The 242,992-nt window shown below is 39.8% G+C and overlaps 1 protein-coding gene across 3 annotated transcripts; it reads left to right on the forward strand.

Moving 5' to 3' along the window:
• The first annotated feature begins 7,141 nt into the window (after positions 1 to 7,141).
• On the forward strand, positions 7,142 to 240,512 carry CDK6 (cyclin dependent kinase 6). 3 transcript variants are annotated; one of them, XM_079932223.1, is made up of 8 exons: positions 7,142 to 7,271; positions 10,113 to 10,720; positions 66,286 to 66,421; positions 116,154 to 116,321; positions 167,406 to 167,515; positions 220,205 to 220,255; positions 224,325 to 224,460; positions 229,942 to 240,512. In XM_079932223.1, the coding sequence occupies exons 2-8, from the start codon at positions 10,488 to 10,490 to the stop codon at positions 230,086 to 230,088; spliced, it is 981 nt and encodes a 326-aa protein (XP_079788349.1). In that variant the 5' UTR covers positions 7,142 to 7,271; positions 10,113 to 10,487; the 3' UTR covers positions 230,089 to 240,512. The 3 variants fall into 3 exon arrangements, with proteins under 3 accessions (XP_079788349.1, XP_079788348.1, XP_079788350.1); XM_079932222.1 differs by lacking the exon at positions 7,142 to 7,271 and adding an exon at positions 9,557 to 10,000; XM_079932224.1 differs by lacking the exon at positions 7,142 to 7,271 and adding an exon at positions 9,557 to 9,930.
• The last annotated feature ends 2,480 nt before the right edge of the window (positions 240,513 to 242,992 follow it).

Genomic DNA, 242,992 nt, shown 5'->3' on the forward strand with positions numbered 1-242,992 from the left:
TCAAGAGTTTCTAAGGAGAGAGTATGGGGTAGGAAATACAGTGTCATCTAAGGAAACTTCTGCTAAGCCAGGAAGACCAGGTTGATGTGTAGGAAAGAGATGGAGAGGATGACAAACAGGGTAACAGTCAGTACTTCGAACAAGAGAAGTAGGAGCCAGTGACAGTGGAGGCGTGACCCACAGAGAAGCTCTTGCGGGTAGGCAGCCGAGTAGCAGGGCTTTTAAGACAAGTGTCCACGAGTATGGGGTACATATTTAAGGGACAGAATGAGTTGGCCCTCAGGCCACACCAAAGCAGCGGAGAAAGGAAGAACAGAGCCACTTGTAGGGAAGAGAGTGAGGGGGACAGTGAGGAACTGACTAAGAAGACTGAGCAGTACTGGGATAAGAGCTGGACAAGACAGAGAGGTCTCAGGCGAGACACCCCACCCTCTCCTCTGTTCCTCACACACCCAGAGACAGTTGTGGTTTGGTCAAAGCCCAAGATAATTTTAGGTGTGCTCTGTTTTAGGCTGCTACTTCTGCAGTAGGTGGATGTTTCAATCCAGTTAAAAAGAATGACATGTCAGTCAAAGGGTTAGCTGCCCTTAAAAGAGAAAGAATAGGAAATGTGATTTCACAAAAGGGATATTGATTGTTTCCTAATATTTGTTAAATGTCTGCTAAATGCAAAATGTACACAGTTGGCACTTGTTTAGTTCTCACACCAACCTATTGTGGTGGAGAATAGTAACCCTACTTTATGAGTGAGGGAAACTAAGGATCTGAAAGTTTAAGAACCTAGTCTAGGATTACATGATGGAGCCAGGCTTCTGATCCAGGACCGTCTGGTTCCAACTGCCTAAATGTTTTTTCCCTGTACATCTAGGGAGGACCTTAAAACCATGCACATGGCCTCATGTGGTAGAAAATTAAAGCACAGAGGCAACAGTCTGTTCTTCTACACATGTTTTAATAATGGCTTTGGATCCTCAGCTCTCGGAATTTCTGCTCTTTGATGGAGCCCCTCAGACTCCCTGCCTTTCACCCACCCTCCCGCCCCCCTCTTTCTACTATCTCATGGGGGGCTGGCAGCCACTGATGTTTTTAGTAGTTTACAGATATGTCCCGTCACATCTCCCAAAGTTAGGCTTCATGATATCTTTGAAGAATTTCTGTGATCGTCCAAGATTTCTAATCTTGAGTATCCTAGTTCTGTATGTACTATTGTAATTTATATCAGATGTTAGTAATAAGAGTTGATTTATTAATGCATCATATTCAGTTTTAGCGAAAAAGATTAAAACCTGGCTCCTCTCTCCCCATCTCTAATGAAAACGCTAGTGAATTCCCCTAATGTTTTTCTAGAAGTCCTCATTTCTATTCAGTCTTGAAAATCCAGAGGTTTAAGTTAGAGAGACCCCAATATAATTCACATTTGAAATCCAGACCCCTCTCTGGGTTGCTGACATCAGAGTCCCATCCTCCGTCACTACTCTCATTTAGGGCATTTATAAAAACTGATGTATCATGATGGTGCCAGGCATGGACTGGACTACAGCCTTGTAAAGTTGCAACAGCCATACAAATCATCTAGTCTCATCATCTCTTTTACGGACAAGGACCTTAAGGCCCAGGGGCTTAAGCGTGTTGCCCAAGGTTACGCAGGTAAGTTCATAGCCAACTTCATATTAAATTTCATGTGGACCAGCAACCTCCATTCTACTCCCATATCTTCTCTTACGAAGGTAAAACTCTTTGCTGCCTCTCTCCAAACTATTTTCATAACATCTTCCTGAATGATTAGCAAACCCGTTTAATAGGCATAGACACTGAAGGTCAGAAAGGTTAAATATCTGTCCCCTTGAGGGTACAGTGAACATTGCTGAGAGAGGAAGAACCACGAATAAAAGACAAAGCTCCTGACTTAAAAATCAAGGATCCTGCCCTTTAGGATACATAGATATTAAGGATATTGGCAAATAAAATGAGCAATCTTTCCAGGTTCTGGGCTCTACAGTATCTAAGTTACCTCCGAGTTTAGTATTTCTTCTTTTCAGAGAAAAATCATTTAATCAGGATTTTCAGGGTTAGGGAATGGAGACAATTACCTAAACACATTTTCTTTCTCATAAGATTTTAGAATTTGTCTTTCAGACAAATTTAGTAATTTATATAAACGTGTTTTCTTTCAGACAAAAATGTTTTAAACGACTAATATCTGCAACACAAAACATAACAAATCCACACAAGGTAGCAGGATGCCATTGTTCTTTCCTGTTTAAGCAAAGTGGAACACCGTCCTCCACTTTCAAACGTTATCCTAGTTATGTCACACGATTCCAGGCTGCTCTGTGCCTGCTTGACTCAGTAACACTCATGGAGAGAGACAAGAGCCATTGGTGCGTTCACTGACCACCTACTATAGCCAGACGGTGCAGCCAGGTGCTGGGACATTGCCAAAGGGAGCAAGGCACAGTGGATACTCTCAGGGAGCTCATGGTGGCGGGTAGCAGAGCATCAAGCTTTGAGGAAGGTAGGAAGCAGATGGCCTCTAGGAGTTAGAGCAAAGAGGTTGTCATTGGGCTGAGGGAATCTTCCAGGTTTTAAGGAAGAGCTGGGCCCTGAAAGGACTGTAGGATTTAGAGAAGAGGGCTAAAAGGAAAGGGAACAGAAGGTAGAGGAGATACATTCCTGGGGTCCTGAAATCAGCACACTGATCCTTAAATTTTGGAGGGATTATATAAAAAAATTATTCTAATATATCCCCCTGAAGGAAATCAATAGATTGTCCCAAAGAAGAAGGAATAAAGGATACAAAGTCAACTTTCCCATTGACAAACACTTCTTGGACATAAAATACTTGCCAGTTACTGTGCTAGGTATCGGGGATACAGAGCTATGAGAAACCTAGAACAAATTTATAGTAGGGATTAAAACTTGGATCCTCTCTTCAATTTATGGTAAACTGTTTGATCCACAGGGCTATGCTATTATGTACTTTCTTCTAGGCATTCAGAGAATTCTACAAAGAATTCCATTCTATATTATTTTCAGGGAAAATCCATAAGGAGACAACATAAGAGAGTTACCTGAATATGGATTCATACACTAGACAATCTCATTCATTGCATAATAGGATAGACATAGAATGCTGTTCATTCCAAAAGAATCAGTTATCTAGATATGCCATACCTAGAGCACTGAGGCACATCTCTTGGCCTCGGGACCTTAGCATGTGCTTTCTTCACATATTCCTACTGCCAAGCCATTCACAGGAGGTTCTCCCAGGTGACTTTCTTTGTCCTTCTTCCTATCTCCCAGATCCCACTATATCATCGTTCACCCCCATTGTGCTGCACCTTCACTGCTTCATCTGAACAGTTTATCTAGAATATGTACACACCTTTTAGCTCAACCAAAGGCAGTTATGGTGACACAATTGTTAGGCCATGTGTGCAGTTGAGATGCAAGTATAATCTTGGAAAAGAAATGTACGAAGTCAGTGAAAAGTACAGGACACTCTAAATGGAAAGGAAGTGTAGGTATTTCAGTGTGACTATCACCATCTTTGTAAATGTATTTCCATAGTTATTTTTCTGATTACTCAGAATTCTAATATACTTGATGAAAGAATCTTAAGAACATGTTTGGAACGTGTCACAACAATATGCCAAGGAACATACAGGTACTCTCACACACACACAACGGAAAAAGAAGATATGAGTGTCTATCAAAAGGAAAACATTGAAAAGATGATGACAATTATACAAATATGAACATAGTACTGACATGTTGCATAGGGATAATTATAATTTCACTCCATGAAAACGGAATGTTTTCAATAGATAATAATGTTTGGTTTTTCTCCTTAAATTTTATAAGCTACTAACTCATTATTTTTCTTCATGGCAAATATCAAAACCTTTTCAAGTTCCACTGCTCAAATGAAATGCACTAGATAATGTGCAACAAGAAGAGAAGAATCCAGATCATCTCCAAATTGACAGGAAGCAATTTATTTAGAAGGTTGAACTTAAAAAATAATTAAGTCCAGAATTTTACAATTGAAAAAGTTGGTAGTACAATTGATTTTTTTCTAGGATATTTAGCAAATTTTCAATATTATATTTTAAAGAACCCCCCCCCCAAAAAAAAACAGCTTGGAAATGCCTGGGTAGGGGTAAAGAATTATTCAAATCCATTGAATTATATTATGCTTTTTCTGTTAAAAAGTTTTTTATGGTAATTACTCAATAAAGGTAATGTTCACATACCCATATAAATCAAGTTAAAATGAAGGTAACTAATTTCAAAGTTACTAAACCAGAAAAGTTTTTTTATCAAGATGATAAACAGAACTTTATAGACCAAAAGTATAAATTTACATGGACCTCTAATTAGGATGATTGTGTAGTAGATTCTAGTAAAACCTCATTTCTGAGTTTCTAGAAAATGTATTTTATAAATTCAAATGGCTAATATAAATCAGAGATCATTTAGAATTAGATGTACATTATATAATTACTAATTTTAAACAAATTTCTTCTTTCTTAAAGTGTTAAAAATTTAATTCTGGTCTGTAATTTATATTTTTATTTTAGTGAAAACAAAAATTTACAGATATTTGGTATAAAATGTTCACACACAGAATATATCTCTTACGTGACACTAAGGAAACTTTTAGGGTAAGCTGCAACATCATATCTGGAAATAATTCCATGAATTCTAATTTTTAAAAAACTGTAAGATGATTTGCAGCTTTAGAATACCTGAGATGCAGTGTGAAAATACTGGTACAAATCACTATTCCAGAATGATGTATTCATTCATCAAAGACTCCTAAACAAAGGAGTCAGAATTTGGTTCACAGTTTATAAACTTTGTGCAAATTTTGTTATGATAACCTGTTACCCACAGAGGAAGTTATCCATAAACAAAAACAATCTGGTATTTACTAATTTTATACAATCCATTGTAAAACTTCCTGGTCTGAAGTTTTAACCAACCTGGAGTTAATGTGAACCATAACCAGGGTGAGTGAACATGATAAATTAACAGTATCAGAGAAAGCAGATGACATAAAGAAAGGTAACACTCAGTAATAACATATATAATTAAATAAAGTTTCATGGTTTTTGACATAGCCCAAGTGATGTAGTAAGCTAAATCATGGAGTTTCTAATCCATCTATGGTTGTTACCAAATTCAGCAATTCAAAATGCAACCCAGTGTAGAAAAGACATTTTTCAGTTAATTTAAAAGATATTTACAGCTTAATATTTTTAAACAAATTATTTACTCAAATTCTTACAATCATTTGCTGGTTCCTATGACTATTTATTGACAATTATTTCTGAATTTTATAAATGTGTTAATTACCAGCAAGTAAATCTTGTTTTAAAAAGCATTGATAGTGTAAGCAATTATCAAAATGGAGGATTCCCATTTGTGTCTCTGGTTTAAAGTCTAATTAGTGATTTGTAGTGATCCAATATTTTATATAAATACAAAATCCAACAATTTGCTTTCTTAAGTCTGTAAGGTATATAAGATTATAGATATCTTTACACATACAAATTTTGTTCAGAAATTGGATTTCATTTTAGAAGATATGCTTCTAAACACAAAATGTATTTTATGAACTATCTTAAGCATAAAACCCACAATTATTCACTTTTATTTTTTAAGAATAAATTATTACAATGCATTGCAAAATATTCGCTAATGGAAATGCAACAATTTTTATTTACCTAACCTGTTACTTCACACTGTAGTATAGAATCAATTTTATAAAGCAAAAGTTTGATCTACTGTGCAGTCAGAAGATTTATAAGGTAGTGTTTTCAATTCCAACAGAATTTTTCTGGGTTTTAACTTTTCCACAGAGCACTGAAATAAATAAAATTTTTTAGGGTTTGCATTAAGATATTTAAAGGGTTTCAAGTATTCTACAGATAGAGATTTTGGAAAACACTGAATTCTTTCCAAAAAAATAGCTATTTTAAGTTTTGTTTTACATCACTGTAGAAAGTCTAGAAGACTTTTATTTTTCTCCAAAATCTCATTTTCACCTGAAATAACTGTATTCAGGTTTTCTCAGCAGGTAAAGTATACATTCTTACAAGGTTTCAAATTTCAGAATTCCAATAATGCATTTAAACTGAGCACCCACCGAATCGTGTTGTTTCCTCTTTGTGTGTGTGTGCGTGTGTGTCTATTACCTTGCAGTTCTGTTCTTTACAATCAATTTCAGGCTTTTTACCTCCCCAGAAATACCTTAGTGAACCCTCAGCATTTGCTAATCTCTTAATAATTGTGAACCGGCCAGCTCCTTCAAGTAGATCGTTAACCACAAGAGTGCCTGACAATTTCCAAGTCATATCCTCTGTCCAAAAGGAAAAGATAGGGCTTTGTGAGGCCGAAAGGAAGCGAAGGAAAACAAAACAAATGTAGCTCATGCTGAAAGTGAAAAGTGCTTGGACAGATTAGTATTTTCTTTTCTGCAAGGCGTCCTGCCAATTTTTTTTTTTAATAGAGAAGAGTTATTTTTTTGGTCTGATTTTTCAGTTTCTTGGAAAGTGTTGGTATTTACCATCCCCACCGGCCCCTCATAATTATTGTTGGTTGTTTTGTGTTTTTCCCATCCGTCTACATCACAGACTGCTGATACGCCCAGCCCGCCTCACTCTGTCAAAACCCCAACTCTGGGCGACCCTGGGTTTGGTAACTCCGCCGACTCCCGACGACACATCCCACTCTCCCTCTCACGCCTCTTATTTTAGTCGCAAGATCCCTCACTCCAGTTGCAGTGAAAGCCGGAAATTTTCATTGAACTCCCCCCTCTTTCTCGCCCCCCACTCGGAGCAGAGAGCTAGGGAGCGGGGAGGCTCAGAGCACAGCCGGGTCTCGGCCGCCTCCCCTCTCTCCGGAAGGCTTTAATTTGCACACTCGCTTGCCACTGAGAGCCGAGCCCCCAACCCCGCCGCCGGGAGGGTCTCCGGCAGAGTCAGCCTCCGGGGCCCCCAACCCCGCCCCCGTCGCCTCCCCGGCTCGGGCCCCGAGCGCCGGCCGGAGCCCCGCAGCCCCGTCCGCCCCCAGCGAGCGGCGCGGGCGGCGCCCTCCGCCGCCCCTCCTCCCTCCGCCGCAGTGCCCACCCCTTCGCCGAAGAGAGTGCTGGTAACTCCTTCCTCCAAGCCGGGTTACCTGCTCCGCGCCGCCGTGGACACGTGTGAAGGTCGGACTGATACCCGCAGCCCCTTCGCGAGGCCCGACGCGGCCGGGCCCCTCAGGTAAGGAGCTGTGCGCTCGGGTGGGTGGGCTGCGGGGTGGGGGGGAGGGTCCCCGGGGGAGATTTGGAGGCTTGGCCGGTGTCGGAGGCGAGGGTGGGTAGGGGGGACGGGGACCGGGTGGGGGGGGCGGTAGGTTCTCGGAATAGGCTTTGGTTAACCCCTTACGAACCGAGGCGCGGTAGTTATGGGGGCTAGTTTTGGGGAGCTATAGGAGTTTCTCCTAATCCGGCCAGAGGACGCCAGATTAGGACGCCACACGAGGGACGACCCCCAACACCGAGATCCTGTGCCAGCTCACACATAGCCTTAAGCACAAACGCACCCACGAACACTTTTTATCCAGCTTCTTCAAACGGAACTCAAACTCCACTCGGAAACTCACATAATAATCCACATTTAGGGTTTAAAATGCACTGCTGTTGGGGACTCCATGGGGGAGAATGTGTTTCGGTGCCTTATGTTTATGTCCCCCGAAAGCTCGTTGAGGTACGGTGTGGGCTCCACCTTACCCACCAAGAGATAAATGTTAACGCAGACTTCTTGCTGGCAACCCCTGCGGGCGTGTTATGCACACTTAGAGGAGTGCACGCAGGCGGCCAGTGCCCAGGCTGGAAGCCCCGCAAGGATGCACGCTTGCTTTAGTTTCCCAGTTTACGTTTCTAATTTAAAATATCGAAGTTAAAACGCACGCCCCGGGGTGAGCACCTTCGGGCCCAGCACCGCGCCCGTCAGTGTGCACGTGGGCGCATCTACTTGTGCGCACACGCGGGAGTCGTGGTCCCCGGTGCGGCCTCTTGTCGCTGCGCTGGTGGCGACCCTTGCGGTGCTTGGCAGGCTTCGGGAGAGGCACATGAAGGATTTCATTGAGTGTGAAGACAGAGAGCAGAGACAGAAAGCAGAAGGAGGCGGCTGCAGCCTTTGTAGTCGCGGAGGAATGCGGAAATGTTGAAGCACTATGTCAAACTTTTTTGAAATGGGGTCAAGACACATTCAGCCAGCGTGGGAAAGCAACAACAACAACAAAAAAAAAAGTGGAGGAGAGGGGGGGAAAAGGCACTGCTGCTCCCGTTTCTCTCCGCCAGAGCCTACAGTCCCGGGAGCGAGGGGGGGAGAGCCGGGGCGGGCGGTGCGGGGCCAGGCGGGGGCAGCGGGCGCAGTTCCCTGCGGGGGTGGGACGTCCCCGACGCTTCCTTCGCTGCCGAGCGGCGGTCAGGACTGGGGAGCGGAGGGGAGGGGGGGCCGCGGGAGGGGGCGGGCTGCGCAGCCTGCGGCGGCTCCTCAGCTACCTGTGTGGCCCTCGGCCTGCCTCAGACCGCGGTGCTGGCTCTAGGGGCTCGTTCCTCGGCTCCCCCAGGATTCGCCTTCACCTTTTAAGGAGAGTTTTGAATAGAGTGAGTGTGAGGGTCTCTGCCCTCGCTGCGGGCCCCTCCGCCCGCAGGCCGTGGGGGTCGCGCATTTTGTTTCTATAATGCCTGGCAGAAGGCGACCGCGCCAGCGGTTGCCGGGCAGGTAATTCCGAGGTGCCCCGAGAATTTCGGACACGCGGCTGTAGTGGCGAATGTCCGGCCGAGGCCAAAGCGGCGGTGGGGAGGAGGTTCCCTGGGTCCTGGATTGCAGCCGAATGGGAAGGGATAGTGCGTCGTCCCCTACCCACCCCGCTTTGTTGTGTGGGGGGCTCCTGGGGGGGCCACTGGCTGCTGTTCGGACCCGGCCTTAAGCCGAAAGGGGAATGGAGCAGCCACCTCTGCTGCCTACTTTGGGGACGACCCTGGGAGTGGGGAAGGGTTCGCGAGTCCAGGCCTCAAGGGCGCAACCCCTTCTCACTTTCCCCTGGAGGCTCAGCATTTACTCCCCCCGCCCACCCCTTTTAAGGGGAGGCTGAGTTTTGCTCAGGTTCAATCGGTTGAAAATTTCTAGGCGAGTCACGGTTATGCTGCCTTCCTTCTGAAGTTGTTCTCCAAGGAGACGACAAGCTGAAGTGCGGTGAACACCTCTTTCTCCCACTCTTAGGGTCCCGTGGGCGACTTCCCACCCCACCCCCAGGGCCCTGTCGCTCACCCACCCCCGAGGAGCGGGAGCTCCAGCCCTCCCCGACCTGATGGGTCTCCACCAGGGAGGTCCTCTAGGTCGGAGGAAGAATTCCGCTTCCAATCCAGATTCCTTTACCCTAAAAAGACCATTTGTGTGTGCAAGTCGTTTTAAAATGTGTCCTCGTAGAAAAACTGAAAGTGGAAAGAAAGGAAGCAATTTCCGAGCAGATGTCTGACCACCCCTTCTCGCACACTCCCAGCTTCGGGTTACAGGGTCCTGGGAGCCCCCACCCACATTCTGCGGCCGCACACCAGTGGACCCGCGGTCTCTCCACACCAGGTTGTGCACGACCCCGAAACGCCCCACGGCATCCCAGGAGCCCCTCTCCCTGCACCTCCAGGCCTGGGCAGGCGGGGAGGGTAGCAGCACAGCACAATGATATAAGGATAAATATTAAGCCGTGACATTGACGTGCCCGGCGCCTCCCCTCCCCCGCGCTCCCGGCACACTCTGGGCTGCTTGGCACGCCCCCTCTCGTTCCACTGCGTCTCGCGCCCCGCGCTCATCCCCGAGGGGCCCCTGCAACCTCTCCGCGCGAAGACGGCTCCAGCTCTGCAGGGAAAGAAAAGTAACTTCGCTTTTCTCGGAGGAACCAGGAAGGATTAAGCGGCCTGGGAGAGGGCAGGAGCTCGCAGAGGGTAGCGAAGGGGGCTTCGTAAAGGAGGAGGAGGGGTGTCTACAGGAACCCCGAGGAAGGCGCCTGGGATGTCTGATTACACTTTCTTCTTGTCCTCCCGTCTTCTCTTTTAGGTGGAAGGACTGTGGAGTGAGACGCGCTCGGGCAAAGACTATGTAATCGCCTTGGTGCCTGTACAGAGGACTGAGCTTCGGGGAGGGAAGAGGAGGGATCGGCTTGCTCCTCGGCGACTCGGCAGGCGGAGTTTCGCAGCGGCGGCACCAGGCTTGTGCCCGCCCGCGGGGAGGTCGCTCCATCCAGCCCCGGCGGCCGCGAGAGTCCGAGCGCCGGACCGCGGTAGTCGGCGGGGGTGAGAGAGAGCGAGATCGAGCTCTAGGGCGCGAGGGAGCGGGCCGGGGGTCCGGGAGGAGGCGAGCAGCGGCCACGAGCGAGCCGAGCGCGCCCCCCGCCCGCCCCAGCGGCGCCGTGCCGGGCGGCGTCCGGGCGGCATGGAGAAGGACGGCCTGAGCCGTGCCGACCAGCAGTACGAATGCGTGGCGGAGATCGGGGAGGGCGCCTATGGGAAGGTGTTCAAGGCCCGGGACCTGAAGAACGGAGGCCGTTTCGTGGCGCTGAAGCGCGTGCGAGTGCAGACCGGCGAGGAGGGCATGCCGCTCTCTACCATCCGCGAGGTGGCGGTGCTGAGGCACCTGGAGACCTTCGAGCACCCCAACGTGGTCAGGTGAGCGGTGGAGCGGCGCCCGCGCCGTCTGGGGCCGCGCGCCGTGGGAGGGCCGGGACAGGGATCCTGGGGCCCACGAAGATTGAGGGGCGGGGGGGCGGCTGGGGAGGCCCGGCGCGACCCGTTGACCTTACCGAGTGAGAGTAAGTTTTGTCGACAGAGCCACGAGCCAGAGCCGGTGACCTTGCCAGACAGCGAACAGAAAGACAAGTCATAAAATGTGACCTGCGCAGGCCTCCTTGCCGCTGTGCAAGTTCTAAGTGTTTTCTCCCTGCCCACCCTGAAAGGGATCCAGAAAGATGGGCGTCTTTTAGGGACAGAACAGGCCAACCTGAGACGCGCCCCTCCAGCCCCAGCATGGTTTCCATGGCCATTGGGGGAATTTTTGAGAGAATGAGTGAGAGGTCTGAGGATATGGTGATGATTAGTAGAAAGAAAGCTTTATTGTCGGGGCCTAGTAGAAATAAGGTTTAAAAGTGCAGAAACTTTTAAGAATAGTTTTGCCAGTCACACCTACAGTTTCTTTTTATTAACGTTGCATAATAATGAGGATTTCTGATGGTCTGAGGACTTCAGTGCTGATGCCCAGTTTGTGTCATTTAAAAAATTTCTTCCCAAAATGTTACCTGTTTGCATTACTTTATGTCTCTGGGCCAGCATAGTCCTTAGACTCCTTCTCCAAAGGGTCAGATGTGAGTCCTGGTTGTGGAATCTTTATATTCTAAAGGTCCTGCCCTTGCTTTTCCTGGGTGGGTTGTGCTGGTGGGTGAGGAGGCACCAGTACTTATAGCCTCTCTTGTGTGGTAACCAGTATTAAACCAAAGTGTTTGTCACTTAAGATATATGATGTTTTCTTAGTGATCCTGGAATTTCCCCATTGTGTGTTTGACATTGTGTGGTGTGTCATCCTTTTCTTTTTAAAACAGAGGTGCATAGTTTTAAGCTGAAAAGGAATGCCCAGAAACTTCCACAAATCAGGGTGTGATTTCACCTTTCTCAACTCCTAAGATAGTATGTTCCAAAAAGGAGGTCTTGAGGTCTTCTTCCTGTCTTCTCATCAGTCTAGGGGTTCTGTTCAACAAATATGTGTCTACTACTGTATGTGTGCTGTGGATGAAATTATGTAAATAAGCACAGCTAAATATTTTTGTAAAAAAGTCAAACAGTTTAACATTAGTCATCAAAGCGGAGAGACCCAAGGCTGACCTTTGAAATACCAAGCCCTCTATAGTTTCAGGGAGCCCAAGTGTCTACAGAATCTTCCTGGGAGGTTTCAGCTTGTCTCCTCTTATCCCAGGTTGGATGATTTGTGTTGTGCTTTGTTCCTGACACAGTCAGACTCAGGCTAGAAGGCAGCAAAGAATCATAAATACCTAAATAAAGTAGTAAATGGCTATAATGACAGGACCCTAATATACCTCTATTTTAGCCAGTAAAGAAGAGAGGGACAAAAGATAATGAGACTGAGGGAATCAGTGTTTTAGGAAGATGGGATTATAAATAAAAGCAATAGATAACCTTTTGTGTGTATGTTTTCTTTGTTGAAAAACAACAAAAACCCTTTTGGGGAGTCTTTTGTGATATTGGAGAGAAAAGTTAAGGGTACATTTTGTCCCCTGTAACTTAGTTATCTTCTTAGTGGAATCACCTAGACACTTCCCAAAGGGTGAATTCCACCACTAGAATTGTAGGTCCAAAGTTCTTGTTTTATTTTGTCTGTTACCTTTGGATAGTGTCCAGTTAAGGATGATTATCATGTATATAAATAAAATGATGTTCTTCCAATTGTAGCAGTGTTACAGAGGCACCCCGGTGTAATATCCTTTAAAAAACACAATTTATTCTTGTGACAGAGGAAGGTTGTTTTTGTCATTGTGCTGGTAGATTTTGGCTAATCCATCTTATTCTCTTGATTTAGTCTCTTGAGGTTGGCATGTCTTTACAGATTTCTAACCCATGTCTTGGATTCTATACTGAGAAATTTTAGGAGACTATACTTACAAGTTGAAGACAAAGGCATCATTTTCTAAAACTATGTCACATGTTAAGTGGTGATGATGACATCTACCTCTTAAGAATTGTGAGGAGAAACTGAGATAGTGTATATGAAAACACTTTGTAAATTTAAGAATGCTTCAAATGTCCACATATTATTTGTGTTCAGGCAGGTTAGCGTGGCCCTTGCCATGGAGAAAGTTCCCAGTAAGGCCTCAGTTCACCTGACCTTTCCTGTAGAACAAGTCATACTCAAGCCCAGACATTACAGGCTCTGGAACCAAGAAGCTGCTTGAATATAATGAGACTGTAGTTTGTCAGAAAAGACCATCAGTCAAATGCCATGAAATTCAGTGACACTTCAGAAAATTATTGATGATGTCATCCTCACGAGCTGCAGATCTCCATTCCGTTTTGTTTCCTTCCTGTTTCTTCTCTTCCACTTCTGCCTTGGGGCAATTACTGGCCCCCATGACTTACTTAGCTGGACTAGGAATTAAGATTTTAGAGGATGCTGATATTTGTTCAGGCAGGATCAGGAAGTCAAGCACAGGTGACAACAAATTCTTTCCTTCCAAGGGAGAGTTGTCAAAGTTGGGCCCCCAAACCTGTCATTTATTGTTGTCCCGCAGGATCCGTTTTACAGTCCTATGGCTGGTTCTATAAAGGTTTCTTAAAAGGGCAGACGCCTTAATAAGTGCCTTCAAGTCCCAAGTAATTGATCATGATCATAGGCACCTCCCACAGATAGTTAAGCTTCTAAGCTTGAAGGAGCATAATAAACATATTCATTTTTCAAAAGTTTAAGATTTAATTTTGATGGATTTGCCCAAAAAACTGTCTTGTTATTGCTGGCACTGGTACTGCCTGCATGCACAGGGATGATAACTTGAAATTCTTGCTTACCTGTGCTTGATATATCCCAGGCCCAGGCTCGATCAGCCAGTCAGTGTCTGGGATGTAGACTTACTTGTATTTTGCAGTTGGTAATCCCAAATCCTGGAGACTTTGCCAGAATCACACTTCAGTATCAGCTTACATTAGAGCTTCTGCACTCCACAAACGAATCCTATTTTACATTCTGAACTAAATATATATAATAGATAAAGTAATATGTTTTATCAGCAATCTATTCATTCATCAAATATTTACTGAGGGCCCAGTATTTGCCAGACACTGCTGGAAGCTGGGGATACATCAGTGAACAAGTCAAAAAAGTCTCTACATTTACAGAACTTAACCTTGTAATGGGATGAGCAGTTCTTTTATCTTTTTAAAAATTCAGTTCTCTTTATTTCCATTGGCTTGTTTTGCTATATTTAAGCTAACCATTTTTTTCAGAGCAACTAATATTTGTGGTAATTTGGTTACCCTGAATTTGCTGATTGAATAGTTAGATAACTAAAACACTAAACGGAATCAAATGCTTTTGGGGGATTAAATTTCACTTTAGGCACAAACAAAGAGATCAGTATAAGAAGATGTTGACATGTAATTAATAGATATAGATACGAACATTTGAACTCCACTTACTCAACAAGGATTTAGGAAGGGACCTAATGTTTAAAAAACGTGGGGTTAGGTGCTGGGAAAGATACTTGGGTAAATCATACCTGGCTACTCCTCCCAAGTAATTCCCCTGTTTTTGAAGAAGTAAGATGATCATCATAACCCCCGATACATGATAGTATCATGTCACTACAAAGTCCTGGTAAGTGCTATCAGTGTTGTCTCCAGGGATTAAATTTGTTAGTGTAGCAGTAAAGGTAATTCAAATTCAAGTACTGGTTCATGAAACTACAACTCATGGTATTTCAGTGAGTAAACTTGTGTCTAAATATGTTAAATCATGATTATTAGTATATTTAATCACTGCTTAAAAACGCCAGAAAAATGCGTGCAGCTCAATGATTATTAGGTCATAACCTCAGGTGGGTTAGTTCATGGGAATCCTTCTGAATAAAAGTGTTGTTTCGTAGGTGAATAATATGTTTATTAGGGCTTGTCTCAGTGAAGGCAGGAAAAGCAGGAGTTTAAATTGCCTTTTTAAATGTCAGTATGTGGAAAGTATGTTTGGTCTTTCATTCTCTAACAGTTCCTGAGAAGGTCCCAATTTATTGAGCTTATTTAGTAAATACACATTTTCACAATGATGTTCTGCCCATTCCTTGTTCCTGCAGAACTTGGTAGTGCTGAATTGTTGCCATTGATTGCACTGTATCCTTTTTTTTTTTTTTTTTTTTTTTTTTTTGCTGTACGCGGGCCTCTCACTGTTGTGGCCTCTCCCTTCTCCCGTTGCGGAGCACAGCCTCCGGGCGCGCAGGCTTAGCGGCCATGGCTCATGGGCCCAGCCGCTCCGCGGCATGTGGGATCTTCCTAGACTGGGGCACGAACCCGTATCCCCTGCATCGGCAGGCGGACTCTCAACCACTGCGCCACCAGGGAAGCCCTGCACTGTATCCTTTTTACACAACTATTATCACCATGGAATTACTAGAAGTTTTCTATCAAGGAGAAAATGGCTTCTAAAAGGGAAACTTGTATAAATGTGAATATCTTTTGGTGTATTTTCTTATGTTTAAGACAAGGGTAAATGGATATCTATGAAAATAGACTCCTTGTTAAAAGTAAATTACCCTTAAAAAAATATGCCTCACTATTGATGATTTTCTAGGAATATTTTTTAAGAACAAAACATCCAGTACTCACACTGTGTCGTTGGAAACTCATGAATATTAGGGTTGAAAGATACTTTGGAAGTCTTTCAACCCTTTTATATTATAGATAAAGAACCTAAAGGCCAAAGATCAGGCAGCTTGTCTGTCATGCCATTTTAAAGTCATTGACTTTCTCTAAAATCTGAGTAGAAATTTTAAAATAATTCTTTTTGTTTGGTGGAAGAAGTTAACTCAAGTGAGTACATTTCTAGTTCGGAAAATATGAGCTATATGTAGACAAAGGTGATAGTTTGCCAGGAATAAATGACATATCAACTCAGGAAATTCCTGAATTCTGCAGTATGCCTTACTGAAGTAAATCTGTAAAAAGTGTGATGATTATCCATTAAATTCTGCTTTTAAGGAAGTTGGGTAATAACTATGATTATTTAAATAGCTGGAGTTAAATAATAAGATGGGTAAATAATGTAGTTAAATAATTAAGTAATAATATTGAATTCATTTTAGACAGAATAGTTAAAAACATCTAAATGCTTGGTACTCGTCATATGAATGAGCTATTACATAATGCAGCTCTGGCATCTGATACCCATTTAGTGAAATAAATACCATAATACTTGAAAATTAGGTAGCATAACAACCTCTAGACACCTAAGCAAATATGTTTTACCCATGCTTCTTGAAGAACTAGTAACACGATTTCTATTTCTTATGAAGTTCAGATAAGCTTCTCAGTCTTCTTAGGAAAGAAATTAATTGTGAGCTTCCTGCTGTGGGAGAACATAGCAGGGATGAAATCTGGGTGCAGGAGGAGTGGCAGTAGAAGGTGGTAGTATTGGTAATGTTGGGCTATGTTCAAGGGCCAGGAGGTAGCACTGAAAATGGACACAGGTGGTTGGTAACAAGCCTGCCTATGTAAAGGTTACCATTTGAGTGGTGTTCTGTAGATGCTAAGTCTGCTGGGACAGGCAGGTGAGCAGTCAGAGGGAGGAGTTTTATAAGAGCCACTGGGCAGTTGTTTTGAATGTCACCAATGTGCTGCCATACTTGATTTTGTTTTACCAGCTGCACATGTTACTGCTCTCCACTGAGGTGAAATAAAGGCATCTTAAGGCATGTGGCAGGAATCTGTGTGAGTGTGCAGTAGTAGCCTGGAAGTCCATTTGGGATGGAATCATTATTAAACACTTAGTAGTTTACCTAAATTTGGACGGTAACTGACTTTGTCATTTAAGTAGCCGTTTTAATTATTGATTCCTGTTTACCCTTCCTAAAGGATTTTAGTTCAGTAGAGTTAGAATCACAGTATAAGAATTTTTTCATTGAAGAGGGTCTTAGGTTTAACCTAAACCAACCCCCTTTGGCCTGTGTAGGAATTGTTTTGTAAATGCATAAAAGAATTGTCGTATTTTTAGTCAGCTATTTTATTCCTTAGTTATATGCATTGTAGATACAAACTGAGGATGACTAAGGTTCAAACGCAGGTTTATATCCAGTGTTAACAGGACAGGATGACTAATGGTCACTGTATATTAGAAAACATTCCCTTGGGATAGAAAAGTATTTTCTGCTTAATGATTTTATGTTTGCTGACTTGAAGACAAGGATTGCATGTATCTTTTATATTCCTGAATAGCAGTGTCCGTACTGTTAGTTGCCCAATATGTTTCCTGAATGAATGATGTAGAATAAATTATAGACCCCTTAGATGAGAACTTTTCATCCTTTTAGAGTTGCGTATAGCATGAGTAGGTATCGCCGCCTAACACTGGGAGATTATTGGTATTAACTGTACAGTATCTGTATACCAAGGCTGTATAATAAGAGCATTCAAATACTTATTGATATTTTAAATTTTCCCTGTGACTGTCCATTTCTTCATCTTTAGTACTAGCTTCAACTTTGATAGGATTTCCTTGTGTTCTTCGTGTGCATTTGCTGCATGTATCCTACAGTCAGACTGACTAATCCATTTCCCCTACATATATATGCTCCTTGCCATCACCTCTTCGACTTTAGTTGGGGCTGATCTCAGAATGTGTACACAGTGTTCCTCCCTGTACCACTCTTTCCACCTGTTGAAGCATCTGTCAGAACCAAGCTCTAATGCCACCTTTTTGTGTGTGTGGTGTACTCCTTAATACCTTCATTTGGATAAAATTTCTGCTTCCTTTGAACCCTGACAACTTTGGCCCTCCCTTATGGCACTTAGTCTATGTCTGCTCTTTAATATTATTATGTCTGTTATGTAAGATATAATATTAATCTTCCCCCCCACCCGCCATTTTCCACACCCCAGCTGTGAGCTCCTTGAGGCAGGGAATGTGTTTTGGGTCATGTCTGTTTACATTCTACATCCAGTGGAAATAAATGAACAAGTGAATGAAATAATGGAAAGGACGTCCAGTTACTGAGTAAGGCACCACGTGGATTATTTCCATCACATGCATGTTAATACTAAGGAGTGTCAAATAAAGAGGGAAAATGGATCTGTATATTGGGTTATGCTTACTTGGTTTCCTGGGAATAATAAATACTGAAAAGAGAAAGTTTCATTTTTGTTTTATTCCAATCTTTATAGTTTATCTTAAAGTGAGTTTTAAAATTTAAGTAATTCCCATAGTTAACTGTACAGTCTTGGACTTAATTTACATACTGTAGAGAAGACATTAACATTAGGAAATGTGCACACATCCAGTAAAAGTTGAAAACGGTTTGCACATCTTTTAATGTAATAACGTATTCTGGATACACTTTAATCAATTGCTTGAATTCTTCTACTTTTTTCCCCCACTAATTTGGCTTTCTGTACTGGAAAAACCCTTGTTTTCTTGTTCCTTGCTGTATCCCAGGCACTTAGCGTGATGGCCAGCATCTTGTAGCCCAGAATAAATATCTGTGAATGAAGGAATGAGTATGTGCCATCTAGGAATTCAGAATTGATTTTTTTTTAGTCAGAATTGGGTAATAATGTCTGAAAGCATATGTTAGATCTATAGCTTTCAACAAGTATTTATTGATTATCTGCCGTATTAAGCATTTTGTTAAACTTGATTGACAGTGATTACAGAAAGTACCTACATCTTGAAATGTTTACCCCCAAAATGGTATTAACTCTGAAATTTGTTTCAAAATGGGGTAGAGCTGAAACAAGCTGAACATTGTTGAAGCTGTGGAAATTCTTTATACTATTCTCTCCTCATTTGTATATATTTGAAATTTTCCATTGTAATAAGTTTAAAATATGTTCCCAGTCAGGGACTAAGAGAATAATTGATTCTATTCTGACTCCTCTGTCTATTAGCTGAGTGACCTGGAGTTTCCCACAATAAAATAGAAATTATTACAACTCTTTTGACCTGAGAGTTACTATGATCAAATGGAATTATGTCTATGAAGGTCAAATATTACACAAATATAAGATATTAACAAAACAAATTCTGCCCTTGAGTAATTTATAATTTTGTGGAGGAAACTGACATGTACACAGATATCTGTATTGCTGATTGGTAGTGCTTTCATCCCCCCCACACACACAATGTGAAAGTATGAATGGAACTAAGTATTTCTGAAAAGTATTGGATTTATAGTAATTATAGTAAAGTACAATCTTTAATCTATGTATTGGTAATTTGTGTCACCTTTACCCAATACTGTATCCTATTCACTAATGGATTTATTGTGGGCAGGTCTGAGGACATAGCACTCCTGAGAACACATTGTCAAAATTGTTGGGAGTTTGATGATTTCTTTTTTATTTCACTATTCAAATTAACTCAAAGAGGAGTTGAATTCTTTGTTCGTTCTTTCTCCCTCTCTTTTTTAATTTCAAAATCTCAAACAGAATTATTCCTTTCGAGGTTACGCATTGGAATTGCTGCTTGTTTGTTTTCTGAGGCTCTTATGGCATGACTGCCTTATGACATTTCAAATTTCGTTTCATATATTCTGTGTTTAAGTCATTAAGACCTGTCCACAGAAAGGAAGCAGTTCTGTTTCAGGGGCAGTAATCTCTAGTGAAATATATTTTTTATTTTGTTTCCTTTGATTACTAAGTAATCTCAAAATTTTCTGTGTTAGGTATTCCTAATGATTAGTATAAAACATTTACTTTTCCTAAAATGTTTTCTTTTTAGAAGGTATAAAAGTGTAAAGTTGGGAACGTTAACACTTAACCCTGTTCAGCAGCAGAACAAGAAAAACAAAAGACGTCTTTGCATTTAAAATTTTAGGTTATTGTCTCTGACCAATACATTTTAAAACTTTCTGGTGGAAATCAAGAAACTATCTGAGTAGTTTCAAGCTGAGAGTTTTAGATGATGTCATCTACGTTCCAACTGTGTAGAATCACCTAAAGAAGTTATTAAATAGCCTTGGGTAAAAATGAGATGTTTTCTTGTTGAGCCATAAGAAAGCAAGAGATAGATTTAGAGATTGGGCTAGAATGGACTGTTGTTGCTGATCATGAATGAAGTGTATTTAAATTATGGAAGTCCCCTTAAAGAACTAGGACAGCATCCCTTCTTTGAAATAACACACTTCTTACATATTAAGACACAAAAAAGAGTTGCGACATCCTTTTAGTCATTACAAATTATTTGAAGCCCGTGAAGTTTAATCAGTCATAATTTAGCTAACCAAGAGTTCATTAGACTAGAACTTAGGGTTGATGATGCCAGTTGGGTCCTCAACTAAACCAGTTAGTTTCGCAAAGAGAAAAAGATTGACTCAGAGGGATGGGATTGGTTTCCAGAACTATACAAAAGCATGGTTGATTCGGTGGTACCAATTCCTGATCCTAGAAAAACAGGATTTTTGAGATGAGTCAAGAGTCGCATCTTTGTTTATGAAAAACGGTATAGTTTTTTTTTTTTCCCACTTTAGTTGATGAAATAAAATTGAGAGGTGAAACCATCATTAGGCCAGTAGAGAATGGTCAAGAGATGTATCTTATGAACTGAAAGGACCACATGCTCATTAAAAGGAGGGAAGAATGTGGCAGAAGATGAGCTAAGTTGGGGTAGAGGTGAGAGATAGTGTATGGTGAAGATGTAAAACAGTGACAGAACCTGGCATTGCTTACGTAAATCTGAATTTTCTTAGACTTCAAAATTTGAAACCTAGTGATCTGAAAGTAGATGAAAATTCTGGCACGTTTGGAAAGACCACAGCCAGTGCTTGTTGAATAAGTAAACTCAGACTATCATTCTTTTAATTCCATAATGATAAAAATGTCATAGTTGTCTGATTGCTTTTTCTTGGGAGCCTTATTTTAGCCATCTTTACATTGTCCATTGTGCCTCGCACTCAAATATGTTGAAGTAATGCATGAATTAATACAGAATGTAAGTTACCCATTAGAACATAAGCTCCATGAGAGCAGGAAGTTTTGTCCATTTTGTTCAGTGCTTTTATCCTCAATATCTAGAACAGTGCCTGGCACATAAATATCTGTTGAGTGACTTACTGAATAATTAAACTGGGAGCAAAGATTACTCTTTCACACAAGTTTTATGAGAGTAAAAGTGTATATTAACACCAAAATTTAGCACATATGTTATTTTTCTATTCACTCATTAGTATTGCATTTAGAACTCTAGGATTATATAGTCTCTAATAATTATAGTAATAAATTGGATTATGACTTAGCGATTAGGAGTTATTTAATAATTTAATGATTAGCAAGTAGACTGGACACTAAGATATATCCTCTCTGAACTAATTCTTCTGATGTTTTCATTCAATTATGAACATAATTTTATATAAACAGTATTAACTGGCATTTTATATGGTTGCATCATTTGCGGCAGAATTGACTTAGATGTTTTGGTGGGAATTTTAAGACATAGTTTCAGATTCTCTGGGTTGTGAAATTTTATAAAAAGGATTGACATACATTCTCTTAAAGAGTTTGACATAAGTTGTAAAGTCGTCGTATAAGCGTCTGTAGCTGTCCTCACAAGTGGCTAGTCCCATCGTGAACCTTGTCCCAATACTCCTGTTTGGTGCTGCCATTCCAAGCACCTTTCTTTTCTGCTTAGATCAGTTGATTATCATCATCTAAGGGGTCTGACATTACTTAGTTATGACTACTACTACTAATAATAATAATAATGGAAAGAAAAGGAGAAAAAAGCGAAAGAGGAAGGAAAAAAGGGAAGAATGGAATGGAATAGAATACGGAAAGATAGAATAGGATGAAAATCTGTGGTGGTCCCAGTCGATTGTCAGGTGTGTTGCAAGGAGTTGTTACTAAAGTAGAATACCAAGGGAGTCGTTTGTCGTTTTTTATTTAAAGTAATTACATTTTCTGTTAAAGAAATTGTTCTGATAAATATTGCTGTGTAGTAAATTACCCCAGAATTTAGGGGCGTAAAACAACCATTTTCTTATGTTCGAGGATTCAGTGGCTGGGGAACAGAGCACAGTGAGAATGGTTTATCTTTCTGACGTCTGAGGCTTCAGCTGGAGTTGACACAGCAGCTGGGGGTTTGATTCATCTTGAGATGATGTCTTCATTCTCAAGTCTGGTGTTCATGCAAGCTGGTTGATGTAGGCTAGGACCTGAGCTGGGGCTGTGGATCAAAGCAACTACACCTTGCCTCTCCTTGTGTCCTGGGCTTCCTCTCAGCATCAAGGCTGCAGAGTAATTGGACTTACATGAAGACTCATGGCTCCAAAAGCCACTCAGTGTCCTTAGGAACAGGCAATGTTACTTTTGCCATGTTCTGCTGGTTAAAAGTGAGTTCAAAGCCCCACAGATTCAAGGGGATGGGACATACACCATCTCTTATTAGAAAATGTTGAAGAATTTGTGCCCTCCCTTTTTTGGTAATCATGACGTTCGCGCTTGGTGATTAGTGTAGAAGAGTATGTGATAAAAAAGCAAGGCTCCTGTCCCACCTATCCCTATTCCCAGTACTCAGATACAACTACTTTTAACTCTATTTTTGGTGCTTCTGATAGTTCCTTTGCCCGTAAATCCAGATAATCTGCTATGCTCTATTTCTTTTTCTTCTTTTTTTTTGGCGGTACGCGGGCCTCACTGTTGTGGCCTCTCCCGCTGCGGAGTGCTCCGGACGCGCAGGCTCAGCGGCCATGGCTCACGGGCCCAGCCGCTCCGCGGCATGTGGGATCTTCCTGGACCGGGGCACGAACCCGTGTCCTCTGCATCGGCAGGCGGACTCTCAACTACTGTGCCACCAGGGAAGCCCGCTATGCTCTATTTCTTGATATCTAAACTTCAGATAATAACTATTGACTTCCTACTCGGAAAGATGAAGATTTAGCTCATCAGTACTACTCCCTGTTTATCTCCCTAATGTTTTGTTATATAGGGATATTTTTATTTTTTATAATGATTTAAAATAATATCCTTAAACATCATTCTTTTGTTCTTTCTCTTTTGATAGTATCTCTTGATCCAGCATTTAGTAAGAGAAGAATTTTTTATTTCCCTAACCTTTCCTCTACCTTTGTAAGTCCCTTTAACATCACAACTTCTATCAGCTACTTTGCTAGAGTTGTTAAACATTTGCATTCTGTTTTGCAACCACAAGTGTAGGTTCAATGTTATAACCCTATGAGGCTGAAGGAGTCCTTCTTTCTTAAATAAATACATCTGGATTCTCGTTTCTTATTCTGCATCACTTTTAAAAAATTACACCCTATTTTAGTGTACTGCTTTTTCAAACCATGACTTTTTTGCGTTGCTTTGTTTTTCCTGGAGTTTATAGTTGCCTTTCTGTTTTTCTTGTACTGCTTGCCTTTATCACAGCCTAAACGTTTTCTTTTCAAATACTTCATCATACCGTCTGTTTCTGTTGAATTGCCCCATTTCCTGAAGTTTCTCTGAAGTTTTGGTTTACTTTGGGTTGGTTATTTACAGGCTTGATGAACAGTTGTCTTCCTGGGACTTTGTTTCACTACTCCTCTGACTTTGAGCCACTCATTCCTGCATCCTGTCTCTTCCTCTAGTGATTCACACCCTTCTTTTGCTAGTGCACATTTGTGAGTAACTTCCTAAGAAATTGTTTATGGGAGGTAGACTTTCTGAATCCTCACCTATTTGGAAACATCTTTGTTGAACCTCTCATTAGATTATTACTTGACTGTTTTTAGAAATCTAGGATGAAAAATTTTGCCACAGAACATTGCTCTCTCTGTATTCAGTGTTGCCAATGAGAAATCATCTACCAATATGATTTTCTAATTAGTTTTTAGTGATTTTTTTTGTCTGGAAGCTGCTAGGCTGTGTTCTTCAGAAATATGTGACTAGGCGTGGTGCTTTTTTAAGTTCAACTTGCTGGGCATTCCTTGGGATCTTTCTATGTGCGTATTTATTTTATTTTTAAAATACTTCTTTCTCTATTTGTCCTGTTATTTCTTTCTGAGTTTCTCCTGTTAGTCAGATGCTGTCTTTCAGTTGGGACCTCTAAGTCTCTTAAAGGTCAGTCTTACAGATTGACCTCTGTGTCTCTTACCTTCTTTTCCTCTATTTTCTAATTATTCTATTTTTTTTGGTTTTGCTTTGCTCTATTCTAAAGAAATCTTCTATATTATTTTCTAAACATCCATTGACTTTACATTATTTGCGGTTATATTTTTAACCTCACACCATCGTTTTTGTTGTTCTCTGCTTGTTTTTTTTTTTTTTTTTTTTAAGCATCCATTTTATGGGTATAATATGTTCTTGAATTGCTCTAAATTTTGAAAAAAATTCTCCGTATTACCTCTGTTTTAGTCAGCATTTTGTTTCTAACTTTTTTGTTTTTCCTGTTGCTGGATTCCTTAAATGCCTGGTAATGTTTGGATATTCTTTTGTTTTTTTAAAAAATGAAGTTTATTGAGATATAATTTACATCAGTAAAAGACATCCATTTTTTAAAAAAATTTATTTATTTTTGGCTGCGTTGGGTATTCATTGCTGCGTGCGGGCTTTCTCTAGTTGCGGTGAGCGGGGGCTACTCTTTGTTGCGGTGCACCGGCTGCTCATTGTGGTGGCTTTTCTTTGTTGCGGAGCACAGGTTCTAGGCGCACAGGCTTCAGTAGTTGCAGCACATGGGCTCAGTAGTTGTGGCTCATGGGCTCTAGAGCACAGGCTCAGTCATTGTGGCGCATGGGCTTAGTTGCTCCACGGCATGTGGGATCTTCCTGGACCAGGGCTCGAACCCGTGTCCCCTGCATTGACAGGCAGATTCTTAACCACTGCGCCACCAAGGAAGTCCCAAAAGACATCCATCTTAAGAGTTTGTTTTTTTATGAGGTCTGACAAATTTATGCTCTCATATAAACCACCATCACAATCAAGATCTAAAACATTTCCATTACCCCAAAAGTTCCCTTAGGCCCCTTTGCAGTCAGTCTCCTTCTCTACCCGGACCCCTGGAAACCACTAATCTTCTTTTTGTCATTATAGATTTTGTCCTTTCTAGAGTTTCATATACATGGTATCAAACAGTATTGCGTTCTTTTGTATCTGACTTTCACAGATATTTTTGAGATTCATTCATGTTGACTCTGTCAGTAGTACGTTCTTTCTCATTATATGGATTTGCCATAATTTGTTTATCCATTCACCTGTTGATGGTTATTTGTGTTGCTTCCAGTTTGAGGCTATTATGAGTAACGCTGCTATGAACATTCATGTACAGATCTTTGTGTTGATATGACACATGCTTTCATTTCATTTGGGGAAATATCTAGAAGTGGTTTACTGGCTTGTATGGCAAATGTGTGTTTAATTTTCAAAGAAACTGCCAAACTTTTCCAAACTGGTTGTACCATTTTACATTTCCACCAGCAATATATGAAAGTTCCACTTGATTTTCATCCTACTCAACACTTGGTATTGTCAGTCCTTTTATTTTTAACCATTCTATATTAGGTGTGAACTGATACCACATTGTGGTTTTAATTTGCATTTACCTAATGACTAGTGTTGTTGAACATCTTTTCATTTGCTTATTGGCCATTCTCTTACCTTCTTTTGGGGAGTATCTATGAAAATATTTTGACCATTAAAAAAACTGGATTATCCTATTGAAATGTAAGAGTTATTAATGTATTCTGGAATAGTCTTTTGTCAGGTGTATGTATTGCAAATATTTTCTCCAGGTCTTTGGCTTGCCTCTTCATTTTCTTAATGGTGTCTCTCAAAGGGGAGATTTTAATTTTTCCAACGTTTATCATTTTTTTCTTTGATGGTTTATGCTTTCTTTGTATCCTACCTTTGCTTACCCCAAAGGCACATAGATTTTTTCATGTTTTCTTCTAGAATTCTATAGTTTTGGCTTTTATGTCAAGTCTATGATACATTCAAGTTAAATCTGTGTGTGGCTTGAGGTAAGAGTCAAGGTTCCTCTTTTTCCTATATGGATATCCATCTGTTCTAGCACCATTTATTAAAAAGACTGTGCCTTCTCCATTTTGAATTACCTTGGCACGGTTGTCACAAATCAATTGACCATATAAATTTCGGTCTATTCATGGGTTCTCTGTTCTGTTCCATTGATTTATATATCTGTATTTTTGCCAATGCCATGATGTTTTACTACAGTCTTACAGTAGGTCTTGAAATCAGGTAGCGTAAGTTTTCCAACTGTTTTCTTCTTCTTTTTGAAAATTGTTTTTGCAATTTTGCCTGCTGAAATTTTGCTAAGAATTTTTACATCTGTGTTTGTGAAGGATATTGTTCTATAATTTTCTTTTTTCATAATGTTTCAGGTTTTGGTTTGGAGGTAATGCTGGCCTCATAAAATGAGTTAATAAGTGTTTCCAGCTTCTCTGAAAGATTTTCTGAAAGATTTCATGTAGCATTAGTATTATTTTCTTTTTACACAATTAATAGAATTTACCAGTGAAGTCATTTTCCTTATGGGAAGGTTATTAACTTCAGATTTTATTTCCTTAAGGTACTTGGGCCCATGTAGGTTGAATCACTTTTATAACTTGTGTTTTTCAGGGAATTCATATGTTTCATCTAGGTTTTTAGGTTTATTGGCATAAATTCTTTATCTTTATTTTCTTATCTTTTTAATGTGTAGAATCTGTAGTGGTGTCCCCCTTTCATTTCTTTTTTTTTTTTTAATTTTTATTTTTGGCTGCATTGGGTCTTTGTTGCTGCGTGTGGGTTTGCTCTAGTTGCAGCGAGCAGGGGCTACCCTTTGTTGTGGAACATGGGCTGTAGGCGCGCAGGTTTTCTCTAGTTGAGGTGAGCGGGGGCTACTCTTTGTTGCGGTGCGTGGGCTTCTCATTGCGGCGGCTTCTCTTGTTGCGGAGCATGGACCCTAGGCGCACGGGCTTCAGTAGCTGTGGCACATAGGCTCAGTAGCTGTGGCTCACGGGCTCTAGAGTGTAGGCTCAGTAGTTGTGGCACATGGGCTTAGTTGCTTCGCAGCATGTGGGATCTTCCTGGACCAGGGATTGAACCTGTGTCCCCTGCATTGGCAGATGGATTCTTAACCAGTGTGCCACCAGGGAAGTCCCTCCCCTACCTTTCATTTCTGATATTAATAATTTGTATATTCTCCCTTTTTTTTTTGATAATACAGGTAGATTTTTGTCAGTTTTGTTGATGATAAACCAGCTTTAGGTTTCATTAATCTTCTTTATCATTTTTCTAGTGTCTGTTCCACTGATATTTACTTTTAGTTTTATTTCCTTTTCCTACTTACTTTGGGTTTAATTTGTTCTTATTTTTAGCTTCTTAAAATGGTAGCTTAGTTCATTGTTTTTACAATTTTCTTCTCTTCATTTTTCTTTTAATATTTATTTATTTATTTATTTTGGCTGAGCTGGGTCTTAGTCATGGCATGCAGGATCTTCATTGCGTCATGTGGGATCTTTTAGTTGCAGCATGCAGGCTTATAGTTGCAGCATGCAAGCTTCTTAGTTGTGGTATGTGGACTTCTTAGTTGCAGCAAGTGGACTCTTAGTTGGCGCATGCATGCAGGATCTAGTTCCCCGACCAGGGATCGAACCTGGGCCCCCTGCATTGGGAGTGCAGAGTCTTACCCACCAGACCACCAGGGAAGTTCGTCTTCTCTTCTAATATAAGCATTTATGTTGTTTTATTTGCTGCCCACAAATGTTGACATATTGTGGTTCCATTTTCATGTGATTCAAAATATTTTAGCCCTGTTTTGGTGATTTCTTCTTTGACCTGTGAGTTATTTAGATTTGTGTTTTTAAATTTCCAAAAATATACAGGATTTTTCAAATACCTTTCTGTCTAATTAAATGCTTCTGTGATCGGAGAACAACTCTATATGATTTTACCTTTTTAAAATTTAAGACTTGTTTTGGTCCATATAGTCTATCTTGGCATTTGTTCAATCTGATTCTTTTGAAAATATCTCCCATTTTCCTCTCATTATGTTCATGTTTTCCTGTAAGTCTTTGAGCATATTTATAATAGTTGCTCTAACGTCTTTGTCTGCTCTTCCATAATCTGTGTTACTTCTGGGTCTGTTTCTATTGATTGATTTTTCTCCTGGTTATGGGCTACATTTTCCTATATGCATGCATATCTAATACTTTTTCATTGGATTCCAAGCAATGTGAATATTACATTGTTTACTGCTTGATTTTGTTCCATTCTTTTAGAGAATGTTGAACTTTGTTCTGATGGGCAGTACAGTTACCTGCAGTTCAGGTTGATCTTTCCAAGGCTTATTTTTAGTTTTTGTAAAATGAGGAGGGGAACTACCATACCTTAGGCGTACTTCACAGGTAGTTAAGGCCCACTACTAAGGTGGCATTACCCTTTTGTGGTCTCTCCTCTTTGGTTAGTGGGAACTAGAAAGATTTCTTGCCTTGTGTGAGCTCTAGGAATCATTCAGTTTACACCATCCTGGTAACTGTTCTTCCTCAGAAGCAGTGTTTCACCTGGCTTCACGCAGGTCCACGTGTGCAGGTTGATATTCAGGCAAGAACTCAATAGATCCCAGGTAGATTTCTGAAGCTCTTTTTCTGGGTAGCTTTTTCTTCAGTACTCTGTCTCACAAATTTTAGTCACCTTGGCTTCCTTGTCTTCTCAACTCTGATCTCTGCCTACTCACTTCAGACTATGGACCTCACAGGCTGTTCCTCCTCCCTGTGCCCGTGGTTTGGAAATTGCCTCCAAGCATAAAGCCAGGGCAGTCTAGGGCTCACCTCATTTGTTTCCGTTGTCTCAGGGGTGCAACCTGTAGTCCAGTATCTGAAAACAGTTGTTTCATATGTTCGTCCAATTCCTAGTTGTTAGTGGCGGGTGAATAAGTCTTAACCCTTTTGCTTTCTTACTGCCTGTGTATCCATTAGTTTTTATAAAAACTGGGTAGGTGGTATAGCTATTTTTGCCACATTCCTTAATTTGGAGGACAGTATAATGATCTGGAAAGGAACTATAAATGTAGAAAGAACATCATCTCTTTCTTCCGTTACCTGTTGCACCTGGCTGTCTAAATTCATTATCATTCTAGATTTCCATGCTGTTAATATTCCATCCCTAAAGCCAACAGCTGGTATAAATCCATACACGTGCAATAACTAATTTGACATCAGACTGGGAATGTTAACCAGTTGATTTTTCTTAAGAGAAAAAAACTGAAAAAATAAACTCACTACGAAGTAGTTCTTTGCAGGAATTTCCCATGTCTTGATGATTTAAAAGAATAAATTTTGCATGTAAATGAATTATTACAAGCTTAATTCAAGCTTGTTGGATACTCAAGATTACTCACTGTAGTGTGTTTTTGATGGAGACAGGAAGTGAAAAAGCAAGGTCTATGAGATTTTTGTGTGTGTGAAGTCGTTTAATGTTTCTCATTGAAGCTTTGGTCAGTAGGGTAAATGACTCAAGGTATCTGTTGCTGCTTAGCTGTTTTTAAGGGGGAATTTCCCCCATGTTCCTCCCCTCCCCAAAATAACTAATTATATGCTGGAAGTTTCAATACATTGTTCACAGTTTGTGAAGTCAGCATATTTCTGGAAGCTCACTGTGAATGTAATTCTTAGCTGTACTAATGCTTTTGTTTCTCCATCCCTGCAGCCAGCACTGTACTGTAAGGACACAATTCTATCGCTATTTTTTTTCCCCTCACATTTGATGTGGTAGTTTGCATACAGCTGCAGAGTAGACAGTTACCTTTGAAAGGAACATTTGGCTGCTCTAATTTGATTAAAGAAAACCACCTCAATCATTTCTAGACTGAGAACGTTTTCATTTTAACTTGGCAGTAGGAGTTGGGAATGTACTCACTGCACTTAGATATGTGGGAGAGCAGTCAGGGAACAAAACCAACCGCTCAAATGAAGAAAGCTTTGGTGCAAATTTTTTTTTTTTTTTTTAAGGCAAGCAGTGTTATATAGGATTGATTCTCTTTTGGTCCCAAATTTTCTACAACCGTGGTTTTCACCTCCGTCTCCTTTTCACAGTTATTTACTTAGGAATCCCAATAAACTGATTCTGGCAGGGGTAAATTACTACCCTAACACGATTTGAAGGACTTTGAAGTCCTTGAAAATTATCCCATTTTTATATAGAAATAAAACCCCAAATCATAAATGACTGTGAATTGAATGTGCTTTCTCTGCCACTGTCGGGAATGGCCAAAAAAGTTTTTAGACTATAGGTATGCGGAACCAGGGTTGAGAATTTAGTTGTAGCTTGCATAGAAGAAAATTTCTCCCTTTCAGAAGCCCGCAGCCCCAGTGCTAGGCAGTTATCTCACATGTGCATCCTTCGATTCTGAGATGGAAGATCTGATCACCCGGTTAGTGTGACAGTTGAAAATATATTCTGCTGATTGTGGGTTGGCATCAACTTCATAGATATTATTGAGAATGATTGAGCAGGGGCTTAGTCTCTGTCGGGTAAACCGTGAACACATCCATGAAGCACAGTTCAGCAATTTAATGTATGGTATTCTTGGGAAACATACTGTGTGGGCATCTTAAATTTGAAAGTTTGAGTGTGAAATATTAAATGGGCATTTGGAGACACAATGACATTATTATTTATTGAAGAGTCCATGCCCACAGTGGCCGTGTCTTGAAGCTGCTATCTGATATGATGTCTGCCTGGGACTTGCTATCTGAAAGAAAACTAGGCAGACCTGATAGATTCCTGCTGGACTTAATCACTGTCCAAGAGAATGAGATGCACAAAATATTAGAACCCGAAGAGCACTTTATGGAGTTCAGCCACCTATTCCATGAACAAAATCACTCTCCTTCAAAAAAAAAAAAAATATTCCAAGTGGTTGAGTGGTTGTATTAAGGACTGTTCAATAAATGTTTGCTGTTTGATAGAGCTGTGTTGTCATCGTGCATTCTTCTCCATCTTCTGCCATATTCAGGTGCTGGAGTCATTTCTACATTTAATCTCAAGACTTATACACTTGAAGTCACCCTAGTCTTATTCTTCTTTTTGAGAGTCAAGGGCCAAGAAGCAGTCTTCCTGTTCTGTTTTTACACACAGTAGAGAGAGTGTAAATCTTTTTAGTTCCATCTACATCACCAAAGTGTATGAGGATGGTAGAGGGACTGAAAAGATGACTGCCCAAAGGCCACTGCTAAATCGGGGCTTGGGGGCTCAAGGTTTTTGGTGGATACAACTTTTAAATGTAGGTGAACCCCTGGCTAGCTCACAATGCTTATTCGTTCCTTAATATAACTGAATAATATACTACAATGCAATTAAGTATTGCAAAAAGTAATGCTTGCTGTTTTTGTTTTGCTCAGATCCTAAATAGCATCTTAAAAATAAAATGCTGGGCTTCCCTGGTGGCGCAGTTGTTGAGGGTCTGCCTGCCGATGCAGGGGACACGGGTTCGTGCCCCGGTCTGGGAGGATCCCACATGCCGCGAAGCGGCTGGGCCCGTGAGCCATGGCCGCTGAGCCTGCGCGTCCGGAGCCTGTGCTCCGCAACGGGAGAGGCCACAACAGTGAGAGGCCTGCGTACTACAAAAAAAATTAATAATAATAAAAAAAAATAAAATGCTGATGATTAAGGACAAGTTGGTTTAATTTGAATAAGATATTTGGAGACTTATGGAAATTCTGGAGGAAAATGCTGAATACTGATACTCTGTGTCACTTCAAACTTTCTCTTTCCTCAATAAAGTATTATTGTAATATTTCTCATACATAATTGCCTTTTTTAAAGTATACTTTTGTATAGCCCAGTACTCCTGAACATTGCCCATGTACTATTATTAGTGTTCCCAGGTTTATCTTGTGTAGATTCTAACCTGGGTGACAGCCATTGAAATGCAATGAAATTATTGAACATTTCTGATAAAATGTATAGAAGCTAGCCTGAGACCAAGGCCTTGTTTTGTTTCGATTTGTTTTTAAATAGGTAAGGAATGTATCATTCCTTTCTGCATGGCAGTTGTCTACTTCTTTTTTTCTAATTAATTAATTAATTAATTAATTAATTTGGCTGTGTTGGGTCTTCGTTGCTATGCATGGGCTTTCTCTAGTTGCAGCGAGCAGGGGCTACTCTTCGTTGCTGAGCATGGGCTTCTCATTGTGGTAGCTTCTCTTGCTGTGGAGCACGGGCCCTAGGTGTGCAGACTTCAGTAGTTGTGGCGTGCAGACTCAGTAGTTGTGGCTCGCGGGCTCAGTAGTTGTGGCTTGTGGGCCCTAGAGCACAGGCTCAGTAGTTGTGGCTCACGGGCTTAGTTGCCCCGCAGCATGTGGGATCTTCCTGGACCAGGGCTTGAACCTATGTCCCCTGCATGGGCAGGTGGATTCTTAACCACTGCACCACCAGGGAAGTCCCTGTCTACTTCTTAAATTTTATTAATATTCTCACAGTAACAGTAACAGAGGCTGGGGCAGGATTGTTATTCCCTTTTTCCAGATAAAGAAACAGGCACAGAACAGCTAAATGATCTGTCAAGGTCACCTTGGCTCCTGGTGTTATTTCCCCTTAGGGTTTTCTGTCTAGTACTACAGGTGTTTTAGTCATGCAAAGATCATTTGGACATAGGACTATTTGTCTAAGGCCTGTTTGGGAAATGAAATGCACGTACACTGCATGCTGACAGAGGCTGTGCTGATTATTTGAGGAGGAAACTCTCTTCTGATAACCAGAAACTAGAGGTATAATTGCTTAATTATGACAGGTATTAAATGCTGTATATATAACATATATATATGTTTTTAAATTATATTTTATATTTTCAACCATTTGTTTTAATAGCCATATGTAGAGACAAATGTACATGGAATTGGTACTGTTAAATAGTGTTATTTGTTAGGGTTCATGCTGCTTCTCAACTTGATGGCAATCAGCTTTCCATTCCCTAGGCCAGTGAGAAAAGGAAGGAAGAGCGGTAGGTCAAAGGAAGTATGCTCACCTCTGAATCTGGCACCAGAAGTGCTGACGACAGTGTCACTTATGCTCGAGATGACTCAGCACTTCCTGGTTTCTCTTCGCAGCCTTGCTGCAGCTAATAATATCAAATGACCTTGGTCCAAACTGAGTGTTTCAGGGAACCTTTGGTTTCCTCATCATCAAAACTTTGAAATCAAAAATCATGCCTTCCTTTTTGTTTTTACCAAATTCATGATATTACACGTGAGCCATTAGACTCTGCACTGCATTATGTGCTTTTTGTTCTTAGGATTGGAAGTAGCTTTGGCCTTGAACTATAAATAAATAATATCCTTACTTCTCAGTTTAAGGTAGTCCTGTTATAATCATTTGGTCTTTGTATTATTTCTGTGCAGTCCAGTGACTGGGGCAGGAATGGAAGGACATGAAGTTCAAACTACAGATGCAGTGTATTTGTTAGTTCGATTTTAGGAAAGGTTTAGTGACCCAAAGAGGCCGAATGAGGGAGGGATATGATGGATCTGTTCATTGGGACCTCATCACTTTCTGAATAGTCCAGAAAAGGCCCACTATGTGAGTGAAACCAAATCGTTTTTATTAATTAATTAGTTTTATACTTAGAATGAACCAAAATTATTATACCTTAAAATTATTAATATTGAGACATCTGAAGATGAAATATTTCAGAAAACCTTGAAAATTCTAGAAGACTTTTTCTACCTGTTTTCCTGTTAGCATTAGTTAACAGGACCTGGTTGAGAGTTTATCCGTGTTAACAACCAATTTGTTTAAAATTTTATGAAAAAGATATTAAACTATTTTTATAATTTGTAATATAGTTTATAAACATAAAGTTCTTTAAAATTTTTTATTATTAAAGTAGTAGTTTTCAGTGAAGTAATACCTTTATCACAGCAAGAATAATGCTGAATTTAAAACACAGATTCTTATTATTAAACATTTCTTTATGTGTTTTCATCTTTACAGAGGCCTCTAAGTAGCAAGAATTTCTGGCCCTATAACTGCTTCCAAATAAGCAAAAGTGAAAATTCCTACAGAAAACATAGCCCACCTTTTTGCACATGTAATCCAAATGAAAAGTTAGCTTTGAAGTGGCGTCTTGTTACATAATCATACTGAAAATATGCAGTAATATGTATTCCTTTGAATGTCTTTCATTTAGAAACATATTTTTGTTTATTTGACTACTCTACCAGTTGAAAATCGGTTATGTTCTGGTTGTTCATCTAACCACCCAACCTCAAAATACTTGAGAAATTACATGAAGAGCTTCATTTCAAAGCATGAGATTTTCAGGGCTTCCCTGGTGGCGCAGTGGTTGATAGTCTGCCTGCCGATGCAGGGGACACGGGTTCATGCCCCGGTCCGGGAAGATCCCACAGGCCGCGGAGCGGCTGGGCCCGTGAGCCATGGCCGCTGGGCCTGCGCGTCCGGAGCCTGTGCTCCGCAACGGGAAAGGCCACAACAGTGAGAGGCTCACGTACCGCAGAAAAAAAAAAAAAAAAGCATGAGATTTTCAGAAAGGTTCAGACCACCAGAAAATTGAAAGTGGAATTTCACTCCGTTGATGATTAAAATAAAAAGTAAATAATGGAAGAAGAGAAACAGAATTGACAAACCCAGTTTTTGCCAGTCAGAACATCTGTCCAATCAATAGTAAATTACTTTAAACAACATTTGCTTTCTAGAAGGTGCTTAATGTGAATCATTTTTTTTATTTTTACTTTTTGCGGTACGCGGGCCTCTCACTATTGTGGCCTCTCCCTTTGCGGAGCACAGGCTCCGGACGCGCAGGCTCAGCGGCCATGGCTCGCGGGCCGAGCCGCTCCGCGGCATGTGGGATCTTCCTGGACCGGGGCACGAACCCGTGTCCCCTGCATCGGCAGGCGGACTCTGAACCACTGCGCCACCAGGGAAGCCCAATGTGAATCATTTGTTTGAGACATGTCTAAGCATTTCTGCCAAACTATTTGGCCAACTCAACTTTAGTGTATAGAGTGTTTGAAAACATTGCAAATCATTACAGAGAGTATGAGAATAATGACCAATACAGGCAAAAGCAAAGGAAACCCCTTCTTTTCTTGTGCATTCTCTGAGATGCTGCCGTAGAACTCTGAGAATTGGTAGCATATGCTTAAGACTCCAAGTTTCTGGTACTGCCCACAACAATACAAAAACTCACATTTTGATTCCTTCTGGATTTTCTCATCTTATGCTGATTTAGTGAGCGTTTTGCATATTGAGCTATAGCAGGAAATTCTATGTGATTATCACTAAAAATGAAAAGTACCATATGAGATTTCTAATTTTTTTAATTTTTTTTTGACTTTTATAGGGGAGTCTTTTTGTTAACTTGCATAATTAATTGAGGAATCAAGTGTTCCAGTTAATAAGAAATCTGATGAATAGAAAGTTGTCATCTCTTCTGAGCATTGTCTCATTTTCAAAGAATTAGAGTATGACAAACTACATTTAACACTGAAACTCATAATTTAATACTTTGTTGATTAATATTTAATACTTGCAAATATTTCAAGACATACTTTATTGTAATTTTTATGAACTACAGTTATGATGAACACTGACTGTGCCTGCTCTTAGAGAATTATAGTTAATAAAATGTTTACTTGGTTATACTGTTTGGCTATTCATGATAGGTAAGAGAAGGCCTTATATCATGTCTATTGAAGAAACAAAATCAGTTGTATTATGTTTTGGTTAGATATAAAATTTTACTCTTTAAACTTATAGATTATGGGGGAAAAGTAGAGAAGTTGAGGTAGTGGTAGTGAAAGGCATTCAGGGAGTTTAGATGGAGAATAAAATAAAGAAAGATATATAGGAATAAGAAAATTCTGAAAGTATATATAAATAAATAAAAAAAGACCCTCTTCCCAAATTTAACAGAGATCAAATTAAATAAGTTGTGTCCTAAAGTTTTGAAATATCATTGAAAGATCAAAATTATTAGTATGGCAAAAAATTTCTGATTCTGACCAGCTGTCTCTAGACAGAAGAAATGAAGATAAAGGGAGAAAACAAAGCAAAAAACACACCTAAAAGTACAAAGGAGTCATAGAGAATTAATGCATTTGGCTCCAAAATTAGTAAAAGGTACAATTTCAGTATGGTTAATCTTAAATTGTTGACCTCTAGCCCAAAACCTAAACAAACATACATCTGTTTGTTTTTTTCATATTATGTCTCTTGTGGGAAACATAAGGTAAATTCATCCTGCATTCATCCAGCTTTTAGTCTTATAGTAGAAAAATAGGAATAAAAGTTGTTATACTTGACATGCAAACGAGTTTTTGGTCTGTCCCACATGCTGTAAAATTCCTGTTGGTTTTTGTCATTGGCATTATTATACATGGTATGCTGTCCCCACTATCTGGTTGTAGAGAAACTCTTGCCGTGTTGTTTTAAGACATGAACTGACTTCTTTAAACATATAGATAAAAATCAATTTAGGCCATTGGGTTCTTCTTTTCTCATTCACAGCCCCACCCCGCCCCATCTTCTTTTTCATATGGGTAAATGTGCATATCCATTTGCATTTAATTACTTATGTTTATAAAGATGTTAATAAAGTGGTAAGTAGTGACAAAAATAGAGGAATGGTGTTGAAAGGGAATCATTATAAAAAAGGAAGAGTCACTTCAGAGTCTTCAATTGTTTACTTTTTGAAAGGGACATTTTAAATAGTCCTAGATACATTCTCAAATTACATTGCTCAATCTGGGAGAATTTGGAACATACATTTGTATATATTCCATTAGGCGAAAAACCCCAACTATCTAGTTTTACTTTATGTTGAGGATTAGAATCATCTATAGACAGGATGTTTCAAACATACTTTTTTTAACTTCTTCAAAAAGTTTATTTTTTTTTACTTTTTTTTGTGGTCAGATATACATAACATAAAATTTACTGTTTTAACCATTTTCAAGTATACAGTTCAGTGGTATTAAATACATCCGTATTGCTGTACAACCGTCACCACTATCCATCTCCAAAACTTTTTTATCATCTTACACTGAAACTCTGTAGTCATTAAATACTAACTGTCCATTCCCCTCTCCCTCACAAGAAGGTAGATTTACAAAAAAAATGTTTATTTATTTGTTGCACCGAGTCTTAGTTGAGGTACGTGGGATCTTCGTTGCCGTGTGCGGGCCCTTAGTTGCAGTATGCGGGATCTAGTTCCCTGACCAGGGATCGAACCCGGGCCCCCTGCATTGGGAGCACAGAGTCTTAACCACTGGACCACCAGCGAAGTCCCAAGAAGATAGATTTTTTGTTGTCGTTGTTTTTATAAAGTTATTTATTTTTGGCTGCGTTGGGTCTTCGTTGCTGCGTGCGGGCTTTCTCTAGTTGCGGTGAGTGGGGACCACTTTTCGTTGCGGTGCATGGGCTTCTCACTGCGGTCACTTCTCTTGTTGTGGAGCACGGGCTCTAGGCGAACGGGCTTCAGTAGTTGTGGCACGTGGGCTCAGGAGCTGTGGCTCGCAGGCTCTAGAGCGCTGGCTCAGTAGTTGTGGTGCATGGGCTTAGTTGCTCCACGGCATGTGGGATCTTCCTGGACCAGGGCTCTAATCCATGTTCCCTGCACTGGCAGGCGGATTCTTAACCACTGCGCCACCAGGAAGTCCCGAAGATAGATTTTTAAATTACATTTTATGACCCGGAGATGAGAACCAGGTAGCAGTACATGACATAGCCAAGTAGCCTTAGTGTTAGGATTGGAAGGAATAGAGACCCACTCTAGCTAGCTCAAGAAAGAGGCATTTTATTGTAAGGGAACAGGGCCCTCATGAGTAACTTTACACATTTGGCTTCCTGGGACAGGGGCTCTGGACTCCCAAGAGTCCATAAGGAGGGCCCATAATTCATCTTGCATCAGGGAATTACTTGCCTGTGAGTTCTGCCCTCACTGCTTCCTGTATGTCTTCATACTCAGGGCTCCCTCAACCTCCACTTCCATGAGCCATTGTGGTCTTCACAGCACTGGCTCTGTATGAGGTTTTTGCTGTGGTCCCCCATATTCCAGAGAGTCTCAGGCCAGGTTAGACAGGGACAGAAAGCAGACAGGGATAGAAGCCCCAGTCTGCGAAAGACTGGATTTTGATCTTGGTTTCACATGGTTAAGAAAATTGGTTGACATTTGATTCTTTGTTGTTCTAGATAAGGTCTGAGTCTTTAAGAAGCAAAATCCCATGTTTGTCATGAAAATGCAGCTTTAGGATAACTCTTAAATCCTTTCGAAGTTTGACTAAGCATTTCAAAGCCATCTGTGAGTCACTAGACAGGTTTGAAATTGCATGCCAAGACTCAACAGTAGTTTTTCATCATCAAAACTTCGAGAAGTTTCAACTGTAGCAGATCCTTAGAACCCTGGTGGAGTTCATGAAGGGTAGGTTGCATGGGTGAGCACGACCAGTTACTGGCTGCTGTGCTGTCTCGCGCTTACTCATTTTGGTGGGAAAATCATTGTCTTCAGATGGAAAAGTTGGAACATCATCATAGAAAATGGATTTTAAACCATTGAGCAGAAACGCTGCTTGGCTTCATGGTGGCTAGACGACCTTAAGTATAATTAACTCACTAGCTTTTGCCTTTATCAACCAGTCCCAGAGTAGAATCTTTTTGATCCCAAATGACTTGAGTCCGGGGAAGTGGCAACATGGTGGTGGTGGTAGCAGTGGTGGTGGAGCGGGCTACGTTATTCAACTTTTAACTCATCCCAGGTCTAGCCACGCCACACTTCACGTGCCTACCTTGGGGCACGGATTTGTGACCAGTTTTCTTTCATTGGGGCTTCAAGCATTCTTGAATCAAGAGAAAGGGCAATGTGTTTTTTAGAGCTGAAGAAGTAATAGGCTTTCAGAGCTACTCCTATGTATTCCTTCTGTTCATTTGTTCAGCCTTTGACCCTGGATTATATCAGCACTGCTTGACCAGTATTTGTCTCCCAAGATCCCATTACAGCAGTGGTCTTGAACCGGGAGTGGTTTTACCTCCCAGGGACTATTTGGCAATCTCTGGATGCATTTTCTTCGTCACAGCTGGAGCAGGGTGTTGCTACTGGCATCTAATAGGTAGAGGTCATGGATGCTGTTAAATATTCTGCAATGCACAGGACAGCTCCCCACTACACAGGAAATTTAAAATGTCGATAGTGCTCAGATTCAGAAGCACTGCATTACACAAAGGCACCAGTTAGCCAAGTTGTAGGAGACAAAAAATTACAAAAGTCTGTGGCATAAACTGGAGGAAACACATGGGCCCAACACTAACTAGCATTACTAAGCTTAACATTCATATAATCGGCACGTCAATGTTAGTGCTTCCTCCTACCATCAAAGGGTGAGAAGAAGAAAACCCGGCACAGGGATAACTTTTTTCCTCAATTGTAATTGGGAACAAGATGAGATGGCTGAGACCCATGGAATTAAAGGCAACTGGAAAGTTGGGGAGTTGCTTAGAGTGTGGCCCAGAACTGGCACAGTGATGGAAGTTGAGAGGTCAGAGATTGTTTGTTGAATTTTTATGGTTCCTTGTTGAGTTTTTGATTTCATTGTATTTGGACCCTGCTAGGGAATCAGGGTTTTTTTAAAAAGGGCTAAGGAAGTGGGAGGGCTCAGTGACCTGTACTTGTCCTTAGGAGAGGATATATTTATATTCAAGTGAAGAGAGCCTGAGATAATTCCAGACAACTGACACCTCAGATTAAAGTTTCCTCCAAATTATGGATACATCGCCTCATCTCTGCTCCTTACTGTCATGTCTGTCACAGTGGTTGGGTGTCATGTTTTATGGGTGTCCTTCCAATGCCTCCATTTATAAAATGTCATTAATCCATATGAGGTGAATAAATAAGCTAATCAGTGGAGAACTCTTAAGATTAGTTAGGGTGGGTAATACTGACATCTTTGAATATGGTAGATGCATCGATAGGTGGAGGCCTCACTTGTCATTCGGACTTGAACCTTGAAGATTAATTTCCCTTCTACTTGACACAGCCTGATATTATCCAAGTCCAAAACGTTTTCCCTTCAGAATGTCCCTGGTGCCCATTTTCCCCTCTTCATTGTCATTGTTACTATTCCAGGGCTCTATCAATTTAGAGTCATATAACTAAATTTTTTTTCCTGTCTTTTGTGTTAACCATCTTCTAGTTCATATCATGCCCTCTTCCCATAAAACTATGTGCCCACCATAAAAAGAAACGAAATTGAACTATTTGTAATGAGGTGGATGGACCTAGAGTCTGTCATACAGAGTGAAGTAAGTCAGAAAGAGAAAGACAAATACCGTATGCTAACACATATATATGGAATTTAAGGAAAAAAAAATGTCATGAAGAACCTAGGGGTAAGACGGGAATAAAGACACAGACCTACTAGAGAATGGACTTGAGGATATGGGGAGGGGGAAGGGTAAGTTGTGACAAAGTGAGAGAGTGGCATGGACATATATACACTACCAAACGTAAAATAGATAGCTAGTGGGAAGGAGCCGCATAGCACAGGGAGATCAGCTCGGTGGTTTGTGACCACCTAGAGGGGTGGGAAAGGGAGGGTGGGAGGGAGACGCAAGAGGGAGGAGATATGAGAACATATGTATATGTATAAGTGATTCACTTTGTTATAAAGCAGAAACTAACACACCATTGTAAAGCAATTATACTCCAATAAAGATGTAAAAAAAAAAAAAAAAACAAAACCTATATGCCCAAAATGACGTTTACTGTCTACTGCGTCAGGTCCAGATTTTTGTGGCTTTCAGAGCCCTCCATAATCTGGGCCTGTCTTAGGTGTTCATGCTCCACCATCCTCTAAATGAACTCTGCTCACGTGGCTATCAGGCAGAGCCTGATTGCTTCCTCCAGCAAGCCTTGCTCACGTGGCTTCCTTGTATGGCTTGCCTTCTCTTCTTCTCCTTATTTGTTTGATATGCACACATCTTCAAAGGTTAGGTAAGCTCAGGTCTCATCAACTCCATAAGGGCCTTTCTGGAAACTTGAGTGCTATTGATCACTTCTACCCTGAGAAGTTTCTTTCACCTGCTTAGCTCTGTGTCCTGTCTTGTCCTGCAGTGCCCGTGGCTACTTCACGTGTGCATGTGCTCTTTCCTCAACTTTAATGAAAGCTCTTTGTGAGAAGTGCCCACGACTTTTAGCTCTCTTTGGTGGTTAGCATAACGCTGACCGTACAGCAGGTGCCTAATAAATGCTCATTTGGTTGATTGTGTGAGATACTCTCTTTCTTTAAGAATTACATCGAAATAATGTGCACAAATTCAGTAACAATTTTTATATATAAGAAAACTTGAAAAGATTAATTACTACTGGTCATCCTAACATCTGGGTTACATGGGAAGGGTATGTTTTAAAAATTGTGTAAGAACATAACGCAGCGTGAACTCTCCTCCTTCAGTAGCAGTAGTTCTCAGCTGAGGGTGACTTTGCCCCCAGGGGCATTTGGTAGATATTTTTTGGTTGACAACTGGAGGGATAGTACTGATGTCTGCTGGGTAGAGGCTAGGGATGCTGCTAAACATCTTCCAATGCACAGGACAGTCCCCCGCAACAAAGAATTATGTGGCCTCAGATGAACAGTACCGAGGTTGAGAAACCCCAGTCTGTAGCATTGTGTGGGCACCACCATCGACATTTTTTGTCACCTAAAGGAATGAGAACATTCAAAAAACGGTGCCGTTTTATATGGAGGGAATGATCATAATTATAAACTCCTAAATGGTGGGAACTGCAGCTATGTTCATAAACCAGAATAGTTTGACAGTTAAAAAGTTGATAGCTGTTTGTGTAATAAATGGGCACTTTATGTCTTTGGCCATGCCTTTGGGGAGGAGAGGACAATACGTAGAGAGAATTCTCTTAAGGCTGAGTGCACATATCCCATGATTTTAGGAAATGAGAGGCATTTGCTAACCCAGAAGGATGTATTAGAATATTAGGTCACATTTTTAATAAGGTGAAATTCCTTCGAAAGGATTGATAGTTATGTCAGAAGATTGAAGCATACACCGTTCTACTTTTCCAAATATTTTGAAAGCTTCCTTGAAGAATACTTGATAATTTTTAATGTTCTCTCTTCTGCAGTTAATTTTGGGAGGTACTTTTTTGCTGCATTCAGGGGCAGAATGGTGCAGTGGAGAGAACAGTTCACAGAGAGATCCTGGGTAGGTCATCTTAATCATTCCCTGCCTCAGTTTCCTCATTTTCAAAAAGAAGGACTAAGACTTGATGACCTCTAGCTTTGAAATTCTCTGTTACTGTAATTTCAGTTTCAAGTAGTAAAAAAAATAGATTGTTTACACAAAGTAGTTTATGAAAGAAACTTTGAAGGAGTTAATTATTTCAGTTTGTTTCTTAGAACCTTCAGAAATATTCCTTTCTATAAAGGCTTAACTCCAGTGTTTAAAGAAAGAAAGGAATTCCTGTTATAAGTAAAAGTTGTCCCCACCTCCAAGCAAAATAAAAAGAGTCAAATGAAATTTGCCACTGATTTTAAAATGTCATTGTTAGCTAATTTTGAAAATTTTGTTCATTTTCTCTTACGTGTTTATACTTAGGTATAAAGAAAATATTTTAATAGTACTAATAGTACTGAAATTTTCACACAATTCACGTTAAGCTAGATGCTTCCAGATCTTAGAAATTTCCTGTTTGTAAAGGTGGAACACATTTGGAAACTTTACTCAGGATTTAAACTACCATTTAGTAAGTTATTGGGCTCTGAACCAAATGATGAAGCTTTCCTGTTTGCTAGATGGAAAATTAAACAGAACCTTGATAATTTTCTCCTTTTTCCATTCTTAAAGTTGACAGTTCAAGATATTCGCAAGGTTGGGAATATTGTGGTATCCCAAGAAATGAAGCTTGCTTCTGTACTCTCTGTATTCTGAAGAGACTAGAAGGTTGGTTCTGGCATATTCTAATTTCCCCAGAGCCTATTCTAGAACTTGGGTAATGAGATTGCCTGAATTGAAGATGCTTTCAGCATAGGTCCAGATGCTAAGGGCATCCAGCTACAGTTTGGATCTCACTCCCAGAGTTAATGTTGCCTACAGGGAATAGCAGTATGTGACATGGGCTATGTTCATAAAGTAGTGCCTGAGATGACATTGCATGTAGCAGCGGTTAACTAGCACCTCCTGAATGCAAGGCACCTCCTAGAGGCAGTGGGCACAGTGGGGAATCAAAATGTGTGTCGCTCAGTCCCTGCTTTCAATGAGTTTATAACCTAGTAGGGGGAGAGAGCGGACCCTTTGCAACCTGCTGTAATACAAAGCATACAGTGATAAGGACCGTCCCTAGGTACAGATACAAATCTAGGCTACTTCAGAAGAACAAATGTAGTTTAACTTGTGGGAGCAAGAACATTTGGCTCCTCAGAAGAGGTGACCGATGTGAGCAGAATCACGATCGTGGAGAGGAATGACATATGTGTGACAGATGAGCCTGAGGTGTGGAGGTGACCAGAGTGTGAGGGGGAGGGGAAACGTAGAGATACTCACAGGTGGTGGGGTCGGAGTAATAGCAGAGGGTAAACCAGGTTGAAATGGAATCTAGAGACTAGTAAACGAGTTCAGAGATGGACCATTTCTTGGGGAGTGAGGAAAAAATGGTGGCCTAAACTGGGATCATTCCCTTGAAATGAGAGATAGCTGAGTGCAGGAATTGGCCAGTCTGGGTAGCCGGGTGGGTGTGTGGGTAGACAGGGCTATAAAGTCAATGAGATAAACTGCAGTTTTAAGCTTGACTGAGAGGATGGTGGTGCTGCAGTCCTAGAAGTAGGATTCGGGTTCGATGGGACACCGATGAGTTCCATTTTGAACGTGTTGAGTTGTATGTGCTCTCAGGAAATAGCCAAGGCAGAGTTATGACTGAAGCACAGGAAACTGAGAGCTCCAGAGAGGAGTCCTGAAAACCTGTGACATTCTTAAAGGAGATGTAGATCTTTTTTGAGTCCCACACTTGGAGCACCACGGATGTACATCAGCAGGGATGTTCCACAGCAGGGAGCAACCCCCAAATGCCCCAGTGTGGAAGCTGAGCACATGACTAGGCTTATGTCACCAGCTGGGTGACTTGTTCACACCTGCCAGCCTTCACAGCACAGGTGGTTCACATCGTACCCCAGACAACAATCACTGTCTGTATAGTAGATCTATAGGATATATATATACTACACAGTAGCATATAGTAGATATATAGTAGATCTTGAAGGTCACTGTCAGATACAGCCCTACATGTTAAATAAGTGAATGAGCAAGAACTCCCATATTTTGAGGGGAAAAATAAGACCGAGAATGAACCTTGAGATTATGTGCATTTAGGATTGAAGGAGAAGAAAGGGTCAGAGAGGAAGGCAGAGACCAGAGAATTAGAGGGAGAAAAACAGAAGAAAACTCAGGGAAGCCGCAGGAGGGAAGCGTGTCAAGGAGAAGGAGGCATTTCACTCCGTTGCCTGAGGTGCCGCCAGGTGGTTGAAGAGATCGAATGCTGCATTTAGCGGTGGGAAGCTGTCAGTTTACTTTTTTTTTTTTTTTGCGGTACGTGGGCTCCCACTGTTGTGGCCTCTCCCGCTGCAGAGCACAGGCTCCGGACATGCAGGCCCAGCGGCCACGGCTCACAGGCCCCGCCGCTCACAGGCCCCGCCGCTCCGCGGCACGCGGGATCATCCCAGACCGGGGCACGAACCCGCGTCCCCTGCATCGGCAGGCGGACTCCCAACCACTGCGCCACCAGGGAACACCCAGTTTCCTTTTGAGAGAGCTTTTGCTGGAAGAGAAAGAGGGGAAGCAAGTGAACAGACAACAGAGAGTAAGAAAGTGTAGCACAGGGGCTTCCCTGGTGGCGCAGTGGTTGGGAGTCCGCCTGCCGATGCACCCCGTCCGGGAAGATCCCACATGCCATGCCGCGGAGCGGCTGGACCCGTGAGCCATGGCCGCTGAGCCTGCGCATCCGGAGCCTGTGCTCTGCAGCAGGAGAGGCCACAACAGTGAGAGGCCCGCGTACTGTAAAAAAAAAAAAAAATTAAGTGTAGCACAAATTGTAAGCGATCCTAAATAAATTGGGGGAACAGAACGTTTTTGGAAGAATGACACCCAGGTTGAAGTAAAAGTGGTTTAACATTTTTGTTATCAGACAAAGGAAGTATGAGTGTGTTTGTAGGTGTGTAGAGGAGAGATTGAGGAGGAGTGATAGGCAGTAAAAACTGATGAAATGAGGACTTAGCAGAGGGTGGAGGGCACCATGGTTGGGGGGGACACTTCTCCCTGGAGAGGAGAATACTTTCCTGTGAAACACAAGGGGCAGAAGATCCATAGATGAGGTGAATGGCTTTGATTTTCTTCTGTTATGGGAAAAGGCCATTTGCAGAGAGAGATGAGGAACTGGGAGCCCTCAGGGAAGGCTGGAGGAAGTCTCGAGAATTAGATGGTAAGAGTGGGCCACATGTTGACGACCGAAGTAGAGGAAGTAGCCGTCCTGAGGGACTTGAACGGGTAGAAGAGTTGCAAGTGGTCAATATCTTTGGAGTCCCTCAGCCACAGAGGGGCTGTCCATTGTTCAGCAGTAAATGGATGTTTTATAATGTGCTAAAGGCTTGCATCAGGAGAAGCCTTATGCTTTTAAAGAAATAGCTCTAATAAATGAAATAAAATTCTTAAGAGTAAGTCATTTTCATCCTCTTCCTCCCCATCGTCATCTCACAACTAATCTTTAATTGAACATTTAGCATGTCCCAAGCCCTGGTTGCATGTAGTACATGGTTTCATCTTCACAGCAACCCTGCTGTATAGGTGAGTTTACCTTAAAGTAAGTAGTTTCCTTATTTTGCATTCTGTGTTTGTTGTTTAAAAGATATATAACTAAATAGATAGATAATTTTTTGGTATAAACTAAAGGTGATTAATTAACTTATGTGTAGACACTTAAAAATTGTTAAGGTGACATATTTTATAAAAGTAAGACCTCTTTTACGTGGTAGCCAATCTGTCAAAATTACTGTGCTTAGTAAAAGTTGGCTTAGTAAAAGTTGGGTGAGCCTTCCATGAAACACAGTTACTATTTGGTGAATTCCTTTTTCATCAAAATGTTAACTTAGAGTTGAAATGCAAAAGAAGAGAGATTTGATACAGTGTTTTGACATTTGACATTTTAAAGTAATTTCGTTAGATCATCAAGCTATGAATTATTGAAGATTGTTCTACTGTAAACATTTTTTTCCATTATCTTTCTTTGAATTAGAAACAAGTTGCATGCCGTTTGCCTGGAAGAAGATAAATGTATTATGTGCTAAAATATACAAAGATTTTGGCACTATGTTTTCTCTGCTTTTTATTAATGAATGCTTTTGTTCAGTCTTACATCAGATGAATAGAACAAATCTGTGTTTTGAATAGCTAAAGGCAGGAACAGAATTCTCTGTAACAGTGTTGACGAAATTTACTTGAAAAGACTCACTGAATCTCACTCAGGACGAGTCATTTTCAGCCTTATTTCTACACCAGCACACCTGAGACAGGAAGTAGACTTATTGGTTATAGTGGCTCCCCAGGACAATGATTCCAGTAACTTCCTGAGGGGACAGTTTTGCTAACTGCTACGTCTCCAGTGTTGGCACATTGAAAGTATCCAGGAACCCACTGTTGATTCATTGTCTGATGCTCCTCAGTGGGCGGTAAGGAAGAAGTGTTTGACAAGGCCCTATAGTGGGTTTTATAGTATCTGTTCCTCACCCTCCAGCATTTCCCACCCCAGGAGGCAATTCATAAAAAAAAAAAACTCAATATAAACGAAGTCTAAGAATTAGCCTTTTCAAAAGTGCTCGTCTGTACTGCCCAAAGAGATGGTCTCTGTCGGAGGAGTTCTTCTGGCAAACCTGGGTGAATACATCCTGAGGCAATGTCTTTATTCTTACAGTTAAAAGTTGCATGAAATGAAAGTCAAAATGCAGAAACATTCTGTTACAGTGCGAAGAAAAGGTATGTCTCAAGGTCAAGGTAACCACTGTTCCCTTTTCAGGAGGCAGTCAGAATGATGGCTAGCTGCCATCATTACACAGGGAGCCAATTCTGTGGTGTGGTTGCCATGTTCCAGGCTCTGCCTGGCTTTGAAGGCTGGGAGCCCAATTTTATTAGTATACCTAGAGGGATTGAGAGTCCAGGGATTGTGGACTCATGCCAACCTTACAAGAAACCGAGGTTTGAACCAAAATGTTGAGTTAGTCTTTTCCAATAAAAGCTGTACTTCTCAAGGGTACTCTGCTCTGTCAACCAAGGCATTGCCTTCCTTGTGTGCTCATCTATGGGAAAGCCAGATGATAGGGCACTGTTGCGCAGAGAGTATAGGACCCATGAAGGGAGTTGGAAATAATCTTCAGATCTGACAGCCTCAAGCCCTGTGCCCAATGCATAATCTTGACTGCAGGGAAGGCAGTTCTCTTTGTCACACAAACTCCCTTGCCTATGACAGGGTCAGAGCCCCACTGCCAGATTGTGTCTTTCCAGAGTTTGCTTTTATAGAGATAAAATATGGGCTTTTTGTAAAAGTAAATTGGGTTGATTACATTGTGCTCTGTGAGTTGCTGTCATAGCCTGGTCCCTTAGATTTGGGGTGGCCAGAGTCTCTTGGGCCATTTTACTGGTAGCTCAGCCTCATCACCTACATTTTGATTTTCCCTCCTTCAATCTTAGAGTTTTTGCTTCAGTTTAGTTTAAGGGCTAGCATGTTTTCTGTCCCATGTCCTACTTATGGATACTTTTGTGTCTGTTCATTGAAATAACTTCCCTGACTATAACTAACCTCCTAAAGATAACTTTTCGGCACATCGTTTGATAGTGGTATTTGAAAAAAGTTAACTAATATATAAGTGGAATATTTGAGTTCCCTGTTAATTTATTTACCTCTCCAATTAACAAGTACTGAACTATAAGGTGTATACTTGAGGTTTTAGAATTTCCATAGATGATTTTCTCTGGAATATCTAAAAAATAATATGCATGTATTTAAGGAGGAAAATGTCCTACTCTCACCAGCTCAGTTTTTCTTTAAGAAACTGCTGTTCTAATTCTGAAAGGGAAATGAACTGTATATCTAAAAAACAAAGAGAAGAGAAGTGAAATATCAAAGAAAAAGCTCCAACAGTATGTTACAATAAATAAGCAATATTAATACATTTAGAAGCTTGTAAAATATAACTTGCAAAGTATTCTACGAGCATGATTAGAAAGACTAAAAAGGGACTGTAAACTATGAGGTTTATTATCATTTTAGCATCTCAAAAAGGTCAGTAAAAACTGTGATCTCACAGAGCTGCTTATCATCTGCTCATTTCTCTGTTGAAGAGGGGTATATAGCTAATTTTACTTTTTGGTTTTACTTCTAACAAAGAAGTACCAGCCAAGAGGACAGTGATTAAATATCCACCTGTCTATAACTTTTTAAAAATTGTATAAATATGTTCATTCCTAGGGTTATATTTTTCAAAACTCTGGTTTATTATCTAATGAAATTGAAATATTCTAAGTGAAATTCTTTTTTTTTTTTCCTTAGGATAGGATTTCTTTTTCCAATTAATTTCTGCTGCTAGTGATGTTGCCTCTTTTCTGTATTTGATAACACTGCTGTGTTTGCTATTTCCCATCGTAGTTGCAGTGCGTATTCTGCAGGCACTGATCTTATACTCAAATAACTGCTGTATGTAAGGTAATAAGAGGGAGGCTTTAGCAGAGTGAAATCCTATCAACAGCTAAGAAACACTGGTAACTGACATTACTCTAATAAGCTGAGCTGTGCTTATTGAGCTGATGCTTAGCTCTAACCTTTGTGTGTACTGATTCCAAATGCATCATGTAAAAATCTATAAAATTCTGACATAAGAAAAGCTGGTTAAATGAAAATACATGAATGGTTGTATTTAGAGGATTGGACAAAACCTTTGAAGGGCAGTGAGACGTGGATGGGCTTGTTGGTGTGTCCAGATTTAGACTTGGAAGAAACAGTGAGGTTGGATGTGTGCTGCGGCACAGATTAGTTCTTGTCTATTGTCTTGATAGTGCCCTAAATCCAGATTGGGGCGGGGCTTCTCTAGGATGTGATTTAGGGTGTGAAGTTGTTTCTTTCAGGAACCTTTCTTTTTGTAGTTCCTTGGAAATTTCTCAAAATGTTGGACGAGTGAAACATGTCGTGTGAAAACATTTTGTGACCTAGTTTTGGCCTAAGTATACTTTTGTACTGGCAAGATACACAGGGGATTTAGGCTTTACTCTTAACAGCTAAATGAACTCAAATGTATACTGCATATAAATTGCTTTGAAGGCTGTGGATCACAAGTTAATAGATTCTGGACCTTATTTTTCCTTTCATGAGCCAGACATTCCTTGGATTTAAGGGTAGGTTAAAATTAAAGAGTAGCAAATTGCTTCCCTCTTTGGAAATAAGCGAAATCACCCTCTGATAATAAAATATTTCTTTAACATGTCAAGACAGTTACTGAGGAAAGAAAGCACAAGGGGAAGAAATGGGGATAACTTGTTTAGTGGCTTGCTCTTTAGGAAATGGAATATTTTTAATAAAAATGAAGTTGTCTTACACCATGTGACTTGAAAATAATGAGAGACAAAGAAAAAAATGTAAAATGCCGTACTAGAACTTATATGACCAAATAAATCTCGTCCCCCGGGAGGCAGTCCAGTTTTTCTAGCTCTGCTCTAATTGAGGAAAACACTTTCAGACTCTTTTGGAATTGTCTTCAGAACTGTTTTATGAGCCAAACCCCAAAATCAACATCTTTACTTTATTATCACACCTCTTTTTGGACCCGAAAGAATATTATTCAGCCTGATCCCCCACTTAATTTATCAGACTTGGCTCAGGCTATTTCCAAAAATACAGTGTACTCTCTTATAGGACAATTGAATATTCTGATTCAATTATTTATTCATTCACACATCATGGCTGAGTGCCTCCAGTGAGTCAGGTATGTTGTGGTAACACATAAGAGTCTTGGCTCTGGAAGGGGAAACGTAGAAGGGAGACAAGTGAGGATCACAGAGGCTGTTCACCCCTGAGCAGTCTTTGCCAGTGAGTAGGAGGTCACGAGATGGACAGAGAAAAAGAGAGCTTTCTAGGCAGAGGTAGCAGCTTGTGTCAAGGCCCAGCATAAAAGCCGTGCACATTTCAGGAAATGCAAGAATTTTAGGGTGGATAGAATCTAATTAAAAGATGAGAATGGAGTGGTAATTAGGGGCAAGATCATGAGAGTCCTAGTACCCATGGAATGGAGCATACAGTGGTTAAGAGTGAGGGTTCTGATGCCTGATTTTCTCTACATCTTTGTCAACATTTGTTATTGTCTGTCTCTTTCATTTTAACCATCTTCCTGGTGTGAAGTGGTATCTCATGGTTTTGGTTTGAATTTCTCTATTGACTAACGATATGAACATCTTCTCATGTGCTTATTGGTCCTTGTTATATCATCTTTGGAGATCTGTCTCTTCAGATCCTTTGCCTATTTTATTTTATTATTTTTAGCTTTATTGAGGTATAATTGACAACCTTTGCCCATTTTTAAATTGAGTTGTTTGTCTTTTTATTATTCAATTGTAAGAATTTTTCATATATTCTGGTTACAAGTCGCATATCAGATGCATGATTTGCGAATAGGTTGTCCCATTCTTTGGGTTGCCTTTTCATTTCTTTGATTGTATCCCTTATAGCACAAATGGTTTTATTTTTGATGAGTGCAGTTTATCTATTCTTTCCTCTATGGCTTGTGCTTTTGGTGTCATATCTTAGCATTGCCTAACCCAAGTTCATGAATATTTACTCCTACATTTTTTTTCTAAGAGTTTTATAGTTTTGGCTCTTATATTTAGGTTTGTGATCCATTTTTAGTTTAATTTTTGTGTATGTTGTGAGGAAGGAGTCCAGCCTCACTATTTTGCATGTGGATTTTCAGTAATCCTCACATCATTTGTTGAAGTCTATTCTTTCCCCATTGAATGGTCTTGGTACCCTTGTTGAAAAATCGATTGAGCATAAACCGGAGAGTTCATTTCTGGATTCTCAATTATATTCCACTGATTGATACGTTTACCTTTATGCTAGGCTAGTACCACACTGTCTTGAGTACCAAAGCATATTATAGTAAGTTTTAAAATCGAGAAGTGTGAGTCCTCCAATTTTGTCAAGATTATTTTGGCTATTCTGAGTCCCTTGCAATTCCTTATGAATTTTAGGATCAGTTTGTCAACTTCTGCTAAACAGTCGGGGATTTTGATATGGATTGCGTTGAAGCTATAGGTCAATTTTGGGAATATTGGCCTCATAAAAATATCAGGTCCTTCTGATCTATGAATATGGATGTCTTTCTACTTACGTAGATGTTCTTTAATTTCTTTTAACATTGTTTTATAGTTTTCACTGTACATCTTTTGTTAAATTTATACAAAAGTATTGTTTTCGAAGTTATTATAAATAGGATTTTCTTAATTCCCTTTTTTTCTTGTGACGACATTTTCTTCAGCTGTTTTCTTGCCCACCTTTCTGATTTATTCAGGGGTGCTATTCTTCTTGTTGCATATTATAGCCCCCAAGATTGTTTCACTTGTATACTTGATAACTTCCCAAACTGTTACTTGACCTGTGTCCAAAACTCCAAGTATGTGTTTGTAATTGTTCACTGGACGTTACCACCTGAATGTCACAAGCATCTCAAATTCATGCCTTCTGGAGTGACCTCACTGAATACTCTTTAAATCTTCTTTTCCTTTTTCATTTTTTCTTCTGCTGTTTGGAAATAGCACCACCAACCTTGTTGCCTAAACCAGAACTCTGAAAATCATCCTTACCTTCTTTTCTTCCATCAGCTTTTATATCCTAGTTGGTCACCAAACCCTATGGATTCCACCTCCTAGATACCACTATGGGAATATAAATTGATGTGATCTTCTTTAAGGCAGTTTGGAGTAAGAACTTTTAAAAAGTGTATATATTTTGATTCAGAAAAAATGTATACCTTTTGATTTTTGCAGTGCCACTTAAAGGAACTTACCATAAGGTAGTGAGCCAGTGTTATGAGAATAGAGAAATGGTTTAATAGATTACAGATATAATGTAATTGAGTGCAATTTAAACATGGTTTTATATATGTGTATACATAGCCTTGTGAAAGTATTTGATACAGTGTTAATGTTTTTAATTGCGTTACGTAAAGCATGATTCTCACTTTGTTTAACAATAGAAAATAAGCTCTAAAAGAGCAGGGATCTTGTCTCATTGACCTTGATACCCCCTGAAGGGAGTAGATGCTCAGTAAATATTTGTTGGTTGTATTGGTCTCTCTCTGCTGCTCCTGTTTATCTAATCTATCTGTATTTCTTACCTGGGCTTTTGAAGACACTTCCTACATGTTTTCCTCACCTCCCATTTTATTCCCCTACAGTCCAACTTCTGTTCTACGGTCAGAGTGGTATTTCCAAGTGCTAAATCTGGCCATAGCATTGCCCACTGTAAAGTCCTTTGGTTCTTTCCCAATGCCCATAAGATAATTTCCAGACTTCTTAGCCTGGATTAACAAACTCTTCGTAATTTCACTTCTGTGTACTTTTCCAGCTTTTCTCTTGCCATCTTCCAAGATAATCACCAAGTCATGCCAAACTATCCACAATTCCCCAAATATGAATTTTCCTGCATACCTACATACCTTTGGACATGCTGTTCCTTCTGCCTGGACCATGCGAAACTTCCTTTGTTTATCTGGCAAATTCCAGATCATCCTTGGAGACTCAGCTCCCCAGCCACTTCCCGTCTAGGCACATTTGAGTTCCTCTTCTTCAAGGCTTCCATAACTTCTTGAACTCTTTTACAACCCTTAATGTATACGGGATGGGCGTCCCTATAAGGCTAGAGAGTTAGCAAAGGCAGGGACTGTATATTCTTCTGCCTTCCACTCATCATCTTACTGCTGAACAGACTTCTTCTCCTATATCTCCATCTTAGGGCTTCTCAGTGTTGGTCTGAGGCCTGGTACCAATTTTCCATCGTCTGTGATGAAATTAGAAAAAAAAAGGGCCCTGTGGTGAATTTTTCAGAAGGCTAAATCTATTTACATTTTGGGTGTTAAAATGTGCTTTCTTTATGAGATGATGTTGATAGTAGATGGTAGGGTATATTTATGTCTTTAGCTGACAGCGTGCTGTCAGAGCCCTAAATTTGTTGGAAATTTTACAGGTCCCTGGAAACCAAAGGTCTGGGAACACTGCTGTATCTCATGGGGTGGCACCAAGTCCCCAAAGTCAAAAGCCTATGAGTCATCCTTGGCTTCTCCTCCTTCCTCATCCCTCCACCCCCGCCACATTCAGACACTTAGCAAGTCCTGCCAATTCAACCTCCTAAATATTTCTGGAATCTGTACTCTCCTCTCCGTCCTTGCTGCCAGTTCCTTAGGACAGGCCCTCTTTATTTTCCCTGTATAACTGTGGCAACTCCTTATGCTGGTCTTCTTGCCACTATTCCCCTCTTATTCCTGCTCATCAGAATGAGCTATTTAAAAATCAAAAGAAGATACCCGTTTCCCACAGGATACAAGTTTCTTGTGGCATACAAGAGTTCTCTCCAGTGGGACTTCTCGCTGTCCCTTTGCTCTTACCTTCTCTTGGTTTTTAGTGCCCGCCCTTTGCCACTTGCTTGGGTAACTCTTGATGGTCTAAGATCGTTCCACTGTCACTTCTACAAACCTTTTCCTACGAGTCTGGGTGAGATGCCCCTCTTGATTACTCTTAAAATACCCTGTATTTATCTCTACCTCAGCATATCCAGCTTAGTTGATATTCATCTATTTATGTCTGCCATCTCACTAGACTCTGAACAACATAAGAAAATCTATTTTATCCTTTGATCTTTCTGTCCCCAGCACCCAGTACAATGCTAGAAAATAACAAATATTGAGTGAACGTTTGTTGGCTAAATGCATTTGTTCAGTGTAATGATCAGATGTACATTGTAGAAGGCTCCACTACCCAGAATGAGGGGTGAGTATAGGGAGTCTCCACGAGGCAGGAACACAGGATAAAGGCCCTCTGTAGAAGTTTAGGTAAGAGTGATGAGTACTGAACTGGGGATGTAGCAGTGGATGGAGAAACATTTGAGTGGTAGAATTGATGGTTGCCTGGATATTTGGGGAAAGGGAAGAATCTCGGATTACTTGAAGGTTTCTGGGCTTGGAAAATTGGTTGGATGGTGTGGTTCACCAAAGAGGATGAGCTCTGTCCCAGATACTTTGAAACTGAGATGTTCAGAATACTGGTTGAAGTTTTCCAAGAGGTAAACTGGATGTGGACTTCGGGGAGAGAATTATTTTGGAGAGAGACAGATTGGGGATTTGTCAGCCCTTAGGTACTATCTGAAGCCATGGCCATTTGTTGTTGGTTATGTTGTGGTAGTGGTGGTGCTGCACTGAGTGAAAAGAGAACAGGACCCGAGACTCTGGATGTTGAAGGTCCACATCAAGGAGGAGAGAGAAGTCTGTGAAGGTTTCTAATTGAAATCCTGGTTTTGTGTCATACCTGTTCTATCACTCTGGACAAATTATCCTCTGAATCTCAGCTTCTTCATCTGTAAAATGAGAGTAATAATACCCACTTAAGTAAAATGAGAGTAATAATACCCACTTAATAGGGATATTGAAGAACTCAACGAGTTTACGTATGTAAAGTCCCTGATAGGTACAGTTCCAGGCTCATTCTAGGGGCTTGTAAATGATAGATTAGAGAGGAGATTCAAGAAAGTATTTCTCAGGGTGTGAAAACGTTTTGAAACAAAGAATTTCTTAATGATTATGCTGGAGATTACAATTAATATCTTAAATTTATAAAAATCTAGCTTGAAATAATACTAACTTACATTCTATAGTATATAAAAACTTTTTTCCTATACAGTTCTGCCTTTCCCCCTTTATGTTATTATTGTCACTAATTACATCTTTATACATTGTGTAGCCATTAACGTAAATTTATGATTATTGTCATATGCATTTGTCCTTTTAATTATATTAAGAAAAAAGAGCCCAAACCAAAATACAGTAATACTGGCTTTTATATTTACCTGTGTGGTCAGTTACCTTTGCCAGTGATCTTTATTTCTTCATATGGCTTTGAGTCACTGCCTAGTATCCTTTCATTTCAACCTGAAGGACTCCCTTTAGCATTTCTTCTAGGATGGGTCTCATGGCAAGAAACTCCCTCAGCTTTTGTTTATCTGGAAATGTCTTAACTTCACCTTCATTTATAAAGGATAGTTTTTATCTAGAATTCCTGGTTAACAGTTGCACTTTAATTTTATTTATTTTATTTTTAATTTATTTTTGGCTGTGTTGGGTCTTTGTTGCTGCGCGAGGGCTTTCTCTAGTTGAGGCGAGCGGGGCCTACTCTTCTTGCGGTGCGCGGGCTTCTCATTGCTGTGGCTTCTCGTTGCGGAGCACGGGCTCTAGGCGCGCGGGCTCAGTAGTTGTGACTCACGGGCTCTAGTGCGCAGTCTCAGTAGTTGTGGTGCACGGGCTGTGGTGTGTGTGCTGAGTTGCTCCTCAGCATGTGGGATCTTCCCGGACCAGGGATCAAACCCGTGTCCCCTGTATTGACAGGCAGATTCTTAACCACTCCGCCACCAGGGAAGTCCCTGCCCTCCGTAGTTTCTTATGAGAAATTGGCTGTTAATCTTACTGAGTTTCCCTTTTAGGTGATGACTTACTTATCTCTTGCTGTTTTCTTTGCTTTTTGACAGTTTGACTTATACTATGTCACAATCTCCTTGCTTCATGTTCATGTGCCTAGAAAGCACTCAGATAAAGGATCATAATAATGATGCTGAATTAAATGATTATAATTTAATGTTAATAATAATGACCATGAGTCATTCATCAGTAAAACATAATTAGTACATTGGGCTTAAAAAGTCAAGAAAATGTTCAATGCTTGCCTCAAAGAATTCCATTAAATTTTTTAACTTTAAAAAATATTTTGGGGACTTGAGTAAGAATCAGGTGTTCAAAATAATTACTTGTGTGGAACACCCAGTGGCCTAAAAGATTCCCAGGATGAGTTGTTCCTCTGGTTTTTGCAAAAGAAAACTTCTGCCGTGGAAGAGATACGGTTACAGCTACATTTCCAAATTCTTACCTACTTTAGTTTTTAATTGCTCTTAACACTATGAAATATTTACCTTATTATCTAAAATATTCCTAAAACAAAGATCAAACTCTAAAATAAAATTAAAGTGTAGATATATTAAATCATAACTTAATATTTACACATTTTTGCATCTGACAGAAGCCTAACTTCAGATCCTTAAGTTTAGCAGCTGATAGAGATACCAGTTCTTTCAACTTTTCCAACTGTGTTCTGTTTTCTAATCTTTTAATATAGTTTCCTGATGGTGTTCTTTTTTTTTAATTTTTTAAAAATAAATTTATTTATTTATTATTTTTGGCTGTGTTGGGTCTTCATTGCTACACGCGGGCTTTCTAGTTGTGACTCACGGGCTCTAGTGCGTGGTCTCAGTAGTTGTGGTGCATGGGCTGTGCTGTGTGTGCTGAGTTGCTCCACGGCATGTGGGATCTTCCCAGACCAGGGCTCGAGCCCATGTCCTCTACATTGGCAGGTGGATTCTTAACCACTGCGCCACCAGGGAAGTCTGAGACCCAGGTGTCTTATTCCTTCTGTTAGTTTTGACACTCTGCACTCTCTTGGCCTGTGTTTCCTCATCTGTAAAACAACTGCATAGAACCAGATAATCTCTAAAGCTCCCCATATTTATAAAAGTCCATAATTCTGCCATGGAGAAATTTTTTTCTTTCTTTCTTTCTTGGCTTGTATGATGAGCAATAGAGTAATTTGAAGAATTTTTGAGCTGTTGTTTCTCCTTTATTTCATGGTAACTCTGCTGCTTTTGACCTTTTAACCAGATATCAGAAAAGTAATTTTATTTTTCCTACATTCTTTTTGTAGAGTTAGTCCATACTGGGGAGGATTGAAAAACACATACCTTCAGTGAGGCAGTAATGCATGCATATTGCTTTTTTCCCCTAGAACAAAATTAAGAATTTGATTTAACATATTTAATTTTTAAAACTACCTTTTCAGAATTGATGGTCAGGATTGTCTCATTAACTTAGTGGAGCAGACTGAAGAAAAGTATATGAGTGATGGAAGGAAAAAAACTTGAAGGAGAAAAAAGCTTTTCTAATTCTTGTTTTTGAAATGGTGATTTTTCTCTTGTTAAAAATTGATAAGTTCTCATTGTAGGAAGTTCAGATAGGCAAACAGCAGAAAACACAATTCCATAATTTCATCACCTAGAGCTTAGCCACTGTTAGCATCTTGATTTATCTTTCTACCATTTTGTTTACATATGTGGAATCATACTGTACATATTCTTTTGAAGCCTGAATTTGCTTTTAATAATATTTCATGAATGCCTTTCCATGTTCAATAAATATGAATCTGTATCATCATTTTAAGGGCCACATGATATCTGTGTGTGTGTGTGTGTGTGTGTGTGTGTGTTTGTTTTTCCAGATGACTCCTCAAAAAAGCTTTTCACCAGTTTGTACTCCTACTGTCATGTGGGCCCATTTTCACAAACGCTCACAAGTGTTGTGCCATTTTATCATTTAAACATTTTTGTTACCCAGTTTGAGGGGCTTAAGTAGTATATCACCGATGGTTCCATTTATGTTTCTTTAAGTTATTACGATAGTTTAACATTTTTTCCTATGTTTATGGTCGTTTATGTTTCCTTAAAAGGAACTAACTTCAGTGGTTGTTTTATTAGATAATAACGTAATCATAAGTACCTGAGTGAATTAGTGCTGGGATAGCTTTACTTACCTAGTAAGGATGTGATTATGAGAGATTTTTGGCTTACAGTGTAGGTAAAATTTGGTTGGTTTTTTTCTAAGACCCAGCAGACAGTCTTCATCACAGACGGCTGCCTAGTTTTGGCTGATTCGTCGTTTTTCCTCAAGAGAGGCCCAAAGCTGGAGAACAGGGCTTTTACAGGTCAGAAGTGGAGACAGAACTGAATGTTGAAAGTTGGCCAGAATGTTCATGCACTCATTCTGACTCAGGCCAGAGCTGCTCACTTTGCTTTCAAAAATATCATTTAACTCATATATTTCTGAGATTGAAATATCTTTGTCAAGCTCTGTTGGGTGTGTCATTTTCTAGCTAGTCAAGGGAAGGACATAAGAGAAGAGGGTCTAGGAGGTCAACAGTCTTCAGCTTTATTTTATTTTTCCTGTGAATTTTCTGAACATTTTTTTTCAGCCCAGGATGGAACACATATATACTGGTATAGCCAAGTTAAACAAAGACATTTGGGAGTTGGCATTACCACAATACCTGTCAGTAGTGTGTCTCATCTGCCACAGAAAGGTCTCTTGCCCCAAAGGCTGTGCTACATACAGAGGTAGGATTGCACAATGGTAAGGAAATCAGACTTGGGAACCGGACAGCCTGATTTCAGATCCCATCTTCACCACTTACAGTGCCTGGGCCTTAGGCAAAGTACCAAACCTCTCTATGACTGTTTCTTTCCTCTTTTTGTTTTGAAACAGCTTTATTGAAATGCACTTTACATACTATCAAATTCACCCATATAAGTATACAGTTCGGTGGTTTTTAGTATATTTATGAGTTATGCAGCTATCACCATGATCTTACATTTTATTACCCAGAAAGAAACCCAGTACGCGTTAGCAGTCATTCTTCATTCCTTCCCCTCCTTCGTCTCCCACCACCCCCGACCCTAGGCAACCACTAATCTACTTTCTGTCTCTATGGATCTGCCTATTGTGGAGGTTTCATGTAAAAGGAATTATGAAATATGTGGCCTTTTGTGATTGGTTTCTTTCACTTACCATAAACTTTTCAAGGTTTATTCATGTCGTAGCATGTATCTGTACTTCATTCCTTTTATTACTAAATAATATTCCACTATATGGATAATACCATGTTATGTTTATCCATTTATCAATCGATAAGACGTTTGGGTGGTTTCTATTTTTGGCTATTATGAATGATGCTGCAATGAACATTTGTATACATAACGTCTGTTTCTTCATCTATAAGAACGAGTACCATTTCATAGTGTTGTTATGAACACTAAAAAAGTCAAAATACATAGAAGGAGCTAGTGGGGAGCAAACTAAGAAATGTTAGTTAGTAAATGTGATATATTAGTGTGTGAGTCCTCATTTAACATCAGTTACAAGATTTGGCCTCCTCAGCATGCCATGCTTTCCTAATGGCATCTCTGAAGATCCTCTCTTTTACTTTGCTCCCAACTTTTCCCTGAGTTATAATTTTGAAAAGTTTAATTCGTTCAGTAGACATTGAACATCTACAGTGTGTTAGACACTGTACTAGATGCTCTAGAGAGTTAAAAGAAAAGAGTAAAAAAGTATGGAGAGGTACTTCCAGTTTTTACTGTTTGCTCTATTTTAAATATTTACTGTAGTGCGAGTCACATCTTGTAAACTTGCCCAATATGGGGGATTCCCATTTTATTTGTAAAACACTTTTTGGTTAATGGATGCAAAAATACTAACTCATAGATCCACATTGCCAGGTACATGTAGATAGAAGCTGAAACCAGATTAGTAGAAACTCTAAAGATGAACTGGAAGAAGATGAACTATGAAACTTTCTTATGAACACTCTTTTTAAGGCTATAAGGAATAAAATGAGTTAGTAAATAAAAGATGTTGGCTTTGCATTCCCTTGTCAGATTGTGGTAGCCTTCAGTGTAACAACAGTATGATCACAAAGGGGTTTCCCTGCTTTGGGGTTATTACTTATGGGGCGCCCCTGTGCGTTTCCACTTTTCAACAACAGCTAGTGGAAGGGGGGTTGCTTAACGAGGGGTTTTGGGAGAACAGATCTCTGAGCATTGGACTCAACCTTTAACTAAACTCAGTACCTTTGTATGATTTTTAAATGCTTCTCCTTGCCTCCTCACTTCTCCTTACCCAGGCCTTTCCGATGCTATAGGTTCCATATTCCCATTTGCAATGAGCTTGTCTCTCTTGCTTTCTTTCTCTACTTTTTCTCCATAAAATGCCTCTGTGGTCAGACAAGGAACCACAAGGAGGAATCCTGGGAAGAGGCCGCATGGCTCCTTAGGAGAGATTAATTATTCGGCTCTGCTGCTGTCAATTACTCTTTCCCAGCCAGCAGGCTCATGGAGAAACCTCTTAAGGTGAATAGTCTCCCAGCAAGTCAGGGAACTAGTATAGTCACCTAGAGGAAACTCCTACTAATTAAGCTATGTGCTTGAGCTTAATTCAGTTTGTCTAATATATAAGATGTATTTGAGGTCAGATATTGATGTTTAAAGTCTTTTAATTATTTCAAAATGTTTATAGATGTCTTAGGACTATTTTTTGTTGTAAGTAATAAAACCCAACTCAAACTGGGTAAGCACAAAAGCAACATTACTGACTCATCTAAGTAATAAATCCAGGGGTAGGTTGGGCACAAGTGGGTCCAGGTGCTTAAATGATGTCATCCGGAATCTCTTGCCTATCATCTCTCTGCTCTGGCTCTCTTCGGTGTTGGTTGCATTCCATGGTGGGCTCTACAGTGGTGGCAGAGATGGCCACCAGCAGCTGCAGGCTAATCTGTTGCCAGTTTGGTAATCCCAGAATAAAGAGAGCTCTACTTTCCCAGAAGATCTAGTAAAATTCCTGGGACCAATTCTCATGGTCCTGTCCATCCCTAAATCAGTCATTGTCAGTCTGTCCAGGGTAGGTTACGTGCCATCCTGCGCATGTACCCCACGAATATATTGCTTGAGTGTATGGGGTAGGAGTGGTTCCTCAACAAGAAATGAGGATATGGTTTCCAGAAGAGAGAATGGATCTTGGAAAGGTAGACATCACAGGTGTCTACTGTAATAGGATGTAGAATGAATCTACTTTGATGTTGATATATAAAGTTTCACATAGTGTTTGTAGAATTAATTTGGAATTAATACATAGCCATATATCACTGCTTGTAGTTTTACATGTCAGTTGTCTCTCCCCCCAACTGGATATGAAGCTCTTAGAAACGGTCCCCGTCTTAGATCTGTTGGAATCTCTAAAACCAAGTACAGTGCCTGCACAGTACAGTGTCCATACTGATAAATGTTTACAGGTACTGCTGAAATGGCGATTTCCTTCTCGCAGCAGGTTCATTATTATTAGTGGCAAATACTTCTGGAATTACACCATTCAGTGCTGGTTGAGAATAAGTGCACACACACTCCTTATTTAATGAGCAAAAGGAGAATACCCTGGCCAGCATCCAGTAGTGTAGGGTTATTGGGAGGTGTGAACATAAATTTGGTGCATGCAAACTGTAGCCAAAGAATGTGCTTCGTGGACTATAGAGGAAGAGATTAGAGATTTTTTAAAAATTCTTCTCAATTCTGAAGACTGCCTGTAGTTCAAATAAAATTTTGTTTAGCACCCTTCGGCAGCTGTGCCAGACATCTCACAGATCTTGAACTATTTGATGTCCAAACATTCAAGAGTATGAAAAAGAGCGACAGGAAAAAAATCCTTATAGAACTTCCTGTGACAGGTCAGAGTTTAATCACAGCAAGTAATGCAGATTTCCCTTTTATTATAACCACAATAGAAAGGCAGGGCTTGTGTTTACAGAGCATGTTGTTTGGGAGACCTTTGTAAATTGTAATCTTTGGAAATCCCAAACCTTATTGGATGTAATCCCATCCATTAGATGAAGACAACTTGCCTATGCAATAGATCCAGAATAGCAAGTTAAATGGAGAACGTGAACAGGAAGCAGTCATTCCGAATTACAATGGGTAGGATGCAGAGTTAATTCATGGAGATATTTTGTTATGAGATAATTACATCACTAGGACAGCTGGAAAGCTGAGTGCTGTGCTGGACCGCAGTGCTTGCTCTCTGCCCTGCAGCTGGGGGGTCAGGACAATAGAGACAGGGAGAGGACTTATTTTATGGGATAGTTAGGGGCTTGGCTGACTTAATTGTAAAATGATAATGACCTATCTGCCTTTTTTGGATTTTGTTTTGCGCAGCTAAACTGGATTCGTAGACTCAGTGAATGCTGAGAACTACTTTTTGAACCTTCACTTGGATCGCGTTAAGCTAAGCTCTAATGGATAAATTTTGAATGGTAGTTTTCATTTCCTCTAAAAGTCATCTGAGATACTTTTGTTCATCCTCAACACAATGTGATTGTATTTCTCTTATGGAACTGTAGTTATGCAGTCACTGAAATGGTATTTTTGTCAGTTTACTGAATAGCAAAAAAAATAGAATGGTTTTAGAAAGCTTTAAGTTGTTGGTCGACACAAGGAATCAAACAGTTGAAGTTATTTACCAGGGTTTATTTTCAAATGTTCAGACCTGTCTGGCTCTTTTGTTTTGCAAGTTACAGAGGTTATAGATAGCTTGACCACATTCCTCATTGATTTATATAAATATATTACAGATTGTTAACCTCCTGCCAAACACCAGGGGTTTCATTCAGTTCTTGTTTAGTTCGGTTGCTTTACGTGAGACTTATTGGTTTTATTACAGCATCTGTCTTCTCTTTATTGCCCACTGAAGTGATTATTATTTGCTTTGGGATGATTCCAGACAGAGTCCTTGTAGACAAGAAAGCATCAAAAATATTATGTTCTAAAATTCCTAAGATTAGTATTTATAGCTGTTGATTCAAAATGCATTTTCTACCCATTATGACTAATGTAATTTAATTTTACTATGATAATGTTTACTAAGCAATTAAGTCAGACTAAATATCATGTTTTAGTATAGAGTAATATTTCCCAAAATGTCTTCTGTACGGTACTGGGTCTATTGGATGTTGATGGCCAGCATTAGAGCCCCAAACCTACAGGTTCTTCTAGGACTTTTACTTCCCTCGATGTCACTTTTGAATTTCTAAGGAGACGGTAATAGGCTCCATTTCCCAAATAAAATTGATAACGGCACCTTAAAAAAATAAAAAGCATTATCACCTTGAACCAGCGTGAGCCACTTCTAGTAAACACCATTCTTTTTGTAGCCTAGAAGAATATATGATTATATACACTAAAATTTATACAAGAATATTCTACTCTGTGTCTCTTTAAATGTGTGTCTTTAAAAATCCACTTTAAAAAAAATTGCCAATTAAAATTAGTGCCTTTTCTCCATGGCTTATCATTTGGGGCAATTAACAGGGGCTCCAGGGAGCTCACCTTTTGCATATCTCAGGTGTGGAGTCCAGGTGCTGCAGGCAGCAACAGTGAATCTTAATAAATTGAAGAGAGTGATATAACTTTGAGAAAAATAACTTGGGTGGGTTAGATGTTATTCTTGCATTGTGTCATACAGAGTGTTTGAAAATGGTTTCAGTGAGATGAAGCAACATAGCATGCTGCCAGGGCTGTTAGGTAACTAACAACGGTTTGGGAGCAAGTGACCCTTCGGTTTAGCAGTGTTTTATGATCACTTCATTCTCCAGCTACGTCCCTGTCAAAAAATTTTTTTCTTTTGGAAATTACTAAAACGTTTTATGTATTACAAACCATAAGTGTAGTAAGAACTGGAGTTACTAGTTCTTTACTGACTGGAGGCAGTGATAAACAATGTATTTTTTTATTAAGGAAATGTATTACTTATAATAGAAAACATTTTGAAAGTAATGTTTAAGAAGCACAGCTGTAATGATGCAGTTCCCATGTTTGTATTTGATTTTAGTACAGGCCATTTTTGGTTCATTACTGTTTCATTTTATCACAAAAATAGAAGCAATAGATATAAAGAAGCTTGGTAATTGTGGAACTCCTTTTTCTTCTTCAAAAGGAAGAAAAAATATTCCATTGTATATATTTGCCACATCTTCTTTATCCATTCATCTGTCAGTGGACACTTAGGTTGCTTCCATGTCCTGGCTATTGTAAATAGTGCTGCAATGAACATTGTGGTACATGACTCTTTTTGAATTATGGTTTTCTCAGGATATATGCCCAGTAGTGGGATTGCTGGGTCATATGGTAGCTCTGTTTTTAGTTTTTTAAGGAACCTCCATACTGTTCTCCATAGTGGCTGTATCAGTTTACATTCCCACCAACAGTGCAAGAGGGTTCCCTTTTCTCCATACCCTCACCAGCATTTATTGTTTGTAGATTTTTTGATGATGGCCATTCTAACCAGTGTGAAGTGATACCTCATTGTAGTTTTGATTTGCATTTCTCTAATGATCAGTGATGTTGAGCCCAGCCATAAAAAGAAACAAAATTGAATTATTTGTAGTGAGGTAGATGGACCTAGAGTCTGTCATACAGAGTGAAGTCAGAAAGAGAAAAACAAATACCGTATGCTAACATATATATGGAATATAAAAAAAAAAATGGTTCTGATGAACGTAGGGGCAGGACAGGAACAAAGACACAGACGTAGAGAATGGACTTGAGGACATGGGGAGGGGGAAGGGTAAGCTGGGACGAAGTGAGAGAGTGGCATGGACATATATACACTACCAAATGTAAAATAGTTAGCTAGGGGGAAGCAGCCGCATATCTTGGTGCTTTGTGACCACCCAGAGGGGTGGGTTAAGGAGGGTGGGAGGGAGATGCAAGAGGGAGGGGATATGGGGATATACGTATGCATATAGCTGATTCACTTTGTTATACAGCAGAAACTAACACAACACTGTAAAGCAATTATACTCCAATAAAGATGTTAAAAAAAAAAAGGAAGAAAGAGTAAAGCTGTCAAAGTATGTGGGTTAAATGGAAAGAAGATTGTTCAAAGGAGCCTATGAATAAATGGTAGTTACCTCAAATTACCAAATTGAAAGAGTTGTTTTCATAAACTTCCCAGGTTTCAGATCCATGAATGATAGCAATCATGTTTTTCAGTACGGCATGCATATGATTTATGGCATTATTTTTAATAAATTTGTTAGTTAGGAGTTTTTACTTTGTCAGAATAATTTTTCAGAATAAGTCACATTAGTGATACTCGAAGACTTTAGAAATTTAGAAAAAGTTAAGTTTATAAGTAGATAATTAAAACTTAGAAGTCAGAATATTTGGAAGTAGACAAACGTAAGGAAGAAATTCTGTTGATCTTAATTGATTTTAATGGAGTTGTAGAACTCACCCCAGGCTGCCCAAAATTAAAAAGGAGTTTGGACCTGGCTATAAAGTATGTGTGGTTGGTGGTGGTGGTGTTCACCCCATCGATTTAACTTAATCATGGTGTTCTTTAGTTTCTTTTAAAGTTTACTTTAGATTAACACTGAAGTACCAAAGGTTATGGAGCCCATTTAGCCCAGAAATGCAGTAGAGTGGCGTGGTGAGCCAGCTAGGCATTAAAAATTTAAGAGGTAATGTACAAAGTGGATAACTGAGAGTCAACCCTGCATTTCAGTAACTGGGTTATATGCACATTTATAGTTAGTTTCTTTGAAGAAGGTGTTGTTTCATTTTAAAAAATGAAAGAAAGTAATATGAGTAGCACTTTTATTAGCCTTTTCTTAGTATTTATATTACATTCTTGTCAAGAAATTTATTTATAGCTTGTTTATGGGTGGTGTGTTTAACTCTTTAAATGTTTGGTGAGCATCTCATGTGCCAGATAGTATCTTTGTCTGTTGAAGCTAAAGGAAATTCTGTCCTTTGTCTTGAAAATTCTTTTGACTACTGAAGGCTTTGTTCTTAAAACTTAAATTTTGAATTTGTCGTAGGATTTTATGGAAGGAATTGAATTCTCCCATCCAAACATAATTATAAAGTTTGTCAATCTGCCTTTATCATCTAAGGGCAATATAGTTTACAAATGCAATTTCTGCCCCCCCCCAAAAGTTAAAATTTCACAGTTTTTATTAGCATGATATTTGGAATTTTAAAACTAAGAATTCATGCCCATTCCAGGGAAATGATTTGATTCACCAGGATGAGAAGGCTTTCTTAGAAATAAACCAAATTTCTCCTTATTCCATTATAGTTATTTTCATAGGCATAATTATAAGACCTTAAATTCCAGGAAAATCTAAATTGCAGAGTCCAGCATCTCCAGAAAATGCTCAATCTGTCTCTTTAATAATTCTTGACCTGTGAGCTAAGAACCATATTTTTCCTAGAGGCTGCAGTTTTTGAAACTATCTCTATCAGCAAATTCTGCCTGAGATCTTAACTAAGGAGCCCTCCAAGCAGGCATTCTCATGTTGCAGTCGTGTTGCTTTTTCTTTGCCATTGTGAATTTTGTCACCACTTAACCAAGTGCTCTGCCCCTGAACTTTCATATCGATATTAAACTATCAGATCCTATTAGGTATCCTTACGTATTATCACAAGGAATGATCAAACCTGTCCTTTTTTCCCCCTAATTATGTGATCAAATTGAGGGATATGTGTAAGACTTACAGGTTACTTCTTTGCTTATTACCACCTACTTAATACCTCTTTTTTTTTTTCCTTTTAGGTTGTTTGATGTGTGCACAGTGTCACGAACAGACAGAGAAACCAAACTAACATTAGTGTTTGAACATGTTGATCAAGACTTGACCACTTATTTGGATAAAGTTCCAGAGCCTGGAGTGCCCACTGAAACCATAAAGGTACTAAGAATCATCTCTCTGCCTGGTCAAACAGTCACACTGTTATATAAACAATGGCACTCTTTCCTTATGAAAATTGCCAAAATTAGAGCCTTTGGAACTCAATATATAGTTAAATATATCTAGTATGACTAAGTGGGATGTTTAAAGAATGGGGTATATTCTAGTTCACTAATTTTAGGGCTCAGTGGAAAAAACCCTTTAGTTCTAATACATATTAAAATTATTGGAAAATATCTATTTGTACGTTATCTGGCCCTAAGCTTAGAAAGTATAGTGTAGTAAGTATAGCTCAGCCTTTTTCTGATCGTTTGTGGACTCTGAGGGTTATAATTTAAAACATCATTCATGAGTATATTGAATATGTAATTGTATACTGGTCCTAGGACATACCTATGCTATGTAAATCTGAAATATTGATTGTTAGGCCCTTCTTTCTCCTTTTTCTCCTCATTCATAAAACATTTATAGGAAGCCTAAGTGTCAGGTACCATCCCAAACTCTTGGGATTCAAAGATGACTTAAGACTCCTTGGAGGTCAGCAAGCTAGATGCATTGTATTGACTAGAGGTCCTTTCTTCCTTTAGGTCTAATGGGAAGAGCTACTTATAAAGCTCTCTTGGTCTTACTTTGTTCTGCTTAATTGAACTTCCGAGTCGATCTTGTAGATCTGTGCATATCATGGGCAGGTTTTCACAAAGACCTGTTTGTTTTTGTGAATTAGGTGAAACAGGCTCCTTACCTTATCATTCTTTGTGTAGAAATGAGTTCTAGAGTTCAGCATCATTTTAGATAGGAGTTAATAGCTGAAAACAGTTTATCTTCTGAACAGAGTAAGAAATGTCTTTTAGTGATAGCTAGGTGGTGTTCCCAGATACTGATGCATTTAGAACGTGATGTACTGAATGATTTATTTCTTGGGTTTTAGACTAATGTAGAATTTATTTTCTCCTATCTGCCTTTCATAAAAGAATATGGTGCTCAGGAATGGTCTCGTTGCTTCCTGAGCAGTTTCAGGGACAGTAAGGCCCTTTAAACATAGGTATTCCTAATTACCTGTTCTTGGTCCTTTTCTCTTCTATCTCTGCATCCCTTTTTTCACTCAAATTCTATTCCAATCCTGTGGCTTCAGTTCTTTCCTTTATGAGTTTGTCCAAAATACCATGTTCAGCATTCAGGGCAGAGTATAGCCCTGTTTTGTGTTCTCTGCTTTCTGGCCAGATTGGGCTAATCCCCATCCTCTTACTGTGGCTCATAATTTCCTACCTCCGTGGGCTTCCTTCTCGTTGCCATTCCTTTGCTCCCCCCCACCAATAACTCTCTGCTTACATTTTTCAAGGCCCACCCGAGATATCATTTGAGCAGCCTTTATAGCTGGATGTAATCTCATTTGTCTTATAGCTTGTTCTACATCTCTCCCTCTTTATCATATTTTCTACATTTAATTGTGATTATTTGTGTCCATGTCTTACCTATTCATTCATCTTTGTATCCTGACAGTCCCTACTCAGTGATTTATACACATAGGTACTCAATAAATAAGACACATTGCCAACCTTTCTTCAGATATAATTAATTGAAAATTGTTTTTTAAATGACTTCCAACAGCTTAAACACGGACTGTCAAAATAAGCATTAGCTTCTTCTAATCTATTTCTAAGTTCAAAAATTTCATTTGGGGGAGGTCATTTTTTTTTTAAGCAGCGAGACAAGGTAACCATATATTTATACCCTACATTGCCACCTACATGGATCTTTCGAGCTTCACGTTAAATTCTCCTAGGACGTTAGAGGCTGCTGAGTGGAATCATTTGCAAAAGTGTGTGTAGTTAAAATGACTGATAAACCAGAGTGATGTGCTTAAACTAAGGCTTGATCAGGCAAGAGTAGAAAATGAAGTGGGGTGGGGGAAACTCCCAAGGGTGGGAGTAGAGAGGTAAGCAGGATTCAGAGAGGAACAGGCAAAAAGGTGGTCACTAAGGTGAGGTGAAGGAGAGGAGCCGGGGGATGGCCAAGCCAAGGTTGGGGAGCGGGGGATTGGTGCTTATCAACAGAAGCTTTTGACAAGGTAACTTGTTAAAAGTATTTTTTGAGTTCTTCATCTATCCAGGGAAAGGGAGTGTCACTTCGTTCTGTGTTGAACAGGAGATTCTCCTGGAGGCTGTTAAATTTCTTCAGCCATCAGGGACAACAGCCCCACAAAGGTAGAGGTGGGTGCAAGGGCTGTGGTTATTTAAGGTTTGCGGTTAATGGTGTTTTGATGTTTTCGTAGTAAAATAAAACTATGGTCAACTGAAATATTTCAGGCGATTAATTTGTATGTTAACGGCTCATTGAACATCTTTTGCTAACTTAAAAGCTAGTCGCAAGACCCGTTTCGTCTTCATCCTTAATTTTTTTTTTAATTGAAGTATAGTTGATTTACAATGTTGTTTTTAGTTTCTGGTGTACAGTGAAGTGATTCAGTTATACATATACATATATTCTTTTTCAGATTCTTTCCTATTATAGTTTATTACAAGATATTGAATATAGTTCCCTTGCTATACAGTAGGACCTTGTTGTTTATCTATTTTATATATAGTAGTTTGTATCTGCTAATCCCAAACCTAATTTATTCCCCCCTCCCCGCCCCTCTCCCCTTGGGTAACCGTAAGTTTTCTATGTCTACGAGTCTGTTTCTGTCTTGTAAATTAAGTTCATTTGTATCATTTTTTTTAGATTCCACCCATAAGTGATATCATATGATATTTGTCTTTGTCTGTTTGACTTCACTTAGTATGATAATCTCTAGGTCCATCCATGTTGCTGCAAATAGCAGTAGTTCATTCTTTTTATGGCTGAGTAGTATTCCATTGTATATATGTACCACATCTTCTTTATCCATTCATCTGTCGAAGGGCATTTAGGTTGCTCCCATGTCTTGGCTATTGTAAACAGTACTGCCGTGAACACTGGGGTGCATGTATCTTTTCAAATTAGAGTTTTCTTCAGATATGCCCATTCATCCTTAATTTTTAAAAATTTTCTGAACTGTGCTGATCTACTTTTCTTCCTTATTAAATATAAGGGTTTTTTTTTTTAGCATTTGTGTTTGAGGTTCTTTAAGGCCATCCTTAAAAACATGAGTAATCATTTAAAAGCACTATAATACTATCAAATGGATAGTTTTAAGCTGAATATGTGATTGACATAAATTTATTTTTAATGAACACTTTTATCTTTTGTTTCTAAGTTGACATCTTTTTAAGCACTGGTATGAAGGATAAACAGCTGCTCAGTAGGAAGTTCCAGCTAGTTGAGGTTCTGGTTAATTGAATTTTTCAAGCACACAGCCAGAGAACAGAAATATTTTGTTGTTGTAGAGCTCATTTATGAGAAGTCTCAATAACTATATCAAGTGAATATTGTTATTATGAGGAACCTATTGGGAACATGGATTGGATTCTTTATATAGAATGCTTTGTTGTAATAAGAGTTTTTCTGAATATACTCGTACAAAGGTTAATTGAATATTTACAGGGTGAGTTCTGTGCTAGGCACTTTGAGGACACAAAACTGCATAAGTCATGAACCTGCACTTGAGGACCTTAGAATATAAGAGCACACAGAAGCATGTGGGACACTTCTCTATGGTTATTTAAGTAGTTTAGTTGGTGTTTGATACTTTCAGGTTTAAAAAACCCCACTTACTTATGAATAAACACAGTCTGTAGCTGATTCTTTGCATTATGGTACCAAAATATTTTCTAAAATGTTCTTCGAAATCATAAATATTATTATTGACATTGTCTTGCATATATCAGAACTCGCCATGTTGCAAAATAGACAAATAGGTAAAATATTTTAACATGAAATAGGTGTAAAACAGGAAGTCAGGGAAAGACCTCATATTCAGTTGGTTTAGGCTGTGGGAATTTTCCTCCACTACCTGTCCCCCACCATGTTTTCTGTGGCACTGTTTACCTGTTGGTCCGCCTCAATTCACTATATTCGAGCGCACATTCAGGACATAAATTGCATTAGGTGAGCCGTACTTGGGTAAAACTGGGATGTTGCATGGTCTCTGACTAGCTATTACAGAGGTAAACTCTTTCTGTTCAGTACCATTTTCATCAACCTGTTTGTTATAAAAAGAGCCCGTGAGGGCTTCCCAGGTGGTTCAGTGGTTAAGACTCCATGCTTCCACTGCAGGGGGTGTGGGTTCGATCCCTGGTCAGGGAAGTTCCACATGCCACATGGTGCAACCAAAAAAAAAAAAAGAAAGAAAGAAAAGAAACAAACAAACAAAAAAAAGAGCCCATGATGGGCTTATTTTCCCAGCTTACATATATCACATAACAATTTTTACATGCATTTAATACCATTTGTTTTTAAAAGTAAAAATGGCAGAAAACCACCCCTGAAGCCCTAAGTATTTGTGAAGGTTGATAGTTGGGTGAACTCATTAGGGGAAATTCTGTCATTATCATATGGTCTGGACTGAAAATTGTCATTGAGAGGCTTATGAGAATAAAATAAAATCATAGGTGGTTCTTTCCAACATTTTACAATACACCTGTTCTAAAAATAAATAAATACATTTATACGTCTTATTCATACTTCATCTTGAAGTTTTCATCACATTCTTTAATCTCTTTTCTTGATGTCCTGAGATATATTCATTCATGTTGATGGTGACATTTGCATAAAGAAACCTCTTGACTGCTATGCTGTGACATCAACAGATACTCAAACTTTGCCTCGTAGGCTTATTGTTGCCATATCTTGCTTTCCTATTTCTAGTTCGGAATGTTTTTGTTTTTTTTTTTTTTCCGGTACGTGGGCCTTTCACTGTTGTGGGCTCTCCCGTTGTGGAGCACAGGCTCCGGACGCGCAGGCTCAGCGGCCATGGCTCACGGGCCCAGCCGCTCCGCGGCACGTGGGATCTTCCCGGACCGGGGCACGAACCCGTGTCCCCTGCATCGGCAGGTGGACTCTCAACCACTGCACCACCAGGGAAGCCCAGAATGTTATTTTTTGATGTACTTAATTGTGGAGGAATGCAGTGCCGTCTGTGTAATTTTAATTTGATCATTTGAGATTCGACATTGTCTTCTTAGACCGCCATGCTTAAACTTAATGAGGCAATAACTGACACCTTATGATTGTCTTATTTTTTTCTTTGGGGGTTCATAATACATTCTGAGTACCTGTGTTTATGTAGCACCTTTCATTTATGGGGACTTTATGAGAAAAGAAAAAAAAGGCTTCCAGATTGTTAGGTTTTCTCTTTCATGCCTTTATCTGCTACCTTATGAGAGAGGATCAGAAAGAACTGTAAACAAATTCCCTCACCTTGTTCCTTAGTCATGTGTAACTGCTACCCAGAAAAAGAACTATATGGCAGGATATATATGGGGAGAGACTCCTGTGTAAAATCTTATGCTTTACATGTTTTCAAAGGTAATGCCTTCTTTTACTAAACTATCATTTGGTACTCAGGCTTCCCTCTCTAGTACATTATCTCTCCTAGTATATGACCTGGCTTCTCAACTATCTTTTTAACGCTTTGAGAACCTAGTTTCATTCTTTGGACATTTTGTACATGTAACACGCTTTTCACGAATAGAAATTCAAAGGCACTGAAAGCTCACAGAGAACACCAGCTGCCTCTCCAAAGTAGAACACAGTTCTTTCAGCTCAAGACCACATGGCCTCTTTGGATGACTCAGTCTTGGAATAAAAATTATATTTTATTTGTGTATCTCTATGACAGATGAATTCTATATGGCTTGAGAAGGCTGAAAGACCTCAAGGTTTATGTGTCTGTGTGGGTCATTTTTCTCTGTGAATTAGATTTCATTTTATCTTCGATTGAATGTTTCTTAGAGATTTCTGTTGGTTGTAATATTTTCAGTAAGAGATAAAATGTACTATTAAGTTTATTTTACAAAACCCAGACTTCAGAGACTGACACACACTGTTAATAGCACCTGTTTTCTGCCTCTGGGAAAGATCTGTTTTCATGAATAATATCTGCTTGCAGTAAACAGTGGCTCTGGTGTCAGGTTGGGATGCCCAGGGCTGATTCATCTTTCTCCATCTGACATAATGCAAAGTGACTGCCTGGTCCCTGGACTCTGATGAGGAAAGCCTCTCAGAGCCTTCTCTCCTCTCGCCCCTAAAGGAATCAAGCCACGGCCCCACTCCGCTGCTAGTGGTCTCCACTTTGCCTGAATTATGAGCAGGTGATTTGTCTCATCTTTGCAGGACACAGAGCAAATTAACATGAAAATATCGCTTCCCAGAAAACAAGGCAGGCTTGAATGCCCTGTCGCTGCCGGTCATTAGCCATCTGCCACCGACACTCATACTCTGTTTATCACATTTGAAATTCAGAGCAGATGTTGCATAATAAAGTGATCCCAAAAACAAGACAAGAAATTCAAAGAACAAATACTTCACAATAATGATAAGGATCCTGGAAGGAGATTTTTTTTCAATCTAATAGCAAGGCTGGACTTAACTGAATAGACCATGGTTTTAAAAACACACACAGGCACATGCACACACATCTTTCCTGGTGTTTAATGCACACTGCTTTTTTTGTAGTCACATGAAATAATTTTTGAAGAAAGTGCATTTGTGAAAGATGCCTGAGAGGACTGTTTAATAAGATTAATTGTAATAAGCAAAGTGGAATGTTGTAATAACACTAGTTCTGGTACAAAGGACCTCATAGGTCAGTCATGCCAGTGTTGGTTTTTACTCTAAAATGGGCCTCAACTTACAGCAATGTGACTTAAATTACTTCACTCCTGTAGTATAGTTGGATCTCTCAGGGTTTGTAGCTAGCCAGTGTGGTTGCCCAGACAGCTTATTTTCTTCTTGGTACTCAAGATCTCATGTTCCCTCTACCCTTTCCCTCCCCTGCCTCCTTCCCTGCCCCCCACTCTTCCCCCCATCCTCCACCCCCCCATGCGTGTGCGCATGCGCACGCACACACACACACTCACACACGCATACTCACACACTCTTAGCTTCCCCAGGCTCTGCGTAGCTCTGCCCCAGCTTCCTCCTCAGTCCCTGGCTTTGGGCTCTCTCCAGCCTCAGTCCTAAGAGTCTTTCATTTAAGTTTCACTACCCTTCCACATTAATGTAACATTTTACAGGATTGGTTATTGGAATGTTTTACCTAATCAGCCTATGCGCATTCTAGACCCTTCTTATGCCTTATAAAAAGCACATCATTCGTGGTATATTAACAATTGTGCTTAGAGGCATTCTGCTTTTTAAAACTCAGGCGTCTGAACTTTCATCAGGAATGTAACCTATGTCATACATTTTCTCTGTGGAAAGTCAGCTTGGAATGTAGTCTTCTGACTCAAAAGAAATGCTTTCTCCGCACAGACCACACCCTCGTTCCCACCCTTACCTGTGTATGTGCCCGCCTCACTCCCCCCGCCACCAACACACAGAATTTGGGGGGATTTTTAAAACAGGAACATCAGCCATAATGCTAAGCAAAAGTTAGGCATCCACCCTGGGGGTTGCTAGAGGGTTAAATCAAAGTGGCCCCAGCAATTGACCATCATCACCTCTAATAGAAGAGCTGATCGGAAGGAAGTGAGTCAACACTGAGTTTACCTCAAATTTAGGGGGAAATGTAGGGTGAGTGAGCTACATCTGTGGTAACTTTCAGTAACTCTTCAGGGAGAACATTTTTAGATCATCTAGATTTTGAGGACTCTCCCAGAAACAAATCCTTAAGCAATTTCCCAAGCCCTTGTAGTAGTTGAAAATATCGGAGAAAGAGGACAGAATTATGCAAATACATGATTATCTAAAAGTACGTAATAACAAACTATAACAGAGTTATTTTGTGGTTGTTTTTTTTTTTCCTAACAGGAAATATGGGTTAAAAAGAAAAAAAAAACACTAGTGTCTTTCTAAAGGTACTGTAAGACTGACTCACTAAAATAAATATTGACTCACTAAAATAAACAAATGACACTTTGATCAAGCTAATAATAGGTAAGTTGGAATCTCTTTAGAAAGTGCTTCCTCACCTTGGGCATTAAATCTGTTTATAGAGCCCATGAAAAAGTTGCAGGCAGTATATACCCAGTGCGTATCACCATGGTGACAGATGGCCGAGTGATGCTCCCCAGAGAAGAGGGATATTCCTCACCCAAGTTTAGTGTGTGCCTAAGCTCCCTGGTTACAGTATCTTTTCTGGCTCTCTTCCTCTAAATGTTGGGTGATCCAAAGCTTCACCCTCATCTCTCTTCTCCCTGTCTACATTTTCTGGCCAGGTGATAGGTGATGTCGTTCAGTCCCAAACCCTCAGGTATCATTATTCTCCAGCCTGACCTCTCCCCCTTGCTCTAAATGCATTATAGTCGACCAACCGTTCCGTTTGATATCTCGCCACCAAAACATTGCCCAAGAATCTTCTCCCCAGCTCAAGCCTTCCCCATCTGCCCAGTTGTTTGAGCCCCAAACCTAAGGATCCTTCTAGCCTTCTTTCCTTCACAATCTTCATCTAATCCCTTAGCAAGTACTTTTGGTTTTATCCCCAAAAGATAACCCCAGTCCGACTGCTTCTCAGTATCTTTGTTGCTAGAGCTCTGGTCCAACCCATCAGACCAGCTTCCTAACTCAATGTGCTGTTTCCACTCCAGCCCTGTTGTAGATTATCCTCCATACAGCAACCAGAGGCACCTTATTAAAGCATAAATAAAAGTATTACTCCCTTGCTGAAAACTTTTCTCCAGTAGTTTGCTATGACTTGTAGAATAAAATAAAAAGTCTTGCATGACCTAGAGCTCTTCCTTCCTACCCACCCCCTTCCTCCCAAGCTCTGCTCTGCCTCTACTCTTTTGGTTCCCTGTCCTTCAGCCACACCTGCCTTCTTTCTGTTCTTCCAGCATGCTTCCAGCTCAGCGTGGGTACTTATTGTTCACTGTGTTTGGAATGTTCCATGCCTCTCCCTCCCAAGCCCCACAGGTAGGGTTCCTGTTTCTCACCATTCTAATCCCAACTCAGGTTCTATCCTAACGACTCCTCTGATCACTTCACCTACCACTCCACACCTACTTACAGCTTACCACATTACACCACGTCGTCCCATTTTATCTTCTTCAACACTTAGCCGAAGTGATCTCATTCACCTTTTTATATTTTTCCCAGCTAGAAGGTGAGAGCTTTGAAGTCCAGACTCTAGTTTATTGCACTATCCCCAGTACTGTCTGGAATATATAGATGACCCCCAGTAATCATGTGTTGGTAACTATATTTTGATGCCTACATTTCAGAGTTAATTAGAGGGTTGATTACATAGGCACCTACTTTCCCATTGTACAAGTGAGGAAGTTGTACTTTTTCAGGCATACATAAGTATATATATATATTTATTTTTCTATTATATATATGCATTTACATATATAACAGAATAATACATATGTATGCATATACATACATATATATGCATATACATATATAAAATAGAAAAGTAAGCTGAGAATATGCCATAGCTCAACACATCTACGTGGCTCTTTCTTCATGGTGGGCAGGGACACTGTGGGATTATCCATATTGTAACTAAGGATTTGCTTGGTTGGCTTGGCTTAGATATAGTCTAAAACCAATAACGGATCTCCACTAGAACTATAAGGCATTTTCTCCTTTAATATAATACTGACTTGACTAAATTCCAAAAATTGTTCTCTTTCAATGTTGGACTCTGCTAATTGTGTTTTATACTAAGGATGGGACACTGAGTCCAATGAAGCGATTGATGGACGCTATGAATCTTAGAGCCCATTCTCATCTCTCAGGGGTAGAGTGACATATTTTTTAAAATTTAAATGTAAGTTTCCATATACTCACTGTGTGTGCAAAGTTCTTTCTCATCCCCACCATGAGAAGTAGCAGCTTCAAAGAGTTAAGTTACTTTAAAAAGATCTAATTGGAAAAACTCTCCTATATTTATTCATTTGGATTTTTATCATTCGTATCCAGAGATTTCAGATACCCATGTGGTTGTGGAGTTTGGAAGTTAAGAAAGCACATTCTACTAGAGCAGTTGCTAATGATTTGCAGTCACTAATTTTTAAATTAGTGAAAGGCATCTAGAGAAAGTATCCACCAGTTATCTAAGATTGTAACTTCTTCCTCATTCCTAAGCAAGGTGGAAAGGCTTAATCAATTGTTTCATTGCAGTTAAAATCATTATTGGTTCTATTAAATATTTGTTGAAATGAGTAAGTGCTTTCACAAATGGTTGTGCAATGAAGTCCATAATGAAAACCTCATAATGGTAGGTATGAGAATCAAATATCTCTAGCAAATGAAATACTGTTGCAAATACTCTCCTTCTGCCCTTCCTCTTTCTCATCACCACTATCAAAGAGCAAAATTCTCCAAAAAGATTGACTCCAGTGGGAAAACTCAAATGAGGAGAGTTTGACCTGAATTTGGATTCATTTATCTAAATCAGGGCCTTGATGCAAGCATCTGAACACTGTGACTCTCGATGTCTTAGGAATTAAAAGAAAATTCTGTGAATGTTAGAAATGACTAAGTATAAATCTAATCTTTGAAAACTCTAGCTACCACCGTACAATGGAAGCCTAATTTGGATGCCTGGAAAACAGACTAAACCCAACAAATTTTGTAAAAATGAGTTACCATCTCATAAGGGGTTAATGAAGTTAAGGTAAACATAATGCTCTTTCTCCAGGTGTGGTCAGTGAATCACCTTATATAGTCGCCTGGGGTGCTCATTTAAATTGACAGTCTTGCCCTAAACATAATCTCAGGAGGGAGCTTCCAATAAGTACCCTCTGATGTTGCTTATAGACACTGCTGTTTAAAAGATACTCCTTACAGTTTGACATATGACCCTACTTGGAAATGGAAAATATCTGAGATGACTCAAACCTCTGGAATATTTGCTTGCCTATGAGTAGGTGGCCCCGGCCATTCAGAGGACTCTAATCTAAGCTCAGATGAATCAGGTGTGGCATTTTAACTAACGCCGTCTGACTGTATGAATACTTGTTTAAAAGCACTGATGTTTTATTCCTTAAGATGGTCTATTGGAAAATGCTAACTCATTTATATGAATTACAGAGAAAACGCTTAGGAACATGAGAATTCTAACTAGAAAGTCTTAAGCTGCCCAGAAAGCTACTCTTCTCAAAAACAGTGTTCATGGCATATCATGATTTGACCTTTGAAAGATGCTTTTTGTTTCATTTCACTTAATGTTCTCACAGTTCTCTGTGGTCCTAACTTAGTAAACCATTACCAGATTTGCAAGGGTAATGATCAGAATTCCTAACCCTGTTTTATTGATTTGATGAGGAACCGAAACCATATGAAACTTAAGTGAATCATAGGCATAGATTTTTAGTGCTGACACTAATGTGGCCAAACAGTGTTCAGGTACTTACTTTGAGGCTCACGCATTAGAAGATAATGAGTGCTCAGAATTTCTTCCACTTGTGTTTCTAAGCCTTTAACAAATGTAAGCTAGTAGCTTTGTTGGTTTTTATATTTACCATTGCTCTCTGCTGTCCCTGACCATACTTGTTCATTTTTCCTTTCTTGGACAAAACCAAAGAAATATTTATCATTCTACTCTAGTATAGTCACACCACTTTTAGATTGGAAAGCTAAAATAGAACATAGCAGGAAATTGGGGACCGCAGGGCATAGGAGGTTTCACTCCGAATTAAGTTTAGGAACTGCAACGTTTAAAGGGTTTAAATCTACACTGAGCCATCAGATGCTGATTGATCTGGAAACAGATATCCTTAATTGAAGTTGCTCTGTGAATGTGTTTAGTTCTATGAATATGTTGGAACACTTACTGAACACTTAATGAACATTTTAATTTCACTATCACATTTTATTGTTTAAATCTGGAACTCACCATCACCCATAGCTGAAGACCTGAAGTGTTTACTGAGACAAAGATGTGGTATAAAAGCTGTAGGTGAAGGCCCTGCTTCCCTCCGTCTCTTCCCTCTGTAAAAATATATTCCGAGTCAGGAGGCTGCGGGTGCAAGAAGACGGAAGACATTGGTTTGTAGTAACAAGAGAAGAATTGATTTAATGGGTTCCAGTGAAAAAGGAGAGATTTATGTACCCTCAATAACCACTCCCTAAAAGTTAGCTCTTTTAAAAATACGTGATGCTGAGTGTAAATATCTGAAACATTACATTAATAACTTTTGTTTCCCCCATTATGATTCTTTCTCTAGTCATAGCAGTTTATCTTGTAGACCTGAAGTCATTTAATGTTTCAACCAGATATTAAAGGTGGCTTGATTCATGTCTTCAGTGCAAAACTACATGACTCCAAATAAATGAAAATCAAGGACATAAATATTGGTTAAGTTGGTCTTTGGCATCATATATTCTAAATGTTGCCACTGTATTAACGGCCCTTGATATGCTTCTCGTGATTGCTGTAAGATCTTGATAAAAAACAGGAGTTGGGAAGAAAGTAAAATATAAGTTACATTAGAATGAGTTAAGAAAAGAGTTGCATTTTGGTGTCGTCCCAAGCAGGGAGATTTATGAAAGCATCGCACACCAAGAGAAAGGACTTCTTTTCTGTTTCAGCTCCATCACTTTCACCACCACAGTTTCACAGGACTTCTTACTTTATTTATCACCAAGTTCCATAATTAACATATGGTTCATGTTATTGATTTCTCAGGTTTCAAAGTAAAATAAATTGAGCTTTCTTCCACATTTAGAATATACAGTTTTTTTAAGGAACTCTAAACAAAGACATGCATTATTTGTAAGTTAGAGAGCAGCTGCCAGAAAACAGAAAATTAGGAATGGAGTCATGGGTGAAATAATAGAGATACTGTTCAGAGGTAACCCTTTGTACAGCAGGAAATTTTCCTTAGAAAAGAGACAGCTGAGTTTGCTTGTAAATTTTGCTAGAAACAGGACTGATTTAGTAACATTTAGTGCTGGTTAGGAGGCTGAAGACAGCATTCCAGCTTTGGATACCAAGCAATTGCTGTCTTTTGTGGTTTTGTATAAAGTCTAAACACTTTATAGTTTTAAAAGGTATGTGTATATGAGGGGGGTGCTGCTATTAATTTTTTTAATGAATAGAATAATATATCAAATATCAGATCTGAGAGTACAGGAGGGTTTTCTAAGCATAAAACAGTAGAAGTTGTCACAAAGGAAATACTTCATAGATTAGACCATAAAAATTTTAAACTTAAAATATTACAAATAGAACTAACAGGCAAATAAAATATTTGCCAAAAATACAGCAGACGTTTAATATACTTAACATATAAAAAGCCCTTAGAAACCAATAAAAAGAAAATTACCTAATTCAGATATGAATAAAGAACATGAACAGACAGATTCACAAAGAAATACGTATGCACAGAATCGCTGGTAGATAGGTAGGGGAGGTATTCCACTGCACAAATAATCATTGAAATGCACATTAAAACCAGAATGTATCATTATAGGAGATGATTAAATGAATTATGAAAATTCATTTAACAGAATGATTTTTCAAAAAGACTCATTTTTGAAGAATTGCCTAAAGAAAGATAATATTCAAACTGTATATATAATACAATCCCAATTTTGAAATTATTTCAAATAGATGCATAGAAAACTAGAAGGAAATACGTTAAAATACTAAGTGTATATCTCTGTTAAGGTGTGGGTTGTTAATATATAAGTGAGCATGTACATTAAGCCATATGCAATTGTCAGTAGTTGACTGATTCAACCTAATATTTTTATAATCTGACAAAAGGGTGTTATGTGTTTTAGTACGGAATGCCTTCTATTATAGAAAAGTTGAAGTTCTTATATCTGAATCTTTTCTTGAGCCCGACATAAGAATTAGCAACATAATATCATGTCGTTTGTGGTTAGGCGACAACAATAGGACAGATTTTGTAAAGTAATCAATGTGTGTACATCAAAACATTTAATACTTGTTTATTGATGCTGATGATATGGATAAAAGGGCAAATGTTGAAAGACTGGGAAAAAAAAGTGATCGGGTCTTCTAATCAGTCTTACACCATTGTTACTATCTCCTTTAATCTTATCTGCATTTTACCATTAAATGGTATAATGGGCAATGGAGGAATTTCTGTTTATTGTAAATGGAAGCAATTGCTGGTGAGTCGTAAACTTTTAAATTAATGTCTGCATATAAAATAAAGTTACAAGCCTGTTTTTACTACAGTGGCAGGTACTGGTGTGGGTTTCTTTAATGATCTCTAGGTTTTCAATATTTTTTACATGGAATCAACTTTCAATCCTCTTGTTAAAATCAGCTCATAACACTTACAGTGTATAGTTCAGCAAAGGCTGTTTAGGACTATGCATTATTCTGTGCCTGCTAAAAAGGGAACATTTCTTTTCAAACCCTGAATTGGCCTCTACAGGGAGATTGCCCACAGATATTGAATAGATAAGATGTTGTGAATGCAGAGTTAGTTTAATGAAAGAGTGTCAGTTGTCTTTCCTATTTTCCCCAAAGTAAATTATTTAATTTGAGACAAAATGGTAACAGCGATCTTGGTAATACACTTGCCCTTATAATAACGTGAATAACTCCGCTATCCACTCAAAGACAAGCTACTTTTTTTCAAAATTAAAGGGGGAAAGTGATGCCATACAAAGGGAATTTGAATATATGCTTATTATTATTATTATTATTTTAACCTTTCCTTAAAGTCTATTGTCTCTTCCCATTTGTGGCCTTTTGAGCACACAAAGATGAACATAGACCAGGGTAGATGATAGTAAATGAAAATTGTTGAAGATACGTCATTTATAGAAAGATGAATACCCATAGCTTTGGTGGTCCCCTTGTTGGGTTTAGAAAACTGCATCACGAAACACATTCAAAATATTGAATTGCTTGTATCCCAGACTGAATCCTCAGTACAGTGGGTAAAATTGCTGTGTTCCAACTTAGCTCTGTGAGCCCCTAAGAAGATACTCTTAAAGTGGACACAGCAGCAGCTCTTGATGATAACCTAAAGTATTGGGTAGGAGGGAGTCCCATTTCACTTGGAGAGAAACCACTGAGCTTTCTTTCCTCCAGCCAAAATAACAAAGTCCTAGCCTCTGGTGATTGATGAGCATGTTGCCAGGGGAAATGGACTGGAAAATCATCCCTTGTCTTTTACTTGCCACAGGAAATCCATAACAGAGATCTCCATTCTTCTTGTTCTGATAAGAGGCCTAACGAAGCATCCAGAAGGGCCGTGAAGCCTGGAAATGTGTTATATCCAGCTGCTTGCTGGGTTGCCTTTTAAAATACAACTCATAATTCCCTAACTCACAAATCGAACATGTGTGCAGTTGGATAGCCTTTGACAAGCCATGCAGCTTTTTGACCATTACAATGTGGCAGTTGAGCCGAGAGAGGCTGTTTTAATAAGTACAGGTATCCCGTTTAACCTAACAATATGCATTTCAAAAGGTATCTGTGCAATCAAATTCAATACGTAGCATTCTCTTACTTTGGCATTGTTAAATTGGATATTCATAGGCTGGAAAAACTTGGGAGCTCAGAAATGAAAGCTAGGGCTACATTTGTAAATGCAAATACAAATAATGTTTTAACTAACCAGAAACGTTGTGAGAAGCACCCCCCAGCACACCTCCTGCCCTTCGTGGGTAAGGCCGCAGCGCTGCTGCTGAAGCTGTGGGCATCACACTGCAAGCTTGGGATTGCACATGCACATGTCTTCGGGAATACTTGCGGAGTCAGTTTTGAGGTGTTCAAGCTCAGACCATGCAGTTGTCACATGAGAGGGACTGTGTCTGAATTTGTTTGGGATTCCTGTTTATTAAGGTTTCCACATTGGTCTTGGCAAAAGGGATCTGTTATTTAGTAGTTTCTCAGCACCCTTTGGATTTGGTGTGTTTGGATTTTCATTAAAATACTACTTTGTTATCAGAAAGCAGGAGTCCTTAAAGACTCCTATATTGGCAGTGAACACTAAAAGAAAGACTCAGGTAGCGTTATGTAGTATATTTTGGAAATGTGTTTGTTTAAGAGATTAGAGTTTCCACTTCCATGACTTCTTCCTTTGTGTTTTTTCCAGGCCTGCATTCCAATTCTGAGTTAGAAATGTTTTAAACCTTTCCTAAATTATATTTATAGAAATAACAGCCCATCCACTAAAGTTATTCCCAGAGCCTTTATTTGCTAGTGGTAGGCATGCAAGCTGTTTTATGCTTTCTCTCTGGTCTTATGCTTCTTGCCCTAGTGACTTGGAGAATTTTGTTGATTCCGTTTGTTGGTGGAAAGATAGATGGCCAAAGAATGACCATCCTGAGGCCACCACTCTAAGGCTGGCTTTGAAAAGCCCTCTTGGAAGTGGAAACACATGTTCGTTCTGCCCAGGACCAACCTGGTAACACTGCAGGTTATTGCAATCTCTCCTCCCGCTATTCCCTCCCCCAAAATGAGAGGCCTGTTGAACTTAGACCAAAACCTCTACATTGTTCATTTGCTGAATTCCCTGGTTGCTGCGAGTGTTCCGTGTCCCTTATGTTCTCAGAAACTGGCTACGTCTTCACATCAGTACACTGTAAAACTTGGGATGGAAGCGAAAGTGAATTGAACAGATTCTTGTTTTTATGAGAGTATCCACTACTTCAGAGCACCCAAATTTCACTCCATTGCCATGCCCAGACATAAAATTGAGGCACCTCTTTGTTGTGCCTTTCTGACATGCCCTCAGGGCTTCCAAATTTATTATAAAACACTTACCAGTGTAATTTTCCCATTGCAGCTTTCCATCTTTCTCCTTACACTTGACTTTTGAGTTGTATACAACATCACGGTGAGGTGAAGTTCCTGTTTGCTCCTCCCCCCACCCCCCTTTTAAAAAATTTATATGCCTTTATTTGTTCTTCTGAGCCCAAATCAGCAGGGCCTAATCCATAACAGAGCCACCATTTTAAGTCCCCACCGGCTGAGTTTGATTCCTGATTATATAAAGAGGAAAAAGCAGATCTTGCCAAGGTTGGGGCAGATTCCCGGATCTTGCCAAGGTTGGGGCAGATTCCCCAACCTTGCAAAACGTTGCAGACAATTAATGGGCTTGAACTCGAGATGCTTTTGTGCGTGTGCTTGTATGTGTGAGAAAGAGTGAAAAAGATACCCCATGCATAGAATTTTTAAACTGGGCAGCCCCATGGTAGTTCACTAGAGGCAAGAGATACCCTGTTGGCTCCTAGGCCTTCCTGGAAGCCACCTGCTGGAAAAGCTTCCTTGGAGACGAATGTCACATGGCTTCCTTTGGCCTGAATGATGTTCCTACCCGAGCTTATACCTGAGGAGGCCTTGGAAGAGGAATACTTCTTATACCCAAAGTACTGTGGTGATTGGGGTCCTACAGTTTGCCACTCAGGAAAATAAACCGGCGTATTAACTCCCAGCAAACGCTACCTCCTTGGTTTGAAGCGGTTTGTAAAGCATTTTCTTCCTGGTTTGTGCGCCCCACATTGTTTCGGCTTCTCTCATCACTGACCAGCTGGCTCGTTGGTGAATAGAACTGTGGGCCCCTCGCCATGTTTCATGTGAGGTCTTGGCTGGGTGGCAAACAGGCAGCCTGTAGCCAGTGTCAGCAATTCAGGAGGAATTGGCACAGCAGTGTCCCCATTAATTTCTGCTTGTCACATACTGTCATGCAAGTTACACCAGAGAGGAAATGGCCGTTAAAAAAAAAAAGGTACCCTTGTGGCACTGGGTCCCCTCCAGACGTTCCCCGAGGTTAAACAAGTGGATACAATTAGCTCTACACAGACAGCTGCGGGGAAGGGAAAGCCTAGAAGTAGGCCCCAGGGCAATGTGTCTTTCCTGTTAGCAAGGAGTGTCAGCTATCAACATCTGCCATATTTTAACCCTTCAAAGGGCCCCGTAAATTAAGGGGAGCTATTATCCCACGCTCTGCTGATCATTATCAATCATAATGCCTCGGGAAATTACCACAGTGCTGCTGCCTTGGTGGCAGGTTTTGTCCTGTGGGGAGCGTTCTTTATGTTTTTGCCAGGAGCAGAGAAGGGCAGTGGAGGCAAAGAGGGTGAGGGGAAACTGGCTCTTTAATCGTTGGTAATTTACTGCCACAGGGAAGGGGACTAGAGTGGCAATAAACTCTTCTTCAGTTCAAACTCAAGTCGTTAAAATTGGTGGGCTCCAGCCGGCTTCCATTTCCAAAGAGATCAGTCTTGCTGACTGACTTTTGTCAAGCCGTCTTCACCAAGAGCGATGGCGGCTTTTAGAGCACAAACAAGAGCTTTGGGAAATGAGAACCAGTTTTAGAGGAGGAAGGCGATCCAAGATGAGAAAAGAAACTCTAAAATAAATTAGAGGCTTCCAAAAACTGTTGTTTTAGTTTTCAAAGATTGAAATGATTAAGCTGCTGTTATCCAAATGGAGTCCTGACTAACCTTTGTAAGCACATACTGTGCTTTGGGGTAGATTTGTCTGGTGAAAGTCTGATTGCCAGCACGGAGCGACGGGTGAATGAGACAGTCCCATGTGAAATTATGTTTGTTGAAATGTACTCGTTTGAACTCATCATAAAAACTGGAGGAAAAAAAAGAATGGTTTATTACCATGTTTTAACCCCAACAGGTATTGGGTTCATATTTGTGTACTTAGAACTTTCTTTTCTGAAAAGATACCATTTTGCTTGGGGGCATGAGTATTTATTTCTCGGTCAGACAGGAGTTCTGAAAGTGGTCAGTAATGATGACTGCAGGGGACCTGAGCTGATGTTCACCTGTATGATTGCACAAGGACAAGACAATGGAGGGAATAATCATCTTTGGATTTTCCTGAGTCGTTACTTAATGTTACTAAGGAAAATTCTGGCATCCTTTAAAATAACTTTAAGTAAGGGCTAAGAGCCACCATCAGAATAACTGAGTAGAAGTAACACTGTGTCATATTATCTAGACTTCATTTCTTCCTATATGGAAGAAAAGGTGGCATGATCACCAAGGAGAGCTTGAAGGTGTTGTCAGCAATGAATGTGAGAGCTGTTGCAATCCTATGGCATCATTAGTCTGAGACCCTCATTTCATAGACCCTCATTTTATAGGAAACAGAATCTCAGGGACTTGTCTACGATCTCACAGTGAAGTAGAGGAAGAACGCAAGTCTCTCCTTCCCAGGTGAACTGTTCATATCATTCCACGGGCTGCTCAGTAGAGCCCATTTCAGCAGCAACAAATTGGTCCCTTTGTCCTGTTGACAGCAGGGAGTAGGAAGGAACCATAAATCTGGGATCGAGGCGACTTTCTTCAGTAAGGGGCACAGTCAACTTCTGCCATGACGTCAGGCTGTGAATTTGATGCACCAGTTTTAGTTGGCCCTATTAGAGCAAGAGATGCCAATGTTAAAAGATGGTCTTCTTGTACAATTTTAAGTATATCTAGAAATATCTAGAAGTATTTCTTAATTTTAGTGTCAAGATAATATATAGATTTGGGGAAATTAACCTCTTTAGGTATTTACAATCTTTTCAATATTAGATCGCAAAGTATACATAAATGTGAGACCACACGAATATGTGGTCAGTCCCTAACTATGAGATCTCTTTTTGTCTTGTAAATGTCTTATAGACTAAATATGCGTTTTTCTATTACTCATGTTACTGATCCCTGATTTAGGGGATAATCAGTAATTGACTTCTGTTTGAGCTTAGGTGAATATTGAAGTAATAATTTAATAAGTTATTAAATGTCACCACAATTTGATGCTCAGGAGTGGCTTTATTCACCATAAAGTAGATTCTTATTTCAGTTAAAAATGAGAACACAGAGAAACTAAATTACTATACTTACTGATGTTTGAATAGCATTGTTTTCTCAGAATTGTTTCTTAGGCCTGATTTCAGGATCTGACGTACAATGTCAGGCTTCAGTTGAAGCACATACCTGAAGACTGCCTAGGCCAGAGGAATACCAGATGATTGGAAACAGAATAGCAGAGAAAATACCAATTTAGTGAACAATAATGAGCCAATTAGTCAAACAACATTGGGTTGAATTTCATGGGAAGGCACTGAATCATTACCAACTCTTGTGGTATTCAGAATCATAACATCAATCATGATGAACCACTTTGGTAGTCATGTGTCCATAATATGTAATTCCATAAAAATTCTCTTGGTTTTGGCATTAATTAATAGTGACTCTATTTTATAAAATGGCATATTTCATTGAAAACATTTGTATTTAAACACATCAACTAAGAACTTGAAAAATGTTTCCTAGCATTCGTTAGAATTGTAATTGCTGAGTTCCCATGGGAAAAAGTAGTTTCTCATTTTAAGTCCCAAAGTTTCAATAGGATTTGGTATAGCATTTTGTTTCACTTCTAGTCCTAATGACTCACTGAATTCCTTTCCCCAGAACTTGTCCCCTGTTTACCCTCGGCATTTGCTCTCATGTAGACACAAGCCTAGTGAATCAATAAGCATGACTATTTTCATGAACAGTTAAATAGTTCAATGTTGTATGCAATGCCATTGGAAGACATTGTCTAGTCTGCCGGTTTAAGGAAAATTAACATTTCTTATACCTTTATATCTTGGTTGAATTTGGTTTTTTAAAAACGTTAAATTCTGGGGGAAACTTGTCAAAGCTGAGCCTGGGATATTCTCATGCAGTTGGGAAGTAGCACTGTCTCATTTTACAGGTGGAGGCAGCTGGCATAACCAGCTAATTAATGACTTGCCCAAGTTCACACAAGTAAAACGCCAGGAGCTAGATTTGTCACTCTTACACAATCCATTATACTGTTTTCATCTAAGTCATCGTAGTAGAATTAAATATAATTTATGTATCTTTGTCAGTACTATTTAATAAGTCCGATTTGCATAAATGTTTTAGTATTTCCGTGCCCTCCAGGCCATTAAGGCAATTAATTTTTAGTTTTAATTATTATAAGCCTCTAAGTGTATAAAATAAATTCAGAAACAAAATAAAGACAGATACATATAATTTTATTATTATTAAATCCCATGGTGTCAATGATAGTATTCAGAAGTAAAAGCTTTTCATTAGATATTGGCTGCTCATTATGTATATTGCGTTTTGTTTAACACCTCTAAAATTATATTCAGAGTTAAGGAGAATATATTCTTAATTCTGCAGATTTACTTGTAAACCATTCTGGAATACATAGTGCGTTTTCAAAGATAGAGCTTGGGGCTTCCCTGGTGGCGCAGTGGTTGAGAGTCCGCCTGCCGATGCAGGGGACACGGGTTCATGCCCCGGTCTGGGAAGATCCCACATGCCGCGGAGCGGCTGGACCCGTGAGCCATGGCCGCTGAGCCTGCGCGTCCGCAGCCTGTGCTCCGCAACGGGAGAGGCCACAAAAGAAGAAAAAAAAAAAGATAGAGCTTGTTTCTTTAACATAAAAATCCTGTAAAAAGTTAACAGAACTGCCCATGTGATCACTACTTTTGTGATGTTTCCTCACAGATCTGTAAATTTTCACCTGTCTGGGTTTGTTGTTGCCATATTGTTGTCATTGAGAAAAAAATTCCACGTTAGGATAGTCTCTAGTTAAATTGTCTTTTTTCCAATAAAAAGATCCTGCCCCTTCCCTTATTTATTTATTTATTTATCTATTTATTTGTTTATTTATCTATCTTCCTTGTGGTGCGTGGGCTTCTCATTGCGGTGGCTTCTCTTGTGGCGGAGCACGGGCTCTAGGTGCACGGGCTTCTGTAGTTGTGGCACGCGGGCTCAGTAGGTGTGGTGCACGGGCTTAGTTGCTCCGTGGCATGTGGGATCTTCCCGGATCAGGGCTCGAACCCGTGTCCCTTGCATTGGCAGGCGGATTCTTAACCACTGTGCCACCCTTTTTTTAAATTTTGGGAGAATGACACAGGAATTTTAAAGCAATTGTGAATTAGAGCCCAGCTTAGTTTAAGACAAAGTTTATCCCAAATACCCTTTTTCTTCTTAAAATATCAGTAATAATCTTGCATCTGAAATAGGGATTCATTATCACCTTCAGACTTCTTAGCAGTTTTTCTTGTGACTTAGTATCTTATGCCTTTATTTGAGAACAAGTAAAGATTGTGAGAGACCACTGAAAATAGAATTTTAGCATTTTGAAGGAATTACTGTGTTACATCGCTCCTCCAGGCAGTTTAGAAACCACTCCTGGAATTTCTTTTTGTTTATTTAGTGTTTTGTAGTTTTTAGAATCTGTGTCCCCTTCCTTTGTGAAAAATAAGAAGACCTCCCAGACTGTAATTTTTACTATCAACTTCTGTAATGATCACATATGACATCCCTATAGAAAATATACTTTATAGTTGTTTAGGTGGTAATCCGTACTCTGCCTCAAAACCTAGGAATAGTTTTAATAAGCCATTGTAAAATCTATCATTAAATATCATTAAACCCTTTTTTAAAAAATTCATTTATGCCAGGTACATTTTTATATTGTGAAAGCTGGATTAAACCAAAACAGAGTTTACAGAAACCTATCAGAATGCACTTGAAATTTACATTGCAAGTGTAACAGGACAGATTTTCAAAGCCAACATTCTAGTTCCATCAGGTCCCCAAAGACTGGGATGTTGAAAAAGCTCACCTTCCACAATGTGACATAAATTCATTTCTTTCATACTTTGCTTCAGAAATGGCTTATTGTACTAATAAGGTTTTGTCACCATGACTGTATATTCTTTGTAGATCATGTGCATCTATCCCATTCCCATTTTACCCTTTCTTGTAATTTCCCAAATATGGTATACAGCCAGTTCAACTTGAAATCTTGAGAAGTTGACAAGGTTTATCTAGTAGACTCTATTAGTTAGAAGTGTCAACAAAACCAGAAGAATCATTTTTAACCTACTTAGGAGGGCATTTTTAACAGCTTGAAGGTATCACTTATACACAAATCAATGAAATTGTAAAATTTTCAAAATTAAAAAATAACTTGGAATTGATACAGTCTAGCCTTTGGACGTTACATTTAAGGAAGCGAGTTCCAAACAACTTGAGTAATTTGCCAGAAGTCATGCAGTTTGGACTAGTCCTAGAACTGTATCCCAGTCCCTGGTAGTCTACTCAGTGAGCTTTCCAAAAGCCATATAAATGTGGTTTTGTTCTTATTTCTAATTATTTACTATAATAAAGACCTATACTTAAAACATTTTGTTGTTGGTTTGGATGAGTTACTATACTTACTTGCACATTCCTCTAAAAACAATGTTAGTTTGAACTTTGCCCTTGTTTTTACTTACCTAGCCCCAGAATCCCGAATGCTTTCTTCGCTAGAACTTTCATTCCTAACATTTTATTCTCTTTAAATACAGCCTCATTCCACGTGTATTTTTTTTCTCCATGAAGAGCTGTACTGATTTGTCTACTTATTTCATTTCAGTAATGTTCATGCACTATCAAGAGTTCTTGTTCCTTATTCTATTTCCCTGGTAGCTTCCAGCACAGTTACTTGCATATTTGTCAAATAAGGATATATGTCAAATAAGCTATTCAATTCAATAAATGTTTATTGCATACCTTCTATACGCAAAGCTCTGTGCCATTCCAGGACTAGAGATGGCTAAAAATAAAGTAAAGCAGAATGCCTTCAAAAACTTACAGGGCACACAGGGCACAGGCTGCAAAGCAGTCACACCTTCCCGGTGAGATATATAAAGGAGGTAAAGGAGGTGCAGTAGCGGCTCAAAGTATCAAAAATACACACATGATTAAAGGAATGAGAACTTAACATCCCCACCCTGAAGAATTTGAGATTTGGCTTTGGTCCTTGGCTTATACTTTATTTTGTAAGTTGATCTTATGATACAAAACTCACCTTGCAGACTTCATATTTACATTCATTAATTCCACAGGTGTGGATGGGGACATGGGGGAGGGGAATACAAGTAATTATATATTTGCCTTTTTTTTTTTTTTTTTTTTTCCCCGCCGTACGCGGGCCTCTCACTGCTGTGGCCTCTCCTGTTGTGGAGCACAGCCTCCGGACGCGCAGGCCCAGCGGCCATGGCTCACGGGCCCAGCCGCTCCGCGGCACGTGGGATCCTCCCGGACCGGGGCACGAACCCGTGTCCCCTGCATCGGCAGGCGGACTCTCACCCACTGTGCCACCAGGGAAGCCCCTATATTTGCCTTTTGTTAAGCCTCAGTAAGCAGCGCTTCAACTGGATTTGGGGAAACACTAAAATACTGAAAGGTCTTAAGGCTCAAGAGATACTGTCTGCTCATTTCATTTTATTTAATTGACGTGGAGAAAGAGAGTCCATGGCTATAAGACTTCTGGTTACTAACCATGTGACCTGAGCAAGACACTTAACTTCTCTGAGCCTTAGTCTCCTTATGTGTAAAACAAGGATTAAAATGTGCAAATCAAATGAGTCAAAAATGTATAAAGTATTTTATAAACAGTCCACCATCCTAAGGATATAAAGGATGATGATTGTTCACCTGTGTACTTTCTAGTTACCCTCATGTACTTTTCAAATGTAGAGACCCAAGCTAGTCACAGCACTACACCAGGGTCTGACTGGTGATGACAGTAGTTGATTAGATTATCTAAAGTGATGCCAGGTGGATTATGCATGCAGGCCTTAATGATCCACAAAGGTCACTTGATCTATTTGGTGTCTCTAAACCCTTTCTTCCTTCTGCTTTGGGCTTTGCTGACTATAAAACTCCATTTGTGGGGATTCCCTGGTGGCGCAGTGGTTGAGAGTCCGCCTGCCGCTGCAGGGGACACGGGTTCGTGCCCCGGTCTGGGAAGATCCCACGTGCCGCGGAGCGGCTGGGCTCGTGAGCCATGGCCGCTGGGCCTGCGCTTCCGGAACCTGTGCTCCTCAACGGGAGAGGCCACGGCAGTGAGAGACCCGCGTACCACAAAAAAAAAAACAAAAACAAAAAAACCTCCTTTTGTATTCCCTTCCATCTCTTTCTTGCCGATGATACAACAGTTACCTCCTTACTGTAAAAAAATCTTCAGATTCTCTGGAAAATCAAATCCTATAAACTTTTATCTCTCAAATTTCTAAGTATAGAACACACAATATGTCATCATAAGTTTAAGGAGTTGATTTTAAGAATTTTCCATTGTGTACTGACACACCTGAGAAGTGAAAGCCCTGGAAATAATATAGTATATTTAACATCTGCACATTTTCCCTCAATTTTTAGTCATGTTTTCCTGATGGCAGCTGACCAAATTGAAATGGTAATTTTTTAAATTGTCTAATATTTGATGTACTTCAAATGCATCAACCTTTATTGGCATGCTTTAAATGGGAACAAGAAGACCTGTCTAGAGAAGAAATATAGTCTTTTATCTTATTTATTCTGTAAGTCTTTGTGCAGCAGATTGTTGAAGCCACTATGCTAAATAATATGAATATATCATATAAACACAACTTATAGATAGTTTAAAATCTAGAAAGAGAAAATAAAATATACACAGCCACCACATAAGGCAGTCTATAACAATGCCATATGAGTGTTACAAAATGACAAATGCTGTAGGGATTCAGAGGGAAAAATAAGGACTGGCTTCTTGAAGAAAGTGGCAGTTGTGCAGTACCTTGAAGATATATCCTCTGAGACAACAAGTTACACGAACCAGAAGAAGCCAGGAGATAACAAGAAGTTGGTTGAGCGGGAGAGAAGTGGACTTGATCACATAGGCACTGGGAAATAATAGCAGGCTTTTGGGTGGTGGCTGACATTTTCATTGTAGGGTTTTAAGCTGATTAGTCTGCTGGAGATGTGCTCATTTAGGAGAGAGTACAATAGGTCAGTCGAAGGGACTGCTGCTCCAGTAGTTTGGAAATGAGATCATCGGGGCTGTACTACAAGGGTAGCAATGGTGGTTAAATGGAAAGAAAGGAGAAATTGTGAAGAAAGACTTGACAGGACTTGGTTACTCGTCCAGAGTAGTACAGGAGAAGCAGAAATAAGTAAGTAGAGAGCAATTGTCAGTTTGGAGAAGAAGGTGGTTATTTACTTTAGTCTTGTTGAATTTGGCGTGGAATGGGAAATTATATCTGAGGGCATTACAAGAACTTGTGGCTGCAACAGCTGAGCCCCAGGTAACCTTTGAGGTTTCATGGAATTTAGGAGAGGTGCCAAAATACTGGAAATGGGAAATGGTCTGTTTTTCTAAAGATAGGAAAAACATGGATTCTACAAAACACAATCCAGCAAGATTGATACTGGTCTTCGGTTATTAAAAGGATGAGTTGTGAGCATACAGAAAAATAACTGGTTAATGAGTATGAAAAGCTGTCCAAACATCACTATAATCAGAAATGAAAAGCCAAACAATACTGAAATACTTCTCCATCAAGCTGGGGCAAGCAAAACAAACCAAAAAAAGTTTGGTAATGTCAGGTATTATCAAGGCAATTGAGAAATGGATAGTCTCAGATACATCTAGGGGGAATATCAGTTGGTATAGCATTTTGGAAGCAGGTTGACTGTATTTATTAAAACTGAAAATGTATGTATTCAGTGACCAAGCATTTTCACTTCTCAGAGAAACCCTAGTACTAGTTAGTGCAAAGGAGGTATAAATAAAAAAACTTTCCATAAACAGTGGAAAAAATAGAAATAACCTAAGTGTTCATCAGTAGGGAGATGACCAGACAGACCGCTATATTATGAAATAGTATGTGACAATTGAAAAGAAGGACATAGATCTAAAAGAAATCGCCTTTAAAGCATAGTGTTGAATGAGGAAAAGGAAGAAGGAGCCAACTTTAGAACTGTAAGTGTACCCTGACTCCATATGTCTAAAGTACATGTATATCTCATATAATCCACAGGACCAAGTCTTGAAAAATATACAAACTGTTAATAATGGCTGCCTCTTCAGAAGAGATTATGGTTAGAATATGTGGTAAGTTTGTCAGATTTAGCAAATAAAAATATAAGATGTTCAGTTAAATTTCAATTTTAGATAAACAGCAAAAAATTTTTAGTATAAGTATGTTCCATACAGTATGTTCAGCCTTACAGCTTACACTGAAAAATTATTGTTTATCTGAAACTCAAATTTAACTGAACTTCCTACATTTTATCTGGCAGCCCTAGTAGATGGTAAAGTAAAACTTTAACTCTGTGTTTAAGTTTTATACTTTTTCCTAAAATAAACGTAATATATTCTTTGTGTGATAAAAAGTAAGGTTTAAATGTGTATAAAGAAAAATGTAATAATCACTGGGCGTTGGCTTAGTTTCATTAAGAAATTGTCCTCGATCTGTTGTCATTTCCATGTCAGTTAGCATTGCTAAACTGGTAGATAAAAGAATATTATAGATAATACAAGATTTTTATTGAAAAGGGCTCTAATTTAGAATCTCCAGCATTTGTCAGAGTGCCCACCATATTCTTTTGCTGTGCAGTTAGTGAATGTTTATTGGATGGCTGAATGGATAAATAAATTGTAGTATGAAGCATATTTTCGACATATTTGTGAAAAAACAACAGACTTATCAGCAACATGGGTTCTTGGAAACTGTGGAGCCACACTTTAAATTTCTCATGGAAAATTATTTTGAAACCAGAATATGCTGCTCCAGCATTATCTAATTCAATCTTTATAACAGTCCTGTGAGAATAAATATTGTTTTATTAAAGAGGAAACTGGGGTTCAAAGAGGTTAGATACTGTATTTCATCAGTTCTAAGATGCCCTTTGGGAATGCGTTTTCAGTCACTGTCAGTGGGCTCCTGTCACAACTGAGTTCTTACTGACTGCACATGTGCTTGAGAACTTGCAGAATTAGGCAACAGCTAGGGTAAAAATCCTAGAGATAACAGCAGAGTTCGACTTCTCAACCATCAGTATTCTTGAATGTAGAGAGGATAAAATTGTGTGGGAAACCCAGACATGGAGAACTCTAAGTGGAAATGTGATGTGAGGGAGCAGAACTATGAGTATAAAGAAATTCTTGGAATACCTAAATCAGATTATTCCACTTAAATTTTAATTTTGATGTATGTTCAAGAATGATACATGATGAAAATCCAAATCTGAAGAAGGCTACAGAGCCCTTTTAATTTGTATAACTAAAACTTCTATACGATAAGAAGGAGTTGTGTCATCGTTTATTTGGCAGTCGTTTTTCTTTCTTAGTAGTACATTGAAATAATAGTAAATCCTTAAAAAGATGATGTTTTATTTAGTTTTGATGAAATACACAAACATACCCAAGGTCACCCAGTGGGAAAGGTCCAGAGTCAGAACCTCACAAGCATGTACCCTGAGTCACTGCAGTGAACAATAGGGTGAAAGGAAGAGGACTGGACAATTTTAATGTTACTCATAATTAACTTTCGACATTTTTCTTTTTTTTACATGTTGGGGGTAGGAGTTTATTAATTAATTAATTTTTGCTGTGTTGGGTCTTCATTTCTGTGCGAGGGCTTTCTCTAGTTGTGGCAAGTGGGGGCCACTCTTCATCGCGGTGCATGGGCCTCTCACTATCGCAGCCTCTCTTGTTGCGGAGCACAGGCTCCAGACGCGCAGGCTTAGTAGTTGTGGCTCACGGGCCTAGTTGCTCCGCGGCATGTGGGATCCTCCCAGACCAGGGCTCGAACCTGTGTCCCCTGCATTAGCAGGCAGATTCTCAACCACTGCGCCACCAGGGAAGCCCCAACTTTCAACATTTTGTGTTTCAAGAAATTGAGAATTGTCAGGGAATTGGCAGTGATAAAAATATTGTGGCCTTAATATTGTTTGGAGAAACTTGTATTCTTCCAAATGCTGGATACAATGCTTTTCAAAGCACTTACACATGTGCATATTGCCTGATTATTATAATAGGATATGAAAAACATGTGTCATCCCCCCACATACCAATGAAGAAACTGATACAGATGGAAATTAGGCAAAGCGATTATACTACTCAGAAGTAAGAAGAAGTAGATCCTAAAGGAAAACAGAGATCTCTCTCTGGGTCCATGAGGCCTCTAATGATGAGTCTGCCAGAGAGGCCCTGAAAAGCATGCCTGAACTGGGAAAAATTCCCAGATTTGGATGAATATTGGAAAGACAAGGATTTTTTTTTCTAATTGAGGTATAAGAGACATAATAAAGTTAGTGCACTAATCTCAAGTATGCATACAACTTGATGGGGTTTTTTTTTTTTTTTTTTTTGCTAATATAACCACCATCCAGATCGTGAAAGAGAATATTTCCAAAGCCTTCTTCCTGACCCTCCCCAGCCTATAACTCCTTCCCTAGAGATGATCACTACACTGGCTTATTTCATATAAAAGCGTGTACTGTTTTGTGTGTAGCTTCTATTACTCAACACCCTATCTGTGAGACAAATTTTTGTTCTTCTGTATACCAGTGGTCCTGCCAAATAGTTTCCCAAGTGGTTTAAACTACTTTGTTTTTCCATCAGTACTGTGGGAGGGTCAGTTGCTCCATATCTTTGCCAACACTTGCTGTTGTCAACTTAAATCATTCTAGTAGTATCTTGTTATGCTTTTAATTTTCAATGCTATGGTGACTATTAAAGGTAAGCACCTTTTCATAAGCTCTGGATATTTGAGTTTCCTCTTTTGTGAAGTGCGTGTTCATATTTTTCACCATTTTTAAACATTGGGTCGTGTGTCTTTTTCTAATTGATTTGTAGGAGTTCTTTATATATTGTGGGTAATGCTAAAATCTTCTCCCAGTGGGTAAGAATTTGAATGGGATATTTCCTCTCTCTCTTTACTCAGAGCATCAGGCATGATTTAATCATCACTTGGACCTCTCTTATATCTGAGCACTTTAAAAATGCATAGAGGGTTTCCCTGGTGGCACAGTGGTTAGGAATCCACCTGCCGGTGCAGGGGACATGGGTTCAAGCCCTGGTCTGAGAAGATCCCACATGCTGTGGAGCAGCTGGGCCCGTGTGCCCCAACTACTGAGCCTGCCCTCTAGAGCCCACGAGCCACAACTGCTGAGCCTACGTGCTAGAACTACTGAAGCCCATGTGCCTAGAGCCCGTGCTCTGCAACAAGAGAAGCCACCGTGATGAGAAGCCTACGCACCGCAACAAAGAGTAGCCCCCGCTCGCCGCCGCAACTAGAGAAAGCCTGCACGCGGCAACAAAGTCCCAATGCAGCCAAAAATAAATAAATAAAAAATAAATAAATTTATTTTAAAAAATGCATAGAGACAGAACGTTTTCCTAATGCCTTTTTAGCCTGTATTGACAACTCATGATATGAAATTCAATTATCCTATATTGGTACATTTTAAGTTTCCAGTAAAGTGTTTTTGCCTATGAACTAAATATACGTGACAGGTAGTGAAACGTCATAGCTAGGCTTTTAAATGTTAAAAACATTCAATTTCCAGCCTGTATCTCATCTACCAAGAAAATGCTGAAAATACAATGCCAGAAGAGAAGAGTTTTATGAACTTGAAGGATGAAGAACAATCCTTTTAGCTTATCCATTGTACTCCTTTATAAATACATTGTGTGTGTGTGTGTGTGTGTGTGTGTGTGTGTGTGTGTGTGTGTGTGTTGGGGGGCTGCAAATACCGTATTCCTCTTAGAGGTACTATAAAAGTGTAAAATAAAAGCAAACTATGTTGACGTACAAGCTATTAAGGAACCACCAGTAAGCACTGGCAGACCTGGTACCTCTGGGCTAACAAGTGTCGTGTCTGACAGAGTCTGAGATGACCCTAAAGTCTTGCTAAAATCTGGGTTACGGCCTTACAGGTCAGATAAAACATTTCAGAAACCATTTTGAAAGACCATGTGTACTGATTCCAACAAACAAGAGGAAAAAAGCAGGGACTGGAAATAGTCAAGGCAAGATAAAGTCTTGTGATGTGTGCTACTCGGGGTTTTTTACGTTGGTTGTTTTGCCTGCAAACTTTAAGTTTTTGACTCTCAGCCTAAAGAAAGTTTGGGGTTATTCTGATAGTGCATTATTCATTTAGCCTTCATTCTAAAATATTTCAACAGTTAAACTAAATGAGTCTAGAAAACAATCCAATAACTGTATCATTAGCTCTCCCCTCGAATGGATTATTTTACTGTCTTTCTGAACCACCTCTTGCTCTTACTTAATTAGTAAAAGTATACAATTTATTGAGCACTGATTCGTCTGTAGGATGTGTCAAGAAGTGGAGGTTAAAAAAAAAAACCTGAATAAGTTTTGCTCACAATTTTTAAGCAGCAGTAGTCTGTTGAAGACATAAAGCAACACTATTATCTTTTAGAAAATGAGCTATCTCATTTCTTAGAAAATTCTGAAGCTTTCTGGTATCTGTTTCTGTGGAGTATTTTATAAATGATCCTTATAGGCTTATTCTTATTTCACAAATTTATCAGAGACATTACGTTTTATATTTTCAAAAGATTGCTGGCTAGTAACTTAAAAATTGTCATTCGTAAAAGGGACATTTAAATAAATAAATATATATATAATTTTGGCAACTTTAGGAGAGCACAAAAAAGTAAAAATCACCTATAAGTTGACCATTTTAAGCACTTTACATAAAAAAAGCAGAAGTCTCTTCCCTTTGTTCCTCCTTTTTACCCCCAGCTCCAGAGGTAACAACCTTTAACCGTAGCTTCATCCCCTTCCACCCATTTTTATATGTGTTCACATAGGGTTGGCAGATTTACAGGACAAAATAAAGACATGCAGTTAAATTTGAATTTCAATAAACAACAAATAATTTTTTCATATAAATAGGTCCCTTATAATGCAAGGGACACATTTAAACTAAAAAATTATCTGTTGTTTATCTAACATTCAAACTTAACTCAGTGTCCTGTATTTTATCTGGCCACCCTAATGCAGACATGTTCACACATACATAAATATGTACACTTTTCTTTTATCAAAATAGAATCAAGCTGTCTGTATTACTCTAACTAAGGCATGTTCTTTTCGATATCAATTTAGCTAGCTAGCCTGTTAGAGTTACCCAGGTTCTTTCTAACGGTTGCTTGATATTACGTTGTAGACTCATCATAATTTATTTAACTATTCCCTCATTGGTAGACATTTTAGGTGCTTGGGTTTTTTTGTTTGTTTTTTACTCTTTCAGACAAAATAGCATTGATGCTCTTTGTTTTGACTTATTCTGAACCGTGCTGTTGGTTCTGTAGGGTGAATTCCTAGAAGTGGAATTGCTAGGTCATAGCACATTTTTAAAACACTGTTTGTTCATTTCCTTTGTACTCATTCACTGAACAGCTGAAGAGGCCAAGTACACCTGGGGCACCCAGTCAGGTGGAGCCAATACTGTGTGGGCGGCACCTTCTTGACCTTGCAGAATCGGCCTCCGTCCTCCTCCACTGACAGCTCCATGAGACCAAGCACTGTGGTCCTCCAGCCCACACCACGCCTGGCTCAAGAGCTGGCCTGGGACACACACTTAGAATAATGAATATGAGTTTACTCAAGGGGTTGCTGTGAGAATTACATGAAATAATGTATGCAGGGTGCCTGGGTAAAAAAAATAATGTCTGTAAAATACTTGGGATGCTCCTTTATCTTTCTCACCCCACCCCCATTTCCAGTTCCTTCCTTAGTGTAGAGGGGCTCTAATCTAGTGAGGGAGACATCCCGGTTACAGTAAACTAGGGTAAGTTCTGTAACAGAACTAGACTGAGTGCTGTGGGTTTATAGAAGGGGGGCGCTTAGCTTAGCCTGTGGGTGTGAGGGGGTTTGCTCAGAACTTGGCCAAACTCTACTTAAAATAAGTTCTGAAAGACAAATTGGAAAGAGCCAGATGTACAAGATACGTGTGTTGGGGAGCAGGGCAGTGGAGGGAATTCCTAGGCATAGGGGACAGCATTGCAAAGGGACAAAGATATAATGTAATAGAGCAGATCATCTTCAGAGCATAGAAACAGTGAAGTGAAAACCAGAGGTAGTTCGGGATCAGACATGAAAGTGTTTTAGGCAGTAGCTAGATTCTACCTTTGTCTTACAGTGAATGGTAGGTGACTGCCGTATGATTCAGATTTACATTTTAGAAATATCATTTAGTCAGCACTGTGGAGAAAAGATTTAAAATGCTTAAAGCGAAAAACAGGTGCTGTGTTAGGCTACATTGCAGTCATACAGGCAAGAGATACAGGCAACTTGACAGGGACCATAGAGATTGGATTTGAAAGGTAATTTAGGAACTATGATTAGTAGCACTAGGTAACTAATTAGCTCTGTGGTTGGGAGAAGAGAAGGAATCTAAAATGTCTGTCAGATTTGTGGATCGATCATCTGGGTGGATGGTGGTGCCATTATATAAGATAAGAAATATAGTCTGGCGCTTCCCTAGTGGCGCAGTGGTTAAGAATCTGCCTGCCAATGCAGGGGACACGGGTTCGAGCCCTGGTCCGGGAAGATCCCACATGCCGCGGAGCAACTAAGCCCATGTGCCACAACTACTGAGCCTGAGCTCTAGAGTCCGTGAGCCACAACTACTGACGCCTGCGTGCCTAGAGCCCATGCTCCGCAACAAGAGAAGCCACTACAATGAGAAGCCCGTGCGCCACAGCGAAGAGTAGCCCCCGCTCACCACATCTAGAGAAAGCCTGTGTGCAGCAACGAAGACCCAATGCAGCCAAAAATAAATAAAATAAAAACATTTATTTTTTAAAAAGTAAAAAAAATAATTAATTAAAAAGGTGTTCCCTTTAAAAAAAAAAAGAAAGACAGGCTGAAGAACAGAGTTTGATAGCAGTGAAGAAACTGTATTGTTATTTGGGACATACTGAGATCAGTTGCTGTGGAATATTCTAGAGAACATGAGCAGGAAGCATTGAAGTTTGCATGTCTGAAACTCAAGGGAGCAGTCCCAGCTGCCATTATGACTTGGGATGCTCAGAATATGACTAAATGTTGGAGCCATGAATGAGTGAGGTGAGGAGGTGAAGGAAGAATTTAGAATTTAAGATTCTTTTGAGACACATAATTGGAAACACAAACAAATGCTGAATGTTTGTGGTAACCATTGTGGACAACAAACAGGAGCTTGCCAGAGACACAGAGAAGGCAGTGCTGAGAGCCTAGATGAAATTGGAGACTAGGGCAGGTAACCATTCCAGCCTTCGTGTGGTGGTTTTCCCTCAGCAGTCTTTGGTTTTTTTTTTTTAACATCTTTATTGGAGTATAATTGCTTTACAGTGGTGTGTTAGTTTCTGCTTTATAACAAACTGAATCAGTTATACATATACATATGTTCCCATATCTCTTCCCTCTTGCGTCTCCCTCCCTCCCACCCTCCCTATCCCATCCCTCTAGGGGTCACAAACCACCGAGCTGATCTCCCTGTGCTATGCGGCTGCTTCCCACTAACTATCTATTTTATGTTTGGTAGTGTATATATGTCCACGACACTCTCTCACTTTGTCACAGCTTACCCTTCCCCATCCCCATGTCCTCAAGTCCATTCTCTAGTAGGTCTGTGTCTTTATTCCCGTCTTACCCCTAGGTTCTTCATGACCTTTTTTTTTTTCTAGATTCCATATATATGTGTTAGCATACAGTATTTGTTTTTCTCCTTCTGACTTACTTCACTCTGTGTGACAGACTCTAGGTCCATCCACCTCACTACAAATAACTCAATTCCGTTTCTTTTTATGGCTGAGTAATATTCCTTTGTATATATGTGCCACATCTTCTTTATCCATTCATCCGATGATGACACTTAGGTTGCTTCCATGTCCTGGCTATTGTAAATAGAGCTGCAATGAACATCTTGGTACATGACTCTTTTTGAATTTTGGTTTTCTCAGGGTATACGCCCAGTAGTGGGATTGCTGGATCGTAAGGTAGTTCTATATTTAGTTTTTTAAGGAACCTCCATACTGTTCTCCATAGCGGCTGTATCAATTTACATTCCCACCAACAGTGCAAGAGGGTTCCCTTTTTTTTTTTTTTTTGTGATACGCGGGCCTTTCACTGCTGTGGCCTCTCCCATTGTGGAGCACAGGCTCCGGACGTGCAGGCTCAGCGGCCATGGCTCACGGGCCCAGCCGCTCCGCAGCATGTGGGATCCTCCCGGACCGGGGCACGAACCCGTGTCGCCTGCATTGGCAGGCGGACTCTCAACCACTGCGCCACCAGGGAAGCCCTAGAGGGTTCCCTTTTCTCCACACCCTCTCCAGCATTTATTGTTTATAGATTTTTTGATGATGGCCATTCTGACCGGTGTGAGATGATATCTCATTGTAGTTTTGATTTGCATTTCTCTAATGATTAATGATGTTGAGCATCCTTTCATGTGTTTGTGGCAATCTGTATATCTTCTTTGGAGAAATGTCTATTTAGGTCTTCTGCTCATTTTTGCATTGGGTTGTTTGTTTTTCTGTTATTGAGCTGCATGAGCTGCTTGTAAATCTTGGAGATTAATCCTTTGTCAGTTGCTTCATTTGCAAATATTTTCTCCCATTCTGAGTGTTGTCTTTTGGTCTTGTTTATGGTTTCCTTTGCTCTGCAAAAGCTTTTAAGTTTCATTAGGTCCCATTTATTTATTCTTGTTTTTATTTCCATTTCTCTAGGAGTTGGGTCAAAAAGGATCTTGCTGTGATGTATGTCATACAGTGTTCTGCCTATGTTTTCCTCTAAGAGTTGGATAGTGTCTGGCCTTACATTTAGGTCTTTAATCCATTTTGAGTTTATTTTTGTGTATGGTGTTAGGAAGTGTTCAGCAGTCTTAATCGTAGGAGTTGGATGGGCAGGTGTTTACCAAGGTGAGGCCTTGGAGGATCAGTTTAAGGAGAAGTGGAAGATGATTTTTATGGTGCCTGGAAAGAGAGTGATCCAAAAAGCTGACTGGGGGTTTTAGGTGGGCCGGGAAAAGATTTAGGGGAGGGGCATCCTTAAACCAGAACAGTACTTGGTATATAAAATCTACCTGATTTTAGTACATTTGTACATTTAGTAGATTTAAATCTACTTAGTATTTGAGTGCTGTTGAGACTACGAGTTTCCTAGCCTTGGTGCTGTCCATCTTTCCCTAGACAGTTCCTATTGAATGGCCTATTTTAATGTTAACTTGCTGAATTCTTTGTAAGATAGTCCTTAGGTTCTTAACCAAGTTCTCGTGTTTTTTTTGTTGTTGTTGTTGTTTGTTTTTTGCCTTGGTGAATGCGCTTCAGTTCTATTTAGCCTAAAGATCCCCCCTTTTCTCTTGGCCTCCATGCTTTTCCTGACTAGATATGACCACCCAGAGTCTCTTCTTCCTGTAGATTGAAGAAGTTATTAGCCAGGAGCATATGGTCCTCCTTCCCCTGGAGATGCATTTGCTGCCTCTCTCCTAACAGGCTTCAGCTTAAAAATTCAGTCCTTGAAACAACACGAAATAAAAAATGTTGAAGCGCTGCCTCTTCTGAGCCCCCATAAACAGCTGTGCATGCAGCTCAACCCAAAACAGAGAATATGCACAGATGTGTTTATGGGAAGGAAGCACGAATATGCTCAGTGTGTTGTTTTCGGCTTCTCACCACTGCAGGGATTGCTTTTCTTTTTCAAGGAAGAGGTACATTGTGGTAAGCAATGTTTTACGACCTATAATAAAAACTCTTGTAAAGACCATTTTTTCGACCAAATGAAGCTGTGTTCTTTTCAGGGAACACTTTCCTTTGCTCCTCTCCCCCTCTCTGTATTGGAATGCACACAGTTCAGCATTAATGCGTAACATACGGAAATAATATCACAAATTCTAGTTCTTATTTAAGCTGGGAAAGCAACCGAAGTTAATTATGTAAAAAAATTCATTAGTAATGTTTTTCCCTACTCAGTAGTAGCTTCTGGATATATATATATTAAGTAAAAGTTTATCTTGCATTTTTACAGTAAATTGTTATTATCCCGTGAAAACACCCATAGGATAGTTTGAGGGAACCTCAACAGTTGGAGGCTCCATAGAAAAATCAGTCCCAGGATAGGTAAAAAGCAACTTAAAACCACCTTAGAAAGTTGGTTTATAATAACCAACCAGAAAGTGAATAATAACAGATGATTTCTAAGGACCCTCCTAGAAACCCTAAAATGCTAGCAAGCTTTAGACTTTCAGAATTAAGAACAGGCAACATAACACTTGATTTAAATAAAATAATAAATATTTTAAAGGTTGTATACTATGCACACAGTGGTGTTTTTTGACCTTAGTAATGACTGTTTGGGAAGATGGGAGACTGTTCATGTCCTAACTGGAGAAAACTAGATAGATCTGAACTTAGGGTGTTGCTAGATGCCATTGCTAATGGAAGGTCCTCTTCTTGTTTCATGGCACCGGTTCTGAACCCGGTAGCAAGCTGGGAAATTCACACATTGTTTTTAGTCCTCACAGCCTCCCTCAGGAAAGTATTATGTGCATTTACAGATGAGGAGACCAAGGCTGGATGCGAGGGGAGGGGAAGTGGAGGTTAAATAGCAGGCCCAAGTTCACCTAGTGTCTAACCTGGAGATGTAGCAGAGCTCTCAGAAGATGGCTCACTAAAGTTGACCTGTGGAAACGAACACTAACATATTGCATTTGTCTCTTGGATTGCCTTTCCTCTCTTTCCCTTTCTAATGTTTCTAATGTTCTAGTTCAGACTCTTACTATCCTATGTCCAGAGTAGAATAATAGCCTTCTTACAGCACCTCCCATCCACTCTGTGTACTAAAATATCAATAATAATATGCAATTTTTTTTACACATTTTCACCAGCTTTCTATTGACTACAAGACATGACACTATAAACTCCCTGCACCAGGCCAGCAACAAAGCTCTTAGCAGTGTGGTCCCATGTAGCAGTGCACCCCCTCTGGGGGCTGTTACTGGTCTCCAAATACCTAAGCACTTGCCCTCCTCTCGGCCTCTGCCAGTGTGGTCTTCTAGGCAGATGCTTCCCCACATCAAACTGAATAGTAGCCCACCGCCAGGATGGGCTGGGATGCTGCTTCCTCCTCAGTGCTTACTCATTGCCTGTAGCCCCTGTGCCATTTTTGGTCCTGGCCATATGCTGGCTGAAGTGTATAGGTGCATATTTATATCTTCTCTCCCTGTGAAAACAGGAGCTCCCTGGGTCTCTGTCTTAGGTGTGTGTGAGTAACATCACCTAGCACAGTGCCTTACACATAATAGGGGGTTCATGTTTCTTTTTAATAAATGGTAGCAATTCATTATGTGTATGTACTTTATACTATATAAAGTACTTAAATATTTAATATCCTACTTAAATACTATATATATTTATATATACATATATAGCATAATATTATATAATATCTTATTAAGTCTCTCCTTTTTGAGATTATTTCCATTTTTATAAATGTGAAAACCCAGGCCCACAACAGTTGCAAGTGACCAGCCTTAGATTATATAACTAGTAAGCAAAAATTCAGATCCAGTGCTCTCAGCTCTAAATCCAGTGCTCTTTCTTTTAAATCATACTGCCCTCAAAAATGGAAATTTACATCTCACGTGCAGGTGGCTCCCTTAAGTTATATGCATTTCCAAGAGGAATTTCTTTTGTACTTCTTTTGCACCTCCACTTGGCATTCAGTAAATGCTTAGCGAATAAGGGATAAACCACAATGCAGGATCGTAGCCTTTTCACTAATGACTCAGGAATCAGTTTAATTAGTGAGGATATTCTGTATAACTCCTGTGCAGAGCCAAGAGCAAAAGTCATTGTATGTCAGCTTAATGCCTATCTGTAGACTATTGAGTGATTCATCAAATCAAGTAAAATTAACAGATTTCTCTGTGTAAGGTACGCTGTTGGATGCTGTGAAGAGTGTAAAGGTGTACCGCATTCCCATTCCTCAGAGAATTTACAGTCCAGCTCAACAGCACTTAAAATTTTGTATTATATACTTGACAAATCAAGTATATTATAAAAAAATAATCAAATATCTCAGTTCCACAGAGGCAGGGCAGGATTTATCCTGATTTTTGTAAATGAAAAACTGAGGTCCAGAAAAGTTAGGACTTGGTTAGTCAATTCGCTGGTGGCGAAGATGAAATAGAATTTAGTCAATAGCATGGGATTAAGACACCATACTTTGAGAAACACTGATGTGACAATATGAGCTTATAGTATTATTAGGAAACTTAGCCAGTTGTCCAGTTCTGCATCCAGGTGATGACTCAGGCAAAGCGATTTGATCCATAGAATGCTTCTCTTAGGGATGAGAGAGGGTATGTGACTTGCTTGTAGTCATACCCCTAGCTGTAGAAAAATGTGTTCATTATAGGCCTAGGAGTATTATATTTATGAAACAATGAACTGCAAGTCTTAACACACATATGAAGATGTTTTAATAACTAATAGGTAGGAATACTGATGTATATGCTGTGCCTCTTTGGTCCCTATGCCCTAATCCAAACCTGTTTTTTTCTGATTTCCCTGGAATTTTGTTACCTGCTAAAGGATTCCTTCTTGGGAGGAATCAGTAAGTTCTTTTTAAGCTAACAGTTTTTATAGATTTCTTGGTCATTTCCAATTTAGTTTGGGCCTCACTTCTCTCTGAAAAGTCATTGAACATTTATTGGTACCTGTTAATACAGTGGGCTGGGAGTCTAGTGTATGTGGAGGAAGAGTGATTAAAACAGACCCTAGGGCTTCCCTGGTGGCGCAGTGATTGAGAGTCCGCCTGCTGATGCAGGGGGCGTGGGTTCATGCCCCGGTCCGGGAAGATCCCACATGCCGCTGAGCGGCTGGGCCCGTGAGCCATGGCCGCTGAGCCTGTGCGTCCAGAGCCTGTGCTTCGCAACGGGAGAGACCGCAACAGTGAGAGGCCCGCGTACCGCAAAAAAACCCAAAAAAAACAGACCCTAATTCTCATCAGAAGATGGAGCCGTAAGGCAGTTAGTGAGTGAAGATGGAGGAAGTCCACAGGAATTCCAGGAGGCAAGGCCAGAGAGTTAGGTGGGCTTTGTCTGAGGGTGTTCAAGCGTGAGAATGATCTGACAGGTTCAGGTTTGCAAATCACCTTTCCAAGTTTAAGATCAGCTTTGCCAGAGAGTAAATGATGGATTTGAGGAAGGAGATTGGTGGGGAAACAGAATAGTACATGTAAGGAAGGATGAGAGTGAGATCTACTCTAGTGGGGGCCTCAGAGGTGTAGGAATTATATTTTTTAAAATGACAAAACGTTACTGAGGGACCTAGAAGAAGACTTGAATAAAAAATGAACCATACCATGTTGTGTAAAGAAAGACTCACTATTGTAGAAGTATCAGTTTTCCCCCAATTAATCTATAGTTTCTTAAAAAATCAGTGAAAATACTAAAAGAATTTGAGGGACGATATGGGAAGTCAATAAAATAATCTTAAAATCAGTCCAGAACAGTAACATGTAAGAATATCCAGGAACATTTTACAGAGAATGGGAAGAGGAAACCAGCCCTACCTGATATGAAAATATATTCTAAATATTTTATTATTAAAAGAGAAAGTACTCTAAACTGAACCAAGTAAGTCAAAATCCAGAAGCAAGCTCAAGTAATATAGAACATGATAAAAATGGCATTTAGTGGATAATTTAATAGATGCTTAAAACCTTTGCCTAAGATAGTATATTAAAAAAAACAGAATAGCACACAACCATTAAAAATTGAGTAATAGGACTTCCCTGGTGGTCCAGTGGCTAAGACTTCGCCTTCCAATGCAGGAGGTGTGAGTTCGATCCCTGGTCGGGGAGCTAAGATCCCACATGCCTCTTGGCCCAAAACCAAAACATAAAACAGAAGCAGTATTGTAGCAAATTCAGTAAAGACTTCAGAAATGGCCCACATCAAAAAAATCAAGCAATAGACCTGTATTTATTGACATGCAAATGCGTTCAATATACATTATGATGTGAAAAGACAATTACAAAATTGTATACACTAGCATTTCATTTATAAAACAGAAAATAACTATACGTATGAGTATACATGTATAGAAAAATTATGAAAGGATACACGAATATGTTAACTGTGGTTACCTCTGGATGGAGGAATCGTGGGTGGTATTTCTTTCCTTTTTTTCCTTGTGTTTTGATTTTTTTTAATTTAACAGTGAAGATGCATTACATTTCTAATCAGAAACTTAGAAGATCTTTCCATTTTGGAGAACAGTGAAGAGGAGGGAGGGATCCAGTGTGAAAGGCCATGGCAGGATTCAGTTGGGAGTGGAACATCCTATTGGTTGTTGCAAGCCAGGTGGGTTACTGGTGATCTTCCAAGAGCTGCGGCATCTCCATTCACTGCAGCGATGCAGTGTGGATGGGGAATGAAAAATGTGCACCGCTGAGTCAAGACCACTGGCTAAGGAAAGAAGGGGGTTGCTTGGGTTGTTTATTAGTCAAGGGACAATAGAAAGGGAAGTCCAGATATACAGAAAAGGGGAATAGTTAGTCAAGCGAGGGGAAGGACTTAAGGAAGCTGGAATGAAGGCGATCTAGAGCATAAGAAGAAGGTGAATACTGCATAGAAGGAATGAAAGCTTTTCCACCAGGAGGTGAGGGAGAGGGGTAGATGCCAGTGCTTATAAACATATAGGTGAAGCACAGGGAGCTGATAGCCTTCCCTTGATCGTCGGTATTTCTCTCGGAAGTGGAGTGCACACTAGTGTGCTAAGAGAAGGAAGAGAGATGATAAGGTAGGGGGACAGCAGTGAAAATTTAGCCTACAGGGACAGCGAGGGCTAACTAGGGACCTGTACGATTACCTGGTGGCACTAACGTAGTCAGGGTTGGGGGACTGACTTTATATTGATAATAGACATGTATGTGATCATTTTTCCCCCTTAACAGCTCTCTGCAACACAGGTATAACAGCTGAAAAAGAGAGCAATTGGGCTAATTGAGGACAAAGCTTTGTATAGAGGATAAGATAGAGTGACCGTGGAACCAGAGACTTGAGGGAATTGGCAGATTTAACAAATGACGCATGAAGAAGTTGCTCTCCAAGTTTAATTAATTACGCTGTCTAATAAGTTTATGTAAATTTAAGTGGTATTTTGATATCCAAATAAATGTAATTAAAGTAACTTTTAAATTTTTTAATTAAAAAAAGATGAGAGTTAAGTAATACCACATTCCTGGTTTTAGCTGTGGGAGTAGATGGCACAGAATTGAATGGAGTTGAAGAAATCAGAGTTCTCTGAAGCTAAGGTGTTCTTGGGATGCTGAAGCCAGGCAGGAATATGGTGAGTGTGGGCTAGAGAGGATGAGCCACAGTCCCTGAGGAATATGAAGGATTGACAGCAAATGATAGCAATGAGAAAGGGGATTTTGTCAGCATTAATTGAAGGAGGTATAAGTCTCAAAGACAAAAGGATAACCACTTGGATGGGATAGTTGGCAACAAAAGAATGTTGGTACAGACCCCATGGGGGACGTTTTAGTGGGGGGGGGGGCTATAAATGAAAGGTTGTGACCTTACTTAACAGGTTTTACTTAATATAATTTTAGTTAAGTTACATTCATTAGAATAATTCTCAACTGCAAATTATACAACACGATGAAAAAATGGCTTGAAGTTAGAGCATTATTGTTGCCCTAACTACAAGGCTAGAGGTGGGCAGCCCCAAAGTTGATTCAGCTCTTCAGTGATGTCATCGAAGACCCAGACTCTTTCCCTCATTACACTCGGGCATTTCCGTGTGTGCAGGTGATGTCTCCCTTTATGTTTCAAGGTGATTGCTACAGTAGCAAGTTCATGCCCTGAAGCAGTAGCATTTGGTGTAAGATGCACAGGTGGAGAGTGAGGGCTGGGAGGTGAGGAGGAAGTACAGCAGAGAGTTTTCTACAGTGGTCTTCTTATTAGGAGAAAAATGCTTTCCAAACCTTGCCCATATGTCTCATTAGCCAGGACTGGGTCCCATGTCCATCTCTAGATCAATTCCTAGCAAACGGGAATGTGGTTGCCTTGGACCAGTCCTTCATGGCTGGCAACCAACAATGTCTGCTACAGTATGCAAATTACAATATGCTCCACTCTGTGGAAAACCAACTTCTCTAATACATTACCTCGTTTGGAGAGGAGGGAAGTACGGAGTGAGAAGAAAATTCTCAAAAGAGGGAATTGAGGAGAATGGGGAAAGACATGAAGGTATTTTGTCCAGATACAGCCATTAAAAAACATACTGTTAAAAAAATTTTATTATAAAGAGTATGTGTTAAAATGGGGAAATATCCACAGTATATTGTTAAATGATTTTAAAAGGATCACAAAACAATGAGTCTAGAACAAAAACCATTTGGGGCATTAGCCAACAACCTAGTCACTTATACTCTGTATTTTCTTGTTTATGCAATGTTGATTTTTACATCTTGCTCTGAAGAAGTTATAATTAACATCGTTATTTGTAGTTTCAGTTCCCAATGACTTTCCACTGTGGGTTAATAATAGCCGTCATGATGAGGTAATGATTCCTTCTTTCAGACTGTCCATTTAGCCATTGCATTTTCCCTCAAACACCAACAATATTTCCAGGCTTGGTGAAAATCAGTGGTGATTTTCTTACTTCTAGTTAGTTGAGACTGATCCTGTACTTACTCAGCGTTATCATCACTTCCAGGAATGAACAATACATGGCTCCTTTTCATTCTCTCTTCAGAATACGTATTTTGTTAATAAAATTTATATAGGAAACCACTTTTATTATGCTTTCATCCAGTTGCATAGAAGCAGTAAAAGTAGAAAGCCAGCACTTGCAATGAGGGAGGGGCCTTGCCTTTGTTTCTGCTGAAGAGCCCCAAGGCGTGTGTCGCCTTCCTCAGCTAGATCTCCCCTTCCCTCCCTTTGGAACAAAGCTGCCGTGTGGCTTGTGGCTCATCTCCAGGTCCTCCCATTTATTACTTACTTTCAATTTACCAATTACTACTTTCCAGGTAATCTGAAGCTTTAAGGAGCCTGCTTTAGCCCTCCTCTTGCTTTGTCGGAATTTGTTTTGCCCTTTGTGATTCGGGATACAGCATTCTCTGGGTACTCCTATGGACCAGAGTGAGAAGTAGGGGGATCCTGTTTATAATGCAGTCTTTGCGACCCATTGTTAACATTGTGAATTGATGAGTGAAAGTGTGAAGACGCCACTGTCAAGTTTTGAAGTAGAGTACGGTGTGGACATTACAATAAGCTTGATGTGGTAACTTCAGGCAGATTCTCCTTGAGCGCAGAAGTGGAAGGAGCGAGTGAAATCTCCAGTGCATGAATGAACCCACCTGATTGACTACCCAGGACTAGGCTTTGTTATTCACTACTTCATTGCTTATATAGTAATATTGTAGCACATTTTACAGGAGAACTGTGATTTTTAAAATATCCTGGGACTAGATTCAGCAATTCTACTTCTGGGCATATACATCCGAAAGAAGTGAAAGCGGGGTCACAAAGAGATATTTGTATTTATACACCTATGTGCATAGCGGATTCTTCACGATAGCCACAACAGCCCAAGTGTCTGTCCGTCAGCAGATGACTGGACAAGCAAAATGTAGTATATCCACACAATGGAATATTAGTCAGCTTTAAAAAGGAAGGAAATTGTGACACATGCTACATCATGGATGAACTTTGAGGGCATTATGCTAAATTAAATAAGCCAGTCACAAAAAAGCGAATACATTATGATTCCACTCATATGAGGTATCTAGAGTGGCCAAATTCACAGAAACAGAAAATAGAAGGGTGGTCTGGGAGGAAGGGAGAAGTGAAGAGCTGTTTAGTGGGTCTAAGAGTTTCAGTTTTGCGGGCTTCCCTGGTGGCACAGTGGTTGAGAGTCCGCCTGCCAATGCAGGGGACACGGGTTCGTGCCCCGGTCCGGGAAGATCCCACATGCCGCGGAGCGGCTGGGCCCGTGAGCCATGGCTGCTGAGCCTGCATGTCCGGAGCCTGTGCCCCGCAACGGGAGAGACCACAACAGTGAGAGGCCCGCGTACCGCAAAGAAAAAAAAAATTATAGGAAGAGTTTCCGTTTTGCAAGATAGAAAAAGTTCTGAAGATTGGTTGTACAACAGTGTGAATATACTTACTACTGAACTATACGCTTAAAAATGGTTAAGATGGGAAATTTTATGTGTATCTTACCACAGTTAAAATTTTCAAATATATGTTAGTAATCAGCAAAAAAGGAAAAACAAAGAGATCCCGGGACTGGCCCTCATTATTGTCAGTAGTCCTCTGCTTTATGACTTTATCATCACATGCTCTGTTACTTTTATTCCTGTAATTATAATCCCTACCTTAAGTCAACATGTTACCAGTTTAGTGTAAAAAAAACCTTTGTGGTGTTGATCTGTGAGATTCCTTTAACATCCTTCATAAGAAGCAAACTGGGTGGGAGATCTTCATAAGAAACAACAAATCGTTATGAAGACTCTTCTGTCAAAAATTGGATAACAAATTTGAAAAGACAGTGATTTACACATTGTAAGGAGAAAAAAATGATTATCCTTGTGCAAGTTGTATATGTCTTTAATTTTTAAGTAGATAAACTACTGATGTATACCTTTGTTGCTAAAGCCTTGAGGATGTGAGTGCATCACTTAGATTTAGGTAGATGCATCCAAAAATACAGAATTGTCTATTGAGAGCTGTCAGTTTTGTGATTTACTGTATGGAATAAGTTGGTGTTTTCAATATCTGTTTATCTTATTTATTTATTTTTGGCTGCATTGGGTCTTCACTCCTGTGCACAGGCTTTCTCCACCTGCTGCAAGCGGGGACTACTCCTCGCTCTGGTGTGCGGGCTTCTCACCGCGGCGGCCTCTCCGGCTGCGGAACACGGGCTCTAGGCTCACGGGCCTCAGCAGCTGTAGCACGCAGGCTCAGCAGTTGTGGCTCACGGGCTCTAGAGCACAGGCTCAGTAGTCGTGGCACACGGGCCTAGCTGCTTTGCAGCATGTGGGATCTTTCCAGACCAGGGCTCAAACCCGTGTGCCTGCATTGGCAGGTGGATTCTTAAGCACTGCGCCACCAGGGATGCCCTTCAGTATCTTTTGAAACTAATCATACCTTTTGTGTAGTTGGAAAAAATGACCCAGTGATAAAACTTTTTCCCATTAGAAAAGCTTGAGGTAGATTTTCAGTTTGCTTGTTTGTTTTGTTTTCAAAGAAGTAAGAGGATTACTGCTCTAGAACACCTAAGAGAAACTAATTGTTGTTACAAGGCTTTGAAGACTTCTGGTGTTCAGACTGAAGTCCAGAGTCTTTTTAGGGGAGTTGCCAAGGATAAAACCCCATCTAAAGTCACTGGGAGCCAGACTTCATTCCATGATGGTGTCCTGTTAAAATATGCTCCCATGTCACATGTTTCAGAAAGATACAGATTGAGGGCCTCCAGTGACTGTTTATCATTATTGTGAGTAGACATTTTATACCAGAATGGTGCATTGTAACATTAAAAGGTTTTAAACCTATATTTAACTTAATTGGCAGTATCCATAGTTACATTACGTTGCATCGCTAGGATTACTGGGAAATATTTGAGTCTTGTATAAGACGGATTAATTTAGTTTAAAATCTTGAGGAGCTAATTTAAAAGTATGTCTCATGATACTATAAATTGAGATAGAACAGATGATAAGCTTAAGTAGAGAATCCTTTGAAATGTCTTTGATCAAAGCACTGCTTGTGATTCTGAAGGAAAGGTGTTTTTTATTTTCTTGCCTTGTTTAGTGTTACAGTTGATTCATTCATATAATTCTCAGGAAATGGGACCAGAGTTCTCATTCTATTTGTGACCAGAGTTCCTAACATAGGTGCATATATTTCCCTTTTCAGATTAGGTGTTCTGATGAAAGATTAGATGTTCCGATGAAAGATTGGGGTGGGTCCCCAAATCATACTTACTACAAGCCCATAATGCTCATCAACCTACCTCACGATGGAATTACTGAAGGAAATGAGATTTTGGGCAATTTTTTAAAAAATCGTTAACTCAAGTCTTACTAGTTCAAAACTCTAATTATAGCTGGATATTATAGGTTGAAAAGAAAACCCAGTTTGCTAACCAAAAAACTTTTTAAGTAGCCTAATAAAATCTAAAGAGTGGTAATTCCTATGTAGAACCAACTTTTTATACATCCATAGGTGTCATTTACATGGAATCAATGTTAGTGCCAGTATATGTGTTCTCACTGCCTAAACTGTGCTTTTATATGATGTTAAGAAGTCATTTTCATCTACACTAGCCTTTAAACAGAGGAGAACAAGACTCTTAGTATATGTACCAAAATAACACAACTAAAACCAAATAATAATGATTATGGCATAGGAAGGAAAACTATACAGCCATTAAAAATTATATTGTATAAAAAAGTTATATTTTAGAAGAATTTTGTTGAAGTGGCAAAATATTCATAATGAATTGTTAAATGTTTTTTAAACAACTGTAAAATGTGTACAGAATAACAATTTTTATTTATAAATATGTTATATTTATATATTAATATTACATTGTATGTGATATATATTGTTTATAATATTTATATATTATATAGAGATATAATATATTTATACCTCCAAATATAGCAGTATCTGTTTAAAAGATGTGAAAGATAAAAGTTAACAGTAAAGTTTTCTCTCTTCTCCGAGTGGTGGGATTTTGCATGATTTTTGTTCTTCCTCTGGATTTTTAATAAAATTTTTAAAAAGCTTCTATATGCATTAAGCATGTACCAATTTTATAATTAAGGAAAATGTAGTGTGTGCTGTATAAATACACAAATAAAAGCAATACATATGTATTTAAACTCAGTAGTTCAGGCTTTTCATAAATTAAGATGGGCCTTATTAGTGTAATTAATTGGTTCAAATTTTTACATATTTATTCTACTAATTGGCTGCTTAAACTGTTTGAACAATGAAACATGAACCAAGCACATTTATTCTTTGTACTGTTTTAAATGGTTGGTGCTTAGTTTATAAGAAGCTAAAGATGACAAGCCAGCATGACATTAGTTTAGGTTAGTCATGCTGTTTAAAATCCACTGCTTACAAGTCATGTGCATGTGTTTCCAATAAAGACTTATTTGCTGCAACAGTAGATTACTTTCGTTAACATTTTGTGCTTCATTTTCACACTCTTGTTTATTCATTCCAAGTTGTTTTACCCTCAATGGTTCTTAAGTCTTGAAGGACTGTCTGTCCCTCAACAGTGCAGTCTTCTCCAGAGTTTTCATCTTTGGAAACTTAGAAGGTAACCCCAGCCAGTTCATCAGATCCATTTAGGTGGCGCTCAAAAAGAATTCTAGTACACCTGTATCATTGCACACTTGCTTAGTGCTCTGTTCACTGACCTTGTGGCACTGGCCACATTTTCTTCTAGTTGTTTGTTACTCTGTCTCCCCCAGGAAACGGGACACTTCAACGATTATCATTTATTGAATGCTAACCGTGTGCCAGAAACTACTTCTTTACATGCGTTACTTCATTTAAATCTCGTATTATGAGACGTAAGCACTGTTTTCTCCTTTTTATAGGTGGAAAACTAAGGCTTTGGTTTTGAATAAGCCGGGATATAAAGATAGAACTCCCTGAAGGAAATACCAATACTGTAAACCAATAACTAAATACAGTCTAGCTGATGAACAAGTGTGTTCTCACAGCCCCTGCCAGCTCTGAAGCCCCTGATGCTACCTAATCATTTCTCTAACCTTTATATGAACAAAATCATTCCATCCTCCCTTTACACACCATTCTCACAATATTTGGGGAGGGGGGTAGGTCAGTCTTATTAACCCCAGATTTCAGAGGGCCATATCATGGTCACTATCTTAAATTCCTACTTTCAGACAGTTTCCGAGTTTTAAATTTTGTATCTGATTTTATCAGCTCTAAAATTAGAAGAAGATGTGACGTTGGTTTATTTTCTGAATGCCCCCCTCCTCCATGCTAGCTGATACCGTCAGCAGTAAGTGCTGCCATTTATTGAATGCTGACTACTGTCAGTGCTTTACAAACAGTGATCCTATGAAGTAGGTTTTCCTATTTTTACAGACCTGAATACTGAGGCTTGGCGAGGTTAAATGGTTTACCCGGTTTTCCATGCTCATTCAATCATTGATCTAATGAAGAAGTGCACTGGGGATTTGAATCCAGTTTTCCTGGACTCTGGTTTGAGTCAAGACTCTGTCTTTTGCTAGTAGTGTTACTTTGGGCTAATTATATACACTTACTGTGTATCAGTTTCTTGACCTGTAAAATGGGTCAGTGATATTGTTTACCTCAGTGTTGTGGTGTGGATTAAGTGAGTTACTAAAGAGAAGGTCTTTAGAGCAATGCTTGACACATAGTGACGGCTAAGTGATAGGTGCTATAATAATAATAAGAACTACCATTAATGTTATCATTGTTTACTGGATTTTAATTGTTGGAATCATGTATTAAATCCTATAAAAGTATATGAAGTAAAAAGTGTCCCTCTCTCACCAACTACTTCCTCTCACCAACATTAACCATGGACACCAGTTTGGTGTACATCCTTCCAGAATATTTCCTATGCCATCTGAAACTATTTTTAAATCATCCTTTCATTAATGAAATACAGGTCAAGAGTGAAATTTTTTGTAGTGATCTTGAAAATGGGAGAGTGGAACAGTAGGGGGAAACAAATTCATTCATTCAGCAAATATTTATGCAATGCTTTCTGTATGCCAAGCACTTTTCTAAGTGCTGAGGATTTAGCATGTTGAATTTCTGTTTTGACCATTGATTGATTTTCTTTTTTGGTTTTATTTAGGATATGATGTTTCAGCTTCTCCGAGGTCTGGACTTTCTTCATTCTCACCGAGTGGTACATCGTGATCTAAAACCACAGAACATTCTGGTGACCAGCAGTGGACAAATAAAACTGGCTGACTTCGGCCTTGCCCGCATCTACAGTTTTCAGATGGCTCTTACCTCAGTGGTGAGTGAGAAAGTGCTGTTCTTTCATTAAACTTAGTTTTCTGCTTTTGAATGACAAACTGCCCCCATTCCAGGCCCCTAATGTTATTACTGCCCATGGTCAGTTGGTGGACAGAATGTCTTTGCACTTTTTATATAGCAGGCAGTAGGAGGAAAGTGTTATGCTTACAACTACAGACATATCCAGGCTGGGCTTGTTGTGGACAGAACCCATTGCAGAAATAGACGGTTGCTTCTTAGCCACTAGAAAGGAATCAGTTACAAGTTTCCAAATGGTTTTGCCATATGGCTTTTTGCCATAACCACTGTGTTCAGAGCTGCATATATAGTGTCTAGGGAAACATAGCTCAAGGTCAGTGAGGAGAGAGCACCAGGAATGTTGACCTGTCTGCAGCATCCTAGTTTGAGAAACAGCCAGGTACCTGCACAGGTGTGTGAAAGCACTCCTGTGAAGCTGTGGTGTGTTCTTAATTTAATTAAGAAATTAAAATTTCTTTAATTTAAGAAATTAAATTTACAGTGAACTTGGATGATCTGTGAACAAGTAGCACCACCCTGCCGGGTGAAGGCTTCATCCAAGCCAAACTACGAAGAGTAAACCCAAAGGCTCTATTTTGGCAAAGAATGACAGTTATTCTGTTTTTTTTCTCATTCAGACACAAAACCATACTAGCTACTCGCTCTGGTTAGCTTCTATTTCTCCTTATAGTTCATTGTTTCTGAGATGAATTTTCATGAAATTCTGCACCTGAAATATACAAAGAGGAGCCTGGAAGCAGGCATTAATATCCCTTGTCTTTGAAGGACCTGTTTTCCATGCAGTGAATTCACGCATAGATTTATTTTTAAAGCCAAGTCATGTTCCTTTGCTGTGCTACTTATTTGGGGCAGGAGGTTGATATGGAGAATCCCTTTGATTCCATGAAGCCTACAAACATTGCCCTCAAAGCATTATATTAAGCCTTAAGTAAAAGAATCTTCTTGGGTCAGTATGCCATTTTCTACATATAGTCCATCTTTAGCCTCAAAGTGGTTCTCAGTTAAGGGCAGCACTGCCCTGGGGGGAGGGGGAAACATTGTTGAGAAATGTGCGACGGCATCTTTGGTCATCATAACAACTTGGGGAATGGTGGTGGCCGCAAGGAGGCTAATATTCTGCGCAACAAAGAATTGTTTCCCCAAATTCCAGTAATGCCTCAGATGAGAAGTAGAAATTCAGGAGGGGAGTTGGAAATTCTCTAAGAGAGGTAACTTGCCTTAGAAAAACATTCAATTTGCAAAAGTGTTCTGCTTCCTCACCCTGGAAATACAGATACTAGAACCTGGATGTGTAAGATCACATACTTTCCCAACATTATATACTTTACCTAGGGCATCAGAATTTTTACAGAGGATTCCTTAGAATGTGTCACTATTGTTGAAAGATAAATCATTCTTGTTTCCTCTTTGCCCAACATACACCGTCACTTTTGAGAAGACAGGACACGAGACAGTGTTTAAAGGATAAGTCTCCAATTTGGGCTGGGTCAAGTGAGCCCTTGTGTTCTTACATAATCACACCAGAAAGGGCTGAGTCTGTGTGTTTCCCCAGTGGGAAGGGTGAGGTAGGCTAGAGCTTCCCTAGGAAGTAGTTTCGTATGTTGTTTCAGGGCCCTGGGGAGAAGCTTGAATAGGCTTTGCGATCCGGACAGTCATCAGGGGAGCAGATGGAAGGAACCAGTCTCCTTTGGTACATTAATTGAGGGAAGGATGAGCCATAACTGAGACACTGTATTTTGATCCCCCACAACTGGGCACTGAAAACCATAAATAAAAACAGGAAACCCAGTTGGGTTGTTTTTTTTTTCTTATTATTAAATTTGAGGAATGATAGCCCAGCTTGTGCGTAACACCAATTAACATTCCATTCTTGCTGAAAGTTGATATGTTCAGACAGGAAAATGGAGACAAATGATTTCATACAGAAAAGGGGAAAGGCAGTCGTAAATACCTGATTTTTCAGTATGTAGTTTGTATTGCATACTCTGTATTTCTTATGTGACATAAAGTAAAAAATATTAGCAACTGGGAAAGACACTGGAACAAATTCAGACTTTATTTGAAAGAGTCATAGTTGGAACTTAATGTCAATAATAAAGAATATGATTCCTGTAGGGTACCGCATTAAAATTTTTTCCCACTGTTTATTTTTCTTTTTAAGGAAAAATCCATTTCTATAGTGATACATTGGTTTATGTACACACAGTGACACATAAAGGCCTGGGATCAGTTTTTTCAGACTGAACTGGTATTTATTTTTTGTATTTCTTGAAGAGAAAAAGACTACACTCCACTTCCTGGAAATACACATTTTTTAGTGAGTTATGTCATACAGGAACTGGGAATCAACTTGATTTGTGGAATGTTAAAGAAATTTACAAGTTAACTGATTCGAAACTGACATTTTGCAGCCAGGAGAAATGCTAATAATATAATACTTACCTTCCAAAGCCTGACTCAAATGTCCCATTCTGGTACCCCCTGCAGAAATTAATCACCCCCGTCCTCCCTCATTGTTTCCAGAGTAACGTCTTATTAATGTCTTTCATAATACTGCTTTCTATCTCGTTTGTAGTTATGTAGGGGTTTTATCAGACTGTAAGCTCCTTGAAAGAGTTGGCCTTTGGGGTAGAAATTAATTTAGGACAGTCATCATAAGTCCGGACTCTAGTTGTGGCTGTAGTTGGTATAACATAGGGCCAAATGACTCGGCTTGTCTTCATCTGATAAGGGAGGGCTAAGTGCCGTTAACTGGGTGCCTCCTGCATGACCTTCAGGTGTCCTTAGGGAGTATTGGGTTCTTGCTGCTCAGTATACAGTCAGAGTGCGCATGTACCCCTGGAGAGGAAGGGTTGTTTATACCTATTTCTCTCAAGGGTGTAGAATCAAGATGTGGATGGCTACAGTGAATGCCTTAGACCCAGGCGGGACGGGCCCCTGGCCTGGGTTTCATGCTTTAGAGGAGCCTGCGCTGGCCCTGCTCCTGCCTTGCCTCCCTTGATGGGGCACAGAATCCAGGGTGCCTGAGACCCAGCCGCACTCAGGGCATTGGAATTCCCTGACTGAATGGGAACTGCACGGGCTTTTCTCAGTCCTTCCTCCTAATGGCAGATTGGGCCACCTGTGTCCTCACCCCATGCATAAGGGGCAGCAGTTTGCAGACATCGGACAGAATGGGGACACACAGACTGGGGTGGCCATAAACACCGCGTGAGGCCCCTTGTCCTGCAGGGAGGAGCTGGGGATGTGAAGAGAAGTGGGGCCTGTTACTCAATGCCTGGCATGGGTTCTACTTATCAGAAGAGTTTCTGTGAAACCCTGAAAATCAACTTCTGTGACCTGTATTGAAATAACTACATTTGTGGAGAACCAGAGAACAGGTTAGAGGGAGCTTCTTTCCATTGCACGTAAGTGACATGTACAAACATGACCAATGTGATTATATATAATCTTCATGGCAGATGCATTTCAAGAATACAGGCATACTTCGTTTTATTGCGCTCCATTTTATTGCATTTAGCAGACACTGCATTTTTTACAAATTGACGTTTTGTGGCAACCCTGCATCATGGCGCCATTTTCCAACAACACTTGCTCATTTAATGCTTCTGTGTCACATTTTGGTAATTCTAGCAGTATTTCAAACTTTTTCATTATTATATGTATTGTGGTGATCTGTGATTAGAGATCTTTGATGTTACTATTTCAAAAAGATTATGTGCTGCTGAATTTTTTAGCAATAAAGTATTATTTAAGTAAAGCGTGTACATTTTTTAAGACATAATGCTATTGCATACTTAATAGACTATAGTATAGTGTAAACACAACTTTTATAGGCACTGGAAACCAAGAAATTCATGGGACTCGCTTTATTGCCATATTCGCTTTATTGTGTGGTCTGGTACCCAACCCACGATATCTCTGAGGTCTGCCTCTGTATGCTTATTCAATAGAATGACTATACAACTAACTAAAATTGTATTGAGAGTCATTCTCAAGTCAACATTTCTAAGAACTTCCCGTGTTGGATGCAGTGTGTAGTGCAACTCATTTTTGTCTGTCAATATGAAAGGGAAGTAGAGACCAACCTCTGAGCGGGCAGGTTGGGTCATACCCAATCGCACACCCGCGTCTGACAGGGCGAGTCGTAGAAGCAGAGCCTGGCCCATCACTAGCAGCCCGACGATGACTCTGATCATCATGAAGCCCTATGAACAGCAGCTCAGGGAGAGAGCAGGTCTTAACTTCTCTGGTTATGATGAAAAATCCCTATTTTCTTTTTTTTTCCTGAACTGACCCATACAGCATGTAGGGTGATACTGTTGCCATTGGATTTGGTGGTTTGGGAACTCCTTATCAACCATCTCATTTTGAAAGTGGGGAAACTGAGACTCAGACGAGCAGTTTGTAACCAGGTTAAGTCGGAATTCGCCAAATAGATTATAAATGGCTTGGAGAGTACTAATGTTTATATTCTGGCTCTCGCCCGTCATCCCCTCTCCCTTCCTCTTCTCCCCACGGTGGGATCCAATACTTTAGAGGGTATCAAACTAGGTTCTGTAGACCTCTTGGGTTCTACAAAGGGTATGCAGAGATTCCACAAATATTCAACAATCCATTTTTTGAAACATGTTTTAAGTCTTGTTAAAATTGTAATTAAAAAACAACTAGCTCATGTCATATTTTGACACAGTGGGGAACACTGAGGCATGAACTTGTACCTCCTGGTTAACTTGTTATTTATGTAGACCTCAGAATAAAACTTCTTTTGCCACAGTTGTGAATACTGGAACCTCTTGTAAATGTATCATTGCTTAGGAAAAATCAAGTGTTCTCTTGATTCACTCCTGTGTGTATCTGCTCCCTTAAAATCATCCAAGTGCCTGTTCACGACAGCGCACGCATCGTGCTATGCTCACTGTGTGACATGAGACCACTTTGGGGGCCGTTCAGAGCAGTGCTGGGGTTGACGTTTTTATATCCAGATGTAATTGCCAACGCCCGTGCAGTTAGAACCAGTCACTCCCCAGGACAGCCACCGTGAAGCCACCTGTGGATAGAGAGGAGGCTGTACCTTAAAATGAGGTCATTCCTTTTGGGGCCTCAGCAACTTCACATGCTGGGATGAAGTCCAGGATTGGCCTGCCGTAAACCAATTTGTGTTCTGCAGTGAACAGTATTACAGTGACTTTTCAGTGTTTTTTTGGAGGGCCTTTATACAATCATTAGACAAAGGAGAGAATTAGCATTTTTCCTCCAAATGCCTGTGCCTAACACACAGTTTGGAGAAAAAATCCACTTTGTACCATAATGAAAGAGAGAGAATATTCTCCTGTCTTTTCAGTGACTTAGTAAAATTCTCACTAAGTGAATTACATTCTCCTTCGCCAAAGTTCTTTTTTTCCATGTTATCTTTCCTATTACAAGACTTACGTCTTCATATGAAAACATTTTCCACTCTGTAGAAATAATCAAAAGATAACAAGTGAATAGTGAGCATGGAAAGACTTTTGACATCTCTACAAATTATAAAAGTTCACTCAGGGATTTTTTTATATGGAACTGATAAGATTCCCCAAATTGCCTTATTTAACATCACTCATTTATTTAGTACCACAAGAATCACAAAAAAACAAATTGCTGGGCTTCCCTGGTGGCGCAGTGGTTGAGAGTCCGCCTGCCGATGCAGGGGACACGGGTTCGTGCCCCGGTCCGGGAAGATCCCACATGCCGCGGAGTGGCTGGGCCCGTGAGCCATGGCCGCTGAGCCTGCGCATCCGGAGCCTGTGCTCCGCAACGGGAGAGGCCACAACAGTGAGAGGCGTGCATACCGCAAAAAAAAAAAAAAAAAATTGCTTACATCCTCTCCTTATGCCTCTGGCAATAGATGGTTTCCTCTTCGAATGCCAGCATTGGTAGCGTTTAGTAAACATTAAAGAAACCTTGTGGATTCAGAAACTTTTTGATAATCCTGGGGTAGAAAATTAATGAAATGGAGTTGTGGCAGTCAGTCAACAAATACTGATCACTTTGCATGAGCCAAGCACTGTCAGTGAACCTGAGGGACCATGGTGAATAGAAGCGGACAAGGTCTCTGCTCTCATGGAGCTCATAATCACAATGGGGAAACAGATCTTAATCAAACAGTCACACAAAGAAATGTATAGTTAGAAACAGAGACAAGTGCAATAAAGGAAAGGGACAGAGTTCTATGAGGCCCTGTGACTCCGAAGCCCTCGTGGGCTGGGGGTCAGGGAAGCCCTCCCTGCTCACCCACACCGGGATGTGAGATGCTCAGAGAGGTCACCAGCCCCCTTCGCTCAGAACCTGCCTGGATGTGGGCCCCACGGATGTGCACATCATGCAGTCTGTGCTTATTTTCTCTGTTTCTGTTTGGAATAGTTCATTTTACAGCACCCAGTTGGCACCACCAAGTTGACAAAGTGAAGCAGGACCAGAGATCAGAGAACAATGTCATCTTTTACAGGAGAAAATAAATTGTTTATGCTTGTTTCCTCTTCGTGCGTGTTGTATTTACTATGGGGACCTGGCAGGGTTTGTGCCCCGGCTTGGGCAGCCGAGTTGCTCCCACAGAAGCCTGCAAAGGCTGCCAGTGAGTACTGAGTAAATCAAACCAAGAGCATGAACCGAGTATAATGGAAAAAACCCAAAGCCCTGTCGCCTCAGCACCTCAGTGAAAGTGCAGGACACACCTCAGAAGCCGAAAAAGGCTCCTGTAACTCCCTTCCCACTCGACCTCTCCTTGCCATGACACAACCAGGTCTGTTTTGTGAAAACTTCCAGTTGCCAGTACATATTTCATAGTTAACAATGGAGTGTTTGTGCCGGTTTCGTTTTCACTTTCACCAGTGAGGGAAGTAGAGCACAATGGGGCAGTGCACAGGGCTGGGAACAGGACACGTTTTCTTTAGGATTCCCAGGACTGGGTACGTGGAAAATGCCAGAGCCAAGACAAACATGAAAACCCATCCAGATTCTCCGTTACGCATTCTCAGTGGCAGTAAAACACATTTTGAGTTGCCATATGATAGGTTGGCTCTGCCTCTGCAGTAAAGGCAAATGCTCTTGACCACTGTGAGCATTGCTTCCATGTAGAAAGAGAATGTATTCCATGCAGTACAGGATGCTGCTGTAGGTGCGCACGTGTGTGCGTGTGTGTGTGTGTGCGCGCGCGTGGGGGTGGGTATTTAATTGCTCCAAGTATACTTGTGAAGTTCATCAAACAACTGCTTTTCTTGTTTATAAAAGATAGTCATTCATTTGACTCACCTAATTCTAGCTCCTTCCTGAGTTGTCACTATTGAGAATCAGTTCTGGACAAAAACAGTTTAACTGTATCGTTACTGCCTGGAGGATGTTTTACTCAGAGAAAGGACGGGATGTTCTTTTCTTCCTCCATACGTCTGTTCAGCCAGCTAATGTCCTACCAAGGTATGGTATAGACAGGGTCTGGTTGTCACCTGGTTGTTTACATTCCATCTTACAGACACCCTGTGTGATGCCATTCAATTTCAGAAGCTTGAGGCCAAGTTTGAGTGTAAAGACCAACTATTGTCTTAAGGTTGACGAGACCAAATGCTTTAAAGAAGTTTTGCAGCCGAAGGGTTTCTCAGAGATGCAGAAGATGGAAAAACTTTTGTTGCCTCTTCCACTTAACATTCTTATGGGAATATGCCTTCTGTGCTTGGTCAGGGACTAGTCTGTCAAACTGTTTAAGGAGATAATTTTGTCTCCCCTAAATTTCCTTAACTCGTGTCCCGTTAGGTCCATTCAATGGAGTATGAGACACAGTCCTTGGAATTGAATATAAAACAATGTCTCTATAACTTGGATTTTTACATCCTCTTTAATTCTTGGGATGTGTGCGCTTCTTGTGTTTTACAGGTGTCACTGCTTACTTCCTTGTATGGAAGGGAAAGGTGGCAGTATCTTCATTTTGCTTGGGCTTCGCTAGTCTCCTAGTGCGAGTTCCTGAGTTGAGATGTGTCATTGAAATTCTGTTACATTGGCCATAGCCATTTTTATTTGCGCAACTCCAGGGTTGTACTACTTTTGTGTTTCCCACAGTGCCTTTCTGGCACATGGTAGGCACTTGATAAATACATGGTGAATGAATGAAACGAATCCTCGTGATTCTCCAGTGCCTAAAGAATGAATTCCAACTCTGTAGCATGGTATGCAGAGAGGGTTTTGCAGTGTAGCCCCAACCTGCCCCTCTGTACTCTCACTCCCACCCAGAAATCACCCCCATACACATAAAGGCATATTCCGTATCATCTAACACCATCAGATTTCTCACTACTCTTTAAGTTCTTTCACAACTCCCTACTTTCACAAATGAATGAATTTCCAGCTCTGCTTTTTCCATGTTGCTGCTGGGGGTCATTGCATCATCATTGATAAGCATCTAAAGATTTGTTTGTTTGTTTGTTTGTTTGAGATTCAGCTTTCACCTAAATCTTCCTAGTTGCCCACAGCATCATTCCCTGATAGTAACTGGAGCTCTGAGGGAGTAACAGTTACACTTCGAATATCTGTCTGGGCAGCCAGTCCTAACCTTCAGATAATTATTGTTCTTCATCCCTACTTATTCGAGATGACAAGCCTTCCTACACCTCCCCAACTTGTGCACTTACATTTTCTATGTGGTATGTTTAAATTAAAAATTAAGACCTTTAGGGATCTTTGAAGGAACCGTAGTGTCACAGGAAAAGGTTGAAAATGTCTGCATTATTGTTTCTTTCAGTCATTTTATTTAGTCCACTTGGGTTCTTGAGAAGATCAAGTACATGTTTTTCTTTCTTCCTTTTTTTTTTTTTTGCGGTACGCGGGCCTCTCACTGTTGTGGCCTCTCCCGTCGTGGAGCACAGGCTCCAGACGCACAGGCTCAGCGGCCATGGCTCACGGGCCCAGCCGCCCCGCGGCATGTGGGATCTTCCCGGACCGGGGCACGAACCTGTGTCCCCTGCATCGGCAGGCGGACTCTCAACCACTGCGCCACCAGGGAAGCCCCATGTTTTTCTTAATCTGTATAGGTCTCTCCAAAAGTTCAGCTCAGACTTTTATACAATTGCTTTGTCATGCTGGATTTTCTTTCATATTGTATTGACTTTATTGCTGATATTTCAAATGTGTTTCTCAGTGATGCTCTTTGGGCTGCTGAACAATTCCTCTTGCTGCTACCACTTTCTGTTTTCCTTTTCTCTAGGGATTGAAACACAGGGTGAGTAACATTGTGGCACCCAACATCTGTAAGGATACTTATGATTTTTAAGTCCCTCATAAATTTGAATGTTAAAATTTACAGTTGGCTTTGGAGGAATAATCTACCTTCAGGTCTCAGGGAAACATCCAAAAGAAGGAAGGGGAAAGTGTAGGAAAATTTACTTTAGCACTGCTCTTATATTTATTTTGAAGGCTGGCAGCATCTAAAAGTTGGTCTGTAAATTTAACAACTCAACCATAAAAACCCCAAAATAAAGGAGAAAAATCTCTACTGCTTCTAGGTTTGGGTACTAACATAAAGTTACAAGATTTCTCTTCAGCCATTTAACAATTTTTTTTTTTAATTTCTAAAGCTATCCTTCCCTTTCTTCTTACCATTTTTATTTTGATGAATTACTTTTTAAAGGTCACGATGCTTTGAAATGTATGGACATGTTTTCTGAACACTGTTGATAGATTCCACGGTGATGCTACGGCTATCTGCACCTTATGTAACGCTGGATGATTTCAGTGAGGTGGGGACCGCACATGGTATCAGTTCTTGTGGGAAAATATGCTTCAGTGGCTTACTGGCACTGCTCTTGGAATGTGGCATTTAAAAGTACCTTTTTACAGTGGGAAAGAATTCTGTCAAGAATAAACAGTCTGACCTTGTTAAATGGGCCAAAGTTGGTCTGTAACCTAGTTCCAGAAAACTAGCTTTTACTAGTTTAGAAAAAGCAGATGAGAAAAATTACAACTAAAACTTTCTAAAGAATGGAAAAAGTTCCTATGAAGAATATGAAATAAGTTCCAGAAATGAGGGTCTTCATATATACTCATGAAAATGTCTTTACTGGACTATAAAATCCCATTTTTCCAGAGTGGATGAAAGATGAGGGCTACAGCTCGTCAGAAAAGCAGATTTTCTTTTTCCTGGAAAGACAAGACTGGCTTATTGAAAGGAGCTGTGGGAGGGGCCTTGTAGCACGGACCAACCGTGGGAAACCAGCCGGCTTGGGGAGATGAAGAAGAAGTAAAAATTGCCGCTGACTCCCCATTGCCCACAGGTTAAAAAGTCTCTGTACTCTGAGCTGTGGGTTGCAGCAGTCTGTTCCTCACCTTTCTCTCCATCCCCTCCCTCCCCCCCACCTCAAACCCACCCACACACACCCATGCTCTTGCCACTCCAGACCTCCTTCCTCTTGCTTGAAGGGATATGCCATTAGATTTTGTACCTCTAGGCCATTAGATCTTCTCTCTGCTTACCCTGCCTTTCCCCTTTTCAGCCTAACAAACTCCTACTCAATCTTCAAGACTCAGGGCAAATGCCACTTCCTCCCAGAAGTCGGCCTGACTCTCTAGGATAAAGTTAGGCACTTCCTCTGTGTATCTTTGATTTGCCTCTAATATAGTAGCTATCATGTGATAGTGTCCCCATGGGTTTGCCATCGATTTTAAAAAGAATAACATTGTAATATTCGCTGTAGCACTTAAGGTAGCAAGACACAGGCATGCGGTATTGCTCTGTGAGTGTTTGTAGTGTGTGTGTGTGTGTGTGTGTGTGTGTGAGAGAGAGATGAAATAAGAGGTTTCTGAGTAGAGGAGGTAGAGAGAGGCTGGCTTGGGCGGGGATACTGAGTGAGACTGAGAAAGGGATGCTTCCCCCCAAATATCGGCTTTCCTTGAAAGGTGTCACTACAGCCTGTATCTGCATCCATTTTGAAATTTCAGTGTCAGGAACAAAACTTGTTTTATTAATCACTTTCATTGCTAAATCCTGTGTTTATATTTAAATGATATTCTGAAAAAAGAAGATTTCACTGCTTTTACTCAGATGCATGACTGTCAAGGAGTTGGTTGGTTGGGTGTTGTCTGAGTGGGCTAGAGCTCAAAGATGGTGGTTCTAGTCACAACCACTTTTAATGTTAAACAACTAATCTATCAGTAATAACTTAAATTGAGGAAAATTTTTAATGAGTTATAGTAAAAACTAGACTTTGTGTTCTAAAAGAATGTGTAAGTTAAAAAAAACTTTGTAAGTTAAAAAAACTAAAAAAACTGTGCAAGTTAAAAAAAACTAAGTTAAAAAGAAACTAATGTGTAAAATAGATAAACAATCAAGTACTTTGCAGATGGGCTTATGGCAGGGTTTTTCAAAAGTAGCCTCTGCAATCGAAACTAAAATTTAATAGATTAAAATTCATTTTCTGAAGCCTTTCCAGGATTGTATATATCATGTAAAACTACTTATTCTATCTGACCACTCTAGTTCTTACTGGTTCTTACATACAAAGGTAGTAAAAAAAAAAAAGCCAAAATAGTCCATTGTGAACTTATTTTTTTCTTAATTAATTAATTTATTTTTACTGCGTTGGGTCTTCATTGCCGCACACAGGCTTTCTGTAGTTGCGGCGAGTGGGGGCTACTCTTCGTTGCGGTGTGTGTGTTTCTCAGTGCGATGGTTTCTCTTGTTGAGGAGAACGGGCTCCAGGCATGCGGGCTCAGTAGTTGTGGTGCACAGGCTTAGTTGCTTCGCGGCATGTGGGATCTTCCTGGAACAGGGATTGAACCCGTGTCCCCTGCATTGGCAGGCGGATTCTTAACCACTGCACCACCAGGGAAGCCCCATTGTGAATTTAAAAGTGTTACCATCCAGGAAAAAAAAAGAGACTCACAATGGTACAATGTTCGGGTACAATGTTCCTTTTGTACCTGAACAAAAATTGGCCACTATCATCATGGCTTTTACTGGCATATTGAGGTTAAAAATGTAGCACAACATTTAGGATTTTGACAATATTGAGTAAACAATCCATTGAAGTGAGAAAAGCATCTTCAGGTTTGAACTTTCTTTAATAATGTTATAATAAATCAAAATATAATCTTTGGGGACGTCCCTGGTGGCGCAGTGGATAAGAATCTGCCTGCCAATGCAGGGGACACGGGTTCACACCCTGGTCCGGGAAGATCCCACATGCCGAGGAGCAACTAAGCCCATGAGCCACAGCTACTGAACCCGCATGCCACAACTGCTGAAGCCCATGCACCTAGAGCCCGTGCTCCGCAACAACAGAAGCCACCACAATGAGAAGCCTGTGCACTGCAACGAAGAGTAGACCCCGCTCACCGCAACTAGAGAAAGCCCGTGCACAGCAACGAAGACCCAACGCAGCCAAAAATAAATAAATAAATAAATATATATATATAAAATCTTTGTCTTTTCTTTATACCTATTATTCTGTTTTTATTTCTAAAATGATTCCTTGATTTTAGGACATGGGACTGAAATACCACATTTAAATGCCATGTTGCTGCTACCATACCTATAGTATAATCCAAATTGTATTTTCCATCAGGTTTCTTTTTCATTGGTGGTTTATATGCTCCTATTTTTAAAGGAATCAAATTTTCTCAATATTGATTATAGTTCACAAGTATTGTTCTATTATATTTAAGAAAAATATATTCATAAATTGCTTTAAATATCCAATAATTATAGCATCCACTTGCTCTGTAATTTTATTTTTAGAAATTTGATGTAAGGAGACAATTTCTGGAGAGAAATTGAACAATTTGTACGATACAGTTCACCAAATTTTCTGCAGACGTTTTCTCCAGTTTTTTCTCCAGCGTTTCCTTCCCTTTGTAGCATTTGTATACATGATTCAGTCCCTTCTTTCAAACTCTCATCTTTGTTTAATCAATTTTTTTAAATCTGCATTCTTTTTTGATTGCTAAAATTATTTGAAAATTCAAACATTCCAGATAGGTAAAAAAATGATAAGAAAAACTTCGCAATTATCTTTCCTCTCAGAGAAAACCACTATTAACAGTTCGGTGAATGAACTTTCATATCTTTTTCTATTTATATGCAACCATGTGTGTGTGCAAACACATAGAGCACAGTGTCCATACAGGTTATTTTTGTGGGGTTTTTTTGTTTACTTTTGTCCATTTAATTTATCTCACACAGTCTTCCGTATCTAACATATAGCCTATTTATTCTTTCTCTTACCTTCATGGTGTGAATATACGTAATAGTTTTACCTAGTCTCCTGGGGTGGACCTTTGGGGAGTTTCTCTTTTGGGGCTACAGTGAACATCCTGGGCTTATATCTTTTTACCCAAATACTAATATTTTTGTAGGATAAGTTTCAAGAAAGGGCATTACCAAGATAAAAGATAAAGAGTATGCACATTTTTTTCCTTTTCTTATGTTTAGTTTTATAAGAAACTCCCAAACTGTCTTCCAGAGTGGCCGTACTGTTTTGTACTATCACCACCCTCAGCAGTGAGTGAGAGTTCCTGTTGCAGCACATCCTCATCAGCATTTGGTGTTGTCAGTGTGTTAGATCTTGGCCCTTCTAGTAAGTGTGTAGTGGTATTTCATTGCTGTTTTAATGAGCATGCACACTTCAGACTCTGATAATGCCAAATTGTTCTCCCAAAGGATTTCGCTTTCCCTCCTCGCCTCTTAACAGAACATGATTGAGCTCTCTGTCTCCTCTCTTCTTTTTTTTTTTTTTTTTTTTTTGGTACGCAGGCCTCTCACTGTTGTGGCCTCTCCCGTTGTGGAGCACAGGCTCTGGACGCGCCGGCTCAGCAGCCATGGCTCACGGGCCCAGCCGCTCCGCGGCATGTGGGATCTTCCCGGACCAGGGCACGAACCCGTGTCCCCTGCATCGGCAGGCGGACTCTCAACCACTGTGCCACCAGGGAAGCCCTCTGTCTCCTCTCTTCTGAGTGTCTCTGGTGATCACCGTTGCTGGCCCTTCCTGATCCTCTTCCCCACTAAGAAAGCATCCTGAATGTTCCCACCTCAGCCCTTTCACAGATCTCACCCAGGTCCACCACTTGAACTCTCACGTCTGTGCAGAGACCTCCCAGTTTTCAGCTCGGCCCAGGGTCCCCTCTGAGCATCAGACCCTCAATCCCGCTTTTCCCTTCACGTCACCACCTGGTGTCCCATGGGCAGCAGAAACATAACATCACCAAAATGTCACTCATTAGCTTCTCCTGGCCCAGGCAATTCTGCTTCATTTTCCTTTCTTTAGTTTTATTATTAGTAATCACCAAAACTGGAACCTCAGGTTTTTTTCTGGATTCATTTGTGTCAACATGCATTCGGCTACAGGTTCTGAATATTCAATCAGTTATATCTTGAATAATAGTAATTTTTAAATCTGACCTAAGAAGTCTGGAGATAAATAATTCTGCAATTAGTGCAGTTGCTCAGTGGTGTCATCTTGAGTCCTATAACCAATTATTAGGAAAATTCCATTCTCCCCTCCTCAGTGAATGACGTTTTCCCTCGTGGTCTCAAGATGACTGCTGCATCTTCAGGCATTACATCCTCATAAGACAGTGGGCTAAGCAGTGAGTAAGGGAGCTGGGGCCAAAAAGGGTTTCACTGCCTTTTTGATCAGGGAAGACAGTCTTTTCCAAAAGCTTTCTTCAGACTTTCACTGACTTTTCATTTACTCCCAGAACTGGATCAGATACCTACCCACAGTCCAATCACATTGCAGGTAAGCATTTTTTTTGCTACCCAAGGAAAATCAGGTTGTGTTAGGGAGAGAGGGAATGTCTGCTCCTTGACAACCAACAATGACAGGCCTTCATTGATCTAGGAAACTCCCCAAGGCAACAGAGCCACTCTATAGGTAGAAACTTATGCTCCTGGTTCCTGTCAGAGGTGCACAGATATATTCAGTGATCTCTAATAAAATAGTTTATACAGTATGGTGCTTTTTTTCCTTAGTGCTCCACATATGTTAAAAGCAGAAAGCTTTAGAATTTTATGGGGATGTTGATTAGGCTAAGAATGTAGACTTCCTGCTGTCACCAGGAATATAATATTTTAGGTTCTTTAATAACAGTAATTAGCAAACAAGCAAACATTTGGGGAGCACTGGCAATCTACTAATAATCTACAAGTGACATCTCCACATGCAAACTTGATTGGGTATGTCAGAAGCTAAGGACAGTTTTTAAAACAGTGAAGCAGCAAGAAATAGTCTGTTAAACTAATTACTTTTTTTTTTGCGGTACGCGGGCCTCTCACTGTTGTGGCCTCTCCCGTTGCGGAGCATAGGCTCCAGACGCGCAGGCTCAGCGGTCATGGCTCACGGGCCCAGCTGCTCCGCGGCATGTGGGATCTTCCCGGACCAGGGCATGAACCCGTGTCCCCTGCATCGGCAGGCAGACTCTCAACCACTGTGCCACCAGGGAAGCCCTAAACTAATTCCCTTTTAAAGGATATTAATTTCATTAATATATTATTTAGATATATTACTATAATATATCAATATTTCTATTACAAGCATACCTCAGAGATTTTGCAGGTCTGGTTCCAGACCACTTCAGTAAAGCGAGTATTACAATAAAGCTAGTTACACAAATTTTTTGGTTTCCCAATACATATAAAAGTTATGTTTACGCTACACTGCAGTTGTTAAGTGTGCAGTAGCATTATGTCTAAAAAAATGTACATACCTTTATTAAAAAATACTTCATTCCTGGGAATTCCCTGGCGATCCAGTGGTTAGGGCTTGGCACTTTCATGCTTTCACTGCTGTGGCCCAGGTTCGATCCCTGGTCGGGGAACTAAGATCTCGCAAGCCATACGGCATGGCCAAAAAAACAAACAAATAATTCATTGCTAAAAAATGCTAACCAACACCTTGAGCCTTCAGTGAGTCATAATCTTTTTCACTAGTAACATCAAAGATCACCGATCACATAACAAATATAATGATGAAAAGGTTTGAAATACTTTGAGAATTACCAAAATGTGACACAGAGACATGCCGTGAGCAAATGCTGTTGGAAAAATGGTGCCAATAAGACTTGCTCAACTCAGGGTTGCCACAAACCTTCAATTTGTTTAAAAAAAAAATGCAGTATCTGTGAAGCGCAATAAAATGAGGTATGCCTGTAGCTAGCTAATATATTTTTTAGTTATTAATATACTTACATGTGTTTTTTAAAGTACTACTACTTACTTTTAAAAACATATGTATGCATAAATCTGAAGTTGCCTGTACTTCTCTATTCTAACCAAATAAAGCTAGGTGAATCAGGAGGCAAGCATTGTTAGACATGGGAGAGTCAGGGAATGCTTCACAGGGGAGGTGATTTTTGAGCTAGGTCTTCAAGAACGAGGAGGAGTTTGCTTGGCAAGCAAAAGAGAAAGGTGTCCTCTAGGTACAGAATTGGGAAAGAGCAGAGCACGTGCACAAAAAAGTGAAAAGTACGTGGGTTGATGCGCAGGGTGTCTTGGGAGAACATGATCAAACTGTTTCTTTGTTTTTAAGGTTTCATTTTTTTTTTTTCAAAAGATCACTCTAATGCAATGTGATGAATGAATTGATAGGAGGCTTTGGCATAAATTAAGAAATTGCTGGAAAGGAGAACAGAGTGGAGGCTGTTTTAAAAGAGATATATGATGAGGGGCTGAGTGAAGGCAGGAAAGAGAAGAGATAGAAACTGTAAATGGAGATACAGAGAAAAGTAGGGAAAACACGTCACAGGCCGAAGTCTGAAATGAAATTTACCTATGGAAAAAAAAGAAATAATGTTCGTTTAAATTGAATAAATATCTGTGGTCATAATTCTCTTTGTATTACACTTGTGGATAATAATGTAGACACATACTCAAGACATAGCAGCGAATATCGATGTAATCATTATTACTATTTTTATTGGCAGTGGTATAAATATATATGGTAATTTTTCTTGATGTGATGAACATTTCCATTCAAAATGGAATAGATGGTGTAATGTAGAATCTTCATGAGACATCTCACTAGTAGTTGTGTGAATCAGAAATTTTCCAGTGGTTTAGTGTTTCTCCCCATTGTAATTAAGATGAATCTATCAAAATGGCTTTTTTTCATTTACAAACAGAGCCTTTTTCTAAAAATATATCCTTTCATCAGGATTTGAATGATATGTGCTTTAGCTTATTGGTCTGAAAGACCCAGTAACATGGTTATAGTGTATCTAATCAGCCACCTGTCTTTCTGTTTCTCCTTTTTCATCCCCATAATCCAGCTTTTGCTAAAGTTGGCAAATTATATACCTCACATGTGGTCATTATATGACCAAACCCTAATGAGGGTTATGTAACGTAAATGGCCACAAAATGCCGTTATTTACTCTTTTCATTAGACAACAAGCACCTTGAGGGAAGAAACCGGACATCACATATATTATGCTCACTAAATAGTAGTTGGTAATGATGATGTGCTTTTAAGATGTTTATGTCCGTTATAAATGTAACATATCCTCATTACGGGCAAATTTGTGTGGTCTCGGTTTATCTCCTTCTTCATTCTCCTGGTCCAGCTTGTTCATTCATTTCAAAAAAAAAATGGTACCATGGATTTACTTTTCAGTTTTCAACGTCAGAAAGTCAAAGCAGGGTTTGAAAGAAAGATGTCCATAAATAAAGGTGTAAAATTAAATTAAAATTTAGCCATCACCACCATGTGTCCACCTCCTCCCAAATATCATACACTTGATAATGGCCGTTTCACTTAAAAGAACATTGTCACTTTCTTGAGGCTAGATGTTAAATTGGAAGCATTCGAGAAGATACCAGAATTTCAGACTTTAAACATCATATGCCTGGAGTTCTTTTTTATGTTGCATTGGTTTATCGTGTGTGTGTGTTTTCTATATCTCATCAGGTATTGGTGAATAAATAGTTCACACCCTCCCAAGAGAATAAGTTCTTTCTTTTCTTTAAACAGTGACTCCATTGATCCTATTTTAGAATTTCTTCCCTTGTTTCTCTCTTCCTTCTTGGCAACCTTGTTTTTGAACTCTTAAATTGATTCAGGTGTTCCTGGAATATTCCTTTTCCTTTTCTACCATTTTCAACTACAGGCAGCGAGACTTTTTTTTCCAAAAATCTTGCTTCATTCAAGAAGCAGTGTACAGCACAGCCCATTGTCTAAAGGGACAGATTCTGGAACCTACTTAACAAGCTTTATGAACTTAAATAAATTCTTTAGCCTTCTCTGTGTTTCTTATTTGTTAAAATGAGAAACATTATTTCTCAAAATAGCTGCACCTACCTTATAGGATTGTTGTGGGAATTAAGTAAATTCATACGTGAAAAGAATAAGTACTTGATGTAGTCCTATAACAGAATTACATAGTAGTAGGATTCATCTTTGCACGTAAACATGAAGACACGCACAGAAATGAGTATAACTAATTAAACCATTTTCCTACTACTAACCACTTATTACCTAGGGACCACTCATATTATGGTTTAGGTTACTAACATCTCAGGGAGACCATTCTCTCCTTTTTCATTATTATTTGTTTCTCAAAAGGGAGAATGTTTCTAATACTCCTGAAATGAGTATGTTGAGGAAATCTTTCTTTCCACTATCAGCATTTTTTAAACAGTGCTGAAGTTTGGAAAAAATAAAATATATTCTTTCTAAGAGTATACACGTAACCTGGTCCTTGAATACAAGAAATTGAATATGTAAATCCAAACAGTTGCAGAATTTTTACTAAGAGACTAAGAATGGGTGCATGTGTTACTGTGAACGAACTGCAGAGACAGTGTAAACCCTCTAGCTTCCAGGCATTCTCGCTTTCTCAGTGTGAGAATGCAGAGTCCCAGAAATCCAATGCTGTTTTTTCAGTTCTTGCAAGCTGCTTACTTTCACCTGCCAGGCAGGTAGTTGAGGGTAGAGAAGAGAAACTGAGTTTTGACCGTGAAGCGCAAACCTGCATGATTGTACTTTTCTTCTTTACCACCTGTAGGACAGACTCCAGAAAGATAAGAAAACATTTTCTCAGGAAGGACATATTCTGTATTTAATCTCTGTAGAGAGGAAGGTAGATGACTGAAAACCAACATTCCTAAATTATGAAAGTAAATTCCTTTCCTTACTGTAGTCAAAATGGGCCTTTTAATCTTATTTCTAGACTAAACCATTTTGTATTCCAGTTATCACTATCTCTTGGGTGTAGGTGCTCAGTAGTTAATATTCAGAAAGTTTCATTTCCCAAATAGGTTAGATTCTTCCCCGGTCAATAAGTGACTCATTGTACCAACCACGGATTAGTAATTAATGGCACAAATAACACACACTTCTTTCCCATAGTCTGCTTAAGATGTGTCACAAAAGAACTCTTCCAGCTGTTAACCTTTCACAAAAATTAGTTAAAAGAAATTCCTGAGGCTTTCAGCCCAGCCCTTGTATAACCTGCACTGTCTTGTTTTGTTTTACAAAGCCATGCAGGAATGCCCCCCATTCACAAAAGGAGTTGGTACATAAGTGAATAACTCAATCTGTACATTCAATCTGCCATTCATGGAATTTGTGTGTGGCATTTTATACAATTGCTTACTCTCTAATTTAGGTTTTTTTCAAGAACATTTGTCTTAGTATGGCTCTTATCTACCTCGTGCCTGATTCAGGATTATGTCTAAACCATGATACAATTTCTGAAGAAAATGTACTCTGCCTTTTCTTGGATTCAAAGTAAAGGTGTGGCTTGGCCACAGAAGCAGTGTTGTGTGGAAATGTAATTCAGGAGCTTCTGCAACCTGATCTCACTGGGATCCAGCTCTCTTAAGACACTTGCTGCTCTGAACTCCCATCGCATTTCTGAAGCCACCCAATTCAGCCTTTACGTGAAGGCTCTCACTCTGTATTTACGTTTCATGTGACTTCCATTTTTTTCATGCTGCTCAGAGCTCCTTGAGATTCGTAACAATGACTCTTTGCTTAGCATCATTAGTGTGGACCAGAAACTGCGGAGATGGTTGATTGCTTGGTGAATATGCTGTTCCGCTCTTGGTGCTGATAGGACATTGTAGTGAAAATACCACTACTATTCCAGATATTTTATGACTGTTAATGTGTGTATGTAGATTCTAAATACAGAATACACTCATGAGGTAAAGACATTTTCAGATAAACAAAAACCAAGAGAGTTTACCTACACCTTTTCACTAAAGGAACTTCTAAGGGACATACTTCAAAAAGAGCGAAACTATCTTAAAAGGAATGTCTGAGATGCAAGAAAGAATGGTGAATACGTAAATTGGTAAACATGTCCAAATAAATTGTTAATCACAGTAAATGTACAAAACTCACCGGTTAAAAGATGGAGAATGTTAGGTTGGATTTTAAAAATACTTATCAAATACCAACTCTGTGCTTTTTCAAGAAACACCCCAAATTTTGATCCTCTGACAGTGAGAGTGTAAAGTGGTACACTACTTGGGAAAATGATTTGACATTAACTGTGTAGCTCAGCATGCTCATACCGTGAAACCTTGCAATTCCATGCCTAGTTACATACTTTAGAGAAATTCGTGTACATGTGCGCCAAGAGTCACATTCAGGAATATTCACAGCAGCATTGTGTGTAATAGCAAAAAACTGAGACAACCCAAATGTTCACAGACTAAAGAATGGTTAAATCGACTCGGTATATTCACACAGTAGAATTATCCAGCAGTGAAAATGAAAATGAATGAACTATTGCTGTAGGCAATAACATGGGTGAATCTTAGAAACAGTATTGAGTAAAAAAAAAAAAAAAAAAATCGAAGATAGTTATAAAGTATATGAAATTTTATAAACTTCAGAAACAAGTAATACTAAATATTATATTATTTAGGCATATTTATGTGATAAAACCAACATTTCTTCACAGCAAGGAAATGAAGAACACTGGGGGCACAGAGGGCTAAGGAGGCAAGAGGACAGAATTAGAAGGAGCGTAAACAGTGTGGCGGGGGGGGGGGCTTCCCTGGTGGCGCAGTGGTTGAGAGTCCGCCTGCCGATGCAGGGGATGCGGGTTCGTGCCCCGGTCCGGGAGGATCCCGCATGCCGCGGAGCGGCTGGGCCCGTGAGCCATGGCCGCTGAGCCTGCGCGTCCGGAGCCTGTGCTCCGCAACGGGAGAGGCCACGACAGTGAGACGCCCGCGTACCGGAAAAAAAAAAGCACAGGGGGGAGCAGGGCTCCGAGCCCCCGAATAGCTATAAAATCCCTAGAGCCTTGCTCTCACCTCTGTGGGCTCTTGTTTAGACTTATGTTCTTATTTAAAATGATTTCTTAAATTTTTGCTATATGATTTCTGCTGTACAGGCACTGAATTGAAAGTGTAGAAATTGATTAGATAAAAATCTCACCCCTGTGGGGAAGATGAATGGGATACACAAGTAAAATTATTATACACAGTCATCCCTCCGTATCCTCGTGGGAATTGATCGCAAGTCCACCCCCCCCTGCCCCCACCACCATCACCACCGTGGATACCAAAATCCACGGATGCTCAAGTCCCTTGTATAAAATACATAGTACAGTCACCCACCGTATCCACAGATGCAGAGCGGAGGGCCGATTGTAATTGCATGTTCGAGGCACTGTGAGGGAATAAAGTATGACAGACTAGACATGTATTTACAAGAAGCAGGGTGGTCAGAGAAGGTGTCTTATTAAGGAAGTGAGGGGCAGAACCAGGCTAAGATCTAGAACTGAGCATTCCAGGCAGAGGGGATGGTGAATTCACAGGCCCTCTGGCAGGAGGGAGTTTGGACAGTCCCAAGAAAGCAAGGTCATTGTGGCTGATGCAGAGTGAGTGGGCCGGAGAGGGATCAAGGCTGAGATCAGGGAGGTGGTCCCGGGTCCCTCTCTGGGGGTCCTCGTAAAAGTGTTTGCGTGTGTTCTTAAGTATAATAGGAAGCCATTTGAGGGCTTTGAATAAGGGGCCTAGTCCATATTAGAAGCAGAGACTCTGAAAGGAGTTAGGCTGAAAAACACAGACAGTGATAACAGCAGGAAAATAGACAACTGGTAATGGGATACAAGCAAGAAAACATTTAAATGATTAAAGTGATATATTTTCAGAGCTCGAAGAGAGAAGCTTAAGTAATCTGGGAAATTTTGTTATATTTAAGTCTTCATTCATCTTCCCAGATAAATAAGATGTTACTTGTATACATACTCACTCACACTCAACACATATTCTTTTCATAACACATCCATGTCATAAAAATGGGACAATTTTATTCAGAGAATTAAGAATACTTATTTTGTGCTTTAGTTACTTAACTTTAAATGATAATGTAATGATTAATGAGGTCATTTAAAATGTATTTTTGCCCATCCTGAGATTTGCAATATGTGTATGACATGAGTAGTAGTATCATTAAGTATTATGTAGTATAAAAAGAGACTTATTTAAAAACCTATTATTACTCGTTACTAAATGAAGTTCAGCTGAGAATTATTTATGATGAGAAGAGGATTTACTGTGCCTAATGGGTTTTAAGCTCCAGAGCCCCTAACTTGCAGATACACACACACACACACACACACACACACACACACACACACACACACACACACACACACACACACACACACACACACGCCCAAGGCCATGGGAAAGGCCCCAGCAATGTGTGCATATGGTGTTTTTCTGTTGGTTTTTTATTTTTTTGCAGAAGTAAGCTGTTCTAAATGCAGTTGACTAACCCTCTGCTCCTCCACCTTGTCACACTTTCTCTCATCTCAGGTAGCACTAGAGTGGTCCTCATTCGGGGTGCTATTAACGCTTCAGTCTCATACAGGTAGCCTTCTCCCACCCTGCTACTGCAGTAGATATTTAAAGCCCTTATCTTGCTTAGCATCATCCAGTACACATCTGCTTCTCTCTTCTTTACTTCTTATAAATATCCACCTTGGCTTCTGTGACACAGAGTTTCCTGCTTTCCATCCTACCTATCTCACTCCTTTTTGCAGAGTGCCCTCCTCTGTCTTCCCCTGGCTTCTGTCCTATGTGTGCTGTCTCGCTCAGCAGTCTCCTCTACTTCCTAGGGATGATCCTGGAGGAAGAGAGCTCATCTTCTTTCCAACTCAGTCCAGTCCCTTGAGCCCTAGACCTGCATATGCAAGTGGACGTCTTCACAAATAGCAAGCTTGCGAGTGACATTTGCCTTTTGGGTCCCCATTCAGGTCGATGGCCCCACCATCCACCCTGTCACCCAGGCCAGAAACCTGGGATTTATCCCAGATTTCTCTCCCTGTGTGCTTCATTTGACTCATTTAAAATTATTCCTCCTGCTTCTCCTCCCCTCACTGCTGTAGGTTGGCAGTTCCTCCTCCCGAGGCAGCCTGATCATTGCAGCTTTTATATATATGTGTGTGTGTGTGTGTGTGTATATATATATATACACACACATATTTATTTATTTATTTGTTTATTTATGGCTGCGTTGGGTCTTCGTTGCTCTGCGCGGGCTTTCTCTAGTTGTGGCATGCGGGGGCCGTTCCTTGCTGCGGTGCGGTGGCCTCTCCTGCCGCGGAGCACGGGCTCTAGTCACACAGGCCTCAATAAGTTGTAGCTCGTGGGCTCCAGAGCACAGGCTCAGCAGTTGTGGCACACAGGCTCAGTTGCTCTGTGGCATGTGGGATCTTCCCGGACCAAAATTTATAAAACCAGCACTTGCAAAGTACTTTTTAGACCTTATCTCATATGATTCTCCAGTTGTCCTGTGAAATAGGTGCTATGAATTTCCCATTTTGCAGGTAAGGAAACAAAGGCATGGAGAGGCTAATATATTTAGCCAAGTGGTAGAGCTCACACAAGAGGAGCCAGGATTTGAAGCCAGGCTCTTAAATCATGTACCTCTACCCGGTGCAGGAACTTATGCAACTGATAGTTACCTGTCTGCCTCCCCTGCTCAACTGTGAGCTTTTGCGAGCAGAGTTGGTATCTTCAGTAATCTTCACATCATCTTTATAGCCGAGATCCAGCGCTTGTCACATAGTAGGTACGTTAGTATCTGTATGAACAAATGAATGAATCATTGAAGTGACTTTGTAAATGTCTCATAAACTGCATGAGAAGTGATACCAAATGTATGGGGTACATTTGTATTTCACCCACGTGTATTTCGTCCACGAGGCTCTAACAGAAGTAAAAATGTTATTACTGCCTTTATCTGAGAAACTTAGGTGAAAGAACTTAAACATTGAGCTTTAAAAGCCATTCTTATTCCTGTTACCAATGGACATTATTAATATTTATAGGAAGCAACCTATCTTTTTAAGGGGTCATCATGTGCTGATAGCTAACAGCATCAGCAGTTTAATTATTGACTTATTCCAGATCTAGAGCAGACAGACTTCCTAGTACTTTGAGAACTGTTGGCCACTTTAAATGTCAGCCTTGCTTTTTACAAGGGATCTTAAACAAGTGTAGGCTTTCCATCTTCCGATGGTAAACTAGTTTATCAGTTAAAATGGAAGGGAGGCTTCTCAGCCCAGATGAAGTTGTCAAGGTTACCCATCTTGCATATATCAAATGTATACATAAGAAAGATTTCAGTTGCTATTTTAAACGCAAAAACAATATGCTTAAAATATAGGTATGAGCACACTGCAGTTTCTGGAGCTGTCCTCATGGAGAATCACTGAAACATGGCCTCCAATGTTCTTTGTAATAGTAACATGCTTATTTCATAAACCAGAACCCATATAGGAAAAAGCTTTCTCCCCGCATGCAAAGGTTTATAACTGAATGAAAAAAAATCAATTAATTACATGAATATTAAGAGGTTACTTATCTATTATAACATTGGGCCACAAGTTGACTAATTAAAAGGAATGCGGGTTGGAAAGCTGCCACAAATCTGCTCCTTTCATTTAGAGGGCCACAGGCTGAAGCCAGTGATTGTGCGTGACAGACTCTGGGAACAATGGTGCAGCGCACAGACCGTCCAGATGAAGCATGCTCGTCTGAATTACACCGACGACGGGGTGGCCTACAGGCAAACAAAATGGTTAAACAATACATAATCAAGTTTTTATTTGGTATTTCCTGCGAGGCTATACCAGTTGCCAGGGAGTGTACTGTATTTTCTTCTTCGGCTGTATTAATTGTTGACCATAGCTGGCAGAGCACCAAACAGGGACAGATAAGGAGGAAAATGGCATCTGGACATTAAAGCCCCAAGTGTACTGGGGGGAGAAAAAAGCACAAAAAAATTACAGCATATATCAGGAATTTTCCAGCTAACGATGTGAGGATGTGGTAGCGCGAGGGAAAAAGAGCCAAACTGAGCTTGCTTTGTTCACTGAGAGAGGCCCCCCCGTAACATTCCTTTTAGCTGTGCATATTTTGGCTTCATTTGTACAGTTTTAACTTTATACTGTGTGTGTGTGGAGAAGCTCAGTTGTAACTGGTTGTTCCTAATAATTATATTGCAATAATTAAAGTTCACGGATAGCTGTTATGTTCTTAGTCATTTAGAAGCCGCTTCGAAAACCAAGTCTAAGCCAAAAACTTCTTTTAAGTGACATTTCATTGCTGTATAAAGGATGGCAACAATTATTTCTTTGATTTAACAACAATTTTTTTTTAAGACAAGATTCATTTATGGAGACAAATGAGAAACAATGTCTTTAAAACTTGGGATACGGGGGGCGGGGGCAGACGAGGAGTGATGAGATCTTGTAGCCTGCAAATAAAATATTTCCCAACTGGTTTGTAAAACATGAAAATCTGTGATAGGGACAATCCCCTTTGCCACTTTTAGAAGCCATTTAAAATGCAAAAGTAATATATAAATATTCATAAATCTTTTGCAGAAACAAAGTATGGCAATTTCGTGACCTCGATTAGAAAGCATATGTTACTGTTTTAATTGAGTAATAAAATGAAAAATCTCCAACTGAACACAGCTCCGTTGAAAGATGGATCAGCCTTGGGGTCTCCAGTAATAATAATGATGATGATGATGATGATGATGTATACTGAACCATTAGAGCTGTGAAATATGCTTGCCAGGGGCTTCTTTTGCGGTGGTAGTTATCTCTCTGCCTGTACGGCTGTCAGGCCCAGTGGTTACACCTGCAGCCTCTGGGGTTTCTGCATTTGAACTCTAGCTCTGACATGTGGCTGGCTATAGTTATTAACATGTTCTGCACATCAGTTTCCTACCTTGAATATGGGTAAAACATGCAGTGCCTACCTCACAAGTTATTACAGGATTTAAATGACATAAAATTTGTAAAGTTTTTAATGAAGTGCCAAACATAAGGAAAACCCACAATAAACTTTGGCTGTTATTACATCTCCTCTGTTGTGAAGCTCTGAGGTTTCTTTTAGCTTCTCGAAATATTTCTAGTTGGTGTCTGCATTAGACTTGAATGTATTTACTTAATCACCATTGACTTCCGCAATAGAACAGGTTGTTTGGTCTGTAATGAAAGCCAAGATAGTGGTTTTGATTACTCTTAAACGTTCTTGGAGAAGCTGCAATTTTAACACACGTTTTCAGAAGCACTTATTAAGACTCAATTATGAGTTGAGAAAAACTAAAGAACAGTATTCTCCAATAGTGTCATTCTTCTAGAGATGGACTTCTAACCACAGGGTACACATACTTGATGATGTTATAGACAGCTGCCTGGTAACACAAAGGCCATGACTTCACCTCCTAATGCTAAGAGAAAATCCTCTCTTATTACTGTCTCATATTTGATTGAATGATTTTCATAGGACTTATTTTAATAACTTTTGTGCATTGCAGTTACATTTTCTGGTGTTTGTTGTTTTTCACTTTCATCTCCAGAAGTCTTAACCCTTAACCTTAAACACATGTTAGGGATTCATAGACTCTAGATATTAGAATTGCACAATTCATTTCAACACCCCAGGAATTCAGTGTGCTTGTCCGTTCAGTAAAGGGACGACATTATTAATGGTGATCAATGTATAGATACCAAGCATTTTTAAATCCACAAAACGTCTTGTAGACCAAAGCATTTGTTAAAATAGACATGAGTCCTCGACATCAGACCAGTTTTTCTCAAAGTAAATCTTATGTCCTGAAAACATTTTGAGGTCTTAAATAATATTACTATTGAATAACATCTTTTGAGTCATCTAGGAAAGACTGTAATAAAACTTACACATATGTGGTAAGTGTTTTTTATGGGATCTTTACATCTTAGCGTTAGAAATAAAAGATTATTAATTCTCCTCCACCGAAATAGTAACAACTGTAATAATAAGTTGAATGTGGTCAGCTTTAACTTAAAACTGGAAAACTCCCTTTCCGTTTCTACAATTGGCCTTTTCTCTTCAGCCGCTTTCTAAGTTGGGCTGTTAGCAATTTAGCCTGTCTTTAATTTTAAGCACCATTCTTCCAGTCCGGAGATCCCTATAGGAAGCCCCACTCTCATAGCCTCGCCTCTCATTGGCTAGCTGGGAAAAGAGCATTTCTGCATAAATTGGATGCTTCCTTCTCCCCGGGAGACCAAATATGCTCATGTTTCACAATCCCCCGGTTTGTAAGCTTGAGTCCATTGCCTGAAGCTGGAAACTTTCACTTTGTAGAGCACAGCACACATCGAAATCCAGATCCAATACCCCTGACGCACCCATGAGTCCGATAGCAGATTGAATACATGTTTCTCAATCCAGTGTTTCTGAGCTGCTCTGACTGAAATCAGAAACCGATGTGCGTGAGAGAGGTATCCTTCAAAGAAAGGTATTTCCTTTGTGCAGCCCCAGTGCATACAGAATCCAAGGGGTTAACCTGAGAGCTGCTTTGAAAACAGAGGCGAAGGTCACTGGCGGCAACAGCAAAGACTTTTAAAGCCTGCCGTCCTGAGCCTTTCACCCTGCCTTTCCCACCCAGGGGATTGTAAACATTGGCTCCCGGCCACCATGTCCCACAGCACAGAACTTCTCTGTGCTTTCAGCATATACATTTATGCTTTTTTATGGAAGCTGAAGCAAAGGCGCGTTCTTGCTGTGAGCACAGAGAACATGTTTCTGGTCAGGGAAAGGAGAGGGATCCTGTCCCCCCTGGAATGTGGAAGCATGCAGATATGCTTATTTAGCGGTGCTTCACATGGAACTTAGCTGCCGCTCTTAGTATGACTTTCTCAAGTCAAAAGAATGTGTAGAATGCTGTCACTTAATCAGAAGCCAGAAGAGCTCTTTTATCTGCCATTTGTTAGTAACTAGCAATATCGCCCTTATCTCTTTGTCCTTTAGCTCAATCCAGTGCCCTCGGATATGAGAACTGGTAACATGAAAGCACTTTTTACCTTGAGCATTGCTTCTTGTTTTTCTTTTTTAAAACTTCAGAGTTCTTTAATCACCAAGAAAGAAGTTGTAGGGTCGTTTTTTTTTTTAATTTATGCAAAGTTGGCTTAGTCCTAGGACCATTGTTGTTTGGTGATGTTTAAAAGAAACCAGGATGATTCATATATTTACCTGGTCCTTCAAAAGTCTGTTATCCATGTAACTTATAAATAACCTTCACTGATTCAGCTGCATGAAAACAGGATGGAATTTCCAGAAATATTATACGTAGCTTAAATTTCTCCCTCCTCAATGTTTTAATATGTTGTGTGTGGGAGGTTACTGTCCTTCCGTCTATTTTAAGTAATTTCATGTAATTTCAGTCATTTGATGTAATAGTTTTTCTCTTCAGTGATTTCTAAAGACACAAACGGAAAACTCATTTTGATCAATCTGTATGTTATAATAGGTCAGGGCAGAAAAAAATATACCCCATACCATTCTTTTGTTTTGTTTGTTTCATTTTGTTTTGTTTTGTTTTGTTTTTTTGAAGTGACTGTATTTCAGAGGCAGGCATGTAAAGTCTTACCCTTTTCTTCTGAAATGGCTACTCTGAGCACATTTTGGCATCAATTTGGATGCTTGCCTACAGAAAGGTCAGTCACTAAGCATTCCTGTTTGTGTGATGATGCTTGATTCTGAAAAGCCCTACAACAGCCCTACCGCATTGCACAGACATGCAGACAGGACTCTGCTCTAGCCTGTAGCTGCAGCTGATAGGAGGTGTGTGGCTTTGCCTTTTGCCTTTCAGCCAAAATGCCTTTCTTAAAGGTTCTTCACAGTCTCTTCTGGAATTCCAGTTTTGCTTTATGGAATCACAGAGTCTGTTGTGTACCTATAAATGTCCTTCACGTTTTCCTCTTGATCAAAGTTCCATTTCTCTAAATGTGAAGGTTCTGTGAACAGCATCCCTGACCCGGATGTGTGGGTCCACGGTACCATGTCCAGGTAGTGTCACTGAGCATGTAGAATTTATTTATTCTTGATTCTTGGATTCCAGGGTTGAAAGGACTTTAGAAGTAATCTGACATGACCTTCGGATTTTATAATTGAGGAAACGGGGGCCCAATGATATAAAATTACTTTTTTTCGAGACAATACACAGATTATTTAGGGGTATACCTGGAACTCAAACCCAGATCTCCAAAGCTCAGTCCAGGACTGTTTCTCGTACTCCATCCAGGCTTGTACCCCCTGTACTGTGTGATGAGTTCACTGACGACCAAATATGGGATTAATAAATGCTGATATTCACATCATGGGTGCACCTCAGCAGGTTGAAGTCGGCGTAAGTGATTATGAACAGATGTTTTGTACACGGAGCTGGAAGTAACATGAAGTCTTGGTCACTGCTTGTTCCTAAGGCATCTGGGGACTAGCATTTCAACTCTTTAGCTCATCAGCTTGTCACGCCTCAATTTTACTGTGATAAGTTTCTCTCAATTTCTGTAGAGTCCTCTTTTTCTCTTGCCTATTTAACAGGTCTTCAAATAAGGCTGACTCTACATTACTACAGGGAACGCTACATCAAAGCTGACAGTATAACCAAAGCTATACATGGAGGCTTTTATGAGAGCACTAAATGCTTTTATGACTAGATAAGAAAGATTGAATATAACTGTAAAAGCCTCAATCCAAGGACCATAAAAGAAAAGGAATTCTTTTCAACAGGCATCTATTGAATTTACTGTTTTTTAAAGACAAATGTTATATCTACTCATTATGAAAAATAGAAATATTGTTGAAGTACATGAGGATTAATTAATTAATTAGAAAAATACCTATATCAATCACGAGGCAGGAGTAAATAAAGTTTGAAATATAAATGAACGAATTAGGAAACAAAAAGTAAAATGGAAAAATAAACCTAAGAGTTGATCCTTCATAAAGAGTAATACCAAAGACAATCTCCTGGCAAAGCTACTCAAGAAAAAAGAGAGCCCAGTTATGGAGCACACCAGTCACCTTTGCTACTGGCTAGTAGAGCTTTTCAGAGAACTTGGTGGCATACGAGTCCGAATCGGGTAGAATAGGATGGAGTGCTGATCAGGGAACCAGGAGCATCAGGGCTCCCGTGAGCCTGGGTGCCCCCATGTCTCCCTCTGTGTATCTCTTTTCAATAACCTAGGTAAGAAAAACAAATGTCGCTTATCTATATGTTTTAGGTACTCATGCAAGCAACAGAACAGAGAAAATATGTCCTGCAAAAAAGAGTTTGGGACTGAGCAAAACACATTCCTATTATAATTTTCGAATGTCCTGTAAGTCATTCTCAGCAGACCCTGTTTACCCATGACCTCTGTGTAAGGAGTTAAGTGCTAAGTGGTAGGGGTATGCGGTGTTAGGAGACAGATTACGCTTAAGAAGTTTATAGTCTGTTATAATATGGTAAATGTCGTAAAAGTTGCAACTGAAGAGGTACAAGAGGTACCCTGTAAAGAGCAATGACGAAAAAATATCATGGAGGTACCAAAGAGCAAAGTGGGTAAAAATGCCTGGTTTTCATTAATAAAGCTTTTTTCTCATAATACTCCCCATGAGAAAAATCATAGAATGGCTTGTAGCTCCATTAAAAACTGAATTTACTGTAATAGTCACAAAGGATTTGGGTATCTTAAGGTAGAAGCTTCCGTTCTCTTCACAGCTAGCAGCTTCTCAGTCTTAGAAATTGAGGCAGAAATGTACTGCGGTTGGTTTATATGGACTTATCTTTGGAATGAGACTCAGCGGACAGTAGCTCTGGCTCATGAGCAAATGCATTGTTGAAGGTCCTTCCTATTAATGTCAATTAGTTAGATTTTGCTGCGAAATGTGTTTCTTATTGCCAGGGCTTTGAGATGGGGTAGTTCAGACTTTCAGTCCTGTAAGTCTCCTGGGAGCAATAGGATGACATCCTTCAGTTTATTAATGATTTCTTATTATTCTGCTGCATTATATTTCCAGAACTTTAACAATATAGTTAAATCACTTCCCTACATTGGAAATATGTGTCTCTGCACCCAAGTTTTCTTTCTTTTATGTCAAAGGCTTTCTTTACATCTCAGGTCTTCTATTTCTCCTTATATACTTGAGGCTTTCCTTTGAAGAGGTTTACTCCCTCTGCTGGCTCTAACTGTGTAATGAATGAACGCATGTAATAAGTATATTTCTGAGGACATAGCTCAGGGATTGCTTGCATATGATGTTCTTTGCCTTAGACTTTTTCCAAAGTGTAAAATTATACTTTAGTTTGGCTCGCTCTAATTCTGGATATAAAATCGCCCAAGAATCTGAGAGATATTTTATATTCCTTTTGAGAACGATATGAAATTCTATGAGACTAGTAGTAATTTGACATTTAAGTAGGTCTGGCGTGCAGATTTATAGTATGTAATATAATAGATGCTCAATAAATATTTATTAATTTCTTGATTGCAGTCACTTTTTTTGTATGCAGACAGATCGTGTGTACTTTATTGTAGGAGTAATAAATCACCCATTCTCTTTAATGAAGTCATCTGTGTTTTCATAGCACTTTCTCCATGCTTTACTGTAGTTCTAACCACACTGTATTACAGTTATCTCTTTTTATATTTGCCTTGCTGGACTGTGAACTCCTTCAGAACAGGCATTGTCTGTTAGTCTTTAGAGTCTCAGTCCCTGTCGTGGTAGGTTGCCCAGTGAATGTTGGTGAACTTCAACATTATACAACTGAAAACTTCCTCCCAAATGGTGTACAACAGCCAGAAAGTTTAAGTAACCAGAATTTTTTCTGCATTCTACTTTTACCATAAAAAGGTAATTGAAAGTAAATGATTTATTCAGACTACCCACTTCCTAAATGTGAACACATGTGTACTAACAGAAATCATATAGTTAATACAGACATAGCAAGACCTCCCCACCATCTCCATTTGTACTATTATATAGTAGTAATCAGTACTATGATGGTTATACCAAAGCCCTGAAGGGTCTTTTTGCAACTTATATTTTGTTTTTGTACCTTCATTTTCAATGCAAAACCAGATTTTCATTTAATGTTGCTTGCTTAAAGCAAGATATACCTGCTCTTATTTTTCAAAATGATGTTAGTTAAGAATGTTAAGTTGCATGCAAGCATACATTCCAAATTTATTTGGGGTTATTTGTGCTCCTAACCCTGTACATTGTCATAGACTATTGCTTTTCAAAGCATTTTACAAGGAACCCTAATTCTGTAGGATAGTGACAGGTATTATATGAGGAGGAAAAATCATTCCATGGACAATACTTGGTAAATGTTGAATTAAATAGGTTTCTTTTTTAACTGTAGAACTTCTCAGATCGTTTAATATGTCAGTATGTGAATTTCAAGAGAGTAGATTTAGCATATTCCCGAAGTTGTTTGATTTAGAACTGTTTTTCATGGAACATCTCTGGGCATTATTGTCCTCTAAATTCCCTTTGGGAAACAGGTGTATAGACAATCAGAACTTAACGATATAGCCAAATGGGTTCCTCCCTCATTTTCTCCAAGATACTACCAATATTCATCTCTTACTGGAAATGTCTTTGCTGATAGGAAATAACGATGGAATGATTTGAGGCTGTTTTTGAAGTCAAATGTAAAATTTCACAGATTTTGTATGTTTTCCTCAATAGGCATAACTTTCTGGGCTGAGTGACAATATTCCTTCCCATCTTTTCCACTATACTTTTGCAGTCAGACACTAACGCCCCATAAGTGCAGGAACCGAGGTTCATTCACTAGCACAGAGTGCCCACTGTCAAGTAGCACTTTGCAAATGTTTATCTATCAAATGAAGAAAATAATTTTTACAGTCGTTCGTGTTTCTAAACAAAGGAAAATGGTACCACATGTATACTGATTATTGTCCTGCAGTGCACCCCTCACCCCCGAAATAGTTGCCATGGTTCCCCATGTTTAAATTTCATGCCTGGGTGAATGTGAACGCAGGCTCACCACAGATGGAAACGTGGCTACATGACCTCTTCAGAGGGAAATGTGGCAACAGGGGCCAATAGCTTAGGGTTTGCTTCTTAACTAGGCTACAGGAGTATATACTGACAGGTATGGTTCTGTACTTTCGTTTATAATGATGTTTCAGCATTTTGTTCGTAGAGGAAATGTAGTAAAAACCACTGTCCAACAACTTCTAAAGCTTTTATATTATTAATATTTTAACTTAGAATCTTGGCAGAAACATTTCAAAATATTTTTCTGTTTAGTTTCCCTATTCAGTACCCAAATTATCTAAGAACTCTGTATAAATAGTTTGTACACCTCCAGAGAAGGACAAACAGATGCTTAAAGAGTTAGGAATTTGCTAAAGTCAGATGTAGCAGGAGCAAAAGTGAGAAGAGAAGCCTAACGTTTAAAAAATTGTCTTTAAGCTATTGAAGCTTTAAGCTATTAAGCTATACACAAATGATATCATTATTGATTCTGTCATTTCAAAGAGTCTAGTTAGTGCTTTAATAAATCCAGACTATATTATTTTTTGGAACCCTATATTCTTATAAATGATCAGTCAAAAGTATAAGAGGTACCACAACACACTAACTTGACTGGTTGGGAATATCAAGTGGTGGCAAAGTTATGGAGAAACTGGAACTCTGATGCATTCCTAGTGGGAGTACAAAATGGTTCAGCTACTGTACTTGAAAAGACTATTTTGTAGTATCTACTAAATATATGCCTTCCCTCTTAGATAGATAGATAGATAGATAGATAGATAGATAGATAGATAGATAGATAGATAGATAAAGATATCCAAGAGAAATGAGTGCTGTGTCCAATAAGAGACATACACAAAAATGCTCATAACAGAATGTTCATTCACCATAGCCAAGAACTAGAAACACCCATCAACAGAAATAAAAAATGGCTAAATAAATTTTGGCATGTTGTCACAATGGAGTACTACACAGCAATGAGAGGGAACAAACTACTGATATGCACAACAAACTACTGATATGAACAAGTTGTTAATAAGACAACTTACTTATTAAGTTGAGGAAAAAAACCAGACACAAAAACTGCATGTTTCCTTTTATATGAGGTTCAAGAAGAACCAGCAGCATTAATCCATGATGATGATAGTCAGAACAGTGGTACAGGAATGGTATTGGTTAGGAAAGGCACACCACCTTCTGTGGTGATGTAAATATCCTATGTCTTGGTCTGAGTGGTGGTTAACTAGGTGTGTACATATGTAAGGGTTGGGGGTAAGGAGATAGAGAAAGGGAGAGGTGGCAATAGGTAGCTAAAACTTATTTGCTGTTTATGAGAAATTTCCTCCAAGGTATGATGTATAAATTTGATTCTGCTTCCTTATTTATGAACCTGAAACACCTTTTGTACCTTCAGAATAATCTAAAAACAGATGTATTTTTTTTCTTCCCTGGTTTTGTTTTGTTTTTGTAGTTTGGGAAAAGATTTGCAAGAACCTCTTGGTCATAGGTTGAATGCCTGGTGTGTGGGAGACACTGTACCAGGCTTTGGAGATCCAAAGATAATTAAGGCCCAGTGCTGCCACTGAGTCTTGTCGGGGTGATGGAGGTGGAAACAGATTCTTATGGTCACATCACACATCAGCAGGGGCTATAAGAGAAGTGTGCTTTGGAAGTACAGAGCAAGGAGCCTCTCTCTCTTAGAATGTTCTGGAAGGCTTCACAGAAGGCACCACTAGGCCCTGCTTCTGTTTTTGCCATGTATCAGGGCCCTTGATGTATAAAGCATCTACAACGGTGATTTAAGGCTGCTTTTCAATTACTGAAGAATAATTAAAATATTTTATGTAATCTTCACGTTTCCTTAGATATCATTGTAATCACTTCTTAGACCATTTTTCAAAGCCCTAGCAGTTTCAAGGATAAAAGAAGCTACCTGCGACAGATTTCTAGAAAGCAGCAACATTCTTTGAAATGCTTGTAAATGGAAAAGCAGTCTTTCTTCGAATTAGCTCTGAGGTAAACGCCATTATACCCAAACCGGAGAGTTACTTTTCCTTTCAAGTAGTGTTTGCATATGCAGCTACCACACTGCCCAGAACACACGTACAGCATGAGCTCCTGAACCTAGGTGAGAAGCCTTCTGCTGGTTTTTATGTTCACACATGTATCTCTCCTGATAGCGGATGTACCTAGAAATACTCTGTAGAGTCCTTGGTATTAGTGTGGTTCTTCCTAGAAACTGAGACAGTTTTAAGAGAAGCATCTCAGCTCATCAAGGGCAAATGAATTCTGTACTTTATACGTATTTAAATAACAGAACTATACTCCCTTTCGATGATCCTTCTCCTCGCAGAGAAGATGCAAAGATGTTAAAAATTCTGCAAGCATAGAAAAGTGTTTTTTAAAGAAAGAAAGAGAAAATAAAGGGCTAGGACACATGTTACCTATCAGACTCATCTCTTTTTTAGTAATTTCGAAATCAGATCGTAAAATCTAGAATGATGTCATCACATCCATACAATTACACTGGGTCTTCAAACTTGAAAATATCTTATGCCCAGTGATGTGAATTTTTTATTTTTTTTTTACTTGAGTTTGATATTATAAAATGGTGGGTGATAGTATCCAGGTGGTCCAAACTGTGTATTTTCCATTCTCCTGTTTCCACAGCTCTAGTCCTCTGTGCATTTTGCTCTTTTATCAAGTTAAGAAGGCACCCTCTTTACATGTGCCTGCGTAAATGGATGAGGGGTGAGTCTGAGGAAGAGTCTAGCTTGGGGAACTGGTTAGAGGGGGATTTCACTTGCAGAGATAGGGAATACAAAGGAAGAACAAGTTTGGGAGGAAGGTCTTTGCCGTGGCCGCAGAGAAGGAATATTCTGGGGGGACAGCATGAAGCATGCCTCCGGTGATCACACAGAGCACTGCGGGTAGGGAGGCCTTCCCGGCCCGCCACCCGTGACCCTGAGTCCTCAACCAGTGACATCTTGGTGAAATCCTTTGGGGTATTATTATCCTGGAAAAAACATTTCTTTTGTTCCTGTCAGTTCTTCGGTTTAACTTACATTGCTATGGAAATGATTGTTTCTTTTTTTTGGCGGGGGGGGGGTTGTTTTTTGTCTTTGGCGCTCAGCGTGGCTTACAGGATCTTAGTTCCCTGATCAGGGATCGAACCCCAGCCCACAGCAGTGAAGGCGCCAAGTCCTAACCACTGGACCACCAGGGAATTCCTGGAAATGACTGTTTTAGAAATACAGACATTTAAAATTGTAATTAGGCATAAGACCAAAAAAATAAAAAAAGAGCCAGTTATTCAGTCTCCACAGTGAGGAGAGTCAATCTGAATCAGATAAACCCTGTTTCAAATCTTGGTTCTACCATTTACTAGCTGATTGGGTCTTGAACAAATTGCTTAACTTCTGGAGACTCAGCTTCCTTATCTTTAAAAATAGAGTCACTGCAGGAAAAAAGACACAGACGTAGAGAATGGACTTGGGGACACGGGGAGGGGAAAGGGGAAGCTAGGATGAATTGAGAGAGTGGCATGGACATATATACACTACCAAATGTAAAATAGATAGCTAGTGGGAAGCAGCTGCATTGCACAGGGAGATCAGCTCCGTGATTTGTGACCACCTAGAGGGGTGGGATAGGGAGGGTGGGAGGGAGACGCAAGAGGGAGGGGATATGAGGATATATGTATACGTATAGATGATTCACTTTGTTATAAAGCAGAAACTAACACACCATTGTAAAGCAATTATATTCCAATAAAGATGTTAAAAAAAAAATAGAGTCACTGATACTCACTTTATACCACTAAACTGAAGATGCTATAAGGGGACAGATGAAGTCCATCCAGCACAGTACTTTACATCTTCTGTGCCTTACAGATGTTTTCTTTCCCTCCTTCTCTAGCCCACCTCTTTAACCTCTAGATGGGATAAAAGTGAAAAATTTTTAGAGAAGAGATCACAAAATAACACAAAACCCCACAATAATCCATGTGACATTTAACAGTTCTTCTTGTCAGAAAATGCTTCCTTCTTTCCAACCAGAATTCCTAATGTTGCAGTCTAAGTCCTCTTCGTTGTGGCCTTCTCCTATTTTGTTTGCAGTTTTAATCTTGCTAAACAAACAGCATGAAACATCCTAATCTTCAGGAGCATATTTTCTTTAGTTCTTACCTTTAATAGCTAAAGCACAAAATATAGTGGGAGCTCCAGAATCCTCTGTAGACCTTATCTTCATTTCTGGTCACCCAGATTGATTAGTTAGCATGTATCTCTGTGTACCTTCTAGATGAAGATGTGTTAAGTAGAAACTTTGGGGAGAGTGGGTATTGCAGAATGAACTGTACCTTGGTAGCTCCTTCCAGCTGAGGAACTCCAAATCCTTCCCATTTAAGGAAAGTAGTGCCCACAGATTTTAAGATGTTGAAGAATGTTTGAGCCTGCACTTCGGTTCTAAAACTCTGCTTCCATTTCCCTCATCATTTGTACTAACCAAATAAGTTGCAAGTGTTCATTTAATAGTTTACATGCAGCCTGTGTAAGGATGAACATAGTAACCAAGGAGGAAGAAGGCATGGACTTTAGAGACATTCAGCTGTTTTCATCATAAAAAGTCAATTTGTAAATTCTCTTCCAAGTCTTGAGTGATGATGTGGCCTCCCAAAGCATATAGATTTTCTTAAGAGTTAAAAAAACAACTTTTAAAAGGAAACAATGAGCTCTACAGCCTGCCATATCCTGTGTTCAGAATAATTTTCATTTCTATTTATCTGTGAAGGTTGAAGGAATGTCTACAAATATTTGCTTGGTTTCTATGGTGAAGGCAGAGAGAGATCAAGTGTGTGATTGTTCAGTGTCAAAATCAAAACTACACTATACTGTACTTCTAAAAAGAGAGTTTGTTACTTGAAACATAATAGACATTTAGCAAGTGGTAACTATTTTAAGTTTCACAAGTTCAGGATGAAATTTAAACAATATGGCCTGAAGGAAAACATGGGCCCTTCAAGCATTTTAAAGCTTCACTTTTCGAAAATAAAATGGTCCTCACACTTTATTAAAAACTCATCTGTTGATTAAAGATAATGTTGGTGGACTTTCAGGATGCCTTGTGTGGGTATGGGGGCATGACCATTGGTCTGTAAATTTCTACTATACTAGAAACCCCTGCATCCTGCCCTAGGTTATCCCTCCTAAATCTGTAACCCTCCATTCTGCTGTCTTCTGGCTATGCATACAGTTTTGGAGCAGACGCAATGCCTTTGCCAGGTGCTGGGGATGAAAAGTCTGCTTAGAAACAGTCTCTACTCTCAAAGGGCTGATTTTAGGTCTAGGAGGCAGTAAGTACACAGTGAATGGGATACAGTGTGATAAGCGCTATGTTTCCATGTAATTGGGAGGACTAGGCAGGGCAAGATTCACAAGAATTAAGAATGGGATGAGAGGACATTCCAGAGAAAGGTCTCAGTGTGTGAGAAGGCCATGAGGCATGACACAGCATGCATGTTTGTACAACCATAAAGCCTCTGAGCGGGTTGAGGAAGCTTTCCCGTGAAGGAGGAACAGGCGATAAAGCCAGAGAGAGGGTGGGAGCCAGATCATGAGGGTGCCATGGGTCAGCTGCACTTGAACTTGACCCTGAAAGCTCTCAAGGATGGTTAAAGGATTTTAAGCAGGTATGGAGTGAGCACAGCTGCAGATATAGTAGAGAGGACAGAGTAGAAGGAGGCAGACTGGTAGGAAGAGACCCCAGAGGAAGCTGTTGGGCCTGCAGGAGAGGACAGGCTCATGGTGGAACTGTCAGGATCTGGTGATTTCCCTGATAGCGGGGGTGAGTGGGAACCTGGGTAGGTGGTGATTTTGCTGTCAGAGAGAGGGTATCTAAGAGGAGAAGCATGTTTCAGAGGAAAGACAAAGCGTGCATTTTGGAATTGAAGGACCTATGGGAGTACTGAGTGGTGATATCCAGGAGACGGTTGGATATGTGTGTCAGATACTCTACAGAGTATGGACTTGAGGGTTATCCACAAACGATGCTCCCCAGGAATCGTGCATCACGTAAGAAAAGCAGCGGCCTTCTCTATAGCCTTAGAGAAACAATTATTTAAGGGACTGATTGGGGAAGAGACCGCCAAGGAGTTACTGGAAAGTCACTAGGACAGGACCCTGGCATTCTGCACTTATATCACTACACAGACCCAACACACCCACCCCAGGTTCTGCTTCAGCCAGCTGATTTGACTTGCTGCTTTTCTAGTTTGTGACCACCCATCCAGGACTAACAGGGTACCTCTCATAGAGTGGGCACTCACATGATGAACTGAAGTTCATTTGGACCTTTAAAGGCTTGATGTCTAGAGTAACACCTTTTTTAGGTAGATCTGCTTAGACATTAACAAAATGAGAGAGAGGTGTAAGGCTCAGAAAGAGATGGTAAGTGCCACTGATACCATGAAAGGTCAGAGCCTGGATCCTTGAACTCCACCTTCATTCATTTGGGTGAATGACCCCCTTCAGTGGGTCATTATCATACCCCCTTGGACGCAGGATGCAGGCCTCTGTCTGCTGAGTACCTCTTCCCCAGAGATTCCCTTCATCTCTATCTCAGCTTATTTTCCCTCTGCCATTGCTCTTTGAGTCTTCTTATGCATCCTCTGATCAAATCAGGTTCAGCCTCACCTCCCTCCACAGATCTAGTTCCTTTTTCAAAAATTCATGATTACTGAAAGGTCCTCAATTATTACTAGACATTGTAGTCCCCATATTCTCCAGACTAGAGGACTGCCTCTGTCCACCATCAGCACTGCCCCCAGGAGTTAGTTCCCTGTGGTTCATTCATGTATCCGATCATCAGATAATTGGTGAGCACCCTCCATGCATGACACTATATATATACTGTGGCTGGTGAATTGAATGACTGTAATGGAAAATAGAAAGGGTCAAGAGCTATAGAAGTACAGCAGAAGTTCAGGGGCGAGCGATCACTTCTAGCTGAGAGATCAGGAAAGGCTTCCTGGAGGAAGTGATATGTGAGAATTCAGAACAGCAGACACTCAAATAAAGAATGTCCCACAGAGAGAACCACAGAAGCAGTGGCCAGGTAGCTGGAAATCAGCACATCTAAGTGGGAGCCAGTGGCCCCAGGAGAGTCTGCACAGCTGAGGTTCTGGAAAGACAGACAGCCTTCCTGCTGGTAGATGCACAGTAGAGGCCATGATCGTAATTGGCTCAGTGCTGAGAATCTCGTTTTTGTGTAGACTTCGGCCATTTTTTGTCATGTATCAAAACATCTTTTTCTGGCCTTTAGGTCAGAAAATGCATCCAGTTGAGGTGACTCCATTATTATTTGTTGCCAAGTACTTTGTGTGTTAACTTTTATTGGTATTTAACCCTTTTAATAGTTCCCATTTAACTGGCTTATAATGACAAGACTGTGCTGGGAAGAATTAAAATTCTGATTGTTTGTGATATCTTAATTTAAATGTCTGATTTTAAAGAATTGAATTTTGAGACCCTTTAGGAAAAGTCAGTGAAATTACCACAAATTTTTTTTTTCTTAATTTATTTTTGGCTGCATTGGGTGTTCGTTGCTGCACATGGGCTTTCTCTAGTTGCAGCGAGCAGGGGCTACTCTTTGTTGCATTGTGTGGGCTTCTCATTGTTGGTGGCTTCTCTTGCTGTGGAGCACGGGCTCTAGGCACGTGGGCTTCAGTAGTTGCGGGCTCAGTAGTTGTGGCTCGCGGGCTTAGTTGCTCCGCGGCATGTGGGATATTCCTGGACCAGGGCTCGAACCTGTGTCCCCTGCATTGGCAGGCAGATTCTTAACCACTGCACCACCAGGGAAGCCCATTACCACCACCAGTTTTGATTTTCACTTTGCAAAAGCATAGAAGTCTTCTGGAGGGAAGGAACGTACTAGAGAGTTTTATACTGGTGTGAAGCAAATAAACAGCTTAGAGAACAGCTTAGAAAGCCTTCACTTTGACAACATAAAAATCCTGAGTTATTCCATATTTCTCAGAAATCATTACAGAAGTTTACATTTGAGACTTGTTGAAGTCAGCCCCAGAAGAAGAATCACCACACTGGTCCCCCCCATAAGTAGTCACTAAACCAAAGGTCAGGCAAGGATGTCTTGGTTCTGTACAGTATATGCATTTTTAAAATCTTCACTACCATTGCCACATCATTTAGGGCCTCTTAGAATGCTAACAGAAATCACCTTATAGAGTATCCAGTCTAAATGTCCTCTTTGACAGATGTGAAAGCTGAGAAAAAGTCGCCACCCACACTCGTTTCTTCATCTGCAAACTGGATGTGTTAGTCAGGGTCCCAACAGGAAATAGATGGCACACTCAAAATAAGACACTTCAGGGAAGGTTTTTTACAGAGACACGATTTACAAAGAAGTGGATTCAGGGGAAGCCCAGCGAATGGTACTAACTTGAGTCTTAGTTGCATCAGACTGTTACCATTCCCAGGCTTGAAGCGAAGATAGGGTGCAGCTCCTGGAGTTGGGTAGAGTGGGCTGCCCGGGATGGACATTTGATTTTGTGATGGCAGCACTGCCAGCTCTGGACAACCTTGCTGGGAGGAAATCAAGGTGTTAAAGACTCAGCCTCACTCTTCTCCTTCTCTCCAGACTCCTGCCTAGGCTTCCCATTGGCCAAACCCAGTAGGAAGCTGGGGGCAAATGGTAGATACAGATCCACCTGTGAGCACTGGGCCCATCCAGAGAGGCAAAAGAAAGATAGCCAGCACAATGTGCATACCATGCTTTTCTGCTCTTTAAGCATGTAGCCATAGAATAAGGATGACTCAGATAACATCTACTAAGGCTTTCAGGATCTTGGTGAAAGGGTACATGAATAAAAGACTGTAAAATCTAATATTAAGTAAGAATGCTTTACTCTGACATGTATTTTGAGTCAGAGTTGGCCTTGGCTCTACTTTATCTTATACTGTTATTGAACTGTTTCAAAAAAAAATGTGAATAGAGATCAAAGCAGTTTAAACAGATATGTCCACTTGTGTAAATATCCTTGAACTCCCCCATCTTCCGCTCCCCCTCCTGTTGCCAAATCCATTCAGCACCTCTAGAGGCTGTTAATACATGTAATGATTGTAATAAACATAGTATTTGCTTTGGTTCCAGCTGGCTCCAACCACCAAACTCTGTCCATAGCTCCTATTGTTAACTTTGCTTAGTAGACAACTGCGTTGTTACCATTAGAAGCCACCTTTGTCATAGATTTCTAAGTGTTGATCTTTATACATTGTATTCATTGTTTCCTTCAACATCTTTTGACAGTTACATTTTGTGTTTAAGGATATGTAGAATTATTAAACTTAGAGAACATGTAAGTAGAAGTTAATTGATTACATTGTTGAAAATGTTCCATATTACTTCATGCACTAAAACCCTGAAACATTTTTATCAGTTTTGCCTATTCTTATAAAACCTCCAATTAAAAACTAATAAATCTTCTTACCTGTGACTTAACTGATTTTAAGTTAGGCAGTCTTCCATCAGAAGTTTTTAGAGGTACAGGACTATAATAGTTCCTAAGGAAACAATTTATATTTTACTGTGCGGGAAATTTGTTCTCAAAAACTTGGAAATTACAGAAATTGTCATTATTTGAGATATTTTAAATTACAGTGACTTAAAGTAAGGATTGAGGGACTCTGGGTTAGAGAATGGACCAGCCACATAAATTAGCAAGTTAAAACTGGGGAAGCTCTTGATACATGAGATAATATTATATACATAGGGAACAACTATTAGATTTATGTATACTGCAAAAGGCAGTAATACGTTATTTTAAATGTAGGCTCTAGGCAGTGTTGAGGTTATTTTCTTGGAGAATTAACTAGAAATGTACAATTCATACTTACTTTGGAATTGAAGCACATTGAATTCTACAAGGGTTAAACCAAAAAAAGATTTATCTTTAGACAAACGCTGATAGTTCAAATAGAGTATAAACATAAACCTAATAAATGAATCTAATTCCTCTCACCTTGTTACAATGATTTACACATAAACCAAGCAAAACTCTTAGGGATACCAAAGAGATTTTTAAATCTTAACTTTCATTGAAGTTATCAAATGGGAATTTGATGAATACATGTCACACCATACAGAGCACTGTGGTGGTTCAGAAGTAAGTTTTGAAGTTATAGAAACCTTTTTCTTAAACCTTTTTTTAAGGAAATCATTTAACCCCAAAGGATAGTTGCATTTTTGAGATTTGTAATCTCTTTTAAAAGTTCACGTTAAAATATTTCAAAGTAAATTTAAATTCTTTTTCTGTTGGTTCTTTAATTACAACCTGTATGTTTGCCTGTTGATTTGCGGATGTTTGGAATACTGAATGAAAGGTGCCAGGTTGGATGTTGAGGAAGGAGCACAAGGTTGAAATCAGTCCCAGGGAGAATCCCAGCTCTTCCAACGTGTCAGCTCCATGACCCTGGCTAAATTACCCAACCTCTCTGAAATTGTTTTCTCAGCTATAAAATGTGCTTACCGACAGCAGCTGACTGATCTTGTGCCTCTGAAATTGTCGTCCAGCCCCTCCTTTCCTTTCCACTTGCCACCTCCCACACTGCCATGTTTCCACGACAACTGTCCACTTAAAGCTTGATGTCTATGTATAGAATCCTGGCAGACATTTTTGTATGCATAAATGATTATTATATTTACACCGACACGTAATCTGTTAATAAAAATTGGAAAATATTTTGTACTGCTCCAGAACTTCTCTATTCACTTAACAGTGAATCATGGACATCTTTTTATGTGAGCAGCAATGAGCAGGATGAGAACTAGCTCATCTTTTTTGATGGCTGAATAATATTCCCCTATTGGGAATTACTGTGGAGTAAACATTCTTGTGAATACCTCTTTGTATACTAGTCTGAATATTTCTATAGGATAAATTCCCATGAATGGAACTCTGCTTCAGAGACATGGGGACTGTTAATTTCATAGATACCACCAGACTGTCCTCTAAAAAGATTGTGCCAATTTGCAATTTAAAACATACAGGGTTCCCATGAATTTATGGTTACCAGGGGGAAGGTGGGGGGAAGGGATAGATTGGGAGCTTGGGATTGACGTGTACACACTGCTGTATTTAAAATAGGTAACCAGGGGCTTCCCTGGTGGCGCAGTGGTTAAGAATCTGCCTGCCAATGCAGGGGACACGGGTTCGAGCTGCAACTAGAGAAAACCTGCATGCAGCAACGAAGACCCAACGCAGATGAAAAATAAATAAATTAAATAAATTTTTTAAAAGTTAAAAAAAATAAAATAGATAACCAACAGAGACCTACTGTATAGCACAGGGAACACCGCTAAATATTCTGTAATAACCTAAATGGGAAAAGAATTTGAAAAAGAGTAGATACATGTATATGTATAACTGAATCACTTTGCTGTACACTTGAAACTAACACGGCATTGTGAATGAACTATACTCCAATGTAAAATAAAAATTATAAATAAATAAAATAAAACTTACAGGTTCCCATACCATGACTGAATAGTGTCATTCTGTCCTTTCTGCCCATCAGGCAAAAATGATACCCTCTTATTGTGATGGCTTTCTTCCTTTCTTCCTTCCTTCCTTTCTTTCCTTCTCTCCTTCCTTTCTTTTCTTCCTTTCTTTTTATGAGATTGAGTATCTTTGATAGTTTTTTCTTCTTTTGAATTGTCTTTTCATATTTTTTTATCCATTTTTCTGTTGTATTGTTTTATTGATGTAATTTGTTTTAGATGTTTTCTCCCAGGTTGTCATTTATCCTTTCCTTTACTGTATTTACAGTGTTTGGTGAAGAAAATTTCTGGGTTTTTTGTTTTTGTTTTTTTAAATATATTTATTTACTTATTTATTTTTGGCTGTGTTGGGTCTTCGTTGCTGCCCGCAGGCTTTCTCTAGTTGCGGCGAGTGGGGGTGCGCGGGCTTCTTATTGTGGTGGCTTCTCTTGTTGTGGAGCTCGGGCTCTAGGCATGCAGACTTCACTAGTTGTGACTCGCGGGCTCTAGAGCGCAGGCTTAGTAGTTGTGGTGCACCAGCTTGGTTGCTCCGCAACATGTGGGATCTTCCCAGACCAGGGCTCGAACCCGTGTCCCCTGCATTGGCAGGTGGATTCTTAACCACTGTGCCACCAGGGAAGTCCAGGATTTCAGTTTTAAATAGCTGGATCTATAAATCTTTTCATCTCAAGCTTCTAGATTTCCCGTGATGCTGAAAAGGCCTCCACATCCCAAGGTCCTCTTATGTTTTCTTCGAATACATTTTTCTAGCTCTCCTTACATTTAGATCTTGCATCTATACAGTTTCTTCTTATACATGGTATAAACTAGTGATCAAACTTATTTTCTTCCAAATGGGTGGCCAGTTGTCTTGCTTTCACATATTCTAGTGCATTTTCTCTCTAAGGTGAAAGAGAGACCACCTATAAGAATATCTTATAAATATCTTGTAAATATCACCTGTAAACCAGTATCTCATTATCTTGCTGGACTTTATTCTTTTTTTGTGTGTGTGGTATGCAGGCCTCTCACTGCTGCGGCCTCTCCCGTTGCGGAGCACAGTCTCCAGACGCGCAGGCCCAGCGGCCATGGCTCACGGGCCCAGCCGCTCCGTGGCATGTGGGATCCTCCCGAACCGGGGCACGAACCCATGTCCCCTGCATCAGCAGGCGGACTCACAACCACTGCGCCACCAGGGAAGCCCCCTATTCTTTTTTTTTTTTTAATCTGTTAGCACCTACTATTTTATTTGCTGTATCTTAGATTATATTTTGGTGACAGAGGACAAATCCCCTTCATCCTTATTTCTCAAACTATTTTTGGCTCTTCTTAAGTGTTACTCTGCCAGAGGCACCTGATTGTCAAAGTTAACTTACTCCCCAAAATCACTGGTTTGTCTTAAATTTTTGTGTTAATACAGGAATAATGATTATCTTTATGATATGGCTTTTTCCCATCTTAGTCATGGTCTGTCTCACCATTTATTTAGATTTTATTTTATGTTCTTCAATAATAGTATATCATTTTATTTATATAGATCTTGCTGTTTTTTAATTCCTCAGTGTTTCACATTTTTTTTGTTACTATATGAATGGGATCCTTTTTTCCATTATGTTTTGTAACTGATTTACTAGCATTTGTGTATTTACTTTGTATCTTATGTCTACCATCATCTAAATTTTTATTATCTGAATAATATTTTTTGTAATAAATTTTATTTTCTAAAACATAAGGCCAATGTGTATAAGGCAGAAACCCTTAGAAGTACAAGGAGATTCTGGGGGAAGGAAAACACAAACTCAATTCTCTTTCAAAGTTTGACAAATAAAGTGTAGAAAAATATAAGTAAGGATCTGTATGAGACAAACTCTGTTTAATAAAGAACTTTACTCTTAAAAGAGAGTATTCTCCTTACACCCTACAGAACAAAAGCCAGTTATGTGCATAGTCATAAAGAAAAGAAATTCTAGGGACTTCCCTGTTGGTCCAGTGGTAAAGAATCCACCTTGCAACGCAGGGGATGCTGGGTTCGATCCCTGGTCAGGGAACTAAGATCCCACATGCTGCTGGGCAACTAAGCCCAAGCGCCACAACTACTGAGCTTGCACGCCTCAGCTAGAGAGCCTGCGTGCTGCAAACTACAGAGCCCACTCGCCCTGGAGCCTGCACGCCACGACTAGAGAGAAGCCCATGCACCACAACGAAGAGCCCGCACGCCTCAGTGAAGGTTTTTCTAGAGAAAACCACATGTCATGACTAGAGAGAAGCCCGTGCACCACAACGAAGAGCCCGCATGCCTCAATGAAGATCCCTCATGCCGCAACTAAGACTCAATGCAGCCAAAAATAAAATAAATAATAAATAAATCTTCTTTAAAAAAAAAAAAATTCTACAGGTTACATTCTCTGGCTATGATGAAATAAGACTAGAAATACAGCAGCTAACAGTTAAGTGTAAATAATCTGATCATATGGAAATTTTAAAACTCTTTTCTAAATAATTCTTCAAATTAGTTTATTCTTGGATTAAAGAGAAAATTAAAGGTAAATTACATATTATTTAAAGCTGAACAAAAATGAGGACAGTTTATTTAATAATATATAACTAAATGTTCTATCACTAACCAAAACTAAAATAATAAATTACCCAAGTTTCAACTCAGAAATAAATTTTAAAAAACAAAGAAACTAAAAAAAAAAAAAAAAAACAAAGAAACTAAGAGGGGGGATTTAAAAAGATAAAAGTAGATGTCAACAAATTATTAAATAAAACAATCCTCCCAAAATAGAAATAAATCTTGAAGTCAGTTTCTTTTAAATAAATAATATAGCTAAACTCCTGACAAACCTGATTGATACAAAGAGAAATATTTTTTCTTTCTCAGAAAACCAAGAAAATAGATGAGATTAAAATAATTACAAGAAATACTGTGTACAAATTTAAGCCAATACATTTTAAAATCTAGATTAAAGAGTTTCATTGGGAAATTCCTTATTATTACCAGAATTGACTCAAAAAGTAGTTGAAACCTGAACAGACTAACTACCAATAAGAAATTCACGAGATTGTTAAAGACATAATGCTAGAAAAGATCCAGATCCAGATGGTTTTATGAGTCCTTTCAAAGGACTGATTATTATGTCATTTATAATATTCCAGAATATAGAAAAGGATGGAAAGTTTGCATATCCTTAATACAAACCTGAAAAATTACACACAAAAAAACTATAGATCAGTCTCATTCATCAGTATAAGTTTATGTCCTAAAATAAACATTGACAAATAGAATCCAAAGATCTAGTAAAAGAATAATAAACCATGATTAGGAATGATTTATTCCAAGAAGGGAAGGGTGGTACAATATTGGGAAATCTATTAATGTAATTAATATATCATTAATAGAATAAAAGAGTGATCAAATGGTCATTATTAATAGACATTTTAAAAAGCATTTGAGGGGCTTCCCTGGTGGCGCAGTGGTTGAGAGTCCGCCTGCCAATGCAGGGGAGGTGGATTCGTGCCCCGGTCCGAGAGGATCCCGTATGCCGCGGAGCAGCTGGGCCCATGGGCCATGGCCGCTGGGCCTGCGCGTCCGGAGCCTGTGCTCCGCAGCGGGAGAGGCCACAACAGTGAGAGGCCCGCGTACCGCAAAAAAAAAAAAAAAAAAAATTTGATAAAAATCTGTTACCAATTTTGAGTGGTCACTAAATTTTAAAAGGAATAGAAGGAAACTTCTTTAATATATCAATATTTTTCTTATTATTTTTGTTGTCTAATCATTTATTTGATTATCATAAGTATCACTGATTAAAGTACTGAAAATGAAGATAGTGCTACCTAAAGTGTTTTAGAAAGGGTAATCAATCAGAAATCACAGACTCTTTAGAACAGCTTAAAATAATGCTGTATTTGGATTAAACTTTTCATCTCATATGATGTTAGACTTTATTTCGAACTGAAGTGAGAAGATAAGTATGTGATCTCACAATATCTGTGTATGTCTGTAAACCACTGGAGTGGAACTTTATGGACAGTTTGCCCCTGCACTTTGGTATACAGTGTATTAGAGAAATAGGGAAATGTTCCACCAGCTAGAAATATTGGTAAAGCAGAAATAAATTATTTAACTAAAAACTAGCGCCCAGAATTGGACACTCTTCTTAACAAAAGTAGTGAGTATCTTCTTTTGGGGGGTTGACTGGTAGTTGAATTTTGCCCACTTATCTTCTAGGAATGATTGCCTTAAAATCATCAATTTGGTATTTGTTAAAACACAGTTGTTATGTGCGCAGTATTATGATGGGCATTTACAGGAATAATGATGGATGAAATTGGGTCCATGCCCTCTGGAAGGACCCATATTATGAACTACTTTACAAAGTATGATTTTTAGGTGGCAGTTGGTTCAGGGAGGTGATGATGTCAAAACTGAGCTTTGTAGGGTAAGCAGAATTTCAGCCTGTGAAGGAGAAAGTAGAGCTTCCCAAACTAGAACAGTGTCAACAAAAGCATGGAGGCAGGAACTGGAGGATAAGTTTGTATAATTGAGTGGTTCTCAAACCTAGCCAAGGGTTAGGGTTACCTAAAGAAGTTTAAACAAAAAAAAAAAGAAGAAGAAGAAGAAAAGAAGAAGAAGAATTTCAGTGGACCCACCCATGGAGATCTAATTCAGTTAGGGGCAAGATAAGGGCCCAGACACATGTGTTTTTCTAAAAGCCCCATGGATGATTCTGATGTATAGTCAGGGTTGAGAGCCAGTAGTGTGGACTCGTGCGGGAAGGATATGGAGGTACTTTATGATCACTCACAATCCTGTGAGTTGACTGGACTCAACTGGGCAGTTCTTCTGCTCCATGTGACATTGGCAGGGGCACAGTCACCTGGGGGACCAGTCAGGATGGAATGTCCAAAATGGCTAACTCACATGGCCTTTCAGCTGAGAGCTCAGCTGGGGCTGTCAATTGGAACATCTTTGTGGGCTTCTCATTGCATAGCAGCTGGGTTCCAAGAGGAAGCATCTCAAGAGCAAGCATTCAAAAAGGCCCAGGCAACCAGACTTCCTATGACCTATAGCTTTGGTAGTCTCAGATGTTACTTCCACCATATTCTGTTGGTCAAGCAAGTCACTAAGTCCAACTCAGATTCAATGGAAAGTGAACTAAACTCCAATCCTTGATGAGAGGAGTGTGCATATAAGGAAAGAAGGAAATTGATGGCAACCATTTTTTTTTGAGAATTGCTACTGCAGTCTTTAGGCACTAAGTACTATAGCATCAAAGTACATAAACAGAATTTCAGGAAATTTAGACATCAGTGAAAGTACAATTTAAGTAAGACAATAAGTAATGATAAAAGGAATCTGAATAATATAAAATGCTTATGTAATAGATTTATGTATTGAATTCCTTTATATACCTTCATTTCAGACATCCATAGAATTTCTGCTCCCCACAAAAAAGAGGCATTTGAACCCCTATATACTCTTATAAATGTGGAGCCTTAATGATATGGTTGTGTTTGTTTTATCTATTATTATACAGTGCTCAGTATTAAATGGGGTTCTTCCCATATTGGAATCTCTTCCTCTGGATGACTTTTTACACATGGTATAAACAATTGGGTTATACATTCTCTCTCAAGTTCTTCTTCATGTTTTGTTTTCTGGAAAGAGTGGCATTGAAGGGGGCTTTATTTTGATTCCCCACAGTCTCACGATAAGAGTAGTTTTGACTTGTTCGGGTGCTTTGTAGACTTCAAGGTCACCATCCAGCAGCCACTGGAATAATCTTCCAATTTCCCCAAATTGCTGACGTGGGAATTGAGCTGCAATCGTTGCCATCATCTGTTTTCCATGTATTGTTTTTTAAAGCCCCTTAAGAAAGAAAGAATTGTTTTAAGGTAAGGGTTTGTTTAAGTCTTTGCTTTTGCTTTCTGAAACTCAGTTATTTTATCATACTAATAAGACACCCAGAGTCCGAGGTGAGAACCCAGGTGGTGGGGGTGATGTAATTTCCTGGCCTGTCAGTGATGAGTCCTGGTTACTTATTGCTTCTGTCTGTGTCCCCCATGTGATTTGAGGAGTTCTTTCCGAGCTGAGTCTTGGCATTAAACCACCCAGGGTGAGGAGTCAAGCAAACAACCGTCCCCCTCAGTAACTCTCCACTCCGTTTGCCGTTGCAGGTCGTCACGCTGTGGTACAGAGCTCCAGAAGTCTTGCTTCAGTCCAGCTACGCCACCCCTGTGGACCTCTGGAGTGTTGGTTGCATATTTGCAGAAATGTTTCGTAGAAAGTAAGAAATACCTTTTGTTTCACTCTGTCTCCCTTGGAAAGAAACGTTTCGGGTCTTGGATAATTTAAGTGGCAGCCTAGCATCCCTGTTTCAAGTAGGAACATGGTATCCAGCTCCACCTGCCTGCGGCTCCCACTTCCAAGCATGTCCTGAAACTGCCTTCTCAGTCCTTACAATGTAGTTGGGTGTGGTTGTAGCTTCCGGCTCTTGGAAACTGTTTGGAAGGGAACACTCCAGTGTTCATACAATTTATTTTGTTTTTGTTGGCGATGAGAGGATGTGGCAAACATGAAGCACGTTATGGTTTTTTTGTGTGAGGAAACATCCTCAAGGTGGACTTTTCCACAAGAAGAGGACCAGGGCTGTTAAGTATATGGAAATTTTGATGGTGGGTCGAAAAAACAAAATGTTTAGACTGAAAAGGCACAGGCAAGAAAGATGTCTGCGCCATTTCAGAATACTTTAAATGCTGTCATGAAGAGGAGAGGTTAGACATATTCAGGCACTATAGAGAGCAGAACCAAAGATACTAAAATTACAGAAATAAAGATTTTTGCTCAAAGGCAAAAAAGAAATCTAATGATTAGAGTTATCTGAAGAGAAGATCAGGGTTCATGAAAATAGTGCTTTCTCAATGGGTGTCCAAGAAGAGACTGGACCACTACACACTGTAGATGTTTTCAGTGGCATTCCTAGAATGGGTGGGTGGGCTAGATGACCTCCAGGGCCCCTCTGAGTCTGAAAGTCTGTGGTTCATTTGTTTGATTTTCAGGTCATAAGAAATAGCCAAACAATATAATAAAGATCTGCCAGGAAAATAATCCAGACCTGGGTACTAAATTCAGCCTGGTCAAAATTAAACAGAGAGCCTAATCATAATCTAATCTCTCTTTGTCTTCTATTTTTATTTCCATGGGAAAATGTGAGTTGGGAAGTTGAATATTTTCCCACTGGACATGTTATATTCAAAACGTAGTTACGTGCTAGCTCACAAGAAAAAGAGGTGGTCGGCCATTTCTTGCTTGTCTGTCTCTTTGTTTGTTTGTTTTAACCAAATGAAGTTCTGTGCATGTAACAAATTTGGGGAACTATTCTAGACCTCAGCAGATTCATCTGTAGCTCACAGAGGGGGATCATGGCAAGGTGATCAAAGTACACAGATGTTTAATGCAGGCCTATTGTGTGCCAATTACAGGACCAAACCTCTTTTCCTTGTGTTACCTTTTTATTCCTCACGATAAGAGATAACTGAGATGCAGTGGTAAATTTATTTGTCTAACATCAAACAGCTAAAAAGTATGAGGGGTATTACTCCAGAGGAAGTCTTGTGACTCTGGTGGTGTTTTTCTACCAAGGAGGGAAGAAAAAAAAAATATATTGAATTCAGCTGCAATGTTTGCCAAATAGGCTAAATAAGTGGTTTTGGAAGTGTGGTTCTTGGACCAGCAGTATCCAAAAAGGTGACCTTTTTTGGAAGTGCAAATTCTTGGGCCTCACCCCAGACCGACTAGATCAGAAGCGCTTGGGCTGGGGCCCAGCAACCTTTGTTTTCACAAGCCCTCCAGGTGATCCTAATTCATCCTCCAGGGTAAGAACCACTGAGTTTGGATGAGAGGATCAGCAGGAATGGTCAGTCGTTAAATGTGCAACTCCCAGACCTCTCTCTTGAAATTCTGATTCATTATTGGACTGAGGCCTGACGTTCTTGTTTGTTTTGGTTTTTTTAACATTTTTAAAAATATTTTATTTATTTATTTATTTGGCTGCATTGAGTCTTCGTTGCTGCACACGGGTTCTCTCTAGTTGCGGCGAGCAGGGACTACTCTTCATTGTGGTGCGCAGGCTTCTCACTGCGGTGGCCTCTCTTGTTGTGGAGCACGGCTCCAGGCACACAGGCTTCAGTAGTGTGGCATGCGGGCTCAGTAGTTGTGGCTCGAGGGCTCTAGAGCACAGGCTCAGTAATTGTGGCGCACGGGCTTAATTGCTCCGCGGCATGTGGGATCTTCCTGGACCAGGGCTCGAACTCGTGTCCCCTGCATTGGCAGGCGGATTCTTTAACCACTGCGCCACCAGGTAAGTCCTGGCATTCTTGTTTTTAAACGTGTATCATGTAATTCTTTTCATCAGGCAAGTGTGGAAAATTTGGGGTTAAAGGCTTATTGTCAGAACCAGGAATAATTTACTGTCAATATTGCAGTGTGGGAGTTGGGACAGTCATTTCAGTTCATCCTATGAATAAATTGGTGCAGCTGAGAGTTGATTAGAGAAGTATTTATTGGAATTACTTTGATGCGCCTAGGATTGTCCTCAAATGTAAAGATTGGGTCCTTCTTTTGTTATGGGGGAAGAATGATCAGTTATTTTTCAATAGTACAAAACTTGAATACCAGCCATCATTGACGATAAAAACAATCTTCTTCTGGAAGATGTTAAAAGAAAGATGAAATTTAAGATATGTAGTGTTAAAGTGTTCTCTAGTAAGGGATGTACTTTATTTTTAAGTATAGGTAGTCAGCACTTATGGAACAATTGCAGCCCAAATTTTCATTTTATAGCATTAAAACATTCTCCCACGGAAGTGGTAGTATAGTTGGTAATCTGGTCCCAGTCTAGCTTGCAGAGAATCCTGTATAACCTGGAACATATACAGAACATTATTTATCAAAACCTATTTTCTATTGACAACATTTTTTTTCTAGGGTAAAGTCCATTCTATGTTCCAATCCAGGATGACAGGAATACCCATCTCTTCAGGCCAGCATTGGGTCTCAGAAGGGAGACTCAGTATTGGAGGCTCAGAGAGAGACTCCTTTGACAACAGCAGCAAGTCTGCTTCACTTTTCTGGGAAAGTGGGATGTTGGGTAGAGACCCATTGGCTCTTCAAATGTGCACAAAAGAAAGTACTCCTCTCTTGGAGCTTTGCACGGAGATAGTAAATTGAGAAATAATTGCCGGGAGCGGGAAGCAATATCAGAATCCAGGCCGTGTGCCTTTAAGGCTGAAGGACAATGGATCCATCTGGGCCTGCCACCCTTCCTGGGGCGGGTGCTCTGTCTCTTAGGTAGTTCCTGCCGGTTGGGATGTGACCTTGAAAACAACCATGGGATCTGACCCTTGTTCCTGCTCAGTTCACGTTTGGTATTTCCTATGATAACACCCAGATATCTGAATGTGAAGCCTTCTCACTTATGCCAGCTGAGTTCAGGGGTCCAGCCACCGGCTTCACCTGCTTCCAGCTTAACTCCTGATTCAGTGCTGACCCACCTGTTGCAGTGTCCAGCTGAGAACTCACAAGCCGTGGATTCTCGAAGCAGACTCCCTCATTGCCTTAGGCTGACCCTAAATCAGGGAGTCCTGGTACGTGTCCACTCAGGGTTCCTCCTTGTTGCTATGGCAGTATTCCCAAATTGTGTCATCTTTTTTAACACGTTCATGGTTTTTGCCATATTCATGATAACTATACTTACTTAATTTCTTTACTATCTTAAATTAATTAACTTTTTATTTAGCCTCATCTTAAGCAAAAATATATAAAATCACAGAATTGATTAACCAGTTATTTGTCTAACATACACTAAAATTCATACATAACCCTTAAAATTAAACAATTTAGTCCATGTTCAGCCCCTGAAATCATCTCCCATATCACCCAGGTGTGTGTCACATGTTGGAAACAGATGTTTCATTCATTCTACAGATAACTTTACTGAGTGGCTACTATATGCAAGGTCCTTTTCTAGAGGGATAATTTACACCCTAGTGCAGAAGAGAGGCATTGCATTTGCAATTAGTCAATTAACCAGAGCTGGGGTAAATGCTGTGAAGTGTAGGTTTCTATGAATGGGTATAATGAGAAGCTGGTCTCCACAGAGGAAAGAGATTTCTCAGTGGAAGACTAGAAGTCAGGATTAACCTTCTCCAGAGGTCGTATCCTAGTTGTTTATATAAGAACATTGGTGAATAACCATTTATGCATCAGCAGGGCTCACCATCCTCCCTAATCTAGGGAGAAAAAAAGAAGCAAAGGGAGTTAACAGTTGTCTGTCATGTGACAGACCCAGGGCCGGGCACTTCACATCTATTATCTCACTAAACCCACATTCTGAGGACTGTTTTCCTGTTTCTAGATGATAAACCAAAGCCTTCCACAAGGAGTATAAATAACTTGTCCATAGGCATACAGCTCTTAAATGGCAGAGCCAAATTTGAACCTAAGTCTACCTGACTCTCTAACCTTTGATTTTCCCACTCTGCCATGTTTCTACCCTGGCTGTGGTTTTATTAGGTACCATACTTTTTTCTAGAATGTTTCATGCATTATTACAACGTAGCAGCAACAATATTTTAGGGAGGTCAAGAAGCAAACCACACATCTAATAGCTTTGATTTCTAGCCTTTCCTATAGTGGAAAGGCTGACCAATTTCTGTGATATTGTAAAGAACTGCATGCCTTTTATTCTAAAATGTGATACCTAGCAAATATGAACTCAGGAAAAAGAATCTTAGGGCAGATGGTTGACAAAGAGCCAGAGAGTTTAAATACCATCTGTCATTATTTTCTGGGTTTAATAATTGCCACACTGACCTTCAGTAGTGTTCTACGAAAGTAGATAAGAGTTGTTGGATCTTTTATCTTCCTCCTTTAACTCTTCATCAATGGGTGATCCATCTTTACTCCACATTGACTTTTATATATATATATATATATATATATATATATATAAATATAAATTTATTTATTTTATTTTTGGCTGTGTTGGGTCTTTGTTGCTGCGTGCGCAGGCTTCTCATTGCGATGGCTTCTCTTGTGGCAGAGCACGGGCTCTAGGCGCGCGGGCTTCAGTACTTGTGGCACGCAGGCTCAGTAGTTGTGGCACGCAGGCTCAGTAGTTGTGGCTCGCAGGCTCAGTAGTCGTGGCGCACAGGCTTAGTTGCTCCACGGAATGTGGGATTTTCCCAGACCAGGGCTCGAACCTGTGTCCCCTGCATTGGTAGGCGGATTCTTAACCACTGCGCCACCAGGAAAGCCCTTGAGTTATATTTTAATACTAAAAAACATTGCTATGAATTTGGTCAGTAGACAACTACCCAGCTTGAAGATTAGGATGAGATGGAGGGAGGGATGGACAGATGGATGATACCAACTGATTTTTAACTTCATGGCAAAATAGACTCACAAACGTTAACTCTCCAGGTATCTGTCCGTTGCCTTGTAGTCCTGGTCAGAACTATTGTCGGTGTGGTTTGAAAGTTATGGGGTTTTCCAAGTGACGGCAAAGTCATAAAAAGAAAACGCACATTTAAAAAATAAAACATGCTACTAATTCTTTGAATATGGAGATTGTGGTAAACAGATAGTAATTCTTAGAAGTTTTGAGTTGCCAGCTCTACTGATCCCTAGCTAAGAAATGCCAAATACCACCAAGAAGAACATACAGTCACTGTTCGAAGGAAACAAACAAGGCTTCATAGTTATACTCCCCCTTGGATGGTGGCCTCTCTAGGCTTGCCGTCATTGGTTTCTATGAATTAAACCCCCAGTAGCTGACAAACTGACAGGGAAACTGTCCTTTGTGGTTCAGTGGTCTGTGAGCAAATATCTTTAAAATGTCACTGAGTGCCTTGCCAACTGTCCTACTGGTTACTGTGTTGGTGTTCCCCATATTTGAGCGCTTTCCTTAGTGACATCAGGGAAATGAGGCCCTTGACCAGATGCCCTGAACACCAAGACACCAGCAGGCAAGCCCTAGTCTGTGAGAGGAAACCCATCACCTTAGGTTAGATCAGAACACGCGTGTGGAAACGAGGGCACTCACCAGACCTTCAGGTTTCTTGTCTTTTCTTGGATGTTTTCTTGGACCTCTTTTTTTCTTTAGAGAACCAACCAAATGGGAAGAACTCCAAAGAAGCGTTTTCTTGAGTGAGGAAATACCCAAGGTGGTACCGAGGAAAAGATCTTTTTGAATAATGCACACAGGGTAGTTCTAAGTAAGAACAAATGAGTACTCCCTTTTAATGTAATCAATGCTGATTTTTTCTTATTCTTGATGTGTATCTTACTTTATCATGAATTTGTTTTCATGGAGTATACTGACAAGCCACCATCAGGCCAGGTCTTTCCCTGTCAAGGCAGCTCTGCAGGCTTCCAGCTTCGCAGCCCTTTGCCACTCCGATTTGGCACCCAGAGTCTGCCTGCCAACCTGTTTTCCTGTTTCCTGACTATTTGTGGACTTCCGATAAATTAATCTTTCTATTGTCACCCTTTTCCAAAAACTTGCCTTAAGGTTTTCCTCCTTAGAACCCTTGCGCTTCTTTTATTCTGGGTGCCCACCTGCCCTCCCTCATCTTCCAAAGCTAAACCTAGAAGCTGTCTCTTCAGGGAACAGACCTGCCCCCGCTCCGGCCCCACCACTCCCCCCGCCATATTTTGTGTGCACCTGTCCAGCAGTGCTTTTCTCAGCCACATTCCGTCTGCGCGCACACGTTGTCCACACAGCTGCAGTCATTATGGATGCAGAGCACGTTCTTTCTGAGGAACCAGATACCTGAGTCCGTTCCAGCCCTGCCTCTGCCAGCTCTGTGACTGAAGGCAAGCCCTCGACCTCTGGAGCTTAGTGTCTTTATCTGTAAAGTGGAGAGGCCGGGATAAGACACCACATCCATGGCATTCAGACTGCTTCATAGAGACCTCATATTCCTGCCTCTATATAGTCCAGGAGTGCCCAGCCCTTCTTGTTCCCACACTCAGCTTTGTTCAGAGCAACTTGATTTCATCTTTTTCATATACTGGGCTTCTGAGATTTAAAAGGATTTTAAAACATGGGAGTAGATAATGTCCAAGTTTCACTCCAACTCTAATATTCTGTGCTTTGGGGTAGAACTGTGGCTTGGTCATTTCTGGAACTCTTATCATGTCAAGCACAGCTAACCCTTGCTGACAGAGGTTATTACACATCCTTGTCATGGTCCTGAGGATCTGACATACATTATTCAGTTTAATCCTCCCAAGTGACTTGCCCCAGGATCCCACATACAGCAGAGCTGTATGACCTATGACAGGAACAGTGAACTGTAATGAACTACCCTAGGAAGCTAGGCAGGCATGAAGTTATACAGGGTTGCAGTGTAACAGTTGGCGGGGGGCGGGGTGTGCATGTGTGTACATGCCTCCCTCTCTATCCTACTGTTCCTTTCTTTACACATTTAAATATATAGATATTCCATGTGGAATGTCTATGAAAGTCTAAACCAGATCTGTCCAATAGAAAACAGAATGTGAACCATGTCACTTTAAATTCTCTAGCAGTCATTAAAAAGGCAAAAAGAAGCAAGTAAAATTAATTTTAATAGCATATTTTAACACAATATATCCAAAATATTATTATTTCAACATGAAATAAATATAAAAATATGAAATATTGAAAAAATATTCTTTTTCAATACTAAATTCTTAAACTCCAGTGTGTATTTTATGCTGACAGCACATCTCAATTCGGACTAGTTGCATTTCAAGTGCTCAGTAGGCACGTGAACGATATTGGACACCACAGGTCTAAACCATCAAATGAAAAGATAAAGAAGAAACAGACAGCTCGCCGTTTTTTGGGAAGGGGAGAGAGAATGAGTCACTGCCCTTCTACCCTAGGCTCATCGATTTCTCAGTCTTCTATCTCCTACGTTGTTCTCAGTCTTCTATCTCCTACGATGTCATCTTTTCTCGTTTGGGTGGAGGCTATAGAAGTTGGGGTCCTTGATGTAAAACCAATAGAGCCGATGTTGATGCAGCTGCCTGGCCTTTGTCCCTGAATCAGTGACGCTTGGGTGCCAACCTGCAAATACAGTGTTTATCAGCACTGGCAGATCTTCCCCAACATGTCCTCTTTAAAAATTCTTGCACCTGGGCTTCCCTGGTGGCGCAGTGGTTGAGAGTCCGCCTGCCGATTCAGGGGACACGGGTTCGTGCCCCGCCCGGGAAGATCCCACATGCCGCAGAGCGGCTGGTCCCGTGAGCCATGGCCGCTGAGGCTGCGCGTCCGGAGCCTATGCTCCGCAACGGGAGAGGCCACAACAGTGAGAGGCCCGCCTACCACAAAAAAAAAAAAAGTGCTTTCACCTGGAGCCTCAGTCTCAGCGATCTCTCACTCCACAAGCCACTTTCAGAAACAGGAATTGTTGCGGGAAGGAGCAACTTAGGAGATGTAGATACCAGGTAGCTTTATTTTAAAAAACAGAATTTTTTTTAACCACAAAGTAAAGTACGCTGGTAGCAGAAATGCCAAATGGCACAGAAATATAAGAACTGAAATTGTCTTTCCTACACTCCCATCCAAAATCCACTTCCCAAAGATAACCCCCTGGATATATTTCCAGATATCCTTTATTGCAAATTCAAAAGTGTGTGTTTACAAATACATACACACATGCACACATCTGTCAGTTTCTCTCACAGAAATGGGCTAATACTATACACCGTACTCTTCTGTACGTTGCCTTATTCACTTTATTTTGTCATGATATATTATGTCAGTTCATAGCGATCAAACTCATTTTGAAACTGCGTAATTGTCAGCTCATTTATTTCATAGTTTAATTTCCCACTGATGGACATTTAGGGGTTGGTTGGTTGGTTGTTTTTGGTCTTATTACAAACAATATTGCAGTAATATCCTTGTGCTTATTTTGTGGAACATTTGTCCAAGTATTTCTGTATGGTAAATTCCAGAAGTGAAATTATAGGGTCAGATAACATGCCTATTTAAAATTCTGCTAGCTAAACCAAATTGCCCTCCAGCAAGCTTCAAGTAAACTCTGTTTTTACCTTAAGGTGGGAAATAGTATTGAGATTCTCAAAGATTAAGAAATATTGTCAAAAATAAAACAAGACAAGGCCTCTTACGTAAGCCTTGGCTTCCTCCTACCTCTGTTACCCCTTTTTAAAAATATTATCCAGAGGAAAACCTAAGTGACCATGGTAATTATAAAAGCTGCTGTTAAGTTGGTTTGAAGCATAAGAGACCTTTTTCAACTGTAAAATTAACTGTGGGTTTCCTTTTTATCAGTTGTGTACGATAGGAAAGGAATCAACCTCATTTTGTCAGTTAAAAAAAAATTATCTTAAGATAAATTCCGAGGCAGTTTTTTGGGCTAGTTTTTTCCAGTGCACAGACAGCATGTGGAGAGTAATGTATATTGAGTTTTGCTCTCCCTTCCAGGCAGGATGTAGAGCATGGGTCCTCTCTTCTTCCTTAGTCATCTTAGTCACCAGACCTATTCATCTTTACTTCAGATTTTGCCTTCTGGGTCTACTCATTGGAATAACTCTGGAAACCCTTGCATCAGCCCGGTTCTTGAAATAGGAAAAGAATCAGACTAATAGTCTCAGTTCTGCCTTAGTCAGAAAGTCTTAGGTCTTGCTGGTCACATCTTTCAACCGTTGATTTGGATAACAAATATTTGACTTGAGTCAAGAAGCCACCCATCTTTTAATCATAAAACACTGGCAGACAAAGTAGCTATTTTATACATCGAAAGACAGTTCTTACCAGTCTAGTCTTTACTCAGTCAAAGGCAGACTTCTCATCATTGTCCCTGGCTCTCATAAACATGAGTTACTTCCCAGCCCTACAAAATAAAAAGTACCAGGCCTGCACAAAATTATTTTAGCTGGCGCTTGGACCTCTGATCTGAGTTGAGTCCAGCCTTAGTAATGCCTTCAAAGCATGACGTAACATTACATTTGTTGCTTTATAATGATCATGCAAATTTACTGGACAAGACAATAGATACAGTGAATAGTACAAGGTATTTCAGATAAATGTAAATTTTATGAGATTTCATTGTATGCCTAAATAATTTTCCACAGAATGGTACTAAGGTGCTAAGTTACAATAAGTGGTATGGTGTGACAAAAGATTCTACTTGGTCTTGTCCTGTAGTGATAGGTTGTAGTGACAATCTTTTGGCAGTCCCATGTGGCCACTGCTATGGGGTCTGTGTCTGTCTGATACCCATGCTGCCTTGTTTTGCACTGCGTTTCTGCCTCCCATCTGGCCTTGCTATGGTGGCTGGAGGAGTTAATGTCTGATAAGACCCATACTTGGCTTAACTGAGAAGCATTGGGTATTTTCTCATAAAAATCAAAGATATTACCTAGTTCTCTTTTTTCTTTTATAAATTTTTTTTTTTTTTGGCTGCGTTGGGTCTTCATCACTGTGCGCAGGCTTTCTCCAGTTGCAGCGAGCAGGGGCTACTCTTCGTTGGGGTGCGTGGGCTTCTCATTGCAGTGGCTCCTCTTGTTGCGGAGAATGGCCTCTAGGCGCTCAGGCTTCAGTAGTTGTGGCTCGCAGGCTCTAGAGTGCAGGCTCACTAGCTGTGATGCACGGGCTTAGTTGCTCTGCGGCTTGTGGGATCTTCCCTGACCAGGGCTCGAACCCATGTTCCCTGCATTGGCAGGCGGATGCTTACACTGCGTCCCCAGGGAAGCCCTGCTTAGTTTTCTTTCTTTTTCTCCTTTCATCTTCTTTTCTCCTCTACCCCTCCTCCATAGTTCTCTCCTCCTCTTCTGTCCCTCCTCCCTTTCTCTCCTCCACTCTCCCTCTGTCATTCTTTCCCCTCTTTCTCCCAGTTTACCTGTGGAAAATACAGAGCATTCAACATGGCCTCCCATATATACCTTCTCTGTTAATACGTGGTAGTATTGAGTTTCTGATTAACTGCTCCAGTTTTGCTAGATAAATTAAATTTGCAGGGATCCAGATTTACTCAGAGATAGGCTGAAGAGCTGTTGGCTACTTAGGAGTGTGTGTGCATGTGTGTGTGTGTGTATATGTGTGCGCACACTTTTATAAAACCAATAATCTGAGAAATGTACTTCTGAATCTTCTTGTTTTCTTATAAACATTTTACAGACTCTTAATATGAGAAAAAAAGTGTTCCAGAGACAGCTACAGACATGTGGGCTGTATTTACTCACAAACTGAAATATTGCAAGGGACAATTCAAAGGCTTCTGGTGGAAATTAGATTTTACTACGAGCTGAATTGGATGCTACCAGCTCTTCTCTTATCACTGGCACAATTAGACTTTGCTGGACACTCTCCAGATCTGGGAGAAGATCCAAAACTTTGGAAGTTAGGCCTCAGGAGCCTGTCAAATGTGTTTGTGCTATAATGTCCCACTGTTTAATTGGAAATAATTTTACCTACTAATATTTCAATAGTAAGAAGTAACTTGGAAACCAAATGCTATGTCCATTTTGTCGGTCAGAGAGTCATATTGAATTCTCCAGATATCAGCATACAATAGAGTTAATTTCAAAGGCACTCAGTTAAATGGGATACAGCCCCAATTAAAAGTGGTACTGAACTGAAATACATAGACATTTCTCATTTTTATGTAAACTGATACCTTTTTTATACATTGCATATGAACAGTTTCTTCTTGTGTTGCATCTGTGAGCCCTCAATCAGAGCTCATTAAAAGTATTAGGAGCTTTTAGTTTAAAATGATACCTATTGCCCCTCTCTGTTTCTTACTAAAAAGACAAAAACATCCAACACTCAAAATTAAGACTGGCAATGAAATAATTATCAAAGTTATTTGGAAGAATTTCCATTTAGCCAGAACTAGATTTTAAAGCCCATTTGGTGACTCAGGTTATGTTATGTGTACCTGGAAATAGTTAGACCTTTCTTTTCCTCCCTCATTCCCTTTTTGAGAAACACAAGGTTGATTACAGTTCAAAAAATGGTCAGCTGTTCCCACCACTGATCCTGTTGAGATCTCCACAGTGGTATTGACTCCCCTCTGCCATCAGTATGATATCTCTTTCTCTCTCGGGTATGAGTACAAATACTAGAAAACCTTATGTGCAAAAAGGGATCAGGGGAGGTGACGAGAATAAGATATTTAGTAGATGGAGACAGAGACATGAGAGCAGTATTAGGTGAAACATGTGAGATATTAAAATTGATCTAAGAGCTACTCAGAGACCGTTAAATGTTTACAGAACGAGTCAAAGTAATGTCTACATTTTGTTGACTATACATTGTTTGTCTGGGTAGATTATCCCTCTTAGAAGAATGAGAAAAACTAAAAGAATAAAATTCTTGTGACTTTTGAAAAAATACTACCACACAAGCAAGTATTGATAGATAAACAATAAGGACCTACTGTATAGCACACGGAACTATATTCAATATCTTATAATAACCTATAACAAAAAAGAATCTGAAAAAGAATATATATATGCATATATATGTATAAATTACTGAATCACTTTGCTGTACACCTGAAACTAACACAACATTGTAAATCAACTGTACTTCAATAAAAATACATAAAAGAGAAACAAAAGGCAACAAGAACCGAACATTCTGAAATGTAAAAACAGTAAACTGAGATGGAAAGGGAGATACATAAGATGTGAAATTAAAATGAAATCAAGTACAGTGGCACAGTTGAAATCTGAGAGGAGGGAGTAAAAAGTAGAATTAATACTATAGAAAATGGAATCCTTGATGTAAAGACAGTATTGAGAAGTTCTCACAAAATGCTGACGAAAAGAACAAAAGGTTTTAAATGGTGAGAAAAGGACAAATATGAAGAATAGAGAATGGAATCTGGCATAAGAAATCAACGGTCTTAGTCTATGTTTTTGATTACTGCATTTCGTGAAATGCAGTAATCAGAACATTGACTAAGACATGACTTGAGTATGTGGATTAAAAGGTCTCACGATATTTTGGAGAAAATCATTGCAGAAGAGATACCAGTAGTTTGGGATGCTCAGGGCTGTGGGTACAGAGAACTCAATTTAGATAAGCTAAAGAGTAAGAAATTTGTTAGCTTACATAAACGGTGATTCCAGAGGTAGGTGAGCTTCAGGGTTGGCTTAATCTAGAAGCTGCAGCTCCATTTCTTTGAGACTCTTTTCTGTGTGGTGGCATCTTTGAAGACTGTCTTCCCTCATGGCAAAGTGGTATGGTAGTTCCAGGTTTTGCACCAGGACACTTGGACAGTGAACACATCCTTTTCTACCAGAGTTCCAAACAGGTGTGCTGAAATTGATCCTCAGGACTGTTTATAACATATGCCTGCACTTAAGCCAGGGACTGATACCAGAAAAGTGGAATTTGCTGATCAGATAGATGGTGGTCTGAAGAACATCAGGGTCTGTTACAAGGAGAAAGGAGAAGGTGGATACTGGGGAGGCGACCCATGGAATCCACTTGAGACCAGCATAAAGCACATCCTGGGAAATGTTAAAATTGCATGGAGAAAGAAAAAAGCCTATGAAGACCAAATAAATGTATTTGAAAGCTATACAAAAAAGAGGGAAAATCAGGCTGGCCTCAGACTTCTCTTTTATTTGACTAAAAGCCAGAGGAGAACAGAGAAATATCTAAATTTGTGGGGGAAAGTCTATGACCCAAGAACTTTCTTCTCAAGTGACTTGTCCTAAATGTGTGAAGGCAACACAAAGGTTCCAATATGTAAGGATTCAGTTACTGTTTGTTTATTAAATACCACTTGGGAATACTTGAGTTGACTGAGAGGGATATCAGAATTAGCACATCAAGAATGGGTGACCACATAGCACAGGGAGATCAGCTCGGTCTTTTGTGTCCACCTAGAGGGGTGGGATAGGGAGGGTGGGAGGGAGATGCAAGAGGGAGGAGATATGGGGATGTATGTATAGGTATAGCTGATTCACTTTGTTATACAGCAGAAACTAACACACCATTGTAAAGTAATTATACTCAATAAAGATGTTAAAAAAAAAGAATGGGTGACCACAGAATGTAAATTGGTATAGCCACTATGGAAAACAGTATGGTGGTTCCTCAAAAAACTAAAAATAGAGTTGCCATATGATCTAGCAATCCCACTCCTGAGCATATACCCAAAGAAAACCATGATTGGAAAAGATACATGCACCCCTACGTTCACAGCAGCACTATTCACAATAGCCAAGACATGGAAACAACCTAAATGTCCATCGACAGATGAACGGATAAAGAAGATGTGGTGTATATATATACATTGGAATATTACTCAGCCACTGAAAAGAATGAAATAATGCCATTTGCAGCAACGTGGATGGACCTAGAGATTATTATACTAATAAGCAAAGTAAGTCAGAAAGAGAAAGACAAATACCATATGATATCACTTATGTATGGAATCTAAACTATGACACAAATGAACAAATCTACAAAACAGAAACAGACTCACAGACATAGAGGATAGACTTGTGGTTACCCAGGGGGGACGGGGGAGGGAAAGATTGGGAGTTTGGAAGTAGTAGGTGTAATCTATTATATATAGGATGGGTAAACAACAAGGTCCTACTGTATAATATAGCACAGGGAACTGTATTCAATATCCTGTGACAAACCATAATGGAAAAGGATATGAAAAAGAATATGTATGTATAACTGAGTCACTTCGCTCTACAGCAGAAATTAACACAGCATTGTAAATCAACTGTATTTCAGTAAAATTAAAAAAAAAAAATAGAATGGGTGACCACAGTATGAATGGGCTGGTGAGATTCCCTGAGGGACTGCCTATAGGCACCCAGCTCTTCACAGAAGTTCTGAGAACCTGGCTTCAGCAGCCTTCACCTGTTTGTACTGGCCATACTAATGACCCCATAGGAATGTGGTCGGGCTAGTATAGTTTTAACAACAGCATCTGGATGAAGCTTAAAAGCAGACAATTTCATTATAAATTAATAGTCCTTATTATGAGAATAGCCCCGTAATTGGACTTCAGAAATTCCCCTGAAAAAGCTTCAGGCAGAGTGTCCCATCAGATTTAAAAGTCTAATTAAATGGGACTAAAATTATGTTTCATTTTAGCCCACCTATGACTACAAAGAAACGGTTTCTAAAGGCCTTTAAAAAATAGAGAGGAGTAGGTCAAAGGAAAAGACTAAAGATGAAAATAGGAAGGGAGATGAATGGGATAAGAAACAATTATAAAGACGGAAAATGGAGTAGCCAGATTACAGTCCCCTTAGGAGGCACAAAGAGCAGAATTGACACTTAGGAGAATTGAGGAAATGATGCAAAAGGCAAATTTGGTTAAACTTTCAAGTGAGCGATATATTTCTTTTAATGTAATTTCTTACATTTTCCCATAACACTGCATTTTTTCTATTTAAAGATGATCTATATTAATACAAAAAAAACTGAATTGATCAAAATGTTCAACATTGGTGGAATTGCTTAGTAAATAACCATGTATCTATACAGTTTATGAAGATGGTTGAAATATGAAAGTGTGTGCTGTTGTTTTCCTAGAAGTGAGAGTGTTAGCGCGCATGTTATTCATGTCACTTGATGTCACTGTGTTGTTAATATTACGGCATCCATTACTCGTTGTTAAAATATTGACATGCTTCCAGTTTTACCATTGCTAAAAGATCCACAGCCCAGAGTACCCCCAGTTCCCTACATGCCCCTGCCTCTCTCCCCAGATCCCCAGGGCTTCCCTGGGATCCAACTGAAGGGTTACTGGCTGACATACCAGGGTTATCCAGAATCCTGCTCCAGCCCTTTCATGTTTTTTTTAAAAAATTTTAATATTACCTCAGGCTGTGGAGATGCTTTCCTAGGAATATCCATTTGCAGTAACTCCTATATTCTCTTAAATCCCCGGAAGTCATCCTCTGTTCTGTCAGTCGTTTCCTCCAGCTACCATTTGCTGATATATGGGAGATCATTTTTCTCCCATTATATCAAAGACCTTCCACCAGTTCCCAACCAGCTGCTGATTTTTATCCTGTTTCCCAGGCCTTAAAGGCTTCTGGAAATGGGTTAAAACTAGGAACTTAACATCTCACTGTGAAATTCTTCCTTTGCTTTGTTTGGTTTAGTTTTTTGTTTTTTTGAGGCAGGTGTTTAGCATTATCATTCACCCTTTGGCCATCTTGGCACAGAAATGTTCACCAAAAGTGGTACCCAGAATGGCCCCTAAATATGTCTAAACATGCCCCTAATTTGTTTTGTTACAATAGCAAAAGGGATTTTGCAGCTATAATTAAGGTTATGAACCTTAAAATAGATTATTCTGGGTTATCTGGGTGGGCCCAGTCTAATCACGTGAGGTCTTTTTAAAATTTTTTATTTTATTTTTTTGCGGTACGCGGGCCTCTCACTGTTGTGGCCTCTCCCGTTGCGGAGCACAGGCTCCGGACGCGCAGGCTCAGTGGCCATGGCTCATGGGCCCAGCCGCTCCGCGGCATGTGGGATCTTGCCGGACCGGGGCACGAACCCATGTCCCCTGCATCAGCAGGCGGACTCTCAACCACTGCGCCACCAGGGAAGCCCCTAAAATTTTTATTGTATATTGGAGTTTAGTTGATTTACAATCTTGTGTTAGTTTCAGGTGTACAGCAAAGTGATTTAGTTATACATATATCTATTCTTTTCCTATATAGGTTATAACAGAGTATTGAGTAGAGTTCCCTGTGCCAAACAGTAGGTCCTTGTTGATTATCTATTTTATATATAGTAGTGTATAAATGTTAAACCCAACCTCCTAATTTATCCCTCCCCCACCTTTCCCTTTTGGTAACCTTAAGTTTGTTTTCTAAGTCTGTGAGTCTGTTTCTGTTCATGAGCTCTTTAAAAGAGATAACTTTCTCAGGCTGGAGGCAAAAGAGATGGGACAGAAGGGGAAGTCACAGAGACTCCAAGTGTGAGAAGGATTTGACCCACTGTTGCAGCCTCTGAAATATAGGGGCCCATTAGAACCGGAGAGAGACCTCTGGGAGCTAAGGGTGGCCCCACTGACAGCCAGTGAGAAAATGGGAACCTCCGTAAAACAACCACATGGAACTGGACTCAGCCAACAACCCAAATGAGACGAGAAGCAGATCTGAATCTCCAGAATGGAACACAGGCCTGCCAACACCTTGACTTCAGCTTTGTAAGACTAAACAGAGAACCAGTGAGCCAAGCCATACCTGGACGTTTGATCTACAGAACTGTGAGATGAATCATGGGTGTTGTTTTAAGCCACCAAATTTGTGATAATTTGTTGCAGCAGCAGTAGAAGACGAACAAACCAATGTATAAAATAATAGCAACACAACAGAAACAAAAACCCTACAGGATGTGATGGAAGAAACAGTAAACACTGCAGAGCACACGATTCAGAATGGCTGGGAAGAGCTTTCTGGCTGGGAATGTCTACACAGTGAACAGCACCAGTTCTGAAGGCCAAGAGGGCCCAGAGGGATTCTGTGCTCAGCACTCAACTAAAAGTATACAAAGGATTGGGCCTCTGGGGGGAAAACACATATATCACTTTTTGTAAGAAAAGTTTTTTAGAGACTATTTTAACAAAGTGGCCTTGCACGGTGCTGTGATTCAAAGAGGGTGAGTATATTTGTAGGTTTTTGTTTGTTTTTTGTTTGTTTTCATATTTGTAGTAAGAAGTTGGTGAGAAGAAGAAATTATGCAAAGGGGAGATTGTTTTGACAATAGGTCCATGCTGTCCCATTTGTATTTTATTTCTTCTGGTACAACTGTAAAACTTTGACAAGCTTTTCAAGATGTGTTAGCGCAGTTCTGGGTGTTATTTTAAGGCTATTTACATAAGGCTTCAACTTGACTTGAAGGTCCAGTGAGTTGCTTTGTGATATGGATTACACTGGTCATATGGAAGTTTGCTAATATATGCTGTAATTCCAAAGGTAGCAGAGCATAAGTATTGACACTCTGGAGCCAGACTGCCTGGGCTTAAATCCCAGCTGTTTCACTGACTAGCTGTGTACTCTTGGGCCAGTTACTTAACTTCGCTGTGCCTCAGTTTCCTTTTCTGTGAAAATAGTAAGTATAATAATAGTATATTGTGAGAATTTAATGTAAAGTGCTCAAAATAGCACCTGGCACATTGATTGTCAGCAATAAATGTTAGCTATAATTATGATTGTTATGCTTGCCATATTCCTGAAACATGGAAACATTCCTGAAATTGGGTCTTTCTGACTCCTTGGATCCAAGAAACAGCTGAGCCCAAGGATCCCCCAACTGAGGATGACCTACCCATCCTGTATCAGCTGGCCAAACCAGGAAATCCAGTTAGTTACCTGGCATCCCTTTCTGTCCCTGCTTACTGTCATTTTCCACTTCAGGTTAGTGGGGCTTTATAGATAATGTGGCATTATAGCTGTATATTCCTTACCAGATAAATCTTCATTTGTTAACACCTTAAAAGAGCATTCTCTATCTGCCATTTTATGGAATGATGTTTCATAAGATGAGATAATAGGCATGCTGTGGTCTGGTAGAATAATATTAAAATAACTTTGGAAATGCTAGGTCTAGTTTCCTTACTCAGGACTTACCAGAGCCCTTGTTATTAATGTGAATTTTGAATGCCCAAGGATATATAGTGCATTGCTCCCCAAACATATTTGACCATGGGACATATTTTTCAAGATATGCCTCTTAGAATTTTCTAGAAGTGTTCTACACATCCAGTTTGGGAAACAACTGCCCTAAAATATAAGCATATTTTACCAAGATTATTTAATATTTAAAAATTAAGATTTTTATGCATTGTAGCTTGTTCTAAGGGAGATTTTATCGTTCCAGATCCCAAGTACATATGTATCTATGTATGTATATCCAAATTATACTAAACCAAGGGAGAGTCTAATTCTTATTTTGTAGATTAAAAACGGCCTTACTAGGTCAGATTAATGACCTTTCCCAATAGTCCTTCTTTGAGACAGAATAATGAAGATCTCATTGTAGGACACGATCCTCCACTTGGCAAAGATGGAGTCATCAAATGTGTGTTGAATTGGGCAATCCAGGTCTGTCATCCATAAATTTAGTGAGGCCCTTTTTTTTAAAAAGTTTGTATTTTCAGCCAGCACTGCTTATTGAGATGGTAACTTCTATAAAGTTAGTACCCTCTCTGTGAAGAAATTCCTTTCTTTTGTTCTAAATTTACTTCTCCCAAATGTTAAGGATCGCTTCCTTGGTCTGATATTCAAGATAAGTGGACACAACAAAGTTTCCTCTTACTGATTTTGTAGACTTCAGCCTTATCCCCTTCTTGGTGTTTTCCTTTCTAAACTAAAAAGTCCTCATTCTTCAGTCTGTCAGTTGACTGACACGAAGAACTGTGAAGGATCTGAGATTTTACACTATTGCAAGCTAACAGATTAGCCTGCCACAGTTTCATGGATGCTGGCAAAAAGCACAAGACTCTTGGGTTAGAGACACAGGGTACTTATTACTCACTGCAATAACAGTAGCTAATTACATATTTATTATACTTCCTGGTTTAAAACCTATTTGTCCCATCACTCATGAAACTCTGGACCATCTCTATTTTGCTCACCACCGTATACCTAATATCTAACAGAGCATGGCATAAAGTGGGCACCGAGTAGATAAATAATGAATGAATGAGCATGTTACAGCCTATCTAGCTCAGAGCCTATCATTCTGAGTAGCTTGGCATAAAATGGGCCAAAATCATTATTTAGTCCATGCCTTCCTCGAAACAGTTTTGCCATATTTCTTCCTAGTCACACAATCTCAGATTTTTTCTTCAGTGAAGTTTGTTTTTTTTATATTCCCAGAAAACACTTAAATTTTAATTTAGAGATGTTACATCATTTTGCTAATTGGAATGATGTAAGCATATTAAATAGATACTAGTCCTAGCATTGTTTCTTTGGGTAATTCTAATGTTTCCACTTAACCCACTTGCATCACAAGGAAATGAAACTTACTGAAACCAGGGATTCGGATGGTTTTTCAAATATCCTTTGAAAAGCTAGGTGGTTAAGATTATTCTGGGCACTGTGGGAGACAGCAAAGAAGTGAAAGATCGCGTCTCACTTATACATGCCAAGATCTGTGGCCAGGACCTCAAAGAGGTTAGAGTCTATATGAGCAAATAAGAAGAATGGACTTGATGTGTTAGCACGTACTATTGATAATAGTAAGCAAGCAGCGTTAGAATTTTGGCATATGTGAGTGCTGAGCTACGTGGTACAGATTTAAATACCCGCAAGAGCTTGGAAGAGTTCGATATTACTCTGAACTGGACTAGAATACTAGAGACTTCGTGAAGTTAGCTCTGAGCTGGATTTTGGAGCTCTTAGATTGGATCTTTAACAAGAACTTCATTAGGCAAGCCACAGAAATAGCAGTGTATTCTTGGAAAAGTGAGCCCTGGCTGGAGTGGTAGGTGTCCAATGGGAAATAGTGTCTTTTGTGCACAGTCACCATTGAGCTATAAGAACTGCACGCAGCCTTTATGTCTCCTTTTCCATTCAGTTTAACTGTGCATAACGAGGAAGCCACACCTTTGGGCAAATACAGCTGGGATGAGGGGGGCCAAAAGACAGAGCCCTTCTAAGGAGGATCCATGAAGTAAATAAACTCTGAAGGAAAACCTTGGAAGGTCATCCAGTATACTCATAAATTCCAGCTATTACCAGAGATGAAAGGGAAGTGAGAAGAGCAAGGAACAATAGGCAGGGGTGTTCCCTGGTCCCTTCTAACTGCCTGTTTACAGTAGGGGAGGAGCGGCAGGGCTGCCCAGATGGCAGAGCCAAAGTGAGAATGAAGCTTCCTTGCCCTAAGACCTCTTTAGGAAATCCTGTTTGTGCCGGTGGCTTCACTGCAAAGTAATCAGGAGCTCTCCCTGTGTTATACAAGCTCACTTCTAAAACCATGAGCAACCACGGTTTCTAAAGAGTTTGAAATCTCATTATCGTGTCCATTCAGCAACATAGAAACTGTGTATCAGGTGAGGCTTGGATCAGACCTTATTTTGCAAGCCTTTAACTTATCTTTCTTGTGCCACTGAAATGCTGGTAACACAATAGCTTAACAAGAAGATAAGCCTCATCTTTTTTCCTGTGTGGGTATGTTAGGGAATGATGGTTTTGATGGCCTTTAAAAAGCAGGAAAAGGCAAAGCCCCATGATACCATTTCTTTGGCATTGCATTACTTCGGTAAGAGAATTATCTTAAAAGCCTGGGAAATACAGCTTAAGATTGTTGAGAGCTGGGTAAAAACAACCTCGAATCCAAACCAGATTAACCAAAAGGTCCACCCCCGAAACGATCCATTTTTACATCCACACTTGGGGTCTGCCCTGTTCTCCTCTTTTCCTTCCACCACTCAAGTGCTTTTGGACATAGGGGTGGACAACCTACTTTCCATGCCAAGCCTCATGAAATGGGATTTGTCTTCCCTCACAGACAGGTGGCCAGGCTGTTACAGAGAGGGCTCTGCCCGGCTGCTGTCCTCTCTGGGTACGCGGCACTGTGACTGCTCAGCGCCAGGCCACATATCTATCTGACCCCGCGGCCTCACAATCTGGAGGCCCACGTTGGCAGCCTTGGGTGGTGACAGCTTCGGTCAGTTGGTGTGGAGTTGCCCTGGCAGACAAAGGAGAGCAGGAGAGCAGCTGCCCCGCGTCACTTCTGTGCGATAGAAGAAACCTCTGAGGTCCTGGGTATTTGTGAAACCGAAAATGGCTGCCCCAATAATGAGAGTACTGGCCGTCCAACCTCTGGGTGCACCAGGGCTTGGGAGAGGAATTTGGGCCTTCTCAGACCGTACACATTACTTAATACGGCCTTGTATACTTACTCTATGCATCAGGAGCAGATTTCACAAGGCTTTTTCCTGTGAGACTAGATGAGTCATTAGGGTTAATTATTCAGTAGTTAGAGGAAATATTATGATGGAGAAAAAAATAGACTTCTGGAGGCCAGGAAGTGGAGGGTGTCAGAACTTCAAATTGCCCCATGAAGAGAGTAGGCAATCATTTTACTGCAGTCTTTGTACACAGAAAAATAATCATGATTTGAATTCTCTAAACATCAAAAATATCCCCTTCTTAGCTATAAATGGCCTCCGGTTCCAACCCCGTAATATATCATTAGGGAGTATCTCTTCTCCCAGAGAAAATACAATTGGATTCTAGTAGAAAAGGACCCTGGGTCTTCTGTGCTATTGCCTTCAGCAGACTCTACCGAATCTCTACTTGTGACATGATAAAATTACCATTCCCAGAAATAGGAAAGAGGCGGCTCAGAACTCCCCAGTGCTGGTCCAAAGAGCCTTTTGGTTTTGAGTGCCTCATCTGACCACTACACAGCGTTGATAGAAAAAAGTCTGGACTCAATTCACTGCTCTTGCCTTCCACTCTCCCCCAAGGGCCCACGTGAAAAGCAAGTTTGGCCTCATTTCCTTAGGATCCCCTGGGCCCAATTCTTTTCTTTCATCATCTTTCCTAAAGCTGATATGACAGTTCCACAGGGAAGAAACAAATAGTACACTTGGATGAACTCTGCAAAATGCAAAGAGTTTTTCTCTTGTCCCTGATTCTGAAGTATTTCTGTATTTAGGAAAACAAAAATGAGGATAGCTCTAGACTGAATAGTAAAATATTGTTCATATCATATTTGTGATTTTTGAACTGGGTGGAGAAAGTATTAGTGATAAAGCATATGGATTGTAAGGTAGTGGTTGATCTGCTTCAAGGAACCCAAGTTGTAAACACCCTTGAAAAGTACTCCAAAATTCCAGTTACTACCAAAGATGAAAGGGAAGTGAATAGACGTCATCAGCTCTGCTTCTTCGGTGTCATCCTCTAGGTTAAATGTCACCTCCTTAGAGAGGCCTTTGCTGACCACTTTATTATTCTTCACCAGAGCATCTTATTTTCCTCATAGCACTCACCGCTTATTTAATGGTTGTTTCTCTTTCTTCCTACCTGAACTATAAGTCCTACAAGGTCAGGGACCACATCATTCAATCATTCCTGCATTCCCTGCACTTGGCACAGTGAAGAGCGTCCCAGACCCCCAAAAGTGCTGAAGGAATGAATGAGCTATTGAAGTCCTGTGTGGCAAGCTTGTTCCATGTTCTTAGTGGACTCACAGTTCCTTGGGATCACCTCTTTCTTTTCTCAGATTCAACTGAAGAATGCTACTTGGTCTCAACACTCAGCTTACCAGGGTGGTTCCCATTCATTAATTTTTCTTTAAAAAAAAAAAACTGGAATTTTTGTTCAGTCAGAGTCTCAGGTCCACTAATAGTTCCATATCTGAAGGATGCAGTGTAGTGAAGGGGTTGCAGGAACCAGCTTTGGAGCATCTAGTTTTGTCTCGGTCGCTTCTTAGCTGGGTAATGGTGGCTCATTATTAATCATCTCTCCACCTCCGTTTCCTCAACTGTAAAATGAGGATATTGCTATAGACCCGTCACCTAGTGTTGACCTGAGGTTAAATAAAACAGTGCATGTAAAGCAGTGAGCTTTGTGTTTCACATTGCACATGCTTAGTAAAACTTATCCCCTATTATTGTGTTCATACTGTTAAGTTACCTTCGTGTATCATTTTTCTAGAACAGGATAAGGAGTGGCTCCTTGTGAGAGGTAACATCGGACATTAGAAGAATCCAGAGCCACAAAGCCTAGGACCTGGAGTACTGGGATCCAGGCAGAGCCTCATGCCTAAAGGCACAAAGCCTGAACTTAGGTCACAGCCTCCTGGGCGGCATGGCCAAATGACTCAATATTGACGTAATGACTAATCGTCGCAGGGCTTCTTGTGTCTCTTCCCCTCCACCCCACCACAGTCACCACAAGGCTAGAACTGATCCTGGGGTCTGGCGAGAGGCTGAGCATACAGTGAGTTTCAGCAAACCCTTCCAATAAGATTGGAGAAACCAGGCAGGGCACTCTGGGCTGAGGGGTTTGCTAACTCCTTGACAGGGTGGAATTGGGGGCTCCTCTTTTGCTTTCCTTTGTGCCTCACAGAATCCAGAGTGCAGTCCCCAATGGCTGTCAGAGAGTCTTGTTCTGAGCCACAGGAGGAAGTGCCTCACACCAGCTCATAGGGAAACTCCAAACAGTCAACAGGAAGAAAATCACATATGAAAATGTTTTTTGTCTCACCCTTTTTCTATGCAGTAATCTGAGGGGGGAAACAGGGAGACATTTGGCTATGAGACGTTAATTGAACAGAATGTACTTTAACTGTTCCCTCTCACATCTGGGGTTGTGTGGCTGGCTCACTGATCTCAATCAAGAAAAGAGCAATGACTTATGCATTTAATGATCTTACTGGACATAATTGCCTTTCATACTGATTTGTAAGGCAGGTGCTCCCCTCTCCCACTTCAGTTGGAACTCAAAGAGGAGCCCCACTGGTTTTAATATTCTGAACCATGTAGGGTCAGCAATCTGGACTTTTAAAATAAATGTTAACATTATGTATTGTGTTCTTTCATTTAATAAGAGTAATACATGGTTATTGTAAAACATGTTTTTAAATATGAGTAAAAAGTAAAAGATAAGCCTAGAGCATCTTATTGTATCAGAAAGTAAGAAAATGCTAAAAAAAATAATAATGGTAACATGTTAAAAGGGCACAGAATCTAGCTTAAAGGGACAATTCTGAAACAATTTGAGCATTAAAATATATAATTATAGTAATGGATTAAACCCATTGAATAAAACAAAAATCTATGAGTCCGTACTTAAAAATGGATAAATAAATAGAAAAGAAGAGAAAGCTCTTTCTTACAATAAATGCCAACTAATAAATATAGACAGAATGATAGAGTTAGAAAGACATCAATGGATGCTAAAACTCTGAGTGAACATATTTGATACAGATCAAGAAATTTATCTGATCTCAAAATAGCTCTCTATAAGATACTTATTTTCTTAAGGTGTGGAGAAAAGAAGAAGAAAGAAAAATAAACCATAAACCAGTGACCAAGAGATGACCATTATTAATGACTTAAGTGTCTTTCAGTCTTTTTCTATATGCTATAATGTTTTGATTTTCTTATAAAAATGAGCTCATGCTTTTTTGTAACCTGTTTTTCTCGTATAAAATATATCATGATCTTATTTATTTGTATTTAAATATTAGTAGGCAAGTAGTGAATATTCATTGAGTGAACTAGCTAGTGGTAAGCAGCTGCATAGCACAGGGAGATCAGCTCCATGCTTTGCGACCACCTACAGGGGTGGGAGGGAGACGCAAGAGGGAGGGCATATGGGGATATACGTATGCATATAGCTGATTCACTTTGTTATACAGAAGAAATTAACACAACATTGTAAAGCAATTATACTCCAATAAAGATGTTTCAAAAAATTCACAAGCCTTTTTAAAGCAAGGTTGTGATGTACGTTCTTTAGTACTAATTCCTGGAAGTGGAATAGTGAGGTAAAGAAGATTCAGAACCCTAAGTCCTCTGATGCATGGAGCCAAAGTGCCCCCAGAAAGATTTTTCTACTTTATTTTCCCACCAGTGGTGTATTAAACACATGCCTTTCAATACATTTTAAGGAGGAAGACTGGGATTAATGTGTATGAAACACCCAGAGTAGGACCCAACAGTCATTAAATCAGAAAATAATAGTCATTCAAATCCTCTTCTCTCCACGTGTAGGTTAGATTCTGTCAGGACCAAAAGATGGGGATCACTAAACAGTTTTCCAAAACCTTCACTCTTACGGCATGGAGTTTTTGTTAATGTGGAAAGCTCCAAGTTGGGGTAAACCTAATTTTAGTTGAGCCACTAAGAGACCATATCATACACCAGACCATCCTCTTCTAGTCTTTTTTTTTTAAAATATTTATTTGGCTGCGCCGGGTCTTTGTTGCGGTGCGCGGGATCTTTTAGTTGTGACATGTGAACTCTTAGATGTGGCATGCGGGATATAGTTCCCTGACCAGGGATCAAACCCGGGCCCCCTGCATCGGGCACGTGGAGTCTTAACCGCTGGACCACCAGGGAAGTTCCCTTATCCTCTTCTAGTCTTTATCAGAAAACCCTACCACCTGTGCTAGACCTGGAGTCTGCTATGTCAAGGTAAATGATGAAGAGAAAAACCTGGTTCCTGACTGTGATAGGCCAGCACTGAGCACCACTGTTATCAACACAGAACCTCCAAAAGGCCCTCTTCATTTGGACTTTGATGCTGGCTTCTTAACACACTTGAACACCAGCATCCAGTGCAGTTTCCAGAGGTGACAGGGCAAGGTGCGGATGCACACGCACTCCATGGCAACTGAGCAGGTTGCCCTCTTATGCTCGTTGGTACCCATGGCAACCCTCACCAGCTGACGTAAGGCTCCAGCTAGTTGGAGCGGAGATTTGCATTTCCTCCTGATCCATACCTGATACTGATTATTAAGGAGAACCAAGAAGAGGATATTCAGAGAAGGACCTTTGGATTCAAAAGACGAGAAATCAGTAAAGCTATAACCATGATATGGATTTGCTTATATTTTCCTTTTTGGCTTCCACTGGCTCACATGTTCTCAAGTGATGACAGTTGGGCTGATTGAGAGCCGTTAGTCAAATCCAGTAATAGTATTAATCTGTGGTTGGAAATGACTGTTAAAGTAAGTGCCAGGCTATTCAGTTGTGGTTTTTCTTCCAGCTTCCAGTCGTGCCAGGCTTCCAGCGGGAGGAATAGAGGCTGTGGTAAAGGAAACCGTTGATAAACGAAAGAAACCAGAAACTGTCACTACCCATAACAACGAAACAACAAAAAAAATTACAGAAAAGAGGGGGAGACAAAGGAAATTGTACAAAGCGGTTTAAGCCTGCAATCTGATGTGATCATTAGGCATGAGGCTAGCGTGGTGGTGCCTCAGGCACTGACTCCAATTTTCCAGGGAGAACAGGAAGGCTATAAGTACCAAGTAACACTGCTGAGCAAGAAAGCTTTTCGTAAGGGAAGAGAAAGACTGGAGTTTAAATGAAGCTATTTTTATCAGCTTCCTAATGTGCTCCTCAGACCACTGATACACAAAAGGAAGCTAGGGGTCTGGTCACCAAATTATGTCAAAAGAGCTTACCCCATAATCCTCTTGACTGAATTTTCCAGAACAAATGTTTAATAATGTTGCACCATTCTTTAGTTTTCAAGAAATGCATGTTGTAACTGAGAAGTGCTTAGCAGTCAATGTCTTCTATTTGCTGTTTTTATTTCGAGAACTTTAGACTGGCAGCTCGCCATGTGTGTTCACCAAAGCTCCAAGATGAGTTTTTTTTATACTTTATTTATTTATTTTTTCAAGCTGACACAGGGAATTTATTTTGTAGAAAAGCAACATCTAGAGAATGCCATACAACCCTAGTACGTCTAAAGTACTATATATAAAAATGACAATTGCTCATAACAACAACAGTGAAGCGTTGAAAGATACCAAAGTACTTTCTGAATCCAAGAAATCAAATTATAACCAGTATGGTTTTAATGTCCTAATATATATCAAAATTCTAATACGCTGACATGTGGTAAACCAGATAACCAGAGCATCCAGTAATGTGACTTGGGTGACACGTAAGTTAACCTGGAGACATCCAAGTCTTTTGACAATACATAAACTTGCTCTTACTCATCTGGTAGATCTCCACACAAATATTATAAAATTCCAATTTCTTGGTCAAGTGATATATTTTGCTTGAGTTGGTTAAATACATTTAGACGTCTCGATTATACAAAGTTAAATGTACAACTAAATTAGTAAAAAGTGCTGAGATTTTATGGCAGCATTAATACTCTGACAAAAATGTTTATCAATGTACTCTATACTCGATATTGCCTTTTTTCATTTAAATCTAAATTTTTCCCTTCTATTTTTAAACAAGTTTTGTGATTTTTTTATACAGTTTTTTCTCTTTTTTCCCCTTATTTCTTAGCTTAAATCCAGTTTAAGCTTTATTGGTATCTTAGGCTTCATGTGTATTGTTACTCCTAAGCACCAGCAGTTCTTCAGAGGCCTAAAATCCGGCATGGGAATTATTATATTAAATTAGTTCTAGGAGGGCTTCCCTGGTGGCACAGTGGTTGAAAGTCCGCCTGTCGATGCAGGGGACACGGGTTCGTGGCCTGGTCCGGGAAGATCCCGCATACCGCGGAGCGGCTAGGACCGTGAGCCATGGCCACTGAGCCTGCACGTCCGGAGCCTGTGCTCCGCAACGGGAGAGGCCACAACAGTGAGAGGCCCGCGTACCACAAAACAAACAAACAAAAAAATTAGTTCTAGGAAAAACATTAAAGACATTTTTTTCTGAAATATACAGAACATGTCATGCCAAATCTCGTTTATACAATAAACCAGTAATATTGGTAAATTGCATATACAGCTTATATTCCCAAAATAAAATAACTTAAATACTAAAATGTACCTTTATGTTACCACCATAACTGACCTTATAAGCATAACAAATGTCAATATCAATATAAAAATCACAAAATCCACTAACCTTAAATGCTACGTATCACAGCATACACACTCATCTCCCTATGACCTGTTCAGACTACAGACAGCAAACTATAGCTTTAAGCTACTCTAGCATTTACACCCTAACTAGAAATTTATACGAAACAATTTTATGTTCAATTATGGAAATAGCAACATAATTCCAAAACCCAAAAGTATCCCAGCATTCTGTAAAAAGAAATATCCCCAGCGGCTACATCCATGGTCACTAGCATCATTGTGCAGCGTCTCAGGTACCATGTCAACCAGAGCCACATATGTGAATAAGCCCGCAGTAACTGCAGATATCCACATAGAAACAGTTTCAGCATAATGACCAATGCAAATTCCTGTTGCCATTCCAAGATACGCCAGCATGGCTGACAGAGCATTATAAAGAACAGCCTGCTTAACAGTCATGCCAACCTTTAGTAAAACGGCAAAGTCACAACCATCCTGTTTACAAATCCACTGTATACAGTTGAGTCGAGCAGTGTGACCATTCAGGTTGGTAATAACAACACTTTTCTGAGGGTCGTAGAGCACCACAGAACAGGACATGCCGAAGGCCAGAAGTCCTCTGGGCCCAGAGCTCCAGCTCAAGGCTCCCCGCACCCGGTTCGGGCAGCAAAACACGTGAGAGGTCTCCAGTACAGGTGCCATCATGTTGCTGGCTGGTTAGCAGCCCTTTATATACTTCAAAAAAGAAAGAACTGTCAGTAAATATGTATTCAGTGAACTGAAAAGTTAAATGGTTCTATAAAGGAACAGCAGGTATAAGTTCCAGAGTAACATCAAAGAGCATCTGAACATAGTACACCTGAAGCATTTCACTGTCTCCCAACAAGAAAACAGCAATTTTCATTGCTACCATGTTTCACATATTGCACTTTTTTTTTTTTTAAAGACAGCCTTGCTCTGTCTTTATTAAAGATACAGTAAGACACAGTTGAACAACATATAGCCCTACATCTTAGCTTTGGGATATGCCAGTGGTTCCCAAACTTTGTTGCACGTTGGAAACACTTCGGGATATATTTTTTTTAAATACTAATGCCTGGCTCCTACCCCCATACGTGTTAATAAGGGGTACAAATTGGGCATCAGGGTTTTTTAAAGCTTCTACCAGTGAGTCTAATATGCAGCCAAATATGGAAACCACTGGGCTACCTACTTATCCAGTGAGGAAGGATGCCAGTTGGGGAGAAGCAGAGTACTTACTATAACTTGGTCGAATCCCTTAAGAAGCAGCAGGGACTCTGTGATGGGAAAGAAGCTTTAGATAGCCTCCCAGAAAAGCCTGAGAGGAGAGACAAGAGTTCGGTATCTTTCTGGAAAAAATCAGATCCACAGAGTTGAAAGGTGGTGATGATGAATCAATTTTGACATTTTGTGCTACTTAAGGTAGAAGGGCTTAAGAGGTAAACAGGAAAGATCAACAGGAAATACAGAAAAGTCAATTACATTCTTAAAATAGTAGATGGTAGCTGTCTTTTAGAGTATGTGTTAGTTTAATTGCCAGCCTTGGATGGGTTAGCACAAAATGGAGATTAAGAAATACTTCACATTATTACTGAAGAGCAGACATAGCTTTTTGAAGCAGTTGAACCATCATGGGATAAACTAGTGCAAACTCTTTGCCTTCTCTGCTTTTTACTGATTGAACATAAGCTTCCAGGATGCCCCTGATGAGGAGAAGCCACTGGGAGAAGCGTGCGTGGGACCACTCGGCCCTCTGGAAGGGGGATCTCAGCTCAAGGCGTGCTCTTGTGAACAAAAACTGAATAATGATGCTGAATGGAATAATGTCCCCCAGTGCAGGGCTGCTGGCCACGTGTTCACTTGTCTGGAAGAGCAGTGGTCTGAATGACCTCAGCATTCGATAGGACTTTCCTAAATCAGATACTCTTCTGCAAAGGTCTGGTCCAAAGTGGCTAAGTTGCACCGGGATCCGAAAGCCCCTCAGCAGCTAACTCCGTGGAGCCAGCGGCCCCACCCATTTTTTCCATTTTTGATTATTTCTAGAATCAGGATGTAAATTGGAATCAGTTGGTAGCATCTTAGGTTCAATGAAAGATGGTGGTTCTGCTTAAAAAGCAAAAGTTAGTAATTTTCTGCATATCATTGGTGTCCAATGGCTGGTTAACTCTGGGAGTCAAAAGACAATTTTAAGCACTGGTAGGGAAAACGCATTTAATTTATGGACTTTTTTTCTTCCGGTTTTATTGAGATATAATTGACATACAGCACTGTGTAAGTTTAAGGTGTACGACATAATGATTTGACTTACATGCATTGTGAAATGATGAGCACAGTCGGTTTAGTGAACATCCATCATCTCATATAGATACAACATTAAAAAGTAGAAAAAATATATATTTTTTCCTTGTGATGAAAACTCTTAGCATTTACTCTCTTAACAGCTTTCATACATAACTAATTATATTAGTTATGTGCTAATTATATTCATTATGTTGATGAATAATTATATTCATAATAATTGAATTATTATTCAATTCAATAATTATATTCATCAGTTATATTCATCATGTTGTACATTACATCCCTGGTACTTATATGTCTTATAATTGGAAGTTTGCACCTTTTGACCACTTTCCTCCAGTTCCCCCTCCCCCGCCACCCTATCCCCACTCCTGCCTCTGGTAACCACAAATCTGATCTCTTTTTCTATGAGTTTGTTTGTTTTTGAATAAAATTGACCTACAATACTATGTTAGTTCCTGGTACACAACATAGTGATTTGTATTTCTCTGCATTTCAAAATGATCACCATGATAAGTCGAGTTACCGTTAGTCACCATACAAAGATATTATGTAATTATTGACTATATTCCCCACACTGTACATTTCATACCCATGACTCATTGATTTTGTAACCGAAAGTTTGTACCTTTTAATTTCCTTCACCTATTTTTCTGCTCCCCCCAACCTCCTCTCCTCTGGCAACCACCTGTTTATTCTCTGTATCTGTGACTCTGTTACATTTGTTCTGTTTTTTAGATTCCACATACAAGTAAAATCATGCAGCATTTGTCTTTCTCTGTCTGACCTATTTCACTTGGCATAATACCCTCTAGGTCCATCTACGTTGTCACAAATGGCAAGATTTCATTCTTTTTTATGGCTGAGTAATATTCCACTGTGTGTGTGTGTGTGTGTGTGTGTGTGTGTGTGTGTGTGTATACTGTGTGTGTGTGGACAACTTCATTATCCATTTTTCTATCAGTGGTTACTTACACTGCTTCCATATCTTGACTATTATAAATAATACTACAGTGAACATAGGGGTACATATATTTTTTTGAATTAGCGTTTTCATTTTCTTCAGATGAATACCGAGGAGTGGGATTGCTGGGTGATATGGACTTTTTAAATTATAATTTAGTATGTAAGTGATGGTCCTTGGGGCATTCAAGGAATAACCTAAAGAACCTAAGGCTGAGAGTTAGTGTTGCCCTCGTTGGTCACTGCCCGCCAATGGCGATGGCAGAGCGGGACAGGGGTCTGCCCAGCCTGGATGGTCCACACAGGGTGTGTTGTCCTGCCGCCTGTCAGAGTCCACGCCTTACAAAGCAGGACTCTGAGGCAAACCCCACATTTGCTCTGAAGTGTCCTTCTATCTGGGCGCTGGCAGAACTCCCAAACAAGTGGGGAAAGGTACCAAGTTCATCCTCAGATGAGTGGATCAGTTAAACATGAGACAGTAGAACATTGTTCCATGAGGGGCCGTGGGATTGGTATGGCTGCGTTCCCCAGCTGCTCCATGCTCAGCCTGCAGACTCTTCCCTGGTATCGAGGTCTTCCTGCTTTCAGGTGCCAGGTTTATCTTTTAAAATAAACCATTTATTTTTAAAATAGTACTGATGCTAATAAAATAATAAAATAAAAATGCCAAAGATATGCTAAATATATAGTATATTTTGGTAAATTAATAAAGAGGAGCAGTTCAGTTACCATATAAAATTTAAATTTAAATGTCTTTAGACTTCTTAACATGCAAAACCAGAGTAATCTAAAGTGTGTATTAGTTTTGTGCTAAAGCTGTACAACTTGAAAGTGCGTTTTATGAGCAAGGCATACAATGTGCATTATCAAACTATACCAATATTTTATTTTAAATATATTAGATACTCTCACCTATAATGCTTTGTAAGCTTTAAAGGGCTGTACTTAATTAGCTGAGATGAACGCAGTACAAACTTACAAGTTTGTAAATTTATTTTGGGCCTCACTTTTTTGTGTACTTTCCCAAAATACGGTAATCACCTTGTATGTGTACCATTGGGTTTGCTGTCTGCTGTTTATTACCTAGTAGATGTTAGAGTTTTACAATTTGATATTTGATCTTAACCTCTCTAAGCCTCAGTTCCTCCTTTTAAAGTGAGGATAATGCTATGTACTTAGCAGAGTGTTTTTACAATTAAATGAGATAATACATGTAGAATAAAGCAGCTCCTGTTCTATTAGATGTGCTAGGTAATAGGTAAGTTGCCTCTGTTATTAATAGCCATCAGTGTTGAAGAAAAGTTACCTACTTAACATTTTTTAGGTTGCACTGGTTTTTATCTACATAATTTCTTTAAGATAATGGTCTTAAAGGCTAAGGTTTCTTATATACTTCCTTAAAGTTCCTTTCAGTTTTAATCTAGCCAAATGTGGTCAGAAGTTTGTTTATAGGTTGAAAGAATCTAAATTCCACTTTCAAGGAAAATGTGTCCCTCAGTTACAGTGCTAGGCCTACCAGTGATGATCAAGAAGTCCAGATGATCAATAAGTAATTATACTTTATAATCAGAAAGTAGACATTTATATGCTTAATATCTAAAACTGACCAGAGTATTTTCTGAACTCAGAACCCGTTTTTGAGTAAATGTTCATATGCAATTTAAATCTTCCATTTAGTTAAGAAGTGTGTGAAACCTGATGTAACCTGACAGCCCCTTGTGGCCACATAGTCTTAAATATATAAAAAAATACCTCCCAAAGCTTTTTTTTTTTTAATGTCTATATATTCATCTTTTTCTAAGACCATAAATTTAGAGATGGCAGAACATGACTGGATTTTTACTTCTCATTTTTAACAACCTTTATTGCATTGTTCTTCTTAAAAAGTAATATGTTAGCAAAATTTTAGAAAGTTAGATTTAGGAAAATGCAGAGAAGCAAAAAAGACAGGGTGAAAATTACCTGTAACCCATAAATAGGTAACATATATCATAACATTTTCATTATATCCTTCTTTCTAGTCTTTTTGATATATATTTTTATACAATATCAATATGTTTTATATTACATAAACATTTAATATATATTTCCAGTTTTTAAATATATAAATTTATAGTAATTATTACTGTACATATTTTTTACTAGTTATTTCCTTTGTATGACTGACAAAACTTTATGCCCATGATGTCCTCCTCTTGTAGTTGTAAAGTCAAATGCATGGTGGATAGAGTTGTACCTCTCTAGAGAATGTGTACTGCAAACAGATCATAACTAGAATATGCCTTTAACCTCCTCATTCTTATAAGTTCATTTGTTTCATAAATAAATTAAGGCCAAAGATTGACCTTAATATCTCTTTTGTAACATATTTTTAAATGTGCTATGGTAGATTGCATTTAAATATATGATATAATAATATCAATAAGAAATCATTAAGAATATTGATTCCAGCTTTTGTACTTACCACATATATGACTGTGTCTGTTAAAGTTACAAAATCTTCCTGAGCCCCAGCTTCCTCATCTGTAAATTGAGGAGAGTATTGCCTGTGCTTCAGGATTGTTTGTAAGGATTAGAAAAATATGTCTTACCTATCGCTCCTATCCCATTTCATTAGGCAAAATTATCTGGCTTTGTTTGGCAATTGAGAAGTAGAAATTCACAGAAGTATTACCAATGGTGAATAAGCATAAAAAGTGTTCAAACTTACCACTAATCAGGGAAATAAACATTCTAACAAGAGTTTATTAATGCATTCAGAGAAAGAGGGTATTTCATTTACTACGGTATTCCTAGCATCCAGAACAGCATCTGACACTCAGTAAATATTCTCTGAAGGAATGAATAAATGAACAGATGAATGAACAAAATATCAAACCTTGAGCAAGTCATTTAATCTTGCAGGACCTCAGTTTCTTCATTAATATAAGGAAAAGACCATATTCAAGCTCAACTGGTGGGGGTAGAGAGGAATGCTCTAACTAATTAGCCTTACTGCCATGGGTACTGAATAAGGAAACACATTTTCCCTCATATTTGTCATTGTCCTGACTACAGCATCTTTAAAGTTTTCTGAGCCAGTGATTTTGGTAAGTAGCACAGCAGAATATCATGGGTAAATTAAATTCAGAGATTTGGTCCAGAGGTAGGGCCAAAATAATAGCACTGAATTTTTCTTTGCATATTTAGCCATAATGAAACAAGGAAAAGAAACTGCCAGTAGGGAAAGGGGTGGGGGGGGGAGAGGGTGGAATGGAAGATAATACAGTATGAAGCAAAAAGGAATAACTTGGAATGAGTTAGAGTTCATCATATTTGCTACTTCTTCTTTTTGGAGTATAGTTGATTTACAATGTTGTGTTAGTTTCTGGTGTACAGCAAAGTAATTCTGTTATACATATATGTTCTTTCTCATATTCTTTTCCATTATGGTTTATTACAAGATACTGAATATAGTTCCCTGTGCTATACAGTAGGACCTTGTTGTTTATCCATTCTATATATAATAGTTTGCATCTGCTAGTCCCAAACTCCCAATATATTTGCTACTCGATTGGCATTACTTTTACCGAAGAGCTAATTTTACTTCCCAGCAGTTCTGATTTGTCCACCTAGTTTATTATTTTTGCAACACATCTGTGGTATACAGTGGGACAGAAGCTGTGATATCGGTTCTTTAGCAGATGAGCAGAGGTTAAGTGGCTGGCCTGCCTGCACTCAGTGATTTGTTAATCAGTTACAGAGCCAGCATTAAGAGCTGGGTCTTCTGTCTCCTGGGTTATATACTCCTTTCCATTGCACATGGCTCAGTGCTTCTGTCTTGTTCTGAAGAAGGCTCTACAGGGGACACAGCCTTGCCCGGTTCTAGAAATAGCATCATTACCTGACAGGTTGGTCTGCCAGGATGACCATTTTCATGTATTTAGGAGGCTAGGGTTTAACCATTTTTTTCCCAAGAGGAAGTAGCCATAACCATGCACCAAAAATAACGCCTTAACTGCTAAATTCTGCTTAGTAGGTGGTTTCCCAGAGATGATCCAATGCAGTGAGTCATCACTCTGAGCTCTTATTAACACACTATTTCTCTTTTTCACTAACCTCTGGTGCTTTTGGTTACGTGTTTTTTAACCTTTAGAGCCTTTCTGAGAGGCTCACAGTCTTCATGCTATGCATATAAACCATCCCCCACATGTCCCTCTTTTCCTTCTGCTTCCACTTTTCAAATCTAAGGTAACCCCTGATTCAAGAGAACAGTCAGGATGATGACCTCAGACAAAAGAGCAACAGTTTCTCCAGTTGGAAGCAGCTCCATCTCACTCCCAGTAATAATAAAAAATGTAAATTAATGTAAGCAAATGTGAGGGACCCATATCAAGAAAACTATAAAACTTGATTGAGAGATATAAAAGACCTACGTAGATGTAGAGAATATTTGAATATTGGAAAGATACTACATTTTCCTGAAAAGATTGAATATTCAGAGGATACAAGATCTTTCCAAACTAATTTATAGGTTTATGCAACTTCAATCAGAATCCCAGTAGGATTTTCTAAAATGCATTTGGAAGAGCTAAATTGGTGAAAATAGCCAAGAATTGTTTGAAAAAAGTTATAAAGGGAACCTCCTACCTCCAAACACTAAAATGCATTATGCAGCTACAATAATAAAAAAATTTGGTTCCAACAGAAGAAATGACAGACATTAATGGAACAGAATAGAGAACCCAAGAAAAAACTCTAATTTAGGAAGTGATATAATTTATCATAAATCACAAATCCTGGAGGACAGAATAGCTTGTTCAACAAATAAGATAAGGTGACTTGGTTGACTCATTGGGGGAAAAAAATGGTAATCTGATTAGATTCTCTCTATTCTTTACCACAGAGCAAGTAACAGATGGCTTAAAGACTTAAATATTAGTAATGAAACAAAAAAAGGATAAAGATACTATAGAAAATATTGATGACCCTAAAATGGAGATAAACTTTCAAGGCATTAAAAAGTCACAAAGGGGCTTCCCTGGTGGCGCAGTGGTTGACAGTCCGCCTGTCGATGCAGGGGACACAGGTTCGTGCCCCGGTCCGGGAAGATCCCACGTGCCGCAGAGCGGCTGGGCCCGTGAGCCATGGCCACCGAGCCTGCGCGTCTGGAGCCTGTGCTCTGCAGTGGGAGAGGCCACAACAGTTGAGAGGCCCGTGTACCGCAAAAAAAAAAAAAAAAAAGTCACAAAGAAAAATATTATTATATTTTTGTAATATAAAAATATTATATTGACTATATAAAAATTGAAACTTCTGTTCATCAAAAAATAAAAATACTGCAGACAAAGTTAAAAAGCATATGGTAATCTTGGAGAAATTGTTTGCAATGAATATGACAAAGGCATAACATCCTTAATGAATAAAGAGCTCTTAAAATTAATTGGGAAACCACTAGCACATCCCAGTGTAGCTGTACCACTTTCCTATCACATTATGTACATGACAGAGCTACATGGTTTTTTGTTGTTGCTGTTGTTGTTAATTTTTATTTTATTTTATTTTTTTGGCTGTGTTGGGTCTTCATTGCTGCATGCGGGCTTTCTCTAGTTATGGCTCGCGGGCTCTAGGCAGGCAGGCTTCAGTAGTTGTGGCTCGCGGGCTTAGTTGCTCTGCAGCATGTGGGATCTTCCCGGACCAGGGATCAAACCCCTGTCCCCTGCATTGGCAGGCGGATTCTTATACGCTGCGCCACCAGGGAAGCCCACTACATGGGTTTTATAAACAGAATACAGTTCAGATGACACAAGTGAAAGAAATAAAGATCTTATTTTCCTTTCACATACTCTTTGTTCAAAGGCAGTTTAAAGAAACTACACATTATGCTATAAATACTTCAGGACAGTTTGTCCACATTGACACTTCCATTTCCTAAAATGAAACCCTCACTGGCCCACAGGGAGAAAAAAAAGGCTGGCTTTGTTAACCAGCTTTATTTCAACAAGCACATCCATATGGTAAGAACTTCCTCTGATGAGTCATCCACAGTTGTCAAACACCAACTTTCCTTTGTTGGACCCATGTAGAAATAAGATCTGTGGAAGCATAACGCAAGAGCATGAATCATTTAATTGTGTTTTATTCCTATCTGAATTTGCAACTGTCACAAACCCGCTATGTCCACCATGAAAAATTGCATTCTTCAAATATCACTGAAAAAAAATCCTATTCAAATGGGTCTGTTCTGTCTAGATAGTCTGTGAAATTTCTAAGGAATGTTGTGGGCTTTGCTTCCTGTGCTGAATTGTTGAGTTATCACACATTACTGGATTCTACCCAAAATGTTCTGGATAGGAATATTATATTCATACAGGATACCAGTTGTCTTTCCCATTTAGAAAGGAATAAAGGGAAAGGTTTTCCTGCTCCTTGTTGTAAGATATAAACTCTAAAAGGGTAGGTAGAAATGTGTGTACAAATAACATTTTATTAATATGTCCTTGATTTTTTTCTTCATAGAGGCTTGAGTCATATTCAGTCCCAGCTTTGTTATGACTGCTAACCACTGTCTTGTCTTTTTGTTCTTATTCAAACCAAGGACTATACAGCCAGGATTCCGATCCTGGTCTGGAGTATGCTGCCATCTTTGTTTGAAAGAGAAGAGACCTTTAGAGATCCCATCTAATCCATTTGCATCTAAAAAGAGAAAAGAAATGATGCTGTTATTTCTTCTTTTTACTTTTCTCTATTTTCCAGACTTTCTACAATGCATATATATTTCATAATCAGAAAAATCATTTTTTTAAAAGTAGCCACCCATCATTAAAAATATAAATGCAATAAGTAAGCCTTTTAAAAAATTAAGCTGGCTCTTAGGTCAGTAAAAATTTATCCTGAGAAAAGAAACGCTAACTTTTGTTGACTGATCCCATTAATCTCTCAGTACTAGAGACATGTAGACAACCTCACTGACATTCAGTGACCAGTGCCCATGTTTGTACGCTAACCAGATTTTTTTTTTTTTTTTTAAGGAAAAAATGAGAAAATCAGTTTTCCACTGTTTGGAGTATTTTTAACCGATGATTGAATCCAATTTGAGGATATTTTTGGGTCATTTGTAATACTGTATGAGTGATACTTTTGGTTCCCTCTTGAGCAAAGCTGCTTTTTTGTTTTAAATAAGCCACTTCAACCAACAGACATGTCTGTTGCAGAAAATTCCTAGTGATTATGTTCCCCCAAAATCAACATTAAAACTTTTAGCCTTGGATTATGCATCATTTTGCTGACAGCTGGCTGATGTCAATATTAGAGTGTTTGCAAGAGAGAGCATATGCATATGAGCATAGAGGTGATCATAATTATATACTCAGAGACACACCCACATTAGAACCCATGAAACTCTCTTTGGCAAAATTGCTGTGTCAAAGACAAGACCAGTGGATTCAAAGATTAAAAGTAAGAGTGTTTGTTTGTTTTGTTTATTTATTTATGGCTGAGTTGGGTCTTCGTTGCTGCGCGCGGGCTTTCTCTAGTTGCGGTGCGCAGGCTTCTCATTCTGGTGGCTTCTTTTGTTGCGGAGCATGGCTCTAGGCATGCGGGCTCAGTAGTTGTGGCTTGCAGGCTCTAGAGCGCAGGCTCAGTAGTTGTGGCGCACAGGCTTAGTTGCTCCACAGCATGTGGGATCTTTCCGGACCAGGGATCGAACCCGTGTCCCCTGCATTGACAGGTGGATTCTTAACCACCAGGGAAGTCCCAGTAAGAGTGATTTTGAAAGCCACATATTGGTTACCGTAGTTTAAGTAATATTTGTTATTGGAGTATGTCACTATTAGACGAGCTTACTTTAACATTTTCTAACTTTTACTCCTTGTGTATTGCTTTGATGTCAGCCTATCAGAAAGAGAAAACTTGGCTCACCTGTGTCACCTTGGTTCACGTGGCTAGTCTGTTTTACATGGTATGTGTTGCTGATTAATCACAGTACTCTCTTCTACTGCACCTATATAGCACTTCAGAATCATTCTCAACCTAGCTCACAGCCTGTTGCTACCAGTCAGACTGGACAAGACAAATTCTCTTTGTCATCCTAGATGTGTAGTAGCGTCACCACAGTCTCTATTGGTGGTCTCCTCTTTAGACCATGTACTTCCCTCAGACTGTTACATTAACCGTGTGGATTAAGCCACAGGCAATGTTCTTTGCCTAGGCAAAGTGTATATGGTTTTACACGGTCTTTTGCTAACACAGAGAAATAGCAAGTTGAATTATGGTTTGTGGAGGGAGCTACAAATGGTCTAGTCCCTTATTGCATAGAAACAGTGAGTTATTAGGAAAGACAAGAATGAAATCTGTCTATCTGGACCACCTTCATTCTTATTGTTTTGAGAGATGCTCATCTAATATTTTAAAGCCATCCTCTGAAATAACAAAAACACTTTTCTAAAGATTACTCTTTTTTTTTTTTCCAATTTCCTTTACTATAACTTCTTGTACTGGGTCTCCTGGGTAGGGTGACCAACCATCCTAGTTTGCTTAGGACAAAGAGGTTTTTCTGGATACAGGATTTTTAGTGCTAAAACTGGGACCATCCTGGGCATACTGGGCCATTTGGTCAACCTTTTCATGGGTGCCCTACCCAAATAACCAGTATTGAGGAACATGGGTGCTAAGGTTTGCACTCATAGACCAGCAGCCCAGATATAGGTTTTCTTTCTCTCCCAGGAAGGCACAGTATAAAGAAAGGCTAGGAATTGTGGGACAGGGTGGTTTTATTATGTGATATGGTGAGGTTCTAGTTTGCTTAAGTGATGGCTCTAGTTCACATTTCTGCAGAGTGAAGGTACTTGATAAGCCCTGGGCCCAGTAAGTAATTAAAGCCTGACTAATCAGTCTCTGGCACTGATTTTGTTAGGTGTTCCTGGTAATCTCTGATAATCTATTCTATGTCTCTACACGCCACCATCACCCTTGCCCCAAATGATCTTACAGCATGTCGTCATTAAAGGTTTTCAATACCAAGCCCAACTTAAAATATAGTGCGTATTATTACAGCTTGAATTTCCATATGGGAGGAGGAGAGTCGTCCAAGCTCTGTGGTTATGTGAAGAGACAGAAGACACCGTTCCCCAGGGCATTGAACCAGAGATGTCTGACTATTAAAGAAGCTTATTGCCCATAGTGAGAGAGGTGATTCCATGGAAGTCCCTAGACCCTGGACTTGTCTCAGTTTCCTAGTAATTAGTAATACTAATCCAAATGCTTTTCCCTTGCAACATATCACTTCTTAGGTTTGACTCAGATTTCTTTTTCTGGTTCTCAAACTTTGTTTCAAATGCAAAGTTATTTAGTACTTGCTAGTTGTCTGACTTTAGGGTTAGAGTGGGAATGAAAATGCAATATTATAGTTAGGAACCCAGGCTTTAGAAAGTGCCCACTACATGATCGTTTCTTTCCTGCCTTAAGAACTCCCCTGAGCAGTGTGATTAGAGAGCAAGAGATAAGGTAGGCATTGGAGGAGTAATAAACATGTAATTTGGCAAGAAAAATTATCAGAAAGTTTATTAAATGAATACCTGAATCCCAGGCACAGGATGAGACACATCCTGCTTGTTGCTCCTATTGGATCAGAACATGCCTGCCCAGCTTTCTAATTTTAAAGGCATGAAAGGTATTGTATTTAGTAACATGAACAAGGAAGTATTGTAGACTGAATGTTTGTGTGTGTGTCCCCCCCCACCCCACCAGAATTCAGACGTTGAAGCCCTAAGCCCCAATTTGATGGTGTTTGGAGATGGGGCCTTTAGGATTTAATTAGAGTTAGATGAGGTCATGAGTGTGGAGCCATGATGAGATTAGTGCCCTTCTAAGAAGAGACACCAGAGAACTCGCTCCTTCTCTACCATGTGAGTACACAACAAAGAAGGTGGCCATCTGCAAGCCAGGAAGAGTCCTCGTCAGAAATCAGTCATGTTGGCACTTTCATTTAGGACTTCTTAGTCTCCAGAGCTGTGAAATAAATTTCTGTCATTTAAGCCACCCAGGCTATGGTATTGTTATAGCAGCCCAAGTGAACTAAGACAGGAAGAAATAGCACTGGGAGAAGAGAAAGGCAATTCTTTAATTAAATAAGTATATACAAGAAATAATGATTTCTGGCAAATGGTAGATACTCAACATTTGTTAAAGTGATCAGAAATGATTTTTTTAATCTTAATGACCACTGAGGCTTCTTGAGTCATATATGAAATTGACTAAATCAGTAAATATATTAATTTGTAAGTTTTGTAATGTTTCAGAAATCTCAGGTGGTTTGGTGAGCTCTAGTTTAATTTTAATTGGCAATTTTGAATTGAAACCCATTGGGGTTTTCCTCTCTTTCTCTTTCTCTCTCTTAAGGAAGTTACTCATAGTCCAGTAAATATGAGTCTTCTGTGGAGAAATAAATTATTCACAGTTGGTAACAAGTAAAAATTAATTCAGCTATTTACTTTTAAGGAAATTACCAGACTCAGAGTCCCCTGCTATGGACAGATATGGCAGCACTCTCTAACTTGTGTTCATCTGGTCTTTGCTGTAAGTAGCACCTTCCTTCCCTGGTAGAGGTTTTTTTCTGTCTGTCTATGTCTCAGTGACAGAACTTCATCTCAGATTCTTTTTGCCCCAGTCCTTCCCTTTTATTACTTGGACTTGTAATCTTTTCCCTCCTGTGCTCTTTCCCACCAGCCCTTCTTCCTTTCTGGACTGCTCTCCTTCAAGCTCCTCTTTCCCCTCCACACCCTCTTTAATCCCTCACTCTGTTTTGCCTTGCTACACTTTCTCTCAACACTTTTCTTTCTTTGTCTTCCAAGGAGCCCTTCCCTGTCCTGCATACTTGGGTAAAGTAAGCCCCTGAGGGCAAAGTTCCTATCCTACATGCCTCTTGCTGCTTCTCTGCTGGTTTAGACAAGACTTTAGATTTAGGGGACTAATTGTCAGACCACCTGGTTTTTAAATACCCATTATTTGCACATATTGTCTAGTGCCACAGAGCAGGTAAAGCACAAATGGATACAACAATGTAAATCAAATCCAGTTTCAGCTCTGGCGGTGTATACATCTATTCATATATATGTATCTGTGCAAACACACATGCTCACACTTGAATTACCCAGAGGTGAACCAAAGAAGCAAATTTTGAGACATGAGAGACTGAAGCTTGTGGGAACAAGAGAGAGGAAAGCCTTCTCAATAGAAGGAACAGTAACCATTGAGTATGTATTTAATGAGTGCCAATTATGGACAGAAAATTATGTGCTCTAGATATAGAAGCAAGTAAAGGTTGACCCTGTCCTCAGGGAGCTTCCAATTTTGGCTGTAGAGACCAGCAAGTAAGTGAGGAATAGAAGTGGGTTGGCACAGGAGTGAGGAATGAAGAAGAAGTGGGGTGAACAGATCACGTACATGCAGTATATGGCAAGTAGCCGTGTTGGGGCCTTTTCCTTCTGATTTTAAAACTAACTGATGCTCATAAAATGGTGAGTACAGAATAATAGAAAAATGCAGGAAAAAAAAAAACCAAATCACCCATAATGTCACCCTCAGAGGAAAGCATAAGATGGTTTTTTAGACTGTCTTTTTTTATCCATACACATTTTGGGGGGTTATTATTTAATCCTAATCTGATAAATCAGGTGTTTGGGGAGATTCAGATCATATTAGTAGATTATTCAGAACTTCCAGAGCACATCTCTCCAAATGGGTTCTTGATTGAGTATATGGTAGAATAAATGTTTGTCACTGTACTGCAATACGATGTACTTAAGCCTTTCATATATTTAGGCATAAAGCAGTTTTCTTAGCAGATTTTTACTGTCCTGAATCTGTAATGTTTGCTTGGAAATATAATTTCTAAACTACTTTTTTTAAAACAGCTTTATTGACATATAATTCATATACCATACAATTCACCAATATAAATTTCACACTTCAGTGGTTTTTAGAGTAGTCTATCCAGAGAGTTGTGCAACCATCACCACAGTCAATGTTAGAATATTTTCATCACCCTAAAAAGAAACCCCATGCCCATTAGCAGTCACTCCTCATTTCCCCACAAGGCCCCCGTCCTAGGCAACCATTCGTCTACTTTCTGACTCCATAGATTTGCCTCTTCTGTATATTGGAATATATGGATTCCAGTAAATGGAATCATACAACGTGGTCTTTTGTGACTGGCTTCTTCTACTTAGCATAATGTTTTCAAGGGTCATCCATGTTGCAGCAGTGCTTCATTCCTTTTTATGACTGAATGATACTCCATGGTATGGCTATACCACGTTCTGTTTATCCCTTTATCAGCTGATGGACATTAGGGTTCATTCTACTTTTTGGTTATTATGAATATGAATATGCTATGTGCATTCATGTACAAGTTTTTGTAAGGACATATGCTCTCAATACTCTTGGGTGTATGTCTAGGTTTACTTAACTACCTTTTTTGCATATTTTTTATTTTATATGTTATTTTTATTTTAAAGGAACACATCCAAAACTAAATTAATTATTTTCCAATTTCCTCCTCCCTGTCCCCCACCACCGTCTCCCCGCCTTTCTCATTCAGCCTGGCTTTACTAGTAATGCAAACTTCAAATCATGCTTCTCCTTCCAAGTCCCGTTCAGTCTTTCACCAAGTTCTGATCCCCTTCTGTTAAACATCTTTGCATCCCAGCCCATTTCCTTGTCCACCTAGTGCAGGTCCTTGTCATGTCATTCATGGCCTGGCCTTCCCATTGGCATCCCCAGCGCCATCTCCATCCCGGCCAACTGGCCCAGTGAACCTCTGTCATATTAATCTTTCTAAAACACTGCTTCTATTTGCTGCTCATTGGAGTCACACAGACCAGCTTAGCCTCTTACTGGTCTGTGTTTCCTGGAATCAGTTACTTTACTTCTCATTGATAAAAGGAGGTTAATCAGACCACCTCCCAACATTCTAGTAAAGATTAAATGATTGGCCTGGGCTTTCAGCTCCCACCAGTAAAATTAGAGAAACTTCTCTACTTCATGACCCTGCATTTGTATATCTTGTCTCCTGTGGAAGCAAGGATCATTATGGTAATATGTAGTATAGGTATGTATATTTATTTATAAAGTTATAAATTTGTATTTTAATATAAATTTATAATGAACTTATACTATTATATAAATATATAATTGTTTTATTATAATATAAATTTATAAAATATATATTATAATTTAAATGTATGTTTATTATATATTTTTAAAATTTAGTTATTTTATTTATTTACTTTGGGCTGTATTGGGTCTTCATTGCTGTGCGCAGGCTTTTCTCTCGTTGCAGCGAGCGGGGGCTACTCTTCGTTGCAGTGCGCAGGCTTCTCATTGTGGTGGCTTCTCTTGTTGCAGAGCGTGGGCTCTAGGTGCACAGGCTTCAGTAGTTGTGGCACGTGGGCTCAGTAGTTGTGACTCGCAGGCTCTAGAGCACAGGCTCAGTAGTTGGGGTGCACAGGCTTAGCTGCTCCGCGGCATGTGGGATCTTCCCGGACCAGGGATCGAACATGTGTCCCCTGCATTGGCAGGTGGATTCTTAACCGCTGCGCCACCAGGGAAGCCCTGTTTATTATATATTAAGACCATACATTATACAATCTAATTTATATTTAATATTTATTTGGGCGGGGGCGGGGGGGAAGGATAATCTCCTAGCACCTAATGCAGCCCTTTGTGCTTAGTAGGTGATCACTCGATTAGTGTTTACAAAGTAAATCAATTAATTGATTTTCTGCTTAATCTGGTTATTTGGATAGGTGGTAATTGTAAGGTGATAAATTGACATTTTTAACTTAACAGATAACAACTTTGGAACTGAACATGGGTTACAAGTATTAAAAAGCAAACATTCCCCTGGGTAATATTTTTCGAAAGGTCATTTTATGAACATGGAAAATTCCTCTGCTAATCAAGAAAGACAGCAGCTAAAGCATAGCTGCAGTTCAAATGCAGGTTACAGAGGTGTTCTATAGGGTGATCCATGACTTCCTCATCTTTTTAGTACAATGAAAGTACTGTAACTAAACAAAATCTTTCATCTTCCGTTATGCATGAATCATTACCTTTCTATAACAGGTATATCAGCATACACGTCTCATCTGCTAGAAAACATACCCTACTTTTAATTGTTGTTTTGCACTGTCCATTGAGATTATGAATAGTATTTATATGTTCTTTTAGTTGTTTGCTTTAAAAGGCATGAGTCCGAAACTTGGTCCCCTTTGTAATTTGACCCAAGCAAATTCACTTCACTGATAAGACAATGGTGAGTGAGTTTTTTTGCTAAACCTACATTTAGAATTGCCAATTGAAAATGAATTAATGTTTATTGGAAATTTTGACATTCATTCTTTCTTTTCTTGATGATAAAGGTATAAGGATTCTAACAGGTGTAGAGAATATATATAGTGACGCCAGAGGAAGGACTATTAGGTTTAAGTTTGACTCGAGCACCCACCACACAGTGACAGATGTCCTCTTCCTTTCTTGTTCACCATGTAAAATATTTTACCTTATCATCTGTGTGTAATAGCGGCCAGGAACCAGAAATATCTACCATGTATACGTGTGAGAAAGTGTGTATATTTAGCTGCTGCATATTATAGGTCTACTATAAACTGGACATTTTACAGAGGCTAAATGACTTTCTAAGGTCGTACAAGGAGAAGTGGCTGAGTAGGGGTTCGGTCACATCCAGGACAGTCTATCACCAGAATCTATGCCCTCTCCCCAGTCGGCAAGTATCCTGAAAAATCAACATGTTACGGGGCGGGGGGGGGGGGGGGGGGCGGAATGTTAAGGTTTAACCTCTCACAGATTTAATAAAGCCTTGGGGAAATCCTTGATTAAAACCCCAAGGTCTACACTTGTTTTGGCACAGCAGTGCCTAAGGTGAGGTGAGAAGAGAAATGACTCTGCTGTGGTTTGAAATGAATGCAATTTGCCATTGTATTTTGCAGGAATCTCCCTTTGGTTAGGAAAAAAGAAAAAAAAACATGTATAAATGAAAATGTATGTGTTTCATAGAGTTTATTTTATCAGCATTAACTATTATCAAGTATAATGGTGAAGAAAGATATTTGAGGAAAATACTTGGAAATAACCTAAAATCCTCTTTCGTAAAAACATAGCAATGTTCACTTTCAGATATTGTCCCCCAAATATTGCTTACCTTGTCAAATAAGTTGCCTTCTAAGGGGAGCATGGCAAAGTCCTTCCAGTAGACTCCTCTGGAGTTTATGTGGGAATTCATAATAGAAAGAGGCTCAGGGGCATGAGAGGCAGAAGGAGGGTTTCTGCAATAGAATGTAAAAGTCCCAGAGAGTGTGGAGAAAATCTTCTGAAGAATAACAACAATCATAAGCAAGGGGAAGAGAAAAGAAATGTAGGTATAAAATGGGAAATGGATTCATGATACTTAGATTCAACAAAGGTCTTTAGCAATAATGTTTGTGCGCTGTTACCCAGCCACTTGGTTAAACTACTGAAAAGTATCTAAATGAAGTGATTAATTGTAGTTTTTGATGTAGTAAAATGCATAAGAGTTACTGACCTTCAGTAATGTTCTGTATAATAAAAGGATTTTTTAACGTGTTAATTCAGTAAAGCAATTGCAGTCTTCATTTTGGGATGTTTTTGGTAGGAGTGATCTTTCCATTTTATTATTTAACCCCCCCAACCCAAAAATGTGTATATAAGAATTTTTTTAGAAATATAAAAACAGCCCTCAGATTTACTGTCTTCAATAGTATATCTCTGTTGTTAACTGTATTTTTAAATAATTAGTTTAAAAGAATTCCTGAGTATGTCACCTGGGAGGCTTATGTCTAAAAACAGACAAGATAGGATAGCTTTGTGGATCTTCTCCCTGCAGTGACTTTTTCTAAAAATGCATGACGTTTTATCTTTGATGAGGCTCTGTCTCATGATATATACCAGAGCATTCCTCTTCCATCTTCCATCTCCATGCGGGGCCTCTGTACCTAACATCCTAGGATTACCAGGAGAGGTAGATTCTTAGGCAGTGGGAAGAAACAGAGTTTAAAGTTATTGTGAACCTCCTCAGGTTGTCTCTGTCTGGCCATCTCTATCTCAATCTCAGTCTTTCAGTCTTTCTGTGTCTTTTATTCTCCGCCATTTTGCTCCTTCAACCCTCTACTTCCTTCCAGCTCAGCTTTATGTCTTGGTAATAAAGAACCAGCCAAGTCGGACTCATACACGTGTGTGTTTTAGCCAAATCATCCCTCAATTATACGGTTATTCCAGGCAGTAGAATTAAACTCTCCCTCATCACTACACCAAAGAATATAATCAAAGATTATGTTCATATTTGTCCACCTAAAATATGCCATAAATTATATGAATTGAAGCCTCTTTGGCTCAGCTAATATGAGGGAGGAAGAATATTCAAAATAACCTCAATGAAAATCCCGGTCCTGTGTGCTTCTTCAGTTCATGGTGCACACATACCTGATACAGCCAAGACTTCTTACCAAAGAGCCTTATTTAAAGATAGAATAAGGTCCTTAGGGTGATCTTATTCTTACGTCTCCACGCTCCACCATAGTACACCCAGGAGTTCATCACGGTGAAAGGTTTCATCTCTCCTCTAAATCCATTGTACCTCTCCATGCTCCTTACGTTCATAGCACCCACTAGCATAAAACCAGCTCATACAAACTATTCCAACTTTTCAGCTGAAAACTGAATAGATGGTTCTAAGAGTTTGATCAGATTCATGACCAACCTCTTGGTCAGCTGAGAGTACCAGTTCCAATTAGGCCTATTGTCCCCTTCATGTGACCCATTTCTCTTGTCTTGTGACTATGTCTTTGCATCCAAAGATCCATTTTATAGGAGCTAATTGCATGCAGTCAGGGTTCAGTAGCTCTTATAACTCAAGCCAACCCACATTTGCTGCAAAGACAAGTTAATAGACCCCAGAGTCACATACCAAGTCTTCCTAAGGTGGCAAAAGGCAATCTGAGCTCTACACCGAATTGCAGGCTCTGAGTTTCTAGTATCCCCTAGCAGGTTTTACTGAGTGTTCACAGAAGAGTGGTTATGATTCAGACCTTCTGCTTGCTGCCCTCATTAAAGGAAGCCAAACTGATGGGCCAGTCCTAACTCGGGGATGGCAGGCACATTTCATTTTGTGGGCCAAGTCCAACCAATAGAGATACGACTTCAGGCTCTTGCAGTATGGTAGACCACGTGACTTGAAAGTCCTCTGCTAAAACATGTAGCAAATGTAAGATAAAATAGAGCACACTTAAATGCATAGCAGAACTAGCAAAAAAGTTAGAATATTGCCAAGGGACAAAAACAAGAAAAGAGCTCAAAACCAAAACAGTAGGGACATGAGCCACTGCTGCAGCTGAGCTTCAGGCTGGGGTCTCAGTGCCCACCCCAGGAAAGAGATGTTCTTACGCCTTTGCCTGGAGACATCCATTCACGTTAGTCTGCTTTGTTTGTTTCCCGATAGCCATGCCAACATATTTATTTTAAACTGCTCCATAATCCTCACAAGTAATTTCACTCATGCTTCTGTGGATACCAGTCCTCTTCATGAAGGGTGAGGGGCTTGGCATGTTTACATAGCGACTTAACCAGCTCAGCAGATTAAACTGATGCTCTCTGTTCCCTCTGTGCTTACTGAGCTGGCACACTCACCACTCCAGCCATTTGAGATACTTGCTTAGCAAGAAAGGGTCATTTGTGTTTGTTCCCAAACCTCATAATGCCGGCTATATTTAGTTTTATAATTTCATACTTTATTTTATTTTTAATTTTTTTAAATTTATTTTTGGCTGCGTTCGGTCTTCATTGCTGTGCGCAGGCTTTCTCTAGTTGTGGCGAGCGGGAGCTACTCTTCGTTGCGGTGCGCGGGCTTCTCATCGTGGTGGCTTCTCTTGTTGCGGAGCACAGGCTCTAGGTGCACGGGCTTCAGTAGTTGTGGCACGTGGGCTCAGTAGTTGCGGGCTGTAGAGCGCAGGCTCAGTAGTTGTGGTGCATGGGCTTAGTCGCTCTGCGGCATGTGGGATCTTCCCAGACCAGGGATTGAACCCACGTCCCCTGCACTGGCAGGCGGATTCTTAACCACCGCACCGCCAGGGAAGTCCCAATAATTTCATACTTTAATATTAAGAAAAATAGATGAGTGTGAAGAGAAAGAGAACTGTTGATTCTTTGCAACCCGAGTTCTATGCTTTGGAAGGAATTTTAAAATGGTGCATCAATTAAGATGTGTGAGCTAAACAGCTATAAAAGATTGGGCTGTAGGAAGATTTAAAGATCTGGAAGGGCCTTCATCAGTTAGTTTGTGGAGAGACTAGAGAGTCTCAATCTGGTGAGCTGCTTTGTTCCTTGTTAAAGTAGAGCAAGGCTTTAAAGACATTTAGACACTTGCAAAGCCATCTGAGTAAGAATCCCATAGGCACCCGCTTATGAGACACAGGTTCTCTACACAGCGCTCTTCACAGGGTCCCTGTGCTATTTCACCCCAGAGGCTCAGCTAAAGTGACTGTCTGTGATTGCAGAGAACATTAGTAACCAAAATAAAAGTATTACGACATAATAATGAAGCATACAGGCTTTGGGGCAAGGCAGACCTGGCTTGAATTTTAAGTCTGCAATTTGTTATGTGTCCTTAGGTAAGTCAGGAAGCTTCTCCAATCCTCAGTTTCCTCATCAGAAAATAGGGATGATAATAATACTACCTTGCTCCTGGAGTTTTTGTGAGAATTAAATGATACAATGTTTGGGGAGCATGTGGCACTATGTCGGGTACAACACCAGTGCCCTATGAATAGTAGCTGTTAAGATTCCATTGTTTAACTTTTCTAAAACTTTCACTTCTCACCTTGCTATCTTTCAGGACCTGTCTAGATGTCTTTTAGAATCCAAATCCATAATTCTTTATTAATTTGGTTGTGTTAGTGATATCTGTATCCGTTTTCTAGGGTTTGCCATAACAAAATACCAAAGACTAAGTGGCTTAAACAACAGAAATTTGTTTTCTCACAGTTCTGGAGGCTGGAAGCCCAAGATCAAGGTGTCAGCTGGTTTGGTTTCTTCTGAGTTCTCTCTCCTTGGCTCACCTCCCTGCTGTGTCCTCACATGATCATTTCTCTGTGTGCACGCATGCCTCTGGTTTGGATTGGATTAGGGCCCACCCTAATGGCCTCATTTGGACTTACCCATCACTTTAAAGGCCCTCATTCTGAGGCACTGGGGTTGGACTTCAATGTGAATTGGGGGCACGGGGTGGGGGGACACAATCCAACCATAACATTTACACAAGTAAATTATTTTCCACTTCATTTGAAAATAACCACCTTCAAGAATCATGGCCTGAATAGAAAGTGTATGGTTCAGTGTCTCCTAGCCACTGAAATGCCATGACTTTGTAGGAGTCTCCATATATAGCGTATATAGCAAGTTCGTTTATTGTGTGTAAAAAATATTTAAGAGGTCTGGTTTAAGGCTTTATAAATTGATATATAATATTTCTAAAACATGATCTCTGATAATAGGCTGCACATATTTTTTAAAACACATTATTGTTGAAAAATACTTTTTTTTTTTTTTTTGCGGTACGTGGGCCTCTAACTGCTGTGGCCTCTCTGGTTGTGGAGCACAGGCTCCGGACGCACAGGCTCAGCGGCCATGGCTCACGGGCTTAGCCGCTCCGCGGCATGTGGGATCTTCCCGGACCGGGGCACGAACCCGTGTCCCCTGCAACGGCAGGCGGACTCTCAACCACTGCACCACCAGGGAAGCCCGAAAAATTCTTTTTTATGTCATTTGTTGAGCAAGGAGTTAGGGAACATTTACATGTGTACCATGGGTATATATATAATCAAATAAGATGTGTATTAACTGAGCACCTGTTCAGGTAAAGCGCTAAGCCAAAGGTTAGGGGCAAACCTAGAACACTCCCTGCTCTCTACTTAAGAAAATGCCAGAAATGTCACCAAGTGAGTTCATTTAATTGTCAGTTAAATGCTCAGTATAGATAATGAGTCTTGTGTGTTCACAATTGCCTCTGAAGCCCAGAGTTAGGATTTTGAACTTGTGATGTTTAGCTACCATAATATTGGGAGAAAGGGGAGTGGTATAATCAGAAAAACAGACCCATAGGTAGTTCACTGCAGCATTCAGGACAAGTGGAAGGAGAGAGAACTGTGAGGAAGTACTGCGATAGCAGAGTGATATTAAGAAAGGGTGCTCTGTCAGAAAACAAACTTATGGTTACCAAAGGGGAAAGAGAGGGGAGGGGTAAATGAGGAGTATGAGATTAACAGATACAAACTACAATACATAAAATAGATAAGCAACAAGACCTACTGTGTAGCACAGGGAACTATATTCAATATCTTCTAATAACCTATAATGGAAAAGAATCTAAATATATGTGTATATATGTGTATATATTTGTATATATATAGTTGAATCACTTTGCTGTATACTTGAAACTAATACAATATTGTAAGTCAACTATATTTCAATTAAAAAAAGGAAGGGTGCTCTGAGAAGGATCTGACCAAGAATAATATCAAAGAATTCCACAGGGCTTCCCTGGTGACACAGTGGTTGAGAGTCCGCCTGCTGATGCAGGGGACACGGGTTCGTGCCCCAGTCCGGGAAGATCCCACATGCCGCAGAGCGGCTGGTCCCGTGAGCTATGGCCGCTGAGCCTGTGCGTCCGGAGCCTGTGCTCCACAACGGGAGAGGCCACAGCACTGAGAGACCCGCATACAGCAAAAAAAAAAGAATTCTACATACCTCTGGTTTGAGCCTATGATAGCGATGTGTTCCAGCCTACCACAAAGTTAAGTAGAACTTTGAAGCCAGGGCCTGTATATGATGGTGGCAGTGTTGTTACAATGACTGAGAATAGGTTACCCAGGATTATCAAGTATGGGAGTCAGGCACCGCCAGATATTCATAAGAGATCTTACTGTAAGGGGAATGCAAGAAAAACCTTCATTTACCAAAGGTTACTTCTTCCCCACGCAAAGAATATTTTGATTCCTGTTAAATAATGATCAAGACAAGTATGATTGAAATGTAACCAGAGAAAAACTCCTTGTTTAATATGTATCTTGTTTCTTTCAGGCCGCTTTTTCGTGGAAGTTCAGATGTCGATCAGCTAGGAAAAATCTTGGAGTAAGTATTAACTGTAATTTTACATCTGTGTCTGTAACATTAAAACATTACAGTGACCTTCCTCTGACGTTTATGTAATATGTTTATCTCTTGTCTTTCCTACCCCAAGCTGCTGCTGCTGCAGACAATGTTACTGTTTGTGTGGTGAGTGGGGACATGGTAGACGTCTGCTGTTTTGTGCAGAGCCCATCATGCCTTGTGGCCTGATTGCTCTGCTCTGGAAGCTTTTATGTTGCTCGTGTGGATCTTTTGACAGCTGCCCTTTCTCTGCTTGGCTGAGCTCCAGTTCTTTAAGTTCAGCTGTGTTATCTGCTTGGGGTCATTTCAGATGCTTCCACTCAGAGGTGGGGCGCTCAATGACCAGGTAACCCATCCTTACCCACTGGGCTTCCTGTCCCCATTGAGTATCCTGTAGTCATCCAGGTTGGTTTTACATTGTTTTGTTTTGTCTTCCTGGACAAAGGATGGTATGCTACAAATCCATTTTTCTTTGGAACACTGAAAAAGGAGATAAGGATCCTAGGTTTCAATCCTACGCCTGTGGCTAAATAACTGTGCAGTCTTGAAAAAGTCATTTAAAACACCGGGTAGAAGACTTACACAGTGCCTGGTACATAGTAAATGCTTTTAAAAAAATGTTAGCTATTATTATAATTCATCATTAATCGTTTAACCTTTTTGTTCCTTAACTTCTTCGCCTGAGAAATGAAACTTTAAGGCTTTCTTGTGCTCGAATTCTTTGGTTCCAGTTGTCTGTGACATAGCTCCTTGATGATTTTCAGAGTTCCATTAGCGTACATGTTTGTGCATGTGAGAGTATGGACGCTTTCGTGTGTCTAGAATGGGAAGAAGAGGCTTTTCTTCTCACAGAGCATGCAGTACAGCAACCTTTTGGGATCTATGTTGTTGCCAAGCCCCATCAGGATTCGGGTGGAGTAGGAAGAAAGTGGGAGTTCTAGAACCAAAAATAGCCCTGATCATTGCTCTGTACCATTTTATAGGTATCTAGTAATTTTTATGATATTTGCAGCCTGTAAAAGTGATGAAAAGTCCCCCTAAAGAAAAGCATTATATTTTAACACTATTTTCTCATGTTTAACTGCTTAAAACAGTCGGAATAAACCCGGAACCTGAGTTTGTTCTTTCAGTGACTGGAAGCAGCTCCAATAGGCTTCTGTTAGTGCCAGAGTCACTGCTGAGTCAGAACCCAGTGGCTTTAAGGCCTGAAAAACATTTGCTAGTTTTATTGTCTGGGGGCTTCCTGGGTCCAGGGCAGCTGCCACGACGGCTGCTCCTGCCACTGCTACTGTCCGCTCTGTAAGATGGATGAACTCAGGACCAAACTTGCACATTACTCTCTGCTTCTGGGTGTCACGTTCTTTGATCATTCAATGATGAACTCCCATCTGTTCTTCCCTATCCCTGTTGAATGTATTTTGTGTGCATGTGATTGTGAAGAGGGAACTGTGAAAGTCAGGCATACCAGTGACTCTCTTGTTAAAAGTAAGAACAGTCTTGACTGAAACCAGCTTGCCAGACACTGACGTCCTTCACCTGCTTTTCCTTACTGACTGCACCTGGGCGTTCTGTCCACCTCTAACACCGACGTCTTCAATCATGTTAACGCTGCTGGTGCCCCTTAGTACGTGAAGCCAGTGGGACGGACCAGAAGGAACCTTTGACGAACACGTTTGACTTGCTTCCAAGGGAAAGCCATTTCCACTTTTGGCAAAGGCCTAAGATCCCAGGTTGCCAGCAGAAAAGAAGCCATAAAGTTTGATATGTTTTGTGCCTTTAGATTTTACTTCTTGGTTTCTGGCATTGTTTCATTGAAATTATATTCTGTTTCCTCTGAATGTATTTGTTGCTTTGGCAGAGAGAAGAGGGACAATGCTGCACCCTAGTGTCACGTCTGAAGTACTTGAAAAATGATTTCTGTCTCAGCCACCACTGCCATTTATAGGTTTTGTGCTTTGTCAGTGTTTCCAGTACAAATGTCAACTTTTAAGGCTTATATTCGGCTTTGTCCAAATATTGAAATTTGATGCAAGCCCTTTTTAATGGACCTATCAGAATTTCACAACACTCATATATAGGCCATAAATGTTCACACTAGATATTAAACTGAATATTTTTTAAAAGAAAGCCATATTCCCATTCTCTTAAGGGGAAAACTGTTTCTGTGTTTTGGAAGATTTATACTTTCAAAGAACAGTAAGTACTTTGAAAGTGAAACTGAATGCTTTTAGCCTGTGACATTTTAGAGCATTTTTAAGAGCAGAGTCATAGTTGAATGGAAACAAAATACTGGATTTGGAATACGTTTGCTCCAGGCTCTGGGCTGAACTATGTGTGAAGTTGGCAGTTCATTTTATTCCTCATCCTCAGTTTCCCCATCTATATAATGGAAATAATAATACCTGACCTACATGTCTCAGGAGGTGGTAGATTTAAGAACACTTTTATAAGTTATTTATATAAACAGGTGTGTATATGTATGTATGTATACATCACACATATACATACGGGGACACTGTTTTTCTGAGAGCTTTTGGCATTCAACTGCCCACATTGCCAGATTTAACTCAATATAAATATATTCAAAACTGCAAATAAAAAAGATTTTAAACTTGTACTAAGAGTTGTTGTAATCGATTTCTAGGTGACTGGTGATAATATGCAAAAATATTGATATAAAAATGGCTAAAAGGCCAAAAATGACTGAAAGACGATTTTTTAAAGTTATTTAGTAAGCATTCTCCTGTTCTTCCTCTGCCTGTCCCATTCTATCTAAACACACACATTTTTTTTTAAATAATAAATGGTAATGTTTTTGTTTTCCTCTTTTTATTCTTATTCTAGATCTTGCTGTTAAACAAATTAGTATGTTGCTCAAGTTGTCATTTCCATTCATCTGTTCCATAAACATGTCCATCAGTCTGTTTTTATCTACCTCAATAACCTGGCTCTCCCCACATGTCTGACAGAGGTAGGATTACTATGTCTTTCCCCAGACACCCCGTGATAGGTGTCTGCTCTTCCCAGGTGAGGTCTGTTACCTGGGCTCTGTTGAGGTGAGGGAAGGGGAAGAAAGCCCTACAGAGATCTTGTGACATTTACCACCACGTGTTCCTGCACCCTGGAGGACTTGTTCAGGAGGACATCCCCTGGGTCTTAGTCCCAGTGAGTGCAGGCCAAGAAGACGACAGTGCAGGCCAGCACCTTTTCTAACTGTAGTCAAAGGAGTTTTGCTCAGTATTTGAATAGTCATATAGTCTGTCCACTAAACAGCCTGTGCTGTTTTCATATCACTTGATGCTCTCTCTACCTTTCTGATCCCAGGATGGTTTTCAGGGGGAACATAAATGATACTGTTTTTATTAATTGTTTGCTCACTTTGTAATAGCATAAAATAGTTATATAAAATATTTAAATTATGGAAGTTAAATTTGATATTAAATTATAAAATGGTATTGCATAATATAGGACTACCATACCTTTTAGCCTCATTTTTTTGGTCTGGTTCTGATTTATGTAATTACTGTGTGAGGAATTATTCTTCAACCAAAAATGCAACCAAATTTATGTGTAAACAAATCATGTTAGATGAGTATCATAAAGGCATGTCAGTACAGGAGTGTTCGATCAGAGTACGAAAAGCACTCCTGGGCATAAAGGAAAATATGATATGCCCGTGCGGGTCTCCTTTGAATATATAGGTCCTGCTCTGTCAGTATTTCAGGGCTTATTGGTAATACAATAGTTTCCAGTTCTGCATGCTCTCTTACATTTTGTGTCTTCCGCCAAAGTAATCTCTTATCTCTTCCCAGTGGTTTTTACAGTTCTCCTGTGAGATTACCCTATTGCAGCACCTGATTACCCTGCCATGATCACCGTATTGCAGTAGGACAGAGAGAAATGGGAGTCCTGCCGGTCATACAAGTGATGAACTCCTGAGGCTCTGTGTCCCCCATGCCTGCCCCTTAGGCTTTACCTTCTTCTAGAATTGGTGGAAAAATCGCTTCAGCACAGCAGCTAATGCTTACATTCACCTGTGGTTCTTTTGTAGTGTAATTGGACTCCCGGGAGAAGAGGACTGGCCTAGAGATGTTGCCCTCCCCAGGCAGGCTTTTCACTCAAAATCTCCTCAACCAATTGAGAAGTTTGTAACAGATATTGATGAACAAGGCAAAGACCTACTTCTGGTAAGTTCACATGATGCAGAGTTGGTCTGCACTGTGCTCGTGAGAGACTTGCCGTGTCCATACTGGGCACTGGGCACAGTGTCAGTTCATCATCATGTGCCACAACCACACGGGGCAGAGGCCACAGTCTCTCTGCAGCTTTCATTTCCAGCCCTATAGCAGCTAGTGGCTTTTGATTCTGCAGTGTCTTCAGGTCCTATAGAAAGAGAAAGAGGGACTTCCCTGGTGGTGCAGTGGTTAAGAATCCGCCTGCCAATGCAGGGGATACGGGTTTGAGCCCTGGTCCGGGAGGATCCCACAGGCCGCAGGGCAACGAAGCCTGTGCACCACAACTACTGAAGCCTGCGCTCTAGAGCTTGTGAGCCACAACTACTGAGCCCGCGTGTTGCAACTACTGATGCCCGCACGCCTAGAGCGCGTGCTCCACAAGAGAAGCCACTGCAATGAGAAGCCCGTGCACCGCAACAAAGAGTAGCCTGCACTCGCCACAACCAGAGAAAGCCCGCGTGCAGCAACGAAGACCCAACGCGGCCAATAAATAAATAAATAAATAAATAAATAAATACTGTGTATCAATAGATGCAGCCAAAATTTGAAAAAAAAAAAAAATGAAAGAGTCTGATCCACACCCCTTCAGTCTGCCATCTTCGAATGTTCTTTTGAATGCAGCCTTAGAATCCTCTGGGTTCGTCTAAACACATGCTTCTTTAGAAGTAAATATTATGTTTCCTTGTTTACACTTTCATGCTACTTTAAGCAGCTTGTTTGGCATTTTAATGTGTCTTTTCTTAAACAGGCACATTTTTAGGAAGATGTTTTTCCAAAGGAACTGGATAGCAATACTCCTTTTAGTTATTGATTTATTTAATAAGTATTGAACGTGCCCTGACATATAAAATACCTCACTGAAAATAAAGACTTCTGTGCCCTGTTTGAGACTCAAACTCATAATACTTGGCTTTGTACATAATTCTTTGTATTTGGAGACCAAACAGTAGGTAGAAGAAAGTACCTATGGGGCTACTCTTGGTGTTTGGAACTCAACGAGTAGTAATGAGTATCCTTTACCAGCTGAATTAACAACCTTTGATATCTAGCCAAGAAAGTGCTCCTAGACTCAGAAGTTTACTCCCATTCTGTCAGTATATTATGAATTTTAGATATAGACCTAAGAGTCTATAGGTCCTAGTAGACATGTTATGTATGCTTCAGCTCTGTGTGGACACAGCCATCGATTGGCATGTTTGCAGAGCCAAGGATTTTCCCACTGAAAGCCCTAACTCCATCGTCAGCTGATGGTGGCTCACTTTCTGATGCTTAGGCAAAAGTTCCCTCCACTGCCAAATTATAGACAAGGACAGCTCTATTCCTCCCCACTGTTGATTTGTAAGATACTCACTAGTGTGGCCTGGAAATGGAAAGCCATCCAGAGTGTAAATGCTCTGTCTCCGTCCTGTGCATCACATGCTCTTAGCAACTCTGCTTTTCTCTGCCCTTTTCTCCACCTCATTGCTTCTTTTCAGTCCTACTGTCTGCTCCCCTAACTTTAGCTGGTCCCTTGTCTATCAGAACTTCAACTAATTCACAGATCCTTTCAGCTCTAATCCCACTGCTAGCATTTGCCCTGTCACTGTTTCCTATATCAGATTCCTACAAGGAGGAACCTGGCTGCCATACCTCACCTTTTTTGCCAAACCGTGATAAGCGTTGCTACCTACGGCCAGGCTGCACTCCTGGCCCAATCAGGTATGCCAGGAGGCAGTGAGGACCGTGTGTTATAAAATATAGCCACCATAGGATTTCCTTTTCAGCAGGAACTTTGAATGAAATGTTCCTTTTAGTAGAGGATTCTGGACAGACGGTGACAGTGATGAACAACTTTGGTAGTGAAGTAGCCCAGTCCTTCGGCTAACGGAACATCCAAAGACAACCCAAAAGATCTCCTGGCTCCAACATTATTAGGAATCATCAAGAAGCACTTAAAGTGTAAACATAACAGACAATGCCATGTGTTCATTCAGGGTCCCCCACTAGAGGTGGTGGCTTCCAAAGTCAGACCACACACTAGTGCTAATCTGAAGAAGTAGCAGGAGACAAAAAAGAAAAAGGAGCAAAGAAACCTACTAAAGAGAGAAGGAAGTAGGTAGACAAGGAATGGCAGCAGAGATTAGAAAAAGGAGAGGAATAAAAAGCAGAGCCAGTAACATCATGACCAGGTAAAACTTAAGCATGGAGCATAATATCCACAGGCATGCAGGGAAAGGACAGTCCAAGACCTTAAACCTCAGCAGTCTCTGAAAGCTCTCACTGTTTTATCCTAGAGGGACACAAGCTAGAACTCTAAAGCAGAGAAGGCAGGCCATTTGGTACAAGAGAGGCAGCTGAGATCCCAAAAGTAACTGTTGCCGCTATTGAAAATTTTTTACTAAGGAAGAAAAATAAAGAGTATTTTAGAAAGTTGTTTTATTTAAGAAACAATTAACATTTAAAAGTTTAGCACTTTAAGAGTTATCCTTCATTTTTATCTGAAAAAACAGTTGACTTTATAGAATGCCTCAATCTTTCATGTATGGATGTATTATACATCAACATTTATAAATGCTCTTATGTAGATACATAAGTAGTGTGCAGTAACAAGACGATTCAGGGGAAGAATTATTTTTAGCAGGCAAAACCTACATATCTTTATAAGTTTTGTCCCCTTCATCATGATTAACTTGGGAGTCTGGGTACTTACTCCAAATATGATGCTCTTGCTGAAAAAAGTTTTGGAGTTCTTGCTATCAAACTGCTTTCAGAGCCTGAGGTGCTTTTTTTTTTTGGTCCTTGTATTAGTCTGTTTTCGATGCATAACAAACAACAACAAAAATCTCACTAGCATACAGCAATAAGCCTTTGTTTCTTGCTCATGTGTCTTCACATTGGCAGAGACGGCTCTTTGAGTCATCTAGAGCAACTCTGCTTCAGCCGGTGGGTCAAGTACTGGTCTTCTCCACGTGTCTCGTTCTGGGGCCCAGGCCCTAGGGCCTCTGGCTCCCCGCGACATGTTTTTCTCATCCTAGAAGGTAGGTGCTCCCAGAAGGGCAAGCAGAAACCTACGATGCCCCTGAAGGCCTAGGCTCGGAAGAGATAGCCTGCCATTTCTGTCCACATTCCATTGGCCAAAGGAAGTTACATGGCCAACTTTAATAGAAGAACGAATACTTCTCCCATGGAGAGGGGGAAGGAAAGAAAAGGAATATGTGTCAGAAAATGATCCAGTCCACTGTAGTAGTCAACTCTTGACTAGGTGGTAATTCAAAAGCTCATTTTTTAAGCAGTTATTTGGCAAGCAAATTATATTTTTTTGCAGAAACAATATTATTATGCAAGATTTTAAAATTAGTTCTCAAAATAGCCAATTGTTCTACTGAGGTAGAGCAGTAATAGGGTTCAGCCACCTTTTCTAACAATATTTCTATAGGACAAAATGTATTACAACCTCCAACTTGAGATTCTCACACACACCCCACCTTAGGCTAAAGATTTCTCCTTTTCTCTGCCCTCTTCCCAGACCTAAGCCATCCGTATAGTGTGGGAACAGGGCTTCCTCTCAGATAATCCTCTAGGGACATGTCTCTCTGTCTTGGACATATCTCCACAACTTCTTTTTTCTTTTTCCTATGTCCTGGGAATTAAACTGGCTGCTTCCTTTTCTAATGCCACTACGTAATTTTTTCCTTCTTGGACTCTGGGAAGAGAAAACTCAGGCTCAAGAATTTTGCCCCTGCTTTCCTGTCCTTTGGGAATTCAGCCCTTGTGAAGCTTTTCTCAAGATGTTTATTGCTATTAGAGACAGTAGAACCATTCTACGAACAATCTCCTTCCTCTGCTTGTCGTTTGGGTCTTTGATTTTCAGAAGACACTATGCGCAGGTTGGCGTCCACGGACTAGTAGGGAGCTCAGGATAAATAAGATTTCAGGGGACCCAACAGTTCACCTGAAGTTAAATGTAGAATTTTCTGTTTGTATGTGTTTTTCTAGCTCAGTTGCATTCAGCAGAGTTTTAGAGGAGTCCTAATCCACTGAGGACCTAAGACTGTGAGATACTTAAGCACAGAAACCCAGATTAAATGGAAGAGGTCTACATAAGCATGATAACGTTAAGTCTAGATTACACAGAGGACTGAAATCAAGAGAAATTTCAGATCCCCAGCCTACTTCAGTAGACACTGCATCACAAGGATGGAGAAGCTGGTATAGCTTCTCTGCTACATGTGAGCTCCTGGGACAGAGGGTGGGGGAAGACATTACTCATCATTAGTGCTTGCCACCTGCTAGGCATGCTGGAGGAGTTGGTGGAAGGAGAGGAGGAGGACTTTTTTTTTTTTTTTAAAGAAGATGTTGGGGGTAGGAGTTTATTTAGTTATTTATTTTTGCTGTGTTGCGTCTCCGTTTCTGTGCGAGGGCTTTCTCTAGTTGTGGCAAGCGGGGGCCACTCTTCATCACGGTGCACGGGCCTCTCACTGTCGCGGCCTCTCTTGCTGCAGAGCACAGGCTCCAGACGTGCAGGCTCAGTAGTTGTGGCTCACGGGCCTAGTTGCTCTGCGGCATGTGGGATCCTCCCAGACCAGGGCTCGAACCCGTGTCCCCTGCATTAGCAGGCAGATTCTCAACCACTGCGCCACCAGGGAAGCCCCGAGGAGGAGGATTTGAAGAGCGAGATTACCTGGGGTTGGAGTGGAAATGGCACTGAATTAGGGAAACGTTGTGACTGATCATGTATCAACAGCTTGGGAATGCAGATTGCTGCTTCAGAGTTCACCTTTCCCTCCTTTCACCTTCTACGTGCACTTGAGTCAACGCCTGGAATAGAGTTTAGTGACTTGACTTGAATCTGATGGTCCCCTTGTAGGGCTGCTGCTAGCCCATATGGCACCTTGACTTGAATTAGAAGGAAGGCATCTCTTTCTCTGGGTGGCGCAGCCCTGGGGCAGTGGATCAGGATAATTAGGGTCTAGGCTTTAGCCCTTACTTGTTGCCTCCTCCACTGGCCCTGGGTTCAGTAATTATCCTTTACACCTGAACAAGGCAACCCCCTTCCATTCCCTGCTCACTGATAAAATCAGGGTAAAAAATTAGGGTGAAGATTCCGACTATAGCACTAAGTTTGCTAGCATCAGAAAAATCACTACCCTAAATAAAGTTATGTGCATGCTGTAATAATAATATGATAGGGTTGGAGAGAAATCCTGGGTGGGTAACAGTCCACAGGCAACCCAGAAGGTGTTGCCTTTTCCTGAGCAGACATATATGAGTACTGTCTACATTGTATTTAGTGTCCCTTGAAGTAGATATTCATTCTCATTTATAGACACATGTAATACGGGGCAGTGAGTAGATACATAATTATGTGTGGCAATGAATAGACGCCTAACTATGTAAGCACATTATTTAAATGGATATGTTTTATGTCAATCTGTTATTTTTTCTCTATCACAGAAGTGCTTGACATTTAATCCAGCCAAAAGAATATCGGCCTACAGTGCCCTGTCTCACCCATACTTCCAGGACCTGGAGAGGTGCAAGGAAAACCTGGATGCCCACCTGCCGCCCAGCCAGAACAGCTCAGAAATGAATACAGCCTGAGCTGCCTTGAGCTGATCATCCGGAGAACCTCCTTGGTAGCTGATGGGTCCCCTGAGTAAGCCCTGCAGAGCTGCTGAGGATCACTGGCTGGAGACCTTCTAGCTGCCATCTTCTGGATGGGCTCTGCTTCTCTGAGGAAACAGCCTCGTTTACTGTTTTGAAATCAATGCAAGAGTGATTGCAGCTTTATGTTCATTCGTTTGTTTGTTTGTCTGTTTGTTTTAAGAACCTGGAAAAATTCCAGAAGAGAAGCTGCTGACCAATTGTGCTGCCATTTCATTTTTCTGATCTTGAATGCTGCCAGTGTGAAGTGAGCAATCCAGACACAGCTGAGTTATGATGTAATCTCTCTGCAGGTGCTGGAGCCTGATTTGGTACTTTTGAGTGAGTGTGTGTGCGTGTGCATGTGTGTGCGTGTGTGTGTGTGTGTGTGTGTGTGTGTGTGTGTGTGTGATTCTTGATCTCTTAAAAAGTGTTACTTTCTGTAAACAACAAGAATAATGGAATTTTAAAGGCTCAAAGTGACCGCTAAGTAACAGGTGTCTGTTGACTAAAGGTGATTCACCAAAATGGGCTTCTCAGATTTAAAGTTGAGCCTATGTCCTTAGCATTTCTTTTCTGGCCCAAAGCAGTAAATTTGCTAATAGTAAAAGGTCCACTATCTAGGTGAAGTTTTATACACACAGCAAAAAGAAAAAAAAAAATTCTACTATCTTTTAAGAAACCTGTTTTTTGAAGCACAAATTCTATTTACTTTTCAAAAAGCTCATTTACTCCTTGTAATTTTAACCTGTATAATGTGCTTTATTGTTTCTTTTGAAAAATACCTGTAAGCTTTTTCCTAACTTGCTATAGATTTAGGGAGTGTACCTCAACTAGGTAAAATCGTCAAAAAATAATAGAGAAAGCCTTTATTTCCTGGTTTGGAATTTATTTTCTTTGTGGGTTTTGTTGTTATTTTGTTTTGGTTTTGATTTTAGGAATTTGTCAGAAACTGTTTCCTGTTTGGGTTTGGAGGATAGTTCTCTCTGACTAGAGACAGGAATGGCATTTAAGTTTTCCCCCACCTATTACACTGTACTTTTTCTACCGTGCACTGCCTCATTTGCAAAGTATCCATCTTATCTATCCGCCAGCGCATCTAGTATGTATTACTACCCTTACATAATTAATAACAGATTGCTTAAGCTGTTCTCATGCACCTCCTACTTTCTTTCTTTCAATGAACCTTTCATAAATAGTTTGATTCAGATTTATGGCTTATGGCTCCAATTCCACAATCCTAACAGAGTCCCATATGTTCTCCCTCTACTGCAATCTTCCTGCCTGGCATTTGGCATTCACGGTTGTTACCTAGGCAATGAGTAGAAGACTGGTTCTTCTCAATCACCAGCAAGTAGACTGCTTTAAAGTGTAACTTAGTGTTTTACAGCTTTATAGAATATATTGTCAGTGTAGTATCTGAGGGAATGTCCTTAACTATTTTTTAGAAATATATATTTACTCTATAAAATTACCTATTCTCCGTCGCCAGGCTGTGCTTGTTTCTAGTGCCTTATGCACATGCCCGCTCTCTGCAGAGCCAGCCTGACGTGGGCATTGTGAACAGCTTTACTTTTCCTCTTGCCATTTTCTCTACAGTACTTTATATTCCATACCATCTCTGCCTTCTGTGTGGTTAGTGCTCAGTCGGCTCTAGTAACCAGAAGACACAGAGATGAAGTATCTTTTGGTAAGTTTAGCTAATTTCGCTTCCTGATTCATGTTTCACGAGCATGCAACAGTTAGACTGTGTTTAGAGTTAGGGTTTTCAAAGAATGGACATTGCTTCCCTCAGAAGAAAACGTGCCAGATGATGTTTATGCACAATCAGGCCTTTCTGAGTTCTCCACAGCTTAATATTGTATACAACTATCTTTATATATATATATATATATATATATATATATATATATATATATATATATATATACACACATATATATAGTTTAACATTGTTCTAATTCAGTAACTTCAAGAGCAGGAAAATTTTTCTAAAGCAAGATGTGATGAGAAGATGGGCCATAAGAATGTTTTATACTTTCTTCCTTGTGACAACATCGATTATATTTTGTCATCTCTGTAAATGCTTGAGATATAATGAATCCAGAGCATTCAGGTCAAGCGTACTTGCGGTCCCCCTGGATAAATGAGTTCTGCCTTTCCTTCGATCGGGGGTCAGAACACAAAGACCAGGGGCCTAGAAGTTGAATTTTAAAACTCACTGAACTAATCCGTCATGAGCTTTTCAGTTAGTATCCATGGTTAGAGTGAACATAACTTGGGTTTTTGCTTTTGCAAAAGTTTTTCATAAGTTCACTCAAGAAAAATGCAGCTGTTCTAAACTGGAATTTTTCAGCATTCTTCAGCATTTTAAACATGTAGAGAGTTCAACTTTTATTTCTAACATATGCTCCTGATTCGTTTCTTGGTAGTGTTTATAAAGAAAACTTAAAGCACAAACATTTTGACATTAGATACTTGCCAGATTCCCCTCTGAGAGGCAGAAGGAGAGGGCTTTTCAGCCTCTCTGAACTTGTTAAAGAGTCTGTCCCCAGCTCTTCCATCCGGGTGGTGGTTGCACTTGAGTGATTACTCTCATTTTATGTCTTTTACATCCGCCTCACCACTTCTGAAATCCAGATCCCACACAAGCACCCTTTGCCATTAGGGCACTTCGAAGCACAGAGCAGAATACAAGCTTACTGAATACAGCTTATTCTTCTGCTACATATGGTTTCAAACATGTTTGCCAAAAGCTAGGCAGTGGTTAGCTGAAAAGGTCATACTGCCCCAGGGCTATACTGAAGCAGCTTATAGCAAGTAAGAAACAGGATGACAGACTTGAACTCACATTTGAATTTCTTACTAGGACTGGGGCAAGAATATGCCTGATAGTTTCTATATGATATTTAGTTCTAGTGGCCCAAGCTCTGGGAACTGCTGTGCTGGGGTGGAGTTGTAACAACCTGCATTTAAAGAGTCCATTTAGGCATCATAAGCTATCACGTGGCAAAGCTAGTAAGGCCCTAACCTTATAACCTTAAAAACACAATCCCTGAGAGCTTGTCAGAACCCAGTGTGTTGGAGCCTCCCACTTTGTCTCTCCTTTGAAGTAGATGGGAACTCAAGGAGCAAAGAACCTGTTTCCGAAGAAAGCTCCAGGCCATTTCTGCCCTCTGTGTTCTCATGATTTTCTCTCAGGAAACACACTTTGAATGGCAGAATTTTCATTTTGCCCCAGGTGACATACTAAAAATAGTTCAAAATATTCACCTAAGACCAGAATCTCAGCCTTTTAGTTTTAGGTGAAAATGAAAATTTTGGAATGCACAGGATGTTAATATCTTAAATAAAACATGTACCTTTTCTTTTGTTTGTTTTTTGTTTCGGTACGCGGGCCTCTCACTGTTGTGGCCTCTCCCGTTGCGGAGCACAGGCTCCGGACGCGCAGGCTCAGCGGCCATGGCTCACGGGCCCAGCCGCTCTGCGGCATGTGGGATCTTCCCGGACCGGGGCACGAACCCGTATCTCTTGCATCGGCAGGCGGACTCTCAACCACTGCGCCACCAGGGAAGCCCAAACATGTACATTTTAATAGAGAAACTTATGGTCTGACTCCAGAATGTGATACTCTCTCTCCATCCTGATGGAAAAAACAAATATTACCAAACTTTTGAATCTTAAATCATGTATTTAAATTACGTTTTTAACTAACTATAGCTGCTTCTCTTAAAAGTGGTACCTGTAAAAGTCAGTAATGGTAATTCTCATTTCTTAATGGAAATTAAATCATGTAAGCTTCCTAATATCATAAACATTAAAATTCTTCTCTCTAAAGAATTACTTCTTTTTTTAAGTGACAACTTTACTGTAATTTTTATGATAAGCACATGAGAGTATCTCACATTTTCCAAAAACAGGCCTGTGTTGCACAGGTGGGTCTAGGAAAGAATAATGTTGAAAGTTAGTAAGCCACTGTAATTACTTGTGTTAGTACAGTTTCTTGGAAAGAAAATATTGAAATATGATAAATTCCTAGATATTGATAGAATTCAAAAGAATGCATAAAGACAAAATGATGTCTTTATAAAAAATAAAGATGTGATTTCTAAATCTTTAAAAACCATGAGACACTAGGCAATGGATAGAGGAAATTCTGGAGAAAATGAAAGTATTCAAAGAAGGATAGTTTCAAAGTTATGTATATTTTGAAGGGTATATATTTTATTAACATGTATTGCAAGAATTTATATTCAAGTCACCTGGCAACTATGAACTTAATATGGGCAAAAACAAATTTTATGGAAAAGTCACTCCAAACAGTTACCATTTCAAAGGTTGAGCTAATCATACTAAACCATCCCTATTCCTTCCTCATTTCATGGAAGGAAGCAGCCATGTGAAGCTACACTTGTTATGCAAGCCTAAAAATGTTTGTTGTAAAAAAAAAATAAATTTTTTAAAGGTGTGTTTCCTATGTCACCAGGATTTTTGAAAACTTGTGAAACCCAAACCATTTATCATGTGCATTCAGTACATTCAGATGTATGATTAGGAAGATAATTACATGTTCCTTCCCCACAGTGGAAAAACTTCTCAAGGCTACCAAAAACCTGTCAAGCAGTGTAAGTCCTCAGATAATTAGTAGTGGTGTTTTCCTCAAAAGCATAAGAAAATAGCATTTTCATTTTTTATCAATGCAATTTTCAACCTGGTTTTGTTACATATCTATATCTCAAGCATTTCTAACTTGTACTTTTTCAGAAAATAAACCAAAAATATTCCTTTGGCCTTTTCCATCTTCTGACCTTTGTTAACAACAAAAAAAGGGAGAAAGAGGAGGGGTCTGATTTTTACATGTTTTTCGCGATTAGTTGTATGTTTTCTTTAATGAAGTGCAAACCAGCTTTTCAAAATGTTTTCTATTTCTTAGCATTCCCAGGGAGTTAATTTAGATAAATGAATGGACTTCCATCAACATATTTATGTTTCCTTGATACTGGTGCTCTGGCCTTGAAGAAGAAAACAAGACTCTCCTGAAAATAAATACAGGTTTTTTCCAAGCATCTGTTTAAATACTATTACAGCAATTTGAACTTAATATGGTAGGAAAGGGAGGCGGATTTTCTTTGAAATGTCTGTTTTAAAATTCACACTGTCCTAAGGGGTGAACTTTCTTGTTTTATTCTAGTATATTCCACAAGGTGGCACTTTGAAGCAGGGTGTGGAATCTGAGCAAGGCTTCTACCTTTGTTTTTCTGCACACATTTAACTCTTGCCTAGCGCTTGTTTTTCAGGATGATTAATAATCTTCACAGTGTTCTGTAACTCAGATATTTTAGTTGTTAGCTAAGTTCTGAACAATTGTCTGCAAGTAAATTGTTCTTGAGGATGAATAATACACCTATTTTGATTATTTTAGTGTATAAAGAGAGCCTAGTCATTCATTTGGTCATGAAACATTTTTTGAGGTAACTAATTACCTCACTTTTCTAGGTGCAAAGTTACAAAGATGGACATGCTTATTACTCAAAAGGCAACACTCATCTGTGAAGAGGATAGTTTTGTTAGGAGTGTAAAACTCCTACAGAGGTCCTAGGCAAAATGCCCATAGCCCCTGTCACCTGCTTTCACATTCCCTACCATGGTGGCTGTTAGGCGATTAAATTTAAAAATACTAATTTAAAAAATCAGATGCAGAAACTAAGTAACGCATCAGTTACTATATAGACAAAACTATTATTTCAAAGAATTGCTATGCTGAAACAGAGCCCTAAAATACTAAAAGACCTGGTAATTTTTACACTTGTATAGTCACAAGTGTAAATTCACAAGAAATTGTAATTTTTTTAAATTTTCAGTAAGCATATGAGCTAATAACTTAGTATATCTACATAAGTGTTTGATTTCTCCGCTTGCGAAGTTCTTTGGCAACTTATTATAAATATATATGTACATACACTTTTTTCATACACTTTTGTTTTAATTCACAGATCCGCTCAGAGACTCATTATCTGCCACATGATTTTAGCTAATTTTAGAAGTCATTTTCTTTAACAGTGTCACTGAAATTTAGGAGGAAGGAAATTGTGTTATTTTTTCAGAATTTCCTTAGCACAACCCAACGGAAGGCAGTTTATTCCTTCTGAGTGGCAGAAACTCCCTAGTGCCTGCTTCACTTTCCTCCGGAGTAGCCAGCGGGCAAGTCTCAGTAATTCATACTGAATCAAAATACCGCACACACTGGGGGCTGTCAAATCTTCGGCCTCATCCCTCTGCTTAAAATTCCACTGAAGTATTTAGATTCCAGTTTAAGCCCCTAAGTGGAAGGCCGAATTCAAACCTCGAGTTTGTTATCAGTTGGGCCAGTCTGAACTCTTATCTGCGCGCGTTCAAAATTTCCCTCCCACCGAAAGCCTTTCGGGTGCGTTGCGCCGTCGCCCCGCCCCTTTGGCAGTAGAGTGGCAGTGGGCGGAGCTGGCTGGGACCCGCCCGCCGCTCACCTGTTAGTGCCTGAAATGATGTACAGACCCGGCGGGATACTGTCCGAGGTCCATGTGCCCTGCTGCTGTCTCAGAGGCATCTGTTCTGCAATCTTAGGAAGTAAAATATCCCTAGAAGCAAACAGGTGTCATCTGTGCGTAAATAAGTACAACACAATTCTCCGAGAGTTCGGGTATAAAGAGATGCTGCTCTGTATGAAGCTATCTACCAGGCATCTCTCAAGCTCTAAGCTCAGATTTTTTTTTTTTTTAAGAGAAGATGTATAATTACAGGAAAGATTTTTTATTTTTTTATTTTCTATCATTCTACATATATGATGGCAAAAGATATGCCTGGAAAAGTTTTGTTTGGAAAATTTGTTTATTTTCTGCTTCATCCTCAGTTGGCAAAAGCTCCTAACTCTTTACTTCCTAATTTCTTTCTCTTTTTTTCTTTGTCAAGTAGTTAAAGGTATGTGAGCAAATTATCTCATGTGGGAGGGAGACTTTCCTGTTTAGAGGAACCTTTTGTGTGAATTGTTTTGTCAAACAAGTAACCCCTTCTCTATTTAAGGAGTTTGGACTGTCAAATGTAGGTTTTCTTAAAGGGGACACATAACTGTACATAACTCTATAAAGAATTATGACTATAGCACTAATCAGCAAGCATAAAGCCACAAGTTATATCATTTCTAACTCCCTGTGGTTTCTAGCCAAATCCGTTGAAGTGCTTAGGTTACAGTCCTGAAGAGACCTTTCGTACCCTTACTTGAAAGTTTCTAATATTAAGTTTTATGAAATGCAATAATGTGTATTAGCTAGCAATATTTCTGTGATCACCAGCAACTCCAAATTTGACCTTGAAGTCTCTGGATAATGAAAATAGATCCCAGCAGTAATACACTTCTTGAACACCCCCCCACCAAGTGTATTATGTATCTTTCTTATTTTGATCCTGTGTTTGCAACAAATGTATACGGGAATATTTTAGTTCCTTACTTTGTATTCATTTATTTTCCTATGACCAGTAATAAATATACTAGTTAGTACATGGAATCAGTAGCATCAGCTACTCCTAGGATCAGCACTTAACAAGGTGGGAAATTTCTATTTCAAGTTGTTCTGCATTTGCATAAATTATTTCTATTATTGTTCATGTATATTATTTATTTCTCAATCACACTAGTCCTGTGAAAGTGCAACAGAAGGCAGACCACATTAGGATTTGCATTAAATGCTCATTATCATGGTCTTGATGGAACTAAGAAAATTAAAATTAGACTAAGCCCCCAAATAGCTGCATGCATTTTAATATGATTAGTAGAATTTAAGTCTAGAGAGATAGTGTTTTTATGTCTAGGTGTTTTATCATTATGTAAAGGAATTAAAGCAAAGGACTTTGTAGTTGTTCTTTTGTCAAGTATGCATATACTATAGTGTGAAATACAGCAAAACTTAAAACTGCAGGTAGCAAAGCATCAAATACTGCCTTAATTTAGGAACTCTGCCAGGTGGCCCTCAGAATAGATGCCAGGCAGAGACAGGTGCCTGGGTGGCGCCTCCTCTTATCTGGCCTGGAAAAGAAGCTTCCCCCACACCATCTAGTACCCTTGTAGGTGGTGTGTCCTGTAGTGGGAACAGGTAGCACTGTTGAAAGGAGAGCAGTGTGAGAGGTTTCTGTAGAAGCAGACCTGTCAGCGTGTGCCTTGAGGCTTCCAGAACATGCCAGGTGGAGAAGTCCAAGTTTCCATGCTTCAAGCAACTTGGTTTTGTAGAGAAGCAATCCAGTCTGGTAAGTAAAACAAGGATTGCGTATACAGTAGTCAACAGTGGGGTTTTAACAACAGTCCCCAACACCTCAAAAGCTTGTTGCATTTCTGGTATTTTAAATTTTGATCTGAAGGTTAAATGGCAAGTGTGTTGTAGAAAAGAGCAGTATGTGGCAAGAAAAGCACAATGTCGGTTCCCGTAGAGTGCAGATTAGAACCAGAGGGTTTTATAGGCTTATCATTTCTGAGATGTGTAAAAGCACGTTTTCACTGTAAAATGTATTAATGTTTCTGCATTCCTATAGGGCCTAGTTAAAACTTTATTCTAGATTTCAGCAAGGGTGTCACAGCCAGTGAGCTATTTTTTTGCTTTTTTTTTTACTTATTTTTATAGTAGAAGATATTTTAAAAGTAGAAGAAAATCTTAATTTGGACATTCGACTTGTTGGTTTCTGTGTTTGAAATCACGGTTCTGGAGATGTAGAGATTGTGCATGTGCATGGCAGATACTAATCTAGGCTGTGTGAACCAGCCCAGGATAACTGATACTCCGCCAGCCTCTGCATCCTTTCCTCCTTTCCTCTGAAGTGCTCTCTGCCCCCTTTCTGGACTGTCCACGTGCTGCTCTCCATCCTCCTCTGCTGTACTTTGGGGTCAGGGACATGATGAGAGATGCTTTAGGCATCCCAGGTATGCCTGTCCAGGCTTGGCCACCACCCCTACTTGACCTCTGGCTGGCCACAGTCATGAAGAGAAGGTTCCTGGTGCTGAGCACAGTGCATGGTCAAGACACCAATCACAAATGCCCTCTAGCATCTTCGTATATGTCTTGATTTTTAAACCAAGTCGTGCTACAGAGCATTCTGTTTTGGCTGTGGTGCAAAGAAAAAGACTAACCAAGAATATAAACCACATTCCAGGCTGCTGTTTTCTATCCATCTACAGGCTATACTTTTACTGTATTTCTTCATACTTGAAATTCATTCTGCTATTTTAATATCAGGGTACAGACTTATAAGGGTGCATGTTCCTTAAAGGTGCAAAATTACTCTCATTCCGTTTGCTTATATTGCTACAGAATGCTCTGTTTTGGTGCTTTGGGTTCAGCAGGTCAAAGAAGCAGTGTGGAAATTGACTGCCTGGAACACAGTCTTACAAGAATGCTGGCAGATGGCTTGGTGTTAGATATTGCTTCTGCTTTTTTCTCTGTACACAAGATTGAGAGTTACCACACTGGTCTGTCAGGTTCACCTGGGTATCCTTCCTCACAGGGTCCATAAACCCTGTGCTCTCCCCAAGTGTGGGTGTGATGCCGCTCTCTGAAAGCAGAGATCTTCCTACATATCCAGATCTTTTACCCCTCAAAGAAAAATGACCTCGTGTGCAGACAGGAGGAAAATGGGAAGAGCCGTCTCACTCTAGCGACCATCCATGTAGAAAGCCCTCCTGAGGCCAAAAAAAAAAAAAAAAAAAAAGAAAAGGAAAAAAAAGAAAGCTGACCTGTAAAGTTACCCTCCTCCTAGGGTCCTGAGCTGAGTGATCTTGCTTCCTTACTTATAGGTAGATGAAAATATAGGTCAGTTTACCTAGGCTCTTCCCACCTGAAGAGAAAAATAGAAAAGTAGGTATTTGTGTCACGTGAAATATGTAATCCAAGGACCATCAAAACTTACATTAAATACCCCATTGCTAGCAATCAGTTTTACGAATTAGCTCAAGTAAGTGATGCTTGATGACCTGGGGTTTCCGAGGGCAGAGGTAGCTCTTCTAGCATGCACCTTACTCTTAAGACTTGTTTGGAGAGGGAGAACTACCAGTGGTGACTGTGACAATGGAAAAGGTAACATGTCAGAAAATTCAGAGGGTTATAGGTCAAGAATCCTTTGGAAACTGGATGTCTTACTGGGTGCTAGGATGCAAATTTAGGTGTTTATTGTCAGATAATGGAATTCATTGTTTTTTAAGAATTGGTGTTGAAATGTCATTGTCCAGTTCATTGTTTTCACTTATGCACAAGCTAAATTGAAGCAAAAAGAGAAAATGGTTTGTGTATTTGTCATACCTTTTGTACTTCTTACAATAAAACTGTTGGTAGCAAATAAAAATAATAAAAACAGCAATTTTAACCTGCTTTCTTGGAGATGAATTACTATTCTAGCTATTTTTCTTTTTACTTTAATGTAAAATAAATGTAACTGCAGTGAGTAAAGTAACGTCTAATTCAATAGCAAGTTTTAGCAGAATATGTTTCAAATTCTTGTTTTAAGAGACTCCTTTTCAGGCTTCAGATGTTTAAAAAAAGTAGCAGCTCATTGAACTCAAAAGTTCCATAATAAGTACTTAGTAAGCTCTTAATAGTTGACTGTGGTAAACACTGAAGACCCAAAACATGAATAAGGCACAGGCAGTCCTTTCTGAAGCTTACAGACTGAGACTGTGAAAAAGGTTTGTGTAACCAATTGCCGATAACCTGGGAAGGAAGAGAGATTTCACATTGGAAATGATGCTTGAATGGATTCAAAAACAAAAGTTAATGCTGGCCAGTCACAGAAGGAGAAACACTTTGTGTGTGCAATGGTCTGCAATTATGAAATAGCAGACAGGAAAGGGCAGGAAGATTGGTGAGGCCACACCTGGGGCAGTGGTTTCCAACATTTGGATCATAACCTATAGAAAGAAATATAATCCAACAGCGTGGCTGGTGCACACAGATACACATGGAGACATATATCAGAAACTTATTTTCCACAAAATGGTGCTGTGCGCCCCACACGTTTTCTTTTTTTATTTTATTATCCTCCACACTTTGAAAATACTGGTGGCAAGCCACGAAATTCATTTCACAACCCCACCAACAGGCCATGACTTAATGTTTTAAAACAATTAGTAAGGGGCAGAGGGGTGGTGAAGGAGGAGGTGAGGTCCAGAAGTGCTTAATATACCATATAAAGGAGTTTGGAGCCACTGAAGGATTTGAAAGAGAGAGATCATTTCTGTTAAATGTGTGCCTATTTTTGTTCGACTTATATACTAGACGAGAGTGACAGACGAAGTAGCTCCTGAGGTGCTACAGGCAAACCAAAAGTGGGACTGTAGTTGCTGTTGGATATTTATATTCCCATCTTTGTGTACAGTATCAGGTATTTTAACATTAGTCCTTCAGAATTCCTTGGGAGCTCTCATTAGCACTTGCCTTAATTTTTTTTTAACAGGCCCCAAATTGCATCTAAATTTGTAAAATCTACACAGAATATTCAGAAGGGATGATACAGAGAGTCAGGAATTTGATCTTTATTAAGTAAGTGAAAGTTTGTAGTTTATTAAGAGGTCAGTCATGACTACCTGTTTCTACAAACCACAGGTATTTACAGCCAGGTTTGGCAGGACCATTTTTTTCAAAGTGGTTTATCAAAGACCTTAAGCTAGTTAGTTATCTCTAGTTATCTCTGCTATACTCACTTAGAACCTCAGTCCATTGAAAGCCCAGTAGGCCTTTGCCACTGATTTTGCCCTCTGGAGTGTGAGCCCAGTTTGCACCTCCCTGTTCTCTAGCAAAGAAATCCTTGTGGATGGTGATGGTCATATTTGTTCCGCATATGCCATTTTTCTGGACATAGCAGATGAAACAACCAAAGCATCCCATGGGATGTGGAGCCAAGCAAATGACTGTGTGTTGCTCTCGTACACATCTGGAGCTGCTACTGCCTGTACATTCCGAGCTGCGCGTGGCCACATTTCTAGATTCCAGAGATACAGCAGTGAACAAGATAAATAAGGTGCTTGATCTCATGGAGCTAACATTTTAGTGGGGGAGACAGAAAATAAAAAAGTGTATAAGTACATTATGCTTAATGCTATAAAGGGAATACACAGGTCTTAAAATAGAAAGTACTTGGAAAATGGTGGTCAGGAAAGGCTCCATGAAAGCTTTGAGTTGAGGCATAAATTAGCATGAGACTGAGGAAGCCAGGCGATGTGCTGAGGGTAGAAGAACTGAAAGCCTCACTAGAGTGGATTCAATAAAGAATTGGTAAGTGAATATGGGAAATGCCCAACATGAAGTGAGAGGTACGAAGTGTAAAGTAAAAGGTGTGAGGGGTAAAGTGTGACCGGGTACTGGATTGAGCCCAAACAGACTTTGATAGGTTCAACATACTTTCTTCCCAAGATCAAGAACAAGGCAAAGACGTCAGCTTTCACCACTTCTGTTCAACATTGTGCTAGGGTAATAGGCAAGAAAACAAAAGGCATAGAGATTGGAAAGAAAGCAAAGCTGTCCTTATTCACAGACAACACGAGAGTCTCTGTAGAAACTCCTGAAGAATACCCAAAAAAGCTACTAGAACAAACACATTTTGCAAGGCCAGAGGATACAAGGGCAATATATATTTTTAAATGTATTTCTATATACTTTAAAATTGCAAACCCACATTTAAAAACCAATTACGGTAGCAGCAAAAAATGAAGTCATCCTGGATTCAGGTGGGCCCTAAATCCAATGACTGTTAAGAGGAGAGGGCACATGGAGATGCACACAGAGAAGACAGATACGTAAAGATAGAGGCAGTGATTGGAATTATGTTGCCACAAGTCAAGTAATGCCTGGAGTCG

Source organism: Stenella coeruleoalba (assembly GCF_951394435.1).
Source record: "Stenella coeruleoalba genome assembly, chromosome: 9".
Taxonomy (NCBI): Eukaryota; Metazoa; Chordata; class Mammalia; order Artiodactyla; family Delphinidae; genus Stenella; species Stenella coeruleoalba.

Bases quoted from the DNA above. Each gene is read 5' to 3' on its own strand.
- CDK6 (XM_079932223.1), top strand. From the start codon at position 10,488: ATGGAGAAGGACGGCCTGAGCCGTGCCGACCAGCAGTACGAATGCGTG. The intron at 116,322-167,405 runs GTGAGTGAGAAA...TTGCCGTTGCAG, and splicing joins AGATGGCTCTTACCTCAGTG to GTCGTCACGCTGTGGTACAG. The intron at 224,461-229,941 runs GTAAGTTCACAT...TCTCTATCACAG, and splicing joins AAGGCAAAGACCTACTTCTG to AAGTGCTTGACATTTAATCC.